The sequence below is a fragment of the Podarcis vaucheri genome (genome assembly GCF_965113315.1).
Source record: "Podarcis vaucheri genome assembly, chromosome: 6".
In the NCBI taxonomy this organism is placed as follows: Eukaryota; Metazoa; Chordata; class Lepidosauria; order Squamata; family Lacertidae; genus Podarcis; species Podarcis vaucheri.
Genome location: NC_138764.1, coordinates 73,545,572 through 73,753,474, shown reverse-complemented (window position 1 = coordinate 73,753,474; position 207,903 = coordinate 73,545,572). Strand labels below are relative to the sequence as shown.

General features: G+C 42.8%; 4 protein-coding genes across 12 annotated transcripts; 3 read left to right on the top strand and 1 right to left on the bottom strand.

Moving 5' to 3' along the window:
* Positions 1 to 5,696: 5,696 nt before the first annotated feature.
* On the bottom strand, positions 5,697 to 112,747 carry PPP1R12B (protein phosphatase 1 regulatory subunit 12B). Of its 9 annotated transcripts, none has more exons than XM_082227403.1 (26): positions 112,318 to 112,747; positions 95,322 to 95,452; positions 94,050 to 94,168; positions 92,539 to 92,698; positions 89,500 to 89,644; positions 86,050 to 86,124; positions 85,497 to 85,573; positions 84,484 to 84,629; positions 81,727 to 81,839; positions 78,988 to 79,188; positions 78,096 to 78,178; positions 76,493 to 76,618; positions 74,361 to 74,543; positions 72,430 to 72,615; positions 62,470 to 62,560; positions 61,419 to 61,610; positions 60,057 to 60,240; positions 59,117 to 59,229; positions 58,336 to 58,377; positions 23,056 to 23,072; positions 22,460 to 22,604; positions 21,158 to 21,262; positions 20,852 to 20,902; positions 18,987 to 19,037; positions 15,026 to 15,153; positions 5,697 to 7,132 (listed from the first exon to the last, which is right to left on the bottom strand). In XM_082227403.1, the coding sequence occupies exons 1-26, from the start codon at positions 112,591 to 112,593 to the stop codon at positions 7,126 to 7,128; spliced, it is 3,147 nt and encodes a 1,048-aa protein (XP_082083529.1). In that variant the 5' UTR covers positions 112,594 to 112,747; the 3' UTR covers positions 5,697 to 7,125. The 9 variants fall into 9 exon arrangements, with proteins under 9 accessions (XP_082083529.1, XP_082083530.1, XP_082083527.1 ...); XM_082227404.1 differs by lacking the exon at positions 15,026 to 15,153 and adding an exon at positions 11,489 to 11,668; XM_082227401.1 differs by having other exon boundaries at positions 20,852 to 20,905; positions 112,318 to 112,746.
* A 7,949-nt stretch (positions 112,748 to 120,696) lies between these two features.
* CSRP1 (cysteine and glycine rich protein 1) lies at positions 120,697 to 143,930 on the top strand. The gene is made up of 6 exons (XM_082227460.1): positions 120,697 to 120,859; positions 133,760 to 133,872; positions 139,742 to 139,910; positions 140,779 to 140,908; positions 142,234 to 142,327; positions 143,046 to 143,930. Exons 2-6 carry the CDS (start codon positions 133,761 to 133,763, stop codon positions 143,120 to 143,122), a joined length of 582 nt encoding a protein of 193 aa, XP_082083586.1. The 5' UTR covers positions 120,697 to 120,859; position 133,760; the 3' UTR covers positions 143,123 to 143,930.
* A 6,428-nt stretch (positions 143,931 to 150,358) lies between these two features.
* Positions 150,359 to 158,923, top strand: PHLDA3 (pleckstrin homology like domain family A member 3). The gene is made up of 2 exons (XM_082225380.1): positions 150,359 to 152,819; positions 157,314 to 158,923. Exons 1-2 carry the CDS (start codon positions 152,459 to 152,461, stop codon positions 157,460 to 157,462), a joined length of 510 nt encoding a protein of 169 aa, XP_082081506.1. The 5' UTR covers positions 150,359 to 152,458; the 3' UTR covers positions 157,463 to 158,923.
* A 25,430-nt stretch (positions 158,924 to 184,353) lies between these two features.
* TNNI1 (troponin I1, slow skeletal type) lies at positions 184,354 to 200,735 on the top strand. Its single transcript, XM_082227462.1, has 8 exons — positions 184,354 to 184,495; positions 189,237 to 189,271; positions 192,140 to 192,181; positions 193,501 to 193,632; positions 194,285 to 194,374; positions 195,147 to 195,323; positions 197,338 to 197,448; positions 200,113 to 200,735. The coding sequence occupies exons 4-7, from the start codon at positions 193,507 to 193,509 to the stop codon at positions 197,443 to 197,445; spliced, it is 501 nt and encodes a 166-aa protein (XP_082083588.1). The 5' UTR covers positions 184,354 to 184,495; positions 189,237 to 189,271; positions 192,140 to 192,181; positions 193,501 to 193,506; the 3' UTR covers positions 197,446 to 197,448; positions 200,113 to 200,735.
* Positions 200,736 to 207,903: the final 7,168 nt, after the last annotated feature.

Below are 207,903 nucleotides of genomic sequence, written 5' to 3'. Positions count from 1 at the left end.
AAACATCCAACAGGCAAATCAGTGATTCAAGTGTCAGGCATCATACCTTTCTCATGGAGTCATCTCATATATTACATCCAGTGTTGTCGTCTTCTTCCTTGGCAATCACTTGCAGCCGACGAAGATTGTCTTCCATGAATATGGGCTTAACAGTGTGTCCATAGACGACTGTGGAGGCCAATTCTGGATCTGCACATCTTTCTACAGTGGGGACATAGGTTTCCGGGTAGGAGTTGATAGCGGTGAGGATTTGCCAAACGTGCCTTCCTCTTAGCTCGTTTCTCCCTTTCATCCCGAGTTCGTGCTTCAAAATCGTTGATGCCTTTGGTCGAGGCTGCTCTCCAACTGCAGTGCTCGCAGGGAGCCATTCCATCTATTACATCCACTGTTGTAGAATTCTGCACTGTACCAATGCAGACTGCAGGGGAGAGCCTATTAATGCTCTTCCCATATTAGCAATTTTTGAAAAGGCCATGGAGCAAACTACCAGGGGAAAAGGACTGCCCTTTGCCCAGTGGCTAATTTGCTATATGCAGGCAGCTTTTAATTGTTGTGGGGAAGGGGGCTGGCAGGGGGGGCCCACTGAAGACTTCATTAATTTAATTACAAAATAGTTTCAAAACAATTGAAAATCCTCACAACAGGGCATAAAATGTAGCTTCTGTCCTATTCATTTCTAAAAAGTATGTGTTGGCAAACATTCAATTCAAGCAAAGGCTTTCCACTTTTTAGTCAATTTCAACTCTCATGTATGGAAGGCATAGGTAAAGGTAAAGGGACCCCTGACCATTAGGTCCCGTCATGGCCGACTCTGGGGTTGCGGCGTTAGCCATTAGATATAAAAATGTGGCATATTGCCATTGTTTCATTCGCATGTCTCTTTATCACAGTTCAACAGCCCCTTCATATTGTCCTGGTCCATATTTCCAATGGCAAAGAAATGTAGCAAATGCTAAGTTAAGAGGGATGATAGGATCTACATCACTTGGCTCCTCATGCAGTTTGAGACTTTCACGTGTTGCTATTATTTTCGGCCACTGCATCAAGTTTCCCATCTGACTAAGACAAATGTAACTTTAGTTCAAAGCAAACATTCATGAGGAGATGGGAAACTTCTACTTCCCCAGTGACTCACCAAAGCATCCTAAGACCATGCTGTCACTATTAAGATAAACTCAGGCTGTGTTAAAGCACTTTATTCATTTATAAATACTGTTGTGTTTACAAGCATCATAGATGTGAATATTATCCCCAAACTTTCAAACATATACTTAGAATACTATATAACAATCAAGAAAACAAAAACCATTCATCTCAAGAGTTTGAAAGGCCACTCAAAAAATTGCATAAAAATACATTCTTTCTCATCACTCACAGGCTAGTCTTTTCTCCAAGTAGTGTATTTACAACAATCTGTAAAACTCTCCTTAAAACAGGTAAGTACAGAATACTTGCAGCTTGGGAAGTTAGCGAGCCAAGTGCATAACACCACTCTTTTCCACGAGTTAGCATTTGCAGAGGGGACTTGTTACTAGATTCCTCAACAACATGATGGAAGCAAGGGGAGGGGACAACACAAGAGGCTCTGTGGCAACAGCTCGGGCTGTGCTGTTTTTCGAGAGTATTTACTGAGAACACCCTGAAGGTCACATACGCCAAGGGTCCGATTTGCCCCAGGAAAAGAGAAAACAGTTGTCAGGGGGAAAGGAACAGAGGAAGAAAAGAATTGCCCCTAGGAATTGGGTTAAATTTCACCTGTGAGCTGCTTGTGGAGTTAATCTTGGTAAAAAGCCCTTCATGGAGCATGCTGCTTCTAGGAGAATCATGCAAAAGGATTTCCAAACATGAAGGTGATCATGATCCAAACCTAAGTCACTCAGGGAAAAGGCCTTGGGGAGTCTGCTAGCTTGAAATAAACTTAAAATTGCCTTTTGAAACAGGCCCCTTAACATCGCTGAAGGAAGGAGTACATCCAAAAATGCTGGACTTTAAGTTGAGAAGCTGCCTTGTGCAACAGGTGGGCTAATATGGCAGGAGTGAAGTAGAATAAAGGAAAACAAAGATGAAAGTAGGGGGCATCAGTGTGAGTGCAAAGGACAAATTTCTATCTCGGGGTGGGCGGGGGGGAGACATTTCTGCCTTCTGACTCGCTTGCAAGGAGTCCCAGCAAAAGATGATCACTCTCAGATACAGATGAACACCCATTCAAAAAAATTGGAGACATGTTTGTTAAGGAGAATCTGCATTTGAATCAAAGTGGGAATTTGGAAGTCGTCCAGAAACGTGCTAAGACCCTGCTCACAAACAACTCTCTAATTCAGAAAGAATTATAGTGGTTATGGGGGAAAGCAAACATGATACAGTAGAAATCATCTCTCAAGTATATTTTGATTTCAATCATGATTTCTATTCACTGTCAGTAAATCCAAGGCCTTGGCGACCTACCATCACTTGGTAATGGCAGAATTGGCAGGACAGGGGAGAGATATTCAGTCAATATCCTTTGTGGGGAAAAGGACTACATTCTGCTCTTTACCATCTACAGGCATACATTAAGCTCACCAGCCTTGGGAACAGACTAGCTATTCCCTAATGAAAAACAACTGTTAAGTCTCCCAAGTACAGTCAGGGAGTTGAATACGACTTGACCTATTGGCAAATATCATCATGGCAAGACTTAACATTCCTGGTTATCCCATGAGAATAAGACTTTTAAATGCTAATGAACAGCCACCGACTGTATTGTATCCACAGCCCTTAAAAGAAGTCAGTCCTATGGCATCAAATACTTTGCTATCAGATTTCTATAGACTGGCTTCTGATAATAATTATTCCTATGTGGACTAGAAACCACCAATAAATCTGAAATTAGCTGATTTGATAAAACACAGTGCACTCTTAAACCCTGACTTACTGAAGATGACTGACTGAATTATATCTGGTCAGATCTCTAGAGTCATTCTTTAATTCCTTCCATTAACAGTAAATCAATATGGACAGTGCACAGATGCTGCATCATCAGCTGTCACAAAATACAGATCAAATCAAGTACACATGCTCTTGCAGCTCTAAATCTACCCCCCCCCCCCACTTAAAATTCCATTTCCATTCCACTGGTTAAGAGTTCTCTGCATATGACAGCTGTTCATCCATATTATTCATGTTGTACTTTAGCAGTACAACACAACCTCCTTTAATGCAAGGCATTCAACCACAATATGTCAGCTCTCAATACTACTTCTGTATCTGCATTTGTTTCCTTCAACTTGGCCCTTTTGCATGCCTCTAGTTTCTTCTGAAACTTTGCTTCAGACCAACAAGCCACCGCACATAAACCTCGCGTTCACAATTTGCAAGCAATGAAACCTGCTCCTTCCTTACTCCAAGCTCTGCTTCTTATATCAAAAAAGTTGCACTGGAACTTCAACACAGATGTGGAAGAGGTTTCTAAGACCTTCGACATGCAAGTACGTCTTAGGATGTACACTGAGCTGTAGAAGCTTCTGGGAGTAAGAAAGCAGTGAGGCAGAAGAGTTTAAAGAAAAACCACCCAGTGCCTTCCAGTTAAAAGCTCTCACAGCTCACAGAATAAACTTGCAATGCTTTCTCCGCATAATTTGTACTTTATGTAGAGAATATTCCAGCAGACTTCACACTTATAGCTAACATTATATAAAATCCATTGGAACACTAAAACGCACCAGTACAAAGCAATCATAATTCAGTAGCAGTAATATTTTCTCTCTGGGTTTTCTTAAAAACAGGCATGAATTTGTTTATGAGTAGACTGTCCTGAATTGTCTACTCCCTTGGTTAAAACATTGTATTAAAATAATAGCCTGCATTTGAACAATCATATATCAGCTTAATCAATCAAGATATGATTTTGCTCCTGTTCACAGCCCCTCGGCTGCTCCCTTTTGAGTGAGTTGTGTTTCAACAAGGGCCTCTATTTACCAGTGTTTTCCAGTTTGTGAAACTATGGCTACCAGCTTTGGAACAAGACAGGATTGTCAAACCAAATTCAAACTAAGATTTAAGATCCAGGCTTTCCCCCAAGTTATTCCTGGTTTAGTCACAGCTTGGACAAAATAACAGCTTGATGGGGGGGGGGCAGAACTCTCATTCATACCTCAGTTTTTTAAGATGAGATGGTTGTCCAATCCAGGCCAGTGTTAACTTTAATACTGGAATAAAAATGGGTTCTCAGGTGATTGGTTTAGGGAAGCCTTACTAAGGAAGACAAAGCTATGTATTAAAATAAGTAAAAAATTGATTATCTGTTACATGACATGAAGCCCAGAATGTCAGACACAGGATACTTGGAGGACAACACTGATATTGGTGACCCCCCAAAATAATCTGCTTAAGTAACTTTCAGTAGCACTAGACTTCATAGTGTTTTGGCTTGTCACGAGGATTAATTTGCTCACATAATTTCAGGCTGGACAGAATTCAAGTTTAAATATCGAATCCCAACGTTAAAAAGTCTCAACTTCATCGGTCACCATCCTTCATGCTGTATCACTGTGGCCATCTGTGGTCCTTCAGATGCTGCTGGACTCCAACTCCCACCATCCCTGGCCATGTTGTGTGGGGCTGGGGGGAATTGGAGCCCTCCAACTTCTGCAGGGCCACAGGCACGCCATCCTTGCTGCATTAGTCACCATAGTCTGTGTCTTTTAAGGTCCGCACAATAAACTGTGAGATATACTTAACCTACTATATGCTTAGTGAGAACTGCCAACAGGAGAATGTAGGGATCATTATAGAAAGGACCATAAGCACCAGATGCCTGCTCCTTCTGTGATGTTAAATGGCAGAGTCTGAAAAAGTTCAGCAAAATACTCTCACCAGTGTAAAATCAGCTAGACTGGTGAGCTAGAATGCTTGAGCTGGAAGATACCACTCACAGAGATCAGTGCATGTTGTGGCCAGTATAAAACAACCCCCCCCCAAGCCTTTCTAGCTCTGAAACAAGGTTGGTAGGAAGGTGACTGTTGAAGAAAAGCACTGGATGTAAGAAAAGCAACACATAAAATTAGTAGAGTATAAGAGGTTGTACCAGGTAATTTATCTGACCCATCCAGAATCCTGACTATCTGCTGTTCTTAAAATGAAACATAATGTCAGAAAATATTTCTGGTGCTTCTTTCTTTTTTTAAGCAATAGTCTGATAGGAACTCGGAGTTTACATTGTTTCTGTTCAAAGGGACAAGCTATCTTCACCAAAGTAGAAGCCTGAATTAGTCTTTTGAGGTGCTTCTATGTAAAGATGATATCCACTGGTTTTTAACTGAATTCATACAGTTCTACTCAGAAACAAAGTGCAAACATATGGAGTCTCCATATTTGAGTGAAACAGATTTCTAATTGTGCAATGGGACTTCCAACGTCCTCTCCTTCCTTCTGGTATGCCCTCAAACTTGCTCAAGGGTTGAGGGGCCCCTCTGGAAATTCTGAGAGTGCATGGGGGTAAGAAAGGAAGATGAAGTCTTGCTGAGTCTCTTTGCACAATTCTGTCTTCATCTCAGAGCTGATTCGTAACTGATCAAAAAAGCACCTTCCCCCTCTGATAAATGCTGAATTAAATGTCTGAATTTCTACTGCTCACTTGTATGCTTTCAAGAGTAGTTATTCTCAGATCCCAAAGTTCCTTATTTTAAATAATTGTGAGAATTAAAAGAATGCACTGGCAAGTTGCATTTTGACAGGAAACTCCTTAACAGGTTCTGCAGATGAAATCTGGTTCTCTGTAGTATCCAGAAGAACAGAGCGGGCAAATTAGTTGCATCATGATAACCCATAAACATGAATTCGTTCATTTCCAGTATGCAGAGAAATGGCTTTTTGAGAAATGTAGGTCCTGCTGTTGATGCCCTCATTAAATGCAAATTCATGTCTTAAAACTGCGCAAATGATCACGGTATCAAAATTCTCAGACATCATAGAATGCTACTGTAAAGACTTTCCACCAAGATTGAGGCTCATCATTTTCCACAGGGATATGCACATCTATCCATCATCCCTCAAACCTTGCTGTTGTTAAAACTGAGAACACTCACCTATTCAACAGAATGCGTATCCATTGGCAAGTTAACATAAATGTGATTTGTTTGCCCAGGTCTTTTGTGAGGTTTTTCATGTAGAAAAACCAAACATCTTGCTAATAAAGAAGTATTTTGGCATTGTGTCTATGGGATTTCATTCAATAAGCACTTTTTGCTGGTTAACTCTCTTTCCACCAGAAGTCTTGAAAAATCAAGGGGCAAACTGTTAGCCAAAGAATGCAGAGGCTGTAAGATCACGTTATTATTAAACAGTACCAAAGAAGGCACCCATGGAAAAAACAGCAAGAACCATCAAAGGGTAGCAGGCAAAAGTGAAGCAAAACAGAAAGGGGAGCCAGTGATTGGATCCCCAAATTAAATTATCAAAAATCTTACATTAAATAAATCAGTTAGCTACTGAGACACATGGAAAACACGAGTCTCCAAGCCAAGTGACTGTTGTCAGACTCCCAGAGAAATAAGTCATCATGGCTTTCACCAGCACCGCAGACTTCCAAATTCCAGAATGGAGATTGATAAATCCTCAGTGGCAATTCCTAGTTTCACTCATTATTCCTACTCCAAGACAGTATCTTAAGACATGTTGGGTCAACGCTATGGAGTCACTTCTATATCACTTATTACAGTAGATTCTTCTTTACATCAGATTATGGTGGACGGATATGGAGCTTACAGCAGATTGTTTGGGCAGCTCAGACGGTGCCAACCCAGTCTTTGTCCCTTCAAATGAGTTACTTCAACATTCCAAAAATATTAAAACATGGCAGGGCATGCTGTGTTGGGGGGGGGGGAAGGATAAGCACTGTGCAATATGGGAATGCCTAGCAAGGTGCAAAGAGCAGTGAAGGGTGGGGCTAGCTGATCCGTGTCTGAAATGCCAGCTGCTCTTTCAACTGGAAGATCAGAAGCAGGTGGCAGGGTTGGCAGCATGTGCACAAATATCTCCTCTTTCTGCCCATCCTATGTTCAATATACTACTTCGAGAGTTTACTGATGACACGGATGAGGGCTCCATTTTCATCTTTCAGCCGCTGATTGTCGGACTTCAGTTCTGTCAAAACCTGTTCAAAGACAAGATCCAAACAATTCAGTATTGGTTGTCCTGAAATTCCTATGCAGTGAGAAACACACGACCACTCAAACGAAAGCATTTCTAGTGTTAATCGAAAATGGATTTGATCTCAAAAGCAACTAAGCCACACCAACGAAGTGTATCCATTTCATATTCATATCTCTAAGATTAAACATGAATTTGACTCTTTCATTCTCACATATACAGAGCAGCATCTACTTGAGTGAGTATGTTATATTAGACGTCACACTCGTGGACATTTTTAAGCCCATTAAATTATACCCAGAAATATTATGAGAAAGAAGTACATTTTGAAGAACAATTGCAATCTATCATAACTTGAAAGGCATTTCGTCCTGGACAATGCTACTTGCTCTCTTTCGCTTTACTTCATTTTAGGAAATGCACTTGCCTTGTAGCATTGTTCCTTCACACCTGGATAAATCCCATGCAAAAGAAATCTCTCACTTTTAAACTCAGAAGGAAAAGTTGCATACTTTCAGAAAACTTAGGGTTGGTTCACACATTATACTTCCATGTGCAGTCACAATTACAGCCCAACAGTGGGGTTGGGTGCGATTTCTGTTACATGCTATGTGCCATGTTAATGTCTTTTTCAACATGTGCAAGCAATAGTCAAGAAGGGATACTTTGCTCACAAGGTCTCGGTATTATCATGCACATTTGATTCAAATCTATCCTTGCACCCCACCCACACCAGTGACTTAGGAGGCAGCAATTTATGCAGGTGGATTGACTTTTGGAAAGTGTTGGTAACCTCCAGCCAGTAGTTTTTCCATTGACAGCAGGCACCCAATTATGTTTCGGGCAAGTTATGAAATACCAGCAGCTTCATACCCAGCATTGCTCAAGAAACAAAACAAAACAAAAAAAAAAAAACCCAGAGCAGTTTTAAAAGGTTCCGTCTGCATCTTGATTCAAAATGGCATCCAGTTGCATCTCAACGTAGATGAAAGCCTACTTCTTGATCTCAGGAACAACTAATCAAAATATACAGTAGATCATAGACCAAAACTGGACTCTTTAAATAAAACAAAATATCTCTTTGATTAACAACTAATTTACGAGATAAAAGTTTTGTTTTAATGCAATATATTTATATATTGCATTAAAAGTAAGGGTTAGTACTGGGTGCCTAGAAATGCTAAGTGATTTGGGGCAAGGACAACCAAGAGTGATCTATTTTGGGCCATGGCTTAAGTCTGGAATTCTTATGCCTTTACTAATTGAGGTATGCAGCACATGGTTAATTATGACAGCTTGCTTTCCAGACTCCTGAGCATTTTGCCAACCGCTCAAGCTCCCAGGAATTCCTAGAGGTTGTCCTCTGTTGAAATAAATGACCGGGTGCTTGGCCTGATCAGGGATATTGAAATGATGCACAACCTCTAGCCCAGGGAGAAGAGACTAGGTCAAGATAAAGCCACAAAGGACACTCCAACCATGGCAGAAGGGGGAGGGGGCTATGTTATGTGACCTTTCTGCACACAGACTTACTGGGAGCCTGTCGCTAATGGGAATACATGACTGACAGCTTGCTGACCTTGCCACTTTGACACATGATAGGATAAGAAGTACACACACTCTCCTCCATCCATGCCAACGTGGATGGCCCTTTGACCTAGCCTAGCAATGAGAAAGGTAAAGAGGCACAATCCCAAATCCTGTTCAGTGTTTCAATTTTTATACAGTACTTGGCATTCTGAATATTTAGAAAGGCAACCACCACAGATTTACTGTCAATACTGGAGGGACAAACTTTATGATTTGCTACAGGTAACGTGAGATGCTGCAAATTTAGGACATTTTGCAACAGATGTAGTCACACTTATTTGACCAGTCAGTAGCAACAAAACCTTAATGGTGAGGTATTTCATCCCAGGTTAGCAGAGTTCTTTAATATTTGCTTGAATATCGCCAAAAATTGCAAGCAGAGATTGGAATGGTATTGGATTTATAAAATCAGCATTCAACTTTTCTCTTTGTGGGGCCTGAATATGCAAATAGGTTTCCGGTATAACAATGATAGCTGAACTTCATAGTTTTCATCCTGAGCTTCACACGATGGTGTGAATAGTTAATGTTGTATAGGCAGTTATAGGATGAGCCTGCAAACAACAGTCAGACATACACTTTCTAGAATGTCTTTGACAGGTACAACCATTATTTTCATTTTATCATAGGAAAGCAGGGCCAAGTGAGATCATTAACAAAACTTGGGGTGTCAGAACAAGTTCTACCATCAGTCCAATGGCATCCTTCAGTAGTTCCTTCAAAGCAAATTAGCCCAAACATGAGAGATGACTAGTCAAATTAGGGCAAGGAGGACAAAATGATTAATGTGCAATTTACTACACAACACATCTGGTGTTCCCCAAAACTATTATGCAGGATTCACTACATGATATCCATTTAAAACATTCACACTAAACACAAGCTATGAAAATATATGTATGGGGGGAACCAACTAGCTTTAATGGTGTTTCCATGAATACCCAGAAAAGCACTTTTCTGCATGTACAGTACAAATGTAGATTCCAGGTATATTAAGTAATACAACTGTGAAATAGAAGACAATGTGCCTGAATGGTATGTCCCTGTAATGTTTAGTATCTGCAAAGAAACATGGTACCTTATAGTGACATTTCAGTCAGATGAATTGCAACATACAGGGACAAAGTATCAAAGGACCAAATCTTTGCTTCACTGATCCAAGTTCTCAAGAGAAAAATACTTACACTTTTGCATTAGAGCTGCTATATGTAGCAAGCATAACATGCCAACCTATAAGACACCGAGCACATAAAACAAACACCGTGTGCAACTTAAAAGCTTCAGGAGAGCTCAAAGCACCAGTAAAGAACATTATAACAAAACAACTGGTTTTATTTTGTTCATGTGTGCTTTGCAAAACGCCATCCTAACTGGGTAGAATCTTTATAGTGTTGGGAAAACCTGAGGCACTCTTGCTTTACTGGGGGCCACTCAATTTTTTTCCCACCCACATAGGCCTGACCTCTGACAAAGGCATCCTCAGGTCTTGATACTCATATCTTCCATGAAGCTATCTAGTCCTTAAAAAAAACCTCCTATACCTACTTTTTCTGATGAACACATACCATTTATAAGCTTTACTATTCAATAATGGCTTTCATTAAATAAAAATGCTGCATGTTCTTTAATTTGTTGCCCCCCACATATTTAGTATTTTTTTGGGGGGGATAGTTATCTGCGTAGTATGAAAATTTTGTAATAAATAAACAAACATGAGGACTTGGATCTTTGTTTTGCAGTTTCCGGTACTTTCTCTCTCACAACTTACATGCACAATTAGCAGAAAAGCTTTAAAAACGTAAAGGGTCCCCTGACCATTAGGTCCAGTTGTGACCGACTCTGGGGTTGCGGTGCTCATCTCACTTTATTGGCCAAGGGAGCCGGCGTACAGCTTCCGGGTCACGTGGCCAGCATGACTAAGCTGCTTCTGGCGAACCAGAGCAGCGCACGGAAGCACCGTTTACCTTCCCGCTGGAGCGGTACCTATTTATCTACTTGCACTTTGACGTGCTTTCGAACTGCTAGGTGGGCAGGAGCAGGGACCAAGCAACGGGAGCTCACCCCGTCACGGGGATTCGAACCGCCGACCTTCTGATAGGCAAGTCCTAGGCTCTGTGGTTTAACCCACAGCGCCACCCGTGTCCCGCCGTCTAAAAGCTTTAGATCCTTACAAAACCACAGCTAGAATACAACCTACCTCCCCAATGACAAAACTGTGTTTTTTTAACATTGCTGGATTACATCAGTGTTAGCTCACACCAGATACTACACCATTTCATAAAAATATTCAATACATAACCATCTTTAACACTGAGCCGTATGTCCCAGTTCTGATCACTTACATATATTTTGTTAGTATTAATGATATCCTACATTTACCTTCAGAACTGCGTTATTCTTTTTCACAGTCATGGAAACCAGGTGGCTGGATTTTTGTGTCTGGATTTTGGAAACCAGGTGGCTGGATTCTGCCTCTTTCATTCATCCAATGCTTACCCAACAACGCTTTAAAAAGGCAAAATAAAGCTTGAACAAAACTATTATTAGGCTGGTGATCATCCTGAGATGCAGAACCCATATGGGGGAAATGTATACCTGAAAAGAAGTGACTGAAGTACCTTGTATGCATTAGAAATGCAAAGTTTAGTATATGAACAGGCAGTGACTTCCATACTGCTATTTGAGTGTCACGCTCCTTATCTGCCACATTTAGGAAGATTGTAGAAAGGGTAGGGAATAGCTCAGTCAGACAATAAGAGCAAAGACCTGCCTGGAAGATTGGAAGGAGAGGAGAGATCAACTGGAGGGGGAGATGCTATAGCTCTTCTGACTCTGGGGTCTCAGCGGATTGCGAGAGCCTGGCTACAACCCGGGTCAAAGCCCTGTTTTCGGCCAGCAGCTGCTCATTCATCTGCCTCAAAGTGTGAATCTGTTTGAGCTGGTGAAGGTTCTGCAAAGTGAGACATGGAGGAGATAGACAAAGACAAAACAGAGAATATAAAACAGCACAGAAACATGAATTCAATTGGCAAGCAAGAAAAAAAGAAGAGCAGCAACGAGAGGTGGAGAGCAGTGAAAGCACAGAAGAAGCTGGACAACATACTAAAGCACTGGACTAACCAAAAAAGAAACCACAGAGAATGCAGTTCATTCTCTTAAGGCTTGAACCTAACCAAGTTTCAAATTTAACGAAACACCATAAAGGTGACAAATTATAGCTCTTAAATGGAGTGAGAAACTTCACCATGGCTGAAAACCACATCAGGAAAACCTTGCGCACAGCACTTTTAAAGTCCTTTTGCAAGGTACTGACAGATGACTAATGCTGGTTGGAAGAGCACCAATGGGGCAGTTAAGTATCTTTATAAAAGCTTTTAATGGCCCACATCCCAGCCAATGTGGCTTTGCATAGCAAAAGGGGATAGCTGTAGCAGCTGAGGTAAATTGCTTTAAAATGAGTCTAATGCTATCCTTCACTTTACAACATGTGGTAGTATTTGCAGTAGAAAGGGAAACTGGTTTGTACAATGCTGAATACTGTCACAATACACAACCCTTATAGCCTGTGCAGTCTGTAAGTGTCCCTGTGCTGAATTTGTGCTCCACAATTTAGCCAAACAGTAGCTTTACACTAAACACCACTGATGCAGAATCTTCAAAAACACCCCTCTAAATACAAGCACACACTTTTTCATATATGCGTATGGAAAAAATGGTCAGCATGCCTTACTGTCCCAAACTGGCATGAAACACAAGTGTTAATTTATGTGCTCATGGCATTTTTCTCTAGTATAAATGGAACTAAAATCTTGTATGAATGCTAAAGGCCAAGTATACAGACAATTAAGTGCTTTGAAATTGCTTTTATAGCATCAAAGGCAATTGCTTCAGAAGGGTTTCCAATGCAGACTCTAAAAGGACCCAATTTTCTAAAGAAAGAAATGTCTAATGCATTTCACTTTCAATATGGTGTAATAATAAGTGAAGAAAACACAATGATGAAGATATAACTGAGGATATAAACACCCTACAGAAAGTTTTACTGGGCCAGTAGGATGGGGAATAATCTTGACATAATCTCAAAATATGAGATACAACATCCATGTGACAACAATTTGCAGAAAAGGCAACACAAATCCAATGGAACAGCATCCTTTTTGTTACTTCTGGGATGATTGTGGTACAGCAACCTAGAATTTTCTGCAGAAGCAAATATCTTCCATTAGCTTGCATTCCATTCTACTCTTCTCTTCTTCATTGACTGAAGCATAGAGATTTATTGACTAAATCCAGGCTGCAACCAAAAGCTCTCCACAACCGTTTGGCTAAACAGATCCCTGAACATAATTTACTTAATTTTCAACTGTGAGAGTCATTTTATTTTATTTTTTTAAAGCACAGGGCACTAAGCCCATAAGACAAAAACACAAAAAGGTTAGCAAACTCTCCAAACATTTTTGTGAGGGACACACAACATAGTATCCTTATCCCGCCCATCTATGCTGTGACTATTAGGAAATCCTAATGCTGGTGTGCCTGGTTTATGCTTCATTAATTTAGTTCTTCACAATAATTATATTGCATAGGAGGACAGATCATAAATGGGGCAGCAGGGCCAGAAAAGAAACTGAATTCTGCATCAAAGGTCTCACTACTAAAATGATAAAGTCCAACCTGTCAATAATTTAAAAGGCTTAATTGCTGAACATTCCAGCTGATTAAGCTGATATAGCTGAGCTGTGTCTTTGTTCAGCCACGTCACAAAGTGATCAAGCAGCCCAGAGAGCCTAACGACACTGCTTCAGTGTCAAACTCAGTTTTTTACCTTCCTTCCTCCAAGTGAGTTGCTGACAGCAAGAAAAGAGGTGACTGTACAGCAGGGAAAGAATGTAAATTGAAAAAGCAGTTCCTGGACGAGGAGTAAGCCAAAATGCAACCACAGCACAAGAGGGATTGAGGCAGGATGCGTGCATATTTGCTTTGTCAACTCAAGGTGACTTTGGCTATAAAAAGAAGTTGTGGACAGATAAGGCATGTAATGCATGAAATGGATGTCATTCGAGAGAAGCAGACATGCTGAAAATGGCCTGTAATATTATGGCAGCACACCCAAAGTTGACGGACCTCTCAAGGGCACTACATTTATTTAGAAAAGGTAGTTCAGAAGAAAAATAGTAAATAAGGTTATCGAGGATTTTCATAGTTTCACCACCTCACACAAATCAGTACTGCTGCTTTAGGGTTTCCAGAGCCGAACACTTCAGCAATGACACCTGAAGGATAAAATCCTGGTAACTACTGCATATTGGTTACATGTATCACAACATCATTGTTCTTCTTACAAGTATGTTTTTAGGAGGGGTTTTTTGTTGTTATTGCTAGTCACACCATCCTTCAGAACAAGGTACAGTATAGCTATTTTGTGTAGCTGAATTCAAGGTGGTGTTGCGTTTGCCCCTCTGCGTTCTCATTTTAATTCTTTAAGAGCTTTCAAATAATTACATTTTAATAAGACCTCTAGAGAGGCCAATGGTGCAACCCATCCCCTGCAACTGAGGATCATGCTGTAAGATGGAGCGCAATTTCCGCTTTTGAAACTCCCCCCCCCCCCGAAGTCGAAACAGATCTTGACTTCAAAGGATTATCACACTCAGTAAAAACATAAAGGACATAAATTGGAACCATCTCCAGCAAGGCAGGAAATGGCTTTCATCACTACTATGGTTTCAGGGGTGCAGCAGCTCCTGTTTTTGAAGCAGAAACATTTCTCCCCACCACCACCAAGAAATGAACTTAGGTTCTAGGGGAATAAACACCAGGGGGCAGACAAAAGAACAGGCACATTTTGGGAGCAGAAGTATTTGCATATTGTATAAACCTATATAGTACAGTGAAGCCAGCTTAGTATTTTCAGGTCACCAGGGAAGCACAAGACGTTGCCTCTGCCTTAACCAGAAAAACATGATCGCCAGAAAACAGCACTTCGTTATAGCAGATGTCCAAAAAAGGGATGGCATTTCAAAGGAGCTGCCTGAAAAGGCAAATTCCTGCCCAGTCCAGCACCAATCTGTATGTCTTTAGACAGAAAGCTCAAATGGTGGCGCAAGGAAACCGGAAGCTTGACAACTCCTCTCATGTACTTACTTGTGCTATCAATCGTCCTTCAAGCAATATTCTGGAGCCATGAAGTATGAATGAGTGGGAAGAAATGCAGTTATAAAAGTTTTGCCCCAAACTGCCATGAGATTTAAAATGCATACCTCATGACTAGGGCTGTGCACAGGAAAAAAATGGCCTTGGAACCCACCTCTCATTGGCTCGGACTGGGGGTTGCCTCGGCTTGGTGGCTTGGCTTAACATCGCAGTTCGCCTCGGATCCAAGGCAGAGGGTCGCCTCGCCTCATTTTCCGAAGCACCCGATGTCGTCCCCATTGACTACAAGGGGAAAATCAAGAAGACCTATATTTTGGCAGAATTGGATGACATTTCCATTGTAGTCTATTCTGAGGGGATGAAGCCTGCCAAACCGAGGGTGTGGTTCTTTAAAGAAAAAAAAAGAGGTGTCATGCCTGTCCCTGTGGTTTTGTGGGTGTAGAGGTGCCCTTGCACCAAAGTCACAGGAAGTGGAAAGCTGAAGAAAAAAGGGCTGATGTGAGCATGAGGCAAAACTTGCATGTCTAGCATTCCAAGTGAGCAGCAAGGCCCACAACACCCCTCCCCCCCCCCAGTCCTGGCATTAGAGGAAGGCAGGAAGAGAAACAGCAATGCATGCACCTTTACCAGCAAGCCTGATAAGAGGAAGGCAGGCAAGGGGGCTAGCAGACACTTCTGGAGACAATGAGAAAGAGACAGAGGAAGGAGCAAGGCACATGCCTTCACAAGGCACATTCCTCGAATCAGTGTGGAGACACCATGCTGGAGCAGAGTAACTGCTTCAAGTTCGGAGCTGACATAGCGCACTGAAAGAACGGCAGGCAGAGGCAGCAGAAGACAAAGGGAACACCGAGTCTGGCATGTAAGACCTGGCATGTTCAGTGTGCCAATCACCAAGCCACACAAAACAATTCTTGCACGAGGTAGAAAATATTCCAACAACTAGAGCATATATGTTGGGACCTGCACCAGTGCAGAGTGTGCTGGAGTCAACACTTACCTCCCTGCCCCAAGCACCCAACACTGGCAGCGATGCTGCTGAAGTCACTAATTTCCCCGCCATGTTTTCACTTGCAGGCCAACCCAGCAGTGACACTGTAACGGGCAAGGAGCAGAGCAGAGCAGAGCAGCTGTTTGGCTCCCAACATGCTACAGTGCTGTTGTCACTGGATAAGCCAGCAAGTGAATTGTGGTGGGAGAATAGTAGCCCATTACATTGTGGCTGCTGCTGTTGCTGCACATACATCCTGACTTGTGAACATGAGGGGGAAAGATGCAAAAACTCCACCCCAAAACTAGAGCGGAGTCTGTTAGAGAAAGAATCAACAAGCTGAAATGCCTTTATCAAGTGCACTAGAGAAATGCAGCAACAGTGTGAGGGCGGCACTCCCTTGCTGGGATGCTCAGGTGGGGAATTCTTCCTATATCCCTCCCAAAAGTACTGTGATTGGAAGTAAAAGAAGGAGCCTGCCTGGTAAAATTTCCTAATTGGAAGCTAGAGCGCTCAGTTGTAAAACTCCTCTTCTGCCTGCCTGCCTCCTCACTTGCATGTCATCTTCTATTGATAAAGAGATTGAGGAAGGTTACAAAATTATATCAAACACATTTGAAGCCCTCTGAGGTGATTCCAATGACTTGGGTGCCCACCTCAGATCCCAAGGGGGTCCAAATATCCCAGAGGTAGGGATCCTCAGCATGGATGAGGCACAAGTCTGAGGTGAATGCACAGCTCCACTTATGCCTTTTTTATACAACTGTCAGCTGCACATTTTAACCTGCACAGTGCGTCAGAGTAAAAGAGAATCTGTATACCAAAGCAAATTTTATTTAACATTAGCAGGAATGATTCTGCGAGATACTATAACCAGTGGAAGGCAAAGTCTGACCCACTAGGCATTTAGTATTTCAAGGCCAGAGACCTTAATGTATTACTGGCAGATTGGAAACAAAGCATACAAACCTTAGTTACAATCAAACTGTGCACAGACGCAAAGAGTGAACAGTCTGCTTGTAACACTAAGTGAAACCATAGCTAAACATGGATAAGAAAGTGTGCAGGGACACAGAGCAAAAATCACCACAACTTATTGCCACTCCTGGTTCTGTTGGTGCCACACTACCTGGAACTAAGCTGTTGTTTGGCTTAGTGTTACATGTGAATGCAGGCTCACAGGTTGTCTTCTGCAAACAAACCACACACGGTAAGCCAAAAGGAACCTTGGCGGCAGCTTGTGGTTTGTTTGGAGACATAGAAAAACTATAACTGACTGCATTTTCCCAGACAATGTACAGGCAGTGGCTTCTCTATGTCCATATTGCAATTTTACATGCAGGTGCTGTGCAATAACGGAATCTGTTGTTTCTGTTTTCTTTTACCATTCATAACATTTACTAATAGCTTTCCCATTTAGAAACCTAAAGCATTGGGTGCATTTATACAGTAGGAACTAGTTTGGCAAAGACATGGTTTTTGGCATGTTGCAGCAGTGGGTGCTTCTCTTAGGCAGCAATCATATTTTACACACAAGTAATCCCAACTGAGCTCAATGGGACCAACCACTGAGTAGACATGCACAGTACTGCGTGGCCAGGGCTTGTGTCCACTTTTGCTTCTTACCCCTATGGCAAGAACACCAAGAAAAAAATCCCTTCTTTCATCAGGAAAAGCCACTCTCCATATTGTGTCTGAAGTGATGTCACTAAAGCAGGGGTAAACTTCTGCATACTTGGTGGCCACTGTATTTCTAACAGTTGGCTGAGGACTGAGAGCACACATTGCTACATAAACTGATACCCTCACCCTGCTTCATAATAAAATGGTATCACCCTAAAGGAGTAAGAGCCTCAGAGTTATGAAGCATACAAACTCAGGAGGCATTTGCAAGGCACTGCATACAAAATTCAAGAAAAAATGCAACACGAAACTGTGGAGTGTTTATCTTGCAAGCTGGGAAACATTTCTATTTTCCATGCAAGTGAAGTTTTGGGCAGACTTTTAGCACACTTTAAATTTTGGTATATCCACCAACTCCCTATCACCCAAGCACTATCTGATCAACTAATCCCCAAGAAGGCTGTGGAAGTCCTGAACCATTGCCTGGATGCAGAGATGGATTAGATATGGGGCAACAAACTGAGGCTCAATCCAAGCCAATGGTTCTGGTAGTCAGCAATCTTATCTGGACTATATCCTGCTTTGGACAGGGATGCATTCTCTCCCACAACTTGTGTGCTTTACTGGATTTGGCATTGGTCCTCGATTATCCGGTTGCTGCTACGGTTAGGAATGCCTTTGCCCAGTTTTGACTGATGCACTAGCTGTGCCCCTTCCTGCAGAAGATGGATCTGGCTATAGTGATGCATGCTTCAGCCAGCTGCCATTTAGTTTATTGCATCACGAACTGTGTGGGGCTACAGGGTTGGCCAACTGTAGCTGGTGCAAAATACTGCAGCCAAATTGCTTTCTGATGTGCACGGCACAGACCACATTCACTCTGTTTTATACCAACTGCATTGGCTTCTGGACACAAATCAAGATGCTGGTGCTAACCTCTAAATCCTTAGATGACTTGAGGCAGGATATCTGAAAAGCCATCTCTTCCCATAGGAGTGTACAATCTTCTTCTAAGGCCCTGTGGCGTGGTTCCACTGCCTAAAGAGGTGACTGCAGGATACAGGGCCTTTTTTGTGGCAGTAACAAAATGGTGGCCCTCTCACCCAAGGGAGGTGAAAATGGCTTCTCTCTACTTATTTCCAGGGGGGCAGTAAAACAGTTTCCATTCTGCATGGCTCTGAATTTTTAGTATGTTCTCAATCTGGTTTATAGCCTAAATCTGTTTTTGTTTTTGAATACCATCATGAGAGCCCTGTAGGGATAAAAGGCGGCTTATAAATATTTTTATGAATAAATAAATTCCCAATAGCTAGTAGTGGTGTGCATGCATGAATGGTTAATCCAATATCAACATTTTAACAATGACTCACACTATTCTAATATTTTCTGAGGGGCACCTGTTAATCTGTTGCAGCAAAAAAACTCCAGCAGAGTCATGTGACAATCCAAAACTATGCTACTATGTACAGAAGGCGGAAAATAAATGAAGAATTGTTCATACCTTCATCTCCTCTTCCATTTCTGAGAGCTTCCGCTCAAGAGCTCGTTTCTCCTGTTTAAAAAATATTTTCACAATTACCATTTTTGGTGTAATTTTTCTACATGAAAATGTACACTATGGCTGTATTTCCCTCAGAAAAATGCATCATTAATAGCATTGATAAGGTTGTCAAACATCACAAGGCCTACACTAAGAATAAACAATGTCAAAAAAAACCTCTTCTTGGTGTGTTTCCACAGCTCATCTCCAACCTCTGCACCAGAGATAGGGGAACAGATGTTTTTGAACTTCAACTCCCTTAGCCCTAGAGAGCATGGCCAATGGTCAGGGATGAGAGGAGTTGTAATCCAGAATCTTAAGGGTCACCTGTGCTCTATACAGGCCCATTTGCTGTTTCTTCCTGGCCACAACTACCTATCAGCTCCTTTCACCTCACAGACAATCAATTGTTTTGTCATTAGCTTGATAGGAGCCAGTGGGGTCATTGAAAAGAGCTCAGTTTTCAGTCCCAGCCTATGGATAGTGTACAGTTTGAATTGCACCCTGAGGATGCTTAATTTAACTAGTTTGGAAGCTGTGTACTGGACGTACCATTTCCCAAACAAACAAAACTGGCATAGCGTCATCTTACTATAGTGGATAGAAGGTGTGCCTAGTTACTCTTTCTTATTTATCCTCTGGCTGAGAGCTCTGAGTGCAAAGAAAGCACCTCTTTAAAAAGAACACACACACCATATTGGAAAGTGTTAGACAAGGCGGCGAGAATCAATGGCATTGAGCCAGGATGGTTGGAAGAAACCTCTATGTTCCAAGGCAAGAGGCACTGAATACCAGTTGTTGGTGGATAATAACAAGGGGCAATTGCTTTCAAGGCAGTAGCACATCTGATCCACTTTGCTGCTAAGCACTGAGATGAAAAACGGGAGTGGGGAAGTGACTGTAAGGTTGGTGCAGTGCAAACACACCAACGAAGCCAACCCAATGCTCCTGTTGGCTTTGTTGCCACCTCAGACCTCCCTCTCAGTTTGCAGCAGCAATGCATGCAACCAGAAGCCAGGTGAGTGCTGCTTTCACTGTGGGCCACCAACAACTCCAACTTCAATTGTACCTCTCATCCTACATCTTACAAAGCTCCGTTTTAGTGTCTCCGTTAAAAACAAAAACAAAACCCAAATGCAATATTTTCAGGAAAAAACAAGCAAATAATAAACAAAATCAAAACGGGGCACTGAAACCACAAACGATTTACTGTTTTCCAAGGAAAGTATTTGGAAGGTATTTTAAGAACTTACATGCCAATAAGCCCAAGAAGAAACAGAGCTTTGTACTGGATAAAGGGAATTCAGTAGCACAAACATAATATGCTTACATACTAAGCTTGTTATGTGTTCATCTTTAGATTTAAACTTTGCTGGAATTTAAGTATTTTTGGTAATCATCTTCGTAAGAAACTTGCACATTTTAAATAATTGTAACACAATGAGTTGGCGTATTTTGATAACTTATGATAAAATTGACTCTATTCGATCTCATGTTTTCAAAACATAACCACAATCAATGGAACGTCTCTAATCAACTATATGACATCAACAGCCATGCTAGAACAGTAAGTTCTGGGCTTCATTAGTGGTGATTTATCAAACCGTGTATCTTACTATGGCAGGATGCCAAAATGAACAGTTTTACAGTTAACAAAAATGCTGTAAACAAGTATGAGAAGCCAAGGAGATCAGGATTACCCAAGGATTCTTGAAGGAGGAACAGTATCAGCTTCCTGTAGTGATATTTCTCTTTTAAAATGAGTATGCATTCTAAAACCATGCTAAGTTTTACGTAAGTGGACACCAAAAAGCAGAAACACATACCCTCTTTTCCATCTCAAGCATACTCGAACGATCAGAGGTTTTTTCTTGCTTCTGCTATTGAAAAGAAAAACCAAAGTTATCACAAAAGTAGAAAGTATTACAAAGAAATACTTTCCAAATAAAATCAGAATTCTTAAGAAACCAAGCAATATAACATTACAGCACAACTGCTTCTATTTTATCATTTGTCTGAGAAGCAGTGATAGCCCTCCTTCAAATGCTATTAACTCCTTATCACCAGGGCCAAACATTTGTTTCCATCTAGCTGCAATCCCAGTACATCCCTTGTTTCCTAGGTCTCTTCACCTGGGCTATTTTGTCAATTTTTGTCTTGATATCGACGAGCTCCAACTGAGCATCTTGCAGTTTTGATTTCAGCTTTTGATTTTCAGACAGAGCACTTTCATAGAGCTGGATAGGAAAAAGAGAAGTGGAGTTAACTCACAGTATCATCTATTGAAACATCAACAATCATTTAATGCAGTTAAATAGATGCCCGTCCTGCTGCTTTCAGACCCCGGAGGCCAGATTTTACCGCAGCCGTATTAAATGTAAATCATTATCTTCATTTATTGTAGAATAGGAAGTTAAAAAACCAATGCACAAAAATCCTCAGGCAAACTCATGCGTATATTTACTTTAAAAACAACAACTCTCTTCCAGGGGAACCCTAGTGCTCCTTGGAAACTTATCAGGTATTTCTGAATTAGAAGACTGGTAATGGCAAACAGGTTTCCCTAAAAGAAGCTGAACAACTGATCCTGCCCGGCCTCAAGAGAGATCTAATCATTATTCCAGAGTACATCCTTTCCGTTCATGTGAAATGAAAGCAAGCTCCAATAGCGCTTCATAGAAGAACCTGAAAATATGCCACGCACAAGGATTCCATGTAGGAAAATCCACCAAGGAAAGGGTCCCCTAAACGTGTGAATGCCACTACTCCGTTAACTCAATGAATCCTAATCTGAAGTGATGCACAGCACTCCGTTCAGGTCATTCCTACTGCCTTTCAACTATTACTACTAACATTAAAGCATATTTTGTGTGGCAACCGCTACAAATAGAAGCAAATCCGTTCCTGCCCCAGCACCAACTCAACAAGCAATTGCACCAGGTGGCACTGTACACTTTCTGCTCCGTAACATGCAAAATGGCAGAACATATTTTAGCAAATGAAATAACACTGATCTTCCAAGTGAACTATTCAGAAAGTCGGATGTCTTTCCAGAGATCTGCACGACATCTCAAGTTTTACAGTGCAACAAATCCACATTTTACAGACGCGAAATATTGGTGACCTGCCCAAGGCTGCTCAGCACACCTATGGAAGAGGCAGTGGGTAGAAACACAAATGTACCAGTGCCAAGCCCTGTTGAATGCTCTTAATTCTCCTCATTCAACTTGCTCTCTCAGTTGATGCTTATTTGTCTTTAGTCCCTCTTTGTTGGGACTATGCTGTATTGGCATTTGTGCATATATATTTTTAATGTTTTTCTTTTCTTTTCCAACAGAGTCTAGCTTTATGTGAAATTGCTGCTTATTTGATTAATGAGGGGTGGGGGTGGGGAAGAAAGAAGGACTGAAGGCCTGTCCATTTCAATTACTCACTCTTTTATAATCCTTGCTACTGTCATCCTCCGTCCTGCTGCTGAGGGCAGCCAGGCGATTCTCTCTTCTGGTGTAGGCACTGCGACCAGAGGGCCGGTCCCCGTAGGCATCGCTGGTGCCAGAACTTGAACTTGCTGCGTCCAACCTGGCATCAAACATGATATAAAAACAGCTTCACTCACTTTAAGGCCACTAACAGACTTGTATCGTTCTCAATCACTATTTTTCAAAGTTTTAGTGTTTGGGTAATTTAGGGCGGGGGAATTAGGAGAGTTGCAGAGAGATACCCTATTATATGTGACAAAAAAAAGTGTTCCCCAATAAATACTTTCCTCTAACTCAAATGTGTGGGAAAGATAACTTCAAGTAAATAGAAAAACATTTATATATTTATATCCTTTTGCTGCTCACTGTTAAAACAAACTTGGTTTGGGGAAAGGAAAGCGAGTTCATATTATGTAAGGGGTGCCTATTAAGTCACTGACAGGTTATCAGGATTCCTGATTCTAACTTCATAAGCAGTTTAGAGAAAAATGCTGGGAAGAAACATATAGAAATGTATGCTTTAAGAAAAGCAGACATTCTGAATAGCTTACCTGGAAAGCCTCTCATGCTATAAGAGGGAGAAAAAAGAAAACACAATTAGCAACAAAACAAAGATACCAGTGTTAACAGCTACTGAAGCCTGACAATTGTGAAAGCGATTGACAAGTGACTGCACCATAAATCCAATGGGGTGAAATTGCTGCACCTTATCTATAGGTTCATTTGAACCAACTTAAATAAATTGAAAAACATTCAAGGCTAAGGGAAAATCCTGTTGTAAACATACATAAAATCTCCATAAATTTTTTACACACAGTTTACATGAAGGGGACCTTTATTACTGTCCTACACTGTGTGTGTGTGTGTGTGTGTGTGTGTGTGTGTATTAATATATGTGATATATAAAAACTGATATTTGTAAAGTTCTGTTCTGAAGAATTGCATGTATTGTGAATTAAAGCCATTTCATGACAATGAGCTCTAATCATCCTTACATGGATAAATGCAATAAGTGGATTCATATTTGTCAGGGAACTGCCATCGGAGCTAGAGGCGGAGGGAAGGCTCCAGAGGGATGCCGGAGAGAGTCCCAGTAGGGAGAGAGGCAGCCCATCTGCTGGGGAAGGAAATCAGCGTAACACCAGTGGAGAGGGGGGTAGATGGGGGAATCGGAGAGGAGGCTCCAAGACTCTGGAGACCAGCGGAGAGAGTACAGGCACTCCGTTGCCCACACCCTCCCTGCGCAGAAGACTTCCGTGCAGGGAGAGTAGGAGGAGACTTGGCGTCATACAACTTTTATACTGGAAAAGGTTCAAGAAACGCCCACTGACGGATTCTGCCAGCGACTGAGACAGTCACGATGCTGGAGGCTGTTCAGTCGGAAAGGGTTTAACCAGGTAACCTCGCCAGCAGTGGCGGCAACTTACGCACAAGCAACCCCTAAATCCATTACAATATTCATCCAAGTAATCCACACAATAAGGGTGAGTGGAACATTCATAACGAGACATACACACTATTTTGTAATAATAATAATAATAATAATAATAATAATAATAATAATAATAATAATACCCCCGGCCTATCTGGCTGGCTTGCAACATATCTAAAAACATAATAAAAACATAAATCCTGACAATCATCCATAAACTGGGCTGCAATATTAAATCTTACAGACGAAGTGTGTGCCTCAGAACCTGTCCAAAGATGAGAAAAACAAAACTGTGTCAGAAGCAGCAACTTCTACACATGGCATCCAGGGTTCCAAAGGATTTAGTGAAAGGGTTTGAAATGTTTGTGTAATAGCAGTTTTGTGACTTGACAGATGGGGAAATATATTTATACTGTTCGGAAATGAGTTGTTGTGAGTGCAGAAGCATCCATCACGGCTATCAGACTTGCATCTGATCAAAAGGTTAGAGTTGTCAAACTAACATCTTTAGTGTCCCATTGATTATACTCTGAAAGCACTATAAATACTCAGAATACTTAGCAATGCCTATAAATAGCTTGTTTCCCTTCTTGCTTAGGTCTGGCAGTTTACATATTTATTAGTCTAATGTTAATAGAGGTTTGTGATTGATTAGGTTCCATGTGAGAGCATGATCCAAATCTTAATTGAATAATTCCATTAGAACTCGGGAAGGGAAGGGTGAACATTGGTTTTGTCTTCTTGGTTTACAATGAAAACCATAATCTGCAATTTCAGTGAAGTCTAACTGAGACAATATATGGCATCTTTCTCCTAACAGAATCTCACCGGACCTTTGTCCAATTTCTGAGCATTCTAAGTGAAAACACTGTGGGGATAAAATGACAATTTTATGTCATAAAATGACATTCTACCAGTTCAGACATGGTGTATGTAAAAGGTAAAATAAGACCAGAACCCAAGAAACAGAATGTAATAATAATAATAATAATAAATTTTAAGCTAAAGGATGTAATTCTAACCACACTTTCTTGGAAGCAAGTTCCACTGAAGCAGTGGGACTTGTAACTGATGCATTGTCGAGTTACCCAAGTGAATAAAAACTTAACAAGTTACAGGAAGTGATTTGACATTTCAGATGTTGCTCCTTGGAAAGCTTAGACCTTTTCCAGTACTTGGAATCCTTGGACACGCTTGGCCTATTTGTATCCCACATAAACCAAGATTGCATGATTAAGTTTATGAAAACTAAGGTTGGGACAAAAGCGAACTTTCTCTGAGCAGCTGTGTTATGAATTTATTTAGAAAGCAGAGCCAACTCTTGACATTACTGCAGCTGTTGGTAATGGCTACAATTTAATCAAGGTTCCTAAGCAGTTCACATCACGAGGCCAGCACAACTGGCTACAAGCTTTCTTGGGAGAGAGGAAAAAATGATTGGCAAATGTTTTTCCCCCTTTTGAGATGAGAAAAGAAACTCATTTCCTACTTCTTGAAGAAACTCACATTTAACAAATCCCAGCAAGAGCAACTGATATGAATACCACCCTATATAAACAACATGTATGGAGCTCAATTTCTCTCTGTCTCTTGAATAAACTTAGGTAAAATGTACTAAATAAATAGACATATGTGCAAACTACACTTTATGTGAATTTTAGAAATTAGAATTACATCATAAAGACCAGGGGTCGGCAACGTGCAGTCCATGGGCTGAATGCGGCCCACGAAGACCATTTTACCGGCCCACGAACCACCTCCAAACCGAGCGGCGCCGGAAATCGCATCTGTGCACGCACAGATACCGGAAATCATTTCCAGCATCTGGGCATGCACAGAAGTGATTTCCGGTGCACTGCGGACATGTGCAGATGCGATTTCCGGCGTCGCACTGTGCCAGTCCAGCCCACGGACGATCTCCACTGGAGTGACCCACCCCATGGCTGGTAAGCCTTGCTGAACCCTGATAAAGACAATAATCTCCTATGCTTGGGTTTGTTTTTTAAGTGGAGGCAGGGGCACTTCCACTGTTCTTTCCCCCCTGCAAGATAGGTTATTGATGCTCTCCATCCCTGCCCCCCAATTCATGTATGCCCATGAAATACCTTGAATATGGGCATCCAATTTCTGTTTCTTGTCCTTCACCTCAATCACTCCTCCCCCTTTCCCTATTCTGGGCACATACATAAGTCTTTCTTCACTTGTGCATGCACTCCTTTACCAAAAGGCCCAAAGAAATCCCCAGATGCATGCAAGAGTAAAAAAACCAAAGCCTTGGGTTATCATGTTTCACAATGGACAAAATGGAGACATGAGCTCCTCCTAGCTGGGGTGTTGTAATTCAAAGCAGGCAGCAATCAGTAGTTATAGGCGTTGCTGTAAATGAAAAGGATTGTGTTCAGGTGAGGAGCAAATGCACACAGCCCTGTGACAGTAGAAGCCACCCACCACACACATGATAAATCACCCATTAACAAATCTGCTGACAGGATTCCACACCAGCAATGATTGCATATGTTATACTTGCCAGATTTCTTACAGAATGGATAAATTTGAATTAAATGACTAAAGATTAAGAGATGGAATTTTGATGACACTGATGTCATATGAATGGTGCAAAGAAACAAAAAGCCCCAATGTGCATGTGTGAGTTTCAGAATTAATTCTCATGTGGAAATACCCTGAGAGAAAACTTCATAAAATTGGGCTTAGCTGACCTAACTGTGAACCTGTAGCAGCAGATAGTAAAATAAACAGAAAGGGGCAAATAAGTTGCTGCATAGCTTTTTCTTTTACCATACATACTTCATTTCTGTTTTTAATGTAGAAGAACAGGGTTAGGTATTGGCAATTATTCTGTGAATTTGGACAACAAAAGGATTGTAAAGAGCCAGGAAAAGCATAGAATTTTGATTGTAGATATATGCAGGATTATGGAACATTAGAGTCCTACTTTTAAACTCAAAAGGTTCTACAGATGGCATAAGTGTAATTAAAACCATGCTCCTTTTACAGCAATGCAATTTTAAAAGACTGAGGCATGAACAGCTGAAGTCTCCTGCCAAAAGAGAAACTGGCTTAATTGGCTGCAAATGCTTTCTTCTGTGGCCAACATCTGACCCCAAAAGGAAGGAAAGGGGAGGGAAAGTATGATATTTACATGTTTTGCAAACAAAAATGTTTCCAACATTTATGCTCTTCTCCAACTGGCTGAGCTAACAGAAAACAAGACTTGCTTAGACTGCATAGCAAAATCTAGTTTGCATTTGTGTATTAATTACTGCCCTTATATGAGTGAATGAAGATTATATATATATATATATATATATATATATATATATATATATATATATATATGCAGGTTTTGGTGTCTTCGGGTGTCTTCCCGTGTAAGAGTCGGGGTGTCTGGGCGACGTTTCGACGAGGTCTCACTCGTCATCTTCAGGCTGGTGCTTTCGGCTTCTTGTTACTGGAACAGAGCAGAATCTGGTGTTTGAGTTCCTATAAATACTGTTGAGGGGTGTGGTGTATAGCCTCCAACGTTCTGGGCAGAGAGGAAGTTCCTAGATTAGTGTGCCTTTTCTTCTTTTGTTCCTTAATTACTTGAGGGATATCTTGAGTGATTTCATGAGTGATATTCTGAATACCACTGGGTGGGTCATTAAGTGTAGATTAGTTGCTAAAGCTTTCGTGTCTTGACCTCTTGAGCTTGTGAAGAGTTTTTCTGAGAAGATGGCTGTGCTGCATTTAGTTGTGCTCTGGCTTGGCTTCGTGTATAGGGGCGAGCTGTGATTTTGTGCCTTGTGCCAGCCAGATCTGTGTAGGGATTGCAGGGGGGTGCAGCATCCGGAGGTGCCACTATAGTTTGGCTACTGGATGGAGTCTGTAATATGTCTGTGGAGAGGGTCTGGGTTTGGGTCTGGTGTGGTTGATTGGTGACGGCATTCTGTGTGCCTCTGGTTCTGGTGTCGGTTTTTGTGGGGAGGGCTAATTTCCAGATGTCTGGCAGGCGGGACGTGTCGTCACGCTTGTTCATGTTGTGAGGGTGTTTCTCTATCTCGATGGCTTCCATGATTATTCTCTTGTGGTGATGTTCCATGTTAAAGAGCAATTTGGAATCTGCAAAATTAATTTCGTGTCCTGTTTCTTTCATGTGTTGGAAAAGAGAGGAAGTTTTTTCTTCTTTTTTGACGGCATTCTTGTGTTCTGCGATACGTGCATTTATTCGTCTGTTTGTTTGTCCAATGTACGTGGCTGGGCAGACTTTGCAGGGTATTTCATAGACCCCTTGGTTTTCCAGCTGGATTTTGTCTTTTGGGTTTTTGAGGATATTGGCTATTTTTTGGTTGGTGCAGAAGGCTGTTTTGATATTGTGTTTATGGAGGATTTTGCTAATTTTGTCTGTAGTGCCCTTGATATAAGGAAGGAGGGCCATGCCATTGTTTTCTTCTGTGTCTTGGTTTTTGGGGGGTGTTTCTTTTTGGATTGGCTTAGTAACCCTGTTTTTATGGTATCCATTGGCGATTAACACATTTGAGAGATTCTGTAACTCAGTTGTCAAGTGGTCTTTGTCAGCCAGGCGTTTGGTTCTGGAGATGAGAGTCTTGGCTACGGAGTTTATTTGTGCAGGGTGGTGGTGTGATTGTGCGTGTAAGTAGCGGTTGGTGTGTGTTTTTTTCCGGTAGATAGTGTGTCCTAGGGAGCCATCAGGTTTTTTGTAGATTAGGACGTCAAGAAAGGGGAGTTGGTTGTTGTCTTCTATTTCCATAGTGAATTGTATTTTGGGGTGTAGGCTGTTGAGATGTGTGAGGAAGCTATCTAGTTTTTCTTTCCCGTGTGGCCAAATTACAAAGGTGTCGTCAACATATCTGAGCCAAAGTTTGGGTTTGTGTTCTGACTTGTCTAAAGCATTGGTTTCAAAGTGTTCCATGTACAAATTTGCGATGACCGGTGAGAGGGGTGATCCCATAGGTGCTCCTTCTATCTGTTTGTATCTTTGTCCATTGTGGATGAAGTACGTGTTGGTTAGGCAGTGGTTGGTCAGGTCCAGGATGTATTTGGGGGGATTGTATTTGTTTTGGATGGCTGTCAAGGCTTCATTAATGGGTACTTGAGTGAATGAAGCCTTGAGTGAATGAAGCCCATTAATGAAGCCTTGACAGCCATCCAAAACAAATACAATCCCCCCAAATACATCCTGGACCTGACCAACCACTGCCTAACCAACACGTACTTCATCCACAATGGACAAAGATACAAACAGATAGAAGGAGCACCTATGGGATCACCCCTCTCACCGGTCATCGCAAATTTGTACATGGAACACTTTGAAACCAATGCTTTAGACAAGTCAGAACACAAACCCAAACTTTGGCTCAGATATGTTGACGACACCTTTGTAATTTGGCCACACGGGAAAGAAAAACTAGATAGCTTCCTCACACATCTCAACAGCCTACACCCCAAAATACAATTCACTATGGAAATAGAAGACAACAACCAACTCCCCTTTCTTGACGTCCTAATCTACAAAAAACCTGATGGCTCCCTAGGACACACTATCTACCGGAAAAAAACACACACCAACCGCTACTTACACGCACAATCACACCACCACCCTGCACAAATAAACTCCGTAGCCAAGACTCTCATCTCCAGAACCAAACGCCTGGCTGACAAAGACCACTTGACAACTGAGTTACAGAATCTCTCAAATGTGTTAATCGCCAATGGATACCAGAAAAACAGGGTTACTAAGCTAATCCAAAAAGAAACACCCCCCAAAAACCAAGACACAGAAGAAAACAATGGCATGGCCCTCCTTCCTTATATCAAGGGCACTACAGACAAAATTAGCAAAATCCTCCATAAACACAATATCAAAACAGCCTTCTGCACCAACCAAAAAATAGCCAATATCCTCAAAAACCCAAAAGACAAAATCCAGCTGGAAAACCAAGGGGTCTATGAAATACCCTGCAAAGTCTGCCCAGCCACGTACATTGGACAAACAAACAGACGAATAAATGCACGTATCGCAGAACACAAGAATGCCGTCAAAAAAGAAGAAAAAACTTCCTCTCTTTTCCAACGCATGAAAGAAACAGGACACGAAATTAATTTTGCAGATTCCAAATTGCTCTTTAACATGGAACATCACCACAAGAGAATAATCATGGAAGCCATCGAGATAGAGAAACACCCTCACAACATGAACAAGCGTGACGACACGTCCCGCCTGCCAGACATCTGGAAATTAGCCCTCCCCACAAAAACCGACACCAGAACCAGAGGCACACAGAATGCCGTCACCAATCAACCACACCAGACCCAAACCCAGACCCTCTCCACAGACATATTACAGACTCCATCCAGTAGCCAAACTATAGTGGCACCTCCGGATGCTGCACCCCCCTGCAATCCCTACACAGATCTGGCTGGCACAAGGCACAAAATCACAGCTCGCCCCTATACACGAAGCCAAGCCAGAGCACAACTAAATGCAGCACAGCCATCTTCTCAGAAAAACTCTTCACAAGCTCAAGAGGTCAAGACACGAAAGCTTTAGCAACTAATCTACACTTAATGACCCACCCAGTGGTATTCAGAATATCACTCATGAAATCACTCAAGATATCCCTCAAGTAATTAAGGAACAAAAGAAGAAAAGGCACACTAATCTAGGAACTTCCTCTCTGCCCAGAACGTTGGAGGCTATACACCACACCCCTCAACAGTATTTATAGGAACTCAAACACCAGATTCTGCTCTGTTCCAGTAACAAGAAGCCGAAAGCACCAGCCTGAAGATGACGAGTGAGACCTCGTCGAAACGTCGCCCAGACACCCCGACTCTTACACGGGAAGACACCCGAAGACACCAAAACCTGCATTCCTGTACCCGTGAAAATCTACGAAAGCAAATATATATATATATATATATATATATATATATATATATATATATATATATATATAACAAAAACAATGGCTTGATGGTTGACTGAACTCCCCTGCCCCCCCCCCCGCAAATGTTTTTTTTTTTCCTCCAAGGTTTTCATGCTTATCTTGTCCTGTTCACAGTCCCTTCTGGAAACTGCTTCAACACCATTCATTAAGTTTTATTTCCTGCAAACTACATATTTCCAGCATATCAGGGATCATGTAGCTAACACGACAGCACCATGGTGTCACACAGCAAGGTTAAGCTGTGTAGCAATGTCACTGGGGAAAGCGACATTGTTTTAGCTCTGAATGGAAAGGACAAGAGAAAACACATTGGCCCACTTCTGAACAAGTGAAATAATGCTTCCTGTTGTGCCCCACTGTGGTGGCAAGCAAAGAAACTATTGGTGGATTGCAGAAAACCAAGTGACCCCATTGGACTAAGGAGACAGGTGATCTGGAGCCTACACCTATGCACCAATCACTTATTGCCCAGGTAGCTAAATTCTGGCCCTCCAGATGTTGCTGAACCACAGTTTCTATCAATCCCAGCTAGTATGGTCAGTGGTCTGGGATGATGGGAGTTCAGCATATATACCGTATTTTTCGCCCTATAGGACACACTTTCCCCCCTCCCAAAATGAAGGGGAAATGTGTGTGCATCCTATGGGGCGAATGCAGGCTTTCGCTGAAGCCTGGAGAGCGAGAGGGGTCAGTGCGCACCAACCCCTCTCGCTCTCCAGGCTTCAGGAAGCTATCCGCAACCCTTGGGAGCTCGCGGGAGTTTGCAGCCCGAAACCCGGGGAGCGCAGCGGAGTGCGCCCCGGGCTTCGGGCAGCTCTCCGCAAGTGAAACAAACCTAAGTAACACTAATGAGAAGATGGAACTCTGGTTGAAAAATACATTCCGATGGACAGAACAGAAAAAAACCTAAGCTATTTTCTCAACTGCTGTGGGAAGAATGATAACATTCTGCACCTGAGGAGATATTCTAGTGCTTCTTGTACTTTCTTGAGCTTTTCTAGCAAATGGTATCATAACTGATGTAGTTTACATTATACTACATGTATTTTTAGGTCAATAAGGTACCACTGTTATATTCCGAGTCTGTTCACCCAGTTAACAGCCACAGAATGAGAATGGGGATACACATTATATTGGAAGCAATCCAGTGAGGATTGATCGCCTGTCATCTGGACAGGTATCTTATTTAAGCTGCCGCTCTTTTTTCAGTAAGCAATAGGTGAACACTAAGCCTGCTTCTCTGCTCCTGGACCAGAAAATCTATTTTGTCGCACTGAGATTTCACTGCTTACACATGAACTTTGGCAACCCAGAGAACACTGGCTCTGTTGCTTCATTGATGGCTTAGATCCTTAGGGTGATCCCTCTTCTCTGCCCTCAGAACAATTTTACACCCTTTTGACTCACTGAAAAGTTACCAAAGGTGGTCTTTTGGAAGGTACAAAAATACTTGCCAACTTGGTTCATGGTTTCAACCGAGCTGTCTTCTTCCATTTCTCACAGAAAAGTTTTAAGTCATGTTGAAAAGTAACTTAATGACTCACTTCAAGTAACTATTTTCAGATAACTTCCTGAAGCTCCAAAACAAAAGCAAATGTATTTTCAGGCCTGTTCTCCCCTCCTGCTTATGTGTGTAACATCCACTGATGTGCCACGTGCCTATAACCCAACAAGCTTGTTCTTGACCAAGTAGCTGAACCACCTCTTATAAAATTATCATGTTCAAAACTGGCTGAAACATAGAGCAGTTTTTCTACAATAGACTTTCATCCCAGCTCAAAACTTAACCAACTGCAGCTAAGATGAGGTGGAAACTTTAGGGAAGGATGGTCTTTGTCCATAAAAGCCATGTCATTATAGTAATCTCCCAGACCATGAATTGTCTTGTTTTAGGCAAGAAGAATGCTATTTTACTTAAGACTGATTTATAGGCTATGAATTATATTCACAAAAGCTGAAAAGAAGAGTTTAAATATGCATGAATGGAGAAGATTTTTATTTGATGCCAATGTTAAAAAACAGGTGGCATAACTTGGCATTAAATCTTCATGGAAATTTTCTGTCTCTCTGCAGTGGAAAGGGTTACAGGATGCAACTGTACTCTACTATTAGTACAATAAGGACTGCATACCTTGTTCCATAAACAATTACTGCACTCCCTGTTCTCTTTTGAACTCCATCTTCTGTTCTTTTTTAAACTCCATCTTTGAAGGGTAAAAACTTAACTACTATTTACTAGTCTGAGCACAGTGATGCCCATTCTGACAAAGATTACTGGGCACGACAAGCAGTCATTTTATGTTAGCTGTGCTGTGAAAAACTGGAGATTTGACAGAGGACTTAGAAGCCAAGGTACTGGACAGCCAAGGTCACCCAATGTATTTCTCAAACCCAGGCAGTGTTCTCAGTTGTTAGCACAAGGATCTCCAATCCTATCCATGTGATTAATAACCCAGGGTAACTGAGCAACCTTTGAATAACCCCAATATGTCTAACACAAAGCATGATTTTTCAGGAGCTATAAATCAATGGATTTAACAGAAAAATCCCTGGTTGTTTTGGTTTGGTTTTGCTAGAACATAAAGGATTAGTTGTTATGAATGGCAGTTCCACCATCTAGTTGAAGAGCTTATGGTATTCACAACAGAAACAGAACTTGTTTAATTTGAAGCAAGTTCTGTAATTCTAACTGGCATCTACATCTGACTAGCACATGGTTCCAATACAGTACTCAAATAGGACTGAAACACTGTAGTATTAAAAGGCTTGATTATTTCTGTCTTTTGCCTCAGTTTCCCCAGCTGCCTCTTCAAGGTCTGTGCAGCTGCACTTCATTAGCATCAAACCTAAAGATAGACAACGCTACACACAATATCAAGATGAACTTTATTTAACTTCATAAAAGGTCAGAATTCAGAAACCTACCTACTTGACCACTTTAAAGAAAAATGCTGTTGAGCAAACATTCCACCCGACAATAAAATCTAAAGCTCTCCAGAAAGACAGTATCAAGAGGAAATAAAATGCAGGCATTCACAGAAGATGCAGGGCCTCTCTTCAGTTCATCATGAGAAGGGTTATAAGGCTGTACCTTCTTTTATCCCACCCACTGGAATATACCTTTTTATTATAGAAGAATGAAATACACTTATATTTCCTGGAAGGTGGTTCAAATCTAATGAGGATGGCCACTATACTGCTGTAGTGCAACATTTTAGTCATTGTATGCTCTCTCAGGTTGGTTCTTTGGGGACACAAGTTCAAAAGCCATTCTCTGCCAGGCTGGGAGTCTAGGTTCATTGATTTCAATAAGTCTACTATGAATATACCACATTTTAAGTAAGTGCCCACAGCTCAGAGCCAAGATAGAGCCATGTACATCATGAGATCCAGGCCCTCTGCTATACAGTGCTGGCAGCTGGAAATTGTCTCTTGAACTAAAGGCAGATTGCTGTTGACACTAGAGAAGGATTCCTTCAAGTCTGGTTCAATTTGCCATGAGATGCACAGAAAAAGGAAGTGTCAGTCAATGGAGCCTAGTTTCCCTATGCACTCAGCACCTATTTGGTTAGTCTTTATTACTTCTTTATGACACAAAAAAATGAAAAACAAAAAAGGGATAACTGATGTGTAAAAGCACTTCAAACAAAACTCAGCTTTACAACTGGCAGTCCTAAAAGCTGGCTATTCATTAACGCTTCTTACTGAGCTTCAGGCCTCCAGCAGTGTAGGATACTGGAAATGTGTGCCAGATTTATTTAGTGGCTGTCTTGAATGTTAACAGTTGTTCTGTAGCTCAGTGCAGAACTTTGATGTTAAGTCTCTGAAGGTCCAGGTCTGGCTTATGTCAAGTCAATTATAGTTGTAGAATTGTTCCCTTAAAATGACTTAAAGGGGGGGGGGAGAGACCCATAAGTAAAAATGAGTTCTGCATTATCTATTACTAAGAACTGAATGGATGGGCCATACTAGTAGAAAAGGAATTGTCTTGGAGCCATGTTGCACAGGGCAAAGAGCAACAAAGGAAACAAAGTCTTCAATGCAATGTTATTTAATAAAAATAGTTTTGGTAGAATGTCAGGGTATACAATTAATTAATCAAAATCTGAAATACCTTATTCGATAACTGGCCATTTTGTTGGTGAACAGGGTTTTAACTTACTTAGGTATTTTGGATATTTCTCAAATGATTATATTGAATCTGAATAGGTTCATGAAGGAGGTTTTCAGTGATTTGGAACAATGGGCAACACAATGGGGTAAGATTAATATGCTTACGATTAATATATTGTCATGAATAATATATACAGGTGTGCAATATCCTGTCCTTTTACAAAAGCCTGACAGTCAGATTATCACAATACCTTGTTGTTCCCATTATAAGTATTAAAACATTAGTACTTCATCCCACTAGATAGTTATCTCTACATCTACATGTAGATCTACATCTAAGATTTGAATCTGGGTATTCTAGTGCCAAAATCCTATCCAAATATTTTGAACAGCTGGGACCCTATAATCCAGATGGAGAAAACTTGTTGCCCTCATAATGTTCATAGAATCACAGAATCATAGAACTGTAGACTTGAAAGGGACCCTGAGGATCATCTAGTCCAACCCCCTGCAATGCAGGGATATGCAGCTGTCCCATACAGGGATTGAGCCTGCAACCTTAGCATTATCAGTACCACGCTCTAACTGAGCTATCCAGGCAGGCAGGATGACTCCAGTTCCTATCAGGCTCAGACAGCATGGTCAATGATCAGGGATGACAGAAGATAAAAGTCCAACAACATCCAAGGGCCACAGGATTCCTATGGCTACACCTGAACATATTTAATATAGATGTAAACCTCAGGTGGATACCATCTGAAAGGCTCGTGTCAACTTAAATTCAATGTAAGATTCATCTACCGATGGTCACTGTACAGTATCTGAAATGTGAATAATAGTAGTAGTTTACTATTATTAATATTAGTTGTATTTTAGAATTATTAACCTATTTAGTACAAAGATAAGCTGCTCAAATAAGCCATTTTCAGCGCTCTATACATGCACCAAATTTCTGCCTTCTAACCAGTCCCTCAAACTGTTTTTTAAATTTTAAAGTTCAAATAGGAGGCATGGGAATCAGTAGACGCAAACAGAGGAGACATAGAGAGGAGGCAAAAACATGCATATGCATTGGTATCATTTCCTCTCTAAAATATTTTCCTTTAGAAGCATTTTTGGATTGTGGAATATTTAGAGACACACGTCTGCTTTTGCAGTGGGGCAACCTTCTGCAAGGGAAACTTAAAAGAGGATGTCGTCGTTCACCCCTCTGCATCCTTACAATAGTGTTTCAGGGTTTAAAAACAGTAAGGTTTTACTTTTACTTTTGCAGGGAGGCAACTAAGAACAAATTTGGCACCTTGGTAGTTAACTAAGTTAACAATCTGATCTCCCACTGCCATGGCATATCATTTGTGAGAAAACAACTTTAATCCTGTTGATGCAATTTGTCAATTAAGAGTTTTATTCTCTTCCTAATAATGTATTATATGAGTACACGTATAAGATAATGAATTCAAGCATTCATGCCCACTCTGTATGGTCAAACTATCCTTTTTGCTAGCTTCTCTTCCCAGCCAACTGTCACCTCCCTACAATTCAGATCTTCAAGGCTCATGATTTAATATCTAGTCTTTCAATCATGGAGTGGAAAATGGAACTAAATGCCCTGCAGTCCATTATGCTGCTGAAAGAAAATACTATGCATACACCAGCTCTACATAGTCAGAGAAAGCAGGTGCACTGCAAAGAAACACTAGCAGAGCAAAGTGTCAAGATTCATTTGAAGCAAACAAGTCAAACCACGGGGAAAGACCAGCAAAAGGAAAATCAGTGTGACGGCTCAATTAGTTATAGAAGAACCTTCCTACACATCTCCTAATATGGCAGTCAGAGCATGAGGAAAACCTGTTTTTCCCTTTCTGTATACTTTACCCTGCTGCATGAACAGCAATAACTTCATGCAAACGCCAACTGTCTGAGAGACTGACTCACATGCAGAGAGCTAAGAAGAATGCTGGAAGTTGTACGAAGACTGAATCACCTTAGAATATACATGCAATTGATTTCTATTACACGTTTATTTTGTGAAGATGCAAAGTTATCTCAACGGGCATACTAATTACCTAAGTGAACAAGCTTCGGTCCCACATACAAAAAAAAAAAAAAAAAAAAGCCTTTCATGGGTCTTGAGGCATACATTTTCGAAATGAACTAGTGCTTGTATAAGACAAAACTAGTGAAAGGTGTGTAGCTGATGGAAGCCTGATTAACTTGTTTACTGTTTCAGTACAACAAGAGTTCTCCAGAGTATGAAGGAGTGATTTAATTGCTTAACAATAGATCCTAATAAGCAGTTTAATTGACAGATGAGGAAAATTGCCCAATTAAGCAATCAAGTGTACAGAAAGGAGCCTCTCTCTCTCTATATGGCACCTTTACATGCCTGTCGCCCAGTGTTTCTCAAACTGGGATTGCAGAAAAGGGATGAGTGAGGTCACAAATCCCTTCCCAACACCTAAAGAGCCACAAAGGAGAACAAAAGTGAGAGTGGGGAAGCTGGATGAGAGATGTGAAGCACAGCTAAAGTGGGTTCAAGTGAAGAAGTAGTGCAAGAGATGGGAAAGCTAAGCAGGTATCCCCGTGGATGATAAATAAAATAGAAGATCTTTGCTTAGCCATTAATACATGAGCCCCTGACATAAGGAATGGCACTAGGAAAGGTGCATTAGAACCTTAAACAAAAAGTTGCCATTGACCCCATAGTTTCTCAGGAAGTTAATCTTTAACCAAAATTACGGTACCTTAAAATGTTCTTTGTGACTCCAAATGCATGAAAATGCTATGCAATTACTTATACATTTTTCTCAAAATGATCCACTTACACATCAAGTATTAAGACACGCATCGTAAATAGGTATTCAGCATTATGTTTAGTTACAGCTAAGATGTACTGCAGAGCTGTTACTAAATTTAAATATGTAGCTACTTCCCAGTTTTCTTCTTTAGCAGCACAGTAAGTTACAATCATAAGAGCATCTAACAGGCTTTTATGTTGTGGTAAATACCAAGATAATTTTCAGTGTACCAGATCACAATTAATTGTCTGCCACTAATAATGCAGACTCACTAAAGTCAGCTTGCTTTAAAATCAAAGTGAAATCTAAACAAGGAATAGAGACAAGGGGAAATTCACCAGTTTCTCTGGCTCATTATTCAGGTAGCAAATGAATTCCCATAAATGCTAACCCAGTTCCCTACACTTTGCTGACTGCTGATATGTAAAGAAACGTCTGGAATTTTTGATAGCACATATTCATTGCAGCTGCTTTAGATTATTATATCATCTTCCTACTATTTCTCACCTACTAAACGATACAGTAGTGTTAATATCAGACTTGCATTTGTATGAAGTCTCTGCTGGTCATGGCAACACAAGTATGAAATGTTTCTATGTGCCATTAAGTAATCGGAAATGGCAAGAATGTTCAAATTGACTCATGCTACTTTTTTATTAAAAAAAAGAAAGAAAGAAGAGTGATTCAGGAAAACTCACAAAGAATTTGTGTTCAGAAGATTTTAATACTTTCTTACAAACAGGAACTCTTGACACTTAAAATAATGCCAGCTAGAACTATGGATATCTCAACTTCATCAGTATCTCTCACAAAAAGGCTATTTTCTGGACCTTTAAAGTACTACATGTCATAATATTCCACCAGCCCTTTACAGATAAGACAGATGTCCAAACTTCAAAATGCTAGCAAATATTGTGAAATATAAGAAGCACACAGCAGTTTAACAAGCTGTTCAGGTTTTGCCTCATTTTCATTTCAAAGCCTATGCCCTCCTAGTAAAAATATTCAGCAAATGCAGTTCCTGTTGACTGTGAAGAGATAGGAAGCAAATTCAAGTGATTTACTTATAATCCCTGAATCAGTAACTATAGCAAGATGAGAAGACCCTGCATAACTATACTGTTGAAGGCTCCTTCTACAGAAAAGCCTTGCCAAGGCTTTATTTCACACGGACACCTTCAGAAGAGAAACGAATCACACAGAAAGACTCAAGTGGGGAAAGGCACAAGGAATCTGTGAACATAATCAGCCCTTAGCAAGTTACAATATAACACAGAAATGAAAAGCTCTTTGCTTACTCTGAGTGTCTTTGCAATCGGGGAAGGAGACGATGGGGGAGAATCAGACTGAGACTTTCTGTTTCGAGTAAACTCCTTACTCCTGGTATACAAGGACGACATGGTCCATTCAGGGTGGAGGCAAGGCAACAGGTCACCTCTCAGTAGCAACAAGATCCAACTCTTCACCTCTGTCTCACTATGTGCAGCTGGGTGGTGCCTTCTAAAGCAAGAAGAAACTAGTTTGACAATTATAGTATTTTAGCCAGTGTTCAAAGTTACAAGTTTCTAGGCACCAGGCTGACGACTGCAGAAACAAATGTCACAGTGGGCTGTTCTCCATAATGCTTTAATCATGACAAGACAGACCCCCAGGAGCTTCTGCAGAGGACAGTGCTAGAGCATGTCACTGTCAGGTCTGAAACCTGCCTTCAGGTCTTCCAAAAGATTTCCTGCTATTCAGAGCTTTCACACAGCAAAGCCAGACTATTTCCAAACAACCGATGATGGCACGAAATCCGGTAACAAAATTGGCAAAAGCCTAAAGATTACTAGTTTATCCAGCTAGAAAGACGCCTTAGCAGAAAAGTTTTTTAAATCCACAGCCTTGTCGAGGCAGATCTCTGTTGCTGGAGCAGGGCTGCATCATTAGGGAGAAAGTACAAATAAGGAACAAATGCTGCTACAGAAAGGGGCAGTCCAGATGAAACTGTGTTTTGTTCCATGCTCCAAGTTAGGAACGCCTTCACACACTTCTATCTACCCTCCCCTCTTGCTATTTTCTGACATTCCAAATCCTTACTTGCTCAGTGAGGAATGCTGGAGGGAGGCCAAAGGCATAGATTCACTTTCAACTTGGGATTTGGGCTGCTACTTGTAGGAGAAAGAAAGCTGAAAGTTCCTCAAGCCCAGATGGCTTCGAAGTATGAGGTCAGAGCACAATTCAGTCAGCTTACTTGCAAGGTCTAAGTTCCAGCCACTAGTTTTTCTAGCATGTTGGGTGATTTAGGGCTTCTTCTTTAACAAGGTATATTCTTTTGTTTTTCACATTTTATGCCACTGCCAGGCAGTCAAAATTTGTGGAGAAGAAAGTTAAAAATCTCTTAAAAGTTTGAATTCTAAGTAAAAATGAACATGTTGCTAGATAGGTGTGCCCAAGCAAACTCTAATTTCCTTTTAACTCTATCATACATTGGGTTCACTTGTGCTGAATGTATAGCTAGTATTACCTGATGGTAACAAATACACTGAAAGCTAATTAGTACAAGCTGTAAAGCTAATGCTAAATTGGTTTGGGTGTGATGCATTTTGGATCTCATACACAATCTATGCACTATTCTTTGGGATTCCAACAGCATTCAAAAGCAAACCTAAAATAAAGTTTGCCTTTAGCAAATTAGCACTCAAGAATGCCAAGGATAATTATTTAATTCTCAGAACACTTGAACAATCTCCAAGTCAAAATACAATTGAGAACGAGAAAATATCACTTAGCATTATAATGACTGTGCTTAACAAATATTCATACAGGTACTTAACTGGGAAAATATGCAAGAGGGATGTTGGCTAACAATGATAACTTACTGTGTATTCTTCCGAGTATAAATGCCTGGCTCTGTGTTACAGAATTATGTAAAATCTAATTTATGTGATTAGTTAAGGGACTGAAATTTAGGTTCAAGTTCAAGTTCCACAGTAAGGTAGGAATAAATATGTTTAGGCAAAACCTTTTATTACACTGCAGCTGAAGGAGGTGTGTGTGAAAAGAGTAATCAGATAACTGATAAGATTTAGTTTTGCCAAACCTGATTAAGAAACTAGTAGAGCAACTATCATATTCAAGTACAATTTCTACGAATTAGCAAGTCAGCTGAAGATACAAAAGGGAACAGCAGATGCTTTAAATCCTATTTTCTTAGGCAAAGCTTCTTGCAATGAGTTAGAATATAAGAATAAGCACACACATTACTTTTAGCCTCTTATACATATGAAGCAACTCTTTGCTGCCAATATGCCTATTTGCATAATTGGCCCATATCTCAAAACAACCTTAATTCATGTTTTCAAATATCTTGCACTTCTGCTTTTTCTTCCGTGATTGCTTGTGTTCCCAAACAAAATTATTCAAGTAGCCTACCTCATGACAAGAGAGGTCGTATCAGAATACAAAAGAACTTGAAGGTAGCCCAGCTTGACATCAAAGTGGAGTTAAGGATCTCCAAATTCCACACACCACTTCTTTTTTCTAACATTATGTCAATATACCAAGAACAATGGAGTGATTCATAATCAGCAGTGGCTAGACTCTGCTAGAAAGAGCTGGGGCGGGGTAGGGGGGAGGAGAGCTGTGTGTTTAAAGACAAAGTACAGCTAATAGATAGCATAATTTAGAACACACTGAACCTTTAATGTCAGTGTTCAGTTTTAGGCTGCTGCATGTTGTCAATTAAAGTCCAAACCTTTTGAGCAGTTGATATTTTAAACAGAAAGGAACTGAAAACAATGCAGACAAAAAGGAACTGAAATCAGTCTAGAGCTTCTTAAACTTTGTGAAATCAGTATCACCCATAAAACTTACTAGACCATCCTTCTCACTAATTTCATTGGTTACAACCCAACTACTACAAACCTAAACCTTTCCCCAATGTATCAGCCTACCCATAGTTATGAACTGTGTGATGTTGACTGCTACTCTTCCACAGTAGCAGCTTTACCACCACTTGAAGTAACCGAGCCAACAACACTCACAATTCCATGTGCTTCCTTTCAGTGATCCGAGTAGGAATGCCAAATCCCTAGGAGGAACATCAACATTGTGACTGTGTATAATCTTATTACTAATAGGGCCTCAAACACTGGTTATGTCTCATTCACCAGTCCCAGTGCCCAAGCCTACAGAAGGTACTTCCTGCAAACTTCAATAGCCACACATTAGTCCTGTAAGAACATAATATGGGTGGCATAACTTAGACAGAAGACATGAAGCTTTTAAAAAGTGGATTCATCAGAGGCATTGCTAAATTATTATTATAACCCACCTTTTGACAAGAGTCCTCAAAGAAGAGCCCAACTAAAGACGGCAAGCTATCTGAAACTTGCCTTGAATTAACTTAGAGCTGATTTAAGGTCTTCTGGGGGGAAAGATCCGACTGTATTTTATAATATCTGAGAGGCTCAGAAAGATTACTTCCAGAAAGATTCCATCTGCAATTGCATCAGAACCTGGAGGGGAGGGCGGGAAACAAAATCCCTTTCCTTTTCTATATCTTGTTACTCACCTCTGCCGCTGCTTAAAAAGATGAGAGGGGCGTGTGCTGGGAATGACAGAATGGTGGGGAGGGTAGAACAGATAGGCATGTAGAGCTAGGAATTTTAATCCGAGCCAGTGAAAAAATCATCAGGGCTCTTCTATCATGACAAGGTCATATTAAAGTACCTATGGTGGGCTTTTAGATGTTCCCACAGCTGCACTCAGAAACTTCACCAGCATCCCTGCTCACAACATTTATGAACTATAACAGGAGCAGGCATGTGATAGATTTTTGCCACCCCTCCTTGCTCTCATGATTCCCCCCCCCCCCCGAATAGTTGTGTCTTATATTACCAGTGGGAGAAAGGGGCAAGGAAGACTGCTTATAATTCTGCTTTTAAACTATTAAGTCAAGAAGCCTAAACCATGTGTATAAGATGTGTTAATGCTGGTTATTCCACCTGACAATCTTAATCATTTTCTTCTTGATGTCCAAAGTGTCAGCTAAACTAACTATGGGATATGAGCTACCTCACACTCACAACTTCCTTCCCCATAGCTTTAAAATAGGTAAAGGTAAAGGGACCCCTGACCATTAGGTCCAGTCATGACTGACTCTGGGGTTGCAACGCTCATCTCGCTTTATTGGCCGAGGGAGCTAGCGTACAGCTTCCGGGTCATGTGGCCAGCATGACTAAGCCACTTCTGGCGAACCAGAGCAGCACACGGAAATGCCGTTTACCTTCCCGCCGGAGCGGTATTTATTTATCTACTTGCACTTTGATGTGCTTTTGAACTGCTAGGTTGGCAGGAGCAGGGACCGAGCAACGGGAGCTCACCCCGTCACAGGGATTTGAACTGATGACCTTCTGATCTGCAAGTCCTAGGCTCTGTGGTTAAACCCACAGCACCACCCGCGTCCCACAGCTTTAAAATACATCATCGTAAAAAAGCATATTCCCCATTGTCTGTTTCCAATGCAATAACTCTCTAACTCTCTAGCTGATTCCCTTCATTCTAGTGCCCATCTATCCAGTTGGAAGGGTGGAGTGCAAGTAATAAATTATTATTATTATTATTATTATTATTATTATTATTATTATTATTATTAGCAGCATCTCTATTAAAATTTAACATGGAAGGTGGTAGATTTAGTAACAAAGTCTTTCTATTCTGTTTTTTCTCCCCATTACCTAAACATTCTACATGCTTGCACACTGTGTCAAGATTAGTTATGTGCTAGATCCTTATAGCCTCTGGGTTGTGAATATATAACCCTTCCCCTCTAATTCTATGGGGTTATTTTCATCTCTTTGTAATCTCTTTCCCTGAATCTGAACTTTCAGTTCAGAGCTATAGCTTAAATTTAGAGAGTGCTCTTACTTATATTCCCCAAATGAAACACTGGTTCTTCTCTGGGATCCATGCAGGATAATTGAAGTTAAAATAGCTTATGTACCACAGTTCAGGGGTCACCAACACACCACTTACAGGCACCAGTGTGCCAGCCTACACCTCCTACGGTACTCACAACAGGTCTCAAGAAATATCCCGTAAAAATTCACAATGCACCAGACTCCTGCTCAGTTTATCTTTGCACTGGCTTGAACAAGCCCCTTTAAACATGCCCGCATTTCATTAGACACCATGATCAATACCACCCATTCTGAACAGAGGAAAGGTAAAAAGGGCATCTCTCTGTGAGTGTAATGGTAGCTGATGTAGTCTCCTCTCCACTGATTTGCTATGGGGAGCCTGCCTGACCATCTTGTGGTGCTTTCTCTCTCTCTTTTTCTTTTAGATGGGACAGTCATTATGTGCTCTAACTCTGGTAAGCAGCTTTTTCAAAATTCTATGGCACTTTATCAAAATTCCAAGTATGCCCACTGCCCCCCAAAAGTTGGCAACCCTGTTATTGTTCATCACATGGTACTACAAGGTATTCCACACTATGTAGATTGTGTAAGAGTTTCAGAATGCTATCCTATACGCAAACATTTCAAGTCAATACAGAGAAAGTACTTTTAGTATTGCTTCTTACTTTTAAATAAAATGATAGTAAAGTGCTAGATAGCCCTGTGCAAATATTTCATCAAATCTCAAGACTGCCTCAATCACAGGAAAACCCTTATGACAATAAACATTGCATGATCTGAACTGACTTGTTCCTATACTTGGGCCTCAGCTAGAACAAAGGTCAGCGACATGCATTTTGATTACAAATGCAAACAACACTGTCAAAATATTTGGTAGTTTTCACAAAAAGTAACTACTTATTTTAAAAACATTTTGTGGCAGAAGTTCAGGGATGAATGTGGATGTTTAGGCAGCTCAGACGGCTCCATTCATTCAAAAAGGGAGGCTATCAGCAGGCTTGTGGGGGAATTCCAAAGAGGGCGGAGCATGCTCAGTGGCCACAAAATGATGGCCGGCTGATGGAGGGAAGAAAAAACAGGAAATAAAGGAAGCAGGAGAATGGAATGGAGTACTGCATTCTGAAAGAGGTCGTGGCTGATTGGAACCCTCAACAGGATCACTCCACAGTGCAGTACTATGTGGCAGGTCCCACATGTAATCTATCGTTCTGCTTTACTGTTATAAGCACAAGCCTGATTACGACAGGGATAATGTCTTTGATTCTAATGTATGACGGCAAGCTCATGTCCTGTAAGAGAGACTGTAAAACATTTTTTTGGAGGGGGAATTGGCACTAGGCTGAGATATAAACATGATGAAAAACACTGCAGTGATTTCCCATAAAAGGAAGACAAGCAAAGCCCTTTGCCTGCAATGTACTGAGTGCTGATTTATTGCCATGTAGTAGGTTCTCAAGTCCTGGAAATAAAGGGATTAGAGTAGAAGATCCCACATAGCAATTAAATACAGAAGAATCCAGCTGTAATTCAGAGATCTTTCTTGATCAGCTACTATACAATAAATCATTAAAAGTAATCTCCTTCATCGTTGTTGAATAAAGTACCGGGTCCAAAAGTTCATATGGCCTGCTATAAAGCCAGCTGATCTTCCATATCTAAAAGATAGCCTCAGACCATAGTTCTTGCTCAGTTCATCTATAAAGCTGGTAAGAAAGAAGAAGCAAAAGATGGTAACCCAGAGAACATATTCTCATTCATCTCCAATAAAACCCCCTACTTGGGCGCATGCAGAAGTTTGATCATACTTAAAGACGGCAACTTTTAGAAACAGCCAGTTTTTTTTAAATGTGAGTGGCTAAAGAGGAACAGAATGTGCATGTACTAAAAACAGTAATCTGTTTATAGAAATGACTAGCAAAGTGGATACATCCCACAATTTCCTAGGCTTGAGGTCAAGAAATAGATTCTACAGAGGGCCAGCACATTACTGCACCCCCACCCCCAAGTTATACACATATATAGCAAATTATAGTAAAAATTGACCACTTTATGGGGCGGGGGGCGGGGACTAAAGCCCATGACTATAAAGCATTGGAATACTGTGAGGAGATTCACCTAAAAACAAATCTATTAAAACAAAAGAACCAAGAACAAAGTAAAGAGAGTAAATTTTACAGTATTCATTATTTCAGAAAGAACGAGAATACAAAGCAGGTGCTTCCTATAAGTCAAATACCAGAACACACCATGTTGTTTTAGTAAGAGGGATATGCTTTCCTCTAGTTCCCGAATTGCTTTCTGAAAAATAACCATCACTTAAACGTAGGCAGAATATAAGGTTCTAATTTATAAGCATGTAAACCACTGACGTCACTAAGAAGGCCATCCTATGCAGTCTTATGAGGAAGAATGTCACAGTGAATACAGTGGAACTTTGCAGACCAAAAAGCATGCACAGAATTGGGTGTAATTTACAGTAGTCCAGATAAATAGGAGTCAGCATTAAATCCAAACATCACTATTGCAAACAACTTCAAGCAGGCTGTGGCTGCAAGGAAACCAGATGTGACATCCAGCAATGTGGACTAACCTTTTTTTTACAGGTTTTTCCCCTCCAAAAATGAAGGGGAAATGTGTGTGCGTCCTATGGGGTGAATGCAGGCTTCAGGAAGCTATCCGCAAGCCTGGGGAGCCCGGCGGGAGTTCCCGACGGGCTCCCTAGGCTTGCAGATAGCAGCCTGCATCCCGAAGCCTGGGGCGCGCTGAGCAGCGTGCCCTGGGCTTCGGGCAGCTCTCCGCAAGCCTTGGGAGCCCGGCGGAAGTTCCTGCCGGGCTCCCAAGGCTTGTGGATAACAGCCTGTTCTGGGGGCTGGGGTCGGAGGAAGCTCGGGCTTCCCCCACCCCAGCCCCGTGCCTGGGGGGGGGGATATTTTTTTCCCCTTTATATCCCCACCCCCCAAAACTAGGTGCGCCCTATGGGCCGGTGCGCCCTATAGGGCGAAAAATATGGTATGTTATGAATTTGGTGCTTTGCAAGCCAACTGGGTTGAAATCCCTGCCAATCCATTCGTGATGCTGTAGTCTTTACTAAAAGTAGTTGCATCACCACACTGTATTATTGGGGCCTGAAAGACAATAAGAGGAGTCTTGGTAGAATGTCCACATGGTAGTCTGAATTCAGTAATCAGTACAAGATTGTCGGATTCATGGTGGCACTTTGTAGCTATTCTAAACCATATACGTGGACTGGTATATAATAAGAATAATATGGTAATAATTTATTTTTTGTACCTAGCCCATCTGACTGGGTTGCCCCCAGCCCCCAGCAACTCTGGGTGGCTTCCAAAATGATATTCAGAAACAGAACAACAGCAACAACACAACAGAGCATCACACATTAAAAGCGTCCTGATACAGATGTCCACGGAAGGTCATATAATTATTTATCTCTTTAACATCTTTTAGCATTCCACAGGGTGGGCATGACTACTGAGAAGGTACTGCAACTTCCTCTGGTACAGGTTGCAATTCCTACACATTAGTTCTGGAACAGCAGGCTGGATGTGTGGGCAGGTATGTATGTAAATTATTTGACTCTCATGAGTTAGGGATGAAATGTGCCTAATACTAATTAATGTCTATTGTATTAAAATCCTGAAAAGCAACCAAACTCCCAACAACTTCCTAATGATCAACTGATTTATACTTAATAGAGAGACAGCTGCTGTTGATAGTTATTTCCATTCTCAATAGGGCAGCTCATACCACACCTGCATTTTCTCTTTTACAATGGGGGGGGGTCTTTCAAGAAGAGCTGTGCTATTAGGAGTGAACTTTCATACGATTCAATTGATAGACTTGTTTCATTGCATACTTTATTTTACGGGTATATGCTCAACATACGGCACATACCTGGTCTGTGTCACTGAGCCTTTGGAGGATAAATAAGATGGAGGTGGTATCTTCCACCTTTGACTTCCAAGTTAACTAGTACAACATCAACATATATTTGAGCTCTGGGGAAATATCACAATGGTCTAGAAGCATTCCCTTTCCAGGCTTCCCATCAGGTTGGATACTGCTTTTAAGGGTTTGCGCCTGGTGTTGGACACTAGGGACAAAGTGGGACTGTTGTTGGGGTGCGGCCCACCCTGCTGCCCAATAGTCTACACCAGGCATCCCCAACCTGCAGGCCTCCAGATGTTTTGGCCTACAACTCCCATCATCCCTAGCTAACAGGACCAGTGGTCAGGGATGGTGGCTATTGTAGTCCAAAACATCTGGAGGTCCAAAGGTTGGGGATGCCTGGTCCACACAAAAGAGAGGAATGACTATATTCAAAGCAAGCCAACATTCAAGTCTGAAATACTGTAATTTAGAAAGCATAGGTTTCATTCACAGGAAGTTTCTAAAGACATTATGGTGTCATGATTTCTACTTTTCAAAAAGAAATATGAAAATAAACATTTCATCAGTAGGCTTAGCCTAATTTCATTATTTCCCTTAAAATTAAAATAAATGGATAAATGATTTCCCTCTCATTTGCAGTTAATTTCCCCCAAGACATACAAAGCTACCCGGGACAGACTTAAGTAGCCTTGTTTATAGCAGACAAACCACTCCACCGTAGACTTGCAGCTACTGAACACTTTGAAATGCTTTGCTCGGTACTGGCCATCATCCAAGAACATAGACTGGGCTACAGAGGCTATTAGTCTGACACAGTACATCAGGTTGAATGTCTGAGGTAGAGAAGGCTCGCCCAACTTCCACAAATTATGTTCCGAAACATTAACTGAACTATCTTTTTTCTGTTTCCCACCCATCATTTGGACTTCAATTCCCATCCAACTGTAATGAGCTGGATAGGAAAGGGTTCAGCAACAGCAATTCTAAGTTTAAATTATAATTTATTCACAGGCAGCAATGAAGACCAACACAACCTTACTTTATATGACATACTTTTAGACTTGTGTGCAATTTTTACAATAACATTCTGCCCCGAAATGATAGGTGCCTTTAAACAGAACTAGCCAGGTGCCACTTAGCTTTATTTTAGCTTTAAAGTTCAGCAATTTTAAGTTCAGCATAAGGATGATTGCAAAATAGCATGGAAAACTTACTTCCTACACCTATGAGTGAGCATAAGCTTGAACAAAATATGGGAACGTACTCAGGTACACACATATGAAACAATAGTGTAAAGGAAAAAAAAGATCCCATATATCAGAATTCTAATTTACTGTGCTCCTCATATTCTGGTTGATCACTAGTCCTAAATTACACTTGTCAGGGCTGCTACCCAGTCCCAGCTCACATAGGACCACGTTAACCAGCGTTCACGTTAAAAGAGTCTTTATTGGGTTACAGGTTCCATTTCCAAACTGCAATGTGCAGCCCTACGTCTTCTATGTCAGACCGGCGAAGACCCGTCTGAGTCTCCGCCTCTAGCACACCAGCTTAATACCCTAGCCTTGCTCCACCTCCTGCGCCTTTCCTTCCGTCTCTGGGTCCTTCTGCTCCCCGGGGTCTCTTCTTTCCTACTCTCTTCTGACGCGGACCCCCCTGACCCTTCCGCCTCCTTGCGGCGGGCTTTGGGACCTGGCTCACTCTCCGGGCTGCTTACTGCGCCAGCTTCCGCTGCATTTGAACTTGGCGCGCGCGCCCAACTCTCTACCTTCCTCTTGATCGTTTCGTCGCTCCCCGAGGTGGGCGTGACTACTCCTGACTCATGCCCTCCCTCCTGCTGAAAGCCTCCGGAACCCGATGTCTGGTCCCCTTTCTCCCCGCTGCTCCCGGCTGGGCACGTGGGTCCCGATCTCCAACTGCTGCTCTCTGATCCCTCTCTGGACCCTTCTTCCTGGGGTGTCCCCCTGCTTTCCCCCCTTGCTCTGACCGCTGGCGCTCCCTTCTGGGAATCCTCGGACTCACTGGACAGGCTCGGTGATTTCGGGTCGTCATCCCCACTCATCCTTCCTTCGTATTCCTCCCCCTCGCTCTCTGTCTCCTCCCTTCTCTGCGTCTCTGCTCCTGAACCCCTGACATCCATCCCCCCTCGAAGCCCCCCCTTCCCCCCTCCCCGCTCTCAGGTGTGGGTGCTGGGTGCTCCATCATCACGGGAGTGAATGCCGGATACAGTTCGGTCCCCGTCGCTGGCCGCCAACTGAAGACCTCCGAGTCTTCCTCCTCGCGTTCGTCAACGTTGATCTGCTCCGCCTCCATTTCAGTGCCGCCGTGCTCGAACCCAAGATCCTCCCCGAACACGTCCATGTCAGTCTCTGCGTCGGTCGCTCGACCTGGCATCTCCAGCCACCTCCGGCGCCACTGCTCCTCTGGTCGATCGTCCCACCAATACGAGGTGTCTGACGCCGAACCCTCCGGTGACCCCTCTGGGGAACGGGTGCCCGGTGCGGGCTCCCCGTCCGAGTCGAATCCATGGAACGTGCTGGAGGAAAGTGTGGGCGTGAACAACCAGTCGTCGAAGAAGCCTGCTGGCATGGGTCTGTGTGGGAAAAGGGCATGAAACTCGTCCTTGAGCAGGGGTTCCTCCAAAGCGTAGTCTGGCACCCAGCTATTAGCACTGGCCCGGGTGCCCTCTCTGGCTAGGAGGTATTCTACTCCCTCTTCCCCCCATCTGGAGTCCAAAATCTCCGTGACTTCGTTGATGGGGTCCTGCTGTGGCAATGTCCCCACCTCCGTCCGCTCCTGAGACGGACTCGGTGCCGTTCCTGGTTCCTGGAATCTGTGAGGTGCCTTGTAGGGAGTGAGCACCGACCTGTGGAACACCGGATGCATCCTGGAACCCTCCGGCAGCACCAGCCGGAAAGCTACTGGGTTGATCTGTGCTTCGACTTGGTATGGACCGAATTGCTTGTGCCCCAACTTCTTCTTGGCTAACGATCTGGTCGGCACTGCGTGGGCTGCCAACCAGACCCAGTCTCCCACTCGGATCTCTTCGCCAACCCGCCTGTGCTTGTCAGCTTGCACCTTGTATGCGTGCTTCGCTAGCTCCAGCTGCCGTCGGAGTTGATCGTGGACCTCCTGCAACTCAGACGCGAAAGCGTCCGCCGTCTGCGGTTCCCCTTCCCCCACTCTCTCCAGTCCCGGGAAGGTTCTGGGATTCCTCCCATTGTTGGCGAAGAACGGCGTCACCCCTGTGGACACGTGCTTCGTGTTGTTGTAGGCGAACTCGGCGAGCGGCAGGTAATCCACCCACGTCACAGGCTGTTGATTGTGCATGATGGCATTGACCCTCTCCGCTTGCCCGTTGGTCTGCGGGTGTCTCGCTGATGTCAGGTTGATCTTGACGTTCAGGAAGCCCATCAGCTTCTGCCAGAAATTCGAGATGAACTGGCGTCCGCGGTCGGACAGTATAGACCGCGGCAGCCCATGCACTTTGAACACGTGATCTATGAACAGTTTGGCTGTTTGTTCCGCCATGGCCACCTTTGCACACGGTATGAAATGTGCCATCTTGGTGAACAAGTCCACCACCACTAGCACAGCTGTCTTGCCTCTCGAGCTGGGTAGATCCGTGACAAAGTCCAGGGCCACCCTCTCCCACGGTTCAAACGGCGTTTGCAGCGGTTCCAGCAGTCCCGCCGGTGGTTTGTGCACCGGCTTGGCCCTCTGGCAGGTGTCGCACCTCGCGACGTAGTCCGCGACTTCCCCTCTCAGTCTGGGCCACCAAAAGTCCCGTGCGACTAATTCCACCGTTTTTTCTGTGCCAAAGTGTCCGGCCGTGGGTGCGTCGTGCAACTGTTGCAGTACCTTGGCGCGAAGTTCGTCTCCCGGCACGTAGATGGCCCCTTTACGTAAGAGCAAGCCGTCTCGTATCTGGAACTCGTCGCTCTTCGCCGTGCCCTTGTGCACCTCTGCCATCTTCGCCTGCGCGAATGAGTCGTCCTGCAACGCCCGCCGCACCGCATCCAGGTCTACTGTGGCTGAAGCGCACGCCCACGCTGTTGCCGTGAAGATGTGCATGGCTGCCGCTGGCGTCGCCTCTTCGAGGTATTGCGGTTTTCGGGACAGTGCATCCGCCATGATGTTGGTGTCGCCTGGGACGTACTCTATTCGGAAGTCGAAGTCAGCAAAGAACTCTGCCCAACGTATCTGCCTCTGGTTCAGGAACTGCGCCGTGCGCCAGTGCTCCAGATTCTTGTGGTCCGTGCAGACTTGCACTGTGTGCTTGGCGCCGATCAGGAAATGCCGCCACGCTTTGAACGCTGCATGAATGGCCAGCAACTCCCTGTCCCAGATGGTGTAGTTCTGCTCCGACTTGCTGAGCTTTCTGGAGTAGAACGCTCCCGGCCTCCAGACCCCCTGCGGGTCTCTCTGCAGCAGGACAGCTCCCACGGCTCTATCGGACGCGTCTGTCTCTACCCGCATCGGTCTGCTGGGATCGATATGCAGCAGTTGCTCTTCCGACGCGAAGAGACGCTTGAGTGCCTGAAAGGACTGCTCCGCCTGCTCCGTCCAGATGAATTTCTTTTTCTTGGAGCTTAGCGTGTCCGTAATAGCCGCCGTCTGCATCGCGAAGCCCTTGATAAACTTGCGATAGAAGTTGGCGAAGCCCACAAACCGCTGGACCTCCTTCTGGTTGTGCGGGCTCTTCCAATCCAACACCGCGCGAACCTTGGCGCTGTCCATGGCTCCCGGCGGGCAAGGTCCACGTCAATGGTAGATAAAAAACACGCATCCATCGCTTTGATAAAGGCATCTGCACTCTGAAGCGCCGGATCTTTATCCCTCCACAAATTGCGCAGCCACGCTTTAGCATCCCCATGCAAATGGGATAGTATAAACCCCACTTTCTCTTCCTCATCTCTAAAGTCTTTTGCCAGCAGTTGCAGTGCGCACATTACGTCTGCTCGAAAATTGGGGTACTGTTGCAAATTCCCATCGAAGTGAGCCACAAGCCCTCCTGCTCTCCGTGCCAACCCAACCCCCTCCGGTCTGGGTCCCGGTTGCCCTTGCTTAACCAACGCGTCAAACCTGGCGTGGAGATCTCTGTAGGCGGCCGCAGCATCCTGCTCCCTTTTCTTGGATGCCAGTACCTCTGCGTTCAATTGGGTCACTGCCTGTTGCAGCGCTGAAATTTTTTCTGCTTCCGTCATCTCTGCCAACCTTTGTGAGCTTGCTCCCAAACACCAATTTCCTCCTCTCGCTGCTTCTGCCTCCGCTGCGAGGTATCAGGTGTCCGAAGCTATGATGAGACGGGTCTTACTGTCAGGGCTGCTACCCAGTCCCAGCTCACATAGGACCACGTTAACCAGCGTTCACGTTAAAAGAGTCTTTATTGGGTTACAGGTTCCATTTCCAAACTGCAATGTGCAGCCCTACGTCTTCTATGTCAGACCGGCGAAGACCCGTCTGAGTCTCCGCCTCTAGCACACCAGCTTAATACCCTAGCCTTGCTCCACCTCCTGCGCCTTTCCTTCCGTCTCTGGGTCCTTCTGCTCCCCGGGGTCTCTTCTTTCCTACTCTCTTCTGACGCGGACCCCCCTGACCCTTCCGCCTCCTTGCGGCGGGCTTTGGGACCTGGCTCACTCTCCGGGCTGCTTACTGCGCCAGCTTCCGCTGCATTTGAACTTGGCGCGCGCGCCCAACTCTCTACCTTCCTCTTGATCGTTTCGTCGCTCCCCGAGGTGGGCGTGACTACTCCTGACTCATGCCCTCCCTCCTGTTGAAAGCCTCCGGAACCTGATGTCTGGTCCCCTTTCTCCCCGCTGCTCCCGGCTGGGCACGTGGGTCCCGATCTCCAACTGCTGCTCTCTGATCCCTCTCTGGACCCTTCTTCCTGGGGTGTCCCCCTGCTTTCCCCCCTTGCTCTGACCGCTGGCGCTCCCTTCTGGGAATCCTCGGACTCACTGGACAGGCTCGGTGATTTCGGGTCGTCATCCCCACTCATCCTTCCTTCGTATTCCTCCCCCTCGCTCTCTGTCTCCTCCCTTCTCTGCGTCTCTGCTCCGGAACCCCTGACAACACTTAAATACATAAATAGCTTTCAGTTTAGGACTGCTATAGATCAGCAACTTCAATGAATTTTCTGTCATTTTTTCCTCACTTCTTACTAGTCTGCCAACTGTGTTTCCTGCAGGGGGAACAGGTCTACAATCCACTTCTGAGCACAGGAATCTTTATTAGAAAGCTAGTAAATCAAAGGTATGTCCCCACCATTTTTCATAATTAAATGTTTTATCATTGTCTCCCTGCTTATTTAACTTATATGCAGAATTCATCATGCGAAAGGCTGGGCTGGATGAATCCCAAGCCGGAATTAAGATTGCTGGAAGAAATATCAACAACCTCAGATATGCAGATGACACAACCTTGATGGCAGAAAGTGAAGAGGAATTAAAGAACCCTTTAATGAGGGTGAAAGAGGAGAGCGCAAAATATGGTTTGAAGCTCAACATCAAAAAAACGAAGATCATGGCCACTGGGCCCATCACCTCCTGGCAAATAGATGGGGAAGAAATGGAGGCAGTGAGAGATTTTACTTTCTTGGGCTCCATGATCAGTGCAGATGGTGACAGCAGTCACGAAATTAAAAGACGCCTGCTCCTTGGGAGAAAGGCGATGGCAAACCTAGACAACATCTTAAAAAGCAGAGACATCACCTTGCCAACAAAGGTCCGTATAGTAAAAGCCATGGTTTTCCCAGTAGTGATGTATGGAAGTGAGAGCTGGACCATAAAGAAGGCTGATCGCCGAAGAATTGATGCTTTTGAATTATGGTGCTGGAGGAGACTCTTGAGGGTCCCATGGACTGCAAGAAGATCAAACCTCTCCATTCTGAAGGAAATCAGCCCTGAGCGCTCACTGGAAGGACAGATCGTGAAGCTGAGGCTCCAATACTTTGGCCACCTCATGAGAAGAGAAGACTCCCTGGAAAAGACCCTGATGTTGGGAAAGATGGAGGGCACAAGGAGAAGGGGACGACAGAGAATGAGATGGTTGGATGGTGTTCTTGAAGCTACTAGCATGAGTTTGATCAAACTGCGGGAGGCAGTGGAGGACAGAAGTGCCTGGCGTGCTCTGGTCCATGGGGTCACGAAGAGTCGGACACGACTAAACGACTAAACAACAACAACAACATCATAATCTAAAAATTGCCTTTTCTCCCACACTGCACATAAGCCAGGATGAAAGCTTTCCAAGTGCTATACAGCCTCTCTGCTAGGAAATAAAATAACATGAAAAATGCCCTTCTAGGCAGTGCTCTCTGGATTCCCAAAAAAGGAATTGTGCATCACAACTGTTCTATTTACAAAAATAGTTAAAAGCACAACATGTTACTGTTCACTATTTGTTGCTCTTCCATATTAGTCTGCTAGAGGCTCACCTAACATTACTACCAAGCAAACTCCATTGCTTCAAAGGAACTTGTAGCAGTGTCTGACTGGGGCATACCTCACCATATTAGGTAGTCCGATCCCAGAAAACAAAAAGCTACTGCAGGCACACATAAAAGACTTTGCTCTTGGAGAACACCATGACAGTAAAGCAGAGAAATGAATGGAAGATTTTATGGAAGGTCTGTAGGAGTAGTAGTGTGATGGGGCGGGGGGGGGGGGACTTTCCGCTAAACTGTTAAGTGTATGATGAGAACAGAAGGTGTAGCACTTTTGTAACAAAGCAAGTGTTAAATATACAAGAGATCAGCACAAGTCTGCAACTCATCTTTAAAGCTGAAATATTAGCATAGATATTTCACTGAATTCTCAAAAAGAACTAGAACAACACCAACAAGTTTAAGATCATGAATTTGAACCAATCAGGTGATCAGCAACTCACGCCACAGGACAGGTGAATTCCAACTACATAATTTCCAAACACATCCAGTTTCAGTTTGTATTCCTAGCATGTTCTTTACTGCAAGTACAGGAAACATGTAACCCTCCACAGACTGCTTGCCTCCAACTCCCATCAGTCCATGTTAGCATGGCTAATGGTCAGGAATGCTGGGAGCTGGAGTTCAACAACATTTGGGGGATGAACCCATTCCTGCTTTAGCAGATGGATGCTCTACAAAATTTATGTCACCTGTTGCAACCACAGAATTATAAACTGGATTGGATCAATCACTGCACAAGCAGAAGGTCACACGTGCAACTTTTCCACATTTTTGAAACGAGCCGTTACAGATTTACATTTTTAGTGTGTTTACCTTTAATAGATTAAGTTAGATTTACTTTTCATAACAGCCTCAATGTAGCATTTTTTTACACACAGACAAACCACCCTCAAATCAAGCCAGCTTCTGAGCATGTGCTAGTACTTAGCTTTCTGTCCATCTGGCAGGCTTCTAACAGTACATTTAATTCCATGTGAGGTTCACACAAGATCAACATCTGGCCAAATTATTACAGTTAGAGGAAAAAATTCAAAATGAGTCCCAACCAAAAAAAAAATAAAAATGATTTCAGCAAGACTACCCAACTGTTGTTTATTTATCTCACTTCTAACATCAAATATATTTGAAAAGCTTATTTGAAGGAAGAAATGCTGCACTATTATTTGTTTTAAGAGAAGCAATTTTCAGTCCAAATTTATTAAGAATCCCAATTCCTCTTACTGGAAGTTCTTACATAAAGTTATTAGTTTCTCACTTCATACTTTGATAGCTGCAGAACATGCTCCCTCTAGTGGCAATTCTGCTATGTGATTTGGTCATTCAGTGATGTCCTAAATCATTAAATCATATCAAAATCATTTTTGGCAGAGCCAGCAGTACTTATGAAAACATGACATCAGATAACTTTCCAAAAGTGCCCCTGCATTTCATCCTAATACATTTGCACTGCTTTGATACTATTCCCTGCAGCATCTTCCATGTCCTTTGCCCTGACAGTCTCATTGTGCCCATCCTTCCATTTAATGTGGTTGGCTGCAGCAGCCTATGAGATTTTTGTCAATGATGTCATGATGGTCTGATGAAACACCATCATGGATGTTCATGAACAAAACCATGTGTGACTGTAGCCAAATGGATTAATGGCAGTCTGGGCAGATGAAGCCAAGAACCATAAGCATGACTAAGTGATCTTGCGACACAAAAGAGCACAGATAATTTTTATCACTTCCAACTTTGAAACTGTCCTCTCACTAAACACAACAGGTACAACTAAAGTGAGAGTAATGTGAAGTACTACACATAAATTGATATAAATACCTTGACTATTACACTTATGAAGCTCTGCATTCTTCTAAAACGGTAAAGGTACCCCTGACCGTTAGGTCCAGTCATGGACGACTTTGGGGTTGTGGCGCTCATCTCACTTTACTGGCCGAGGGAGCCCGCGTTTGTCTCTTCCGCAGACAGTTTCTGGGTCATATGGCCATCATGACTAAGCTGCTTCTGGCAAATCAGAGCAGTGCACGGAAATGCCGTTTACCTTCCTGCCGGAGCGGTAACTATTTATCTACTTGCACTTTGACATGCTTTCAAACTGCTTGGTGGGCAGGACCAGGGACCGAGCAATGGGAGCTCACCCCATCGCGGAGATTCGAACCACTGACCTTCTGATCAGCAAGCCCTAGGCTCTGTGGTTTAGACCACAGTGCCACCTGCGTCCCTGTGCATTTTTCTGGAGATTGATTATATAACAAAACAAAAAAATCATGATCTGAGACAGCAACTCTGCTGAATCATTCTCTCTCTCTCAAGGAGCAAAAATACATCTTTGCAGTCCTTTCCAATGTTATCATCTTCCATTTTAGCCAAATATTTAACATCAACTATCAATTCATACTTTTCCTTCAACTGCAACATTTGCTTAAACCTGTTACCTAGGTGAGCAATTGTTTCATCTACCATAACATTAAATAATGCTGTGCAAAATTTAGCTGTAGGATCAAGAATGAGGTCATCTGTTCTTTTGCCTAGGGAAAGTTTGCATTTCTTTCTCACATGTTGCTCAGGGAATGTTATCTCCACTACTGATGTGGATGGGCCTGGCTTAAGTGGAGAATGGCCCTCTGCCGGTGATTTTGTAGAAAAGAGCATGCTTGCCTATAATGCTGCTGAAAGAAAGCATAATGAGTCTGACAGACTATAAAAGAGGCAGGCAGAATTTTGTACAATAATTTGAGGACACCTAAATTCTATCAAAGGGGGGAAAGTTACAGCCATCTTGGGATTTCCCTTATTAGTAAGTAGGGGAGGCACAAAGCTTCACTTTTTCCAAACTGGAATTTGGATTATGACACAACCAGTCAGTCTCCAAAGCATTTCAGATCCAGTCTTGTATATTTCTGAAGCACTGAATTGTGGTTCAAACCTAACTTGGTGGTCAATGCGCACCTCGAATTTTAGCACAAACCTAAGTACCTTTTCTCTTGCTTTTGACACACTGAACACACTGAAAAATATCCTACAGTCCAATGAACAAGAAAAAGAGCTACAAAATTTTATTACTTTAAAGTAATGATAATGCAACAAGAAGAGAATACTAGGCCTATTGCTAGATTCAGGTACAAACTCCAGAAAAACATTTCAAAGTGCACTTTCACGTACATATTCTCAAAATGCAAATGAACTGAGAACTATCTTGTGGCCAAAGATTCATAAGAACGAACAAATACACATATATGCTTTAGATTGTTCACTTACCCTGTCCTCTTTCACTTCCTCAGTACCATCCATCTCATCATCCTAGGAAATCAAAAGGAGGGGGAAAGAAATCATACCATGAACATTTCAAATGAAGCACTGGTTTCCTATATATTTGTAGTAAGAAAGGTTTAGGTAGCAAGACATAATACTTTAAGATATCTATCTATACAAAATATCTTAACAGAAAGTAGAAGACTATACAGTTTGGAAGCTTCTAATAATTAATCCTTGAAACCATGCCCCACCATATAAATTACTGCTTCAGTCAAACAGAACAGAAAAACAGTGAGTTTCATCATCATGGGATGCAATCATGTTCCCTAAAAGTAACTTGCTTTTTAGAAAAGAAAGAAATAAAGTATTTGAAAAATATTACAAGCAGGGTCAATTCAGATATTGACAGTGCCTTCACACCACAGTAAACTATGGTTAGCGCGTGAGTTACAGCAAAACTTCAGGTTCATGAGCAGCCTCATGCAACTGGAGGGCATTTGTTGAAGGTCACTTTCATTTTTAAAGAATGTATGCCATTTTGTGTGCTTTATGTACTGAACTGATCTGAGCATTAAAATATTTAGCAGAACAAGTGCTGGGAGTCTGAGGGCCAGGACAGTGATTGCTGACTCATTTACATTTTAAATAGCATTGAAACAGTATTCTCATTTTCACAGATGGATCTTGCACTTCCAGTTTAGATTTTGCCTCCCTAGCAATTGGTATGTGCAACTTGGTTAATTTTTCATCCGCCTTCAATTTCACCAGGAATGTCATTACTTACATCCTTTGTAAAGAAAGAGATCCCTGTGCCTCTTCGTCTCTCTTTCGGCCGCCTCCTCTCTCTAACCGACTGCTTGTTTGAAGTTCTGTCATCCAAATCCTGATCTTCATATTCTGTCCAAAGAAATATAGTTTTAGCTATAAATAGCCTGGTAAATTGATTTACCAATACCATGGAAACATTTTCAAATTAAGGCAAATTAATACCAACATAAAGATTTCCATTCTAAACACCTAACAATTTATATTTATTTTTTTTAATTTCAAAGACCAAGCAGTGGATCCTCCCTAAAGCAGATGTACTTTAATATGATGTGAAGCCATTAGCTCAAAGAAACATTTAACTGAGATTAACGTGATTCTTCAGGAGGGGCTCAAATTCCTAGAGGTGTTATTTCATTGCTTTTTTTATTTAAAAAATGTTTTTATTAAAAGATTTTCCATAAGTAACAAGAGTACATTCAGTGTCTCTATTTTCAAATCATATTTTCATACCCATCAATTACTGTCAATTTGAGACATTTATGTTGTAGGCAATGAGGGGGTAAGAGAAGTGGGGGCGGTAGAGGGAAGAAAGTAAAGGAGAAGGGGGGTGAGAGAGACTAAACTTTCCTTCTTCACAGAGTATACGAGTGGTGCTTTTTTTGTCAGCATCATGTGGATAGGTGTCTTATTTTTGCTGGTGGAGTGAGAGATCAGAGGGCCCAGGGCATGGTGGGTTGCAGTTGATACTGGCTTTGTTAACCCAGACAAAGAAGATTCAGCATTCCAAATACTATATATTGTAATATATTGTACTATATATTAAGGGTGAAGAAGCTTTCCTTGGGTATTCTTCAATTTTCTTGGTCAAGTATGAAGTATAGTATTACACAGTCACTATCTGGTACAAAAACAAACTCAAAAGATTTGTACAATATTGTAATTACAATAGTAAATACCATTTTTCTCCATGTCAGCAGCAGATGTGCTTTGGAAGTCTGATGGGTTCACAGAATCAGAAGATACAGATCTACTTGTCCTGGGAAGGTGAGAACTTGAATAAAGATAAGGAGCTAATGAAGGAGAGATGGGGCTTGTGGGTTTGTCTTGCTGCGCCAAGCCCCTCAATCGTTGACCAACAGACTGAAAGACAAATGAGCAGAATTAATGACTTAATAAGAAGATATTTAACAGCAAGCAAAGTACAAGTTTTCTCCTCAATCTTTAATCATACTCTATTAATGGAGTTAGACTATAGAAAGGTTCATTCCATTCTGATTTAGGGTGGCTATAAAGAACAAGAATGATCATTTGAGATAGGAGACAAAGGTTATTTTACTTATAATAATGATAGTGTGAAAAAGAAGATTTAAAATCTATCTTTGTTCATAATGATTTCAGAGACAAAAAAACATAGATCATCTAGTGTCTAGGGGTGAAGACACTCCCCCCCCCCCACTGCAACACAACTTTGTACTGTCACCCTGTCACCTTGTGGTCAAAATCTGTATGTATCCCAATCTTGTGAATGATTCCACGTGTGTTTAGACATGGATTAGCAAATTCAGGAAACCTAGTTTGAGTCATGCCCAACAAGAACCATACCTACAATCTAAATGCAAGAGAAACCATTTAAAAGCCTACAGATATGAGCACATCTCCAAAACTATCATGAAAATTGCCTTGTGGTTTAAGGGAAAAAGAAAAAAATGACTGTATGGTCAGAGAATCTACATTAGGTAGTATCATCTCACAGTTGTAGACAAAGATGAAAATCATTTGTCAGTTAAAAATATTACAACCCTTGAAGTCTGTATGGAAACTATTTAAAATGGCATTTATTAAGTTCTGTCATCTAGACATGCCCTTCAAATGTTAATAAAACAACAACACTGCTAATACAGCTTTCTGATTAGTTACAGTTCAAGTATTTGGAAAGAACAAATATTCATTTTGAACACTCAGCATGATTTTCTCATTACACTTTGTATTCCTTTACACTTATAGGTTTTCCTTACTGTTGGGCATAATAAATGAATGGTGAAGTGGAAAGCAAAGCAACATCTGACAGCTACAGTGCTTACGTTCAAAAAGTGGATCCAATCTTCCCTAACACCTTTAAAGCAGAATAATTAAAAACCTGATGCTCATCTCAAGCCATAAAAACATTTTGAAAAAAGGTAGCTGGACACAGAATCATAGAGTTGGAAGGGACTCTAAGAGGATTGTCTAGTCCAAGCCCCTGCAATGCAGGAATATGCAGCTGTCTCATTCAGGGATCAAACCTGTAACTTTGGCATTACTACAATAGTTTTACTCACCTCTTCATCCAAGTTTCTGTTCCATCGTGAGCGGGTCTCCCCAGGTTCCCTTGCTGCAGTCTGTGCCTGCCTCTCACGGTCTTCCTCAGTTGCTTCAGTTCTTTCCAATTTTTCACTTGGCTGTTCAGGCCGCTCTGTCCGAGATCGGCTAAAGGTTTTCTCTGCCTCCTGAAGATCTGTAAGTGTTACACCCTGGGAAATGGGAGAAAGTCAAGTCTATTATACCTATACAGTGGAACCTCGAGTTGCAGACGTAATCCATCCCGGAGGCACGTCCACAACTTGAAATGTTCGCATCCAGAAATGCCACGTCTGCGCACTCACACAGCACGATTTAGCGCTTCTGTGCATGCGCAAGCGGCAAAACCTGGAAGTAACCGTTCTGGTACTTCCAGGTTGCTGCGGGACACAACTTGAAAAGTAACCATGAAGCAGACGCAACATGATGTATGACTGTATTTGTTAACATTACACCTCTTACACTGAATCCACAGCTCAACGCAAATTATATTACCTTTTCCACAAAGCCCAAGCTCAGCCAATTTCTAATTATAGGTCAGACCCAGTGGCATGAAAGTTAGCAATCACCACTTTAATATATCAATCAGCTTAAAAGAAGGAAGAAATGATAAATACAGAATCACAAACATCAGTGGTTGATAATGTCATTGTATAGCAGGTACAGAGATGTTTTTAAGAGAGAACATTACCATGCAACATTGCTACCCATGGACAATGCTTTCCTTGAGCATTCTTCCATTACGAAAAAAAATAATCATAATCTCCTTTTACAGGAGCTTTTACAGACCAATTTATTTGTCTCTCAAATGTATAATATGGAAGTAATTCCCTTCTTTGGAGATTCACAGGTGTGTGATCTTGGATGTCTTCCAGAAATAATGCAACTTCATTCAAAAGGAGAACTCAGCAATGAACTGTCAGTGGGGAAGTGTTAGGCATCTTCACAGGATGCATTAAATAATTCTACTTATATAATTATTTTTTAAATAGCCCAACATCTAACAGGCCATAAAGAGTTATTGTTCCGTACCTGTGTAGATCTACGAGTCTGGCGAGCTTGCCTGGATCGTGCCTTTCTTAGAGATTCTGCTTCTTCATCCCGGACAGGAGTCAGATATGACCTAAAAGAAAGGGACAGAATGGAGATGTCTGGCAGGCGGGACGTGTCGGGAACATGAACAAGCGCGACGACACGTCCCGCCTGCCAGACATCTGGAAATTAGCCCTCCCCACAAAAACCGACACCAGAACCAGAGGCACACAGAACGCCGTCACCAATCAACCACACCAGACCCAAACCCAGACCCTCTCCACAGACATATTACAGACTCCATCCAGTAGCCAAACTATAGTGGCACCTCCGGATGCTGCACCCCCCTGCAATCCCTACACAGATCTGGCTGGCACAAAGCACAAAACCACAGCTCGCCCCTATACACGAAGCCAAGCCAGAGCACAACTAAATGCAGCACAGCCATCTTCTCAGAAAAACTCTTCACAAGCTCAAGAGGTCAAGACACGAAAGCTTTAGCAACTAATCTACACTTAATGACCCACCCAGTGGTATTCAGAATATCACTCATGAAATCACTCAAGATATCCCTCAAGTAATTAAGGAACAAAAGAAGAAAAGGCACACTAATCTAGGAACTTCCTCTCTGCCCAGAACGTTGGAGGCTATACACCACACCCCTCAACAGTATTTATAGGAACTCAAACACCAGATTCTGCTCTGTTCCAGTAACAAGAAGCCGAAAGCACCAGCCTGAAGATGACGAGTGAGACCTCGTCGAAACATCGCACAGACACCCCGACTCTTACACGGGAAGACACCCGAAGACACCAAAACCTGCATATATATATATATATATATATATTTGCAGGTTTTGGTGTCTTCGGGTGTCTTCCCGTGTAAGAGTCGGGGTGTCTGTGCGACGTTTCGACGAGGTCTCACTCGTCATCTTCAGGCTGGTGCTTTCGGCTTCTTGTTACTGGAACAGAGCAGAGTCTGGTGTTTGAGTTCCTATAAATACTGTATGTCAGCTGGACATACAGCATATATATTTGCTTTCGTAGATTTTCACGGGTACAGGAATGCAGGTTTTGGTGTCTTCGGGTGTCTTCCCGTGTAAGAGTCGGGGTGTCTGGGCGACGTTTCGACGAGGTCTCACTCGTCATCTTCAGGCTGGTGCTTTCGGCTTCTTGTTACTGGAACAGAGGTATATATATATATATATATATATATAAATATAAACAGAGGTATATATATATATATAAATAATATGGGCAAATTAAGATTTTATGCCTTTTCATATAGGTTGTTTTGTTCACGTATCCAAGTTCCTCACATATAATCATAGAGTTGGAATAGACCACAAGGGCCATTGAGTCCAACCCCCTGCCAAGCAGGAAACACCATCAGAGCACTCCTGACATATGGTTGTCAAGCCTCTGCTTAAAGACCTCCAAAGAAATGCATAGAAGAAACCTACTAACAATACCACCTTATAACTAAGTTATTTCAAGATGATTGAGTTATATCAGCTGTTTTATTTGGGCATAGCCGCCCACAGTTATGCAACTCTGTCTTACACTGAGATAACCAAAACGGAATTAAAATTTAGAATTTATGTCTAGGGTTAGAAGGAATCCTGCTGTGTTCTAAAATTTCAAAAAGAAATAATCCCTGTGGGAATCTAATCCTACAAGCAGTGGCACAGAACACTTTTGAACAAGTTCAAAAGCATGGGTCCCAGTACTGACAGGACTCCACGTAAGCTCTTATATGGCACATAATCAATTATTTTAGTTTATAATTGAGTTGTACAAGAGAGCTAGATCAAATATGCATTTGGATTGTTTGAATTAGAAATGCACAGAAGGGTCTCATCAATATTAAGTATGCTGTGGAAATCAAGCCAAAGCCATTGTTTTCAAAATTAGCACCTCCATGATATTCTGGTCATACTCTTGTGTAACTCAAATAGCAGAGACACAAAAAAGTAATGAAGAAGTGCTTGATTTTCTACATCTGCACCCTGCTTGTATGGGTCTCTCTCCCCCTCCAAAAATAAGCCTGAAAAAAGCGAAGTGTGCCTTCTTTCTTTCCCTAAGAATAGCTCCTCTTTCCACATCAAAAACAAGCGGTACTGAAGTACTGTGATGGGAAAGTCACCAGAGTCCGTCTGGTTAAGGCATCTGAACCAGGGGCTATGGCTTGTTTCTCTACAAACCAGAAGCAGTAGCCATGGTTTGCTCTCAACTTACTGCTTGGAGAGAAATAAACCACAACCTCAAGTTCAGATATCACAATAAATGAGATTGTAGCTTCTTTCTCTGAGGTGTGGCAGCTGTAGAAATGGGAGATGAATGGAGTGAAAACCTTTCAGCGGAATGCACAAGTGATCTACCCTTCCACATTAAAACATGATTTGTTTGTTTTTAATATGGTTTAGTGTAATGTGCAAACCAGGTCTGTGTAACAGCGTAGGATGCAGAATTTTATGCATGAAGGCAGTTGTTAATGCTCACTAAAGGCACAATACATGCAAGTCTTTGCCAACCTGGTGCCCATGAGATGTTTTGCACTACAAGACTCATCAGTCTCAGCCAGCATGGACGATGGCCAGGGAGTATTGGAGCTGTAGTCCAAAACATCTGGAAGAACCAGGATTTGGCAAAGGCTGCTATACATGCAACCATTCCAGGTGGTCATCACACAAAAAAAACTCGAACTAAAACTGAGTGCACAGGTTTGCTTACTTCCTCCTCCCTCTCAATCTCTTTTCATTTTGTGTTATCTTTTAGTGTGTAAGCCTGAAAGCTGTTATTATTTATTTACTATATTCATATTCATATTTGCAAGTCACTCTAAAAACTGTTTTTCCAGCTGAAGAATAGAGTAAAAATACTATAAACAGTCACATATCCCTTTGGAACTTTCTTCTCTATTAGGACCACTTACTTTAAAGGAAAGGACTGGGGCTGTGGTATTTTTACTGTAACAATCTGTATGTGATATTGTATATGAAGTAATCCCTATCAAGTTAATTGGGATTTATGCACAGGTAAGTGTGCACAGGTTTAAATCCTTTAAAGGAAATGTGTAGGCTAGAAAGGTACAAGCCACAGAGAGGATGTGCCAGTTTCCACACAACAGAGACTAGCAGGAGGAGCCCAGCTGACCTAGTCCAGAAAGCAAAACCCAGATACTATGGTGGTGCTTTTACTCAATTCTGGTTTAGCTCTTCCAAAGAGAACAGACAGTCCATGTCTAATTAGCCAAGGTACATTTAATAAGATGAGACTGAAATGTGCTGAACAAGAAGCAGTCATATCCACAAAGCAACAGCCTTCCATATTCTTGTTCACAAAAGACAGCTGGTATCATGGCAAATTCATTGCCATCTGAAAAAGATTTCCTGATTCACCAGAGAGATGCCAACCTTTTACAAAGAACTGACTTTAAAAACAACTTTAAAAAAGAAAAGAAAAACTGGAAAGTAACCACCTCATGGGTCAAAAAAAATATGGGAAAAACTAATATTTGCAAGGCATAAAGATTAGCCACATATGATTTGATGAGGGCTGGTGTCAAGGATCAACATGAATCAAGGGTCACACGTCAGTAGAGGAGCCACTGGACCTGCTACAATGAAAAAATAGATTCAGTGAGGGAGGGTGGTCCATGGAGGTTGCCTTGCCCAAAGGCCCTCCAAAACCTGGAGCTGACACTGGCTTCAAGATTTGTACCTTGAATTTTAGCACACTTTATTTACATGCACTGTGCATAAAATTATTTAAACTGTAAATCTACACTGTATGGCTAAACTGATTTTGTGGAAGAATATAACAAAGGGAAAGTGATAAAACTCCACCCTGACTACTCCCCTTCATGACTCAAGCTGTGCACTCAACATAGATTTTAAGAACCTTTACCACCACTGCCATCCTGGGAACTGTGGCTTACCCCTAACAAGTTACAAATCCCAGCACCCTTAAACTACAGTTCACAGGATTCTCATCTCATAGTCCAACAGCAGGCAAGGAAGATACAACAGTTTTAACCAAATTATCTATTAGTCTTCAGTGAAAATATACATAAATGTTCTCTGTTAAGAGCAGAATTCTTCAAATACACCCATCCTAAACGAACATTAGCAAACACAGAAATACATTCAGTTAGTATCTGAGGCAAGAGTGGAATAAAGCAGACTCTAGAGAAAGGCAGCTTTACCTGATTTTAAAGCCACTTTTCTGGGTACAAACTGTAAGTCATTCCTAGCACATAAACTCCTTCTCTTGGGCAGTTCTCTTAAAGTCCAGCACAAGCTAAGCCTATAAGTGTTTAGTAAGTAACGTTAGGTGTTGGTCTACTTTAATCTGCACAGCTTTTTGTTTTTGCACTAAGCACAAATATGTAACAATCTGAGCCAATAAGAACTCCCACCTTGAACTATGTCAGGAAGTCCCTCCAGGAGCTGAAGCCCTTTCACGTATACCTGCTCAGTTACTCCACAGGTCGCCAGGCTTTCTCCGGTAAGACGCAAGCCCTCACCCTGACCTCTTGCACATAAAAATGCAGTCTGATGCCTGATAAAGCAACAACAACCTTTCCTCTTCCCAACAAGGAAAATCAAACAGCAGGCAGAATTCCTGCCCCTCCTACATCATCACACCACCACTGGTAGCTCTTTGTATAAAAGAACGACTTTATCGCAAACTACAAAAGCATGGCTGATAAGCACTTTTAGTAGCAGGTGTTGGCTGACTGGTTCCTTCTTTAAGAGAGCCTTTGCCCTCCTTTCCTAACACAGTGCCAAGTATGCGGCATGGAAGGGGAAATAGTATCTTAAGTACTTTATTCGTGTAGGAATCTGTCAGAGCCTTGCAAAATTGTTCTGGTAAATGAAGTGCTTCAATATGAAATAATTCCTCATTTTGACGAAAAACAGAATCAGCAACTGTTTAAGACCTCTGATGTGTGTGTTTATTATGCATGCACACTTAGTGCAAGAGAGATATGAAGGGTGCCCTGGTATGAACTTACAACTGTACCAAACCGATTAACCTGCCGCATAATCAGCATTTCATATAAGACCAGGAGTCACCACACAACGCATACAGTTCTGACAGCAATGATAACTAAACTCAGCAGCCTTGAGATTCTTGTTACAGCCTGCATGCTATTTTAAACAAGGGCTCTGAACAACCTTTTGACTTACAGATAGAGTAGCCCCCTGAAAACCCTTTGGAGTTATGTAAGTATCTGAGATGAGGTTTTCCTAACACTTTCAGAAGGTTATCTTCCTCTGTCCTGATTTTCTACAATTGAATACCAACAACTGCATAAATTGTGCACAACACTCTTAGAATAATCAAATATTGATTATTGTCCCAAATATTTTAATTGCATGAGGATAAAGCAGACTGGGCCATGTTGGTATCAAGAAATAAGCATGAAAGGTAAGATAAAGCAAGAACAGTTTGAAATATGTTCACGCAAGATTCTGAAGTATGGGAGAGCTAATGGCAGATTCATAGTTACACAAGAAAAATGATTTCAAACAACCAAGTTCTACCAAGGCAAGCTACCTTTGTCAAATAAAAAGATGAAGCAACACTGCAAATTTATTTTTATTTGTGAAGCATTGATATTGTAGTGATTTTAGTGGGGTGGTATTGCTTGTCATTTATTATCTCTGTTAAGCTTGCTTGTGATTCTGGTTTTTATTATTATATTATTATTTTTTATAAATGTTTTGTTCTGTTTATGTCAGAGGAAGGGTAGGATACAAACCGACAAACAAATAAATACATGAAACTTGTATCCTGTACATGGAGTGTCTTCAACCAATATGAATCTGCATCTCATGTGTGTTTTTTTCCATCCAATATGAATCTGATTTCATAGTAATTCCATTCTTACTAGAAAAGAATGGAGATTCACTCTATCAGGTAGCCTCCTTATAGGAATGATTCAGAGAAATCTAGATTCCAGGAAATAGTTACTAGTCAAATAACTTCTTCCGAAATCCAGATAATTTGGGCAGTCAGTAAGAATTTCATGAAGATTCCTTGGCTTCATTCATGGGTCATTGTTTAGATTATACTGTTTGGTCACTTATTGGGATCTACAGGCCTGGTAGAAATCTTCCCTTAACTCTCTCCCCATCCACACCTATAGAGTCATGCAATTTTTATTTTTATTTCTTCTTGTGTCAGTCCCACCACTTTTCCATGCACACTGCCTGCATGATTCCCTGTTCTCTCTCATATTTCCCATCTCCATCTTTCTTCCTTGACGGCTAACGTATGTGCTGCTCTTGGGGAGATATCATAATCTTATTATTGTGCTACTTTGTTATATGGACAGAGAATATGCAATTTCTTTTTACAAATAAAAAAACAAACAGCCAAAGGCAGACAGAAGAACATCTACAAAATATGTATGTCTGACCTTCAGAACTAAGGCTTCTCTTTCCTGGAGGTTCACGTGCTATATTATAAATGTTTGCCAGAGTAGGCCCAAGTGCAGGTACAATCTCTAAACGGTAGGTGGTGCCCCAAAACACAGAAAGCAACTAGGCTGAGATTTCAGAAACAGCTCTTTGACAATTAGTATAATACCCATCTATGGAGCATTTGAAATAGGAAGTGATTGCTCTTATCAAGCACTTCCTTAGAAATAAACACTTTCCCTTCATTCATAACTTAGTAAATCATAGCTAATCAGTGCAAACACTAGAAACGGGCAGCAATTCTGCACATAGTCAATGGTGGAATTTAGCAGAACAATTGAAACTATTCAAACAGTGACACCAAATGGTACAATAACCTATGTTTTCTGGAGCCCATGTACATCAACTTCTACAGGCACCTAGTATAGCAGCAACTCTACCGCCGCTAGCAAGGCTGTGGTCAATTCCTCTAATGTACATACTTTTTTGAAAAGTAGTACAGTGGTACCTCGTGTTACATACGCTTCAGGTTACATACGCTTCAGGTTACAGACTCCACTAACCCAGAAATAGTACCTCGGGTTAAGAACTTTGCTTCAGGATGAGACAGAAATCGTGCTCTGGCAGCGCGGCAGCAGCGGGAGGCCCCATTAGCTAAAGTGGTGCTTCAGGTTAAGAACAGTTTCAGGTTAAGTATGGACCTCTGGAATGAATTAAGTACTTAACCCGAGGTACCACTGTACTCACTATTTAAGAGGATATGCTTAACCTACCAAGCCATTTTTTTTAAAAAATGTGAATGTTCTCAAAAAAGAAAAAGGAAAAAAGAAACACAAAATATATGAGGGGGAGGGAATACAAAAACAAATATAATGACTAACCACTTGTTTTGCAGTTCTTGGCCTTCATACAATAATATATAATCTTTAAATTAATTAATCTTATTTGCAAAATTAAATCATGTCTATACCCCTCCTTCCCACCAAGCCATACAAGCTTAACTCAAAGCTCAAGATTGCAACAAAAGGGGGAAACTCCTCCTATGAAAAATGGGAGCCTTATGTAAACAGCTGAGAGCAAATCATGACAACAGCAAAAGCAGAATTATTGTTAATGTCAAGGACTTTGAAAGTCAACAAAGCACAAATCAGCAGCAAGGTTCTCTCTTACTGACAGTTGTCCACAGCACAGCACTGACATCAATGAAGTCCATGCAATCACTATCTATTCAGAATCTGGCTAGGTAAAGGTCTCATTTTCGGAAGGTAAACAGTTTAGTTTGATTTTTCCATAAGTATTACAAAATTATAGTTACATTATAAAAAAGAAATGGACATCAGTCACATATTTGTTCTGGCAATGGATGATTTATTTGATCTCCCCTGGTTAATCTAAAAAATTGCTAGATGTGAGATATTTTCAATCATATGACTGCAAGTCCCATCATTCATGTGTCTTAATTGCTGCTTTTGATATAAATGATGAGCAAACAATAATAGCAAGATAAAAATAGAGTGCTTATGTGTATAAATGAACTTGTTTCACCACCCAAGCCCAAACTGCTAAGGCAGCATAGACAAGGTTTTAAGACAGCAGACTCAGCAGAACATTGATATAATACAGCAGAATAATTCAGTGTGTAAAGAAACATGCATCAGCAAACTACTAAGGCTTCAGTCAAATTTCCAGGCTTCCCCAGTTAATGCTGAAACAAGAGCAGAGTACAATAGCAGGCTCCATTTCAAAATCTAATTTCTATGATGGATTATTACTCTGCAGTTAGACACCGCAAATCTACCTGCTATTAATCATAGGTCAACTGTAGTCTTGGTTTCATTTCCCACAGCAACCCAATAGTCACTTCAACCTAGTACAGTTCAAATTGCTTCACTATTGTTTGTATGCGGAAACCACAATGGCTAAGTGAACACAATTCACAAGCGCAGGGCTTCCATGTGGTTCTTCCATCCAGACGTTACTGAACCAATGTAGGATTAGATCAGATGGAAGGTTTCACACCATTGTGGGAAAATAATGAATGAAACCTGAATAGAAACTATTTGGACATTTGATCCTCTGGATTTTTGCACTTAGAACAAAATGTATGAAGGGAACTTGTTCAAAAGTCATATCTACAGTCAGCTTTTCAGTCAGTTAACAGCACCCTTCTGAAAGGAAGGACATTCCAGATGACTTATTCTCTCCTCCTAAACCTAGCAATGCATTTCAGTTTTAATCCAGAGGCTTCAAATAGGCAAGTAGGAGCTGCCTGTTATGGAGGCATCTTAATGATCTAATATTAGTCTGGGAGTTTATGTTGTTGTTGCTAAGAGAAACATGCAGCTTTGAGAACCCTGAATTAGATGAATGTGCTATTGTGACAGCTGCCATTAAGTGCTGAAAACCCATATTGTGGTATCTAGCAAATGCCTGTTATTTTTCATTTTAAGCCACCAGGCTTCCTCTCAAAATGTCTCACTGATTTACATTACTAAGAATATGGTTTAAACCCCACAATTGGTCACCATTTAATATCATCTGCTTCAATCTCATCTGAAACCAAGGTCATCTCAACAGAGCTCAACCGCTAGGTAATAATAATAATAAAGAAATATAGGGTGAATTCAATGTAGTACTAAGTGGGGTATGTATGAGGGAAATGAAGTCCACTCACACACTGGGACTTTCCTCCCTCTCCTACCCCTGTGCCCTCCAACAACTCTCCAAGACAAATTTAGGGGATACAGAGGGAACACACACAGAGAGAAGTCTCAATGCATGAGCAGATCTCATTCTGCACATGCAGCAACTTAGTTGAATCCTGCCCATAGATTTGCAATTCTGAAACCAACTGCACCTCCCTCCGTGTCCCACAAAATAACATGAGATGTCCACAAAAGAATGTTATTTTAGATAGCCATGGCCATTCCAAAAATATGTGGGCAAAACTAATGTACATTTCAGTAGTGCCAGGTCAGCATAGTACCATGGAGAATTCCAGCAACTGCTCACAATGAAACATTCATGCAATCAACAGCATGATTAAAAACATGAGCAGAATCATGTGGCTTTGTTATGCAAAACTTATAATCTGGAGGTACTATGCTTTGAATGAAGACAATGGATAGTGGAAAGCTTAAAAGAAATGCTAGGTCTTCTTTGAACTGTTTGCATAAAATATGTTTGCATAGAATATACATAAGAAAATGCACTTGCAAGCATACATGCGCACCCACACAATCCTAGCCAAACTCAAAATAGTGGCTGTGACCAAGTCACCTTAACCACAAATACATCTTGACTGTAAATACCAAAAATTAGGAAATCTTGCACACAACAGTGGGTGAATACCCTCTCAGGAAATATAATATCAAACCATCGCAAATATTTGCAACACAGCTTAGTCCAGATAGTTCAGTGTAACCCAAGCACAATCTGATCACTAACACAGGAAAACGTTTCTAATCAATTGTTACAGCAGGTGAAGGCAAAACACACTTCACAAGAATACCACCAAAATACTCACTCACCTTCTCCGATCCCTAGCATCACCAGTAGAGGACTCTGTTCCAGTCGTTGAGTTAAAATTGGCAGTTGTGACACCATTGGCACTACTGGGTACAGCGAGATTTGTTATGACACTTAATGGAATGCTAGGAGAGATGCCCTCTGTGCTATTCTCTGTTGTAGAGTCAGTTTGTTGTCTGTAAGGGGATCTGAAAAATATGAAACAGGGGTTCATGTGCAATGGTAGAGCAGCCTAAAGGAGAGGGTATAGGAAACAAAGTGAGTTAAACCTTTAAAAGACCATTCATTATCTAAAGATTTGGGAAACAATTTACTCTTGGTGCATCATGCAATACTGAGAATTTATGTGGTGAAGATGGCCTAGAAGCTTAGAGCAAGCATGGTGAAACATGTATAGCGCACCGTGCTGACTTAAACAATTGACACATAATATAACGTTAAGGAGATTAGTAGATCCTGATGCATTTGCCTCTATTTGGTTTCTAGCTACGTCTTTTGTAAACATGGGTATGCAGGAAATGTAGCCTCCTACAGGACAGGAGCCATTTTGGAAGGACACCTTGTTATAAAATGCTCGTTTCTGTAATGGCAATGTGTCAATGACTTGTTATTCAGTTTTACAAGAAAGGCTACTACTTCCCAATGTAAATAATGAAGGAAAATGTCTATGTTATGCATGACTTTTATTTTGTCTTGTAATGTTTAGTTTTATTATTTGCCACTTTGGAAAATACAAATAAACATTTTTTGAAAAAGAATAGGTAAAGATAAAGGGGCCCCTGACCGTTAGGTCCAGTCATGGCCGACTCTGGGGTTGCAGCGCTCATCTTGCTTTATTGGCCAAGTGAGCCAGCATACAGCTTCCGGGTCATGTGGCCAGCATGACAAAGCCGCTTCTGGTGAACCAGAGCAGCGCACGGAAACGCCGTTTACCTTCCCACCAGAACGATACCGATTTATCTACTTGCACTTTGACGTGCTTTCGAACAGCTAGGTTGGCAGGAGCAGGGACCAAGTAACAGGAGCTCACACCGTCGCGGGGATTTGAACCGCCAACCTTCTGATTGGCAAGTCCTAGGCTCTGTGGTTTAACCCACAGCGCCACCTGCGTCACTTTTGAAAAAGAATACATATGAGTTAAAATATTTTTGTAACTTGCTTATTAAAAGTTTAAAGCATTGAATGCCAAAATGACTCAAGTTATACACCTGATTGGTCTGGGGAAGGGGCAGGGGAAGGCATACACACAGTTCAACACTGTATTTGGGGGGGAACTGGTTTGTATGGAGTTTGTAAGCATTCATTCTGAATACTTTACTAAGTGGAGATAGAACCTCTTGGAAAGAATTTTCAGACTGAAATATCACACCATAAAGCAGGCACAGGCAAACTTGGCCCTCCAGATGTTTTGAGACTACAATTCCCATCATCCCTGACCACTGGTCCTGTTAGCTAGGGATGATGGGAGTTGTAGTCCCAAAACATCTGGAGGGCCGAGTTTGCCTATGCCTGCCATAAAGCAGCCATCCATATAGTCTAAATGCTGTTCCATGGATACACAATATACAGAGTGTGCGCGACCTGATATTTAAAAGGTAGGACCAAATAGGTACAACTAGGTTATGTGAGTCTGTGACTACTCTTTGGATTTGGGGTAGCAGCACCAGGCAGCACCTGTAGGGGTAAAGTATCCTCATCATCTCTAGCCATCTAGAACAGGCATCCCCAACCTTTGGCCCTCCAGAGGTTTTGGACTACAATTCCCATCATCCCTGACCACTGGTCCTGTTAGCTAGGGATGATGGGAGTTGTAGTCCCAAAACATCTGGAGGGCCGAGTTTGCCTATGCCTGCCATAAAGCAGCGCTGCTTTGACACAAAAATTATGGGCACTTTGATAAACCCTCTTCAGTGGACATACTATGAGCCCTTACCTGTTAAACTGGCGTACTGATGCTGTAGTGCTAGAATTGACAGATGAAGGGCAAGAGGCAAGTTGCCACTCTGTGCCCAATGAGGTAGATGAACCAATAATAGTGGGTGAGGTAGCAGAAGATGCATTGCGATTGGCTGAAATATAGGGACTGCTGAGGTCACTACTTCTACCAAATGAAGCACTGTAAGACAGCAGAAAATCACTTGCTTCAGAGAAGATTGAAAATATTGTTGCAGACCAGCACAGGACCCTGGTTAATTGCCAAGAGAATGTTTATCTATCAGCAAAATTAAGGAAAGGGAGATTATACATAATTCCCTAGGCTAAAGAGAAGTCAAATGAGCAAGGCATTGTATCAAGACTGAAGAAACATGAGAGATAAAGTAATAGGCTGGAAACAGGGGGAAAAGAGAAGAAACAGGAAAATGGAAAAATAAATTCAGTTGAACATACTGTATACATGTCAAGTTATTCTGTTGGATAAAATAACAAAATGAAAAAGAGCAGAGCGGGAAGGAAAGCTCAGAAATATCCAAGTAAAGAAAGAGATGGCTGAAGTACAGCTTGAAGAAGGATGAAATAGCCAACATGAAAGTGTTCAGGCACAGGTAAAAGGATCAGTAACTTCAGTTAAAACTGAAACAACTTATTTCATTTAAGCACAAATACATTCCCGGAATGATTTTGAGCCTTAAAGTCTACCACGGTGCAACACAACACATACAATCAAGCTCACTGAACCCAACACAGATAAGTTTAAAACATTCATAGTGGCCACATTCACTACTCAGGCTCAGTTGCTAAGGAATTTATGCAGGTCCATGATTCTCAAATTGATATATTATGTTCTGCATTAGGGATCGCTAGGAAAGGCCTTCAAAAATAAAACAGGCATAATGCTGTTATAATGCAAGTCTATGGTGCAACCACACTTGGAGTACTGTGTTGAGTTCTGGCTTCAAAAAGGGTTCTGTAGAGCTGAAAAAGGTGCAGAGAAATGCAACCAAAACGATAATGGGACTAGAAGAATGTCCCTAAGATCATAACATTTGTGGTTGGTTGGTTTGGAAAAAAAAACCCAGGATCATCCAAAGAAACTGAATGTTGTAAGATCCAGAACAGACTGTGGAATTTGCTGCCAAAGGATGCAATGATGGCCACCAACTTGCACAACTTCAAAGTGGGGTAGACAAATTCACAGGAGGATAAAGCTGCCAATGGCTACTAGCCATGATGGGTGCATACTATTCCAGGATCAATAATATGCCTCTGAATACTAGTTGCTAAGAAGCACCAAGTATGGTAAGGGCTAATGTTCTGCTTGTGGGATGCCCACAGGCCCCTCTCTGGTTGGCAACTGGGAGACCGAATGCCCTGATCGTAGCAAGGCTATTCTTATATAAACCTAAACTGTCTTATCAAACCCTAGGAGCAGCTACCACACCTTTTGTCAAATGAAGACTAGCATAAGATAGAAATGTGTCCAGCAAATAGAGGTATCATTTCTTATTTCCGTTCCTGATTTGAACTGTTATTTTCTATGCCTATACCCCAAATCAGTTGGGTTGTTGGTTCATAACAGACTCACGACATTGATGTGTTCAATAACTTTTTTATTTTATTTGTTCGCATTTTTTTAAGAACATTAGTATTATTTGAAACAAATAAATGTTTCTTTGTATTTGAAAGGAAGGTGTTTGTGCATTGTTTCAGTTGATCCGAGCAATTATTATGGACACAAGGTGCCCGTAAGGAGTAATTTTGAAATTACACAGGAACCTCTACAAGGTAAAGTGTAAAGCCTGCCTTATTGTAGTTTCCACAAATGTATCCAACTTCTACTAAGTCTCTAGATAAAGTGACACTTTCTGCTACTTCACACAAGACACTTTTCCTAATGGATATGATTTCTCCATATAGGAAAAGCAGTGAGTACACAGGCATATGAAACCTGCATCTTTCAGCACACGTACAAGAGAAGTAAGACTGATGCAATTGGCAAATCATTTAGGCTTCTGTCGTCACTGGTTTTCATGGTAATCATAATATCTCTCAGATTTTTGTAGATGTATATGTTAGATGAAAAGCAAAATGCAACATCTTAAAAGCAGAGGTTTTAACATGACTCACCTTTTCATATAAGTAGATACATAAGTGGAAGGTGCACCAGTTGCAGGTGCTTCATTTCCCTTTGGTTCATCCCTCCACTGTTGCCGGGTATAAGAACCACTCCGTACCAAATTTACAGCAGATTCTCTGCAAATGCAATAGGAGTGGGGGGATCTTAAGCTGAAATCTATACTGATAAACCCTCAAGCCAACCCACAGCCTATTGCTAGTCAAACTGGGTGTTAAGAAACATGCCAGTCTATAGTGAATCGAAGGTTCAGATTGTAATATAGCTCTACATTCTGAACTATTTCGAGGGTACTAAGTACATATGCAATGCTGAGATTATCAACAAACTACCTCTAAAAGATAGCATGGCCAAAAGTAAAGATCAGTATACCTTTTCTATGGCAAAATATTTTGTCATATCACTATAAAATTATAAAGCAAATATCATGCTCACAAACTAGAATTACGTGCCCCAGCTAAATAATAAAATGCCTACCACATCTAAGAATTAAATAAGAAATGTTACAGTAATAGGGGATACAGACAAATGTGAAGAACAGGACTATTTGTAATAGATCACATACACAAATGATAAATAGATTTCAAAGACCGTTGATGTAAGAACATGATAGTACATGATATTAAGCATATCAGCTATTGAAAACCAATTCTTATTCTCCATGTTAAATTTTTTTGTTGCTATCCAACTTTCCCTGCAGAAAAGACTTGGTCGTTCCCTTTTTTAAAAATAAATAAATAAGATTTTATTAAAGTTTTTTCATAATACAGTAAGATCAAAGAAACTAACCTGAATAAGAACAAAAAACAGAAAAGGTGGAACAAAAAAGAGAAGAAAATAAAAATAAAAGGGACTTCCAATTTTCTGTCTGTCAGTTACATAAAGAAATTATTCAAAATATGAGGTATTTTCCCAATATTCTGACCCAAATAGAGTAATTCATTTTCCTTTTTACACAGAAAGTCCAAAAGGGAATCTCTAATTATAAGACTTTGTTTTTCCCGGATTTAATAAGAGTAAGAAGAAACATATGAAAGGAGAAAGAACACAGTGGGTTTTCTCCAACTAAATCACTGTGTGTGCAGAACTATTTCTGCAAGCACAAAGAAACTTCCCCTCCCTTGCACTGTCCCCAAATCTATTCTAGAGAATGGGGGGGGGGGACAGAGAGAAGATTTGCAGAGGGACACTGTGGGGAGAAGTGGGGGAAGCAGTTCCATTGCACTCATGGAAGTCTTTCTGAGTATGCAATGATTTAGTTGGATTCAGCCCAGTTATACAAAGAAAATACCAGGTACATTCACTTTATCTGGTAATTGAAAAGGGAGAGAGAAATAGAGGAACATGGAAAAAGGAAAGCCTTATAAGTAACAGGACTATATATTGCTAAATTGTTTTTTACTTAACTTAAATATATTAGAAGTTCATTTGGGAGACGGCCAAAACATGGCTCTTCTTTGTTTCAAATGTAAGTGGATGATGTGAAACTTATGTATGTGATGCAGAAGGAGGGAGGGAAAGAAAGAATCTTCCAGAGATTCAGCTCGTAAATATTCACCTCTTTAAGAGTTGAGCCCCAAATTGAAAGAGACTTACCGGTTTTCCTTTTCTTCTATGTCACCTGCACTGTTTAACCTGCGAGGGGCTATTGAAGCAAAATAGATTTTGTTGTCCTTGTCCTGTTGAAATAAAAATAAATTCCTTAATTATACTGAATTTTTCAGTCAAAAATTCTAGAGCTGTCAAACATTTTGTGAATCAAAATACAGTGGTACCTCGGGTTACAGACGCTTCAGGTTACAGACTCCGCTAACCCAGAAATAGTACATCGGGTTAAGAACTTTGCTTCAAGATAAGAACAGAAATCGTTTGGCAGCGCGGCAGCAGCAGGAGGCCCCATTAGCTAAAGTGGTACCTCAGGTTAAGAACAGTTTCAGGTTAAGAACGGACCTCCAGAACGAATTAAGTTCTTAACCAGAGGTACCATTGTATGCTGTTTAAGTGTTTAATTCTAAATGGAAACTGCATGAGTGTCCCAGGTACCAGATAGTGCCCATACATCTGATAACTAGTGGCACAACTTTGCCAGCACCCTTGCATTGCTACCATCAAGTCAAGGTAGCTAAATGTAACTCCCAGGTTCAGGGGTAATGTACCTCTAAATTCCAGTTGTCTGGGAAACTAACCACAGCAAAGACTGTTTCCTTCATGGCATGCTTGCAGGCAACCCAGAAGCATTTGGCTGGCCACTGTTGAAACCAAACTGCCAATACCCAAATCAAACCCCAGTCTGAGCTAGCACAGCTCTTGCTATGTTCCTGTTCTAATGTAAAGATATAGTACTACTGCCATTGCCTTGGGGCTAATGTGTACATCCCTAAGAAAAAGCTTTGATTTAAAAATAGTTATATGGAAAGGCCTTTAACTAACACTTTATAAGATTACAAAACTTGCATTTCAAAGTGAGGAAAGCCAGATTATTCAGCACCTTCTCTTTGTTGTCTAATAATGCAGAAATCCGAGGGGTCGAAGAAGAACGATATATGGAACCATCCTTCTCTCTTGGCATGTCACGAGGACCGCTTCCTTCACTAAGCGTGTTTTGGCTGCTGGTTTTCCGTAGACTTAGCCTCCATGATGAAGGAGATTCATCCTTTTGTTCTTCAGACTTGTTGAGCAATGGAGTAAACTGCAACAGAGAAAGAGGACAATAAGGAAGAGTGGAGGATATTTAGGAAAAACTAAGCTCGGTTCCAGCTCCTGCCCACCTAGCAGTTCGAAAGCACGTCAAGTGCAAGTAGATAAATAGGTACCACTCCGGCATTAAGGTAAACAGTGTTTCTGTGCGCTGCTCTGGTTCGCCAGAAGCGGCATAGTCATGCTGGCCACATGACCTGGAAGCTGTCTGTGGACAAACGCAGGCTTCCTTGGCCTATAGAGCGAGATGAGCACCGCAACCCCAGTTGCCCACGACTGGACCTAATGGTCAGGGGTACCTTTACCTTTACCTTTTTAAGCTTCCAGATTAGTTTACTATTCCAATAATTAACTTCCAGTTTAAAATCATTTCAGCTATAGAACATGAAATACACATTAAACCAATTAATACAATTTTACCAGTAGTGCAGTATTTGAAGTGCCAGGCATACACATCATCCATCTGTGAAAAACAACTAATCTAGCATTAATTTCTGAATCCTAAAGCTCAGCAAACTGGTAAGATGCCATTTTTAGAGACTATAGTGAAGCATAAGCTTGCATCTTTTACACCTCTTTTGTGCCTGTTTTTCAGACCACCCTGAATAAACCATCTTCATTGTCACTCGGTGGTGGGGAAATATCTAACTACTCAAGTGTCTTTATTATTCAAAATGATATAACTCTTTATTTTTTCTGGTGGAATCTCACATGTGAGAGGCTCATACAGGACTCTCTTGCATGATTCATAGCTCAGAGGAGCCGCTTGTTGGATATTAGCAAATGCTTAAAGGCCAAATGACATTTGTTCATACATATGCTTTGCACTGCAGAGGGACCATTTCGATCCACTAGACTCTACCACTGCAAAGTTACTGTAAACATTTCCAGCCCCATCCTAACATCTAAGCTAAGAAGAGTAAAGCTGAACAGCATGACATTGCCTGTGCTAGTCAAGAAAGTCCATGAACGCTATTCTGAGTCCTAGCAGCAAGGACAGAATACAAGAGTAAGAAAAGAAAGCCCAGGCTCCTCCGCAGGCAATCCTTCCAAATGACCAGTATATGGATAAATGGCCTATCTTAATCTTCTCCCAACAGAACCATTAGTGTTTTCCAAAGATGGAGTGGGCTGTCCCAGCTGAAGCATGAGATTACTGATAGTTCTGCTTCTATCATTCATCCTAGTGGTTCAACAGCACAGATTCAAATTAATTACCATACTTTTTAAATGAGCATATCTATGTTAGCTTTATTTACCATCAATCAGCAATTTAAGACAGAAAGGGGTTAACCGCCCCCCAGCAATATTTTGAGTTTCACTTGGGGAGAAAAAAGCCTAGCACTAAATATTTTAATGTGCCCGTTCAGTTATATAATATCTTAGCACACAGGGTCCTCTCAAATCTGGAAAAGATTACATAACCTGGGATTTCTGCTTCTATGACAACCACATAGCTCTTAAGAAAATGCAGAAGATTGTTAACTCCCTTACATGTAAAAAAAACTTTATTGCACAACGCCTGATGACAGCATTTCCAGTTGAACAGAACACAAGAATAATAAACAAAAAACAGGAAGAACCTCTCTTCGATTTCTAAACAGGTAGAAATCCAGGATTCTTATGAAGCATTAAGCAATATATTATTGCAATGTCCAACATAAAATTAACTGAAGTGTGCAGCTCATTTTTTAGAATGAAAACAAGCTGGGTGGTGGAAAGGGGGATATACATATCTTCTAGGAATAAACAATGAAGAAAAGGCCTTTGTTTGCACTATGTTAAAACCAATTTCCTCAGCCTAAAAATGTACAATTCTGCAGGTTCACTGCAAAAGAGAAATATGGTTCTCAGATCAATTTTGGGCACATACCTTTTTAAGTAAAAATGGCAGAATACTATTGCTTCCCATGTTTTATCAACAATTAATGCAGCCATCCTAAATCATTTGCATTCTGTCAGAATGACATAAATATGGTTACTTAATTTTATCCTAACAGCACAGTGAAGTGAATAAGGTTGACTGAGTGGGGATTTCAGACAGGTCTCTCTGGTCCAAATCCAACACTGTAGGTTCCAACCAATGTTGATGCTCCACTTGCACAACAGAATCTCCCTCTCCTCACCTCTGTGGCTGTCTTGGGAAGATGGGGGACCCTTTAGAGTAGAATTTGGGAGTACACGGGGAAAGGAGTGAAGGAAGAAGTCCTGTTGCATAAGCAGAATGCTGCTGATGTGGCATTGAGTGCAATCCTCTTCCCAACACCCAACTACACTTAAGATAATCTTCTCAAATGTCTGGTGAAATGTCTATGCGCTAGATAGATACTGGGCAGTATGATCACAGCCATGCAGTAAATTTAAGAAATTCTGCTGAATATTAATGTACAATGTCACTCGATCCTCTAAATGTTTATGTGGAAGTATGGTGAATTTAATAAAATTTACTTGTAAGTAAGTTTGCACAGTATTGTAAGCTAGGATTCAAAGCAAGTTGTTACTTTTAAGACTGAAGTCAACCTCCACTTACTTTTCTGGCAGGAGCCATAGTGAAAGAGTTATGCTCTGGTGGTGGCACTTGTTCTGTGATTAGAGTTCTGGGTTCATGATTGGAATGATTAGCAATAGACTCTTCCTTTCTCTCTATAATGAAAGACCAAGAAAAAACAAGTGACAAAATAGAATACCAAAATACTACAGTTAAAAGGGTGATGTGTCCCTGATACTCAAGTCATAGTTCCTTTCACCTGTATGACTAGTTTAAGCAAGAAAGAAAACTACAAACCTCAAAAGTCATTTCCCCACAACCTGAGCAAAAAAGACACATTAGCTTAACATGCAAAAATCTGTATGAGATCTACTGACTAGCAATATTTTCTCTTAATAGCTTTTCAGTAATGGCTGAAAAAGCTTATCCATGGCAGTTAATAAATTCATTCATTGAACTAGTAAGAACTGTTAATCCAGTTTTAAGCACATCCCTACAAAACTCTCTTCTTTCTCCAAATGATTTTGCAAACAATACTTCTGCTTATGTTTAAATCAAGAGCTTACTTTAAAAGTATGTTATTGAATTGCTTATGAGAGTTACTGATGAATCGGGGGGGGCACATAATTTGATAGCGATTTACCTGGGGTTACCCAACACTTGGATCCATTTTGGATTAGAATCTTGCTTCCAAAATGAATCTGGATTAGGCCTCCAGATAGTGATCAAACACATTTGTTTACTGGCTAGTCATATACTACTGTGTGAAATATATTAACTGAAGAGTAGAAAGAAAAAATGGATCGTTTCAAGGCTTAAGGCACAAATGAAACAAATATTTATCTAACTAGAATAATTACCCTTCGGCAACTTTGTCTAGCTGTGTCTCCTTACTTGGTGTCTATGCAGCCCCTCAAGTGACTGGTGGCAGCAAAACCCAAGCAGCTAGAGAGAATCACAAATAGCTGTAGTAGCAGGCCAAACACATGTTTAGCAGCAACCTGTCTCTCTCCACACACACCCCAGCCACCATTTAAAGACTTTTCATCCCAGAACTCCCTTTTTCCTTTCTGTCCATGACAGTGGACAATAATTGTTTTAAGCAAGATAAGACAACATTACTGTATCTGCTTTGATGAGTAATTTCTGCTTCTGAGAGAGCTATTAATAACATAAAGAACTGGCCAAGTACTTGTCTATTTCTGTACTACAGCAATATATGCTGAGAAACACATTCAGTTTTTAGACAGCAATATATTCCAGTTGGTGACCACAGCTAAAAAAATGCAGGGTAGATCCATATATATGAGTTTTTTATTTTCTAGAAAAGCGGTGTTTCTGTATCTGAATCTGAAGGAATAGAAGATAGATAGATAGATAGATAGATAGATAGATAGATAGATAGATAGAAAGATAGATAGATAGATAGATAGATAGATAGATAGATAGATATAGGCATTGCTACACACAATCACTTATGTAAAGGGATGTGCTAGACTATGGCTCTTTGGCAAAGATAGAGCTAAGAAAAACCCTTTGTATTTCTTTACATTTGTAACTACCTAGTCCTACAGCAGTTTCCTACACCCTTTCTTTATTGACTTATTGCAATTATATCACAACTTTTTCTCCAAGGAGATCAAGGTGGTATACATGGCTTTCCCCCTCATTTAACTCCCCTCCTCATTTATGGTGCTAAAGAAGAAGCTGATTGTCAGACAAAGCTAAAAAAGCTGAACTTCAACTTTTCTACCATTAGTAACTTTTCTGCTGTATAACCCCACTCATACACTCATCTGCAGTTACCCTGCGGAAGCAACAACGGAATATCAGTATAATACAAACATTTAAGTGTATTTGCTACATGTAATCTTGCAATAAAGCTTCACATTCTATGCTTGAGCTCTACCCACTTGGTGATCCTTTATTCATCTTAGATATATTGCTAATGGTCTTTGTTTTAAAGGACAAGCTACACAACATTTTCAGAACCATTCCAGACACCACGCCTAAATGGCTATTATACTGCTACAATATATAAATATTGCGAAGTAACAGTGCTAAGATATTTTCATCCCATCTAAATAAAGAGCAACAGCTGGACATCTGTAGCAATATAAATCTGGAAAACCCCTAAGACAAATGGTTAAAAACTTTTTGGAAGATGATAGTCCAGTCAGAAAATCCAAAATCTGCAAATAATTCACGTTTCAGATATTCATTTTTTAATTGCTATGCAGAAGCACTTCTTTCCATTAATTATTATTTTTGCTTATAAACATTAGACTTCAAGAATCTGTATGTCTGGAACAAGTACTGACTACAGTACCCTTCTACTCACATAACAGGACCTTCCTCTCATCCCCACGACAGTTTCTCACAAGCCCCCCCCCCCCAAATCTCCTCTGGAAGGTGAAATCTGACTAAACATCAGGAATAACCTTCTGACACTAAGAGTTGTCCGACTGCGAAATAGACTCCCACAAGAGATGGCGGACTCTCTTTTCTTGGAGGTTTCTAAGCAGAGGTTGGAAGGTCGTCTGTCATGGATGCTTCAGATGAGATTCCTGCATTGCAGGGGGTTGGACTATGGGACCCTGAGGGTGCCTTCCAACTCTACAATTCTGTTATTCTATATGTATGCCTTATTCCTAAATCTCACATTATGGATTCTTATATTTAGAGAATGAATAAAGTTTTTAAAGATACCTGGGAGAAAATTATGTTCCCATTAATTCCCTGGCCTATCAGTACTTAACTAGGCAAGAAACAAAAACAAAACTCAGTTCTATATATTACCTGCCTCTTTTTCAGTATCAGACTCTGAAGCTTCATCTTCCTCGGCTTCTTCTTCTTCCTCAGAGCTGGAGCTACTGGACTCTTTGTTTTCTTCTTCCCTTTCTAGACATTTCAGAGTGTCTGCCTCATAAAGAATCTTCTCTTTGCTGAAGTACAAGTGGTTGAGAGAGGTATTCACCACAATGGCATAAGTTAGCAAAATGTTGTGCTTTTAAGAAGCTGACGATATCAGAACACAGATAAGGCTTTCTATGGAATCATTCCTGCACAACAATGTGAGCAACTTCCACCCTTAATATAACAATCCACTAGCCTAGGCCCAGTGTCCAAAGCTTCTATCTGTACATATGTTCAGGTTTCCCCCACAGTTTTCAATTTCAGCCATCTTCTTTTAATCATTTTTATTTTATGTTTTATTATATTTATATGGCATTTTCCCTCCAAGTAGCTCAAGGTGCTGCATGTGGTTCTCCCTTCATAACATCCCTGTGGGGTAGGTTAGGATGATGGCTCAAGAGCACCCAGTGAGCTTCACGACTGAGTCAGGATTTGACCTCTAGTCTCCAAGTCGTAGCAAGTCACTAACCATAACTGCACAGTGGCTCTTTTGTCAGTGGAGTGGTGAAACTGACTAGATGAGCTCCTGATCTGGGGGAGGAGCACACATTCTTCAATAAAAGGTAATTTAAAAACAAATACATAATAGCTTCCACATGACTGCCTTATCAGTTGCAAAATTCACTGGTGCCTCACCATGTTACAGATCATGCTAGTGACTTGACTTATAGAAGCTCAAAATGGGTTACTTTCTTTCACAAATTTATAGGCCGCTTGACAGCATAAAGTCTTTGAAGCAATATACACAGTAAAAATGGAATAAGACACTGAAACACATGCTCTAAAAACAATAAAACGAATGCAGCAATCTCCAAAACTATTTCCTACCCCATCCCCACAGAAATGCTCACATCAAATGCTGCAAGACACCCATACCATGTACTTTGAGATCTTACTTTTTGAATAGCCCACTTTGAAGTTTCCCATTCATATCAGCTTCTATTAGCTTGTTTCTTGTCTCTTCGCTGCGCAGCTGTCAAAAGCATAATTAGAAAGCTGTTTTAAAGAACTACTAATGGATCCGGTAGATCATTTTCACTATCTCCCTTCTCAAATTCCATTATTATTAAGCTTCCCAGACATTTTCTACAGTTAAGGGCTTTCGACATTACAGTGGTATTTCAGTTTAAGAACAACTCTGTTTAATAACAATTCGGTTTATGAACTCCGCAAAACCGGAAGTAGTGTCCCAGTTTGTGAATTTTACCTCGGTCTAAGAACAGAATCTGAAAAGTGGAAGGCACTGGTGGCGGGAGGTCTCATTAGGGAAAGCGCACCTTGGTTTAAGAACGGATTAAATTCGTAAACCAAGGTACCACTGTATTTGCATCATCTTGGTACTTTTAACTCTGATCCATTTCAATTTAACATCTCACAAGCAATTCTCAGGTTATTGACATACAAGTCCATGAATACTGTACTAGTTAAACGGAATAGCCAGAAACTCACCATATTTTGTTTCTTCTGGAGCATCTCTAAATGTTCAACCAATCCTTCATCGGCAACATCAAATGGTGTCTGACCCTGATGGTATATGCAATTAGCAAACAAAGGCAATTTAGGATGGCATTTCATTAGTTTGGAAAGGAGATTCTTTATGTTTATTAAGCAAAGTTTATAATGTACATTTCTTATTCCAGTAATTGGCAAGGCTTTGAAAGCAACTTTAGAATTTACCTACTTTTTCCTTGGGAAAGGACTGGCCATATCTTTTAATTATATATTAGCTCCCAAGTTAAGCATGCATTTTGTTATACAAATTGATTATCGTAGGATAGACCAGCCAGAGGCATGGAACAGGATATAAATGATGGAATTTATAAAAAATATCAGTTAATATCTTGCAATAAAATTAGAGTACTATTCTTACACTTGTAGCTTTTGATATCAGTCAAAAAAAAGTTGGGTTAGGCTGAGCCAGTACAGATATAACATTTTCAATGCTACCACTTCCAGACAACCACTAGCTAAAATCCCTCATAACAAGGGTTTGCAAACACATTTTAAAACCCTGGTTAGTATTAACCATGGTTAGAATTGGTGCATACAGAATCCTGAACCATGTAATATGTTTTGGGACAGGGGGCAGTCAGAGGAAAGCTTGTCCTTGAGAGTAAAGGGACTGGGGGAGGGAATGCATGATCTTGTAGTTATCTCCTAGGCTTTCAGTTATGGGCAGGATTTTATGAGCATCTCTATCAAACATTATAGCAAAGGAAACAGGATCAATGGGACATAATAATAATAGAGTTGGTGGTGGTAACTGAATAAATTAGAGTTCTTACCCCCTTTCACTATGAAGTCCCAGAGCAGGTTACAACCATTTAAAAATACAATACTAAAATAAATTACGGTCAAGAGAATAAGGTGAGCCCAATAGATGTATCTTATGTATCAAAAGCTGGGGTAAAAAAAAGTGCCTTCAATTTACGGCAGAAACTAAGCAATGAAGGTAACTAAAAACTTTGGCAGGATTTGAGTAATGCTTGCAATGTACTAAAAATTAAGGTAAAAATGGATGATTTAAGAAAAATAGCGAAAATAAGTGAAGCAGTTGAAAAAGATTGAAAATGGTAACCATGGAAAAGCAAAGCGGAGTCAAAGGAGTCAAGGAATCCTAAATGATGATGTTGATGTTTAATGTTTGAATTTAAATTTGCAATGGAAAGCTCAATAAAAAAGATTGGGGGTGGATGACTAAGCAAGGTGCACCTCAATGGGGAGGAAATTCCACAGCTAAGCAGCTGCCACAGAGAATGCCCTCTCCCACCCTGAACTTCTGAGGATTGTGAAGCTAGCAAAAGGATGCCCCCTGCTTGAAGAAGTACTTGAAGAAGTTCAACTGACCATTGGCCCATCTTGTCTTCTTAGAGCTCACTGAAGGGGACTGACTAGGTGGGTTATTAATGCTTTATCAGAGGAGGACGAGGTACAATCTGCCCTTCTTCAAGCAGCTTTTCTACCAAACTCTATGTGAGTTTGTCAGCCAAATCATAATCACAGTCTTAGAGCAACACCCAAGTCATAATGCAGACTAATGAAGATCCAAGAAACTTAGCAGTTAAAGCAAATTTGAGCCTTGCTCCATAAACATTCCCCAAAACAGAAACTTATAATGATGGCAGTGACCGCCTGCTTTCTTACATTATACAGTAGTAAACCAATAAACGATCCTTGAATATTTTTAAGGAACAACATCAAGGCCATATGTTCCATACAAGCTAATGGTGCCTCTAAATATTACTACTGCTTCTACCTCGTTCCACCTCCACCAACAGTTTTAATGCTGCAGAAATGATCCACTTTGAATGATTAGGGCAAGCGTTAATTCAGATGCCTTATTTCATCAGGCATGGAAATATGACTTGTGAGGCATAGGACCTTCTTTGAAAATGATATGATAAATGATGTTTCATGTACCATTCACTAAAAGCAAAGACAAGAACTACTATTGGCACAAAGCCCTGCACATTTCTACAAAGCTCATGGCAGGTACCGCTTGCCTGGCCTGATTTCACCAAGGGTTTTCTTGTTTGCCACATCATCCCATACACACTAACTGGTTTATCATCTCATACTGTCAGTCTCCATCCTCACTCCAGGCAGCAAACTAAAACTCTTCGAAAGACTGACAAATCCCCAGGAACATCCAAAACTGGGAGTGAGGTTTTAATGGAAGCCCTTAAAAAAAACCAACTCACCATAGAAACAATTTCAGCTTACATGTAGCTGGGGAAAACAATGCCATGGTCCCTCATGCAGAAGAATATTTTCAGCCTTCCAAAACCTTACACTTATATTTCTCTCCTTCGGGGGGGGGGGATTATCATTCCCACTCTGTAACCCCATCCCCTGTTGCATTTTAGAAATCAGTACCGAGGCCAGTTAAATAAATTAAGGTTTCCTCCTGCTGTTCCCTTCTTTATCAGCACTGAAAACACCACCAAAATACCCCAAAGCACTTTGTAAGTGGTCTCATTCTCGAAGCCTAACTTTTTTTTTACCCCTCTCTAAGGACTGTAGAGTAAGTGCAGAACCCAGTCTACTATCCCAGGGGTCTGTGAAGGGACTTGGTTCTTTTTGCTACTCTACCTCCTCTTTTAACTCCTAGAAGACACTGTAAATGTAGACATCATAGGCAAGGGAAAGTATAGCAGTGGTGGCAGCAGCCACAGCAAGAAGGCAAGACATCACAGTTCTGATATTGACAGAAACTTAAAATCAGGCTTCCTCAACCTCGGCCCTCCAGATGTTTTTTGCCTACAACTCCCATGATCTCTAGCTAGCAGGACCAGTGGTCAGGGATGACGGAGGGGCGAGGTTGAGGAAGTCTGCTTAAAATCATAATTTTCTAGGTTGCTGCAGGGTGGCAATACACTTTTGGGTGTTTGCGAGCGTGTGTGTGTGTGTGTGTGTGTGTGTATTAGTCTATAAATTTTCAGGAAGCACCCATTTGCTCTAGCTCAGAAGTCAATTGACACATCTACAGTTAGCACACTGCCAAAATATGATGCAGTGTGGGAAGGCCTTTCTCCATCAGTTTTAGCTAAAAAGAATACCAGATAAGAGTCCAATCATATGCATAGACATTACACAAGGTAGAAAGTAGCCATCTGGACTTTTGGCCCGAAAGATTTCAAATGGCCTATCACACTGAAAATAGAAATAGACACAGTAGTCAAAGAACACACACACCAAAAATGTATTTTCAACAACACCTTTCAAAATACATTTCCGCTGACAGGGAGAATAAAATATGTGCATAATACAACCTATTCAATTGACTAAAGCCAAGTAACAGACAATAATTATATATGCGCAATTTAAGTGCATGTTTGGCTTGTCAAGGAACATCTTGCTACTGGGGGCTCTTGCATTACTAGTCTACAGCTCACTAACCAGCTTGTTCCTGATGTCCATGTCACACAGTGCTTCAGCCAAGATAGAGCAAGCTTCCTTTACTCCCCAATGTGCAGCAGCATGGAGTGGAGTCCAGCCATCATTGTCCTGGACATTCACATCATACCCAGCTTGGATCAAGAGCCTAAGAAAAACAAGTGAGCAAGAATGGCAGCAGTTCAGTCATGCAGCTTAAGAACGTGCAGTGGGCTTTATGAAATAGGTTTATACTCTGTGAGAAAGACAAGTGTGGTAAAGCAGACAGCTCAAAGTGTTCCAGTGATGGGTGGAAGCAAACCTGGAAAGAAAAGGAAGAAGTTGCAGGAACAGCATCCTCCAGTATGGGCAAATGTGCCATTACCCAATATACCAGAGGCATAGGCAAACTCGGCCATCCAGATGTTTTGGGACTATAACCCCCATCATCCCTAACTAACAGAACCAGTGGTCAGGGCTGATGGGAGTTGTAGTCCCAAAACACCTGGAGGGCCAAGTTTGCCTATGCCTGCAATATACAATATAGTTTTATACTATAGGCCCATCTAGCTTTTAAAACTCCCAGGGGCCTTGGTGGGACACATAACTTTTGTTGTTGTTGTTGTTGTTGCTGTTGTTGTTGTTGTATAAATCTAACCACTTACATAACTCATTTTATTAATAACCATAGTGTTGGCTTTGATGATGTACCTGTTTTTGTGTTGTCCAATAAATAAATAAAGTGCAAAGCCAATATTCCTAACTGTTCTGCAACCTTTTTATAGAATACATGAATGGAGTTTGAGAAACTATGGTACTCTTAAACTAGAGTGCAGTAGTGTCTCAGGCAGAAGTATTTCCTAACCTTCCTAACTGAGATTCTTCTGAAGATTCCATATTAAACAGGAGATCTTCTGTATCTATTTTGCCACTGAACTTTCACCCCTTCAACAATGAATTCCTTCTTAGCATAACAACTGGAAAATTACCTGCATGCTGTTTACTTTTCCAAATTCCTCTTCACTTCCTCTCTGATGAACTGCTGTTAGTGTGAAACAATGACACCCATTTATTTTACTCCACAATGTTTTTCATATATTGGAATATGAGGGGGGTGTTAATCCTACACAACATTCCTGGCAGGAGAGAAGCGCTAGACAAGTGAATATAAGGCTGTGTTGTGAATGGTAGTGAAGGTTGTTTCCCTACTGCCATCCAACTAGGCGGCTGTCATTTCAGTGTCTTTTATATCTGCATGTTACTATGGTTACATTTTTTAAAATCCCACTGTTGATCACTCCCGCAATGCACAGCTCAGAAAATAAATGAACTTTCAGAGGATGCGTTGGACAGATTTCAAAGCAGGGAAACAATGAAGAAGGAAGTATTCAAAAGAATTGTCAAAAATTATGCAGCAGATATGTGCTTGTTGCTCCCACTTTGCTTTCACCTCCTTAGGCTAGGTCCAGACTTAGACTGTAATCCTATACAAACTTACCTGGGAGTAAGTTTTACTGAACTCAATAGGACTTACCTCCAAGCAGACAGGTATAGGATTGCACTGCAAGCTACAAAAACCTAAGTCTCATTGGTGTCAAGTCGCAACCAACTTGTCACATTTATTTCAATGGGATCTAAGTTCAGCTGAGTCTGGATCTAAACTATTGTTTAAAATAATTACTAAATATTTAGAGATTGGCTTTTAAAACAGACACCTTCAACTGGCACAGTGCAATCACTTAATAAGGAGCACATCAGAAAAGATTCCAAGAATTCTGATATTTCTTAGTATTAACGTCACTAAAAACCTGGTGAAACCAGGTGCAGAAAACCTGCAAAGGCCCATGACACCATCCAAACACTGCAGCTAAAATCTGGTGCTGTGTAAGTAAACTGAGAGAACTAACATTTGTAAAAATGTTTACCAGAAGCTACCTCAACAAAAAAAGCAAGCATACCAACACAAACTGAAAAGTGCTGGCTAGCAAATGTTCTCCTTACCAAGAAACTAAACACTTAAGTAAGCACATAAATGTAATGTTCAATAAAGCTTTTCTACACTGCTGTTCTGGGTCAGCAAACTGAAGATCTGCCTTGGAAAAGTAACACAAAGCAGGTAAATATTACCATTTAAATCTATCAATCAACTAAAATCAAGTTAACTGGTACTTTTTCCTCGAGTTGATAATATGAATACATTTCATACTTACAGAGATCAAGACCATACTGATCTAGCAGCTAAGCCTCTACGTTGCAATTACAGCCCTAACCTGCAATAGCTATCCTTGAAAAACCTATCCTAGCCATTAGCCAGATGTAAAAAACCCTACAAAACCTTACACTTCCCCAGCCATGCTGTTAGTTTGTGTATATCTTATAAAAGCTGCAGACAATGAATTATAACAAAATAAATCCAACCAAAGCCAACTATCAGAAAATCCTGGAGACCTTCATTTACAAACAAGCGAACAAGTATAGAAACAGACAACTGAAATACAGCATATGTCCCATCCTTACAAGGCTAGCTCCAGAGGATGGAGAAATCAGGTATTTGAAAGGGCTCAAGATTAATCAAAGGTCCATCATACAAAAAAGTACTATTATTCCTATTTTCTTTGGAGAAACCATAGCAACCAGTGAATTTTTAGTGTGTACCAACAGCCTCTTTCGGGTTAAGGGGGCTCACAAATAACAGCTAGCTCTACAACTAATATGTTGCAGCTGGGACTTCATCCTTAGCTGCTGGTGGTAAGAGCTAGCAAGAGAATATGCAGTAATTTTACACTTAGGTTTAAGATAAAAGTTGAAAGCCCACTTCCACTGAACTTTAATCCCTGAAAATCCCAAACAGAAGAAGAAAGGGCAGATGCATTAAATCACTGCGTATTAAAACACATCTAGTACTATTGGAATAAATAGTACCATAATCCAATCCAATCCAATCCAATAGTCTCATATTCCAGTACCAGAAACCTGTAGAAATCTCTCTTCACAGAGTCATTTTTTACAAGAGTACCATTAGGCCATGGTTTATTACAGCTAACAATGGAAACAGATCAGTACCTCATCACCTCAGAGTAGCCTTTAGCTGAAGCTACGTGAAGAGCTGTAGCACCAGTTCGGGGCTGCTTCCTATCTTCAATTTTTCTCCTGTTTAGCCATTGCCGTGCATCCTGCAGCATTTGTTGCTCTTCTGCTTTTCTTGCTTGATCAAGATCTAATCCTGGAGAAACAGACAACAGGTGTAAAAAGCCTGAAGTAGAACAAAAATAATACAAAGGAGAGGATACAAGTTTTATAACAAGTTCATAATTTTGTCGTCCTTAATGTACTGCCAATTAATTTAATTGCACAAAGGGTTGAAGGGGCCAGTATATTTAAAACTAAGATTGCACAATTAATATGGCTCATTTTATCTAAAACTTGAAGGAACACCACAAAAACATTAAAGCTGCTGAGAATAGAGTTGAATAAAATCTCAACCATGTATTTTTGCACATCAAATTTTTTTCAAGTCATTTAGGATTATGAAAAAGAAGTTACAAAGAATTAAAGTTCTTTGTAACTTTCCATAACTGGAAGTGCACACAGTGTAGCTGAACAGCACAAGTACTTTGAAGTTAAATCCTGATTAATATGTGAACTCCAACAATAAAAACAGTTACTAAGCTTTGCTAAAAGGAAGTAGAATTGAAACAGTTTCATTTCCAAGGGAACATGCTAACATGTATTCAGAAAGGATTGCACTTTCCACAGCAGCACCCTGTGTGCCCTCCAGGCAATCTCCCACATTTCTCTAATGTTAAAAGGGCTATCACCAAACTGTCAAATCAAATAAATAAAATTACCTAGGTACTGTGCTGTGGACCAGCTGTTTGTGCAATGTTAACCTTGCTGTTACAAAGAAAAACTGAAGCAGCACATCAATCCTTCTACACATGTCAATCAGGAAAGTCCACATCTCCTCATAGGGTAGCATTTTAGAATGCCTGCACAGAAAGACTGAGCTGCATAGAATGACTAAGCTGGTATAGTTGCAAGCGCCAAAAATAACTAGTGTGGGAAGGGAGGGAGGGTGATGACAGTAAGACAACTTTAAGCTTTGTAAATACTCCAAGAAAAGGAAAGCAACATTGTCTCAATACAAAACATACCTTAGGCTTGTTTCAAACAAGGATCAACACATTGATAATGCACACACTCTGCAAAAATGACAACTCTGATGTTGAGGCCTTTGGCAATTGCCAGCAGAAACAATAAAATGGGTTTTTACATTTAGCACAAGCAAAAACCCAAGACAAAAGCAACAGCAGTTGGTTTGGGCCACAAACATACAGAAGGGATGGATGATCCACATTTTCAGAATATTTATTTTCCTTTGTATACAGCCTAACTTAAGAGAACAAACAAAATGCTTTACTTTAGAAATGTACTTTTGCGTGGTGTCACTGTTCCTAATGTTTTATTTACTAAAGTGAAATTCCAGGCCCCATTTATAACCAAAGTATATATGCTTTTCTTATTAAAACCCCACAAGACTGAGGAGTGGTTAGTAAGACATACAATTTCCTTACCTTGTTTCTTTACTTGTTCCAAGAGCAGATCCTTCATGGCTGCTTCCTCTGCAAGGTCAGATGGGACTTCACCTTCACTGTTCACAGCAGCTACGTTGGCCCCATGACTTATCAGATACCTACATGAATGAGAGCCAGATTGAGACTGGACTTCACAGCACGAGGTCAATATCTGGCTTTGTGTTTATACTTTGCCAGTAAATAGCAAAACACTGAATTCAGATTTTTTGCAGCTAGTGATAGTGATCTCCCTTATCACAAGACCAGCCATGCAAATAGCTATTACTGTTAATTTGCTTAACCAATTAAGATACAATTCTTTATGAAACTTTCAAATTTTGGAAACAACCAGAAAATTCAATTTTTTTAAAAAAAAATTCTTGAACTGTTTTTGCTTAAGTTTATTTTAAAAGGACTTTTCCCCCTTAGTATGCATGTCTGGCTTATACAGTGGTACCTCTGGATGCGAACGGGATCCGTTCCAGAGCCCCGTTCGCATCCTGAAGTGAACGCAACCCGCGTCTGCATGTGCATGGGTCGCAATTCGCTGCTTCTGCGCATGCGCGTGATGTCATTTTGAGCATCTGCGCATGTGCGAGTGGCAAAACCCAGAAGTAATGTGTTCCATTACTTCCGGGTCGCTGTGGAGCGTAACCTGAAAACGCTCAACCCGAAGCTACTTCAACCCGAGGTATGACTGTATAGACTTTTTGTACAGAAATAGATCGTCATCCATAGAGCTGGCCTGATAATCCTACAATTTCGCTATTTATCCTACATTCTTGTTCAGAATTCCTCCTCTTGCTTCAGTGTGAGCCAGATTATTATCTAATAAACTATTAGTTTTGTGGCACTAGCTAACATTTCATGTGGTTTATATATCCAAAGGAAATATGAATCCTTTTTGAGCTACGGTGGTTATAGTTTGCTTAGACACATGATTGGATCTGTCATTTTAAATTAGTACAGTGGTACCTCTGGTTGCGGATGGGATCCATTCCGGAGCTCCGGTCGGATCCCAAGGTTTTCACAACTGGAGGTGCCTGTTCTGCGCATGCGTGCGGCACGGTAGAGCGCTTCTGCGCATGCACGTGCGCAAAACCTGGAAAAATACTTATGGGTTTGCCATGTGCCTATCCTGAAGGATGCATAACCAGGAGGATACATCAACCATTCATACATTCCCCCCCCACACACACACACTCACTTCTCTGAAAAGGAGATAAGTCATTTAATATTTCCAGTATCCAGGTCACACTGAAACTCACTCACTCTGCTATGTTCAGATAGCCACAAGATGCAACCGCATGAAGTGGGGTCCAGCCCTCGTTATCTTGCTGATTTACATTGGCTCCGTATTCTATCAGAAACTTTACCATGTCCAGGTTCTCATCTATACATGCCTTAGGGTAAAGAAGGGAAGGGAAGGGGAGGGGAGAGGAAAGGAAAGGAAAGAGAGAGGTCAAGGTGTTAAAATTAGTAATCTACTACCGTTTTAACAACTGTAAATGATACCAGGGGCATCTCAACCACACTGAGCCTGCCTATCTTTCAGCCCCCTCTGACATCTCCATAAGATTTTGCTGTCACTTCCCCACCTCCACAGAGCTGAAGGCTGAACCCACCGTAAAGTGATCTTTTGGTATTTGCTTTAGGAATGGCATGAAATTCCATGGAGCAGGGAAAGGTTTGGAACATGCTGTTCCAGGAAAGCTTCAATGAAAGAGAATGTGTCAGCACACTCAATGGAATGAAATGTGGCGAGAATTAAGGCAGTGAATCCCAAGCACGAATTCAGATAAATTCTCAGTCAAACAAATCAGAACAATTGCAGACTGGACACTTGTCCTTCTTGTATATCAAGCCACAGAAGAAGAAAAAGAATGTTGTACTAATAGCTTACCATGCAACCCTTTCATAATTAAAAATAAAGAATCGCTTAATTTTTATCAGTTGTCTTTGTTCTACCATGGTGAACACAGAGAAATATTTTGTAGTGACCAGATCAACATTATTTTGAATCTGAGTGGGTAACACGTTAATTATAAAAGGCAAAGATTGGAAAGGGAATTAAACAATGCACACTCTGGAGTGAAAAGTGTACTTTACAATAAGCGAAATTTACTTGGTGAAGCTAATTTTACTCTGAACTCAATATAAGAACACAGTTGCCTAAAGAAGAAATTCAGCCTTCAGAACCTGCACTACAGCTCCAAGGCATTCAGCATGAGGTTTCTTCATATTAGAAGTGAAGGGTGTGTGTGACTCACATTAAAACCATTTCACCTCACTCTACCTCCTCATCCCAGGGCTAGAAACGCTTCATTACCAAGCGAATCAGAAAATAAAAGTCAACGGAAAGTAAATACTTGTGTTGTTTGGTTGGTGAAGTCACACATTTTTTATTTCAGAAGTTATTGTGCTCAAATAATCAGAGACTATAAAATAAAAATGAATAATCACATATATGGCCCCAGAAATGATCCTGGGAGTTATAAGTTGCCACTTCCTTGATCCTAGCACCCTGTGACAATTTTACTAACCCTTGGCTCCAGCAGAAAGTCCACAACAACAAACATAATACATGGACCTATGCACTGTGAATATGCCCACCCTAAAAAAACAGGTGTTTTTATACATAGAAAATCAGACTTTAACAATTCACAAGTATCTGGTACTTATTCAGAAAATCTGTGTAAGCTGTAACATACTTTCATTGAATTTTTAAAAATGCTATAACTGCTTTTTCTTAACCATGAAAAAACAATTTAAGTAAAACATATCAAGCGTTAGATCCAAATACCTTTCTCATCCCAACCTCTCCCCAAATGTCAGAGACCAGGCTGAGGAGTACAACACTGATGAGGAATGGTGGGAGCCTACCCCTCCCCCTGCTCATGGCCAGGATCCTGAAACTCCACAGTAGCAGTGGAGTAGTGTTGATTTGGAACAATGGTTTGCTGAGGGGCACAGTTTGGAGGACAATAGTTGGGAAGAACTGGGAGATGAACAGCAAGAAGAAGAAAAGGAAGAGAGTGAGCTAGCAGACTCTTTCTCACTGGAAGATGTGCAGCCTCTCAGGAGCCCTCCTGAATAGAGCAGGGTGTGGTACAAATATCTGTAGTGTGGACATATGGACATTGCCCAAATTCAGGTGAAAGCACTTTATGTAACACCTGATCCAGCCACATTTCAATGTTTTCAACAACAATAAAAATTTGTTCACTCTGAGCAAGTCATTAGTAAAGACTTAATTCATTTCATAGATATGCTCTCAAATCTCTCTAAAACACATTTCAAAATAGTTTCATTATAGTAAAGTTTCAAATGGGGAAGGGTAGCATGGCTCTGTCAGTGTTCATTACTAAAAGCCCAATGCTAAAATAGACATTTACATTGTCTAATCCAACTTATCCAAAGATAACTGCAAATTTGGATCAAGATCATTACAATCTGGCTAACTGGCCACTGTGACATTTTTTAATCGCCCCGCTCAAACTTGTTTTTTAGTGCTATACACTTTAATTGTTTGGGGCCTGTGGAAGGCCTGATACTTCCAAGTTTTATTGAGTCTCATGTTCACACATTAGCATGATTTGTAGCAATTAGATACCATGTTAATTTTTGGCACAAAAAGGTTATTTAAAGACATGTGTACAGTTTCATATTTATCATTTCAAGGGGAAGGGCAGTGAATAAGCAATGTGTATTTCCTTGCTTCAGGTATCTCTTGATCAAATACTGAAAACAGGCAGTTTTCAAAGTTTTGGATCCAAATAGAGAATGCACCTGGAGGTTCACTTGGGTTCTGAAGAAAAGGAGCAGGTAAGTTTATATCATATAAAGATAAAAGCAGTTAGCAGGACTAAGAATTCAGGACCAAGCAGTCCACCACTACTTCCTTTAGCTAGCTACAAAACTACTATGAGGTTATGGATGGATGGGTGGATTGAAAGAAAGAAAGAAAGAAAGACAGTGGGTTGGACCCAAACATACCCTATCAAAAAAGGAAAGTGGAAGCTTGTAACACAAGAAAAGTGAACTGTAATCCAAAAATGCCTCATGCATTTACAAGCCTTTCATTTAGGTTGCCAGATCATGCATTTACAAAGCGAACACTAACAGCCAAGGCATAATAAGTTACTAGACTGCAAAAGAACCACTATGGTTGGGGCACATGGAATTCCCTCACTGCAGACCTTTCCAATGAATACCTGCATTCACTCTAGCTGCTAGGGCTTGCTTTGCAACAGGAACATATCAAAAAACTTTTGCCCCCTTCATCTCCCCACCACAACTGCTTCTAGCAATGGGATTGTATGTGTACAATGATGGGTGAGTAACAAATATATTGAATTAAAAAAACAAATTCCCATGTCTCAATGCATCACATATGTGCTGCAACACCATGTCACAATTCTGCAGAGATTTTGTTGCTAGTAATACACACGAGTCTGTAGAACACTGCTAATTAGTGAAGTAATTCTACCCAATTCTTTTTATCCAATCCAGTGTCTTCCGTCCACACTACAAAACATCTGTGGCTAACTATAGCCACTCAGATTGGTCATCAGCCAAAGGAACTGCAAATGTCCCCCCTCTCCACAAATTACTGGATTAACTGGGTTCTAAGAAAGCTTATGAGATCCAAGAAAATAAAAGCCTAGATTCCTTTGGATCGCTTACTGCCTTGGTCATAAGTAGTCAATATCCCACTTGATTCCTAAGGAATGGAAACTGGAGTGAAGACAAACAAAATTAAGTCCCCACCTGTTCCTGTAATGAATATACAATACAATAACTTGATTTGTGGATACAGTAGATTCAAAACATTAAACAAAACCGTAGTCCTATGCTTTAGAAGTATTTATTTTTAATGGTCATGTTTGAGCACTTCAGGGATTGATGTACGCTATACAGTGGTGCCTCGCAAGACGAAAAGAATCCGTTCTGTGATTCTCTTCGTCTAGCGGTTTTTTCGTCTTGCGAAGCAAGCCCATTGACGGATTAGCGCTATTAGCGCTATTAGTGCTTTTAGCAGCTTTTAGCAGCTTATCGGATCAGCTGATAAGCAGCTTAGTGGCTTAGAAAAAGGGGGGAAGGAAAAAAAACCCGCAGGAACTCGCAAGACATTTTCGTCTTGCGAAGCAAGCCCATAGGAGAATCGTTTTGCGAAGCACCTCCAAAACGGAAAACTCTTTCGTCTAGTGAGTTTTCCGTCTTGCGAGGCATTCGTCTTGCGGGGCACCACTGTACATGAAGAGAGGACACTAAACACTTTCCTGGAATCTTGGGCATAAAAGTGTTATTAATTTTAGAAAACATTGGCTACTGTTTTTCCACATTTAAAATAGTGAGATGCAAAGGTATTCAGAAGAAATGGAAAAATCAACTACTCATACCATTTAGCTACAACACAGATGTTTGGAAACTACTTTGGTTAATTCTTTATGGATCACTAAATTAGCACTTCATAACCTCTGTGGGTAAGATGCTTAAAAGCCCTCTGAATTAGAACTTGCTACATTTGCCCTTCATCACCATGCTTCAATGAAGATGTGTGAACAAAAAGAGAACTGGCCACATAGTTGGCAATTATTTGAAGTCTCCAACGCATCAGCTTGCACTGTTGGAGAGAGAAAGTATTTCAGTTTAAATATTAATATGTAGACAACAATAACAATGGGTTGTCTCTTTAGCATCAGGTCGAAATTATGGAGACAACTCCATTCCTTCTACCTTTTGCATCCTGATCATAGCGACCACAAATGGCTACCACACTTTTGCTGACAAACAACTACACTAAAAGGGTTTAATAAATGTTTCATTTGATTATCAAACCTTGTACATTTTAATTATAAGAATTGGATCCAGATAAATAGCTGCTCACTGAATATTCCTTGGCCCAGTTTTGAAGTTCTACTTCATCTTCAGCACACACCCACACAATAGACAACCCCATTCAGCAGGATCATCCAAACCTCAGGGAGGGTTTTTTAGGGGCAGGAAAATCACTTCCACCTGCCCCTGTGGATCCTGCTGCCTGAGGTGGTCGACTCACCTTGCCTCATGGCTGGGCCAGCCTTGTGTCCAGTTACTAGAGTTCTACTCTGCATCCAACCTAAAAACTATATAACTTAATCTATGCAATAAATACAATCCAAGTGATTTGGGAAGCAGTGTCATTGGGTTCTATTTCTTCTTTACATTCATATCCCACACTCTCTCAGGATAAAATGGGAGGAGTTACCCCATTTTATCCATACATCTCAATTCCTTGAATTAGGGTAGAGTTTGACACTGACCCAGGGTCACCCCGTGAACTTCATGGCCTAGATGCAGATTCAGACCCCATGGTCCAAGTATAATGCTTTGACTCTCTAAATGTATATATCTGCAAAAATCTAATTTCTGATTTAAGTTGGGAACATCCATACAACTGGACCCACTCATCTGGATTTAATTCTCTCTCTCTCTCTCTCTCTCTCTCTCTCTCTCTCACACACACACACACACACACACACACACACCATAATAAAGCCACTGAAAGTGTGATAGAACGGAGCTTGTGATTATTTCTGTTTCACTCAAAGAAGCAACTTCTTTATTTTAATTTGAATGGTGAATGGGCAAGCATCTTTCACATAAAGCAAGCCTCCCAACAGCTGAACAGTGTCAGGGTTAACAGTGTCTGGGAGCAGACACATGAGTTCAAAGAACGAAGGAATAAAACTCCCAAAATAGCCTTGCAACTGTCACCACTAGCAATTGTCAGCATTGGAAGGTATGCCCTTGCCTTCATGCCCCACAGAGCTCACCACTCAGAACATTCATCAGAAGTAGCACTGCCAGAAAGTAGTCAGGTAAATCTCCGAACAACAACAGAGAGGAATACAGTTGTCAAATATTTTTTCAGTCTAGGCAGCTCTCAATGTTTTTTCAGGAGATAGTCAGAACTTGCTGCAAACATTTCCCAGGCACCCCTGCTGAACGTCAGTACACAATACACAGTCAATGGTTATATCACTATTGACACAATAGTCTTAGCCATCTCACACCCATTCTTTCAAAATGCTTCCTACTGGTCATCCTTCATATTACCTCCCTCTGCCAATGACAGGTCATTTATTACACCACTCAAATTGAAGTTCACTCCCCCCTTAAAATGGTAATCACATACCTCATTGACATACAGATGGCTTATGGATATATCGCAAGCCTTGTAACACTGAATTAAAATGCTATTGTTAAAATAAAATCAGTCAAGAATTTAATGGCACTGTGCCCAACAAAACATTTACCTTGCGCTTACAATTATTTTCAGCTGTATGAGTACAGGGAGGACTATTGTGGGAAATTCTTTCTATATGTTTGCATTTGCATGTTCAAACTTCACCCAAATCATACAGCGCATATAAAGTGAAACCTAGGATTTTCTCAGAAACTTGAAATCTGGTCCAAGGCTTGGAACCTCTCCAAACTTACTTTAATAAGATAAAAATATGTGGTACAATTTTGTTTTCTGAAATATAGCTATTTTAATGCCAGCTACTTTGGAGCTTGTTTCATTAAACCTATGAGCAAAAGAAATGGAGACACCGATAGGGTGTGGCCTGCCTCAATGAGCTCAGCACCTGAGATGTGGGGGTGGTCAGGTTGTTGCCTCCTCCAAACTGTGCCCCAGACTGCAATACAGTAAGCCCTCAACTTACACAGGGGTTATGTTTCAGAGATCGCACCTGAAAACAAAATCCTGTATAGTCAAAGGACATTGGGTGCAGTGGCGGGCAGGTTTGCAACCATCTTTTTTCCCAGACGCCCACCCCCATTTTTTAAAAAGTAACCTTTTTTGCCAGGTGCTGAACCGTGTGCTCATTAGCCCTTAGGTGATGCATTCTGAGCAGTCCATGTGCTCTAGAGAGTTCCCTATCATTGGAAGCCAGGCCACCTAACCTCAGTGACTACGTATTTTCAGTCCATTCATTGGCTTGGTGCTTCTGGTATTTATTGATGCATGTAAAGCTGAATGACATATTCCTGTAACTTACTCAAAAATCCTATGACAGAAATGTCTATGAACTTCATGTATAACCAAAAGCAAACAAACATATTCAGAAGCCCATGAGGGTGCACAGTTCCATAAGTAAGAAAAATGGTATCATTTTCAAACACAAAGTGCCTGACAAGATAAATGAGGCAAAACTTATATTAGTCTTAGAGATGGCAGAAATATTTTGGAGAGTCCGTTTAGCAGGTGCCAATTTAACAGCACTTCCACATGCCAACACAAAGGGTTGTATCCAAACCTCTCCACCACGTACCCCCAAAATGTGCTCTACAGGGTCCACTAACTCTCCAAAGCTAACTCTACAGGAACACAGGAGGGTGAAGGATAAAGGAAGAAGAAGTTCTATTGCATGCATGGAAGTCTTGTTTTAACTGACTGTATGTAAGCCACTCTGGGAAGGCTTTTGGCAAAAGGGCAGGGTACACATGCTCCAAATAAGTCTCTTGCACCAGTGGATCTACAGTGTTTGATAAGGCCCTCAAGGAACATTTTATATTGATTGCAAGGATGGAAAAATATAATCTTGACCATCTAATATCTTATAAGCAGCTTAAATGACTGCTTTATTTCTGCAGTGAGCTCCTCATTAAATATTTTCCCAAACGTGTACTGTGAAATCATTTCTATTTGCCACTTCTGTATCCTTTAATCTTCTAGCTCTGCCGCTGAGCCATGCCAATGCCACAACATAACATTCTTCCCAACTGACAGTGAGCCTTAGAGTTATTAGCAGCATGCTGCGATAGTTGCAATAGAATGAAAAGAACACTGCAGAACCTGAAACATTTTATTTCTAGGCTCGTACAACAGGTGTTCAGTTGACGATTCGGTGGCGGCGGTGGCGGCAAAAACAAGCTGCAAAGGAAACTTGGGGAACAGAGTCCATGTGCATGGTGATCACGTGTGGCTGGGAAGCAAAGCTGTAAAGCTAACAGAAAGTGAGGGAATAGCCCATGAATAAATATGTTTAAATCGTGCTGATTTTTACTGCCACTAGCTTTATTTACTATGTTAGGAAACAATCCTAACTTCTGACTAGGGTGCTGAGCCACTGACACCTCTGCAACCCTGCAGCTCAGGGAGAAAGCAGGGGAAGAAGAAAGGCCTGTATTTGACTTCTCTCGAGTTGCTGGAATGTCATTTAGGATCCAGTGGATCTCTGGCCACCCCCACTTTCACTCATCCATTTCATTTCAGCAGTGCTTTTTAAAAGTCATTTTGAGTTGCCTATGGCAAAAATAGCTAACAGTAATAAGAATAAGAAAACTGCCGGAGGAAACACCACTACGAGTAGTCTTCCAACAGCCTAACCCACTCCAGAAGCATATACCAGGCATTGTTCTGTTTGCCGGTTAAGCTTTTTATTGTTGCCTTAATGTTTTTATTGGCTTTATTGTATAAGGCGCCCTGAGAGTATTCATATATCAGGACAGCATATAAAATAAAAATATATGTAATGAAGTCCAGAGATAGCAGCTAAGAGTTAGACATTTTTTCTCCTGCAGAAACTGAACTGTCAACCCTGTAAGCAAATATATGCAGTTATTTTTCTTCTATTTGAAAGAGCAGGTAGACAGTGGGCCAGTAGTGGGCCACTGGGCAATTTCTAATGGGCTACTTAATATCTTCTAGAATTAGCATAAAGAAATCCATATTACATTAAGTGCTGCTTGATCCTGAACATTCTTAAACTGAATTTCTACTCTTGTATAACTCCTTAAAAGAGCAATGAAACAATTTTAAAGCTGTGTCATTAGTGAACTTTAGAACTGTCATTCAAGTAAGAGTGACAGTGCAGTCCACATAGGTTATTTTGTCACTCTCTGCTGACTCACTCCTACTCACTGCACCTATCACCTCTCATGTGTGGAAGCTACCCTTCGCAACCAACAATAGGCTAATGCTTATATTTTAACAAGAATCAAATTATGCACAATGCCAAAAGAAATATAAGTTAGCACAAAGGCAGTGAACTGGTTTTCATATTCATACAAAACCATGATTCATACTATGTTCACAAACTGGTAGGAGCCCAAGCAAGGCTTGATGTAGCCTTGACCTCTCCCCTCTCCCATGCACCTGGGAGAAGGATCTGTGCAGTGTTTAGCTTTGCTTTCAGACAATCTTGACTTGTTATTACAACCCAGTCACTGTGGTTTAAAATAAACTCTAACTAAACAAGCCAGCTCTGTCACACGTAGCTTAAACGCGGCTTGTTTTGAAACTGATCAGTGTTTTAAATCACAACCTCTGGTTCATACATAACAAGACAGGATTCTCAGAAAGCAGAAGTAAATGTTGCAAAAGTACTGTTCCACACTTGCAGGAGAAGAATGGTGAAGCATGTGAGCCCAAAGTTTCGCTCAAGCTGACATGTGTCAAGTTCAATCCTGGATGGGCAATAACACTCCCACTTTGACAAATTGGAGGGGACCACCCACCTGTCCATCACCTGACATAATTATGATAGCAGATAATTGACAGGTGGGCGATTCCACCCACCTGTCAATGTTGGCCCATAGGCATGGGAGAAAAAGTTCCAGCCTACCAGGCCACGAAGGTCCCCCACCCCGGCTCATATGACTAAGAACATGACATCTGAATTGAATCAATGTAATAAATAAGGAATGACAGGAAGCTCATTGTGAATAATCCCTCCTGCTCTCCCTATTTACATAACGAGATTGACAAGACAGCCTAACTGGGTAAGCTATGGACAGTTACCTAACGATGGTACCATGCTCCAAATTCCAGGATGATGGCTCACAATGTTTCATATAGATGCTAGATAGCCCCTGAGCAACTCAGCAACAGTCACTGATGCTACTTTCTGTGCCTAGAAGCAGCAGAGAAACTGCTGTAGTACAGGGTTTCCAGTCCTCAAAGTTCTTCCACAAGGACACTGTGGTCATTGGTGTTGAAATCTGCTAGGCGATCCAAGGAGTACTAACATGGCTACATTCACCCTCTCGTCCAATTAATTAATCAGGATGACCAAGGCTGTTTCTAGGCCTGAAGCCAGAATGAAGCTAGAATGAAGTGTTGAAATGTGTCTAGACAATCTGCTTCCTCCAGGCATACCTGCAAAAAGATTGTCCACCACCCTCTCAATCACATTACCCAGGAAGGGAATATTAAAGACTAGGTGGTATTTTTCTTGGTCCAGGAAGGTGACTCTACCACTACCTGACCTTCAGGAGAGGTGACACTACCACTACTTTCAAGGTGATTGGCATAACTTCCTCATGTAGTTAACCACCCCCTGCACTCATTCAATCAATCAATTGATCCCCTCTTACTAGATTTCACTTACCATGATGGGCACGGATCAAGAGCGCATGTTGACCTCACACAAGTGTCCTTAGCTTTTTTTCCTTAATGTAGAACAGGAATCCAAAGTGAGTAGAAAGCAAAGACTATGCTGTATAATGGCTTTGCCAGCATCAGCAACATCTTTGGCAGACACCCAGACTGCACTCCTGAACCAAATACCTGAAGGTGTTCTGTATTCTGCAGCATTGGAAAGTACAGTGCCAACACACAATCCTAAGTATGCTTTTTCTTTTTAGTAATTCAGTAAAATGTCATAGTAATGAAGTCATTCGTTAAGTTATTAAATTGTGTCAAATATTTACAGGAGTGTGAAACATTGAGAAGTGTTTCATATTCTGAAATAGAAAATACTTCATGAGAGCAGTTATTTTTCTCTCACATACCTAATTTCCATCTTTTTCTTCTGCAGACCTCAAAAGGGAGAGGGAGCAAACCTCATCCCCAGGGCTTTCACATTTCTGTCTTCTGCTCAATAACACAATTAAGAGCAGACAGCAGCCATTCAGATTGATTCTTTTTCCTCCCAGCACAAAAGGTTTGGAGGGAAAACCCCAAGACACACATCAATGCCACATCACACAAAAAAAGAAATAAAGTGTTATGCTGACATTACAGTAGCGTTTTCCAATCTGGTGCCCTTCAAGTGTTGTTGTACTGCCACTCCCATCATCCCAGCCAACTGGCCATACTGGCTACAATGAATGGGAATTGGGAGCCAAACATCTGGTGGGTTACAGATGCACTATCCCTGGCATACGGTGGCACAAGCAAGATTCTGAGCAGACTCTTTCTTCTAAGAAACTAGAGCATCTGCTGCTTCAAAGGGCTTGTACTCCAATCCTAAACACATTCAGGCTGAAGATTCAATATGGCAGCACATGCTACTCAATTGCACAGCTCCACTGCTCCTTTTGCTTAGCTAGTAATACAAACACTGGAGTGGCTGGCTTGGCTTTTTGTGCAAATCAGTGCTCATGGTTTCTCTCCAAACAAAACACATAAAGTAACATAATGCTAAGCCAGCTGCTTCAGGGTTTTGTTTCTTGACTAGGCAAAAGGAAGAGTGAGGTGAGTGTAGAAACACACGGTGCTTAATCATGCTACTTGTTTGTGGTAAGACATGGTTTGTTTCTAAACATGGCTCACTGTTGCATGCAAACAGGGCTGGTAAGATACTCGTGAGACCTTTGTAGATCAAATTAAAATCAAGACACTACAAAGAAACAACAGTAGCTTAGAAGCCTAAAGTGAACAAGTTAAAAATAGAAGCCTGTTTTTCATATAGTCCGGAAATGGATGGTGAGCAGTTGCTGTGTCAGATCAATTCAGTACTTCAGAATATCCAAGAGCCAAGTTCAGTGAGGACCTGAAAGGCCACTGACACAAAGAAGATTAACAGTAGGTGATCATTCTTCAGTCAGAGATGGTGACAAATCCTGGTAAAACGTGGAGGTTAACTGTAATTGGACCACTGCATATTTTTATTTACTGTCCTTAGGAAGCAAATTTGTAAATGTTGGTTGTTTTTCAATTTAAGTTTTCTGAATCTTAAATCCTTTACAAGTTACCATGCCCCAGATGTCACATTGTACCACTAAACTGAACTATGACATCCATGTAAGTAACAAACATGTTCATTTAAACAATAGCTGAGTCCATATCAACCTTCTAAAAATATCTACAAAATATCTTTAGACTACTAAGGAAGAAAAGGGGATTGTTTCCATCAGCAGTTGGTGTGGTACCAATCACAAGCCACAGTTTCCCATTTCTTTTGATAGTGGGTACCAGAGCAATTGAGGAACTACTGCTGAGGAACTAGTGCTGTAAAAAGATAGCTGCTATTGGTTGATATGAGGCAGCCATGGTACTGTCTCCTGTTCTTTTCTCCCTTCAAAAGTGGTGGGCACTGCCAATGAAGCCTGCTTTCTGGTATGTTTACTGACAGAAAGGAACACCCTCCTTTCCTCAGAATTCCAAAAATACAGCTCCTATCTACTTCCTTGTGTCAGCAACATGAAGGGGTGGCTAGCACATTGAGGCAGTGCCACAAAGCCAGTGTCCCAACCCTGGTATAGCTGCCACTTACAAATAAGGTATAGGGGCAAGGCAGGGTGGCCTAAGTGCAGGTAAAAGAATTCACAAGAGCAGAAAATATAGGCAAACTGTGGTGCAAAAGAGTCCAATTTCTATCTTCAAATCTAGAAGTTGTCGCCCTACAGCTATTAACAGCACAATCCTAGGCATGTTGATTCAGAAGTTAATCCCATTAAGGTCATAATGGGATTTATTATCCAGTAATTGGGTCTAGTATTGCAGCCAAAGTGAATGTTTGAAATTAAATATTACAACTGGGCAGTACACCTCAATTTGAGATCAAGGAATGACCTCTAAAACACCAAGATCCAATCCAATGCAGGCAAACTACAAAAAGTTTAAAAGGAACTAGTAAACATAAATCAACCAGGAGATAATAATGGAAGATTGATAAATCTAATAACTGAGATTCAGAAATAGACACAAGCTTGTCTTCAACAGCAGCTGATTCCAGTTATATAACAGAAAATGAAGTTGCAAGGAAAACTGAGAATTTCTTACTAAATAGGCACCCCCTATCTAGTATTCCACAGAGTACAAAATAATGATCTCTTTAAATCCACACCATAAAAGTAATGTACACAGGATTTAAAAGCTGGAGAGGGGTAAGGGCAGGGGTAAGCAACCTTTTTCAGCCATGGGCCAGTCCACTATCCCTCAGACGATGTGGTGGGCTGGACTATATTTTTTTTGGGGGGGGATGAATGAATTCCTATCCCCCACAAATAACCCCGGGATGCATTTTAAATAAAAGGATACATTCTACTCATGTAAAAACACGCTGATTCCCAGACCATCTGTAGGCCGGATTGAGAAGGTGATTGGGCCGCATGCAGCCCACGGACCTTGGGTTGCCTACCCCTGGGCAAGGGTCTTGTCTGGTACTGAAATGACATCAAGGCAGATTCCAAGCAAGCCTCAATGAAAAGAGCTTTCCAAACTCAGGTTACCACCACTGAGTAGCTCAACCTCCATGAGACCATCTACCACACACAAAATGGAGGGGGCATCCAAAAAAATAGACTCTGCTGAGAATGTTAGTATACGGGCAAGAAAACGTGGAGGCAATAAGTCCTTCAAGTATCCCAGCCACAAAGCCCTAAAGGGCTTTTAGTGGTCAAAACCAGAACTTTGAATTGCACCTGTAAAATAACTAGGATCTATTAGATTCTGATAGCTTTTTAAAAAATATATTCTCTGCTTGTTTTTATAAAGTGCTTCCATGTGACTATAGAAAACACTTGGAACACTCATCACACACCATTTCTGACAGAGGCAGGAAGGGGGGGCAGAAGAAAATACACTAGGTATGGCAGCAAAGAATTCACACCAAATAGAAGAGGACATGGTGAGCTCTAATCCCAGCTTCAATGTCACAGAATGTGAGGTGTGGGCTTGCCAAGTATTAAAGCCAGTAATGGAGAGCTGCTAGCAGCAGAGCCCATGGCATGAAGTCCTTGTGCTCAGCCTGTTGCAGATACTAGCAGAGTCACAGTGAGGAGAACAATGATCAACACAATATTTGGGGGTGGGAATATTTTCCAGATGATGTTCCCATATGATTCTGACCTTCTGAGGGATCTCAACCATAAAGTAATTCAGCACAACTGCTAAGTCCACAGAACAGAGTATGTTCCACGCCAATAGCTGAGCAGAAGGCAATACATAGCCCAGGAATCACTTCCCTGAAATAGAATGGAATGATTTCCAGTTTACTCAAGATTGCACAGGATTTACGCCTACATCTGTGGGATCACACAAAAATCCAAACCAAGGAGAGGGATGTCACTATTATAGCAGTCACTTCCCCCAGCTGGGTACAACACTTTCTTTTCAGCCCACATGTAAGGCTGAATGTCATTTCTAGAGCTTTCTAATATTAAGGAAGTGTTTGCTTGGCAAAACATAACAGTTGGCTATGTGTAACAAAACACAGATCTTGTTCACATGTCATATCCTTTCAAACCTGATGTGACCAGCAGCAAAATCAGACACTTTTCCCCAAGAGCAGGCATAGCTCCATTTTTCTCAATTATGTTTTAAATACATTTGGAGATCACAATACTTTTAGTCTAAGAATTATCAAGGTGCTACCAAATATGGTGTACCAAGAGAACATCACATGTAAGGCCTTAAAAGGATTTGACTATATGGCAAGCTGTACTACTCTTCAGATTAAGATTTCGTACTATATTAAGGATTCATTGACTTCTACAGTTACTGGCAAGCAGAACATTTAGTGCCACACTAGAAATCAGCAGCTCTTCATTTTTAAAACTTTTATGTAAGTATGTAAATATATGCTTCTTGGGCAATGAAACTCAAAGGTGAATAAGTAGTCATATCTCCACCAATCAGGGAAACCCTGACAACTGGGAAGCACTGGCCTGCGAGCGCTCCAGTTGGAGAACAGCCTTTACCAAAGATGTCATGGACTTTGAAGGCACTCGAACTCAGAACACAAGGGAGAAACGTGCTAAGAGGAAGGCATGCTTGGCAAATCCACAGCATGATCAACTCCCGCCCGGAAACCAATGTCCCCACTGTGGAAGGATGTGTGGATCCAGAATTGGCTTCCACAGTCACATACGGACTCATTGTTAAAACCATATTTATGGAAGACAATCTTACTCGGCTATGAGTGATCATCGAAGAAGAAGAATCAGGGATGCATTCCCTGCATGATTCCTTGACCATTCCCGTGCCCGAAATTATGCCAAAATAAGTACAAATGTGCTTATTATGCATAACTTATGCTTTTTCACATTACTGAAACTTTGTTTATGCTCTTCAGTACTTATCAGGATGGATTAAAATGATCACACCAGTCTTCTTTGGGCACTCAATGAAACTTTTACCTCTCATTTCAGGGTAAATAGCAGGAGAATATCAAGGCAACATGTTCTAGTCACTCACAGTATCAAACACTTAAATATGATTACATATAAATTCAGTTTGCATGACAAGTGAATCATGCATGTGTTATTTAGATATTTCTAAATGTCTTAAATGTTTTATCTACTGCACTATGAAGATGCTTTTGTCATTTTAAGAGTATCCTCCCAGGATATTTTTGGTACTTGCAGTACATTAGGGATTCTATTAATAGAATTCTATGTTGCTTATCTCAGACCCTGGCACCTTGTGGTCTCTGTAAAGGTTGCCAAGAGAAAAGGTTTTGAAAGTCAAAAGTATCACAGCAACTCTTATATGGAAAGCGGTAGCCAAATCATAATCTTGAGGTTACTGACAATGCTTCATAAATTAACAAAGAACAATAATAATTTCAGTAGCTTTCAATGCTTTAGAAGCACATTTAGCTGAAACCATGGCCAGGCCAAATATAACTTTTCTAGGAGCTTCTTAGTTTGTAATGGTATCTTCCAATCTAGTGCCCTGGTTTAGAACTCTGGAGTCGTGTAAGTGAAAGGGCAGAATGTAAGGAAGGGAAGTCCCTCTTATAAATAGCTGTGACAGATAATGTTTTTACTGAAGCATATTCTATCAAGTTATGAACTCTCCTGTAGGTCAAGACCGAAAAAGGTATCTTAGTATTAAACAAATTCCTCAGGCAATTCACAATTTAAACTGTAAACATGAAACTTTAGCCTACACTTACCAAACTAGTTTGACCTTGCCCTGATCTTTTTTTTTTTTTTGGGGGGGGGGGAAGAGAGATTTCCAGCCAAGTCTGGTTTGCCCATATATTCAATCCTCTCTCTTTTTGGACGAAAGAGGAGACAATGTAGGTTAAAACTAACTGAATTTATTTGTATGGTCTTATCTTCCCCCAGAGGATTTCTGGTAAGAGAATGTGAGTGTGTTCACAGTAAATGGCAGAACATTGCATTTGTGCTGCAACAGGAGAAAGAAAACACAATTTGGGTGGATATTGCTATCCAGATAGCAAAAGCCCTGCCAGAACGAATAAATGAGAAGAGCATCGTGCTGACAGAAAGCAGTAAGTTACAAGAGATACGGCTGAGAGAAGTGTGATTCAACTGGCACAGCCACAGAAAGGTTAGCAATGTTCACTGGCACAAGGACTTTAAAGGCTGCACTCAAGGAGAACAGAGGAGAAACTAGCTGATTTCAAGTTCCACTGATGCCCAGCATCTGCTGCAATGCCATCACCATGCGCCTTGCCATCCACAAGCAAAACAAGGCACTACTTTTTCTCCATCCTACAGTGCCCAGGGAGGGCCGGGGATGTGTCTGTAAAGTGAAGCCAGCTCTCACCTAAGACTACTTCCAGTAAAGAAAGTGCAGCCCTTCCAGAAAATTGGAGAGGGGAAAGGGAGAGAGGCAGATCCTGCAGGGTATGAGTCATGCCATGGATCCTTGGCACAAGGCTATGTGCACCGCTGACTATTCCCACAAGGAATAATAGCATTACTCCACCTGTGAAAGGGTCAATCCTAGGTGAAGAGGCAGGAAAATAAAAACTGGAGTGATGGTGGTGTTGGAAGAGGAAAAAGGGGAAAGAATGATGAAGAAAACTTTGATCCCAGTTCACTAGAAGGCAGTGGGCAGGCTCTGCTGACCTGCCCTTCAAGCCTTCTTCTCTCCCCCATTCATCCTATCTATAGGTCATTACCCTAAAAGCAATGGGAAATGAGGCAATGCTATCATGCGTAAGGTGCGGGGGGACAGGAGGTGGGTGGAAGGGTCGGCCTTCCCCTCCCTCTCGCCCCCCCCGCCCCCCAATCCCTGCCGGAGGGGCTGACAGGTCGAGGGAGGGAGGGAGGGAGGTTCGCCTCCCCGGGATACCTGGTGCAGCGCCGTCAGCCCGTCCACGTTGGCCGTGTTGAGGCGGGCTCCGCGGGCCAGCAAGCGCTTCACCTCCTCGGTGTCGCCGCTGGAGCAGGCAGCCAGGAAGACGGCGCCGTCCTCGAAGCGGACGCGGGGCCCGCCGCGGCGCCGGCTCCGGACGGGAGCCGCCGGCTCCAGCTCGGTCAAGGAGCCCTTCCAGCGCTTCAGCTGCTCCGCCCGCCGCAGACGCGCCGACTCGGCCCGCTTCACCCCCAAGTGCCCCGGCTCAGACATGGCGGAAGCGCCGCCGCTCGCTGCTGGGCGGCCGACACCGCCTCGCCGCTCTCGGCGCCCCAGGGACCCTCGCAGAACGCCTCAGCCCGGGGAAGAGCGAACGGGCTCTGCCGCCATCTTTACAACTTCCCCCTGCCCGTCCCTCCCCTCTCGCCTGCAGCGCCGGAGTTGAGTGCGGCGCGGGCGCAGACGGCGCCTCCGAGCATCATGGGAAAGGTAGTTCTGAGAGGGGGCTGCCCCGATGGGGATCCTTGGGGGGACTTCACCTCCCAGGAGCCTCTGCGTCGCCAGGTTTGCCAGGTTCCTTTTTTTTTTTATCCGGGGGAGTAGGAAAAGAGGGAGATAGAAAGTGAGAGAAGGAATGAAAGGTGGGTGGGTGGGTGGTTATTGTAGCATTATCCCCGAGATATTGAGTGCCTTGAACAAAGGGGAAATGCTGAATTGTTATTATTCTTACTACCTGTAGCAGAATACTGCTGCCACATATTTAGGCAGCATTTTCATTTTCCTCTGCTCGTTGCATTTATACACCAGGATAAAGAATGGCTACCTAAGGAGGTGAGGAATGGAATTAGACTGGGGGGCTGGAAGATTTGCGTTAAAAGCTCGCTTCTTCCGTGGCATAGCGCTGAGTAAGTCACTTTTTCTTAGCTTCAGCAAAACGAAGAAAGAGTAAATTGCTTTTGCAAACACAGAATGCAAAGCAGATAAAATTGATTATCTTGTATAAATCATAAACAGGAATAATATAAATGATGCAGTGGAGTAAAGAGATCTTCCTTCTCTGGGGTTAAGAGTAGTATGATGCATGGGCGTAGCCAGGATTTTTGTTAGGGCGGGCAGGACTTTTTTGGGGGGGGGAGAACCGACGTGATTGGCCAGTTAGTTAAGCATTTATATTGTTTTACTTGCTCTAGAGGGGGCAACTGCCCCCCGCCTGTCCCCCTTTGCTAAGCCCATGAGATAATGCATGTTTCTGCAACATGGTCTTGAAGGGTATTGGGATTTGTAAAGCAGCTTCGGTGTTTCTTTGATACTTATTTTGCCTCATTAGCTCCATCTTGTGGGTGGTTTAGCTCTTAGCATTCTTGGCATTTGTTTGAGAATTTAATAATTGGCCAAATGAGTGTCACACATTATAGCTATCACTGGACTTTATTTTAATGACCTGTCACCATTCGTTTGGTGGGGGAGTTCTAGAATCACTATAAATAGCGCATTCACAACATGGCAGCCATTTTAAAAGGTGGATAATATATCTATGTGCTTATGTACGTTTCCGAGCACAATTCAAAGTGCTGGTTGTTGACCTTTAAAGCCCTAAACGGCCTCGGCCCTGTATACCTGAAGGAGCGTCTCCACCCCCATCATTCTGCCCGGACGCTGAGGTCCAGCGCCGAGGGCCTTCTGGTGGTTCCCTCATTGCGAGAAGCAAAGCTACAGGGAACCAGGCAGAGGGCCTTCTCGGTAGTGGCGCCCGCCCTGTGGAACGCCCTCCCATCAGATGTCAAAGAGATAAACAACTACCTGACATTCAGAAGACATTTTAAGGCAGCCCTGTTCAGGGAAGTTTTTAATGTGTGATATTTTAGTGTTTTTTGGTTTCTATGGAAGCCGCCCAGAGTGGCTGGGGAAACCCAGCCAGATGGGCGGGGTACAAATAATAAATTATTGTAATAATAATAAATAATAATAAATTTTATTTATATCCCGCCCTCCCCAGCCGAAGCCGAATTGTTGTTGATTGATGATGATGATGATGATGATGATTATTATTATTGCAGAGCAGCCTCTGATACTAACTGTGCAAGGAGTGTGATCCCAACACACACTCACATCCTAATTTTGATGACAGGAAGGAGGGACATCTCAAATGGATGGGAGGGGGGTCCACCATGGTGGAAGTTCCAGCTGTGCCCTATCACCTGGGATAGCAAGCATAAAGCCCTCTAATGGGGTATTTGGGGGTGGAACAGGGATCCAAAGTCCTGCATATTCCCAAGGGGCCCAGTCTTTGAAGCCCTCAGCTACACCAGCCAGGAGCTGACAGAGTGGAACTGGGGGCTTAAATAGGAGGGTGTTGTATTATCACCTAAAATGAGATTCCACGTCTGCAGATGGGAGCAGACCCACTCTCTCATGGAGAACATGCACATGCACTCTCGACTTTCCCATAAAGCAAGGAAGTCTTGTAACTGAGGATGTCATGCCTTGGTCTGCTGTCTAACCTGCACCATTTCTTGCCTTCATAAAGATGATTTTCTTACTTACACATAAGAGCCCCCATCTGTGTGTGTTGGGCATGGGGCAGGACAATTGCGGCGCGGAAGCCTCATGCGGCAATATAACTTTACACGTGTACAGTGGTTGAGTCGGAATTCTGAATCCTTCACTTTCGCGGTGAAGGCGGCAGAGCTCCATGGGGGTGCAGCATAATAGTTGGATTTGCCTGCTAGATTTACAACAAGGGCATCATGAGAAACGCTTCGAGCAACACCCCCGCCCTACCCCGGGTCTCCCACCCTTTCTTCCTCATTCACCCTGCCTGTCCCCGCCAACTTTCCTTTCCCCTCCTGCAAAAACACGCCTTTAAATCCCACCCATGAACGTGTATGAAGCTGGTGAGCACCCATGCGCCCCCTCCGTCCTGTATTGGAAGGGACGTCCCCTCTCTCCATCCCCATTGGCCGAAAGTTTGGGAAAGGGGCAGGGTTGGGGAATATTCCGCTTCCCCAGGAGCCGGTAAGTCTCTCTTTTTTTTTAATGTGCGGTATTTTTTCCTCGCATGTTTCCTGGCGATGAATTCCCATCCCCTTTTCTTCACGGGAGCCGACAGCCTTCACGGTAATGAAACACTCCCACCCAAAATTTCTGGCCAGTTGCTCCAAACGTCTGCCAATGAATTCGGAATTCTGCAAGACCTCTTGTCCTGCACTCCATGAAACAATATGAGTTGTTTCATAATTCAAGAGAGGAATGGTTTAGCAATCATTTTTTAAAATCCGCTTTAATTTTTTTTTTTTATTCAAAAACCGCACTTTTAATTCTGGCTTCAGTCACCAGTCACTCCTACAAACCTATTCTTTCTCAGTCACCGGTACTTACTTTTTCCTGTCAGTGCTGTACTTTATGCAGACAAGTAGCAAGATGTCCACCTAGCATCTGTAGAAAATGATGTGATTCTCTCCCCCCCCCCCATGTTTATCTCAGATTGCTGTTTGAAGTGGGTGGGTGGGGTTCAGAACTGTTTGATTATAAGTAGAGTTTGTGGCAACATTATTGACTCTTACAATGCAACTAACGACTCAAAGCTTCTCTACAGAGCTGACTGTATTTTTAGGCAGAGAGAGCTGATTGCCTCAATAGACACATGCCTTTTGGCTGTGTCCTTCTGCTGGGGGACAGAGTTACCTATTCCAGGCATGTCCAATGTCTGTTTTGGGGGGCCTAATCCAGCCCCTGTGGCAGTTTATTTCTTGGGGTCAAAGCCTAAAAAAAGCTCAACAACTTTGGTCGGCCCTCACACATGTTCACTTCATCAAATCTGGCCCTCTTTGAAAAAAGTTTGGGCACCCCTGTTCTAATGGAAGAGGAACAAAATAACATTGGAGTGTGATATTCCAAGCCCCAACTGCACTGAGCCACCTGCAAGCTCCCAACTGAGATCACAGAAAGTATAGCTAGAGGCCACATAATTCTGCCATGGGGAAAGGCTGCAAACTCCTTAGCTAAAGGGTAAAAATTCAAGCACTCATCAGGCCCCTGGCAGGATAAGAGGACTCACTTCCCTGTTGTCCATTGCTGGAGCAAACTTTGGTGCTGTCCCTGGTGCTGCTGATCCCACCTCCCGTTTTCCCATCTGCTATAGCCTCCCGTCAAGCTACCTGACTCCAGCTCTCTGTTGCCTGCTACTTGGTACATGCACCCAACTGCACATTGTTCAAAGTGGGTCCTTGAGGATCTTTTTCTGACACTATATTGGTCAACCCCATAACACAACACAAGAAACAGGATTACTTTCAAACTAGCGACTTTCTAAGTTATAGTGGAAGATGAATACTATATCAGCAACTGAACTGGCTCTCTTTGTCACAATTTAGTATAGAAATATGCTCCACAACTATACATCTGTCCCTGATTTTAAAGGAACTGAGTTTATTTCAGAACAGCTCCAAATATATTTTGTTATTTCAATCTTTGATCAACCAGCTTCATATTTGTCTCTTTTCCAACATTGTTCCATTTAGCTAACTGCAGACATTGCATGTAAATAGTTTCATGACCTTTGTCTGAGCCTTGGCTGATTTGATTTTTGGAACGATTGGATTTATTATCTTTACCTTTCATTTCTGTCCATGATTACACAAAGAAGTGTGATTGATTAAAAACAATAAAACATTGAAACATAAAGAACATAATGAAAACATACACCTTATCCAGCTGGAAAAATAAATGAACTATTCTCCTCTAAACTTCTTTTCGTGATGTGTTATTTGGTAATTATCGGATAGAATTAAAAAATACCTTGCTGGCACTCAATTAGCATTTAAGTACTGTGTGTAACAGTACCACTTAAACACCAGGGGGCAGCTGCACCCTTGAGACTTCATCAATTTGAGAAGTAGAAATCCCACAGCTATATTACAATGCAACATTCTTCTTCAGTGACTCTTTAGGAGGAAAATGTTAAATGTTACCTTCTCCAACACTTGAGATTTGAAACACATTGTTTCTTTGTTGAATATATTTATTTTGTATCCCTCCTTTCTTTTTCTTCTCTCCAACAAAGTACAAAGAGAAACTGTCAATATAACATAAATTATATAACAATAATATCATATCATACACCTCCCACTGTGCAAGTGGAAGTTGTTTCACTTGCACAGTTATTTAGTTTGATACCTACCTGCATATTTACTCAGAAGTAAGTCCCACATTGCATTCAATGGGGTTTATTTCCAAATAAATGTATACACATCAGAAGTCAACATTTTGATAAAACATTTAGCCCGTGTACCACACACACACTAAATCAGATTTAGATTTTTCCAGTGCTAGTTTTTTTTTGGGGGGGGGTGTTCAATGAATAATCATCTCATATTTCATTACTACTGGATATGCTGCTGTAGTTAATATAATGAACTTGCATAAAAAGAAGGAATGCAATCAGTGTTCCATCCCATGTTTTTGCCTTAGCTGCTGATATATTCAGAAATGCAGTGTGGAAATTAGTCTTCCGTTCTTTGCCACTATTGTATATATTTCCTGTTCTATTTATGGTTACACAAAGACGCTCTGAGCATTCCACAGCCTTATAGAACCTCTGAGACTAGCATTCAATGGAAGCCTTTGTCAGAGGTGGCAAGAAACTGGTGGCATTTAGTCATATGATAGTTGCTGCTATTTCTTTAAAAACTGCAATATTTTTCACTTATTAAATTTACCATCTTGCATTACCAATTACCATTAAGTAGCCTCACTCATATTAATATCTATAATCAATGAATTGAGTGAGCAAATAAGCCACAGAAGCAAATGTGTAAATGACTCACAGATTCTCTGTTGGCACTTCTTAGGCAATGTTCACTGTTCACGGTGATACATTGCGTAACTCATGCATCTCGCTGTGGTAGAAGTACACAAGGTTCCTTGATGGATGTTTCAAAGAAAACTCAAAGAAAAGATGCATAAAGGGCTTCAGCAAACCATTGGCACTTTTTTTTTTCAATTAGCCCTGCTGGCATTTCTCAAGAAAACCTCATTTCAATGGAATGATCATAGAAGTGGAAGAGGTTCAGAAAAAAGCAAGCCAATGCTCAAAGTGTTGGAGGATCTTTCCCATGAAGAAAAGCCAAAGAGGTTAGGGCTCAATACTTTTCAAAACATAAGACAAAGGCAATAAAATAAAATAAGAACAGCATGGGAAAGAGATGTGGATAGAGAACATTGTCAACACAATGTTTAATTAACACACAAATTTAACTAGTGCAAGATGTGCTGATGATTGGTAGCTTTCTAAAAAGGTCCAGCAAATTAATGACAGTTAAATAGAACCACCATGTTCAGAAGCAGTTTTCACCCAAGGTTATAGATGGCTAGGAATAAGCTACTGAGGATCATTGACATGCTGCACTTGTGAGCACATCTAAGTGGCTGGTTGTAGTATTGCAACCTTAAATACTTTAAATATATATACATCCCTACTTACCTCTTCTTTCTTTCTGGTATGTTATGATATGTTCACTAATCAATAAAAATAGTTGCCCATCAGTAACAACACTGAACCAGGAAGTATTTCTGAATATTCCCTTTGAAGCTTCCACATTTTGTTTGAAGTATTTCTCTCTCTCTCATGTGTTATCAGAAAGGAAAGCACTAAGACTACAAGCCTATGCTGATTCCATTGAACACAATGGGTCTTACTCTGGAGGAAATACGCATAGGATTGCACTGTAAAACAGTCCTTCATATCTTTCACATGTATCAGGAGAGCTCCGAAGGTGGGCCGGCCGGCTGGGGGATAAGAAGAAAGACAACAGATCTGGCAGAATTATCTGTGCCTTTTGTCAGTTGCATGGCATTCAAGCAGCCACAATACATATTATGTACCTGTTGCATTTCTGGTTGTCATGCAGCTGCTAAAGGCATGGGAGCTTTGCTTGGGGGTGCAGAGGCCTGCTATTACTTGAGCATTACCACAAGCTCTGGGAGAGGTAGCATCCCCTTTGCCAAGAGAGGTCCTCCTTTTCAGACTTAGTTGTGGGACATTCATTCCAAATAGAGAAGAAGAGGAGGAGGAGGAGGAGTCTGGATTTGATATCCTGCTTTATCACTACCCGAAGGAGTCTCAAAGCGGCTAACATTCTCCTTCCCCTTCCTTACCCACAAACAAACACTCTGTGAGGTGAGTGGGGCTGAGAGACTTCAAAGAAGTGTGACTAGCCCAAGGTCACCCAGCAGCTGCATGTGGAGGAGCGGGGAAGAGAACCTAATTCACCAGATTACAACCCTACCACTCTTAGCCACTACACCAGACTGAATACCAAAAATGAATGGTTACTGAATGCACCACACCAAGAATTATGTCTTTTTTTAAGCTTAAGTGATAATCATAGAATTGTAGAGTTGGAAGGGACCCCAAGGGTCATCCAGTCCAACCCCCTGCACTGCTGGAATCCTGCCCCAAGCTGTCCCTAGGTAAAGTAAAGGTAAATGGGCCCCTGACCATTAGGTCCAGTCGTGGACGACTCTGGGGTTGTGGTGCTCATCTCGCTTTATTGGCCGAGGGAGCCTGCGTACAGCTTCCGGGTCATGTGGCCAGCATGACTAAGCCGCTTTAGGTGAACCAGAGCAGCGCACGGAAACGGCCTTTACCTTCCCGCCGGAGCGGTACCTATTTATCTACTTGCACTTTGATGTGCTTTCAAACTGCTAGGTTGGCAGGAACAGGGACCTAGCAATGGGAACTCACACCGTCTCGGGGATTAAAACCGCTGACCTTCTGATCAGCAAGTGCAAGGCTCTGTGGTTTAACCCACAGCGCCACCCGCGTCCCATCAAGCTGGCTCAAACCACCAAACTTCTGGGTAACAGCCAGAGGTACTGACGCTTTGTGCCATTGGGGGCTCCTTAATCACTTGAATTCTTTTTTGCATTTTGGAAATGGTATGCAGTGGCCCGCTTTGGCCTTTGAAATTTCAGCAGCGGCCGGTGCGACGCCAAAATCTTCTGTTTTATTGTTTTATTTCACAAGATGTATATGCCGCTTGATGCTAATAAAATCTCAAAGTGGTTTGGGAAAGTGTTTTCTTTAAAAAAGAGATATGGTTATGATTATTTTGATGCCCCATGCTTCCCCCCCCCCGTCCCTGTTCTCCTCAACATCAGCTGCCTCGCTCATCCACTTGGGTGGGCGACCCTGCCCCGCTCGCTGCCTGCCTGCCGGGCTTGTTTGTTTGTTTCTTCAGGAAACGTGACCTCAGCCCTTTTGTGGTGCTGAGTGCAAAAAACAGACGGAAAAGGCGCCCTCAGCAGCCAGCCAGCCCTCGGTCCCTCCCTCCCTCCTTCCTCGCCTCGCTCGCTCTTCCCTGGCGACTTTCTTTGGGCGGGCGCGCGGGCTGCGGGGTGCTCAGGGACACGCCTTCCGCCCAGCAGAACAAAACAAGCCCCGCTCTCGGGAGGCTTGAGCCCGGCCAGCCTGAGGGAGAAAGAGCCAGAGCGTAGAGGGACAGCAGTCAGCAGCCAGACGCGCGCCAGCATTCGCCAGGTAAGCAAGCGCCAGGCCCGGCCTTTTCCCGCCGTTCCACGGGCGGGGCACTCGGGCCGCCGCGGCTCTGCCTTGGAAGGGTTAGTGGCAAACGCCCTGCTGCTGCTGCTGTTCCGGCTGCAGCGCGCCTGAAGAAAGTTCCCTGGCGGCGGCGGGGGCGCCATGTCTTGCCGCGCCTTTTCCCCTTATGCCACAGAGCTAACTTTGGGGGTTCTGATCCCCGTTGGTTTCCCCTAAGAAGCAGCCGCCTCTGCGACAGGAGTGTGCGTAAAATGAACTAATAAAATCCCTCGAGACGCGCAAGCCCTGTTTGCGCCCTGAAAACGCGCGCGGCGGGGGGGGGGGGAGGTTACGCGAGAGTAAGCCACGCTTCAGCTTCCCGTAGAGCTGACGAGCCCTAAACCAAACTCTGCCGCCTCCACTGTGAGACATGATTCGCATCTTTTCTCCCCCTGCAGGGAAGTGGTAATTATTTGGGGTCAATATGCAATTTTAAAAAGCATTGCAACACACTCAGCCTTACTACCTGATTCTTGGCTTTTTAGTTCAGAACCAGGTTTTGCCTTTGTGAATGCATCTTAAACGTTTGAATGGGGCCTCCTTTTTTGGAGCTGGGGGGGGCATACTGAAGAAAATTCTGCTCTGACCCCTCCAGAGCCTTCATTGTGATATGATGTCCAAAAGGCGTGTGGCTACATTTCATTATTAGCTGATGAGTGATATGTTTCTTCTAAAAAGTACATGGTGGGCATCCTGTAGACTGTCTAGACCAGTGCAAAAAATCCAGAGTTTGAGCATCCCCATCAGATGGCTGTCCAGTCCCTGCCTGAGAAACTCCAGGAGAAAGAGCTCTTCTCTGTTGTTGAACTGCTCTCCTCTTGAAGTCTCTTCCTAATGTTCAACCCATATCTACCCCCTGTAACTCAACCCATTAAACCTAGTCCTGCCCTCTGCAGCAGCAAAGAACAAGTACCAGTATTTGCCCTCTCCTGCGGTACAGCTGTTCAGGTTTTGAAGAGTGCCTTTGCATTTCCTCCCAGTTTTCTTGTCTCCAGTTTAATCATATCCAGTTTCCTCAACCTTTCCTAACTCAACTTTCTATACCCCTGTGCATCTTCACTGACCTCCTCTGAATTGCCTACAATGTAAAGGGATGTGGAACCAGTGGTTGCCCAGATGCTGCTGAACTGCATCTCCTGCCATCCTGATTATGGGCCATGCTAACTGGATGGGACTTGGAAATCCAGCAATATCTCAAGATCCACAGGTTCCTCTTTAAAGTGTGGTGCCCGGAGTAGCATGATGGAACATACTGTGTGACACACCTTCTTCTTCTTCTTTGGCGATCACTCATAGCCAAGTAAGATTGTCTTCCATAAACACGGTTTTAACAATGAGTCCGTAAGTGACTGTGGAGGCCAATTCTGGATCCACATGTCCTTCCACAGTGGGGATATTGGTTCCCGGGCGGGAGTTGATCACGGTGTGGATTTGCCAAGCATGCCTTCTTCTTAGCACATTTCTCCCTTGTGTCCTGAGTTCAAGGGTCTACAAAGTCCATGACACTTTTGGTAAAGGCTGTTCTACAACTGGAGAGCTCGCAGGCCAGTATTTACTAGTTGTCAGTGCTTATACTACATTTTTTAAGAGGTGCCTTGAGACAGTCTTTAAACATCTTTTGTTGACCACCAGCATTACGCTTTTCAACTACAGTACATTTGCTGTACAAATACAGTCTGTTGAAATCTTGCTGGCATTAGTAGTTAGGGTGGTGTATTAGGTAAATTCTTAATTTGAATAACAGAAGGAACAGTTCTACTCCTTGATAAATACCCCAAGGCTATTATTTCTATTGTTGTAATTATACACTGGCAATTATCTTCAACAGCAGTTGCATTCTGAATTCGTATGGTTGACTAAAAACTTCAGAGCTATTTGGTACCACAATTTCAAAAGTATTGAGCATGCTGAGTACCTGTTGAACACTTGACTTCTTTGCAAAAAAAAAAAAAAGCTAAACACCCTGGGCCTGGCTGACTTAGAAGACATTGTAAGGGTTTATGGAACTTCAGTTTAGGTTTCATTAGTATTACTGATTCTCAGTATACATCCTGTAAATATTGACATTTTAAGACTGGAAATGAAGTTAAGAGATTGTTAGGCCTAAAAGAATGTTTGGGTTTTGTTTTTTTAATTGAAGCAAGTACTTTAGATTGCCAGAGTTTGTGTTGGGAATCCTTATCTACCCTGAACATTGAAAAGTCAGTATTGAAGCCTGTTGTGGAAAGGTACTGGGCAGATAGTAGAGTGCATTGTGCTGAATGGAATTACTATAATCTTGCTTTGTCTAGTTGCAGTACCTCTTTACTTAAGAATTTGACTGTTGTTTAGTACTAAAGAATGTCCATTTATGGTAAAGCATGCTATTACTCAATGATCTGATAATTGCATGAGTGTCTGTGTTCCTTCCCTAGCAGACTTGGAACCTTTCTGACCACGAGTGACTATTAGCTCCAAGAATGTGGCAAAACAACCACAGAAAACTTTGTGAGTTTGCGTAAATCAGGTTTTTTTTTGCTCGTGAAATAATTAGCTGGATTGTATGGTGAGGCTACTCCAGGCCTCCTGGGTTCAGATTCAGTTCTTTGGCCATTTGGCCAGCCTCAGTTTCTCATCTGTAACATGATAATATTAGTGATTTGCCTTAGAATCATGATCACAATAAGATTGTCACACAGGGAATTCAAGTGCTTCTTAAATGATAATTACTTGTAGAAATTGTAGAGGGAAATGGGACACAAGGCACACTAGCAGTGGTGTACCTAGGCTCCCTTGCTCCCTTGGCTTGTATCAGCAGCTCTGAAGTTGAGATATACCATAGACCAGAAACTCAAAATGTTGGCTTTTCATTGCTTTTCACGCTCTATCAGTGACTTCCTCTGTGGCCATGTGGGTGGGCCATGTGGCCATGTGGGTCTACTCTGCTCCTCTCCTCCTTCATTTTTCCTCCTCCAGCAACTCTTGCCCACTCTTTCTTGCCTCCAGGCTCCAGTGTGTGTTAACCTCACATTTCAAATAAAGCTGCTGGCCAGTTGGGCAGGGGGGCCCCACAGGGCTGCTCTGATGGCCCACACCAGCAACTGGATTCCTCCACCAAGGTGCCCAGAGGAGCCTGCACACTTGCCTGCCACCCAGATCAGCAGAGGAGCGGACCATAGAGAGTGCCGAAGGGCTGTCAGGCTCCTAGCCACTCTGAGCCAGAGTGGAGAGGCACAATTTTGCTCCCCTCTGGGTTTGCTCCCAAGGTGGAGACCAACCTGGCCAACACGTGGGTATGTCCCTGTACCCCAGCCACACTTTCATAATGCAGACTTATGAGGATTGTCTCCCTTAGGTACGAGGCAGTCTCCCAATTCCCCCCATATCCCCTCTTCATTGGAACTTCTCATTCTGGGCCCTGAAAAGTATGCCCTGCAACTACTTACCGCCTTTTCTTTTTTTTCTTTGCCCCCAAGTCATGAATGTGACTGAGCCTTAGAACGAAGCTGTTGTAATTTACATTTAAGGAAACATGGGGATTTTCTTCAGAAGCTGCAGTTGACAGACTAGAACAGGAACAGGAACAGGAACATTTAGTGGTCTAAACCACTGAGCCTCTTGGGCTTGCCAATCATAAGGTCGGCTGTTCAAATCCCCGCCACGGGGTGAGCTCCCACTGCTTGGTCCCTGCTCCTGCCAACCTATCAGTTCGAAAGCATGCCAAAAAAGTGCAAGTAGATAAATAGGTACCGCTTCAGCAGGAAGGTAAACGACATTTCTGTGAGGTGCTCTGGTTTCGGTGTTCCGTTGTGCCAGAAGCGGCTTAGTCATGCTAGCCACATGACCCGAAAAAACTGTCTACGGGCCAATGCCGGCTCCCTTGGCCTGTAAAGCGAAATGAGTGCCACAACCCCAGAGTCGTCTGTGACTGGACTTAACTGTCAGGGGTCCTTTACCTTTACCTTTTTACCATCACCCCCAGACAGCATGGCCAATGATCAGGGATGATGAGAGTTGTGGTCTTCAAAACAGCCACAGGCTCCCGACCCCAGGCACTAGATGTCATTCCAGCTTTTCCCCACATTTGTACAGATTACTTGGTTCTCACTTACCAGCTCTTAACTTAACTCACTTATAAACTGTGATGAATCCCATTAACGTTAATGGGTCTAAAGAGGGTTAAATCCAATTACTTTAATTTTGTTATGGATAGGGATGTACAGTTAATCTCTTTGTTTTTCTAAAGTGCCATTTATCAGGCCACCCTCTGCTGCTGTTAAACTTAATGGTTGCGATCTCATGCTTCATTAAATATTTCCTTTCAATGCTTTTTTTATTCTGCCAGTTTAACACAGATCAGTGCTATTCTGAAACTCCAGCAGCTGACCTGCAGTGTATGCCCTGTAGTTCATCCGACAACAAACATATGAGTATCTTGTGACTGGTTTAGTGGTGTCATAATGCAAAATATACATGATTTGAAGAGGAGCAAACTTCCCCCACCTGAGAATACTTTCTTCTTCTTAAAAAAAAATTGTTGAGCTGCAAAGGAAGTCACAATCTGCCCTGTGTCTTGCTCAGCTTGAACTTCCATTACCTCCTATAATCAAGTAGCTTGTGGTACAAGCAACTCCTGCAGCTTCTTCCTGAGCATTATGGATGAGGGCTTGTTTTGTGAAATTTCCCCTCTACAGTTCTCTCCCTCTGCCTTCAGTATAATGACGTGTTGTGTCCCAGCATACAGGGGGAGGAGGGAGAACTTAAACCAAAGTTGCTGCAGCTACATTTTCTGGTCCCTTGATAGATGGATGATTCTCCCACATTAGTATTGGATATATTCCCAGTGGGCTCAGCCTCTGAGTGTTCTCCTCCTATTGTGCTTTTGCAGGTGGTGACTCATAGCTCAGAAGGAATCCCTTCCAAATGATAATGTAAACATCCGGAAAGCATCGGATAATCCATTTTAAAATTATACGTCCTGGCAATTGTCTCTTAGATTAGACATACAGCCATGGGAAATAGAAATACTGATATGCAATTGATACTTGTGAATGCAAAGTTTAGATAAAGCCTACTTCCTTATGTAGTGTGGGAGACTATAAACAGTCATAATCTTACTGAGGGTGGAAAGATAAATTTCCTGTTTCAATTCATCAACCATTCAGCGTCGAACCACATAATTTCTGTAGTTGGGTGCAATAGGATTTGACAGGCAAGAAGGGAAGGCCACCATTTGAATAGAACAAAGGATTAATTTAAAAACTGTAAACAATGATTTTGATCTAACTAGATAAGCAGCAGCTGCGGCATAACCATGATTCTTAACTTCCTGCTGCCCCTTCCCCCAACTGTATGTACGTGTATGTGTGTATATATTTATATATATAATGTTCCAATACTGTTCCTCAGGAAATCACACTTTTTACACTCTTCCATTGTCAGAACTGTCCATTTATTCCTTCTCTCTGCTTCCTGTTCTTTACTTATCTATAAGAGGACAGGTGTTCTTAGTCCATGACTGCTAAGCTTCTTCAGAAGTCTCCAGTAAAAACTTTGTCAAAAACTTTTTAAAAGTCTGTATATTGTGTACAGTGTATACTGGATCACCCATATCTGTATGCTTATTGACACATTATTTTTAGAAATGAACCAACAATTTCTGCTTAAACATAGCTGGTTCCTGCCTGGCTCAAAATGTTTAGTGTGTCATTTTGATTAATGAGTGGAAAGTTCCGACTGCGTTTGACCTGCTTCTGTTGTCACCCTTGTACTTCTTTATTATTGCAGTGGGACCATAACAATGTATTCAGGTGCTTCCCATCTTTCTGGGAAAGTATTTAGGTTTAGATTACATATATTGGGTGTCTTGATGGCTGTCCCTGAACTGCTGATCTCTATTTGCAAAGTGCTGAGGACTACATATAAGCCTTAATACCATATGGAACTATGTTGGTGTAGATTGTTTACAAAATACAATATATCTACACCCTATGCACATTTAAAAAGTGTGCAATTCAACATAATGCCACGAGAAATGCCACATCTGCAAGCATTTCGGCTTGGCAGACAGATTAATCCCCTCCCCCCCTGTGCACTGTTCTGGGGATTCTCCCAACCCCATAGGGCCAATTTCAGAGGGTGAATGGGGTGGTGAACCCCGTTGTGCAAACAGAAGCCTAGTTAGGTGCATCCCACTCCATGTAACTAGGAAATCTGGCTATCAGATATTATTGCCAAATATATTTTCAAATGTTTCATATCACTCTATCTCAACTTTCTTATCATTTAAAAGGAGCAATTTTAAAAATCATTACTTAAAGGAATATCCTGCTGTCATATATGTCCTTGTATGGTGTTTTCACTGTAAGCAAACCACTGTGAGTAAACTATATCAATAGCAATCCTGACAAATCCTTAATCAGTTTTTGTAAATTTCAGAAATAACAAAAGATACACAACAGCAGTTTGCACACTAATATATCATCTACTTTTGAAAGATAATATAAGGGAAACAAGAGTTAGAAGAAGCAATAACTAATGAGTGGAGTAAGAGAAGACAACAAATAATTTACAAATAGTCTACTCAGTGTGAACTTAAATTAAGTATGTTACTGCTGACCATATGGTGTTTATTGTAAAAAACATAGTTATTTCCTAATAGAATAGTGGTACTCAGACCCATCCCAAAATAGAGTAGGGTCACCTTGTGTCATACCTCCCCTTTCTACCACTTATCATATTGTGAGTTTTAATTGAAAGAGGCATATCCCACAACTCTATTCATCTATGAAAAGTTGGTTTATCTTCTTCCATTTATGCTGTTCTTAAAATATGAGTCACTGTCTCCAAATCCCTAGATCAGACTTGGCCTAAAAAGCTAACCAGTGAGTCCAGTGGCAGATCAGTACCTATCTGGTTCTTCAGTTTTATGACACCCAGAATATGTCATATTAATTATGTTTTCAATGTGAAATATTTGTTAAAGTTAGTTATTTAATAGTTTTAAGCATTACAATGATGGATCACAATACTTTGCTTTATCTGACTTTGTGTTTAGTTCCAGTACTCTTTACACACAAGCAACCCCAATCCAGTGAGAGCAGTGTGCATGTGGATAGGAACCCTGTGAAGAGTGCAAAAAAAATGTTAGGGCCTTTCAGAGCTGACAGCCTCAATCTTCTACTTGGCGGAGGGAGCAAATTTAGCTGTCCCCTTGAGGAGAGAGGATAGTGCAAACTCTGGCCATAACTCAACCCAAAATTGGTGCATTTTAAGCTGATAACCATTGAGCAGCTAAGTTCATACAGCTGCTCATAGGCCATGTTATATATGCTATATATGTATTTCTGGATTGGAGCAGGGTTGCTGTTTTTTTACCTTAGCAAACCTTATTGAATCCTCTTTTATTAGTGGAGTTGTTTGACACACCTAAGCTTCTCGATACATACCCCTTTTTTCATTGCATTTTAAGATACGTTAACTTAAGAGCTGCTTTTCCCCACATCTTCCAGTTTTTTACTTGTTTGGCATTGGCAGTGTTGTTTGGATGGAACAGATACTTAAGATTTGTGGGAAGCATAGAATAAAGCCTTGGTTCTTGAAATATTATATGCTGTGACTATTTAAAAGCAGCGCTGCTGAGAATGCTTCACATGCAGAATCATCTAACTAATTAATCTTCTATTTCACTTAAGCTTTATCCTTGTTCACAGCCTTATATTTCTTCCTGGAACATGAAGCTGTTGGGAGTCACAGCTGAGTCGGGGAGCACATGCTTTGTATAGAGCAGGGCCCAGGTTTGGTACTTGGCGATTCCAGTTAGAACAGGACATCCTATGGGCCTTCAGATGTTGCTGGACATCAACTCCCATAAGCTGCAGACAGCATGGCAAATGGTCAGGAATGATGGAAGCTGTAGTCAAGCAAGGGCCACAGGTTACTTACTCATTCCTGAGTTAAAGGATCTTGGGTCAGGAGACACAGTCCTATATCTGACTCTGTATAAATGCATCTCTTTTGAGTTATTCTAGTTAATAATTTGGAACTTGAGTGTAGTAATAGTAGTAATAGCAGTAATAAGATTGTGACCTCTAGTATGTGCTGCTGGATTCAATTTATTTCAGGATATGTCTAGCTGCATCTAGTTAATCAGGTCAAGTTTAAGCCTCCAGTGGCATAGCGTGGGGGGTGCAGGGGGGGCCGGCCGCACCGGCCGCAACATCTGGGGGTTAGGGTTAGGGGGCACAAATCCACAGGTTAGGGGGCGCAAATCCACGGGTTAGGGGGCGCAAATTACTTGCCTTGCCCCGGGTGCTGACAACCCACGCTACGCCACTGTAAGCCTCTTCTGTTTTTGACTTCATAGCCTCTCCCTTCGCCCTGGTAAATTAGTGCTGTAATTTGGTGGTAATCCTAGCTACTGTAATCTAGCTATTGATTAAATCACTACAAATAAAATGATGACAATTTGGAGATGCATAGATCAGATCCAAATAAAACTGTGTGTGATATCCTGGCCAGGTTAAAGATAATCCAGGAGAATCTTGTAAATTGAGGACTTCTCACTGGCAAGGCACAATCCCACATATTTTCTCTTTGCATTTTTGTTCACTGATACTGTTGGTCTGCAGATTATTGGTAGCCTGGATTTAGTATCTGGTCAGTCATATTCAATGGCTGGACAAATGTCTTCTTTGACACAGCTATGAGAGGGCTTGCCCTCCTTTGCACCATCTGAACTGCCCTGCATTGGGAGCATGCAGAGATCAGGGCTTTACCCCAGCTGCTGAAGATACTATAGACAATCTAATTATGCTCCCATCGTACACTGTGCAGCACTGAAAGGTGCTGTTCTGTAGGGACACTCCATTTTATTGAAAGCCAGGGCTGGCCTCCTTCCTGCTCAGCTTGCTGGGCTATGCCCCAGCAGAAAGAAATGAGAGAGAGACTGAGCCACATTTCCTTTTAAGGCAATCCAAGGCTCCTAGCTGGAATTACTTGGCAGAGAGGGAGGGATACAGAACATGAAAAGCTAGTTTGCAGTATATTGAGGTGGGAAGGCTGAGACAGACAACTGAGGGAAATATTTTAAAAAGGTGCTTTGATAAAACTGCTTTTTTCCTTTTTCCGCAGTTGCTGCAAAATCTCCCAACCTTAGTCCAGTGTTTGTTGTTGTTGTTTTTGGAAAGGAACTCTTCAGAACTGGGTGAGCTTCTCAGGCAGCAGCAACTTGCAGATCAGCCAGTACACTTAAGCCAGCGTCTGCAGCCCTTTGCTCAAGAGGGCAGACTACGAGTATGAGCAATTGTACTTGGGGAGATAGGCAGATAGATACAGATGCCTAAAAACAGCCTTTAAATTAGGCAGGTTGAATGGAGAAAGGGCTACTGTACTTTTAACAGTTGTGCAAAAGCGGAAATCTCAACAGGTGTGACTTGTGCTGGGATGGAAAATGCTACACCAGCTGAAATCCCCTTGTTTACACAGGTACACCTGCTGAACTCCTCTTGTTTATGCAACTATCCAAGCTGCAAGCTCCCTGTCCTCCTGAGCACCTGGCCTCCACATGTGACATGACCTGATTTGCCTTGTTTGTGCCTAGTGCTGCCACTGCTGTTTTTTATGCTTCTGTTTTGGAAGAGGTGTTATATTGTTGAACAAGGAGTTATCCAACTCACAAAAGGCAGAACTGGAAATATATATTGGGTTATTTTGCATTGTCAGTAAAAAGAAGATGCTTACACTGAGCTGCTTTCTCATTCCAATGGATGGGAGGAGAGAGAGAGATGTTCAACTTTGCTTTGCAAAAATATAAGATTCTAAATTTTTAGTATAAGCTGTCTCACTTAAAAGTGTGATCTGGGCACTCTAGATGTATATCAAGTTCAGGACCTCTTCCCCTTTACTTCAGAGCAACCAATTGTAGCAATTGGGCCTCTGCATGGAAAATCCACCTCGTGTGTTTGTTTTTAGGCATTCATTAATTATTTACAGAATTTATACTACGCCCTTTAGTCAGAAAGTGACTTCCAAACTTCTTGGAGTGACTTCCAAACATCAATTCTATGACAGTCCCTGCCCACAGGCTCGCAATCCAAAATCACATGGCACACAAAGAAAAGGGAATGGGAGGGAAGAGGAAAAGGCAAGTTCAAGCACAAGTCCTTAAAGTTGCAGCTGATGTCAGTGGCAATTCTGGCTGTCCATCCCCAGAAATAGTCTTCTTCTCAGGCCAGATCCAGGAGCAGAGCTGGTGACAGTGTCCAGGCCAGTAGGACAAGGCAGCTCCTGCCACACAGTTCTTTCTTTGCAAAGCTGCTTTCATAGTAATCACAATCCTTGTTGGAGAGTGCTTGATGGAGGTACCCTCTGCCCTCACCAATGTAAGTGGCAGTTCTGGATGTCTTGCCATTCCTCCCAGATCAGATTGAGGCTGGGAGAACCAGGCAGCTCCTGCCAAACAGTTCTTAAGACTTGATGGCACAGTAGTTATGTGATAAGAGAGGGGGTGTCCCTTCTTGAACCATGTGGACATGATCAAGATGGACTTCCTCTTTAGTTCTTAGTTCTCTGAGTTCAGCCAGAGAAGCTTAAGAAATATTGCTAACATCAGATTGATACTGTATACCACTAATTCAGGAAGTGAGACTTCCTGCGCTCTTCAGCCACGTACTGCCCTGTTCTGTGTTCCTTATCTGATTATTTTTGGCCTTGGCTCCATATTTCTAACCACACCTTTCTGTTTTATTTTTTCCGTCCTTTTATGAGGAGTTGATTGGGTTTATGCACATCCTGGAAGAGAATGTATCACTGCAGTATTGGCCTTGTGCCTGGATCATAAGACTTATTTCCTTCTAGGTTAAAAGCTACCTTGGACAGATTTGGCACATGGATGGCCTTGTCATTTCTGAGCCACTTGGTGCTTTATCTTAAGGTAGCATCCTCCTTGCGTCACACAAAATTAAGGTAAAGGCCAGTTATTCTGCAGGAAGCTAATTCACAGGAAATGCTTAACCTTGAGCTTTGCTATCCAGATCTTCAAAGCAGCGAGAACAGAGTTGCAACAGTCTGCCCTTAAAATGCCTAATGAAATTGAGGCAGTTTCTTCCGCTTCTTCCAGGCCCCCATTCCTTTTGTACATTCTCCTTCTGCTTCAGCTCAGGTGCTAAAATCAGCAGAGGTCTCCACCTTCATAAGCTTGGGGTGGTGGAGGTCCAGGAGAGGGCATTTTCTGTGGGAGCCCCTAAATAGTGGACCTCCCTCCCCACCAAGGTGTCTCTGGCACCTTCATTATACAGCTTCTGGCAAATATTGTAGATGTATATGTAATGTATATTTTTAGGATCCATCCTATTTCTGTCATTGTAAGTTGTTTTAATATTGCATTTTAATGTTGTAACCTACACAAGAGCCTTAGGGTAAAAGACAGATGAGTGGGTGGGTGGAATGATTGGGTACCTTGTTCCTGGCACTGGAACGGCATAATATGAATCTCTTAAACTGTAATGTGGCAATCCTACTAGAACTTCCCTCATCCCCATTCTTTATTTCAGAAATGTGAAAGCAATGAGACTTGGGTATCTGTAGAAATCTACTATTTAAAACATAGTTGGAAATTCCTGCAACTTATGCAGCAAGACTGTTCACAGTAAACAAACTGACAGAAGCCTTCTGAATCTGTGCCATTAATTCCAGTGAGTGACTCTTGCAGGCAAGGGAGAGGTTTTACAGGCATGTGGTATTTCTCATTATCCCACTGTTAATTTCCTCCCTCAACATTCTTGGAATAGAAGCTGAATGTGGAAGACAGGGAGCCAAGTGAAGGAAGCTACTGACATCAGAGGCCAGTGCAGCTCTAGATCTCTTTAGTGCATGTCTGCAATGTACTAAAGTCAGCAACATAAACCAGGCATAGGCAAACTCAGCCCTCCAAGATGTTTTGGAACTACAACTCCCATCATCCCTGACCACTGGTCCTGTTAGCTAGGGATGATGGGAGTTGTAGTCCCAAAACATCTGGAGGGCCAAGTTTCCCTATGCCTGACGTAAACACCCACCCACCTCCATCATAACACTAGTGTGCTGTGAATGCATAAAAACCGGTGCGTGCAGGAAATACAAAGAGCAACCCAAATAAGGGTGGCAGGAATGGGGGTAATGATGTGGCAACACCCTTAGTTATAGAAATATGCGAGCTGTTTATCTGGGTCCACGCACTATGGTCTACAGTAAAGGTACTTTCTGCCACAGTGTGGTGTAGTGGTTAAGAGCGGTAGTCATGTAATCTGTAATCCGCTCCTCCACATGCAGCTGCTGGGTGACCTTGGGCCAGTCACACTTCTGTGAAGTCTCTCAGCCCCACTCACCTCACAGAGTGTTTGTTGTGGGGGAGGAAGGGAAAGGAGAATGTTAGCCGCTTTGAGACTCCTGAAGGGGAGTGAAAGGCGGGATATCAAATCCAAACTCTTCTTCTCTTCTTCTTCTTCACATCAATAAAGTCTGCAAACCATTCTTTTCACAACTTCATGCAGGTTGATTATTGGGTTTTAATGGGTTATTTGAATGCATTCTTGGCAACTGGTAAGTCAGGGCCAGCCCAATACATTTGGGCACCTGATACAGATGGCAAAGTGATGCCCCCCTCTTTGCCATGAAATAAAAGATGGGTGAAGATCTATATAAGGAACAAAGAGGTAATAAAGATCCACATCAGGATCTGCTGCCCCTGTGGATCCTGCCACCTGAGGCGGTTGCCTCACCTTGCCTCATGGGTGGGCCAGTCCTGTGGTAAGTTCATTGTGCTACCCCAGTTCCCCTGTCTTCGGTCAGTTACATCCCCCCTCTCATTTGTTCCCTTTACAGGATGCCAAACTGGGGTGGAGGAAAAAAGTGTGGCGTGTGCCAGAAAACGGTGTACTTTGCCGAGGAGGTGCAATGTGAAGGCAACAGTTTCCACAAATCCTGCTTCTTATGCAGTGAGTATGGCAACCCCAGGGATGTCTCTGATTTTCTTTTCATGCAGACATGCACAATACTCTTGCCAACATGGTAAATAAATTCTGGGATTTCTTCAGCAGCTAGTAGGGAATATGTTGCAATCTGGCTTTGCTGTTTTGCAGCCAATGCAAACTAGCTCTCTGTAAGGAAGTCCTGCAGTCTAACTACTATACAACACTGCCTCTCCTCTTTGGACATGAGCACTGTAGAGCTACAGCGGAAGGTCGGCAGGTAGTAGGGCCTGGTATTTTGACTGCTGAGCTGCTTAAACAAATGTCATGTATATTGCCACATGATCTGGCTCACACTCACAGGGGTGCTGTGAATATAAATTATGTACATGAAAGAGAAACATGTACATGGCCAAGAGCTCCTGGGCAGCAACATTCCACTGGAGGGGGTAGGACTAATAACCCATAGGCTGTATCCAACCCCCAAAAGATTTTTGTGTCCCCAATTTGTCATTAAAAAATTCATCCACTTCTCTACTGGCTCTCTTGCTGTGATGCCATAGGGGTTTTTGTGTGTTCTTCCCAGGCCCCTCCAAATCTCTTTGTTTGTTTACTGAATTTACTAAAAACATATTTTAAAAATGATTAAAGATTGTCTTAAAGTAGTGTAGATAGCTGATGGAAAATTCTTTGAAAGGCAATCTTGAAAACTGCCCATGCCTACCACACGGGGCCTGAAGAGTCAATGTGGTCCTCTGCTCAAAAAGAGGTTAGCAACACCCCTGTTCTAACCAAACTGCTTTCCACTTTGTACACCTGTCTAGTGGTCCCAGCAAGCCAGAAAATATCTACCTTTTCTAAAGGGATAAGCCTTGCTTGTAGCATTCACTGTGGCTCCCACCAGAATCTCTGCAGTACCCTGAGAATTCTTGCTTCAGATTTTGAACTGTGCATTCACAACCACATTTTGGCAGTACAAATCTGCTGCTCAGAATGTCCCCCAAAACAATGACGGATTGCTTTCTCTAGTAACCCTGAGTAAAGCACACCAGTCGTTTCCCCCCAGATTGCAAAGGAACATGTAATATGCATGTTCAAAAATTGGAGGGAAAAAATGTTCTTAAAAGCACTTTTTAAACTTCCTGCACATTTACCAATCTTTTATCAGATCAGTTTGAAAGCTGGAACATTGTTGACCTCTTCATGTACATTACATATGCCAATGTTCAAATTATTAGCTCATGTTTCAAATTATTTTGCAAGTTAAAATAGTGAAAGTTTTTTGAATCCTAAAATCAGACTTGTAAAGTGCTACTGATGGCCAGAAATGTCATGAAATTTTTCCTGCTCTATTATTTCATACAAAAAGGTTTCTGACGGTCCTTTTTATTGAGTCATCTGTGTTAACAGATATGGGAGCCTGCTTTCAAGTTGCATGGAACTCTTAATCAGGCAGGAGCAAGTGTTCCATGTAATTCAAAAGCTTTCTGTCCTACTCTGCCCTACAGTCCCTGTACTCTGCAAGCACAACCATTAAATTTCCATGCACTGTAGTGCTAGTCATAGATGTTAAAAGGTTCTATATTAAATTGTTTCATAATGGCAATGGATCTCGCTCTCTCTGTAGCTCCATTCTAATTGACAATGAATTCATAGCCAGAATTTTAAACCTGATAGGCCCTGCCTATTGAAGCTGAATGTCAAATGTAGAGCCTCTTTAGCCAGCTGGTGTTGACTTGGTTGTTGTTTTTTAAATAAAATAAAAAGCTTTCTGTTCTTGTGCTCTGCTCTCTACTGCATCCAATGTTAGGCTTATCTTCACACTAATGCTGTGTTTGTCTTTTCTTATGCGCTGTGTGTCTGATGACCTCCTATGTTTGTGTGTTCTGCCTCTGAGAATCTTGTATATGCTTCAGCTTGCTGTGGTTGTGAATAAACTAAACAATAGCTGGTGAAAGGAAATGCGGCTAATCTGCTAATCTCAAAGCACTGAAGGAAATGCCCTCTGTGATGGGACTGTGTTGACCTGGGGCAACAGCTGTTCTCTAGTTTAGCAGCTGGAAAATGTGATTTTTACTGCAGCTATGGACATCTTAAAACAAAAGTTGTGCTGCTCTCTTACTGCACAATGTGTACCAACCTCTGGTCCCTGTGACCACATAAACTCACTTTGACCCTAACAAAGGAAACTTAATAGGAGCAGTCTCATCTGTTGTTCAAGTGACTTGCCTGTTCATGTATAATGTGGGTGTGGAGATCTAATTTTTACATCAACCTTAAGCAAAGCTACAGGGGGGAAATGTCTGAAGTAGGGGAAGAGCTGCAGCTCCTGGGGAAGGGCCATAGCTCAGTCATAGAGCATCTGCTTTGCATGCAGAAGGTGTCAGGTTCATTCCCCAACATCTCCAGGTAGGGCTGGGGAGAGAACCTTGGCTGAAACCCTGAAGAGCCATTGCCAGACAGTTTACAGACAGTACAAAACTAGATGGACCAATGGTCTGTGCAAGTAACTGAACACTTGTGGACTTGCAGATATTATGGCCTCAAATAAGAACACTTCCAGGCTTGGGGAACCAGGAGACCCAAAGATCACACCATTTGTTCACCAGAGAGCCAAAGTCTACGTTGGAGGGTTGCCAACCCACAAACAATGAACTGCATTACCAGCCATGTTACAAATGTGAAGAGAGATGAGACAGAATAAAATTGCCAAGTCATTTATTTATGAAACTTTTATACCACTTTTCTGTTAAAAATAAACAGAGCGGTGTATTGTTTGGAACAAACAGTGAAGGATATTGCATGGCAGGAAATCAGCATTGACATTCCTTTGAATATAAATTAAGCAGAGCCTTAATCAGTAAACTGTCAAGAGGACTTGATAAAACAAAACCCTTAAAATAAAAAAGGATGTAGCTCCTCAACCCCATTAGCCTTTACCATTTCCAAATAAGATCCAAGCTCTGTTGTTTGTGGGGGGTGGGAGAAGTTCCTAAACATATCAGCTTCCTGGACAGCTACTGAGAAGGGGCCTCATTTGCTCTGAATGAGAGTAAAGGGAACACACCAGCAGTGAATCAGTTCCTGTTCCACTGATTACAACAGAGAGCAACATAGTTAATCAGTGACGCATTGTAGAGCACGTAAGTGTAAGTAAGTGGTGGGCTTGGGTTACATCAAAACAAACACCAGATTCTTCTTGAAGTGTGTGGATACGCTAAACAGCTGTCATCTGCAAACAACCCCAAACCTAGTCCTTTTTAGCTTTTCTGAGCTCATTGGTATGGAATCTCTGCTTCAGAACTACGGCTAACATCCCGATTTCAAATAAATGAGGCATTTGGCAGTGGTTTCTCAAAGATTTGTATATGGGGCTGAGCAAAAGGTGCCTTTGATATGGAGAGGGCAAAACTCTGAATGGAAAGAAGACACACTTCAATCCCCTTCGCCAGAAACATAGAACCAAGTATCTTTGACCAAAGCTGATTCCACTTAAGATTACTATAATGACCCAGCAGCCCAATAGACACGCTGTTCAAAATAGCTGAGCCCAACTTGTAGTGATTGTGCAAGACATCCAGGCCAGGCAAGTATTGGAACTCCACTCCAAGAAATGTAAGCTGTTTTTGATGGAAGAGAGTTTTGCAGCAATCCTCCTTTGATGGCAGCACATCTTGACACTCCTCCTCCTATTAATTCTCTCTGCTGGAGGGCTAGACCAGTCAGAGGAAAATAGTACCATATTTGGTAATGAGGATGGGATATTCAGTCTCGAAGACCCATATTTAGTTGCAAGGTATAGGCTGTTGCTACTGTTGCTACTGTGGCATTCCTAGGGGAGCGATCTGTTTTGTTTTCGCATTCTTTAAGAGTAAGACAATTTTATTTTGGGCTAAGAGGCAAACTCCAGCCTCCTGAGGTTTTAAAACTTGACTGCTGTCGGCAGTCTCAACATCTCTTTCTCTCTCTCTTTAAGGACAATATAGAACTCAAGGCTCTAATTCCTTTGCAGCTGGGAGAAACATAACATTAGCTCTTGGCCTCAGTTCTGATCCCCCTTATCCTTGTGGCCATCGTTCTTCTCCTCTCCTCACCCTCTGCAGTTCTGACTCTAGAATCAAGGCAAGGGTTAAGAGAGGACACCAATATGAGTGATGCTGAGGTCTGAATGTGCATTTGAGAGAGGAAAATGTGTTTGTGTGCAACAGTGAAGCTGTCAGATACTGGATAGCCCAGGCAGAAGCATCTTTGTCTGCAGTTGGAAAGCTCTGTCAATTTTCTTTTCTTTTCTTTTTCAATAATTTTTTATTGCTTTTCCATAATATTTAACAAATTGTCACCAAAATAATACAAATTACTACAAATTCAATACAAATTTAAAAGCTGATATCCCACACACCCCGGATGTTCCATCTATTTTCCTCTCTCCTTTCCTGCTCCCAATAAAATAACTTTTCCGACTATCATTTCATGATACAGTCATCCCTTCTCCCTCAGTTACCAGTTTTTGCTGTGGCTTTTATACATTGTTATAAACTGTCCTCAAAATAGTTGAGTAGAGTAAATCCTCTTTTATCTATCTGTAATAGTCATTCATCAATTTTGAAACATTTCCTTCTGATACCTCTTGAGTAACACTTTGCCTGAGAAAGACAGATCTTGCTTCCTCCCAGACAACACGCACACATTCTTCCCTAACATGGCCTTGAACATTGCTGTCTGACATCTGGCCCACTCAGTCTCACTGGTGCTGCATGCAGAGGGTGAAAATGAAACCCCTAGAATTTTTTGGGGGTATAAACATATAATATGCATCACCCCCTCACACTACCAATTTCCCAACATCACCCACCCCTCACATTTTGCCAAAATTTAATCCTGCATTTTACATACAAACAGTTAATTAATAAATCATTAATAAACATAATCCATATCTCTTCTTTTCTGTCTGAAAGTCTCAGATGCCGTCAAGATGGTATGCACTGTGGTCCACCCTGTCTCTTTCACTGTTCTTATTTCCAGCTTCAAGGCAGTGGGGTTGATATAATCTCAACAAAATCCATATCTTCTCTCCATTTCCCCCCCCCTAAACTAATAATTCTTCCTGCAGTCCATCCTGCCAATCCTCAGTTCCATTACATCCAACTCCATAGTTTATTCTCTTCCGAGTGCTTAACAGACAATCAATCCAGTTGTTCCCAAACTTTTCTTCTTTATTATTTTAATTTCACAATATGAAGTTCCAAGGAGTGGTCAAAATCCCACAAAGTTCCTCAAGGTTGTTCCTCTCCATCTTCTTTCAGGCAAAGTCCTTAGTTATAGAATAAATCCATCACAATGAGGTATCTTTAAAGTCACTCTTCCCAAAAATTTTACATTCCATTGCTTTAGGGGAGAGTAAATAATGCAGACCCTCCCAAAATGACTTAAAATATTGCCTCCCCTCCTCTCCTTCCACCTCTCAAGCAAAGCAGAAACAAGCATCTTTGATTCTTTCCAAACCTTTCCAAACAGATGGTTTTCTCTTGCAGCATAAATCAGGATTTTTTCAGGAGGGTGCCTCTTCGCTTGCCAATTATGTCTGAATTAAATGGTATTCCACAGCTCATCACAGTAACTTGCTGGGGCTGTCCTTGGATGGAGCCATTGAGCCCAGCACCCTCACCTTTTCATCTGGGAGATGAGGATTTCCACACACACCGCGAACACACACAGAGTATCTTGACAGTAGCTCTTCAGTGTCATCTGTACTTTGACCCTAATTTTCTGTGGCACTGCAGGTATTGAATGGCTACCCACAAATCTCCTCAGGTATCTCCTTGGAGAAAGCAGGTCTGATAATTAAAGCTTCTGAAGGCCTTCTGACCTTTGTCTCTTCCTTCTCCCTTCCTTGCAGTGGTTTGCAAAAAGAACTTGGACAGCACCACAGTAGCTGTGCATGGAGAAGAAATCTACTGCAAGTCATGCTATGGGAAGAAGTATGGACCAAAAGGCTATGGATTTGGACAGGGAGCAGGGACTCTGAGCATGGACAGGGGGGAAGGACTTGGGATCAAACCTGAGCAGTAAGTTGTAAATCTTTCTGCATCTTGGTAACAAGTGTGATCATATTGTCTGTCTTAGGTGAAGATTTTATTTCTTGCTCATGCAGAAAGAGGATTTACTTCTGGAGAAGTCCCTATAATTCAGAGATACTTCTGACCCAATGCTGCTTTTGATTAAAATACCACAGTGCTCTCTCATATATGGGGAAAATCCCCATGACTGGCAACAATTTTAATTGGGGACTTGATCAATTCCCAAGTGCTTCTGGGTGCAGAAAAAATGCAGCACTCTGGTTATTTAAATGTGTGGCCTGCCCCCTCTTAAACACCATAACGTATTGGCATTATCTATAATCTAGACAAAAGCCAACAAAACAAGCCCCAAATCCTCTTTTTTCCAGGTTAACCTTGGTCACAAGTGCCAGCTTGAATAAGGCCCTGTCTAGTGATAACTGTGCCAAATATGGATATTTTAGAAAGTGAAAAAGCAAACGGGCACTCTATCTTTTGGAATGACACAATTTCTGTACCCTCTCCTAAGTTGTAGTCCTTGACTGCTGCTGTATTGAGTATATGACTGAAATTATCTGGATGAGTACCAGACCAGATTCTCATCCCGCCAGATCTCTGTGATGTAAACAAACTCTGTGGTCTTGTCCCCTGCGCAGCACACTGACCTGGCATTCACCAGCAAAAATGGAAGTTTTGGAACAACGCTATCCTATAACTTACCAGTCTCTAGAATACTGATGGCACACTGTTTTTGTTCCCCACTCCTTCCATAGCCACAAATGGAATTGGCTGTCACCAATATCTTCCTTCCCTGCAGACTCTACAGTGTACAAACCTGCAGACATATAATGATTGTTTCCCTGTCTGGACTCCACAGGCCCCAGCCCCACCAGCCTACCAACAATCCCAACGCATCCAAGATGGCGCAGAAGGTGGGTGGTGCTGACGGCTGTCCCCGCTGTGGACAGGCTGTGTATGCTGCCGAGAAGGTGGTTGGAGCTGGAAAGGTAAGAGCCTGCTGTTAAGAGCTGAACCTCAGCATAAATCACACACTGATGTGAGAGTAAATCAAAAACATTGGATGCAATGGGGAAACCGCTTCCAGTTGGGGTTTCCTGATTTGGGGCATACATAGTGAAACACACGCGTGTGGAATTTTCCCACATTGCAATTTACACTAAACTTGTTGCATGGGGTGGAATTTAATGTTGCAGTATTGTGAATGTTCTGTTTTCGGAAGCATTTCAGCTTGCCAGACAGATCAAACTCCCCTCCCCTCTCCTCTCCTCTTGGGTTGCTTCCAGTGCCCTCTGAGCCAATTGCAGGGGGCATGGGGCGGGGGCGGGAAGAAGGCCCATCACACAAGCAGAATCCTTGCACAGGGTTTCCACTCACAGGCTCCTTAGGCAAATCCTGCCCATGAAAACTATGTCTCTGTAAGAACTTCATGTTATAAGAAGCAGCTCTTGAGTGTTCAACAACTTTTTGTGAAGGTGCTCAAAACAGCCTTCAAAATTTATCCTCTGTCAGATTAGCATAGATATTTTTGTAATCTATTGCAGAATCAAGACAGAAACGTGGCATCTTTATGTTGCAGTGTACAATGATCTTTGGAACTCCTTGCCCTAAATTATGATTAAGGCTAGCAGCATAAATAGGAATATTAATGAAGTTAGTTGGGGTATGTCCATTCTCTTCCTTGGGTTGCATGCAAACCTTCAAATGCTAGAACCTAGGAGTGATCACTAGGAATTTGGAATAAAGGTAAAGGTAAAGGTACCCCTGCCCATACGGGCCATCCGTGTCCGACTCTAGGGTTGTGCGCCCATCTCACTTAAGAGGCCGGGGGCCAGCGCTGTCCGCAGACACTTCCGGGTCACGTGGCCAGCGTGACGAAGCTGCTCTGGCGAGCCTGCACCAGCGCAGCACACAGAAACGCCGTTTACCTTCCCGCTAGAAAGCGGTACCTATTTATCTACTTGCACTTAGGGGTGCTTTCGAACTGCTAGGTGGGCAGGAGCTGGGACCGAAAGACGGGAGCTCAGCCCGCCTTGGGGATTCGAACTGCCGACCATGCGATCGGCAAGCCCTAGGCGCTGAGGTTTTACCCACAGCGCCACCCACGTCCCATAGGAATTTGGAATATTTCAGTGCAAAACAGTATTTGGGATGGGAAGATGGGTGACTGGGCTGCCGGCCTCATGTATTGCCAGTGAGAACTACTGTCTTTAAAAAAATAAGAACCTGACAATACCTAATGTAGGAGACCAAAAGTGTTGTGGTGAATCCTTTTACTTGCACCCTAACATCTTGTCTTCTGTGTTGTCCTCAGTCATGGCACAAAGCATGTTTCAGATGTGCAAAGTGTGGTAAAAGTTTAGAGTCCACTACTTTGGCTGATAAAGACGGTGAAATCTACTGCAAAGGTAAGAATTTATATTTCAGGATGTCTTGCTTGTGTTAGATTTCTAGTGAGATATGATGGTTAGTCACAGGTCAATGTGTCAAATGTGATGCTAATGCAAAGGGTGTTCTGTCCCACTCCTGATGGTCTTGGAGGACCAAGATGCAGAATTGCAAAAAGTTGCTATTTAGGGCTTTCATAGAACCGTAGGTGGCAAACCTCTACTATTTATAACTGTTCCTTGACTTGCAGTGTAATAGTGAGACCGATAAATTCCCCCTACCCTTCATCAGTTTGCCCACCTTGATAATATCTAATGATACCTATAGGTATATATATAAACACATTTTTCATATCAGCACAGTGTGTCTTAAGGCCTAAACAACTCTCAATGCTCTTGTCTTGTGTAACTTATCGCTGATGCTCGTTGTTGTTGTACAAAATTATTAATCACAGTGGGTGGGAAGAGGCTTCATATCTCTATGCCTCTAGTGGGTTTTCCACTAAAACTTTTAAATGCAATTGCTACAGATTGCAGCCTCTACAGCTGTGTTTTGTAAAATAATAATAATGATGAAAGTGTTTGAAATGGAGTGGGAGAAGTTACATGTGTATAGTTTGCCCCTGAAAAGGGAAGTGTAATTTTCCTGCTTTTGCTCAGTGATTTATGCTGTATGAACTGTTGGTTTGCTGCATAGCCAACACTCTGACTGTGTCTCTCTTCACCTTTTCTCCTGCAGGCTGCTATGCCAAGAACTTTGGTCCCAAGGGCTTTGGCTTTGGGCAGGGAGCTGGAGCACTTGTCCACTCCCAGTGAAGAGCTGGCCCTTGAGAGACTTTGAAGTCTCCTCTCCAGCACTGAATGCTTTGCCAATGCTGAACTCATCCAGACTGACCCTCAAGGCAATTTCACCAGTTCTTGCAAATGTATTAACAGTAGCAGAATCTGCTGCTTTCCAGTGTATCACTGGCCCACCTCCTGTTTACTAGCTCAGCAGCCAACCATATAGTCCTGACCCATATGCCCTAGAAGACACTAAAGTTTCCAATGATCTGCAGTGGGCTCTAACCTACTATGGCTCACATTAATACAGTGGCCTTCTTAAATACAGTTTCACGCTTTCAGCCACAGCTGAAACTATATACAGCAGAGAGCATAGCCATTTCCGTATATAAAACACTGTGATAGCTTCTTCAAAACACCTCTTCCTCCTACCCCAGCAAAGGTTATTTTTGTGAGAACATATTATATATTGTGATATTAAGTCATATTGAAAAGTCAAGTGCAAAATATGAAGCTGATCAAAGATGATTGTGGACCACAAGGATAAAGAGCTGAAAACTAAAACTACTTAGTTGTGTATAAGTGATACAGAGAAGGAAAGGGAAAGTGTGTAAACATGCACAAAAGTGTAAATAAAGCACTTTTCTAGAGTTTGGAGGAACTATGCAGGCAAATCCTAAACTCTTGTAACCTTGAACATTTCATTTTCAGAAAAATTACTAATATAGTATTAAGGCGCTTTTTCATATTTGGGAGAATTTAGATCATATCAAAATAAGGTTTCAGAGACTGATACACAGGTGCTTTCCCCAGTGGCCCACCATTCCTGTCACTCCTAGAAGGTGTACAAGTTTGAAGGTGTACAACCAAAGTTTCAATATTTGTTACGGCGACTGGGACCACTGAGAAGTAGAGGGTCTAGAAGTCCAATTTGCTTAGGGAGGTTCCCTGGGCAGGAGAGGACCTGCCTATTGCATTGTCATGGAACTACAGGCACCTGAGTATCCTGTCCAAACAAGCACTAAAAACAGGAGCTGTCAGATTCAATTCACTTCCTGCAAAGCTCTTAATGTAATAGAAGATTGAAGCCAGTGATTAACTGGACCTGTAGTGTATCATTTTATAGGGTTTAAGAAGAGATTAAGGAAGATTCAAAACCACAGAATCTGTAGATCTTATAAGCATCTATATATGGGGTCTAATGTTTGCAGTCTTACTTCTTCCTTTTATGAAGCTCAGGGGAAGTCTTGCTTTCAAGGTATAAGCCTTCAAAGGGTTTGGAGCTTTTTAACAGATAATCTAGGTCACGTGTCCCCCCAATTTATTTAGCACAATATGGGTCCATATTAGTTTTCAGTGTGATCTAAATGCACAGTTCATATCCTTTCCTTTAGGATGCAGCCTGAATAATGTTTTAATCTCTCTGCTTTAGGGGATTTGCATGAAATTAGATTACATTTCTGTGGGTCCATGCACATTTGTTACAAACTTGCCAGAAAACCTGTAGTAATAACATTTTTACAATGTTCTGTTACATACTAGAGCAAATAAAATTCCATGTATTCAATAAAGCGGTTAAAAGGAGTTTGTGTGTCTGACTCTCCTGTATTTAAGGAAGAGGAAACCTGCCATGAATCTGTCTGTGTGGGAAAGCCTGCATGTTTGCAATTTCTAGAGATGAAGGCAGAAATAATGCATGCGGATGAGGGAAATAATACATGCACAGAGATGTTCTCTCACCCTCCCCCCGCCTGTCACTGTTGAAAAGCATTTGAATCTGCATTTTGAGCTGATGAGGGCGTTTGTAGCTAGCAACTCTAGCAAAATTGGGATGGGCCACCCAGGAATGTTAGGCATGGTTTCAAAGGTGATTTGTCACAAGAGGAGACCAGTCTGAATGCTGGAACTCTGGGTCTGTGGCAGTCCTCGACCTCAAATCAATTGGAAAGTGAACCTGCATGAGCCTTCCTTTAGGGCAAGGGTGGTCAAGCTGGAGTCCAACAGCATTTGGAGAGCACATCAGGGATCAGGTGTGCTTAATACATCAGCCTGTGTGGCAGTTGGGACCACTGTAAGTTTCATACACATAACCCCAAATGTGATGTCAGGACAGTCAGTATAGCATGAGCCTCAATCTCAGGGTTGAAGCCCCACATTGGGTGAAAGATTCCTGTGTTGCAGGCAGTTGGACTAGATTATTCTCGTGGTCCCAACTCTACAATTCATTGATTCTGCGATTCTTTGACAGGACTGTCATACAACCTCATTTACTTTGGATCTATAGCTTTATCAATCCTGGCACTTCAAGGTAGATAACTATATTTTTTTTTGTCATGCTTAAGGAGATTCCAGAGTTTCCCTCTTTCCTCCACATTGTACTAATGTTTGCCTCTTATCCAGTGGAACCCCTTCTCCAGTTAAAGGTAAAGGGACCCCTGACCATTAGGTCCAGTCGTGACCGACTCTGGGGTTGCGGTGTTCATCTCGCTTTATTGGCTGAGGGAGCCAGCGTACAGCTTCTGGGTCATGTGGCCAGCATGACTAAGCTGCTTCTGGCGAACCGGAGCAGTGCACGGAAACACCGTTTACCTTCCCGCTGGAGTGGTACCTATTTATCTACTTGCACTTTGCCGTGCTTTCGAACTGCTAGGTGGGCAGGAGCAGGGACCGAGCAACGGGAGCTCACCCCATCATGGGGATTCAAACCACCAACCTTCTGATCAGCAAGCCCTAGGCTCTGTGGTTTAACCCACAGCGCCACCCGCGTCAGAATGCCTTCTGCCACTGGGCTGTGATATAATACCTTTTATTCCTCACAGACCTTCATTTCTCACTTGGAGGGACAGTTCCCACATCTACATTTTGGGGGCTTGTCATTTCTGTGGGCAGAGCCTGGCGTTCCAGAGATTTCTCTTGAACATCTGGATTTGGTGCTAGAGCGTTGAAGCAGAAATAGGAGACACCTCCTGTGAGGGTTCATTGTGAGCAAACAAATCATGCTTTGAGCCTGCCTTGTCTTACTCAAGTGGCCTGGCGACCTCTACTGGCAGTGCTCTGAATATTACAGCATGGCATGCAGGACTCCTAGTTTTCACAAATATACAGTACCAGGTCTGCTATGAACATTTACATTTTGGATATTTGTTTTTAAAAATCTGCTGTAATGCAGTTACATAGATAATTTAAACAACCCCCATCTCAGAATGATATGTGACATGTATTTCAAGCCGTGACATGTACTTCTTTCAAATGCACTAACTTACAAATAACAGTTTTCTTAGAAAAAAGGGGTTTATTTCTCTAGGCCAGGTCTGCGCTACATAAGGTCCACAGGTCAACTGCAGCTCCATCCCTATTTGTGGGCTTCTGTGGAAAAATTCCAAACACCCATGGTGTTGCAGCCCATTTCTGTCTCTTGTGGAAGTAGCTAAAGCCTATCCAACCCCAGCAATATTTGGAGCGAAGAGAGTGCCTGCGCCTGTACTGTTCCTCCCAGTATCGCCCAGATTCCAAAAGCACATGAAAGAGCTAGTGACAGCTTTTTCATCCAGCAAATCAAGTTGCTTGAGCTCACCTGTGCCCATGAGGTCTTCACTGGTGTGAGCTGCTGGGATAATGAAAGCATAATGAAAACTCGTGGGGACTTCAGATAAGGTGGTAGGGAATGGCAGAATGGGGTGGGAAGGTGGGGAGAAAAGAGAATGAAGATTAGAGGAAGAAAAGGGGAGCAGAGATGGGGAAATAGGAAAAGGTGGAGATAGATAGGATTTGCAGATTTGTGGTGAAGCAGAAGATAGATGTGTGTGATTTGAGAGAGAAAAGGAAGCTGTATGTAATAGAGAAAGAAAAGGAGGGGGTAACAGAAAGGAGCTCAGAGAGAATGTCACGGTGCAGAGAAAAGTTAGTGTACTGTGCAGAGAGAAAAGGGAGGTTCCTCAAGAATGGTTAAAAACGGAGTTAGAGGCAACAAAAATATTTTCTCTGATCAGCTTAGCAATGAGGCCCTCTTGAGCTACGAAAAATATAAAAGGCTATCTCAGTGTGGCGAGTTCCAGTTGCATGTTGTCAATTTGTCAAACTGACCCTTCGGCATCTTGGACATCACTGCCCTTTAGAGTTTCCCATTACAGATTCTATTAAGTAAAACTAAAACTCTCAAATGTGTATAAAAGGAGAGAATTCATTCTGAAGGGTTTTCCCTCACTATACAGTGGTACCTCGGGTTAAGAACTTAATTCATTCTGGAGGTCCATTCTTAACCTGAAACTGTTCTTAACCTGAGGTACCACTTTAGCTAATGGGGTCTCCCCCTGCCGCCGCAGCGCAATTTCTGTTCTCATCCTGAACCAAAGTTCTTAACCTGAGGTACTATTTCTGGGTTAGCAGAGTCTGTAACCTAAAGTGTCTGTAACCCGAGGTACCACTATCATGCCACCATGACTAGGAAAGCTGCATTTCTGAGCATATGATGCCACAGTCTTGTCCTTAGCTACACAATAGCTTCAATGCCCTCAGTAATTTCTTATTTGATCCACATAATGTGGGGGTGCCCACCAGTGGCATAGCGTGGCTTCTCAGCACCCGGGGCAAGGCAAGTAATTTGCGCCCCCTAATCCGTGGATTTTAGCACTCGAGTCTCTTCCACGCCCCCCCCCCAGATGTTGCGCCAGGTGCGGCAGGCCCCCCCTGCACCCCCCATGCTACGCCACTGCTCCCACCACAAGTCTTCAGGACAGCCATCCGAAGGCTGGCGCGGGGAGAAGGTCTCTCCGCCCCACCGCCAGGCTTCAGAGGAGGTCCGAGGACAGTGGGGTTCCTGCTTCCTCGAGGAGGGCCGGCCAAACGCGCCCCCCCAAATGTTGTGCCCGGTGCGGCCGGCACCCCTGGCACCCCCCACGCTACGCCACTGGTGCCCACATCACTCTTCTCCTCCAAGGACTACCTTGTAATGATTTGGCTTCTCCCCTTTGTTTAAATTACTTTCCAGACACTTTTAGCATTGTGCGGACCTGTTTCCTAATGGGAAATTTACTAGAAAAGGATTCATTTGTATGCGCATGGAATACTGCTTATGTGAGTCAGCTTTCATGCTAGGCCACGGGAGCCTACAAAGATCTACCATTGAAACAGCAAACCATTTTTGTAGTCGAATAACTCAGCCACCCAAGGAGCTGCTGCATACTGCTTATGTGAAATACATATTTATTGAGATGTGGCTCAACAGCAGAATAACTAAAGAGCAATGCTCAGGATCTAACACAGAGGGACTCTTGCACTGCACACAACTCAATCTAGTCTCTGTGTCAGCATATTTAGCAGCAACCTGTGCTTTATTACTTTGTGAGCAAGAAAAATGCTCTTAAAAGATGTGGAGAGGAAGCCAGATGGGAAAACCGATAGCCTTTCTCAGATAGTATGGAGATCTTCTCTTTCCTCTACCTCTCCCACGATGATTATTTCATAAAGAATGCATGGGACATTCCATTCTATTGTGAGAGAAGACTTATATGAGAACAAATTTCTTGGGTCCAATCAGTTTAGCCCTGTATCCTGTCTCTGGCAGAGACCAGGTTTCAGTGCTCCAGGAAGTGTTGGTACCATGCCAAAGGGCATGAAGAGTACTCTGATTGATTTTACATTTAAAATAAATTTAACTTAAATGTAATGACTACATTGGCCAGATACAGACTGGGCAGCTTTATATGAGGGGCAAAGGGAATAGCCCAGTTCTGAATTACTTGGGGCGGGGTGTGTGTGTGTGTGTGTGTGTGTGTGTGTGTGGCTCATCCAGGCATTCTGCAAGGTACCACCAGAAGGTAGGAATTATTTCCCTTTAAGCTTCTAGCGCATGGGAGGGCTTTGAGTGCTTCCAGACATGGCTGGGCTTAATTTGCAAATGGTTCACACATGGGTCACTGACATCAGGGCTGAAGTGTTTTTTACTTACTGAATTTTCCCCAAAAAGTAGATTCAGATAAAAGAAGGGAGAGTCTGGCTGGCATATTGATGCCAATGGTCATGTGTGGGTGCTACATTAGATGGGGATTGGCCATCCAGGGACAGCCCTGTGCTGCATACAGCCTTCTCCAGGCATCCATAGGCCATTGGTTTTCTACCAGTGTGCCGTGGCACCCTGGGGTGCCTTGAATGGTGGTCAGGGGTGCCATGGGCAACACTGCCCTCTGTCCCTCTTTCCTTCCTTCCCTCCCTCATCTGATGCCCTCTTGCATCTCTGCTTCCCAAAGGCTTGTGCAGCTGTTTGTTGCAGCAGCCCTGGCTACAAGCTCCACAGGTGAATGGTGCCTCTGGGGTGGTCAGGGGGTGCTGGTTGCCAGGAAGCTGAGGCAGCCTCATAGTAAGCAAGCGGGCGAGGGAGCCCAGCCAGCCAGCCAGTCAGTCAGCTCTTGCTGTTGGGAATAAACAGACAAGTCCCAGACCCCTGTGGGGCAGTGTGAGGAGACACATCTTTGGAGGGCAGCTCAGAGACCAGCGGTGGCAGCGGCGGCTGCCCAGAGGACTCCCAAGGAGAGGGGAGAGGAGAGGAGGCTGAGGGAACACTCCACAAGGGAGGGTGTTTGAAAAAGGGCAAGGGGTGACATAACTGGGCTCCTGAGCTCCACAGGGGTGCCACAGAAAGAATGTAGTTGGTCAAGGGAGCCATGGACTCAAAAAGTTTGAAAACCTCTGCCATAGGCCAACAGGGCTTGAACGTATGTTTCTCTTCTACAGTCTATCCAACATTAACACACCACAAAGGTTCAGAAGGTGCTTTTCAGGGTGACGTGCCTTCCTTGCCCATGTTTCCTAACTTTGTATCCCAGTTTCAGCCTTTCTTTTTCAGTCATGTTGTGGAATGCTTGTAAAATGTCTTGCATATGATGTCTCTGTAAACTTGGAGACAGGTTTACTACAGTTGCTATCCATCGTTCGGGAGACACTTTCCCTCCTGGGTTACAAAGTACCTGTGCATTGCAAAGACAATCTGATATCAACACGATGCCATGTTGCATTTATGGTCCCAGTTGCACATGGGTGGGAGTGAGATGCTGCCTTCTATTGGGTCAGAACATTGATTCATCTAGCTTAATAATGTCTGCACTGACTCCCAGTGGCTCCAGAGACAGATTTAGGGGAGCATGATTGGTTCATTCACACTGGGCACAAAACCTAGGGGTGGTGGTGATGGGGACGCCACAACTATTATTTAGAACGGAGCAGGGGTGAATTTTGGCATCACACAGGGCGCCACTGAAATTTGAGACTTGAAGGTCTGCCACTAGTAGCTCTCCAAAGTTTCAGACAGGAAGTCTCTCCTGGTCTTACCTGTAGATGCTTGGGATTGAACCTGGGACCTTCTCCATGCTATGGCCCTTTCCCATGTAAAAAGCCGTGTGGTGTAGTGGTTAGAGTGTTGGACTGGGACCTGGGAGACCTGGGAGCCCACTAGGTGACCTTGGTCCAGTCACTGTCTTGCAACCTGATCTACCTTGCCAAGTTGTTATGAGGATAAAATGGAGAGAGGGAGAAGAGTGTAAACACCTTGAGATTCCTGGAGGAAAGGTGGGATAGAAATGCCATCATCATCACCATAAAATAAAACTTCCACCACAAACACAATGGATGCTTGGATAATTGGTTTTCTGCCAGCTTTCTTCTTTTTCCAAAATCCCCAAGAAGAAAAGGTGCAGCTTCCCTCGCAAGGAGAAAGGCAGCAGGATGAAAGAGAGAGAGAAGAAATTGGCTCGGAAGAAAAGGATTATGCAACCCCATCACCACCCCAATTCTCCCTTTGCTCTCAATTAATCGCCTCCAGCTACTGCTACTCATTAGCAAAACATAAACAGAACAGGGGAAGCTGCATGGGGCTCTGTGCCATTTGTAGTTCGCTCAGGAGCTATGCTTCAGCTGATATCCAGGTGGGTACAAGGAGAGTTCTGAAAGAGGCAGGAGAATTTTTTCAAAGATTTTCTCCCTCCTTTATTCTGCAGAAGGGAACATTGTCACCCAGCTCGCAGCTAACAGTTGTTCCCACTGGTGGAGGGAGGGGTCCTTACTCTTGTGGGCTGAGCAGGCCGCCATCTAGCTTAGTATTGTCTACACCAGGGGTAGCCCGGAGGCCAGAGGCGGCACAATTGCCTTCTCAATCTGGCCCGTGGACTGTTCGGGAACCAGCATGTTTTTACATGAGTAGAATGTGTTCTTTTATTTAAAATGAATCTCTGGGTTATTTGTGGGGCATAGGAATTCGTTCATTCCCCCCCCCCAAAAAAATAGTCTGGCCCACCACATGATCTGGACCGGCCCACGGCTGAAAAAGGTTGCTGACCCCTGGTCTACACTGTCTGGCTGTGGGTTTCCAGGATTTCAGACAAGATTCACTCCCCGCCCTACCTGGAGATGCCATTGGGGATTGAACCTGAGACCTTCTGCATGCAAAACAGATGCTCTACCACCAGGCTATGGGTCTTTCCCCATGCAAGAGCCCTGTGGTGTAGTGGTTAGAGTCAAGACCTGGAAGACTAGGGTTCAAATCCCCACTGGCCTTGAAGTAACTTATTTGTCCTGATGCCCATTTGGCTTTTACTATACTTCTGATCAGGGGTGCGACCAGGTAAACTCTGCTCCGCAGAATCAATCACAGGACGTGGCACACGCGCACCATTTGAATGACAATGTTCATCAATTGGAGGGGGCCCCTCAAATATGGGGGGGGGGCGAAAGGACCTTGCCTCCTAGGAGCTGGTTCCTATGCTTTCTGTCCACAAGAAAACACGACCGCGCGCGACTGTTACCCACGACCCCCTCTGTCCATGGCAAGCACTTCCGCGTGGGAATCTGGCCGCGTCTGCTGTGCCTTGTCCGACGTGGCTCCTCCGAGCCGCAGCCCCATTCTCAATCTACCTGCCAATGCCCGCCCCACCAGCAGCATATAGATAGCCATCGCTGCCGCCCACGATGCCGGCGAGCCCCAGCCACCTTCCTTTCCGTGCGCCAGCCGCCCAAGCTGGGCACGCCAGCAGCCCCGCGGGCTCTCTCAGCGCAGCCGGCCCCGCGCCTGGGCGTGAGCGCTGCCTCTCCCCGGCAGGCAGAGCTGGGGCGAGGCCCTGGCGAAGCAGGAAAGGAATGCGAGTGGGAAGAGCGAGGCACAAGCGAGCGGGCATGTAGCGGCAGATCCCGGAGCCCAGAGGCCGGGGCAACCTCCGTCGGAGCTCACGCGGCAGAGGGCGGGCTCTCTCTGGCTCCCTCGGTCTCTCCCTCGGAAGCCGGACGGCCAGGAGCAGCAGGAGGAGGAGGAGGAAGAGGAAAGCGCTCCTGGCAGACCACGCGGCGGCGGCGGCGATTCCCAGCATCCTGGGCAGCCCGAGCCCCATGGCGTCGGAGAAGGTGCTTCGAGAAGGGGTGCTGGAGAAGCGCAGCGGCGGCCTGCTGCAGCTCTGGAAGAGGAAGCGCTGCCTGCTGGGCGAGAAGGGGCTGCGGCTGTTCGAGGCCAGCAGCCGGGGCTCGACGCGCTGCAAGGAGATCCCCTTCGCGCGCCTCAAAGCCCTCGAGTGCGTGGAGTGGAAGCAGCGGCACATCTACTTCACGTTGGTGACAGACGGCGGCGCCGAGATCGACTTCCGCTGCCCCCAGGAGGAGCCCAGCTGGAACGCCGACATCACCATGGCGCTGGTGCGCTTCAAGAACCAGCAGGCGGTGCAGATCGTGCGCGCCAGGCACAGCTGCAGAGCCGGTAAGGCCAGCACGTCGGGGATGGCGCGAGGGGGATGGTGCACGGCATGGGGCAAGGAGATCGCGCCCCTTCTGCCCAGGAAACGAAGGGCAGACGGAGCACGTGCTTTGCGCGCACTGGGGCTCCGCGGGCACTTCCAGTTTAAAATATCTCCGGTAGAAGAGTGGAAGAAGGCATCAGCCAAGAGACGGTGGCGAGATTCGGCCGCCAGTCAGAGTAGCAGTGATCTGACTCAGCACAAGGTGGCTTCAGGCGTTCATACAATATGTGTCATTATCACGCTGGTTCCATTTATGCCTTAATTCATCCAGAAACGTGCATCGAAAGATTGACACCTTTCCTTTTCATTTTACAATTCGGGACGTGACCAGGTAGCCTCTTAGAGAGCACTCTTCCCCACTCTTGTGCTCCCTGGGGATTCTGGGGGAGCTTAGACCAAGTTGTGGGCACCAGTGGTGTGCGGTGAAATTTTTCTGTAGGGGAACAGTTAGGGCTAGAGGCGCCAGTTTATGAGAGCGATGCCCCCCCTTGTGTGTGTGACTTCGTGATGTTGTGAGCACCTCCCTAAGCCAGGCAGAAGCTTCCTGGGCTTTGAGGAGGAGGCACCAGGCATGAATACTTTAATACTCTAATTACTGGGAACGTTTAAGGGACTTGCCTAGTCCCCCTAGTCCACTGACCGCATGCCACTGGTGGGCACATAGAGGGTTTCCACTACTCATATGTATGGTAGACTATACAGGAAGGCCCAGGATGTTTTGGTGCCTGAGGCAGAACATCATTAATAGTATTTCCATTTATAGACCGCATACTACCTGATGCTCACAGAGGGGTTTATAGTAGATAAAAATAGTAGATACAGAAGAAATATCCATATCCATTATTTTTATTAGGTATATTGTGGTTTTATATCTTGATTTTATTTTGTGAACTGCCCTGAGACATCCCCAGGTATAGGGCGGTATATAAAATCAGAAACTAATACTAATAATAATAATATTCACAAACAATATTAATATAAGTAAAGTCAGAGAGCATTACAAGGCAGTATAATGTATGTTAGGATGGTTGAAAATTTGCATTACATTATTGTAGAACTACCTCCTGAATTTTACTCACCAACCATTGCACACAACCACTATGATCATTCACTACCTTAAATATTATCTCTATCACCCAGCCACTCATACCTGACAGTATTACAGCCCACATACAAAGGATGCTGTCCCCAGTTCTGAATCATTAATGGGCTCATGACCACTCAGTACATTTAAAGCATATCCAATGCAAGTGACCCCCCCCCCCCCCATCCTAGGATTTGCAGTTTGTTATTGGTGCTGGTAACTGTTGTTCTGTTAGAGGGAAACTACAGATTCCAGGATTGTTTGAAGCAAGGGGAAGTCATTTGCTTCAAATATGTCTTCATTGTGCTTTAAATGTATCATGTGGATATGCACTGGGCCATCTAATACTCGTCTCCCATCTAAGAAGGCCCAGTTCTATACCAGAGCAGCCTCTCACCCAGGAGGCAGGTTATATAAAACTACTTCTATCCATTCACTTCCAAGCATGCATTGTACTCTACAGCCTGAGCTCCTGACAGATAACTAATCAGCTTGGTAGCAAACGTGAACATGAAGTTCACAATCAAGGTGGCCCTAAAGTCCTGCCAGTGGCTACACCCTGCTTTTCCATCAGTGATTTGGCCTGCTCCATCTCATGCTCTATTGACATGTTGTTGGGCAATATCTCATGCTCTGACTGAGAACCACAGGACAAAAAACCTTGCCAGGCACAAGGTTTAAGTACAATACATGGAGAGGTGGGAGGGAGAGAGAAAAAAACAGTCTCAGTTCAGGAATCCACGTGAATCTTCTTCTTTTGAACCTCTATCCCCACCCTCCCAAATAGCACCTGCATGGTGATAGTGGAACCTTGGTTTTTTAACGTCTCCGTTGACGAATGTTTCGGAACTCGAATGCCATAAACTCAGAAGTAAATGCTTCCATTTTCGAATGCACCTCAGAAGTCGAACTTCTGAGGTGGCGTCCGTATTGAGTTTTTTGTATTAATTTTTCTGTTTTGAGGCTTCCGTATTGAGTTTTTGGTTTTCGAACGTTTCAGAACTCAAATGGTCTTCCGGAATGGATTATGTTCGAAAACTGAGGTTCCACTGTAAACATATTTGTTGCCCCCTAATGGTGCCCTGAAATCTGCCATAATATGGGCAAGGTGTGAGGCAGTCTTGACATATGCTAAATTTTTGCATGCCCTGATCCTTTCACTGACACTTGCTAGGTGCTGACCAAATAGCCATTGCATATATAGAAGTCCTCTGTCTCTGGTGATCTCCACTCAGCCTGAGCATGAAGAAGCATGTAGGAACAGACTGTGTGCCTAACATGCATGTTGTAGAGAAAATGGATAGGGAGAGGCTTTCCACGCCTTCTCTCATAATAGTAGAACTGTGGGGGGTAGGGGTGGGGAATCCAATGAAACTAAAGGTATGATGAAGAGAAAAGAAAGCACTTCTTTATGCAGTGCTTACTTAATCTGTGGAAGTTGCTCCCAGAAGATGTGATGAAGGCCACCAACTTGGATAGCAGTTAAAGAAGATCTGATTAATTCATGGGGGCCAGAGCTATTGATGGCTATGTTCTCCCTTCATTGCTGGGAGGCAGTATGCTTACATTTGCCAAATATTCAGAATGGCCAGTGGGGAGAGATCTGTTGCACTCAGGTCAGGCTTCTGTGCTTCCTGTGAGAACAGGATGCTGGACCAGATGGTTGGATCCAGCAAGAGCTCTTCTTGTGCTCTGTCCATCAGCAGAAGATTTGTTTTCCTTTACACCTGCTTGCTCTTTTAACTAGTAAGAGGTAGACTGACAAATGCCCTTCACTGTTAGATAGTTGGACCATGCATGTGATACACCCTGTTCTCATGTTACTAGAGCTGCGCCCAGCCAGAGAAGCCTAAGCAATGGAAGGGAAAACAGTATAATTCTTCATGGTTTCTTCACTCCTGAGGTATCATGCTTATTTTAATAGTATGGTATATCAAAGGCTCAGGGTATTTTTAAGGGTGTTTTAACCCCTCACCCACAGCAACCAAACCCTGATACCAGAAGTTATCATGACCAGGAGAAAAGCACATGGACAGAGGGATCGTGGGGGGATAGTTGCATGAAGAGGGGTGGAAAGTTTGGGTCTGGATTCCTCACCTGCACACCTACTGCTTTGGAAACCATATTTCTGTGACATTGGGGCAGGTCCATGTTTAAGCACCAGGACCTGCTGCCATTGCATCTAATCTATTCCTGAACATGGCAAGGATGGCCGGTCTCCAGTGTTAACTGTACTATGCAGGAAGAAAATGTTACTGGTCTTTTCAGCCAAGGCTGTGTGATTTCTCCCATACCTTGCATATATTCTTGCCCAGTTTGTGTTTCTCATGTCCTGCTCTAACTTGTCGTACTGCAAATCCCCATCAGTCAGCAAGTGAACATGAGACTATAGTTCAGTGCCTGCTCAGGCCAGCAAGTTGTGGATAATTTGCTCCATCCAACTAGCCTCTCATATAAGAATGGCTTTTTGACAGAAAGTTTCTAGGGCTCAAGCGGCTCTTTCCAATTTCAGATATAACTGTAGGTGCTCCACAATGTCAGATGTAACAAAATTATTTCAATCCCTGTTAAACTTTCACTCTTACTCTAGTGATAGGAATTGCTCAAATGAAGAGCACTATTTTTAGTTTGCAAGTCATGTTTTTGACATTATGGGGTTTTGGATTTATTATTACTGTTATATTATTATTATTAGTAATAGTAGTAGTAGTAGTAAGGTTTTTTATTATTTCATTTTATAATGCATATAAAACAGAGATAACAATTATAAAAACAGACAAAAATTAAAAGACGAAAAACAAAACTATAAAATAGGCTTGTGGAATAAGTAGTTGCTCATGAGTTAAAATAACAAAGTCCAAGGAAATACTATCAACTTTATTGTTATATTATTAATATTGTTTCAGTAACACCTTTTAGTGTACAAAGTTCTTTACAATCTATTGTAGCAGCCCTGTAAGAATTGAGTGCTTTACTCCATATTATTATTATTATTAGTAGTAGTAGTAGTAGTAGTAGTATTAGTATTATTATTATTTCTGACCTGCATTTCACCCTAAAGTGTCAGGGCAGGTTACAACAATGTAAAACTACAATAACAAAAGCTGTTGAAACAGTTTACAGTCAGAAGAATAGGATAGCTGTCAAAAGCCAGGGTAAAGCCATATAACAAGAGCTGTATAATGAAAGTGCCAAATGTATCTCTGTGGGGAGGGAAATCCGAAGCTTAGGAGCTGCCGCAGGAAATGCCTGCTCCCAGGTCTTCCAAGTTTGAATTTTCTCACACATCAGCACCTGCAATAGTCTGGCCCTTTGTCCAACTTGTCTCCAGTCTAACCAAAGATTTACCCCCTTTCCTTTTCTGTTGCAGCATTTCAACATGAGGCAGCCCCAGCTGGCCAGATTCTGGTGAATGGGTCCAAGGAGCCAGACCCTAAGCTGAACATGGAGAAGACAGAGGAACTGATGGCTGTGAATTCACCTGCCAATGGACAGAAGGCAATCTCCAGCTGCAACTGAACTTAGATCCATTTTTTTCTATTCCATGGTATTACTACTGAAAAATGAAGTGATGCCCAAAGCGTACAGCAAGACCTGGGTCACAAATATAGCTAGAATGGGCATTGGTTTTCTGGCTGTGTCTTTGCTATGATACTTAAGACATAGACAAAGCCCCCTCCAAACTGCTGTGGACTGAAAGGTTGCTTCTCTACACTCTTACCTATGGTGGTCCACACCATGGGACTTTGTAGGTTAGGTTGAAGACACAGACACAGCAAGAGTGACAAAAGAGAATCATTCCATTCCATTGTCTGCCACCAGCCTAGTGCTGGATGGGTGATGCAGGAATTCACTGGATCATGAGGAGCATTGGGAAGGAACTCCTGAGCATGCCAGGAGCCATCTGATGATGTCATGGTCAAAAGGGAGCATCCCTCCTCAGAGAACTGAGTGACTGACCTGGAAGGAGCAATGGTGAACTGGCTATTCTGATCTGAGAAGTCACATGTTGCCAGGAAGATGCCTGCAGGACTTAACAGAGAGACCCGATATAAATTTAAGCACCTTAAAGAGGAGCCTGTGTGGACTTCTGAGACTCTCTTAAATGAGTTTTCTCTGTAGTATTGCTCACTTGAGGCCTTCTGCTCAGAACTAAAGGACAGGAAGAGCACTGACTGGGCCAGTGTCCCATCCTTACGACCAATAGCTCCAGCTCTGTGAATCACTCCCGTGTCCCACTGTACATCCGTTTCATTAGGTCCGTTACATACTGTTGACCATTACATGTGTGACGGGGCAATCCACCTTTAACCAAACCGTCATGCAGCTCCTTTCAGCTTTCCATATGTTCAGGGCAATGTCTGCAGTGGGGAGCTTGTTGCACTCATGTAGGCTCCCCATGTGACTGAGAGGCCTAATGGCACCGGGTTCTAGATTGCTTGAGATGTTTACATGAGAGTAGCAGTCTCCCCACTGCAGAGGGTTGCCCTGAAAGTGTGGGAAACTGGATGGAGCAGCACAAGTGGGATAAAGCTAAAGGCCACCTCTTTAGTCACATCCCCCCTTCATGTGGGTAACAACTAAACAGGGCCTATTACAGGGAGGAACATCATGGACGTTTGAAGAGGACTACTCACAAAAATGAGCATCCTATCTGACCGCGCACAAGGAAGATTGTCCTGCTCACCCTGAGGCTGTGAATGCCGTTGTCACCCTCTCTTTCTCCTGATTCAAGGCCCATTTACTTACTATGGGCCATGACAAGGAGGCAGGCGCAGGAAGGTCTTAGGGCCCTGGTGGAGCATCTTTATCCATTGGGAATGGAACTGCCAGTCTGAGAATCCCCAGCTGGAAAAGGATGCTATTCGTTTTTACCAGGGCGATGGCTGTCTGAGGGCCAAACAATGGGTGCTCATTTATTCCTAACTAGTGGTCATTATGTATAACCTTTTATTAATAAAATTTCAAGAAAATCAACAATGCACATGTGTCATTCTTTAGAAGTGTGCCTTTATGGTTCTTTTTTAAAGTTGGGCTCATCACACCATTGCTTAAAGGATTGTGCCTGATGCATGTATGGGCAATGCTCAGGGATGATGGGAGTTGTGGTTCAGTAACATCTGGAGGTCCACAAGCTTCCTCCTGCTGCCTTAGACCATGGGCCTTTAACTGGACTATTGAGATCCTCAAGTAGGAATGAAGCAAAGTAGGTTGTGGTGTTGAGAGAGAGAGAGAGAGAGAGAGAGAGAGAGAGAGAGAGAAACTGAATGCATAGAGGACTGGCCTCCTTTGATATTTGATGGTGTGAACTCCTGCCTGACAAGCTAAAGCTGACCATTCTCCCTGGTCATCCTGGCTTATAAAATCAAGAAGAAAGATGGGAATATACCATAATTTTTTTAAAAACACTGCTCCTGTGGTAACCCCATGTTGGGGTTGCTGAATTGGAAAAGGTTGACTACTGTAACAGATAACTTGGGCTCTGTTTCCCAATCACTGTGTAACACTGAATATGTTAAAGAAGGGACTGCAGTGAAAAATTCAATGGATTGTTGAAATAACAAGGCCACTTTTTGAGAAGGTAGAGCAACTGCTGTTGTCTAAATCATTTTTCAGCATTAACGAAATGAACAGTAGTGGTCTTATGAAAGCTCAGGTTCTTAAAATACAGTTAGTTAATCTTCAAGGTGCTGGAAGTGTTTTCTTTTTAATAAACAACCACAACTAACATGGCTTTAATCTTGAATTTTAGAAAATGGTCTAAAGCAGTGGTTTTGAATATTTCTACTTGCAGGGAAAGCTTTCCAAATTGCCAATAAATTTCTGCATCTCTGCCTCAGAACCTCTTATATATTGGCAATAATTTTTGGGAAGTTGTATTCTGGGATACATAATCTGCATGGATCACTGGCCAAGCCTAGTACGTTTCATTGTTGTCCTCTGTGCCCTGGAACATACTAAATAGTTTCCTTGGGCTGTGCAATGCAGGGAAAGATTGTTAGGATGGCTAACAATCATTTCTGTTGTTCTCATTGAGGAATCACAAGTTTCTGAGTTACCCCAGGTTTACAGAACCAGGCCTAAACTTTCACAGGGATGGGGGACATGTGACCCTTCAGATGCTACTGGATTCATGGACCAATGGTCAAGGATAATGGGAATTGTAGTCCAACAACATCTGAAGCTCCCCAGCAATCCCCAGGTCTGACAAGAGTGAGCAAGTGTTCTGCTGGCCTTCCTCTGTTGACAAGCTCCTACCAGTTCCAAGCCAGCATGGCCAATGCTTAGGGATGATGGGGAAAATATAGATGGGAATTATAGTTGTTGAATGCCTGGAGAGCCATATGTTCCCTGTTTCCTAAACTAGGGATCAGCAAGGTTTACCTTGCCTGGGCCAGATCAGTCCTGTGGAGATCTCGCTATGGGCTGGATCGCGCACGCAGATGCGATTTTCGGAGCCACAGAAGGAAGTCCCCGTGCCAGTTTAACGCAGTGCATGAGCAGGCAGCTCAGTTTGGGGGTGGCTTGTGGGCCAGTCAAACGACCTCCACGGGCTGCTTCTGGCCCATGGGCCTTAGGTTGCTGACTCCTGTCCCAAACTGAGGCTAAAGAGCATGGAAGGACTTAAAGAACGGGTGCAGATGCTCAAGGATGATAGTGCTAGTTAGTATGGTGTCACCTTTCCATAAAGTAGTCAGAGTGACTTGTAGGAACTTAAGTAAGATATGAACTCAGCAAAAAAGACAAAAGAATGATAAGACCCCAGGAGCCAGAAGTAGCTTATAGGGAAATGTGGTCAAGTTAAAATAAGCCTGTAACCCCACAAACATCTTAGCCACCACATTTTGCACTAGCTGCATTGATGTGAAATATTGGGAAGGAAATCTCACCCAAGGATGATGAATATTGTGTAATTTTAAAGATTGGATACTCCTGCACTTCAATATATCGGTGGCATAAAGGCTATCCATATGAGACAGCTTTTACCCACAATCTACCATAATATTATTTCTTTTATTTGTTTGTCAATTTACGAAACCCAGCTCTCAATGGTCCCTCAATTGTCCCACCTTCCATCACATGCACTTCAATTATTTGTGGTTTTTATTGTGACATACGCAGTACTTTTATGGTGAAGAGTCTGCATGATCTGTTGCATTTAAAGAAGCAGGTTCTAACTCACCAGACTTAAAATGTGTTAAGTCTTTCAGGCACCATGAGATGCTTCCTTGCAATGTACTGAAGTGCATAATGCACTTAGTTGAATGGAAACAACTGCCTTTGTCCTGGCTATGAAGAAATAAAAGCTATACAAGTGGTATTTATCATTCTAATGTGCTTGCTGTAGGACTCCTGGGATTCTGCCCAAGGAAAACAAGGATAAACTTTTGCCTTCCTGAAGGAATTTTCTCTTTCTCTCTCCACAACATTCACATGCACACATCTAAATACACACTCCCTTTTCTGCTTTCCCCTTACTGGAGGAATCAGTGCCTGACTCAGCTGTTAGTCCGTAAATCTCACCCACACAGACAGATGCACCAAGTCCCTTGCTGCCAGGCCCTGAATTTTGTACTAAACACTCTTTCAGAAGCAAAAACTGACCACACCCTCTCTTCTCTTGGAAGGAGATGGTGTTCTCGTTGCATGCAAGCTATACAAGGGCCACATGGAAACACAGAACAGAAGAATCTCTGCATTGGAGGCACTCCAGGGGTGAGGTTTGAGCTGGTGTCAGCTTCCTGCAGGAGGAATGGGCACCCAGGGTGCAGCAGGAGGACTGTGCAACATTGGGTTGTATGCAACCAGAAAGCAGGAAACTTTTGCAGCCGTAAGGAGCCATACTTGCTGGAATGGCAAATTGTTAGGAGATAAAGACTGTTCTGTTTTGCCAGGGGAAAAAACAAACAAACTTCTGAGTCATTGTGCTTTTGTATTGTGAAGGTTAAATCCTTCTCATATTGACCTTTAAAACTGTTGCACCAAGCACCTAAATAGAGTGGGCAGAGCTTGTGTAAGATCTGCCAAAGGGGCACAGCAACGATCTGACCAGGTGGAAAAAGTAATGTTTGGCTAAGGCAGCATTTGAGGGGAGGGATATCTGAGCTGAGGCACACACTTTCACTTAAAATCCAACACACGGTTCATTCTTACATAGCTGAAAAGTTTTACTTCTTCAAACTGAGGGTTTCCACCATGAGAGCAAGTCATGGCAAGCTTTGGACTCCCATCTTTCTCTTTCATGCAACAGCGAGAAGAGGAGACGAGAAGCCAGTTTTAAACCAATCACAGTTCCCTGTGACATCTGAAAATCAGGAACTGTGGTTTGCTTAAATTATGGGTAATGAGGAAGCATTCAAGGCAGCTAACAACAATTCAATCAAAACAATCATTTTAGACAAGAAAACAATAATCTCTATGCAGTGTTTCTATTATAAGGTATGGGGTGAGAAAGCACTCAGTTGTAGTTGCAGACCCAGTGTTGGGTCCACATTTATTTCAGAGGCAGGCCTTGAGCAAGATGTTCTCAGTGGACTCCCCATCCCTGAATGGGCCCACTTCTTGGCAATTATCTCCACGGTCTATTTGCATGTCCTCTTCCTTTGGGCCCAATCCACGCCACTGCACAGAAGAAAAAGGCAGGGCATGTGAAAGCTGTTCCTCCTCCTCTTTGCTCCTGTCTCAGAGAGAGCAGGTGAACCAGATAGCAACAGCAAAGAGGAGGAGTGAGACCAGGGGTCAGCAGTGGACCCTTTCTGGGGTGTGACAGGTGTCCTGGCTAATGCCAAGGATGATACCAGTTCTGTGGACCAAGAACCCTAGGGAGCAATGCCTTTTTGATCAAACAATGAAGCATCGTCAAGGAGGGCGGGCAGTTGGGCCTCTTGAGTCAGGGCATTTCAGAGCTTAGGCACTATGGCGAGAAGCTCATGCTCTTGAGATCCCCATTATAGCACTTCAGTGAGTGGTGGAACATGGAGGAAGGTCTCCCACAAAGATCTGAACTGCGCTGGGAACAGAAGAAGAGAAGACTAGCCCTGCTGGATTAGGCCAGTGGCCTATCCAGTCCAGCATATGGTTCACACAGTGGACAACCTGATGCTCTAAGTGGGCAGTAGCTTAGTTGGGGGGCGGCATCTATATTGCATGCAGAAGGTCCCATGTTCAACCAAGGAGCTGGGAATGCTCCTTGTCTAAACCCCTGCTGCCAGCCAGGGTAGACAAGACTGAGTTCGATGGGCCATTGGTCTGATTCAGTATAAGGCAGCTCCCTATTTTCCTAATGCCCAGGCTGTCCGTCTTTACCATCCAGAAATCCAGGGTCCATTTTCTCCAAATGTGTGGTTCATAAAACTATCATGGCAGAGCAACTTTCCATAAGCCCGAATAAGCCTAAAAATCTGAATTGGTGATCACCACCACATTTCTTTGCACCACACCCCACAAATATTACCGTGCAAAGACCATCTTCTTTTTTGCTCTGCCTGGAAAAGGACTGCCCATCAACTTCTAGGGGTGACCCCAAGTTCCAAAAATCTCCTCCTTGCTCTCAGCCTCTGGGGTTTACAGAAGGTGAACATCTCCTGTAAATGTCTGCGAGCAAATGTCAAAGAACAAAATCAGCAGGGAACTGTTAAAACTTGCCTGTGGTTATGAAACCATCAATAAATTAACCAAAGACACATTCTCTTTAATAACATTTGGGACCTATAAAAAAGCTGCCACAACAAAGGACACAGTGTGATTCTGGGAATGCCAAAGAAAGGGAGAGGAGGATTCACCAACAATTGGCAAGGTGTTCCACTCCTTAAATCTTTCTGTGTTATCATAACACAGAGCAGAGGAAGCAGCTAATCTGCAAGGGAGGATGAGACTAAAGCTTGGTTTTCTTCTGAAAGGGCTTATAATACCTGGATTGTCATCTTTGGAACAACCGCCATCAAGGAGACGGCTGAACTGCAATAACCATCCTTTATAAATTTTACAGTCTTTATGAAAACATTTAACAGCCCAGCATAATGATTCATTTGGGAGCATATTTTGCATGTGGTCCAACAAAAACAGCAATTGTAATGACTGAAAGCAGTGGAGTTAAGGTGTCACCTAATGTATCAAAGCTATAGAAGGCTGTGGGCCCATCATGCTGAAGATCATTGTTTACTGTCCCACCACACTAGCAAAATGTATGTTATCACAAATTCAGTGATATTACATTTCATGTGTTTTTGGCAATATACCAAACCACAAACTAGCAGGACAATTGCTTATCCTCAAAGGAAAATCCATATGACTTGCCCTGCCCCCGCTACTTTGACAGCACATGCCATGTGCTAAGGCTCTCTCACACTCCTCAATTTCAATAAACAGTCATGGTGCATTTGCATACATCTGTGCCAATGCACTATTCAGATACACATAGCAAGCTGTTCAAAAAGCAGCTTCTGTGAGGTTATGCAACCATGTAAACCAAAATCCAGTCCTCCTGAGACTTTTCTTTTTTTAGAAAAGTAATATTTATTAAAAGTTTAAGAATTAAAGAAAAAGATAAAAAAGAAAGGAAAAAAACAAACAGCACACTACAATACATACAAAAAAGCAAAAAACACAATACATCAAAACAAAAACAAAATCAAAAACAGTTAAAAACAAATCCAATATTTCCATATCTTTATCTTTCGTTAACCTGTTTCATCGACCTCCTCACATCTCCCTTTTTGTAGTCTAGTTATTAATTATTCTAGCAAATCCTTTCCATCTTTCACTATTTCCTGTCATTTAATTATCTTAATTTAATTTTAACCTTATCTTACCATTAAAACCCTAAAACTTATTTATACTTAACTCCTTATAACATTTCAATTTCATTCCATCATTTTTCTAGTACTCATTAATTTTACAACATTTCTCTAAAATTATTTTTTTTAAAAAAACTTTTTCCCAATCTTCCTCCACCGTCTCTTCTCCCTGGTCTCGGATTCTGTCAGACCTTTCTATCAATACCATATAGTCCATCAACCTGGTGACCTTCTGTCTGAGGCTCTTAACTCTCTTCCATGTCCCTTCTGCAGATCTTTATATTTATACATGCACTTTACTTTATCTTGTGCTGATCTTGTTCTTAATTTCCTTCCTTTGGCGTTGAGGAGTAGATCTCGGGGAAACTCCAACCTAACAATGTCATTATTCCCTCTCGACAGGTCAGCCCATTCTCCATAGTCAGAACTAAAATCCAAAAGATATTTCAGAACGCCACTCTCCCCCTGACCCAAATCCAGTTCCCAAAGGCCAGAGCATCCCTGCATAGGAGGATCTACAAGCAGAGCTCTAAGTCTGGCTTTCTCTAGATTTGATCATAAAGGGCAACAGCTTATGTTCATCAAATTGCCTCTGTGAGGCCAAGACTCTCTTCACTTGAATTACTTGAAGTTCGACAACATTCTCCTTCGTTTTCTCTACAGCTTGCCATGTCAAAACAGATTCCTGGGTCAATTCCTGAGTGATTTCTGTATAAGTATTCCCTTTTTGTCCCGACTCAGTCATTTTTTGTCCCAAATTGTCAATTTTAATAATCCTCACATCCATCTTCTCATGAAGCTGTTCCAGTAAAGCACTTGTCTTGCAAAATGCAATCAATAAAGCTTCTTCTGTCAACATTTTTATCCAAGGTCAGACTCTGGTTCTCACGCTTTTTAATCTCTGCAGCTGGAAAATTCCCCAGCTCCACTCCTGCCACTGTTTCAAAAGCTCCCTCTAGGGGAAACAATTTCTATTTGTATCCATCCTTTTAAACGCAGGTCCAACAACAGAGTTAGTTTCGATTTTCAGTTACTTTTTTTGCTCCTTTTTAAGTGCAGAAGGAAACAATGGAAACAATATATTTCTCTTATTTAATTATCTGTCTACATACATTTTATTCACAGTCAATGCACTTTCCCAAAACTTAAATCTTACTGGCAGCCCGTTCCCAGGTTCGAAACGGTGGTGATTTATCTTTCTTCACTCTCTCTCCTGCAGGTTTAAACAATCTAAAAATTCCCCCCTCTTCTCCTGCTTCCAAGGGGGGTTTAGTAATTTCAACCGATGGAGATTTAATCCTTTACAAAAGACTTTCCAGGCTTTAGCTTGCAATGTCTTTGCTTCAATCTATTTACAAAAGAGGAAGGCGGACTTCCTGTTTGAAGCCTTCCCGTTTCGATGCCAAATTAAGAAGTTTAGAGATCCAATTTTCCGTTCTACTCACGGGTTGTTGTTTAGAGTCCAATTGTCCACAGGAAAAAGTCAGCGCTCTCCGGCAACAGCAATGCGGCTTCACTCCGTGAAAGAAGCAGTCGATTCGAAGCACCGCGCCGCTCACCCCACGTCGCTCCGGATCCCCGAAACTGGGTTTCCCTGTGAGTAGGGAGGCGCATAAGCTGCCAGCCGAATCCCACGTCCACAGGCTTCTCCCGCCTGTGGTTTTTGATGGGTCTCCGCCTCGCTGTGGCGATCCAGACCCTGATTTCCACAGAGCGGATTCCTCCAGATCCGAGGAAATCTGCCATTGCCGGAGGCGCTAACCCGGAAGTCTCCTCCTGAGACTTTTCCTTTCCCTCATGGGGTGACTTTTAGCGGTCAAGAGGTCAAGCTGGCTGGGAATGGATCTTTTCCAAGCATTTGTCAAGTGTTTGTTTCTGATTGTATTTTGCCTGTCTTTAATTTTATGTCCTGTATTCAGTGGTTAAAATGAAACAAGTGCATAGATCTGTTTGCTGGCACACAAAGCTAGTTGTGGAAGCAAGAGAACAAGGTTACCTAAACATCCGGGCATGCTCTGGATCAGACATAAAGGCAAAGGAGTCATGAAAAGTCCAGGTGTTTGGCACAAGTTGGTTTTTTTTTTGGAAAGGAATCAGAGACAATCTCTCTTGGCTAGAAAACCAATTTTCTTTTTGGTTTTTGGAACTTGCTGGAGCAAGGAAAATGGCATCAGTTTCAGAAACGCTGGAGTTCTCCTCTCATGGGCTCAAATTCCTTCTTATGCACTTTTGTCCTGAACTGGAGTGCAGCTGACTCCAAAGCTTTGAAAAATGGAAATTTCACAACTAGAACCAAATATTTACCTAAGTATGAACTTTTGGACTTTTAGGGTGAAAGTTTGCTTCATTGCTAGATTTTAACATAGGATTTTTATTTTTATTTTTTTGTTGGCAAATTGCAAGGAAATGATTCTCTAAATAAACTTATTTTTCTATTTTTGGGTGTTACCATGCCACTGATTAAAACACTCTATACCCATCCATCAGCAGGACTGCTTAGGTTTCCCTTGAAAGGAAGGGTGAGATATAAAGTTAATGAATGATTGAATAATAGTAACAACAAATCCTCTGTTCAGTTTATGTTTCTGGCCCACTCCTTGGGGGTCTGCTTTTTATCAAGTAGTTGATGCACTTCTAAATTCCTAAAATGCATTTAAGACAAGTGTTGTTGTTGTTGTTGTTAAAATGAATAAATGATTACAACTCTGACTGCAAACGTAGAAAATTTGCTTTGCTTTCTCACTGCAACAGCAAGGTATCAATAGAGACAACACAACATGACATGGCATTTGAAGTTCAAAGATGCAGTTACTGAGAAATTCTCTTGGGCAAATCCTGCTGTGAACCGTGCAAGAGTTTAAGCTACCCAAGAGTAAGTCTCATTGAACTCAACAGGAGTTCTAAGTAGAAATGCACAGGGAAGCTATTTATTAACCAATCACAGGTGTACAATATGGTTGTCTCCTATCACCAGTGAGATGTTAGCGGAAAGTGTTGTGTTTTGCATGCTTCATAATGTTGCTAGAGAATGATGGCAACTTCCTTTTTTAGGTTATCTTGTTTGTCCATAGCAATACAGTCCAGATGTTCTTTTTCATCTTGTCAAGATGATCCCAAATGTCTGGGATGAATACCAATGGTGACCTCTTGTGGTCCGTTTGAACACTACACAATTTGCTCAATAGATATTATTAGTTAATGATTCTGATTAAGATCCTGTTTTCTCAGAATGTACACTTCTGTATTGATTGGATATGGTGGGAATACATTTCTCCAGCCATAATGATATCAGTTTGCCTGCTTTTTATTTTCAGTAACCACAGGCGTTCAGGAAATTGCTTAGTGCGGTAGCCTGTCTGGAGAGCAATGACCTTTTTGCTTTTGAGCAAAAAGTTAAATTGCAATGGTGCTGCCACTGCTACTAGTATTGGTATCACAGCACCATCAATGCAAATGGAACTTTCCAGAATCACATAAGCAAAAAAGGGCAGGTGCTCAAATCTATGTCTGGACAACTTGGGTTGCAACAGAGGGCAGGAAACAGAGGGCGGGAAACATGAAGGTGAGCATGTGCAGATGCAAGGAGGATACAGTCATTTAGTGGTAAACACAGGTGGTCCCAGCATCTCCAGGTAGAATTGCAAAGGACTCACCTTTGAAACCCTGAAGAGCCACTGCCAGTCAGTACAGGTGATACTTAGCTAGATGGACTATTGACTTGACCTCATAAAAGACATATACCTCATAGCATATACAGTACTGCTATGACTAAGGACCGTTTCACTATTTTGGAGTGGGATTCAATCATATACCAGCAAAGTCAGGTTGCACAGTTAAAGTCAATTTGGAAGCCCTGCCCTATAAATCTGCTCTCCCCCCCCCCATCAGGTTGTTTTGCAATAAGGACAGTGATAGGAAAGTACATTGGAAAGTGTGGGGACTCAGCTACATTAGTAAAAAACCCCAGCATTTTGAATGCGCTATAAACATGCAGCACCAGATGGTGCTGTAGAGCAGAAAACTTTTCTATGCAATTTTATATAGTGTTTCCCCCCCTTTTGTTATAATGATTTAATTTCTGACTTATTTATAGTGTTTCCCCCCCATGTGTAGATCCACTCTGGGATAACACTTGATTGGCACATCATCTCACTTCCCCACAATGCAACAAGAAGGAGTGCTCTGTAAATAGCTGGTGTCATCTAAACCTCCCTGCAAACAGATCAGGATGACTGCACCTTTAGGAGGTCATCTGGAAGCGGCCTTTGCTTCAGTTAGCCACAAGGAACTAAATATTTCCATCCCTGCTCAGGTTTGTTTTGAGGAGATGAAGAGGCCTGCTGCACTGATTGGGTAGTTTTGCCAGCCTTTTTCAAACCTTTAAGTGGCACAAAGCAAACCAAGGAATGCAGTGGCATATGAGCTGCATATGAGCAGATTGCTTCGTGCAGGCAACTGCCCCAGGGAGCCATCTAAAGTAGGGTTGCCATGTGTCAGGGAATTCCCAGACATGTCCTCTTTGGGGGATCCTACATGTCCATCTGGGGGAATTTTGCATTTCAAAGCGAATGTCCTGGATTTTGGTTTTAAAATAAAAAATGTACACAGGCAGGTCTGGCTGAGGCTCAGGCTCTGGCATGGGGCAATCTGGGCTCTGGCTTTTTTTTGTGTCCAAATGTTCGCCTTTCGAAATATGGCAATCCTAATTTAAAGGGACTTCTGTGGGGCAGTTCATTTGTATGCACTAGCCTTCTTTCTTTCTATCCATCAAGACCACTCCCTTTAAGTCCCTCTTCTAAGCACTGTCTTCCACAAAGTATTTCTGGCCCTCTCCATAGCACTGCCCAGGGCCAGCCCAAGACATTTTGGTACCTGAGGTGAACCACAAAATGGTGTCCCCTTCCCCCGACAGGGAAGAAGGGCTGAGTGAAGATCTACATGAGGAACAAGAGGGAAATAAAGATTTGCAGCTGGATCTGCTGTCCCTGTGAATTTTGCTGCCTGAGGCAGTTGCCTCACCTTGCCTTATCAGCGGGCCGGCCTTGGCACCGTCTCTTATGTTCCCTCTTCTACAAGCCATCACTATCCCTGGTCTTTAGCAAGCCCTTTCTTCTGCTTCCTGTCTGTTTCAGTGGCATGCATTCACAGCTTTGCACTCAGCTTCTGGGCTGTACATCTCTGTGTTTTACAGCTATATTTGGAGCTTAAATGCTCCTAGTCTTGGCAAGTTTGCACAGGTTCCATTCTAAATGATGACTCAAAACATTCTTCCAGGAAGAGGTGATTGCTTTGTTCCCCATCTCCACTCCATTCTAGCAACTGCGAGAGGTTGGAAGCCTTTGATCATTCAGGGAAGAGCCGTAGTTTAGCAGGAGAGCAGCTGCTTTGCATGCAGAAGGTCCCAGGTTCATTTGCCGGCATCTCCAGGGAGAGCTGGGAGAGGTCCCTGCCTGCAACCCTGGAGAGCAGCTGCCAGTCAGTGCTGACAATGATGAGCTAGACCAATGCTCTAACTTGGTATAGCAGTTTTCCATGCTACTAGTGTGCAATGTGAAACATGCTTACCTGCAAGTAAGTCCCACTGTATTCAGTGGGGCTTTCTCCCAGGTAAGAGCGCATAGGATTGCAGCCTTAATAGAGGTGATGGGGGAAATAATAATATTAATAATAATAATAATAATAATAATAATATTTATTTATACCCCACCCTCCCCAACCAAGACCGGGCTCAGGGCAGCTAACAAAAATAAAAAAAAATGATTGAAATACCACTTAAAAACAAGATTAAAATACAACATTAAAACATTAAAATATTAAAATATAGCCACATTTCAACTCCAGCTTGTAGGGATTCCAGCAGCCAGCATAGTCTATCCCACCTACCCAGTTAAGAGCCTAATGTACTTTATCAAATGCACAAGTACTCATAAGTAACATGAAGAAGTGATTGTTATGGCTGCTTTTGCAGAAATTACTAATTACTGGTTATGACTTATTACATTTATCTCTCACTTTCCTTTCATACAGCTTAAGGTGAGGGATACTGGATTTCTGGACAGTCCCCCCATCTAGAACCTGTCCAGACCCTGACAGACTTTGACAATCAGTAAGATGACTGCATCTTTGGACTTTGACAGTGATTTGCCTGAGTCAAGGGAGTTAGGCACTAAGGTCAGTGAACTAGGATGGGGTGAGGCAAAACCAAGGAATGAGCCTGCCTTTTGCTTCTACTATCCATAGCCTTTAAAGGAAGCGAACAGAAGGCTGTGTGGATTGGGGTGGAGGTTGGATGTAGATAAAATGGCGGCATTCCTTATGTAGAGAAGCAGCTCACGTATAGGCATGATCTTATTAATACATAAGCTATCATCTTTCCCAGTAGTGATGTATGGAAGTGAGAGCTGGACCATAAAGAAGGCTGATCGCCGAAGAATTGATGCTTTTGAATTATGGTGCTGGAGGAGACTCTTGAGAGTCCTATGGACTGCAAGAAGATCTAACGTACCCATTCTGAAGGAAATCAGCCCTGAGTGCTCACTGGAAGGACAGATCGTGAAGCTGAGGCTCCAATACTTTGGCCACCTCATGAGAAGAGAAGACTCCCTGGAAAAGACCCTGATGCTGGGAAAGATGGAGGGCACAAGGAGAAGGGGACGACAGAAGACGGGATGGTTGGACACTGTTCTCGAAGCTACAAACATGAGTCTGACCAAACTGCGGGAGGCAGTGGAAGACAGGAGTGCCTGGCGTGCTCTGGTCCATGGGGTCACGAAGAGTCAGACATGACTAAATGACTAAACAACAACAAGCTATCATCAGACTAGATTCAGCACTAATGAATCCTCCATTGGACAACATACATGCAAAAATATCACCAAGCAACAGCCCTAAGCATACTGATCTGGAAATTAAGTTCTGTGACCAAAAGCAGTGGGGCTGAGGTTCTCCAACTGTGTTTAGGATCAGAACCTCAAACAGCTAATCTTCTGAGCACTGCCCATGTGCATGGCTACCCTTAGCTATTTTCATGCCACTGGTGAAAAACCAGCATCGCTTCTCTGTCCTCAGTTACCCTTATCAGCCTCCCAGAGTGGCTGGGGCAACGTGGCCAGATGGGCAACATATAAATAATAACATTATTATTATTATTCTCCATTACTGGCATTACTGTGGAAGAAAAGCTCTGCTCCTCAGCCTTCTGGGAGCAGCTTCTTTAAGAAATCCTGTGCAAACTGAGTGTGCCCAGTAGCCACTCAGATGTCTTCTTTTCTTCCACTCCTAAGCAATGCTTGAACCAGGAAAGAGTGGGACTGGTGTGTGTGTGTGTGTGTTTTCAAAATGTTGCTGCCCCTATATCATAGACCAAATATGCCACCTTATGGAGATCCTTAGCCTCATGATTAGGCATGCTTCTGTATTTTTTTTACCCAATTGTAAAATAGTAAATAGCTAAATCCCACAGTTATACTAAACTAGAACATTGGCATTATTTACCTGAACGGCTGATTATGACACCCCCTGTGGTGCAGTGGCTAGTGGACAGCCAAATTTAAATCTCCACCCATCTGACCTTGGATCAGTCACTGTCTGATGAAGGGAGGGCTATAAATCTTACGAATAAAATAAAATAAAATAAAATTCTGAGCCTAACCTACCTCACAGGGATGTTGTGATCACAAAAGAGAAGAGGAGAACCATGTGTGCTGTCCTGGTGTGTGTGGCAACCCAGTCAGATGGGTGGGGTAAAAATAACAGCAGCAGCAACAATTGATTTTGTGTGTGTGTGTGTGTTTTGTGCACACATCTGCTTGTCCTGTGCCTAGAAAGGACAGGTCCAAGTGGTTTTTCTGCTTTCCCCCATGCTTTCTGGGCACAGGTGTAAGCTGTTTTGTGTTTGCCCCGCAGCTTTCTGCTGGAAAACACGCTCTTTGCTGCTGAATCTGAACAAATGGCAATCCACGAAAAAACTAATTGCCATTTGGCCTGACTCATTGGTAGATTGTGGGTTTTCATGGAGAAAAGCAGTGGTGTCCCTTAGTGGCATCTGTGCTTGATTGTGTGTGGGTTAATTGCATTTTCCTGAGAAGCTGATCTGCACGGCTGCCGATATTCCCCATGGCTCCATTCTACACAACTGCAAGGAAAACAAACTATCCTGAAATCAGCATGCTGATTCAATCCAGAGGGCAGAGGGTCTTCTATAGATTTTGCAAGGTGATTCAGCTCCCAGACCTATCCCTTGTGGGCATGGATGAAGCTGGCTAGAACTGCGATATAAGAAAACAAAGCCTGTTTACTTTCCTTGGCTTCTGGTCAAGAACACTGCAGCTGTCTCTGTTCCTCTTGGATCAGAACACTATGTACCCCCACCCCCCCAAAGAGGGACATTCCCTGGGCAGCATCCCAATTGGCTCACAGTCCAGATGCTCCATCAGCTGCTCTGCAATGCCCTCTAGAGGCACCCTAATGACTTCTCTTCGTTATTCATAAGTCCTGTGTTGGGATCTTGGTTTTTCTGCTTTCATATTGTTAGGAGCTTGGCAAATAGCCTGTGGCCTCACTGGGGCCATTGATTCAAGAATGCCAGGTAGACAAAATGCATGGGACACTGACTCCTACATTTCCACTAATCGTCCCCCCCCTTGCATTTTTATGAGGGTGACACCTGGGCTGAGATCTGGGAAGGCAAGATCTAGGATAACCTAGGGGGAAAGGAGGATGGAATAAGAAACACAGGAATCTGACTTATACCTGGTAAGATCATTGGTCTTCTGAACTCAATACTGACCACACACTGACAGGCAGCAGGTCTCCAGGGTTCCAGACAGGTGAGTCTTTCCTAGTCCTACCTGGAGTTGCTGGGGGTTGACAGTGTTGGAATTTTGCATGCAACTCGGCTTGCTGTGAAGGGTTTGCATGGGTTAAGGCAGATAAGAGTGATGAACCCCCAGCTTCCCAGACTATTCCTATACCTTTATCTTTATGCAGGCTTCTCTCCATCTCTTTGATGTTTAGAATGATAACCTTAGCTTGCATCCTGTTTATATCTTCCCCTTTCCGCTCCTCCTCATATATTCGCCCGACCTTGAGGTGAGAGGTCTGAAGGTCACCTTTTTAGAATTCAGCAAGAAGGAGGATAGGGCAGAACTGGAATTAGTTGGCTCTGTCTATTACTGACTCTGAATCTGTCTGTCATTGGCACTACCATAGGCAGCATCTGGCGGGGGGAGGTCTGGGGAGCCAAGGGCCAACCAAATTTTCGAGGAGGGGGCCAGACCTCCTCAAAAATCCACACTGGCCATGCTCACACACTACATGACATGCTCACCTTAATTGCGCAGCTCGCGTGGCATGCCTGTGTCACTCGAGCATGCCCTGTGGTGTCTGTGCAACATGTCAGCACATTGTGTGATGTGTGAGCATGACATCAGCATGCCCTTAATTGCAGGGGTGAGGTGGCGCACTTGGGCACTGCTATCAGCCTCCTTGCCTTCTGCCCTCACAATCCCAGCCTCCACCGATCTGTGCCAAAGTCTGGGTGCCTAAGTTCCCTGAGAGATGGCACCAGTGGTAGATTTAGAGAAACACAACTAGTTCAGTCTTGGGGGTGCCACAGGGGGCAATGCAACTATGATGTAGAATGAAAGGTGAGAGGCGTCAGGAGTGCTGAATTTTGGCATCACACAGGGTGTGGCTGAAATTTGAGGCGTGTGCCTTTGGGGGTGGAGTTAAACCATCAGAGAGTTACAGTGCCTGCTGTGGCTGTGATATGAGACAGGTATGTTTTGTTGCAGCTGATGAAGGTGTCTGGTTGTGCTGCTACAGGTGCACCTTGGCATTTATTCTCTCTGTGCTCCTCCCAGTGGTAATTCCTCCTCTGATCACTGCTGTGGATATACAACCTGACTGTCTGTCTCCAGGCAGAGACAGTCTGCGGTCATCTGCAAGGGATTCCCACAGGGTGGGGTTGATTTTGCCAAGCTTCATGCCATGTTTGCAGACATCTTTGTAAAGCAGAGTTGGTCTGCTAACTAGCTTGGTTTGGGAAGCCAGCTCAGTTTCTATGTAGACAGGTAACGAGACATTTGCTCCAGCTAAAAACCTGGCAATACCCTCATTTTGTTTTAGAAGCATCCATAGGAAATATCTCTTCTGCAACACAATAGACTTTTCTGGCAGCAGCTGTTGTAGTCTGGGCTGCATTCCAGTCTCTCTTGACATTTTGGAGCTGGCAATGTAAAATAGCGGTGGGGGGCAATCAAGGGTTGAGGGGGACAGACATATTTGAGGAATTATCTCCAGAAAGCTATCTTTAAAGGCAACAAAAGCTCAGCTGTTGTTTCTAAAGATGTCCCACACAGTATTCACTTTGGTAGCTATTACCTCTTTAAAGGTCAACTGGGAGGGATGACTGAATGATTCCTTTGTTTAAAGAGAGCCGCAAACAGAGAGGGCACACACATTGGACGGGGCATGGGACTGGTTTGGGACATTGCTTTTTAAAGACATATCTCTTAAGACCGGCCCATGTAGCCTAGGGATGTTCAAGGATTTCATTCAATCCACATGCTTAAATGAACCATCCTGATTTGCAATTCCTAGACAAATGTATGGATAGGATGAGGTAGCTCCCACTTTCAGTTTTTCTCTGAATTTTGCAATACTGTCTTTTTTTTTAGTTTTTATTTCAAAACCAAAAAAATTTACAAACATCAAATTCAAAATCCATATTCATTTTTTAACATAAGCCTATTATGTAGCTTACCTAAATTAAAATATATCTAATTGCTCTAGGCTTCCCTTTGCTATATGTAAGTACAATGCAATTAACAAATTATATTATAAATGATATTATAGGTTCCCATATACCCCCACTCCCCTTCACCCATGTGTGATCTCAATATTTACTTCTTCCATCTTGTTGTGTTGTTACAATTTAATAATTATTCAATTGATTCAATTATTATTTTCTTGCTTATCCCTGCATGTTTTACACATTCTCTATTAATATTTCAATTCCAGAACCATATTTTTTTCATGTACTTTGCAATACTGTTGTCAGACAAAAAAAGTACCAAAAGTCCATATAAAGCTGCAGTTAAAATGACCTCGAATGAATATTTTAGGACATGATGCACACAAAATTAGGATAAGTGTGTACAAAAATAAGGCAATTATTTGTGAGGTTTAAAAATAAATCAAGGTGATGCAGAAACGAGATGGGACTGAGTTAGAATGAACATGTGTGAAACTGATGACCTGAAAAAGTATAACCCTTGATAAGATGAATGCAAAGGCAGAATTTTCTACATGTCTGATTTTTTTCACCTGTCACACAGTGGATTTTATTTTCTGTTAAACAAGTTTGGAAAAATACAATAGCTGCATTTTGTTCACCGGTGAATTCAAGCAGGTCCCCCTTTTCTCCCCCCCCTCTTCCTGCTTACAATTTGTTTATTTAAACATTTGTCAAATATACATAATAAGTGCACAAACCTTTCAAAACAAAATTGCTGATTAAGCAAAAGGAAGAAATATCCTTAATCAACTCTAAACAGAACGTAAAGGCAGGATCTCCAAGGGTATCCTCTGCATGGAGCTGGATTCAGGCAGACAAAGATGTCTGCGAGCATGACAGGAAGGCTGGCAACATCAGTCCTGCCATGTGGGTATCACTTGCAGATGACCACAGTGCCTAGCCTAGAGTGCCTAGAGAAAGACAGGTTGCGCACCCATAGCAGTGACCAGAGAAGGAATGGCTGCTGAGAGGAGCGCAGAAAAAAGAAACCCCATGGTACATCTGCATTAGCACAACCAGGCACCTTCATCTGCCCCAGCTGCAACAAAACATGTCTCTCCTGTATTGGTCTCCACAGCCACAGCAGGTGCTGTAAGTCTCCAACAGTTTGACTTCACCCCCGAAGGTGCATTCTTCCATGTCTCTCAGATAGATGGTTGCCAACAACATTACATGCTCTTGTAGTCTGGAAAACCAGAGGCATCAGTGATGGGACTATTCTGATAACCTTTGTGGTGGTTTTACACTCCAGTGCATTATCTTTTTGTAACATGTTTAGGATTGCGAGGTATTTAATGCCCTAAAATCCCATGCATTCCAAGGTTTTTAGCGGTGTTATAAAACACTGTTCTCTCTGTGCGTGTTGTATTTCTCCTTGGAGTTTTTTAGCCTCATATTTAGCACCCATTTCATTATGCTAGGGAAAATCTGAGACACCTCTATGCTTGTCCAAGAGCAGTTTTTGCAACAAATAAATAAATCTGGAAGACCCAAAGGAAACCTGGCCCAGTTTAAAATCAGATAATGCAGCACCAATTACTGTAACTGAAAAAAGTACTGAAGGATCAGTTTTGCCCACTGACAAGCAGAGGTGGTTATGAAAACCTATTCATTAGACATCACAAAACAATAGTGCGTGTACCAAGGATTCTGACAATATGATCCCCATACTTACAAGGTTAGGATCAGGATCAGAACTGAGAAAACTGTGAGATGGGAGAAAGTGGAAAAGAAGGAGAAAGCAGAGATAATAAAAGAAGAGGGAGCAGTTATGATCAGTGAAATTCAAAACAATGAGATTTACTTCTAAGTAGACATACATCAGTTTGTGCTGTGAAAAGAGGGCATCATTATAGTCTACTCATCAACCAACTTGTTAGGCAAGGTGGTGTTTTGATGGTTGTTGTTTTTTGGGGGGGGGAGGTGGAAGGAGGATGTGAATTAAGATAGTGTAAACGACTTCCAGGAATTAAAATCAGTTTCCATGACACAGCATTGGCACACCATGCTTGCGGGGGGGGGGGGGGAATGATTCCCATGTCAGGGCTGCAGACATAGGGAAGAAATTAATCATTGATCAGAAAATGTTCTTATCACCCAAGTGGGTATGCTTCAGTTAGCAATAATGTTTGTTCAACCATAACTGAGTATTCAAACACCACGCAGGCCTTTAGAACAAGCTGTAGGAATGAATATTCCCACGGAGCAGGGAGTTTCCCCTTTTGATAAAAAAGATTTTACCACTGCATTTCCCCATCTCTTCCCCCCACTTTTTTTTTTAAGTGGGTTTCTTGTGCAAGAGTGGCAAAACTAACTTTAATTGTGCTGGTATGCAATTGTAGGGCTGCCATACGTCTGGATTTCCCCAGACATTGCCAGGATTTCAAAAGTGAAATTGACATCTGGGAGGAATTGACGAAAGGCGGCGCTTTGTCCTGGATCTTAGGCAACAACTTTCGCGGTGTCCTGGTTTTTACTTTTTGCAAAATGGCAACCCTTTGCAATTGAGTCTCACCCACAAAATAGCAAGAGTCAGGAAGATCCCCCAGAGGGAGGGTTTTAGTCTCTGGGCCAGTCTCCATCTCTCAGCCTAACCTACCTTGCAATTTTGTTGTGAGGATGAAATCGAAGAGCGGAAAGAACTCAGAGCTTTATAGAAGAAGGGCGGGATACAAATTTATTTAGACTGCAATGGCATACACACTTACCTGGGGGAAAATTCCATTGTACTAAGATTTACTTCTGAGTAGACATACAGAGGACTGCATTATTCAGTACGCATCTGCTCCCCTGACCTTTGGGATGTAAAAACTTGTGACCTTAGCTACTCTCCCAGAAACTAACCTGCCAAGAGGTACAGGGCTGAAATTTTTTAGCAAACGTCTGTTCTCATACCTTTATCTATGAGATCTGGATCAGGGAGTTGAGAAAAGCTGGAACGTGTCCATATAGAGCAAAGAAGAGTCAAGTCTCTTCTCCTGCCTGCCCCCTCCTCCTGCAGGGGCATGGTACCTTTAAGCAACTGCATAACAGGCATAAACATGTGATAGTAATAGCTTTCTTCAGCTTGGGACTGCAGTGATGGGGGGGGGAACTCGCTGAAGTCTTACAGTTGTCAGACAAGCCTTTAAAGACACAGGAGTCCTGCCAAGATGGCACCCCAAGCTTTGTACATTTCAGTGTTGTCTATTTTTCTTTATCTCTTCCATAAAAGGGCAGGAGAAAAAACACTTTTAATAAGAGTTTTGCAATCAACCACTCATTTATTTCCCCACTTAATTTTAATCCACAGGTCTTTACATGCAGCAGAAAAGCAAGTTTGGCATTTGGTGGGCTTAGGAGATGGGGAAGGAGGGGTTCTTAAGCCTCCTTGAAGTTAAGAATGGGTGAGGAGTCTGAGGAATGAGGCCAATGGCCGATCTAGTCCAGCATCCTATTCTCACAGCAGCCAACCAGATGCCTGTGGGAAAAGCTGAAAGCAGGACATGAGTGAAGCAGTACTCTGCCAACCTGTATTTCCCAGACACTAGTTTTAAGAGGCATACTGAAGTTCAAAAGTTTGGTAAAGCACTGTTCTAATTTCTCTGCCCCCTTTTACCTGATTTGGTCTTAGTTTCCTCCACGAGACTCTCCTGTCATTCATTCCTCCTTCCCACTCTACCCAACAAACGCTTGAACTTGGCTCTGGAACAGGAGATGTCAATGAAATGAGCAAAGCCTCTTTGTTTGACAGCCTGTCCCCCTTGCCAGTGACTGAGGGGCCCAACCGGCCAAGGGCAGCCCATTTCATCTTTGCTGATGCCAGCTCCCCCAAGCACTGAAGACAACCTCTCGGCAGGCTTCGTCACCACAATCTTGACACTAGGCCAAAAGCTGAACACAGAGAGTCACTCAGGCCCTTGCCATATAAAGGTTTCAGCAGAACTGATTAAAGCTTAATATCTGTGCAAAGACTGGGGTGGAATTCAGCAAAGAAACGAGTTCTTCTACTCGTCCCGGCATGTTAATGAGGAACATTATTATTATTATCATTTTGAAGGCGGCTGCAAAGCTGTATGCTTTGTTTGTACTTGAACAAATCGGTTCTAGGCAGTACTATTTTTCTAGAAAAAGAGGTGCTGGGATTCACCATGAACGCCTCCCTTATTCTCTTAGAATGGCAATGGCGTCCTCCTGAGAGGTGCTGGAACTGAGTTCCATTGAGTTCCAGCTGAAAACCCCCCGGGTTCTAGGAGAATTAGGTGCACACTACACATATTTACCACAGACACAGATTTTTCAAAGTGTTTTCATTATTGCTTTGGGCCAGCATTTCACAGCAGAATCCTACACAGGCCTATGCAGTGGTAAGTCCCATTCACTAAAATGGGGCTTGTTTGTCTATTTATTACTTCATTTGTATCACATATATGTCAGCTTTCCTCAAAGGAGCTTAAGGTAGTCCATCTCCCAATTTTATCCTGTGTAGCAGGTTAGGCTGGCCCAAGGTCACCTCAGTGAGGTTCATGGAGGAGTGAGGAATTTGAACCCTGGCCTTCCCCATCCTAACCACTACACCACACTGGCGCCCAGGGAAATGGGTCTGAGATTACAACCTTGCTTGGTTTCTGATTGTTGGCTGACTCCTTTAGCACAGTCTTGGCACATTTTCCCTGTGGTGTTGTGGTTAAGAGCGGTAGACTCGTAATCTAGTGAACCGGGTTCGCATCCCTGCTCCTCCACACGCAGCTGCTGGGTGACCTTGGGCCAGTCACACTTCTGTGAAGTCTCTCAGCCCCACTCACCTCACAGAGTGTTTGTTGTGGGGGAGGAAGGGAAAGGAGAATGTTAGCCGCTTTGAGATTCCTTTGGGTAGTGATAAAGCAGGATATCAAATCCAAACTCTTCTATGCCTTTTGCAATAGACTGACTAAAAGTATGCAGAACAGGAAATTCAGCACCCAAAGGCACCCCCAACATCAACCTCCTTCCTCCAATGAAGGAGGACATGAGTGGAGGTGGGAGTGTGTGAGCTCACATTTTGTTCACATTACGAGAAACCATGGTTTGGCACTTTGTTCAAACCAAAGGAAACGCTCTTTCCAAATCTGCCTTCCTGCCCAGTGGCGAGGATTTGCAAGAAGGCGCTCTTAAGAAGAAGGTACTCTTGATCACCAGCAACTGGCGTTCAGACAGATCCCGTGTTTTGATGAAATTTATCAGAGAAACAGATTCCACTATTAAACTTGTTAACTCTACCAAATCTCCCTGCATGAAATAATCCAAACTGAGCTTTGTATTCATCCTGTAAAACAGATCTTTATTGTATTATGTTCTGAGTAACAGTCTGGGAGGTTCATATAATGGATTCTCTGACTTGGCAAAGGTGCCAGGGCTAATTTTCATCTGTCTAGGCAGATCCTTTCTCTGTTTTCCATGCACTCTGTATGCACTGTCTTCATCTTGCCCTGACCTGTTGCAGAAGGTGCAACATGTGTGTGTGTGTGTGTGTGTGTGTGTGTTTAAATATGAATGCTGTAAAACCCAGAATAAAAATGATATATGCAAGGCCCACTTTCCTTTTTAAAAGAAAAGGTCAATTCTAGTGGGCATCTATGTAAGGTAACTATGAACAGTCACATTTTTATAGTATAAATGGAACAGCTGAGTTATAATGGAAGTCCTCCTTATGTCAACAGGAACAAAGGACAGCTATATTTGATTGCAATTTTATACCCATTTACCTGGAGTAAGCCCCCTGGAACTCTATTGAACGTACTTCTGTAGCTCAGTCCTTATTATCAGGTCCAGTACTTGTTAGAAAAAGCTGCCTATTACCACCAGATATATAGCCTGGAGGGAAGTGGTGGGAAGGATCAGAAAACAGGAACTCACAGCTGTTGGTGGCTAAGATCCATGCTAAAATCTATCTATGCCATTGTCCCTCCTGCACTGTGATTGGTTAGCAACAAAACGTAGGGGTGGAATTCAGCGAAGAAATGAGCTCTTCTATTCGTCCCAGCATGTTAATGAGGAGCTTATATCTTATTGGAGGATTCTGCTTTGGTGCCAAGTACAGTAAGGAGTGGCCAGGAAGTTTCAGAATTAGTGATGGGTTGAGTCCAATCTCCATCTTCAGACATTTGCACCTAGTGGTGAGAAGTTCTAGTGTCAGGACCAAAGAGACTTCAGCTGTGTACACACCATACATTTAAAGCACATTCCCGCTGGCCCTCAGAATCCTGGGAACTGTAGTTTAACCCCACACAGAGCTACAGTTCCCAGCAGCCTTAACAAACCACAGCTTCCAGGTCTCCTATGGGGTGGGAGAATGCACTTTAAATGTCTTGAGTGTATACAGCCCTGCTATGTTGGCCAGGCACTTTTTCACAGCCCTTTCACAGAGCTGCTGTGAGAATTAAGAGGGCTGGGAAGGGCCATGAACACCATTTTATATATTGTTATGAGTTTGGGGTGTAAAGCTGTACACAGAGACCCCCCAACCCCTGGATCCAGTAAGTGTTAAAATCTAAGCCAGGCTAGCTCCCTGTTGAGGTGACCTCCTGGGTGATGGGCCATTCAGGAGAATAAAGGAAGTGAGTCTGTGTGAGCATCAACCGGCTGGTAGTTAGAAAAAGACAAAGGTGAGAATTGAGAGTTAAGTGATGTGTGCCAGAAGAAAAGTAGCAGAGAGTCAGAGGAACATTGGATTTCTGTTTGAATCCAAGGCTGTGGCTATAGGGGAAGGAAGACCCTCTTGTGGTGTTAATGCTGTGAACCCCTCCATCAGCTTGTATATATGTGTAAATAAACCATATATCATAAAGACACCACAGTCTCCACTGTCCCTCATTCCAAAAGGAACTCTGGGAACCCCTGGAGTCTCACACTGCACAGAGATTGGGGTGGTGGGCAACTATATATATATATATATATATATATATATATATATATATATATATATATGCTTTCGTAGATTTTCACGGGTACAGGAATGCAGGTTTTGGTGTCTTCGGGTGTCTTCCCGTGTAAGAGTCGGGGTGTCTGTGCGACGTTTCGACGAGGTCTCACTCGTCATCTTCAGGCTGGTGCTTTCGGCTTCTTGTTACTGGAACAGAGCAGAGTCTGGTGTTTGAGTTCCTATAAATACTGTTGAGGGGTGTGGTGTATAGCCTCCAACGTTCTGGGCAGAGAGGAAGTTCCTAGATTAGTGTGCCTTTTCTTCTTTTGTTCCTTAATTACTTGAGGGATATCTTGGGTGATTTCATGAGTGATATTCTGAATATCACTGGGTGGGTCATTAAGTGTAGATTAGTTGCTAAAGCTTTCGTGTCTTGACCTCTTGAGCTTGTGAAGAGTTTTTCTGAGAAGATGGCTGTGCTGCATTTAGTTGTGCTCTGGCTTGGCTTCGTGTATAGGGGCGAGCTATGGTTTTGTGCCTTGTGCCAGCCAGATCTGTGTAGGGATTGCAGGGGGGTGCAGCATCCGGAGGTGCCAATATAGTTTGGTTACTGGATGGAGTCTGTAATATGTCTGTGGAGAGGGTCTGGGTTTGGGTCTGGTGTGGTTGATTGGTGATGGCGTTCTGTGTGCCTCTGGTTCTGGTGTCGGTTTTTGTGGGGAGGGCTAATTTCCAGATGTCTGGCAGGCAAACCCAAACCCAGACCCTCAGACAGGGTGGTGTTGGTGTTGTAGGGAAGGACCCTGGGCTCTCCACTCCTGTCACTGCCTTTGAATATCTTTCCTGTATTCTCTGCCCGCACCATAATAGCAACATGGATTAAAATGCCAAGCATTGTCCTCCTTGGACTATAGAGTTGTGTTCTCCTCATATGTGCTCCAAAAATACCCAGGGAAACAGGTGCAAAGGCAGCTCTCTGGGCCTCCTCCCCACCCTGAGGGGCTCCTAGTCTGCCCGCTTTAGAGACAAAAGAGTGAGTTCCCCCGCAGGAAGGGACTGAGGTTCTCCTTAACAAAGGCTGCTTCTAGCAATCAATTATGGCCTCTTGATTGTTGATCAAAACCTTGTTCCCCTCTGCACCTGGAACATTCACCTTGCTGGCTTGGGAGGCAGTGCACACAGGACATTAGCTGTATAATCCATATTTATCCTCATGAAATGCTGTGTTTTGATGTGTCCACTCCCTCCCCCCCCCCCCATTTTTTCTTAGCTTTGGTTCAAATTGAGAAAAAGAACAACCTAGAAGTTGGGGGATTAATCCAATACTGAGTAATCCATTCTCCTCATTTTCTACTCACTGACTGTTCTTATCAACCGTGTCTTGCAGTTTCCTGTTCTCAGTGTGTCCAGAGTTTTTAGTATGTGAGTAGAAGTTATGTGTGCCTTGTATACTAGTCAGAGTACACAGGGGATGCAATGTAAAGGTATAACATGGTGTGTGTGTGTGTGTGATGAACCTCAACACTGGGGGCCAAAAGCCCTCCAGTCTCTCTGGCTTCCTGAAGTCTCCTGCACATCTTTCCAGGCCATAACCTTTCATGGACTTTCAGTGCCTTGAGCAGCAATCATGCTTCCTGCTTGTCTGGTTGGAAGAAAGAAGGATGGCATTTAGAAACCTCTGACTTTTGTGTAGCTAGAATGCAACCTACTGTATGGAGGCAAGAGTCATATCCCTGACCCATCCACTGCTGGCATGTGGCCCCTGCAACGTTGCTCATGAGAGAATGAGGCCCTCAGGCTGGAAAAGCCTCCCCACTCTCATTATAACATGTACGCAGCGCAGAGTGTGTGCACGTAATGTATACACAATGTGTGGGTGTGTGGTCTGCTGCATCTCTAGACATCGCCTCTTGCTCTGTGAATGCAGGCGTCCCAGAAGGGTATCTGTATCTGTTCTATTTTTACTGACCAGTTGCGGTCTGGCTGCAGCTTAATACCCCCATCCTTTCCTCATCTCCTCACAGTCTGAAATCTTCCATCCTTCAGCCAGCACCTCCCTCCCGCCTGGACTGCGCTAGGTAAGGTGTTTTCATCAAAGGGTTAGCCTTGGGGCGGGAGGTAGTCATGTGTTGATTTATAGGTTGGAGCACAGAGAAAGAAATCACCACCTTATTTTGCTCAAGGCAATGAGAACACCAGCTGGTTGAGCATGAGCTTTGTAGGGGATGCACCCAGGCAACTGCCATTAAAACCAATTACACTTGCAGTGCCAATGGCATGTAGGCACTAATGCAGACACAGGCTGGTGGAGATGGGTTTTTTTCCTCCCCTTTTCAATCTCGGAGCACTTTGCAAATACTAGGCAGATAGATTAGCCAGAAGCTTAAGGGCAGGTTTCGGTTGGTGAAGCGTTAGATCTGAAGAGAAATGCTTATGAAAATTCCCCAGAGCAGATGGCAGTGATCAGATTCCCTGATGGAAAAGGCATTGCACGAGGGGACTGGGTGTCTAAAAGGATCCAATAGGCTCTTGGGGAAATGGGAACTCTGAAAAAACAAATTGACTTTCTCCCACACCAAATTCCAGCTCTCTTGTAGATGACAGGTGCAGAAATGATGCTAATTATTTTTATGTCTCCGTTTGTGGTGAGTGCATCTATAAAAGTCTTTGCTCAAGTTGCCTTCTCTGTCTATTTCATTGCGGATACTTAACATTTTGTTAACACCATGGTGGTGTCAAAGAAATCTGCTGACTCCCAACAGAACTTCGAGAGAACTTTGCTTATGCCAGGGTAATTTGCCTACCAGAAACTAAACTGGAAGAACTGTTTCTGAATGCCATCCATAGTGATACGGAGAGCACTGGGATAATTCATTTGAAAGAGCAAAATGATCCAGTCACAGATGTGTGTTCCACAAGTTCCATACCTTTTCCCAAGTGACATTTATGGAGCATGAGGCTATCAATAGCTACGAATCACAAGTGGGAAGAATGCTGCCGTGCTCAACTCCTGCCAGTGGGTTTCTCACAGACATCTGGTTGGCCACTGTAAGAATAGGATGCTAGACTAGATGGGCACTGGGTCTGAGACGGGAGTACCTTTCATATGTTCTTATGAATAGATATCCTATTTGTGGAAGACATGGGCTGCACGGATGCGCTGAATGACTTAAAGGTAGAAGCTGCCAAGCAAAAAGCAGGCATATATATGAGCTATCAAAGCGGTGTCAAGCCATTTAGAGGGTAGGAATGAAAATGAGGCTTTTGCAGCTGAACAAAAGAAATTCTATGGTCAAATTATGGATGCAAAATTATGATATCACCAAGTATGCAGCAGTATTAGAAATACTACAATATTCAAAGCCACCTTCAAAGGAATCCTGTGAACCATGGGTTTCACTACAATCAAATTCTCCTTTTTACATTTACTTTACATTTATTTAGAATGGTTTCGGAGCTAGTACGCTGCAGGGAATTTTGGAGCTCTAAAATCTATTATGCTACCTATAAAGTTGCTCAGATGCAGGAAAGCTTCGAATAATCTGAGTGTAAACCAGCTTCTTAAGGGAATGCAAAAGTGAAATAAAAAAAAAAGCATTGTGAATTTGAATTGAATTTTTATTTTTTTAAAAAAGACATTTGAAATTTGAATGTGGGCATTTATCTAAGGCTCATGTATTTTAAGACTTGGATTTTCACATACTTGATCCCTCTGGGGAACTTCCTTATCTTACCCTCCAAAGTATTAGTCAACAGAAATAATTTTGTAAAAATTGAGGAACTGAGACGGGTTGTGGGTAATTAGCATTCGAGAAGTAGCTAAACCCTTGAAGCCAAGTTGCTGAATTGTAGATACGCTTGACATGGCACACCCTCCTGTCTATGGAATTTCTTGCTCCCTTAATTTGAGGCTGACCTCCTGTACATCACAGCTTTGCTAGTATCTCTCTCCATGGCAGCAGAAGGTCCAAAAAAGTAAACAATAGAGGTGTGCTGGCTATCAGACACGTTCTGGGAGAGTAATGCTCCATCTTGAGCAGAAGTCTCTAATTTGATCAGATGCTAGGCTGTCTTGTGTCTACTGCTTCTCCCTGCCTCTTACACATTTAGATGATTCAGCTTGGAATAGCATGGGAAATGCCTAAGCAGAGGTAGAAAAAGGTCACCTGGGTTGCCTAGGCCAGTGTTTCCCAACCGGTGTTCCGCGGCACACGAGTGTGCCGTGAGACATCGGCTGGTGTGCCGCGAGATACCTGGAGGGAGGCGGGCGAGTCGGGCGGCGAGAGGCGGGGCGGCGGCGGCGAGGAGAGGCCGCGCCTCCTGCTGCTGCCTGGCGCTCCTTCTCGCAGCCGGCAGCGCTGCCTGGGCGCCTCCGCGCGACTCTGCCTCGCTGGGTTTGGTCTCCCAGCAGAGACGGGTCACACGCGCCCTTCCCTCCCTCCCTCAGCCTGCGCGGAGGGAGAGCCAGAGAGAGGCATCGCTCCTGCGCTCCGAGGCGGATTGAGCGCAGCTGAGAGGAGCTGCCGAGGGAAAAAACTTTCACTTTTGTGCGTCCCTCCCGGCGTGACGCTGCGCGCTGACGTCACGGGGCGGGGCTTTAATGGTGGTGTGCTGCGAGATTTTTTTTCAGTAAACAGGTGTGCCGTTGCCCAAAAACGTTTGGGAAACACTGGCCTAGGCCCTCATTTTTCTTAGCACCTTGTGTGGGACAATTGTATTTATTATTATTTTTTGCATCTTCAGTTTGTTGTTGTTGTTGTTTAGTCGTTTAGTCGTGTCCGACTCTTCGTGACCCCATGGACCAGAGCACACCAGGCACTCCTGTCTTCTACTGCCTTCCGCAGTTTGGTCAGACTCATGTTTGTAGCTTCGAGAACACTGTCCAGGCATCTTGTCCTCTGTCGTCCCCTTCTTCTTGTGCCCTCCATCTTTCCCAACATCAGGGTCTTTTCCAGGGAGTCTTCTCTTCTCATGAGGTGGCCAAAGTATTGGAGCTTCAGCTTCACGATCTGTCCTTCCAGTGAGCACTCAGAGCTGATTTCCTTAAGAATGGATACGTTAGATCTTCTTGCAGTCCATGAGACTCTCAAGAGTCTCCTCCAGCACCATAATTCAAAAGCATCAATTCTTCGGCGATCAGCCTTCTTTATGGTCCAACTCTCACTTCCATACATCACTACTGGGAAAACCATAGCTTTAACTATATGGACCTTTTTTTGGCAAGGTGATGTCTCTGCTTTTTAAGACGCTGTCTAGGTTTGCCATCGCTTTTCTCCCAAGGAGCAGGCGTCTTTTAATTTTGTGACTGCTGTCACCATCTGCACTGATCATGGAGCCCAAGAAAGTAAAATCTCTCACTGCATCTTCAGTTAGCGGGCCTCTAATAACTGGTGGAATGATTTTACCAGGAGTTAATTGGAACAAGCCATCCATATAGTCTAAATGCTGTTCCATGGATACACAATATACAGAGTGTGCACGACCTGATATTTAAAAGGTAGGACCAAATAGGTACAATTAGGTTATGTGAGTCTGTGACTACTCTTTGGATTTGGGGTAGCAGCACCAGGCAGCACCTGTAGGGGGAAAGTATCCTCATCATCTCTAGCCATCTAGAACAGGCATCCCCAACCTTTGGCCCTCCAGATGTTTTGGACTACAATTCCCATCATCCCTGCCCACTGGTCCTGTTAGCTAGGGATCATGGGAGTTGTAGGCCAAAACATCAGGAGGGCCACAGGTTGGGGATGCCTGATCTCTAGACAGAATAATGAGGTCTGGACTCACTGGCACTCTGCAGTTTTATCATTGGCTTAGCGCCATAAAGTTTTGCAGAAACACTACAAACAAAGATTCCTGTATATCAGGGGGTTGGACTGGGGGGTTAGACCCTTGGGGTCTCTGATTCTCTGATTCTAGTGTTATTGATTACCAAGAGATTAAACATTATATAAACACATTGGAAGCTTAATTGCTGCTTCAACAGATTGTTGTTATTCAAAACCTGCCTTTTCGAAATGCCTGAGGCCGTTTTGCAAGATGGTGTGCGTACACACACACACACACACACACACACACACACACTTCCACATACAGAAGCTGACTGGACTGACAGATAAATCTTACTTCTACACAGACGATGCAGGTCTACCACCTCATCTGAAGGTGGAAGGGTTAGCTTTGGGGAGGCTGTGTGGCACTCACACCTCTGGTCCACCCCACAGCTAGATGCATCCTACCAGCATCCACCACTTGAGCTGTCCATCTCACTCTGTCTTATGGGTAGGCCCTGGGCCGGTGGTGCCCTGACGTACTCCAGCTACAAAAGCTGAGGCTGCTGAAGAGGGCAGAGGCCACCTTGGTTGTGAGTCCTGGAGAAACTGCTCCCTGCCTTGTAGGCCTTTTTGCACCTGGAGGGTGGGGCCCGGACTGACTCCAGCTACAAAAGCTGAGGCTACCAAATAGGCTCTTGGGCTGGGGTATTGTTTAGGGGTTTTTGTTAAGGGGTTGTTGCTGTTATTGGCATTAATTTTCTGTATCTTTATTGTAGATCTTATTATAATATATGCGCAAATTGTTCAACTTGCTTTTGGTATTTTGATGTTTTATTTATTGTTTATGACTACTTTTGTTATGTAGGCACTACGTATTTTTTCATGTTATAAGCCACCTTGAACATGGTTTGAACTATGGAATGGCAACATGCAAATAAAATGATGTTTGTATGTATGTAGGGTTGACCCTGAACTTGTGCTGGTGTTCAAAGCTTAGGTTTCAGTTTCATTCTTTATTGCTGATTTTTTTTCTTTCAAATTGTAGGCACACAATTCAATTGCACGATGCCTGAACAGTAAGTAAGATAAACAACAACCACGTCTGCCTGCTGCCACTTGAGGTGCCCTCTATTTACATTTAGTTTGGATCTTGTTTCCTGGATTCCTCTTCTGACTTTGGCCTAAATTAACTCATGCATGACATCTGGTACTTAGAGCGGAACTAGATTTGGGAGACTTGTCCTGAGGAATGCTGCTGAAAAAGATGTCAGTAGGCTTGAAAGAAGCCTTCTATTTTAGCCAAACAGAAGGCTTTTTTCAAGCCTAATTGCCACAAGGGAAGGGCAGTTTTGGGCAACCAAACTGGTGAAGCAATGGTTAATACTTCCCACCCCAACAGCAGCCTCCAATTGCTCCTTCCCTGCTGCAATGAGAGTGAACGAAATCTTCCATTGGCTTCCATAGGAGGCATTTTTCAAGCCTAATAGTTGTGGGCATAGGAGCCAACTCCTAGGAGCCGTGCGGGCTTCGGCCCCCACAATAAAAAGTTGATGGGCATTCCCATTCAAATGGTGTGTCTGCATTGTGTCGTGTGATCGATTATGCAGGGCGGGGTTTACCTGGGCGCCCCACAATATTTTATTCAGTTTGGCACCCCTGGTTGTGGGGTTGGGGAGTGATCTTCTTGGAGAGCTAAGGAGGGAAGATTTGCTGTTGGCTACCCAGCTGTGCCCAAGGGACGCGGGTGGCGCTGTGGGTAAAAGCCTCAGCGCCTAGGGCTTGCCGATCGCATGGTCGGTGGTTTGAATCCCCGCGGCGGGGTGCACTCCCGCTGCTCGGTCCCAGCGCCTGCCAACCTAGCAGTTCGAAAGCACCCCCGGGTGCAAGTAGATAAATAGGTACCGCTTACCAGCGGGAAGGTAAACGGCGTTCCGTGTGCTGCGCTGGCTCGCCAGATGCAGCTTTGTCACGCTGGCCACGTGACCCGGAAGTGTCTCCGGACAGCGCTGGCCCCCGGCCTATAGATGTGAGATGGGCGCACAAACCCTAGAGTCTGTCAAGACTGGCCCGTTCGGGCAGGGGTACCTTTACCTTTACCTTTACCCAGCTGTGCACTCCAAGAAGATGCCCACTGCCCCAAATTTGAGTTGAAAAATGCAGAAATTATTTTCCCAAGCCGAATTGCTAGCAGGGTGTGGGTGTGTATGCGTGCATGCATATGTGTGTGTGGGGGGGTTGCATCTGTGTGCAGTTGTGGTATATGGTTGCATACATGTCTGAGGGATGTGCATCAGTGTGGTGTGTGTACATCACAGTTTCTACAGTTTGCACATGTGACCAAGGATCTGCAAAGTTGATAACCCAAGAGAAACATGAACCTGTATCATAGGTTCACCTGTATCATAGTGAGGAAACAAGGAGAGTTGACCAATGGGAGGAAAACAGAACGCGATACAGGGCTACTGCTTTCAGTAGCAATCCTATGACCAGTGCCATATCAAGATTTGCTCTAGTGCAATCCTATGCATGTCAGCTCAGACATAAGCCAGGGCGCACTATCATGTTGCAGTGGGCAATAGTGTCCTCAAACACTGTCTAGTGTGAACTGAGCATGCCTCTTAATTTCTCCGCGAAGTTCAAAGGTTCTCTTGTAGGTCACATCCTACATTTAAAGCTCACATATACCGCTTCAACAGCCATATATTCGCCACAAAGGATCATGGGAAATAGAGTTAGTTAAGGATGCTGGGGATTCGTCAGGACCCTTGACGAATTACAGTTCCCAGGATTCTTTGGGGGCAGCCATCATTGTTGAAGTGGTATAAGAGTGCTTTAAAGGTTTGATATCAGTCTAACCACAGAGAATATAAAGAGGAAAGTATTCCCCAAAGGTAGAAAGTCTGAAATAATAGCTATCAGGCATTAGTTTCCAATACTGCCAAATTCAAAACGCCATTGCATGTCAAATACAGTCAGATATCAAGGGTAAGATATGAAATTTTGAACTCAGTGATCATTGGTTGAATAGCAAATATTCAGAGGCTGCCTAGCGAGTTTACTTATAAAAGAGAATTTTGAGTTTTGAGAGCATTAGTTAGAATCACAAACCACTTCTACAAATCAGCCACTAGATGGCAGAGAAGAACCTACACTTCCCAGGCTTAGAGGCACGGTTCTAAAATGGGATTTGCCAAAGGAATTGTGCCTTTTCTCCTCCCCTTAGGCTGGAGCTAGCCAGTCCATTCAGCCCTTTTGTTTCAGGGATGTCACTACTGGAAGAGTAGCACAGCTCGCCCACTGACAACTAATCCATGATCCCACTAGTAGATGTGACCATAAAGTGGGGGTCTCTAGGTTTGAGAACAGCTGTGGACATCTATGTCAACGTATAAAATAGGATGCGTCTCTTTTATGGAAAACCCTGTGAGAATGTGCCGTGTTTAATTTGGGTCCAAGAACAGCTGAACTGTAGAGAAATACTGTATATCATCTAAATCACTTGTCTAAATGAAAGCAAAACAGCCATATTCCCAGATAAGGTCTTCTCACTAGGGATGAGGGTGGGAATTCAGTTTGATTCACATTTTGAGGTGAACATTCCAAATCTACACTTTCCAAAACAATTTGTGACCCAAAATACAGCATAGGGAGGGTAGGAAAATTCCAACTTCTTCTGGAAATCTCTGGATTAGTGGGGAGTAGAGGTGTGATGGGTTTACTTTTCCATACAGTAGCAATTCTATTCTTCTCTTGAGCAGAAGTTTATATTCGTCATATTCATTCTGCTTTCTCCTGTCTTTATTCCTCCATCCAAATGAACTTCTGCAGGGAGGTAAGTGTTGCTCCTGGATTCTTTTTTATTTTTCTGTGCAACTCTGCAACTGATTGCATAATGTATTTGCTTTAAAGTGGTTTCCCTTTATTTACATATTCGTCTTTCTCCCTCAGAGGAAATCCAAAATCACAGCCTCACGCAAACTCCTTTTGAAGGTGAGTCGGGATGCGATCCTAGATCCTCACAGAGGTCGCAAACCAGCTACAGTGCTTTTGTTAAAGTGAGCTGCACACAAGAGAAGCTATCCTAAGCAAATGTTGGGGATTGTGTAGGAATTCCACCTTGTGCATTGTAGGGGAAGCCTATGAGATGTTTGCATTGACCTATGATAGAACTCACATCTCAGAAAATATGGTAGCACTGATTTAAAAAAATATATGATGTTTTGAAGGATCCCTCTTCTTGTCCTTTTCTTTTATTTAGAACTTGTCTTAATTTTAAAAAATCTCAAAGTGATGTAAAAGCTGGAAATTAAATACAAGACAAAAGAATATCAAAGCAATGTACAAAACAGAAAACAAATACAGTGGTACCTCGGGTTACATACACTTCAGGTTACAGACTCTGCTAATCCAGAAATAGTACCTTGGGTTAAGAACTTTGCTTCAGGATGAGAACAGAAATCGTGCTCCGGTGGCTCGGCGGCAGCAGGAGGCCCCATTAGCTAAAGTGGTGCTTCAGGTTAAGAACAGTTTCAGGTTAAGAACGGACCTCCGGAACGAGTTCTTAACCCGAGGTACCACTGTACAATACAATAATAATCAAGTAACAACCTATTGAAATAAACATTATACTATCAATTAGTAACACCCACAAATACTACTACTACTACTAATAATAATAATTTATTTATACCCCGCCCATCTGGCTGGGTTTCCCCAGTCACACTGGGCGGCTCCCAACAGAATATTAATAATAATAAAAATAAAGGGATAAAACATCAAACATTAAAAACTTCCCTAAACAGGGCTGCCTTCAGATGTCTTCTAAAAGTCTGTTGCTTATTTTCTTGACATCTGATGGGAGGGCATTCCACAGGGCGGGCGCCACTACTGGGAAAGCCCTCTGCCTGGTTCCCTGTAAACAAACACACAGTCATCCTTATCCCTTAGTACAAAATCCCGGCCAGTCACTTTGTATGACAAAGGCAGCTGGGCAGACCTCCTGGAATCATAATAAGATGAATCTCCTACTCCACTTCCCAAATGGGGTGGGGGAGCTGTGTGCCAATAAGACTCTCCCTCTGAACCGCAGTGAAGAACTTTATCTCATCAGTATTCTGACTGCACAGGCTCTCATCCTGAGCTATAAACATTCAATGCCTTACCGACCATCACACCAACTACTGCAGCCTCCATGCCTTCAAAAATAAACAGGCAGCCAATAGAGCAGGGGAGGGGGGGCGTTGGTGGGGGAAAGAGAAACAAAACCTCAAAGCCTGCAAATTTCAAATGCTTTGACTTCTTTGTCTCAGAGTTTGATGCTGGCTAAAGCTAAAGAACAGTGGGAACAAGAGCAAGTGGACAAACAAGGAGAAAAGGAAAGGTATTTGGCAGAGAGGGTCACACCTCTGCGGACCAGCGGACTTTCGTTTGCCCAACTCCAGGTACTCTCTTGGTTGAGGGAGCTGTGTGGAAGTAAAGGTGGCTTCTGAAGACTTCCTGATGTTGTTGAGCATTATGGAGCTCTGATGAGCCATACTAGGAGTTAGGTCTCCAGCTTGTGCTGTATTTTTTTGCCTTTGGACTCAGCTACATTAGTAAAAATAAAACGTTAAAAATGCATTATAACACTGTGACACCAGATGGTGTTGCAGAGCTGAAATTGGAACTATATGAAATTTTCCACCCCAGCATTTATAGAGCATTTTAAAAATAACTGTATAGATGCAGCCAGAGGTCGATAAGAAGTCTCTTCCTTCACACTGGAGATGTTCTTATTTAGACTTGAGGTTTGAAGTGCTTAAAGGAACTGTCTCAAGTGGAATATATCAATTTATATGTTTAAACTGAGATGGTTTGTATTGACGGTTGTTGTACTATTAATGTCAGCTGATGTTTTATTTTTATTTTCGTCTGGTTTCTTTTTCTTTCTTTGTCAAATTTGCTGTTGAGAGTCTTCCCCCCCCTTGACAAAAATACACCATATCTTCCAGATAAGAAGGAAAAAGAAATGCCTTCTTGGGTACTAGATCTATCAAAACTAGTCCTGGAGAAAAATGCCGGCTCACCACTTTTCCTTTTAACCTCTCTCTCTAGGATCTGTGCAGAGAGCTACATGAGAAAGTGGATGTTGTGGATGAGGAGCGATATGACATTGAAGCAAAATGTAACCACAACATGCGGGAGGTAAGAAAACAAAATGACATCTGCTGCAATCTTCACAATATAACAGTCAATGTGCATTGTTGTACTCTTGGGCTCAGGACCTGGTTCTTAGGGCAGTTAGGCCTGAGAGAATGGAGGTGGAAATCTCTGGTTTGAACTGAAAATAGGAAAATTCACAACCTCCTGGAACATCTATAATCATTCTGGAATATATATATATATATTAATGAAGGCCTTAGGCTGATCATGTGTTCTAGTTTTTCACCACGCAGAAGCTCTCCTGACATTCTCAGGTTTGATGTTCCTGGTGCAGGAGCTGCTTAATAAAGCGCACAAAGATAGTGGGAAAAGGAGACCCAGTGTGCTTTTTCTATTTTTTTTATCATGGCAAAAGATTCAGGTGTGAAACTGCCGCCAGGAATGCCTCTCTGGAGCCGACTGCATGTTTGCTGCCGGCTCCACCTCCTATTTATGCAACTGGCCCTGCCTCCCAGCAGAGCTGATTGGTTAACTGAGGTTTGGCGGGAGGCGGGCCAGCCCAACCAGCTGGTGCGTCCCATGTGACCCAGGGTGCTGCGCGCAGTCCCGCAAAGGACACCCACAAAGGAAGGTGTGAGCGCTCACTGTTAGCACTAGGGGATTCCCAGAGCATCCATACCTGCAGCAGAGAAAGATAGTCAGATTACACGAACTCCTTCCTGTTTAGAAAAAAAGGCTTGACCAACTTAACCTTAGGTCTTGCATGCCCATTGATGACTTTATGAGGCTTCTTTTCTGATCTCCTGTTCTGCAGATTAAAGACCTGAAACTGAAGGTGCTTGACCTTCGGGGGAAATTCAAACGCCCTCCCTTGCGGAGAGTCCGTGTCTCTGCTGACGCTATGCTTAGGGCTCTGCTTGGCTCTAAGCACAAAGTATCCATGGACTTGAGAGCCAACCTCAAGTCTGTCAAAAAGGAGGACACTGAGAAGGTCAGTGGTTGCTTCTTAAAGTGATTGTGGAGGAAAGGTTTACCTGTGTGCTGACCTTCTTTCAACTGGCTGCATGATAGCATGATAATGCTATCCTTTGGATATTCCCAACCATTCAAATTGAAGGGAGCAGTTGCTAAAGAAGTCCCACATGGAGCACATTCAAATAGTCCAAATTGGAGGACACCAGAGCATGGAAAACTGAGGCCAGGCTTTCTCAATCTTGACACATGGCCAGACACCTCTGTGGGAGATGGTTTATTTGAGCTGCTCATTATCTGTAGTCTGTACATCTACTCATGTTGACCTTTCTACTATGTCTTGTTTTGACTCGCGGTCAAGACAGTTCATGATTGATTTAGCTGTTTGAGTTGTGCTAAGCACTTTTGAAATAGTTCATTTGTGGCAGCTGCACACATATTGAATGGCTGAAATCATGGATGAAGGCTGCTGAACCCAGGTCTTCCCACACCAAGTGATCCCTATCACGATGGGAACATTTGTAAGTAGCCTTCATGTAAGCTGAAAGTCTTCACACTTTGCTTTTCTTAGGAGGAAAAATCACTGCTTGGGCCAGCATATGGGGATCTGTTTTGAATATTAGCTTTCCCAATATCAGTAGTTAACAGAAACTATTTCATAATAAGTAGAGGAGCTCACTACACATACAGTGTGTTTTGCAAGCTTGCATATGGAGGAAGAAAATTTTAATGTTCTGACTCTTTGTCTTTATTACTCATAAAGTCATTCAGATCTGAAAAAATGTCAGCATGGGGTAAATTCCTGATAAGGAGCTGGCCCAGACTCTGGTGTGCCTGCCAAACACTAGCCCAAACTCTGGCACAATGCCATTTAGGCTCAGAAGATGCCTTGAACCTGATACTCAAAGTATCCCATGGTTAACAGAGCATGCTAAGCTCCCTGAACACCAGTGTGGGTCTCTCTTTCCAAACATCTAAGGGTGTGGTAGCCATACAAGGAGCCTGTGTGTGTTGCTTCCCAGCCTGAAGGGAGCCTGATATCAGCTTCACCCAACTTGGTAGCCTTCAGATATTCTGGCCTATAGCTCCCATCTCTCCTGACCATTGGCCATGATGGCTGGGGCTGATGGGAGTTGTAGTCAAATACATCTGGAGGCTATCAGGCTTGGAAAAGCTGGTTTAGATAATGTTTTCTGCATGCAGTGGGGCATGCTGGAAAAATGTGGTGGTCAGTGCATGTTTGTGATGAGCCTGGCCTCTTTGTTTTATATTTAGGCTACCTCATCAGGTGTGGCCCTCATAAGGCAGATTACAGATAACCATAAAATATATAATGCACAATGAAACAACAACCAACTTAAAACAATGAAAACCTTAGCAAAACAATGATTAAAACATCAACTTAAAACTCCATGTTTGGCTGTGATTATATTTGGCCAGCTTGATATTATTGGCTTCCACCTTAAGAGGGCAAAACTCAGGATTAGACTTTCTGAACGTCTGTACAAACACATTTTATACAGCATGCAAACCTTTAATGGCAATGTCTGCTCATGATGGGTTGCCAGTGGGCAAGGAGGAGGCATAGTCCTCATAGAGTTGAGTATGTGTGAATTTCATTCATTCAAAAGTTCATTTGCACTGGATTCTGTGATATGTGTACACACACCCAAGCCAATTTGGACAACTTCCTCTTCCAGTTGTTGGAGAAAGGCAAGATGTTATAATGCAGAATGCAAAGTCCCAACTCACGGCCTTTAAAAATTCTGCCTAATCTTTTCCCTCTGAATTCTGAGATGCCATGGGCACTGCCCACCCACTTTCACCTTCACCTTCACCTTCACCTTCACAGCCATGAGGACTAGAAATGAGTTTGAAATGAGTTCTCAAGATGCCAAAGTCCGTGCACCATACTGCACTTAATTGGTGGTTAAGGTGGGATCACACAATACACATACAGCTCTGGTGCTCTGAATTCACCCTTACTATTCTGTTCTCATGGTACTAAGGTAAGCTTCCTGGTTTCTTTACAGGAGCGTCCTGTAGAAGTGGGTGACTGGCGTAAGAATGTGGAGGCCATGTCAGGAATGGAAGGCAGGAAGAAAATGTTCGATGCTGCCAAAGCTCCAACAGGACAGTGAGAAGTATGACAGTCTTAATTTACTCCTATATATTTAGTTTACTGTCCACAACAATTTTGCTATCATTTGTAAAGGGTTCCAGTCTCAGCATCATCACGAATCCTGACTGATACTTCCTTGAATGCAGAAGCCACTCAATGGGCAATGTTGGGCAACTGAACCATTGTATCATAGAGATACAAGCAGCACCATTTTCCTGGCTCCGCTGAGTTCAATTCAGTAGTGGAAGTTTAGGCCGTGCCTTCTTTCTTTCTTTCTTTCTTTCTTTCTTTCTTTCTTTCTTTCTTTCTTTCTTTCTTTCTTTCTTTCCTCTTTAATAACTACTGCCTGTTTATGTAAAACAGGTACAAACTTATTTGGGGGGCACACACTAGATAGTATATGTCAGGGATAGGGTACCTGTAGCCTGCCAGGTAGGGCTCGATTACAACTCCAATAATCCCTGAATAGGGTTGGAAGGATCTGTAAATTTTGTTTCTTTTGGGTTCTTCCACATTTATGCAGAAAATTGCATTAAAAAAAAAATCCCCCAGAAGCCGCTTCCGCATTTTAGTGAGAATTTCTATAAAATTCCAATAAAAACATTTTGCATGCAGTTTTGATTAATGTACATATTTTGCAGTTTTGATTAATGTACACATTTTGCAAGCAGTTTCTCCTAATATAGTGTCTTTTTGTATGTTATTTTCACTGTTCATTGTCATGCACATTTCCCCCTAACATATACATTTTTGTTTGGTCGGAGAACTGCACTGCAAAAGCCAAATAAGTGCGGATTTTGGAGGATGGCTGTGTTTCCGTTCTCAAAACTGTTTCAGAGAGTGTGAATTGATAAATTTGGCTTTCAATGTGAAGTGAATCAAATTTCCTCCCCATCCCTATCCCTGACCATTGGCCATGCTGACTACAGATTATGGGAGTTGGGAGTGCAACAACTTCTTGAGGGTGTTCATCACAGATTCCCCATTGCAGATCTACAAGCCGCTTTGCATCTCACAACAATAATAAAAAATATAGTGGAAGCTTCACAGCTTTGGAAACAGGAGGTATGATACCTGCCACAATGTTTACAAGCCTGAACATGAAAGTGCCCTATTAAGATGCCAACCGGGACTCAGAAAGTTGACTTGCTGATAGACTTATGGACATACCAATCAGGGCACTGAATCGTTGTCTCTGAGATAATGACGGGAAACAACTTTTGAATCTCTGAAATATCTGTCCAGACACAAAGCTTTTAATTATTTCATATTTTCTGCATGCCATTCAGTGTCAGAAACAGTGATCCAAACCTCACTGAGTTGCATTAGAACCAGTCAGTCAGCTGGCTTCCTAACCAGTTCCACAAAATAGGAATGGTGCTCACTGCTGCATCCTCTTTTCCTACATATGTTGTTGGGCTCCAACTTCCATCATCCCTGGCTAGTATGGCCAAAGGTCAGTGATGATGAGAGCTGGAGGGCACCACATTGGCTACCCCTGCCTTAGAGACTGTACTGGAGGTTGTTGTACGATTCAGGATCAAGTCCTGAAAATCATCTGTATCACCAGTCCAGCAGTCGCTTCTCTTTATACAATGTAGAGAGCTATCACTGCACCACATGCTCAGCTCTCGTTCCCATACTAAAGATGTGGAAGAGTAAACAGGACTAAGGCTGGCAAATGAAGAAAACCAGTGTGGACTGCAAAAAGAAGCCTGAATACTTAATCTGACCACATTCTCCTCATGTCCCACCATCTTCCAAAGCCTTTATGTTGAATTCTGATTTTTGTGAGAAGGGATACATAGCCGCCAGCTCATACTTAAGGCGGGGAAAATATTCCATTCTCATTCAGCTAAAACCTGGCTGGTGAGATGACTGTGTGTAACCCAACTATCATTCCTCCTATCCACTTCCTGCTGCTGCCCCTTCCAGTAGGCTCCTGTTGGTCCAGATTTGTCTTTCCTTTTATTTAAAGCATTTTACCCCACTCTTCATCCAAAAAGCATCCCAAAGGAGCTTACAAGATCAGTAGCAAGACAGTCCTTTCCTACAGGCTTACAAGCTAAAAGACATGGCACAAAAGGAAAAAAAGGATGTGCAGGAAGGGGCAACACTTAGGACCAGCTGGGATTGAAACAGTTAAGGTAGCCTGATGGAATGAGCACTAGTTAGCCTACTGTTGTTGTTATTGTTGTTTTAGTTCCTCACAGTTGGAGTCATCACATGATGCTCTTGGTGCAGACAGACATGTAATACAGTGCCAAGTGATGGGATCCAGTGACACATTGCCTGTATAAATGCGCTCAGTCATTAAAAATTTGGCACAAGAAGAGCAGAAATTCTGCTGTCAGAGTTGACAATAACACAGCATAGTTTGCACCTGGGTGGTACAGCAGTGCAGAAAGCAGTGGCCATAGAAAGCGTGGGTGTAATGATCGTTATTCCTTAGTCTTTGGTCCTCGCTCAGCAGTCACCTAGTGTTGGCTACTTAGTCCAACCATGATGGGCATTTTATTTTATTTTATTGTTACTGAAGTTATTTTATTTTGCTTGGAATGTTTGTTATTAAACACTGCTGTTTGTGCAAAGGAAAGGCTTCAAGGATCGCGACAGTGCCTGTGTGATCACTGTAAGTGAGGCCAACTCCAGTTTAATTGAACAATTGCTTTCCATTCTTTTCCAGGGCCTGCATGGAAAGATGAAGATCCTGTCCCACAGTGCCTGCACCTCTTTCTTTCCTCCCCCCTGCCCCGTGCTCCCTCGTCTTGCCTCATCTTCCTGCATTAGCTGTAGAGTCGCTGCATGTACAGACATTATTAAAAGATCACTATGACTTTGCACTTCATGCCCTCTCAGCCCTTCATGAGCCCATCGGGCTTCCTGTGGAAGCACCCAGCATCTTGCTAGCAGGAGTCCTGATGATGACTATTGCAATGATCTTGCACTGCAGTCTTCCCTCCAAGGCCATATCCTTGGCATTTTGCATTCTCTTAGGGGCAGAGGGAGAGGCATGCCAGGTCTAAGATTATGACTCTGTAAAGTGCAAAAGGAAAGAGGATCTTGTATCATAGATGATCATCCTGCACAAATCTTTTGACCATACAGAGGGCTCTACTGAGGCTATAACTTACTGACTGAATGCTGTTAATGTCATTGCTTGGGAAGCTTTGGTGCTCTGTCTTTCTCAATCAAAAAGTCCCCCTGTCCTCTCCATGCTGACTCTTCTGATACATGCAGTTTGGGGGGATGCAAACATTGTTTCTCTCTGTACATTAAAAACAACAACACAGCAGCACTGAGAACGAATACACAGAATGTGTTTCTTTCTAGTTTCCTTGAATGCCATACATAATGGTGGGTGGATTGAGTTGTTGCTTGCGAGATCATGAGGTTTATGATCGCCCTTGAGCCAGTGCCACCAACTGGACTCATCCACTTCAGCCCCGACTGGGCTAGGCAAGCTGGGTAGCAGACCACCTTCTGCACAGGAACAGGTCAAAGTGCTGTGGACTCACAGCTTAGAGTTGTGAGCACCGGATTCACTCCAACAAGAAGACAGTCATCACACAGCAGAGTATAGCAGAGCATAAACGACTCGGAGAGCAGCTCTGTAGAATATCTTATTTTATTCTATCTACAACTATAATACACAACTATGTACAGAGCTAAATGAGGTCTAAACGAAAATGCTGAACTGCACTGAGTGTCTGCAGCTGCTCTTAGCAGCAACCTTATCTATACACACGATCTCTCTCTAACACTCAGTCTCTCTCTCTCCCCCTGACACTTTGATGTGAGGCTGGAGTGGAATAAGTAGAGAGCAGAAACCGCCCCTCCTCTCTGGAGAATCAGCAGAGAACATCAGCAGATTCTTGGATATGGGAGGGGTGAAATCTCCTCAGTTTAACAGAGGTGGAAAGTGCTTGAGCCATTTCACTGTTTCCATATTGCCCATTCCACATCTTCCTGCTTCCCTACGAATAGGGCAACAGCTTGCTTTGTTTTGTCTCCTGTCTCTGGGCCCTACAGGCAGGTGTTTAATTGTGGGTGTATCTCGCAACATGTTCTAGACGCAATAATAGTGTCTTAGTGATGGATTTATTCTGCTTCATGGTTTGTACTGTGATGCTTCCCCAATATTGCTGCATTAATTGCTGCTCAGATCACACATGACCACCCACTTCCCGACATCACATTTCTTTGTGGAAGAATTACTTTGAGTGGGGGAGCTTTGAATATGCACTCCTGTCTGACAAATGAAGAAGCAAAGTCCAGACAGCTTTGCTACTACAGGATGGTGAGAATTAGGCCTGTATTTTAGAAAACAAGTTTAGGTACAGTGGTGCCCCGCAAGACGAACGCCTCGCAAGACGGAAAACCCGCTAGACGAAAGGGTTTTCCGTTTTGGAGGCGCTTCGCAAAACGAATTTCCCTATGGGCTTCCTTCGCAAGACGAAAGCGCATAGGGAAATCTCCGGGACAGCGGGGAAGCGCAGCGCGTCTTCCCCACTGTCCTTGGACCTCCTCCGAAGGCTGGCGGTGGGGCGGAAAGCCCTTCTCCCCGCGCCAGCCTTTGGAAGGCTCCTCCGAAGGCTGGCAGTGGGGCGGAAAGCCCTTCTCCCTGCACCAGCCTTCAGAAGGCTCCTCCGAAGGCTGGCGGTGGGGAGAAAAGCCCTTCTCCCCGCGCCAACCTTCGGAAGGCTCCTCCGAAGGCTGGCGGTGGGGCGGAAAGACCTTCTCCCCGCGCCAGCCTTCGGATGGCTGTCCTGAAGACTTGCAGTGGGAGGAGGGTTTTCCTTCCCACCGCCAACATTTAGAATGCTGTTCTGAATGTTGGCGGTGGGGAGGAAAAACCCTCCTCCCACCGCAAGCCCCGGGAACAGAGGAGAAGCGCTGCGCCCCTTCCCCTCTGTTCCCGTACCTGTCCTGAAGGCTTGCGGTGGGGAGAAAAGCCCTTCTCCGCACCGCCAGCCTGGCAAGCGGTTTCCATAGGAACACTTTAATTTTCAATGCATTCCTATGGGAAACCGTGCATCGCAAGACGAAAAACTCGCAAGAAGAAAAAACTTGTGGAACAAATTAATTTCGTCTTGCGAGGCACCACTGTACAGCATTCTGACCACTTCACCTTTCGTAAGTGTCAGAGTGCTGGTTTTGACCTATAAAGCCTTAAATGGCTCAGGACTGCAATACCTCAAGGATCGCCTCTTCCCATATGAACCTACCTGGTCCCTGAGATCATCTTCTGAGACCCTCCTTCATGTGCCACCTCCTCGAGAGGTCCAGAGGGTGGAAACACGAGAACGGGCCTTCTCTGCAGTGGAATGCTCTCCCCAGGGAAGCTTGCCTGGCGCCTTCATTATACACTTTTAGGCACCAGGCAAAAACATTCCTTTTTTAACCAGGCCTTTGGCTGGTCTTATTGACATCCAACACCTTTTAGAATGTGGCTTTTTGGGGGATGGGGTTATTGGGTTACTGCTTTTGGTTTGATTTTATATGTTGTGGTTTTGTTGTGAACTACCCTGAGACCTCTGGGTATAGGGTGGTGTATAAGTTGAATAGATGATGATGATGAAGATGATAATCATCATAAGTATTACTGCAACACAAGTCACTATAGCAGAGAGCAGCAGGGGTGGGGCAGCAGTGCTCAGCTGGCCAGATGTCCCCCACATTGTTGCTGCATACTGGGGCAGAGAAGGGTAGGAGCGAGGCCATGGCAAGGTCAGTGCCGTGTAAACACACTGGAGGAGTCAATCCTGTGTCTGCCACTCACCATCGGCTCCTCCTTCACCCTCCCGACACCAGTGACTGGAGGCCAGTTGCACACAGTTGCTGCATCCTTGCCATCTCCTACTGCCAAGCCATCTCCCTTGCAGGAGGAAAGAGTTTTCCCTGCCCTGATCATTTGATCCATCTCTGGCAGATACATTAGAGTTCTGGCCTTTGGCACCATCTGTCTGATTTGTCGTTCTGAAAAGGTTGTTTTTGAATTGGAAAGCCATAGACGAAAGAGGCGAAATGTAAGTTCATTCATTACCAGCAGGTGGCAACACCCTCTATATCATATAGGCACAGATTATAGGCTTGCCGTATTTTGAAGACCAAAAAGGAGGACACATTTGCCAACTTCTGCTTTTAGCTATGGATTGCTAGGATGACTCTCATTTTACCTACTCATGAAAAACAGGATGTGAGGATGGCTTGATAACTCTTGACAATCCCAGACAAAAACCAGCAGGTCTTTCATTGAGGGTTGCTAATGATTTTTTTGCTGAAGGTCTCGTGACTTTTTGAGCCTTCTGCATTACATTTTCTTGCACTCCCAGATGCACCCTGGAGCCATACACTGTGCCAGAGGCTGCTCTGGAAGCTCTCCAGACTTTAACATAGGAAGATGACTCTGCTGAGTCTGCACTGACTGACAGCAGTCCTTTGGGGTTTCAGACAGGAGAATGCAGGGATTGAAAAACCAGCCTTTCCCCTTTCTAAGGTCTTTCCCCTTTCCAGAGTGGCTTTTCATGGGTTATGATGCAGTGGTAAAGGGTGTGGGGGGCATGTAGGGTTGTGTGGGGAAAGGTAAAAGGAGCGGGTGGCGCTGTGGACTAAACCACTGAGCCTCTTGGGCTTGCCGGTCAGAAGGTTGGTGGTTCGAATCTGCACAATGGGGTGAGCTCCCATTGCTCGGTCCCAGCTCCTGCAAACCTAGCAGTTCAAAAGCACACCAGTGTGAGTAGATACATAGGTACCACTGCGGCAGGAAGGTAAAAGGCATTTCTGTGTGCTCTGGCACTTGTCACGGTGTCTTGTGGGGCCAGAAATGGTTTAGTCATGCTGGCCACATGACCCAGAAAGTTCTCTGTGGACAAACGCTGGCTCCCTTGGCCTGAAGCAAGATGAGTGCCACACCCCATAATCACCTTTGACAGGACTTAACCGTCTAGGGGTCCTTTACCTTTTACCTGTGTAGGGAGGATAGGAAGGAGAAGCTCCGCTGAATAAGTGGAGATCCACACACACTACATTGGCTATCTCAAAATATAATCCAGCTGGTTTGTAAGTTTAGTTAGGAATTCAGGTTTAGATAAGCCTGAGTGCTAACCTGTCTCTCCAGCTGTAGACTGGAATGGCTACTGACTACTGGCACATGTAAGGACCGCATTCCTGCTGCATGAGGTGGAAGCATTTTTCTACGATGCACAAAGAACTCTGTGAACTTAGTTACCTGTAAAGCGCATCGCAGCAGGCAGTGTGCTGATCTGCTGTGGTTTGTCGGTGGCAATGTGCCCAGCTGGGTAATAATGTGCCCAGTCATAGTACAAAGTGCTGAGGATCAAATATGAGCAAACCTCTGAGGGAAGGCCCATCGTAGGCACAAAACTATGCATTACTGCCTCACTGCAAGCACAGGAGAGGGAAGGATCCCATGGAATGGAACAATCTTTCCCTTGGAACATGTTGTCTGCAAGCTGCTGCTGGCCAAACCCCAAAGCAGGAAAACTGATGGCAAGGCAGAATGACTGGCTTTATTGGCCCACCCTACAACTGAACCAGGAAGATGTGTTTATTCTCCATGGAAGAAAAACAAAATCCCCACCAGCCATCGATGGGTTTGGGTTTGGGGCTGGCGTAGGGATAACCAACTCTCAGTGACCTACTGATCTCTCAGTCTCCAGTCTCCATCTGCTGTGTGAGGGTAATAATACTGGGCTACTTTACATGGCTGTTGTACAGATTAACTGAGGTACTTTATACATTGAATTTATTAGACTGGGTACATTGGTTCCATTGATTTCAAGTGACTTCATACTTGCTCTACTTTTTTTCTGGGTTTCATCCAATGATATTACATACACAACAACAACAACAACAACAACAACAACAACAAGGCAATTATTTATCTAAGCAACTGTCTGTTTTTACCAGTGAGATTTTATAATGCAGGATTATGCTGGATTTCTCTGCAACCACAAGCCTAGAAATTTACATTTCTATCAAATGTGGAAATTCTCACATTTATAGCACAAGTCTTCAGGAGAAAGAGAAATATGATTCACTGTTTATGTACTGATTATGTATGATTTACTGGTTATGCAGCAGATAATGAAAAGAAGGGTTTGAGAAGGACTTGCAAAAACAAAGTATTTAAGGTGCAAATCCTTTAGTTTACACACTTTGAGGTCTGCAAGTATCTCTAACAATGGAACCTCTACTCAGTAAAATAAAAGGAAATCTGTGGTTTGACCTGCAGGCCCCATGTATTCCTCTTTGTCCCATATGTGCACATAAAAGAGCATAGTTACATCCCCATCATTTTAGTGTTCCCTGTAAAGCAGGGGTCAGCAAACCTTTTCAGCAGGGGGCCGGTCCACTATCCCTCAGAACCTGTGGGGGGCCAGACTATATTTTTTTTTTGGGGGGGGGATGAACAAATTCCTATGCCCCACAAATAACCCAGAGATGCATTTTAAATAAAAGGACACATTCTACTCATGTAAAAACATGGTGATTCCTGGACCGTCAGCAGGCCGGATTTAGAAGGCTATTGGGCCAGATCCGGCTCCTGGGCCTTAGTTTGCTTGCCCATGCTGTAAAGTTTACAAGTTGCTATAAATCCCTAGGACACTTAGGGCAGAGTGTGGAGTGCCTCATTCCCTAGTCAGTCATGCAGTCTTGGAAGTGATGATGGTGATTTAATTTCAGCATCTTTTGTACGACACTCCAGTGAATTCTCAAGTGTCACAGGTGCAGTTTTTGTTGTTGATCTTTCACCTACATAATTCTAGACCAGGATTGGTCCACCATCAAGATTTCCTGTTAGTTATGCTCTCTGTTGCATTTGAGGCCATGTGCAAGGAAAAGAGGGTGTCTGTCTGTCTGTCTGTGCACGGAGGTGGAAAAGGAACCTCAATACAAGATTGTGAATTAAGGCAGTTATGTGGTCCTGAAGAATTCCAAAATAGTTATTGTGAAAAGAAGTGTGAAAAGAAGGCTTACAGCTGCAATGGTGCAAAAATGTACAGTGGTACCTTGGTTTACGAACTTAATCTGTTCCAGAAGTCTGTTCTTAAATCAAAGCATTCTTAAACCAAGGCGTGCTTTCCCATAGCAGCGGGGGACTCAATTTACAAATGGAACACACTCAACAGGAAGCGGAACATGTTCTGCTTCCAAGGCAAAGTTCACAAACCAAAACACCTACTTCTGGGTTTTCAGCGTTCTTAATCCAAGTTGTTCATAAACTAAGCTGTTCTTAAACCAAGGTACCACTGTATTGGACAATAGCAGAGGGTGACTTGCAAAAACGTTGTAAAACAATTAGTAACATTCTAAGAGCAGTTACAGTTAAAAATGTTTGTCTACTCAATGATCCTACACTGAGTTCACGTGAGGCTCTTATTCCAAAACTTGATGACAGCAAATCTCACTTGAAAATATGCAGAAGCTCTTTATCCTGGCTAATAGCAGTACTGGCTCAACTGCAAGCACAAGGTCCAGAAATCAAGATTCCAATGTACATGAGCAAGGTGAGAGGTTTGTAACCAAATGGAAGCTATGAAGATGTCCAGACAGTTGGCATGCCCCTTCCACCAAGCTTTTAAAAATGAGGTGGGGTGGGACTCTCTTTTCCTTGGTTGAAACTGAAGCAATAACCTGCTTCTGGGATATCTTTAGGTGTCTGTCTTCTCAGATGCTTCCTCCCTCAGTCAATCATGCTTTGAGATCTGCTGGGTGGGGGTGCCTTATTTTTTATTCCTTTCAAGTGGGTCAGTAGCAGCCTCTACAGCTCTGGGAAATGGGCAAATCACAATGAAGGTAGGAGTACAGTGCTACCTTGGGTTAAGAACTTAATTCGTTCCGGAGGTCCGTTCTTAACCTGAAACTGTTCTTAACCTGAGGTACCACTTTAGCTAATGTGGCTTCCCACTGCTGCCGCACGATTTCTGTTCTCATCCTGAAGCAAAGTTCTTAACCCAAGGTACTATTTCTGGGTTAGTGGAGTCTGTAACCTGAAGTGTCTGTAACCTGAGGTACCACTGTAATGGTTAAATGACCTCCAGTTTTGCTTTGGTCAGAAGTACAGCTTGTCTTAAAAACAACACCACCGGGCTCTTTTACATTGCTTATTGCCCAGCTAAAGTACCAGAAACAGAGTAGAGATAAAGTTAAACATTACCTTGTGCCTGCCCCCCAGGGAGCCAGTGGATGCCCTCACTGGAGCAGGTAAGAGAATTGCTGATTAAACCTTGTCACACACAAACAAACAAAGCAGTTCTCAGAGAGTTCAGGAGAAAAAAAGATCTGAGTACAGATTTTGGACTCAGTTGCTCTCACGCACACACTACAGATGCCGACGTATTCTATATTTTCATTCTGCAAAAGGACTGTGGATTTAGCCAGAGAATCTGCCATAAAAATGCAGCCAAAGCAGCTCTCTCATTGCACTGAATTTCCCTTTTGTGCTTCACAG

What these genes read in the sequence shown, in the direction of transcription:
- PPP1R12B (XM_082227401.1), bottom strand. Translation starts at nt 112,593, where the DNA reads ATGTCTGAGCCGGGGCACTTGGGGGTGAAGCGGGCCGAGTCGGCGCGT. An exon ending in TCCAGAAGAAACAAAATATG is followed by an intron (nt 85,574 to 86,049) that starts GTGAGTTTCTGG and finishes TGCTTTTGACAG; the next exon opens with CTGCGCAGCGAAGAGACAAG. An exon ending in TCAGTACGCCAGTTTAACAG is followed by an intron (nt 72,616 to 74,360) that starts GTAAGGGCTCAT and finishes CATATTTTTCAG; the next exon opens with ATCCCCTTACAGACAACAAA.
- CSRP1 (XM_082227460.1), top strand. Translation starts at nt 133,761, where the DNA reads ATGCCAAACTGGGGTGGAGGAAAAAAGTGTGGCGTGTGCCAGAAAACG. An exon ending in AGGTGGTTGGAGCTGGAAAG is followed by an intron (nt 140,909 to 142,233) that starts GTAAGAGCCTGC and finishes TGTTGTCCTCAG; the next exon opens with TCATGGCACAAAGCATGTTT. An exon ending in CGGTGAAATCTACTGCAAAG is followed by an intron (nt 142,328 to 143,045) that starts GTAAGAATTTAT and finishes TTTCTCCTGCAG; the next exon opens with GCTGCTATGCCAAGAACTTT.
- PHLDA3 (XM_082225380.1), top strand. Translation starts at nt 152,459, where the DNA reads ATGGCGTCGGAGAAGGTGCTTCGAGAAGGGGTGCTGGAGAAGCGCAGC. An exon ending in CAGGCACAGCTGCAGAGCCG is followed by an intron (nt 152,820 to 157,313) that starts GTAAGGCCAGCA and finishes TTTCTGTTGCAG; the next exon opens with CATTTCAACATGAGGCAGCC.
- TNNI1 (XM_082227462.1), top strand. Translation starts at nt 193,507, where the DNA reads ATGCTGGCTAAAGCTAAAGAACAGTGGGAACAAGAGCAAGTGGACAAA. An exon ending in TTTCGTTTGCCCAACTCCAG is followed by an intron (nt 193,633 to 194,284) that starts GTACTCTCTTGG and finishes CTCTCTCTCTAG; the next exon opens with GATCTGTGCAGAGAGCTACA. An exon ending in AAAAGGAGGACACTGAGAAG is followed by an intron (nt 195,324 to 197,337) that starts GTCAGTGGTTGC and finishes GTTTCTTTACAG; the next exon opens with GAGCGTCCTGTAGAAGTGGG.